The 224,805-nt window shown below is 34.3% G+C and overlaps 1 protein-coding gene across 1 annotated transcript; it reads left to right on the top strand.

Annotated features, from left to right (window-relative positions):
* The first annotated feature begins 54,389 nt into the window (after nucleotides 1-54,389).
* Nucleotides 54,390-155,335, top strand: LOC108777602 (uncharacterized). The gene is made up of 6 exons (XM_018544532.1): nucleotides 54,390-54,483; nucleotides 119,627-119,838; nucleotides 127,027-127,162; nucleotides 129,070-129,203; nucleotides 136,474-136,717; nucleotides 154,434-155,335. The coding sequence occupies exons 1-6, from the start codon at nucleotides 54,411-54,413 to the stop codon at nucleotides 154,601-154,603; spliced, it is 969 nt and encodes a 322-aa protein (XP_018400034.1). The 5' UTR covers nucleotides 54,390-54,410; the 3' UTR covers nucleotides 154,604-155,335.
* Nucleotides 155,336-224,805: the final 69,470 nt, after the last annotated feature.

Below are 224,805 nucleotides of genomic sequence, written 5' to 3'. Positions count from 1 at the left end.
AGAGAGAGAGAGAGAGAGAGAGAGAGAGAGAGAGAGAGAGAGAGAGAGAATGTGTTGTATACGTATTGCAATTTCGGAGAGCGAGGGTGCGGTGGTGATTCGTCCGATTTTTCTTGCCTCCTTTTTCCCTGCGTTGCTTGTTTTTGTTTTTAATCTCGCTGTACAACAGGCATGCCCGGCTGGTTAACAACGACCAATGAAAACCGTTTCATTATGCTCGTATTTCGGTTGGCCGTGTTGCCCGACTAACCAGCCAATTTATCGCGTTTGTTTACGCTCGCGTCCAGCCCGGTGATTTTGCCGGACGCGGGAAATCCGCGGGAAATCATCGGTAAATATACGCCGACACATAACCGGGGCAACACACTTGATGTTTCTACAATATTGTTTAAGGGATTTGTGGAACTGTCGGTGAAACGCGGCTGTAACTAAACGAATTGGCCGCCACGCCGTCGCGTTGATCATTTCATGATCGCGTAAGACGGATTTCCGGTAAAACGACTTTAACAGTTTGACAAGAGCAGATCAAGCAGATTATGATGGCGAAAATTGAAGAAATTACTTCGAAACAATTTTATCAAACTGTTACAGTCACAAGAATGCTTCTGTTTTTCTTTTTCAAATCTTTTACTAAAAGAGAAATTAAAAATGTCGGTTCAATTCTAATGATATATGCATTAATAACAGATCAAAAACTAACTGTTAATAATCCTTTTGATATCATCGTGACATTTTGTTCCGCTTGTGTATGTGTGTGTGAATGAATCTTTCATTATTTCTAAATTTTTATACGAAAAGAAATCGAAAGTGTTTGTCTAATTCTACGTATTTTCACTTGAAGAGAACAATTGTAACACATTATGTTCCAATCACACTGTGAACACCGATCAAACAAACGGGAGCTTTTATTATGAGAAATATATCGTCTTCACTTTGACAATAGTCTCAAGAACGTCGGTCGCAAGAAAATACATTAAACATGTTTGCTTCTAACGTAACATCCTTTTTACAGCTTTTACGGATACCGCCGTTCACGGGCATTGTCGCGATCGATCACCATTTCAGGATCAGGACAATGCCGCTTCCTGGTTGTATCGGTTTAACGAAGAAACTTCCTCCAAAAACATCGGTTCCCAGAACCTCTATTGTTACAGGAACGCAATCGTACTTTCAGACCTGTGATTACTTCCCGTCACGAACAGAGAGAGAGAGAGAGCGAGCGGCTATTCTCGCCACTTCTGATCAAATATTATATCTCTCGTTCTTGGTGGCCTGTAATTGCAATGTCGCGACGCCTGTTACATTTTGGCCGCACGTGTAAGCACAAGGGTTCGCCCTCGCGTACATATAGGATAGGAAGATAATTTATGATTACTCACACCCGATCTCGCGCTTTGCCTCTCTATCCTCCTCGAGTTTCTTATCCGAATGTCGAATAAAGATGCGAGAGCGACCGCGTGCTTTTTACGATCCAGTGTCACCCGCATTTTATTCACCCCCACTCTATTAGGTCGCAATATTGCATGAGATGTGCGTAAATTCACCGTTTCTCAGGAAAGTGCGCGCTCGTGAATTTTTTGGCAAGTAAAACGAATATATTCGTGAAAAATAAAATTACATGTAAAATTACAAAAATGAAAGTAATAAATAAATGTAATATAATGATGTAAAAATATATATACGCGTTATATCATATTATTAAAACTTATATTAATTTATCTGCCAAGAATATGAGGCATTTCGATTTGTCACTCAGTTTGTTGATGGATCTAATTTAATATTCTGCATAGTATATATACACCATAAATATTCATGTCGTAAATGTTGCTTTTATTCTAAATTATTATCATAGATTAGTATTCATTCTCTACACCGAGCTTTCGAGTTTATTCTTTGCAATAAAATATTTTCGCGCATGCTAGAAATATAAAAATTGTTACAAAAAAGCGTCGTCCTTTCATTGTATATCGAAATCCAGCTTTACCATTCCAAACGGAAAGTGTTTGAACGTGACTATAATTTTCAGAGTCTCTCTAGCATGCGACGAGATCTCAAACAGTTTCTGTATCTTCTTGAGAAAATACCAGCATTTCCATTTCAACATACCATAGTAGTGCACTATTGATTCTTATTTATAACTAGCACAGTTATATATTTGGCGCGTACGAAGCATTCATTGTTCTAGGTATATAAGATATTTGTCGACATTTATGTGAAATCGTTTCTCCCAGTATTTAAGTTTAATTATAAAGTTAAAATATATATATAAAAGAATGGTGTGTGTAAATAACATTGTAATTATAGAATGTAGAATATAATTTAGTAGTTTGTTCATCTATAATAATTGTATATTACATTTTAATCACTTTAAGTCGTCATGAATAATGTGAACGTAAAATATATATTTGATATAATTTATTGTAAGAACATTACTTTTTTAATAATACTTGTCTCTTTCCAGTCTTCTTGATTGTAATTATTGTAATAAGGTCGATAAAGAAAAAATTTTAATTAAAATATTGTTATTAGATTTGAAATAAAATTAACTAATGTTATGCATTCTATTCTGTTAGTCGCCGTTTAACACGTAGATCCGATAGCTAACCCGAATCGATCGGTGTTGGCTCAATTTAAGCGAACCGTTTGTTCTCTTTGTTTGTTTGAGTTGCTGACTGCGTTGGTCGTTGCGTTTGCAATATCTTGTACACACACTATCGTCAATACCCCGAGGAAATCTCCATTGGTTTGTTTAAGGTTTAGCCTGACTCACAACAGGATTTCACACTTTGCTTTATTCGACTACATCTGCGATACTCGAGTGGACAAAAACGCCTTTTTTCTCGATTATATTGTCGCCCAACGTCGCTTCCTCTCGATATATTATTTGACAGCACATACACACATACACATATAGACACGTTTTTGTTTGTTATAATAAAATAAACCGGTAGAATATTTATTGTATTTTTACTGTTATTCATGTCACGCTCGATTTATGTATATGTTTCTTGCAGACTATAGAACTGCAAAATAAATTTAACAAAAGCGAAATTAAATAATGTGTACGTGTTGGAAATTGTTACAATATTATGACAAAAATTTAACTCGTAAAAATTGTGTGTATGTTAAAAGAAAATACATCTAGAAAATAAATTGATTACATATCGCACTTCTCCGTAAGAAAAATAAGTCGAAATTTTTCTCGAATTTTTTGTACTATATATCCCAATTGAGTTCTTAATACGTCAGACTTCAATTAAAAAAAGTAATACAAGAACAAAATAACACAAATTGAAATAGGAGCTTTAAGTGGTAAAATAACATCATACACACATAATATATCTACATTATATACTTCTAGAGAATTTACAAGTCTTGTATTAAATTTTCGTTTCCTTCAACATTGTGAAAACAAAAAAAATTGACTGAAATAAAACAAAATACATTTTAAAGTTAAAAATTAATACTTTCTCGTGGCAATAACAAAAAATTTACTGTCGGTGCCATAACGTCATGGAAACCTTCGTAGCTTTTTTTGCCCTTTGACGCTATTTATTTCAAAATTGTAACGTGACAGCGAAATTTAGAAAACAGATTCGTGTTCAGTAAGCGAAAATACATTAAAAATTATTAAAATGGTTAAAACAAATTTGTATTACACAAACTAGTATAATTAACTTTAAATCCTGAATACACAAAATTTTCCTTCTCTTCTCTTTAAACAATTTCTTTTTACTTAAATCACTTTTCTTAAGGAGTGTGAACAATACAACTAATGACTATACATAGCCTAATAGTTTGCGAATATTTATAATCGTACGTACAACGAAACTTGATATTCTCAATTACGCAATCCTTATCCTTTGTCGTGAGTATCAGTGGAAATACCGTTTCCCAGTCTGATCGTTTGTATTAGCGGTTCTCGGAGAATGTATCTCTCTACGCGGGCGCGCCTAGGATGCTCACATAAGCAATGAGCACTCAGTCTGCGTTGAAATTTGTTGCGGCCTTAATACGATCGTGCTCGTCGGCGTTCTCACGTTTCTGTATAATACGGGGGCGAATTCGATGAAGCGCCCGCGCCTCGTTCGTCACACGATGAGACGGGCGGCGTGCGTGGAGTTGCTACTCACAAGGAAGGAGCTCCGACGTGGCATTATCTTCGCACGGACGGGAACGTTGAAATTCGGTAGTTAAATACCCGAGTCTTTCCAACCACTCGCCTTCCATCTTCGCAGTTTCTCTCTGTTTCGTTAGGCGGCGCAAGACGTGTTTGGTCGCGGAACAGTGCGCTAATGTAAACGGTTTAATTCGCGTAACGAATATTATTCGTCTTAATTACGGAGACGTTTGCCGCGTTACTCTCTATCTTCCATTCCCTTTCTCTATCTTTCTCCTCCCTTCCTCTTTGTTCTGTTTCCCACTTCTATCTTTGTATAGTTGTATGCAAGTTATCCTTTTGTCGAAAATAACGTCACTCTTCTAACAAAGACGTAATGAACCGGGAACTTTATATGAAGTTTCATTTTAGAGTCTCAAGCTTTTTTGCCAATTGTGAGATCGTTGCTCAAAATTATATATTTACGTTTAATCATTTCACTTTCTCCTCTCTAAGTGCGTGATTTAAAAATTTACGAAAATTTCTTATTCTCTGCACTGTGTGCTTCAGGATTTTGAATTCCGAAACAACCGAGGGATTACGTTACACAGCATACGCGGCGTTCCGAACTAGGTATCCTCGTACAACCCTCGACGTACACGCGTATGTGTTAATCGCTCCCTATTCTTCCAGTCTCCACTCCATGTCGATTAATTCCATCCAATGATGAGATCGAGCTTGAAACAGAACGAATAGGGAAATAATTTTCCGGCTCTTTTCAGCAGAAAATGCTTATATAGCGATGCACAAAGAGTAAAAAACATGAAAAACGGAGGATGTATAACAATATTAATACAGAGATTCATTAAGCCCTTGTGTATAGTAATGACAATAATAGCAACGTTTTTTAACGAATGAAGCAATTTACTCTTTGTCAAATTAGTTGTACGATGTAGCATAAAAAAATGGCATCAGAGGAAAAATAAAAACAACTTCTATATTTGTAATAATAACGATTATGTGCAATTGGTAGAAATTTCTCTTATTCTTCTATATATATATATATATACAATTATACAATAATAACAATGATAATGATAAATACAAAGACTTTCAATTACAAAACGACAAAGTTCTGCAATTGAGAATCTGCATAAAGCACACACACATACATGCACACACATTTGTGGTTCTATGCGAATCAGAAATAAAATCGCAAAGTTAAAATCGCTGAAAATATAACATAAAAATTCGCAGTTTTAAGAATGTGTCACGTATATATTTTAACAAAATAAAAAAAATTATGAAAAAGTTACACATTTTATAATATTATATCTGTATGAAAGAAATACAAAAAGTTTTACGGCAATTCAAAACTTGTACAAAAAATTATTTTAATAAGAAATAAGCATTTAAAAAATAATGAAAATAAAATGAAAAAATTTTTATTTAAACTATAAAATTGTATTGATAAATATTAATCTTATTAAATCATTTCATATGTATATAATATTTATTTTTATACAGAAAACATAAATTTGCAATTCCAGTTACTTTTTACAGAGATTATGCACGTGATAATACATTTGATACATCCTTATCTATTAGATCCCTTTATGCCTCACAGCTGCGAGGGATTAAGACATTAAGTCCTTGCATTCAACATGCTCGCATGCACACGTCAATGATCCTGACCCGTCGATAGAGATGAGCATTTTCATTTTGTTTGCACAATATACGTATACACCAGCACGGCGAGATCTATCGTTTCCTCCGGAGTATTACGAGTATGAGGATCGTATGGTTGCATTTCACGGCCCATGCTGCGCAATCCCGTATAAGCGTATCAACGGCGCGACTCGTCGACATCCCCTTTCAGTAGAGAATCGCGAAACGCGTACGGCGATACGCGTAAAAAGCAACAGCACTTCCCATTTCTCCAGTTGAGGGGAACATACCTGCGGCGCGCTCGTGAAAGATAAGGGCGAAGGTTATGATACTGCTGGTGATATTTCAACACACATATCGGGTTGTATCGCGCTTTTACTGATTACAAAAATGTTTTAGATATGTGATATGGAACTGTCTACGTGCGCGCTACAATAAATTTCTAAGTTGTATGTTGTATTTTTTTAAATATTGTAATTGATATTTTTGTCGTGTAATTATAGATTTTTTTCTTTAACAAATAATTTTCATACATTTATTATATTAATAGAATTTATTATAATTTTATGTTATATACATATTAACATTATAAATATATAAAAACATATTGAATACATTAAAATATTACATGTTAATTGTATTAATATATTAATATAAGCTATACATGCTTTTAATATAAACGTAATATCATTCCACATTAAAGCGTTTTAAAATTAATGTACGTAATTATATAATTAGCAATAAATAATAATCCTGTAAAAAATAATTAATTGTTAATAATTGGATGAAGAAATAATGCTAATACTCAAATAAATCTCGCAACGAAACTATCAATTATCTAAATCACATCGACATCATTAAGCATTAGTAATCGCTTCATCTCCTTCAGCGTTTTGTATTAAGTATATCTGATCTTTATTTAAATCCTAATCGCGTGCTTTTAAGCGGTATTTGCTTGTCGCGTAGTAATTCAGTTTGCTTCAGCATGACTTGGGCTTCATTGTTCGCTCGCTTGGTTGCCGGGTATGAGGCTCCAATGCGCTGATGGTAAAGTTTCGAATGGTATCACCCTCGGCGGTTGCCATTGGTTGTCCGCATCCACCGAGGAACTTCGATTATTCCCAACTTCGTCCTAGCGGTGCCGACCGATCCATCTCGACGTGCCATCGACATAAATTAGCAGATAGAGGAAATTTTAAGATATCACATTCAGCGATGTCTGCCCTTCCACCCTTTACAGTCCCGTCGGCGTTCTTTTTCTGTCTCTATCTGTTTTATCTCGGGTGTCAGGGTGTAAATCGTGGTGGAATGTTTACGTCCGCATGAATCGAGGGAAAGAGCTCTCGATAAGAGGAGATCCAGCACGCTATTCATCAAATTACGTCGATTCGCAATTCAATTTATTACGATAAATATTATTTAAGCTTTTCAAATACAATTCTGTTCTTTTTGCCATGAGCGGCAAGAGGAAAGAAATATCAATTATTTTGCATTATACATACATATCTAATTACACACTGGTTATTTGATTTAATTCCTTACTGAGAAAAGTTAATTACATATATCATATAAAATGCAGAGATACGATTGATATAATAACATTGAGAAGTCAATCAGTCATCAATGATTTCAAAATACAGTATGTAATTACACTTTTGCAATAAAGTATCGCAATAAAGTACATATCATATTACAATAATAAATAAAAGGGCAAGTAAGAGTTTTACAGCTTTCTCAATAAATTATACGAGTACTTCGTGAAAGTTATATGAATGGGTGATATTTACAGCATTTCGTAAAGCGAAGGATCGGGAGATAGCTGTAAACACATAGATACGTCAAAATTGATTGTGGATTCGATCTCATTGCATCGCAATAAAACTTCAGATAGAATGGTGTTATACTAGTATTTTCCGAAAAAGGAAAGTTATTAAAACGCATCGGAGTAATTGAATAAATTGAGAGAAATATATTTAATTTAACGCTGCACAAAAATGATGGAATTTCGAAATTGCGAAATTTTTCACAGTAAAGCCTTATACCGTAAAAATTAAATTACACAGCGACTAATTCATTTTATCCTTTTTCAACATCTGAATAACGAATTTTTGCTATTTAGCGGCATTTAATAATAGAAATGAAATAAAATAAAAAATCCTTGTTCATAATATATCCAAATAAAATACTTCTTAATTCGCAACTTCTAAATATCTCGTTTTACGTTTTATATTAAATCTAAAAATTTTATCTTTATATTAAATACTAAAATTTTAGCTTTTATTGATGTTTTATTGATCTTGTTTAATTTCTAACGAAAGTATAGGGTGGATTCAGACCTTGACAGACAAGCAAAAAACGGAAAAGCAGCTAATCAAAAATCGGATTGGTAGTAAGCAAAATAAGCAACACAGAAAGTCAAAACCAACGCGAGTTCTAATTGGCTGCTGCATTTTGTTTTCTGTTTTTCTGTCTAAATCTGAACCCACCTTTAGTTTTATCTATTAGAAAGCAAAAGTAATATAAATTGCATTATAAATAAATTAATAAAGATAAGATTAATTATATGTATGTGATATAATATAATTGCAGAAAAAGAAGGAAGGAGAAAGAGAGAGGAGAAAAAGGAGAAAGAAAAGAACGAGAGAGAGAGAGAGAGAGAGAGAGAGAGAGAGAAAAGTAGCGATTCTGTTCATAGGCGTGGCTCCCCATTTTAAAAAAAGAACAAAAATAATTACAAAAAATTACATATTTACGGACTATGCTTAATGAATATTACCAAGAAATTAATTTTAGGATAAAAGTAAAAATTGAAAGTGAAAATTATATAAAATTAAGATGATTTTTTTAGTGTTATAAGTTTATCCAATTCGAAGAATCAATTTATAATTTCAAGAGAAAAATAAAGTAAACTAAATACCTATATATGTAAAGTGAACTAAATGTATGTAGTCAATTAAATGTAGTATGTTTAATTTACCTGCCAGTAATTAATTAAACATAACAATATTAAACAAAATAAATTCATATCATTCGACTACTCTTCCTCCGAGTTCAAAAGTCTCAACTCTCTAATTTGGCTTTCCTCCTCCCCTCTCCTCCGCCCTCTAAATAAAATCCTGGCTACGCTCACGTGTCCCTATTTACCATCTTCATATAATTATCAGATGCCATATTCCGTTCGATGATCACTTTAGCGTCAAGCGATAGCAGTAGGTGTTATAGATTTAATGCCACATAAGATCGCCTCTTGCTGCTTAAAGCCCACGTATCACCAGTACGTGCATGTGTACCGAACGTGACGCAAACAAGATCAACGTGTAATCGGTTGTCAGACATTTGTATGCGTGAAGCGGCCGAAATCGTGCATGAAGTCCAGATTATATTCCATGCTTGAGATAATTCTCAAGTTGGATATCAACTCTGATTAGCGAATACGAGGGCGCTTGGCACGGTATTGTTGTTAACTTACTTAATGCATTTTGTATTGCGCGTATAGATATCTGTAATTAATTGATGTATGCGAATTATTAGCTATTCGTATACGTCATATATACTTCACGATATGCGATTATATTTACATTTTTTCATATTAATTCAATTATAACGTGATTTACGATGATAAATGCGACGACAAATAAATGCGAATATAAACAGCGCTTTGCATTTGTACCAAGTAAGTTAATCGCGATACCGTAATGGCGTATCACGTAGTAAATAAAAGATGATTTTAACAACCGACAATCCGGCCATTCCACAATATTTGCATATTTGGATAAAACAGATTGATCGTGGCTTATCGATGGTAATAACGACATTTATAATGGCTGTAATCAACCGTAGCTTATTTGAGCGGGTGATTCTGCTAAAATTTAAATATAAATATATTATATTTCTCAGCCGATTTACAATTTTCGTTCTGCAAAACAACTAATTTCAAAATAAAGCGTACGTGTATTGTGCATAAATACAACAGACAATTGATAACAATATTTATCGTCTCTCGCAATAACCTGCGATAAATAATTAAATTGTTTTAGCAAACTTGGTATATTTTTCACGCAATAATCTGCGACAATAAATAGTCAAATTATTTTAGCAAACTCAGTATATATTTTTTTTACTTCTCGCACAACTCAAAATGATCGAACCATTGATTTTATCAGGCTACAACTCCCAATTTTAATGGTCGTGAAAAAGAAAGCCACAAAATGATATTTTTTTTCTGCATTAAACAAACCGGCGGGCCATGATGGAGCTCTAAAGTGGCCTTTACTGCATCAAGATTAACCCGGAAACCAAAATAGGCGCCGAGGCGCGGAAAACGCTTGTTTCCTCGTTGATAGACGCTGCGAGGATGGCTGCACGCGAATACGTGGTCCGCGTGAATTGCTAGGGTGCAGACGTTACGTGATACCTCACCAACTGCGATCCCTTCGCATGGTGCTAACTGGAACTCACTGCATTAAAGTTTATCCCGGTTCTTTCTTATCATAATCGCATTTGTGGATAATGGGGTAGGGATAATTTGTTATCGCGGAATGTCATGGAGCAGAAACTTTCTAAATTACTTCGTTCTTCGAAAACTTTTCTTCTCCAGCCGCTTGTCTTTCTCGCTCTTTCATCCTGCCCTCCCGATGTCTGTCGTCTTCCCTCGCTTGCCTTCCCTTTTTGCCTCCTCTCTCTTTCTTGCACGCTCGCTCTATCGTTTCATCTCGCCGCTTTCATCCTCTCCTCGTTTCGCTATCCGACTACAAGAGCGTGGGAAAAATACGGGCATAGTTGAGTACTCACGTATGGAACGCGCATGGATATTTTTCTGACCATTACTTTCGCCCGTTTCTACCGCGCGCTACTGCTGTTGCAGACTGTATCCTCTTCGACCCCTCGCCAAGTGCCTTCTTACATCTTTAAGAAGGATGGATCCAGTTCGAATGCGCTACATTCTTAATGTTTCGCGATATGTCGTAAGATACCTACTTGTTTACGTCGGCTACGTTTCACTCGGTTACACATTCCGCTCGTAAATAGGGGATAATTCACTGAATACGATTCCACAGGAAATATTTTGCCGTCCTAGAAATAAAATGCCACGAAAGTTCGCCAGAACTATGCTTTCCAATCATTTTACTACCAATCGTACACAAATACACAACACCTTTCATACTATGGCATATAAAAATCTTACACTGCATTTGATTAATGCAATACTAAGTTCTCAATTTATTAATTATAAAATCGCTCTCTTTCTCTCTCTCTCAGATTAACATCCAACTTTGATTCACAAACTTAAGATATCGAAACATTTGATATACACAAGAGATATTAAAAAAATTAAATTTATGTCAATAATTGAAACTGTATATTAATTGCCGATAGTGTCATCGTTCTTTAAATTATCTTCGGATCCCCCGGAGGATCTTTGATAGCCTCTTTGATAGCGAAAATTTATCCGACCGTCTTTAATAGTATTTCGTTGGTGACAATAGAAAAAATGAACATATCACGTATACATATTATAACAGATGGGAATAGCTCAAGATGAATATAAGACAAAACTACTTTGTGGGATGTCAACTAAACAACATCATACATTTTTATCAAGTATTCCTTTCAACAACTTTACTTTCAGAGCTACAGAATCTTTCAAAGCTACAGAAATCTGCAGCACACACATAAGAGTAGCAGATGGTCTTCTCCCGCTACTTCTTGCAAAGCTGAACTTTCGAAGCGCTCCTTCAAATCTAATGCATTTAAGCTGTGAAATGACTTATCACTTGACATTCACAAAATATAATCTATTGATGGATTTAAAAGCAAGTTTCACAAATATCTATTATAAATTTTTTTGCAATGAACACTTGATTTCTGAGGTTGCTACGATGTCAGATGAACTCGCGCGATTACAAACTCAGATTTTATGCTTGATTGACCGTATTCTAAGTCTAATGTAAAAGTACAAAAGGTAAAAGTCTAGTATAAAAAGTAACATAACACTTATAAAAAAATATTTGACAATTTATCGCAATTCTATGTAAAATCCTGTTTGAATAATACCTGTATACGAACTACTCTGACATATCTTGCAGTTGTATAAGCAGGGTCGCAGGTTTTGTCTGTAAAATTTTCTGTTCTTTGTTATATATATGTGTCTGTATAAAAAAAAGAGAGATAGAGGGACAGGAAAAGGAAGAGACATGCGGGGCCGTTGTGGAAAGGGTCACCGAAAACTATAAAATATAATTCTGGTTTGCGCGTCACGTACTTCGCCATGCCCGACGATGCATTCCGACAGGTACGTGCTGCGGACTCCGAACGCAACATTGTTTCCAGGATTATCGGCGGGTGAGGGAAGAAAAAAAGCGACAACTATTCAACCCGCGATCAGTCATACGTGCACGTCTCGATTTCGCGGCAGCATGACAGTAAGCAGAATAGCGAAATCAACAGGAATAATGCATTAGGATATTCAGATTTTATGTCACTATATCCTTCGAAGTGTATTACAAGTCTGGTGCGCCTTATAATCAAAATCGTCATTTGCGGCAATCTGAATTTCTCGAGTACGTCACGTTAATGCCCGACAGAAAATTTCTATTTTTTGTTCAATTATTTGCGAATGCAATGCTGATATTTTACATGAAGATCGCCAGTTATGCGCACAATAAACGTAATGAAAAGTGCACATCTAATTAATCTCATATAATAATTTTCTTCATTTTCTCGTATTTAATTAAGTGTTAAGCAAGGGAGAAAACGTTGTTTTAACACGTCGTTGAATCGGCGTAATTTGATTTAAAGCTTACGATACGTATCAATATCAATTTAAAAATTATTTTAAATTATATTCATATGAAAAAACAATTACGGATTCCCAAGTAGTGTGACGGAACGCAAATGTTAGGTAAAACTAGGGGGGGAGGGGGTGGGGTACACATTTAGAATACTACAAATATAAATATAATATATGCGCCATTAGGATCATTTATCCTAAAAAATTATGATTTATCCAAAATTTTATACAACGAACAGCATGAAAAAATGCGATACATAAACACCTGTGTGAAGCTGGCCCCTCCAATATTAAAAAATCGATTTTTTTCTTTATGCATTCATTTGCTCACGAATGCTCAGTTGGAATTTTCGTTTGCTCACCCTTAGTTCAAAAGATATAAGAAAATTATGTTTTGGGGAGCCAACTTTACACTAGCCCCCCAATATTAAAAAATCGATTTTTTTTTCATGCATTCGTTTGCTCATCGTTTGCTCATGAATGCTCAGTTGGAATTTTCGTTTGCTCACCCTTAGTTCAAAAGATACAAGAAAATTAATACATAAACGGATTGAATTGTCGAAATTTTGTAGATATTTTCTTTTGTGTACAACATAATCAGAAGAAGATAACATTAAATACTTTTCGAAATACTTTTCGAAACTTTACTTATTACAACCCAACAAAATCCATATTGTATGTAACTTACGTATCTAAAGGCATTTTTTTAAAACAACTTTTGGATATCTTTTAAATCTTTGCAATATTTTCATTTTTATAACAAAATTTTATGTTTATTTCAATTATACTTTTAAATATATTTTTCATCACTTCAAATTCTTAAATTTTATTATTAAAAAATAAAATATATAGTTAATATTGTATATTTTAGAATCAATTACAATCTAAACATGTATATTTTTATTTATACGACATATCATATTTTATAGAAAGTTTCGTAAATTTATATTAATCACTGCGCCTTTTCTCTATAGTATGAGGCTATGCGATCCAAAAAATGGCAGGAAAACAATTATATATTATATTGTTTATCAGTATATTTTGGAAATAAACAATAATCCCTCTTTTGAATGATTTAATGGTAGAGCATCGTTATGGTATAATTGGAATAAACTTTGTAGGAAAGAATGAACCAACAATTGCAATATTGTTAGTTGATTCCCTCCCGCGAAATGTGATCCAATTAAGCTATGTATTTTGCAAAATAAAAGGGTGATTTACGTGGCAATGAATGAAAAAATGGCTTCTCGAGCTTTTGCAAAGGTTTGCTTGCTTTGTTTTGCTTCGAATATTTTACTGGCTTCGATGATTTATTTTTACCAAGGAAAACCGAGGTCTTTATCCCTCTCTTGGTCTTACGTTTTTTTTTCTCTTTCCATCGCCGATAGAAAGAAAAGTTATGTGTGCCTCGCAGTAAATTTTCCTACTTGGTAATCCGTTTATGCTGGCCACGACTGATTTACGAGATTGCTCGCGCGTTCGCTATCGTATTTTTTTTCTCTCTACTTTCTCTTATTAGTTTATTCTGTACCGTTTTGTGGTTTGGTAGCTCATCATGACAACACCTTGGTGTAATGAATTTTGTTGATTAATTATGAAATCCGATATCAGGTTTACGATTATATGTAACGTTTACATAACAATTAGCAAAATTACATGTAATATAGAAGACATTAATATATTGTGTTGCGCATTTATAAATTAAACATCTTGCATTATTGTACATAAATTTATTATTAATTTAAATAATTTAAATTATTAATATTATTATAATTGTTCAATTATAATAATTATAATAATTATGATTATTATAATTGTTCAATCATAATAATTATGATTATTACAATTGTTGAGTTTTTTAGTATATTATTATGTAGATTTTTTTATTAAGAAAATTAATTACTATATTTTATCGTCTTAAATTAAAAATACTTAATAAAAATATAAATCTATTTTTATAAGAAGCTTCAATAAGCTAGATTAAAAAGTAAATTTTGATGAAAATTGATTTTTCTGTTATTACACAGAAATATTTAGTTATTTTAAGTTATCTTGCATTAGTCACACATTCATTACTGTACCAAATAAATCACGTACTAATTTCCATCGCAATCCATCTCATATTACATGTTAAACATAGCGTTCTCTTGAACTATTTATCTTTGTTCTCTGCAGACTAATAGACAGTACGCGCACGTGGCACGACTTTGCATATCTCCTATGATCCACGAAATCGATCGCAGTCAAGCTTTGTAGCCACCGAACAAACGAGTAAATGAGATTCGCGATGTATATCGGGTGCGACCTAGTTCGGTGCCACTATCCGAGGAGAACAATGCCGCCGTGCCCGACACACCGTATATCATATACGCGCCCTCGTGTTATGTATGTACAGAGTGTCCCAGAAGTCGACTACTTCCTTTCAACCACCCACGGATTGTTCGACAAATTCCATATTAATCTTACCTTAAAGTTCAATAAAAAGCGTCGGTCGATTACAACTTTTACAATTTTCTGCAGCTAATAATATTTTTACCAATATTAAATATATTTAAAATTAATTCAAATAATTTTTAGTTTGATTTAAAGCTCATACATTTTTTAAAGTTTATACTTTTTAAATATAAATCTGTGATTATTAATTTGCCGATATTTTTATTTTTTAATTTTTAATCTCTTCACGTTTTCTCTAATATATTTAATTAAAGTATACATATAATCCGTTTAAATTCTTAATTTGTAATTAAAAATCATTAATTATACAAATCATACAAAGCAAAAAAAATCATTTAATTATACAAATTAAATTTTACAATTATATTTCCTAAATTTAAAAAACAAAATGTAGCATTATTTATGTTTTTGTCAAACTAACATTTTAATTGCTAATGTCATTGCCAAACGTTGGTACTAAATTTTTAAGCAGAACCGTTATCTCGAGATTTCTATTAAATAATACGTTTCTCTCTCTAACATCGATCTGTTTTGAGTCATCCTGTATGCGTTTCTCGTGTGTAGAAACGTGACTCTGCCAAGAGAGGATGGAAAAAAGGAGATACATGATGTACGGCTTGATTTCTTAGCGACGGCGGAAAAAGGCGCGACGCCCGTTCCAAGAAACAAATCGACCCGCGTCCGTGCCGCTTGTACATTTTCCGCTGCTCCTCTAAACCTCCTTTCGACAAGTCCCGCCTCTCACCCCGCCACGGCAGTCACCCCTTTAGCAACATTATTCTTCTGCAGATATCCAGAGATGCAGGCACTTCAAAGAAGGTGCAGCGCCCGCGCGGATGCGGGAGGAATGGTGTACCCGCGCGGACAGACAATGAAAGCGGACGATGCGATCTTGAGGGAATTGCGAACGCGCGCGAAATGCATCCCTGTGAATTATAAAACGAGTGCGCCACACAAGATCGGAGACAAGTTTGCGTTTGTCATGAGACACACAGGATGCAATGTTACTATGCTGTTTCAAGTCATCAATACGTAATGTCGCATTCACTCCATATATAGTAAGCGAGAATATGTTGCATGAATATTTAATGAGTAATTTTAGAAGAAGAAAAAAACAGAGGGGACTTGGTTGTTTTTTTTTTTTTAGTTATTAATATAGTAATAAAATGTATACATGTTTGCAGAGACTAAAAAGATCATAAATGATAGTTTACATAAATTTTGATTACCTTCGCTCTCCGATTTTATCATCCGCGCTGTTTACCTAACAACCGACGTTTCAGTCCGTTAAACGATATTGTTTTGTGTCAACGTACTTACTTTATTTTGGCAGTTCATTTCGAGTTTAGAAGACAAGAATGTAAAGCAACGAGGGAGTATGAATTTTCATGACTGTCCAGTTTGTTAAATTATTCATGAAACAGCAGAGAACCCGACTATTGTTAATTATTAATCTACATATTTGGAAGTTAACTGTAATCGGACTTATCTACGCATGGATTTTCAGGTTCTCTTGTAATTACAGAGATACACATTTTAAAAATTGATTTTTATTCAATCATCGGCGAATTTAATTATTTTAGAGATATATATTGCAATATTTGTCACTACATATTACGACATATACCAAGCATAACACAATGTGAAGATTATAAAAAGAACTATTCTCATTGTGTTTTAAAATTTTCACGGTGAGAATCTATTTGTCGCTTCTCAAGAAATCCGAACAACAAATTTCAATCTAACAGCGACGCGCGTAACTGCAGTCTGCAGAATTCTTGCAGCCTGAAAAGTTTGTCGCAGCTATAGAAATTCACCGAGATATAAAGGCGCTCAGTCGCTAAAAAAAAAAAAAAGGCGAAGAAACGAAAGAAGATGCTGTTTGCGGTATCTCATTCGCGGGGTGGTTACCTTTTGGCTCGATTATTACACCGCACGATGAGGATTTTATTGGTTAACGAATTTATGCGGTGTCCGGAGTGTACAGTAAAATCTAACGTAACGAGACACAGTTGGCACACGACTTCGCCACCTCGTAAAACATCGCAGCGTTACACCAGGCTCGGGATACGACACCCCGAGGACGTATGCCGGAATATTTCCATCTCCGGAAAAGAGAGAGAGGGAGAGATGCGTTCTGTTCGATACAATACTCCTCTCGTCTATCACTTTTATGCAAACAATCCTCTTGGTGTCTTTTTACGCATGTGCATTGATAGATACGCCGTCGAGACTTGTACATGCTGTATACCTACCTCACCTATCAATTTTACGCAATCAATTTTTTGACTGTCTCTTCACCCCGCTTTTTGACAGGGTATGCGTTGTGATAGACATGATGGACTTTAACGGATGAGATTATTCAGTTAATAATAAATTCGTAAATAAAACAATAAAATATAATCGAAAACAAATATTACATCATTTATCAAAACGATAATTTGTATAATTTTTTGTATAAATTAATTACATATACATGCGATAATAATTTCGATATTATATTTAATAAAAAGGAATGTAATCATTATTTTGCGATGAGTTTGATATCTAAATTTTATTTATTATATTTTTTTCATTTATATAACGTTACAAATTTTTTCTTTTAATAATTAACTGTGTATTTACTAAAAAGATAAATATATTTGTAAATAAACTATGAAAATCCAATTTAATAGGATATAAATACATTGTGAGCGTCTCTGTTGAATTCATATCGATCGCGGAGAACCACAAAGATTTAATCACGGCAAGCAGAAATACTCGGGAGATTCCGCAACCGAATGAACACAGAAACCTAAGGTATAACGAACGTCGTGCGTCATCTCTGAATCACGTGTGAGGATGATCAAGCATATCTGCAACAGCTCGATTCTATGGAATACGCTTGTCGAAGCGTTATTCACGAAAGTGAATCAACTCTGAGTCATGGTATCCTTGTCATGGCGCAATACCGCGATGTTAGCGTTTCCTTAACGTAATTTCTGCAAATATACGCGATCGAATAGGCGATGCGTCGTACTATAATTAAACGTCAAGTTGTTACGCTCGAGTTAGAAAAAGTTATCATAAGTTGCCATTTTAATACACTAAAATATGTAACTTCAAAAATATAATCTCTAAATTAGATCTAAATAAAGATATAATCTATCTTCACTTTGAAATTATACCAATTTCCTAGAATCTATTTAGGTACCTACATACCTCAATAGAAGGAGATATTACATCTACGTGCATGTTGTAATGTCGATATAATGAAGCGACAAGATGCGAATAGAATTCCTACGTTGTTTATATTGTGTTGTATAATTTATCCGCCCCCGTTGCGTTAATTTTGCTCTTAATTGCATAGCGCACAATACGCTCTATTTCGCGTTCGACATTGTTGCTATTCTATCCGTTTGATAAGAGAATCGATATGGCGTTTAAGGCAACTGGTAAACTGTGCGCGTTTCCCCGAGACCGTATTATTACTGTCGGCTTACGTATGGTTGATTCATTCTAGGGTTTCAAAGCCCTCCACGTAATTGGCTACCGCCGCATTCGGCACCTCCGAAAATGTAGGCGGATAACGTCGCGACCGACTGATCAATGAATTTTCGTCTGACTAATGCCGTACAAGCCAGCCGCGTGTCAGCCGCAAGCAAACTGTAATTTGATTCCGTATCGTGGATCCCGGAATCCCGTGGGATATACAGCCAGGCCGTTAACAACGTGACGCCGACGCGACCGGCGAAAAGGCAAAGTTTTGAATACGGAATTTCGGCTATTGACACAAATGGATGGACGTTATAGATTGTTGTGTATCAATTTAATTTGCATCTACACATTTTGCGGACGCATGCGTAAAACGTTGCTGTTGTATTTGAATCAATTATAATATTGAAAAAAATATATATTTATAGAAAAAAAAAGATTTTACTGTGAAATCTAAAAATTTAGCTAGATATACAAATTTGAAAGTTATTTTTCTGTATTACCAAAATTATTACGCAGAACGCGCAAGAATGAGGAGCAATGCTAAAAAAGTTTTGACAGTCCAATAATTAAGTTGAGTATTCTACATAATTATTTTGATGGTCTTTTTGATGGCTACAATATTATTTTTAAATCTAGTTAAGTTTAGATCTGGCTAGTTTTTAAATACCTTAGCAAAATTGTTTAGGAAATAATTTTTTTAAAATAATTTTTCTTAATTAGTATTGATGAAGAGATACATAGAAGTAATTTTATTGTAAAACTTTTGTACTAAACATTTTTTGATATCTTAAATTCTATATTGTAAGATAAAAAAGGAGAGCTAACAACGGTTTTACTTTATACAAAGAGTGATTTCATTCCCTAAAACCGTTTGTCTACACCAATTTATATTTTATAAATATATCTATTTATGTAACCTATACGTATAAAAAGTTTCATTAAAATCAGAATTGTACAATTTGAGAGATTTCTCTTGTTGGACTTTGTGTATAACTTTGTAATCATGTCGTGAGACTAAAATAATTCTTTTGCCGAATCTTTCTTGTCTTTTACATTAAAAGACGTTATTTTGTCTTTATACATTGGCAAAAATAGAGAGTCAAGTACGCAGGACAATGTAGGAACTTCCGATTTCTTGGAAATATTGTTGTCATATGAAAGAGCGTCGAATTATTTTATTTTATCGGATAGCGTGGGAATATCACGCCAGTTTTGTGTAACAAACAAACTGAGCTTTGTGTAACGAACAAACTGAAACTGGACAATTCCACGAGTTTCGCTTTTTGACATTTTCTTTTCTCTTCGTAGTTTTCCACATTTTGACATTTTCTTTTCTCTTCGGAGTTTCCCTGTCCTCGCCCCAATGGTCTACCTCATCATCTCGTTTGACGAGAAAAAGATTTTTCTTTTATTTCCCTCAAGAATCAAAATTTTATTACAAACAAAATATGAATTATTTAACAAATAAAATTTGTCTGTATTTCTTTTAATGTGTTACTTATGTATTTTCTAAATTGTATATAACAATTATGTATTATATTATATGTATAAAAGATAAAGCCATTAATAAAGTTATAGAGAATTTTCGCAATGCAATAGGTACGGTCTGGCCAAAAGAGAAAAGAGAATATTAGGTAACATTAATCATTTATTAATATTTACCGCTCAAAAATTGATTTATGGCATTTACTGTAAATTATACTTTGTTTCAAAAACCATTTAAACTTACGTGTAATATCAGTAAAACGATAAGAAAACAGTAAAAGAGAGAATTCCAGGTAAATAAAAAAATAAGTGCCTAATACATTTTTTGAAGCTGTATTTATAATATTTGATAACATAAAATAGATATCCGATAAAACCTAATTATCATCGCTTTCTTAAGCATAGTCAACTGCAATCATGCAAATTCTCAAATTAATCTTGAATTGGAAAGCTAAAGAAATTACAGGTCTTGGCTCATAATTTTCTCTGCTTCTCTTACGTTCGACAAAATTTGATATTAAATTAAGTGTCTTAAATAACATAGCAAAATTGGATGAAGATCTAGAACAACCAATAGTTCTCTAAGTCATGCGAGAGTTAAGCGCGGATTAAGCTGGGCTGCCGTCATTTTGGTTTGTTAAAGTCCTCACTGTTAAGTGTATCTATTTAGTAAAGAGAATACGGAGATTGCCCAACACTATCGCAAAAGATGCAAAAGTTTTTTCCTCTTCTTGAGACTCTACAAGACGAATCGCTCGCATGAGATTTAAGCGCTTGCTCAAGAACAGAAAAGATTCACCTTTTATAATTCACATATTTCTTGAAATTAAAATTGTATCACACACATCGAACTGTTTTTAAAAATAATAACTCAAATATATGTAGTGCATAAAAGCAAAGAAGAGCCATATTTGATTAAAGCGAAACTTGCTTAATAATATTTTTGCACAAATTTTTATAATTTTTAGTTTATATAATTCAGTTTATACTGCGTATCAATTATTTAGTTTAAAACGTAATTCTAAATCTAAAGCTGGAACATGTATTATAATATTATTGAATAGTTATTTAACACTTATTGGTTATTAGTGTTATTACAATATCATTGCAAGCCTCAGTGGTTAAATTAATAAAGACGCTCGTCACGAAAGAAATTCAAGTTCTAACTGATTGATATTTTTCATAACGGATTCTTTAAGCTACTCTTTTTAGTATCAGTATTATTAAATTGCTTAACGATTTAATTTGTATTACGTAGCTTCAATTCTCTCTTCTTCGGATATTTATTGCTTTTTTCAAATTACTTGAAATTCCTAAAAATGTTTATAGCTTAAAAGAGACAAATATATATTTGATCATTGGGGATAGACGAAACAAAATTCTAGGTACAAAAGTGCAATTAACATGAACAGATTTTATATTATTTACTGCATATGGTTTGATTTCCTTATTATTGTTAAAAATAATAGAAAAATAATAAAAATCATTGAATATAATTTTTACGACGTATGATATATCGTAGACTACTTGGTTTCCCAAGTATTATTCTATTGAAGGCGCGCATTCAATTTGATACTTGATACTTGAGAGTGTCGGAATGTCAGAATAACTTGTATAGCGCAAAGAGAGCGGAACGAATTTATCCTTTGACAAACCTTCGTTAGCTTTTCATCGTCACTGCGCTGGGATTCGTTTAAAGGATCTCATCTCCGATTTTCCGCCCTGTACAGACGGCGCGCTGAAAGAGAAGATCTGCTCATTAAGATCTTAGTTAAGCAATTTTGCTCGTTCGTATGCGAATATTTATGCTTTGTACTTTTTATTTACTTTGTATTTCTTTTGTAACCATAATTTATGTTATATTTTTATACAAGCGGACATGTAAATAATATTCATCTTTTACATTCTGTTTTATACATTCATGCGCCGTACTGTAGAAATTTACAGCAATATTGTTGCTAACTAACAAAAACATCATAATAGTGCTGAAATTATCTGTGCATTGTATGGTATTATATATAAGTATTATATCTATATATTTTGTTATATATATTGAATTATTTTCTTCTTCTCTCTTGAGAGTACATAAATTGCAATTTATTTATTTATTTAATTGCACATATATAATTTTGTGTGATATTTGTAATAATTAGGAAAGAATCATTGCTGATAAATAAATTATATATTGCATAATAAAAATGTGTATTGATTAGTTTTTAAATTTATATATTTGGAAAGTTAACTAATGAATACGATTTATATAAAATTAATGAGATTGTTATATGAGATTATGTTCAAGTTAGACAAATAATTTAATTCATTATTAAATTATTCACTCCTGCCTGCGGCTTCTGATGATAATTAATTTAATTAAAGTAATGAGAACATTTCTGAATAAGATGTTCTACAGAAAATCGTGCATACAATAGAAGATAATACCGTCTAGAAATATCGTAGGAGATTTATAATGGCTAGAACAGGAATAACTTTGAAAATTAAAGTAATATGGACTTATTGACAAAGTTATTTTCATATCTTCGTGAAACTTTAGTAGTTATGCAAAAATTATATAAGAAAAAGAGATAAAGTCCATGTACATAAAAGCTTCTCTTAAAAATCTATAATCTTTTAGGTAATTCTTTTTAAATAGTTACTAAAATTTTTCGCTGGTAAGAGAATAATTTTTAATAATAATAGGTATAGTGTCTTAAAAATGCAGATTCTATAAATAACGCACATTGAAAATATTATTTTTTGTATGTCCTCCTAGAAAAAGATTTTACTAAAATATTTACAAATTTAAATAAATACGGAGATCTGAAAATAATTTTGTTGAAACATCAAAATATTTAAATTAATAGTAAGGCTCAAATAAATTAAATCAAGTATATAATGATAATATACTAATAACAAGCCAAGTATACGTATGTATAGTATATGAATTTATTAAATTTTGAATGTAATCTGTATGATGATAACTAATATGTAATACAATAATCGTAAATTTTATCTCTCTTTTTTACTCAAGTATATCCTGAGTCGGGATTGAGGAGCGTTATTGGTGTATACCACCAAAATAATTATATAAGAAACTCAAGCGTAATAAGTAAAATTGCAAAAAGTTTTGACATACTAACTTGAACGTCCTACATGATTATTTTGATAATTCAATAGAACTATTTTTAAATTTGTGTTTAGCTAAATTTCTAAATAAATCATTTATTTTCAGCAAAAAAACTGTTCTTTTTGTGCAAATAATCAAAATACACTAGTAAGAATTCTTCGAGATGCAATTAAATTGGATATTAAATTACCATTGTCGAGACTAGTTCTCAATTCTTTGATCGAATACGCTTGAGGAAACTGTAGATAATGTAATATAAACGTTATTAGCACATTTTAAACTTAACAAGTCAGAAAATAACGTTCTTTGTATCGATCTCGTAGACAAAAAAAAGAAAATAACTATTAGCGATAACTAACAACTTTGTTATTACTCTTTCTTAATAGATTTAGGTTTACATTATATCAAGATATAATAATTTATAGTTTTGTTCACATTATTGTTTGAAATCCCTAAAAATTTTTGCACTTGAAATAAATTAAATACAATATACATTTAGCAGTTGAAAAAAAAGAAAGTGAAAATAATGAATACAAAAATTGTACGCAATGTGAATAGACCTTGTAAAAATATAATGGTACATTTCTATCAATTATCATTTCGTCAATACTCTGCGATTATAGCGTGAAATCAAAGGCGAAACACAATCAAAACCACAATAAGATTATAAAATGTAATCGAATATGAAATGGTCATACTAATGAACCTACTATCGTACATTAAAATAATTGCTCGTACAGATTAAATGGGTTTCATTACCTCAGCCATTATTAGCAGCCATAATTAGCATCATTATCGCTTTACGGATCATAATCTCATCAGAGATTCAAAATCAAAATTTCTAACGTATCATTGGCGAATCGCTTTGCTTCGTTATCAATGAATCAAAAAGAAATGGTCTGTTTAAAGATAAAAGTAATGCCGCACAAAATGCCTGTAAAATAAATTACAAAGAAAATTTCGTTATTCGAAAGGTAAGTTAGGCGGAAAAGTAGTTTTATACATATATATAGATAAATAACAATAGAAAATGTGTTCGCAACGAAGTGATGTAACAGAGTAATAAGAGATTTACTCACAAAATTGCTGCGAGATAATATGCAATTTTGTTAAGTAAAATTCTGGGAAATGGAGATAACTTGTGAAACGTATCTAAATGTCCGTGCAGTCAAACTGCGAGGAAACAAGAGGGGGAGCAAGAAGGATGTCATAGAGAGAATATAGACATAGAGGCCACTCATATAAAAGCTGACAGAGATGGCTATTAGAGAATGCTGCTACAGACAGATATGAGTTTTATTAGCTGAAAGCGTTCCTAGTCAGGAAATAATAAATACAGAAAGTTGATACGTAATAAATGCATTTTCTAATGATTAAAAAATTGAAATTGGAAAACAATTACGGGGGGGGGGGAGGGGGAATATGTTTGTTATTATAAGAATGAGAATTGCTTAAGATATAATCTCAAAATTTAAAAGATTGTTGTGTAAATCAAGGTCAATGTCAACGATTCTGATTCACAGTTAATCGACAAGTTTTATAAGAGTCGTTTTAATTTAATAAGGATGAGCTTTCTATTGGATTTAGTATAAGCGGATTAAAAACAGCGTCGTGCGGTAATGAAGACAAATTATCAAGCAAGTTTTCCTTCTATAACTCCTATATTCTTCGTGGATCATTAAGCTATCTTAGGAAGTTACGCATTGTCAAGTTTTCCAGATGCTCGGATGCTTAAAGCTTGGGTTTATATTAATATGCGATTAAACTCTTATCGCATGGCAGATGGTAAATGAGACCGCGACTCTATTGTACCGGAAACTTTTCCTTGTAAGTTGAACGTTCTAAACGGTTCACTCTTTATTTCGTACGTTATAGACTTAAAGAAAATAACATTGCTCTTAAAGCAACGCTTTATCAAAATAGCACAAATTGTACTCTCAAGATACTGATAAAAGCCAGCTTTTAAATTTTACAAAAAAGGATAAGCAATCAATAACTCTGCTGGTCTGTTCAAATTTATTACGATCATACAAGGTGAAGTAAATTCTAAAAATTTAGCTAGATATACTCAAAATAATTTTGTTGGATTATAAAAATAATCACGTAAGACGTTCGAACTGATTGCTAAAATATCAGTACTTTTTGTAGCGTTACTCATCATGTCTGACATTCCTAATATGTATTGTTTTAATAGTCCGACAAAATTATTTTCAGATCTGTATAAATTTTTAAATATTTTAATAAAAATATTTTTTCATTGTTTCAGTCAATATTATTAAAAGGCTTTAAAAAATAAATAATAAAAATTTTTATAGAAAAGATCATTCGTAACAATTTCAACTTGCATCAATTACCAAGATCTTATCTTACATTGACTGATAAAATCATCAAATATTAGATAAAAATATTAGTAAGAAAATGAATTACGTTATGAGATAAACGGACCCGAAGAGATCAGAGCTAATCACATATTGTAAAGTTTGCAAACAAGTCCTAACTTTTTACATTTTTTACGTTTGTACTATTATTACTATTTTAGCCATCTATTTTCTCGACGATACAAAATCGACAAGTTTTATTAAAGAATTTGTTATTAAAATTAAAGTCACGAGTTTTATAATATTTCTTACAGATATATACAAATCGCCTTATCGTTTGCTATTCGGAACCAACGATTTTCCAATGACGATAAATGAAAAAAGAAAAACATTCGAAATAAGTTGCTGGAGTTGTCTCCACCGCTACTGTAGATGCCTCACGAATTTACAGAGTGCTCGATAACACGTTCTCCAGATCCTCGATAGCTGCAACTTCGGCTTATGTTAATACGCGATTAAATTCTTATCACTCGGTGGACCGTAAATGAATCTACTCGGCAAATTCCAGGCACGTCCTAGTTTGGTGCTCTCGATTCGCCAATGGCGTAGGTTCTACGTTGAGTATCACCGGGAAATGCAGGAAAAGGTGGACTCGTGGGGTAGCACTGAAGCAGGGCCGGTTTTAGGCGTTAAAAATAACTCTAAAACTTTCAGAAAAACATTTTTAATAATTCACAATATTTGTAATAACGTTTTTAAAATTTTTCTTATTTATAACGACATTATTTTCAAGAATTGGAAGACTATGTTTTATACTCTAAATACAAATATTACCAAGTATTAGAATAAGTGATTTGATGTTTAATCATCTGTAAATAATATGTACTAATAAATGGAAATAATAAGAAGTATACTATCTAGATATACGTATTTAAGTAAAACGTTTACTTTTTTCAATAAAAACTAAAATATATTAAAAATAAAAATTGTATATGTATCTTATAACTGAACAATGATGGAGCGATTTTTTTAGTTTCATCTCCCGAGATACACAAACGACTGATCCCGGTCCTGCACTTGGGGATTGAGTGGCGCGGGTCATCGCGAATGGCATAAAAAGGGATAAAAGGAAGGAAGAAAAGAGTCGTGCGACACTCTAAGCGTGGATTCACCACGCTCGCTAAATTCACAGTGCCGAAGCGACCGGGCGTTCGTTACAATTTCAACTTGCATCAATTACCAAGATCTCATCCCTGCCTCTCCTCGCCCGCTCGTCACCGTGCCCCGTGTAATTTCCCCCGCCTGGAATAACCAGGCGCACGATTAAAAGCCTTCTCGGTCTCTCTAGTTTATACTGAGAATTATTCGCAGTGTTCGGACAGATAACACGCCAGCCCGGCTGTACATTTAAGTGCATACGATCCGTGGCACGATGGGTGAGTATTTCTCTGCAAAAAGTGCATCTAAAAGTTAGACGCAAATGTTCGTAATCGCTGATTAACCTTCTGCATGGCTATTAGCAAAAATGATACACACTGAGAACAAATGTATTAAATTTTAATAAATATTATTTCAGTAGTATTAACCAAACATTTACTTTCGCTAAATAAATATTTACTCAATAAAGAAATGATAATTAGGCCAAATTATAATAGATCTTGTATCAAATAAATATATCTATAAGTTTAGTAAATATTTAATTGGTACACAATTCAAATAAATGGTTCATTAAAGTTTAGTATACGGTTTTCTGTGCTAATCAAGGAATAAACCAAATGCATCATTTGATCTTGCTTTGTATACGCTGAAACATTAGGGACTATTAAAAATACTACAATAATAAACCAACTTCGTATTAATACAATAATAAGCAAACAAAACATTGTAATAATAGAAATAAAATAATAATTGTAACACATGAAATTAAAGTAACTGCACGTTAGCTAAATTGTTAAAAGTGTTTCAGTTAGCAGCAAATACGTGGCAAAATTTTGTGCGTGAGTTGAAATAAAAGTTCGACAGAGTAGAACAGAGCGACTATTACAGTTTTCGTATACGTTACTTGTTATCCAGTCACTCTATATGGCACTACTGTTCCGGCAGTCACAAGGCGACTATTTTACTATTTGCGACGGTGTAATGGCGGAAACTTTCGAAAACCGTCTACAGAATATATGCCGTTTTAGAAATTATTAAAACCACGACGTCCGGCTGAAACTTCGCATTACCGTAAAATAAAGCAAGGACCACGTTCAAAATTATTAAAGCGCAGCATGTACTACTCATGGCACTGGAAACGCAAGTAATGGAAATGTGCTGTTAATAGCGCTGCAGAGATGAAAAGGGAAATAACAGACATTTTCCTACTTTGTAAGAGACACGAAATATAATTTAGCATGTTATACATATATGTCCCTATCTAGAGATTACATTTACGTATAATATTTTCATACATCGACCACACACATAAATGCATCTATTATCTCTTACATCATAATAGAAGAACAATCATTTTTAATCACATGTACGCATTCTCTCTCTCTCTCTCTCTCTTTCTCTCTCTCTCTCTCTCTCTCTCTCTCTCTCTCTCTCTCTCTCCCTCTCTCTTTCTCTTTGTCTTTCTGGTTAAAACTTAACTCTTTGAATATAATTTTTGAAATATGTACAATATATATTATACTAAGATACATAATACTTAAACGAGAGAGAATGATTTTCTTAAATTAAATTTTGAAAGTAATACAAAGATTCGATATAAAATTTTTTCAATCGTACTCTTGATTTTAGTACAATTATGATCTTGATTTTAATACAAATTTCAATGCTAATTTGCTTGCCAAGGTAAATAAGACTTATAAAACTTTCATTCTCTCTCAGAAGAACTTACATAAGATCAGTCATTAAAATTTGATATCGTGAAGGTGGCGCAGATCTGCTGCACAAGATTTTAACCATCGAGTTCTCACGTAGTGAATAATTCCATAGAATTATAAGAGTTCGAATAAGTTGTAATTTCATGGAAATATAAGATTCTATAAGCAATTTTAAAACATCTTTATAGAATGTCTACATTGAAATTCGAACAAAATCAAAATATAAAAGATTTTATTATTTTACAATCGCATATACATATACCTAAAATTTAAAAATAATTAAAATATCAAGACAAAAAGCGTTGATACATAATCAATAACAGAACATTAAAATTAAGCAACGATTACTATTACATGAAAAAAATATTTTTACTGTTTGAAATATTTAATAATTTAAGTAAATGTAAATTTGAAAATAATTTTGTTAGATTATAAAAACAATTATGTGGAACATTTGAGGCTGCTATTATAGAAGAATTGTCAAAATTTTTTAATTGACTAATGTACAGAACGTTTTTGTAAATACAGTAGTATTTTAAAAAGTTACTATTTAATTTAAATCTATTTCATCATTGATAGAGAGAGAGAGAGAGAGAGAGAGTTTTTTGTCAAAAATTTTGTTCAAGATAAATACAGCTCTCTACCATGCTTTTAAATATTTATCCATAAAATACATATTATCAAAGCTTTAATATAATAGTAATAAAATATTAGATCAATCGGAAAGTTTCGTCCGTATTTTTGCAAAAAATATGATTTTAAGAAACAAAATGAAAAAATACATTAATTAAAATATTATCCATCGTTAGCAATGACTTTTTCCCATCTTTCGAGCAGCAAGCTAATTCCGCGGCGAAAGAATAACTCATTCTTGGAAGCTATCCAGTCAAAGACTCATTTTTCGATGTCTTCATAAGAATTAAAGCGTTTCTCAACAAGTGCGTGTGTCGACTGAAGCAAGTGGTAGTCGGAAGGAGCACAATCTGGTGAATAAGCCGCATGGGATAGCACTTTCCGCAGCTTCCAATGTTTCGTTAACAGCCTTAGTGAGATCGAGTGTTGTTATGAAGCAAAATCACTTTATGTTGTCTTATCTCATATTCTGGTCGTTTTTCACGCAATGCTCGACTCAAACGGATTATTTGTTCTCGGTAGAAATTCTCTGTGACTGTTTGACCAGATTTCAACAGCTCATGGTACACTACACCCTTTTGGTCCCACCAAATACAGAGCATGGCCTTCTTCCCATGAATATTGCGTTTTGGCGTCGATGTCGATGGTTGGCCTGGATCGCAAATGGTTTTTCGGCGTTTGGGGTTATCGAAATAGATCCACTTTTCATCGCCAGTCACAATTCGATGCAAAAATCCCTTTCTTTGTTGCCTAGCAAACAGAATTTCATAGGTTTTTCGCCTTTTAATGTCACTTGGCTTCAGTTCATATAGGACCCATTTTCCTTCCTTGTAGACCTTTTCTAAGGCTTTCAAACGATCGGAAATAACAGATTGAGCATAATTTAATGCTTCTGTAAATTATTTTTGAGTTTGACATGGGTCTTCATCCACCAATGTCTGCAATTCTTTATCTTCAAATGCTCTTGGTCGTCCAGAACGCTCTTCGTCAGTTCCAGTTATAGATACTAGTCGCTAAACGGACGGAATTTTCCGAATGACCTAGTACATATTAATAAAGCTTCACACTGTTTCTATTGTTTGAATTTAATTCTGCTAATATGTAACGACGTTACCAATACATCGAACTAATCTTTACCTCTCTTTTTGATACAATTTAATTAATTAAATTGATAATTTCAAAGCACTCCATGTTACATTGTAAAAATAACACTTTCTCGTTTCCGAGATAGATTATCGATGTTTAAACAATCTACCTTTTTGAATTTGGCCTCCCATGTCGACTGTTGACACGATATGTGTGCTTTTGCGAAAGTCCGTGTATTTAATGTTAAAATAACGGAGGGGAAAAAGAGCCGGATGTCCATGCAGTATAATCAATAGTATCGATACATACGATCAGTATGAATCGATGCATTCAAAACGATGCACTTTTCGAACCGTAACGGGTTTCGATACTATCAATTATACACAGAGAGAATGATTTGCTCTATATTCTATTTCCGTACATGCTAATGCAAGTCGCCTATCAGATTTTCTGTTAATTTACGCGAAAACGTTCGGGAGCTATATAATCTCGAGAGAACGTACCGGGCCAACAGTAAAATATTTAAATACACCTTAAATATTTAAGTTTTTTTAAATTAACTTTAACGACCTCAAAAAAGAAATTAACAAATGATATGTATTCAAGGGAAATTTTTATTATAAAAAGTAATCAGAAATATATTACACAGAGAGATTCCACATAAATTAATCAATATTACAATTATTTCTTTTTTTTATTTATTTGCATTCTTGTGTTACTTAAAAAGTCTTTTTTTATAAAAAGATTGACTTACATTTTACTTCATGCTAAGAAAAATTAAAATAACATCAATTAAAAAAAAATCTTTTTAAAAAGAGAAAAAATATACATTAAGTGTATTAAAAAGGTATTGAATTCTTCTTAATCAAGAACAAACACAAAATAAATGTAATTATTCAAGTATTTCATTACACAAGACGCATAAGATGGAGCAAAAGTAGCTAAAATTGTCAAACGGATTATAGTGAAAAAAAACTTGGCGTGCCCGAGTCGCATTAATTGTACTTCAGTGAAAACATTATTCCAACATATTGGCGTTATAATAAAATTAAAATATAAAACAATAGATATAAAAATGATAGACATATGTATATAAATATAATATACATGTACGTGTGTATAAAATAATATAGCTTGTGGGATATAAAAAATACTCAAAAATAATTGATTTGTTGTAAATTATGGAGAAATAAAATATTTAGGTATATTGGTTGATTATAAATAACAAATTTACAAGTTTTGTTAGCGACTATTAACATCTTTTCTTTGTTGAATTATTGTTTTCATATATTATGTATTATCTGCAGAATGTTGCGATAGAACCATACTGGTTCTAGAATATTGCATTCTCTAACTCACTAATTAAGGGTGCGAATTTAAATAGGTGTCTTCGCCGAGTTATTTTCCGTGGTATGCCACAGCTTCAGCATAAATTTTTTACTGATACACAAAGTCGCTTATTTTGATATTCGTTTTTCACGACTTTTGTTCTTTCTATCATCTAACTCCTCACACAATTTGCAAAGCTTTGGTACACGAGTTCAACTCTGTATTGGTAACTGGGGATATGTATAGAATAGACATAACATGCCGGCAGCCGTACAAGGCGTACTTTTTATCCATTAAGTGGCGTACATGCCGAAATTAGCTTGCGGCGATACACATTGAAACAAGCGCGATTGTCATTCGAGTGGAAAAAGGCGAAAAGAATCAAAAACCTTTTCCAATTGTCGTTATATCGCCAGCTCCATTCGATGGCGTAGAGGTCCCTCGATATTTTCGATTCTGTCCCACACCACGAATTGTCTCTATATACACTTTTTTTTATTTCTCCTCCGAGAGCTCACCGCCTGTCTGAATAAACATTGCACGATCGATATTATCGTTATTATCGTCGCCGAAGGCACAGCAAACGCCCTTTGCGTTTTCTCTCCTTCATTCGACATCGTGTGTATGTGCACGAATATCCATGTCTATTATCGGTAGAATTCTTTAAATATTTCTTATTCAAATTTTTTATACAGAGTTTGTTATATATATATATGTTTTAACTTTAACCGTCGACAATGTAAAATTTTTAATCTTCATTTACAACTTGAGTCTTCATGACTTCAGCACAAATTTTTATATGTTCTGAACTGTACGAAAATCTGAAAAAATGTTCACATACTTGTGAATGCTTTAATAACGAGTTTTAATTATTATAGAAATTAAATTGTATCAGAATAAAAATTCGTAGCGCGACAAGCTTCAAAATTCACGTAGCTGTAACTTCATTAAAAATAAACAAAATTAAATTTAAAAAAAAGTTGTAAAACTTTTGGAAAGATCTCTGTTGAGTTTCTATAAGTTTTTATATGTAGAAAATTACAAGTTTAAAAATGAAAAATTTTCTTCTCACTGTGTAGATCCAAACGAAACTTATGAAAATTTTTGACTTTTCAACATGAAAGCTTAAAGTTTTACCCCTACAAAATCGTTTTTTAAATTATTCTCGTTTGTCCAAACTATTTTTATTATATTTTTCATAATAATGAAAAATAATCACTTGGAAGGGACTACAATTTTTTTTATGTATAACTTTTTTTTGGAGAGTGGACAAACGAATGCAATAACGATTTTACCAAAATTCACATTTAGGGGTGCCGACTTCTCAGAACAGCTCTGTGAAGTTGGCATCCTAAATGCGAATTTTGATAAAATCATTATTGCATTAGTTTGTCCACTGTTTGTCCACGTTTGTCCACCCATTATTTTCGTTTGTCCACCCTATCATTATTATATTTTTCATAATAATGAAAAATAATCACTTGGGGGTACTACAACTTTTTTTGTGTATAACTTTTTTTTGGAGGGTGGACAAATGAAAATAACGGGTGGACAAACGTGGACAAACAGTGGACAAACGAATGCAATAATGATTTTACCAAAATTCGCATTTAAGGGTGCTAACTTCACAGAGCTGCTCTGAGAAGAAAAAAAATTACAGAAAATCTTAAAAAATACATCGTTATAAATTTAAAAGGTTTCCATAAAATCAAATAAATAAAAAAAAATTTTTAATAGATTTTCGAAATATTAAAACAAAAATCTAAAAACTTTGTTCTTACATTTATTATATGTATACTTAAAAAAAATTATATTTATACAATCAACATTTTTACAATTTTTTATTTCTTAAAATTTAATTCTTTAAACTCGTTTGTAATTTTTATGAAATATCCTTTTTTTCAGTTATCCTTTTTATAACAAAAAATTACAAATCAATTATAATATTTTAACTAATAGTTCTAGTGTTAAATGAAATTAGCTAAATTATCCTATTATTGTACATAGTAATACATTAAATAAATTTTTTGCGTTACAAAATAGTAAATAATTCTGTTATAACTGTATCTACAAATTAGGTATAATTTTTTTGCAATGCCGAATAAAGATTTCGAGTTCGTGATTTGGAAAAGGTCGAAGCTGTTTTTCACGTACAAAACTGTGCAATCAACGTGTATTTACTACGTTTAAAAACTGTATAGAGATATGTTATTTCTACTTGAATGCTGCGGAATCATCAGTTCCAATTTGCGCGTACAAAATTGTGTAATTAGCCCTTGCCTATCTTGCAATTTTAGATGAAAAAAATAGATTTATAACGTACAGAGACTAGCATATAACGTATTTCAAGTTATAGTAAATTGTTAGTTAGTATACGGATAATAAGATTTATGAACAGTAGTAGTAATTTTATTTGTTAAAATAATTTTGCTAAATCTGCAAATTTTATTTGGTTATAATAACAAATGTTTCATTCAAGCACAGTAGAATATGTCTATTAAGAATATTTCCTCGATTTTGCTTTAATAGCAAACTTACTTTAACAAGTTCGTGTTTCTGCGAACAAATTTACTTAGCAAGATTTTTCAACAAATTCAGTCCTGTTGTACTATCAAATAATTGATTATAGCAGCCAAGTTTGATCGCTTTTACGAGTACATTAAATATGCAACAGTGGTTACAATTTCACTTCGGTAGTAAAATTTCTCTTATGTAAGTTATATTTAAAACGTGACTTTTCACAGAACGATGTGAACAAGTGTATTATTACATCATATTTTATTTTCTGAAAGATAAATTACATAGCCATAAATTGCTAAATTTAATCCATTCTTGTTGAATTATCAAATTATGTCGAATTATATTTACACAGCGATAGCTATTATTATCTAAATCAGGTTAAATTTTATGTCAATTAAGATATTAGATTATTGTAATTTAACGGACAGCGCACGATCATGGTGTAATCAGTTCACAGTTTCTGATGTTAAAGCGGTGACGGCACAGCGCGGGTCCGTATGTGAAAAGCCAGCCCATAACGAGACGCGACCGCCCGCGGCGATTGCGAAATGCCTCGTTGTCTTCCGCGTAATGAATGCGGAATTGAATAACATGCGGTGTCGGCATGCGACATCCACCGCGGACATGCCTCCGGATGGTTTCAGCATCCGGCGGTCGCTCGTTCATCGAACCGTTCGAGCGAGACCGTCGTGCGCCCCGCATTTACCCCAACGTTTTATCGTTCTCGATCGAGTCCCGCGAGTTTTTCCGTGTAGTACGCGCAAAACGCATTCACGTTCCTTTCCGTTTCGAAGAGGCGGCGGCAAAATCGTGCGCGTTTCACTTGGACGCGCTCTCCACGCGTTACAAATCCCAACTAATACTCGTCATGCTGCTAAGTCATACCATCAAAAAAAATTCATTTTTCGTTTCCTTTTCCTTTTCGGTGATACTCGTGCTCTTGCAACAATTTTCATCTACTGTTTTTGTGAAGAACATCACGTAAAACGAGAATAGCTGGAGTGGAAAATAAATGCGGGGTTATCGCTTCAGTTTGCTTAAACACAATTGCACATGAATGAAGCAACAGGAATTAAATTACGGATTTACATTATTTCTTCAACGTTAAAACAGGCAGGTTATTTTCTAGCATTTCGCGTGCATCACAGATTAATGCGCCCTTCCGTTAGAGAAGGAGCCGCAATGCTGACACTCCGCAGAGGTGTGAAATGTAGAAACCGCTGTTACACATCCTGTCACGTCAAGTTACATTGCGGGATTTTGACATGATGGCACGTTATTAGAATCCCACGATATTGTTGTCATTTAGTTAAGCATATAGTTCCCTTCACAGTCATTATTATGGCTTAATGTAATTATAATATGAACACATATGTTACCTTAAATTGCTATTTTAAATGAAGAAAACTTGCATATGCGTTAAATTATAATAATTAAATATTTTTATAAATGCATTATTGTTAACTTTACATATTTGCAAATTTACTTGTAAAATATATCCCGCGCGACATTTTAAGTTTTTTAAATTGTCTTGATGTTTGTTTAAGTAAACATTAAGTAAACACAGGATCTGCGCTTTAACGTGTTGGAATAAATTTTTAATGCGTTTTATAAAATATTACGAACGACATCTTCAACGTGCGGTGCATTTATTCAGTGTAGCGAATTTATATCACGCTACCTCGAGCTCCACCTCTCGTGTAAAGAAATACGCTTGAAAAATATCTCGAGTGCGGGAACTTCAATTTTACGTTTATCCCCACCAAATATTTATCATGTTATTATTTGTAGTATTTAGCGCAGTATAGAAAGTATTTTTCACTTTCCATAAAACAACATCCACTCCGAAGGACACAATTACACTGAGATTTCATCTTTTCCTCGACGCATATTGTATACATGAAAAGAAAGATTCTTGCGCGCATTGTGGCTGCAGGCCTCGTTGCAAAAATTGTCACCGGTGATATAGCAAAAGGGGACAGGCAGCTGCTGAGAATTGTTGCTTCATCATTGTCCCGAGAAGGGAAACCAACACTCATCTTGCATCGTCGCGCCTCTTCAACGTCACTTCTGGACCACCGATCATCCCTGTGGGAGAAAAAGATATGTTGCAAAAAGTGATTAATGAAAAACGATAGCATGTGCATGAGCAGATTGTTGCACGAAAAGAACGATTTTGCTGAAGTATCTAAAAATTTATCTAGATACAGGTTTAAAAATAATTTTGTTAAACCAGTAAAATAATTACACGAAAAATTTAAATATAACGTATTTAAAGTAAAAACGATTGACAGTTAATTCTCAACTTCAAATTTAATAAAATTGATGTAAATTGATTATATTAATTTTTCGAACTATATTTGAAATTAATTTAGATTCAACACTTAATCTGATTTCATTAATAGATCTTTTAAAATTGGACACATTTGACCAAATTCAACTCATTAAATGAGTACCAAAATGTACCATATAATTGACGGCAATAATAACAAATTTGTTCGTAGCTTTCATAACGATTGGATAATATTTTACAGTTCGCCAACAATTTCATGAAAATTTTGCACTGAAGAGGATTCAAATTGTAAATCGAAACGTTTATGTTATAATTGTACAATATTATGCGTTCTAGTATTTAAGGAGAAATGCCCTTGTCATTCAATTAAATAAAATTATTAATACACAAAAAACCTTGTGCCGACTCTTATTGGCATATTCTTCTTTAATATTCATTATTTAATTTAATTCAAAAATCGTGAGCAATACTGCAAAAAATTTTGACATCTTAGCAATCAATTTAAGCGTCCTGCATAACTGTTTTAATAATTCAACAAAATTATTTTCAGATTTGTTAAAAAATCTAGTTAAAAGTATCAGCAAAAAACCGTTCTTTCCGTATATTAGAAACATTTCACACGTCACGAATATTCACATATAATTTTCAGATCGAAAGAACTTTTGAACAAAATTAATGTTTCATTTTTCGTCAGCCATGTGGGATTTTGCAGCACCTTCTGTCAACAACCTAAAATCTTTAAGTTTCAGTACAGATTATTGTATTGTTTCAAACTTTATAAAAATCTATTTAAAAAAAATTCTTGTAAAATATTTGTGAAAGTTTTAACAACGAATTTTTACTACCATGTGGAAATTAAATTATATTTTATTAATCTTTTTTTTTTTACAAATTTAATTTTATCTATTCATAATGAAAATATCGATTTTGAAGTCTCATTTAACCGGCAGAAGATTAATAATATTCGACCATGTTTTCTCGCAGAGAAAAAAATACTGATCAGTGATTAATAGAACATCACAAAGGTACGGTTATTATCAGCTTCAATTGTAAAAGTTCTTCGCTCCAATGAACTTTAATATTAACATTGTTTGTTGAAAAAAAAAAAGAAATTTTTTTTTTATTTTAACAAATTAACGCGGAAAATGTATTGTAAAAAGTATTGTCGATTTTGGTGCCTCAGAGTTAGGGTATCTGCCTTAAATGATATGCGCACAAATGAGACACAACAAAGAGATAATATCGCACACGAGCAAGCGACGTCGCGTCGCGCACGTTTGTGTAACATGATATGTCGCATGTATTAATGGTACTAGACGCGGCTTGAGGATGACATTAAGCGGCAAGTGCAGCGAACTGTGCATTGTCATTCCCGTTGAATACTGTCGGTGGCGATTGTATCGTATATACGTACATACGCGCGCAGTCATTCTCCATCCATCTAGTCGTACCTACTCTCTCTCTAATTCTATCGATTATTTCCTTCACTTTTTCGTCGTCCCCGCCCCCCGCTTCCACTCTTGAATGCCCGATGAAGCACGCACGGTCATTTTCGTCCTCGCTTTGTTTTCGTCCTCGATGCAGCCGTGACTCTGACGACCGCCCGTCCATTAAGTCTAATAACATTTCGATGAATGCGCGCGCTGCGGTTGTTATTAGGTATGCATTTGCATAAACGCTAGAGCAATTATTTTGCGAGGCGCGATTATGATGTGCCGTCCTGTTCCCCCTTCGGCGCACGCCATCCCCCGCATTATAGCTATTCGATTTTATAACACGCGCGACCTGTTATTATAATCACCACCTATAGCGGAAACTCGTGCTTGCGGAACAATTAAAGCGCGTATTAATTGGATTCGCGATTTTGCACAAATATCGGTCGCTGACATACCTTGCGACCGAAATTGATATTTTTCTGTTTGATGGTGAAGAGAGATAGTCGAATTATCGTCAACCGCCGCGAAATTATCGCAGTAAACGGTGCACAGAAATGGCATTGTACAAAATTTTTGTTAGAAAAGGATCGAGTTCCCCGATCACAAGATAAATCCCTGCGTGAAACTTGAGACATTTTCCAGATACCTTCCGACTCTTTTGACAGGCACGGTTTAGGATATGCTGTAGTATGTCGCTCGGAGCGGTCTTATAGTTAAACCTTGTTGTTAAATTCTGTTGTGACGAGCGACGCGCGAGCACTTCATCGTGACGAAACTCGTGATAAAATCGATCAGAAAATTTAATTGGTCTCGCCACTGCATTTTACTTCCATTACAATTGTTACGAAAAATAGGCACTTCTCCCTGAATGTCAATTTTTCGTTCAAATGCTCTCCCGAGAGAAATTAATTGGTAATTATCACGCGGCATGTCGACATGATCGAGAGTTGCGTGTATTTATCGCACAAATTAATCACGTTGCGGTATTCATGCATGTTTATGTCGTCACGTCTATCAACCGTTAAAATCCAAGGAATAACCTGACTGCATCGTGTACATTGAGAGAGATGTTTGATACGTATAACCATTTATTTTGTTGATACGAGACTAATAAAGCTTATGCTTACTTTTTCATTAAAAAATTGTTATTCTAGCCAAATTTTGATTAAAATAACACAGCTTTTAAATGAAAAAAAGTAAGAAAAAAATTTTTAGTTACACACGTATTAACAAAGTAAATGGTTATCAAAACATTTTTCTCAGTGTATAAACAACAAACACCTTGTTTTTTTAATATTAAAAATGTATAATTTTCTACACAACATATATTATCTTGATCACATGATGTTTCAACGTGTTAAAATGATAATTGAAACTCGAGAAAATATTTTATCTGCAGCGTTTCTTTTCACTTTGCTATATTTCTTATATATTTTTTTATATTAGCGCGAGAAGCGCTCTTGATAGCTGAGACCTTGCAATCGTTTAACTCCAATGTATGTCTCTCTCTCTCTCTTTCCCCTCATATATTTAAATAAAATATACAATAACACAAAATTGCTTAAAAAGTGAAATCACTTATCACGCTCCCTATAGTTCAGACCAACAGAAGATTTAAACAAATATAGAAAACAAACAGAATTTTTAAAAGCTTGTCTTTGCATATCTAGATTTTGACAAATTAAACTCTCTAATAACCATTGAAGACTTAATGATCTCTCTAATTCGTAAAATTTTTGTATTGATAATATTCTAGAATTAATAATGCAATGAGGTTGCAATGAGATTAATTACTTTTTTATTACCCAATGTTTCGACAAAATAATAATCTCTTTGTAATCACTATAGTTACATATTATTACTTAATCCATGATTCTTTGTATATCTTTATATTTATACATATTACATAATCATCTATTGTACTATTTATGCAAAGTATATCTGTACTTATCATTATCATCATATTTTAATTTATTTTAATTACAGCAAAGGTGAAAACTAATGAGCAGCATCATTACTGGTACCTTATCTCTTCAGATACTGGTCTCTATTCACCTTTATGTATAACATCTCATATCTCCTGCAGATCAATAAAGTTGTTATTGTTATATTCTGCGATACAAAAGACAAATATATGTAACATATTTTGCAACGCTAGCAACACAATGCAAATTTGCATATGTTTATTTTGTTAGAAAGCAACTCAGAAAATATAACAAAAAGAGTTTCAATAAAATTGATAACGCTTTTGAGGCTTTCACGGGTATTTTCTTCAATTATACCAGAAGGTTTGCGGGTTGCCACCATGTCTTTCTAATGGCATTAACAATGAAGAAAGACACGGTGATAACCCGCAAACCTTCTGGTATAATAAAATTGATAACTTTAGCAGTTTGATACCTAAAATTATTTGTTTCTTTGATAAATAATATAATTTTATATAGTATTATAAGAAACACATTCTTATGTATGTGAACTATAAATACATGAATAATTTATACCTACACGATACTTATCTAGTTATAAAACGGTTTTTGGGAAATTAGATCAGTTTTATTGTCAAAACGTACGTTTATGACGGTAAAAACGATTTTAACTCAACAAAATTGCCTGCAGCGATTTTTCCGATTCAATACGTAAAAGAAAACTCCACCAGTCCCTTCGATCGTAACATAACCTCGTATGATATTACTGTCTATTTCTGTCTACATCTGATAATAATCAATAATAGTACGCATATATTCGTCATAAAGAGATCTCTCTTCGTTTAGTTTCGCTCTATCCATTGCATGACTATTTTATCCTCCTCACTGTCGGCAGTTCGTCCTCTCGTCGTCCCCGGTATCGATTTCAATCCGCGTTGCATCCGTCCTGTATCCCCTCCCCCTTCTCGTCATCCACCATTTCCGTCCGTCTGTTTCGCGGAAGCGACTCTTTTACATTTCCCGTGACTCGATGAGGAAACCCCCGGCGAACTTGTACGAATTGTTTGGCGCGGGGCCATCTTGGATCGCACTTACTCAGAATTCTTTGCACTCTCCCTTCACGGGGAAACTATCGTGCCCTGGGAGCGTTTTCCGCGCCCGTTGTATACGATTATCGGCCGTGGAAAACAATGCACGCGGCCTGGCAAACGTATGCGAACCTTGGCGATTCGCCTCCCGAATTATGTTAAGCACCATGTACGCGCTACGCTCGGCTACCTCGGCGAAATCGCGTCGCGGGTTTTATTGCGGCCCGTCCCGTTATACGAGATAAATCGGGCAGTTCGTAAAAGAGGTTCACCCTATGCATCGCGAAATCGGAAGTTTCGCTATCGCTTCCTGCTTTATGCCATTGTTTCTTGGACGCGAGGGAAGGAAATCGCGAAAAGGGGATTATCCGTCTCAAAGCTCGCTTAACTGTAGCAATACCACGGCTCCAAGGTCTCGAAAGGCCAAATTGTACGTTATTACATTTTTCCATGGTGGAGTAGTTATTACAAACGTAGTAGAGTAGTATAAATGTCGGGGACCAGTATTCATCGGGGTGTATTTCGAAGGATGAAGTAGAATTATACTACAAAAATATAAAATCATAAAGTCGGTAGAAAAAAGACTTGTTTAATTTTTAATTTAACGTAAATGTGACGTTACACTGGTAAGTCTCAAAGGATCGCGATTCAGTAATGCACGGATAAAAATACCTTGATATTGTTACGGTAAGAGAATGTCCGCTGTGCATAAAAAGATATCAAGTGTCAGAAATATTTCATGCTTTATTTCGTTTTCTTTCTGCCCATTTTATTTACTTTGTACTTTACGTAGCTGTATTTCAAAACAAGATTGCCACGCATTCTCGTTTATTACTCGAAGTAGGCCACGGCTGTTCTTGTCGCGCTCGTCTAATTTCTTATCACTGCTACGCGCACGCAATATCAGCATCGTGGGAATAAGAAGAGTGTAACAGTGCAGGTAGACTATTTGCACAACTTTTGTTTCGCGGAAAAATCGTAATGCCCATGTAACATCAGCGAGCAAGAGACGTCGCGAATTTATTCTCTTGAAACTATTATTATTTCATCATAATTATAATATCTTGGTATGTAGTAATCTTATTTTGCAAAAAAACATCAATTGTTTAACAGCATTTATGTGTGTTATAAAATTTGTTATATAAAATAGAAATAAAATTTAAAATAAAACTTTATTATGTTATTATGTTATTAAAATGTTTTGTAAAATATTAGTAAATCGAATATGTGCAATTTCGTAGATTGTCGTTGCAATTTGTTGTGCGAGTATATTGCTCGTGAAACTAATTGAAGATAATAAATAGAAAAACTCCATAGCAGAGATCTCGAGAATTAACATTTTTCTTCAATAGTAATTGCCATTATCCTTTCTCTTACTTTTTCCCTTGCTTTTAAATAAACGAAGAAATTTTTTCTCCTCTCGTTTTATAGTATCAATTGATAATTCAAAGCATTAATATGCAGCGTTCACAATTCTATCCAATTAAAGATTGAATTAGCCGAAACAAAGCGTCAAAACTTTTCTTCATATTTATGAAGCTCGCTCGTTATTATCCGGCGAATAATTTCCAGAACACTTTTCCACGTTACATCGCACCGTAATTGCAAATTTCGCTCTGGTATTGCTACTTTTTTTTTTCTCTTTTTTCTTTAATAACTTCATTCAGAAACAAGCGCTTGCATTCGCCGCGCGACGAGTAATAACAGATACCGATATCGCTGTCGGATCGATAAATTACGCGGCTATATAAAATCGAATGTTACACAGTTCAATAATCCGCGCGCGTAGAATATAGATTCGTCGATTGGTGACGCAAGTGCACGCCGCTTATTCGAAAATCAGAGTTCGTACCAAACAAACGATTAAAAAGGTGAAAAAAACATTTCAATGGAGAAAAGGGTATTCACAAGAGCACCGAGATCGGCACCGTCGACCTTGTTCCGCCCTAAAAAGATCGATTGATTGGAATTTCAAAGTCTACATCTTTAACGCTTGGAAAAACAAGATCCGACCGATGTCATCCATTGATTCGGTAAATGGTTCAATTATTGAAATGTAAAAAAAAAGGGGGGACAAAAAGGGCGTGGTCTGACAGAGAAGAAAATCAAAAGGGAGAGCAATTGCGCGAGCCGCAAGCTGCTTCCGGAATTTTCATTGAATTTCGCGCAACGCCTCATAACGAATATTGAAACGGCGAATCGCTTATCGATCGACAGCAAAAAAAAAAAGCTTTCATATTAGGCGATCATCTGGAAATCCGGGCAGATAAGGGCGCCTTTGAAAATTCATTCAGTTGTAACATGACGATCACGACCACGGCGGCTAAAAGGCTGATTCAAGGATTCCGTGAGCCGAAAAAAAAGGTGCATTAAAAAATTACGAAATGCAAAGTCATAAAATATGTAAGGAAAAGGAAAGACTTCCCTGGCTCGTTAGCGTCAGAAAACATAAGAATCAATCAAACTGATCGAGTCTCGAACCACTTTATCCCCGCAACTTTCAAGAGGTTTACAAGAACTTAATTAAAGCAAATGGTCTCGTGAGTAATAAAAGTTTTTGCGTATAATGAACTCGCTTAATTCCAGGCTTAAAACTGAATTATCCAAAATTTACATTCCAGAAAATTTACGTCACATGGAAGGAACGAAATGGTAAAGGACGTGCAAGACAAAAACTCTTTTAACGAGCGGCGTCTCCCACGAGATCGCTACCTTAAGCTTAGATATTGAAGTTTGTAAATGTTGATGAACGATAAAAAAATCTTTTAATCTATTAACGGTACGGTATAGATAATTGTTGAATTTTTGGTATGTCAATAATTCTTGAAAATTTTTCATCTTGAAGTCATTGTGCCTCTACGTTTTTGAAGATTGAATAAAACTGTTGCGATCATAAAGAACGTCTCTGCGAGTAATTACAAGAGTTCCGCCTTTAACGAACTCACTTAATGCTGTGCTTAAAATTGAATTATCTGAAATTTGCATTTGGGTGAGATATCGCGACGGCCGGGAGATGGGGGTTATAGGCGAAAATTCTTTCGGTGAGTAACATCTCCCGTGGGATCAATGCTCCAAGCTTCCACCCGTTAACCGTCTTGCTAACGAATAACGGCGTCGTTTCAATTTGCTTGCAAGCAGCGTCGCGGAACCTTCAGAATAACGGTGTATAAAGCCGGCTCGTGGTTTCCAAGTAGATCACCGTCTAAAGGCAAAGGACTTGCATATACACTGACTAATTGAAGCGTACCTTGCCTTCAAGAAGGCTATTTCGTCGCCTATTTTCCATCCCTCGAACTTTCGTCGTTAAAAGATAGGATGATTCTCCACTTTGTAATTAACCACGTCCTGGAATCGATTATATTTCCTCTGTACGGCGCTACACTATTCATATCGCTTCTTTGTAAACAACGTAGAAACGCAGCGAATTTTTCATTGATGTTTCTATCGTCGGGTTTTGACATCTTCTGTTCGTAAAGATATTTTAACAATGGCTGTGTTCTAATATTTGCTGTCAGTACTGAATGTCTGCAGTTTATGGTACGTGCATTATAATTTGACAGAAATATTAGCTAAAATCTAAAAGCATCAATTAAAAAAGTTAATATCAGCCATTATTCGAAAAATTTTGAAAATATTAGTAAATACATCTTGAAACCAACAGCGGAAAAATGGAACAAAAAATTTAATTTATAATCACCGCATAAACTCGAACTGTTTAAACTGTCCGAGCTATTCGAATTAGATGCTCATTTTTTCAAACATCAAACTATTCGAATAGATTAAATATTCAATGTTCGAATCTTTTGTCTGAGTCTGAGCCCTAATTTTATGCAACAAATGACCATATTTTGTTGAAAAAAAATATAACTTTCAAACAAGTAAGTGAATCCAAATAAATTTTTGCACACATATTTATTGTAATATCAGTATATGTATAAAATTTTATTTAATTCTTAATGTTACTTCCTCATCAAATGCACAAGTATAGAATTACAGAACGTGATTTTACTTAAAAATCAAGTCAAACGGAAAAAAAATTGTGCTTAAATTTTACACAGATATTCAGATATAATAATCTATGAAATTTTCATAACTTTGATACTGTTTTAAAATATATGACTCATATGTTATATCATTTAAACGTGTTTTACATCGTTTGACTAATTGCGTGTGGATCGTATTTAACTTAGCAGTTGCCATATGCGGGATATCTCGTTTTCGCGTAAAATCGCGCATATCGTCCGTCTGGTTTCGCTTACAAACCGATTCCCCGCGATTTATGTACCCCGACGACGATGCGTCAGGAATTATGCGGCACGTAGCTTTCCCGCATGCGCTTCCTCGTTACAACGGCAAACCAAACAGCGTCAAAATACGATAGGCCACCACGCTCACAGGTTAATTTTACATTATCTTGTACTGTACTGCCATAGCTTCGAATTAGCAGTAACAGAGTAGAATACACGTTATGTGTACCATGCATAAGTGCCCTCGCTGCGTTTACATCATCACTGCCCATTCGTGTGCATATGCATTTTACAAGCACGAACAGAGAATGCGCCACTCAACCGGTCGCTGCTAACAACTTTAAAAGTCCCGGTTAAACGAGAAATTCGATTAAATTCTGTTCCAACCGGTGAGCTTTTCGGTCGAGCGAAGACTCGTCATGTTTATATCACACAATCAGAGCATAAATACATACGTATATGCTTTATTGAAGTCATCGCGGCGTGTCCATCCAATAACTGAATTAGCACGTACTATTTGCGGGTTCGTTCGACTATAACAATAAGATATTACATGCCATAATGGATATACCATTTGTGGTAAGAAATAACACGTAATACATAACATAGCAGGGTGTGGAAATAACTGCGAGCCATCAGCGAGGTAGATGCATCATTTTCTTGGGTCGCGCAAGGTATAATCCAGAGTGCTTTTTTTTCTGTTTTCGGTAGGTAATACAGTTATGAACAAAAGCGATCTCGCCACGTCAAACAAAACTCTCTCATCTCTAGGATATGTGTACGTGTAGATAAGCTCACCTCTCACACACTCGCGCTACACGTGAACACACATACGCACGCATAGTAATATCAGTTAATAGACGAAGATAATATCGACCGCCGATTCATCTTATCGTTGCAATAATGCTCTAATGGACGTCAAACTTCGTCGAACTGGCATGCTCGGGCAACTTTACTTAATCTTGCATAAGTTACAGCCCCCGAACTAATAGTAATAGAGTAGAATACGTTTGGCGTGCTGTGCCATAAGTGCTCCAGCTGCATGTACGCTCGGTACCAGCACGCTTTCGAGGCTGCGTACGTGCGCGCGCGCGCGCACACACATGGAACGCAGAGAACATGAAGAGGATGAGCGTAAGAGGGTGCGGGCTGAGGGGTGGAAGAGGACGAGCGGACGGGACATGCGGCCAGTCCTCGTTAACAGCTTTGAAAGTTCGGATTAAACGCAGAATTGCGTTAAATTCCGCCCGGGCAGCCCTGACCGTCCGGCGTGCTTGCTCTCAACGAAGTACGATAAAAATTAGATCAAAATGCGATAAAGACGGGAAAACATATTTCTTAATAATAACCAGTGCGCAGTCACCCATCGGAAATGAGATAAGTATAAAGAGATCCGATATTCGCCGAATTTGTTACGTTAAATTACGTTGACGGCGAACAACGGAAATACGTTATACGGAATACGCGATTTTTACATTTTTAATAGCTTCTGACTACTTAATCTTGCATAAATTACAGATACCAAATTATAATAGCGAAAATCAGATAATTTTACGAAAAAGAGATAATATTTGAAAATACATATAATAATGCAAACGCGCCCGCAAGTATACCGATACAACAGAATATTGAATATTTGCTGAATTTATGAGGAAATGTAAACCACGAGTGAGTTACATTTTAAATTGTTTTGTATTTAAAACGGTTTTTGTATATTCCCTTTTGTGTTCCGCGTTCATGCAGAATTACGCGTCTGTGTCTATATTATAAATTTCTCAGTGTTAACAAATCTGATTTTTTTTTCATTATACGTACTTTCTTCTTTGTTAAAATAATACATTGAAAAACACATCAAAGGGAACATGGATTAACGATACATAGCTTTAAAATACTGCCGCGTATAAAGTTCAGCATGTCGCGCAGGTGAAAATACCGCTTAATACCTAATCCGATTACCGGTTTAAAGTATATAGTGTGACTCGCCATCAGTACATTAATCTTTACCAGGATATTTTTCGGCTGATTGAGAATTAATAGGACCACCAAAAATGTTGTAGAACAATCCGTATTCGCCACATGAAGTTTTCATTTTACAGGATTAAAAATATCTTTGTAACTAATCCTCTCTAAATCTGCGTTAAAAGAAAATGCAATACATTAGAAATTAAATAAACAATAACATTCTATCATTATTGATAGCTCCAATATTCAATTTATTAAGAGTTATTCGGTTTACGATAAGCGCTTTTTGGTATTTTCACACTGTGTTCAATGAAAGAGAATATCATTAAAGGTTAATGAGGATCTCTTGCGGACATTCTGTATAACACGTGCATAGCTTCACATACACGTTTTTAATCCGCGCTCGTGTCCGAACCACCGTGGATCGCGCGATTCACGCTGACGGGAGCGAATAATCCTCCCGACGTATTGCATTATCCGCAATCGCTCTGCTTCTCGCGCGGAGAATGAATTTTGATCTACAGTAGTGGTGAAAAAGTGGGATTTACCGCCGCGCCACGGCGGTGGTGCGCGAATTGCCCCGATGTTAACCGCCAAGCAGGTATTTTCACTCGACTGCGCAGCGATGGTGCGGAGAGCAACGGAAAAGGGGCCTGGAGAAGAAGTTAAAAAGAGAGACTGAGCGAAAACACCGTCGGAGACCCGGGTCGTTAAAAGTTGAGGGTATTGCCCCACTGAAACCATGGGGCGGCGGCGTAAAGCTGGCGGAGTTAATGTTTAAGGGTCAATTTGAGCACCACACCCGGATGTAAAGGTGACGTGACCTACTCTCGCGTATCAGCCCGTATATCCCGCACCGCGCTTTTCCACGCCAGGTATATCTCTCCGGTGATTCCGCACCCGTCCGTGCTTTTCCCACCCCTGCAGAAGCATGTCGCGTATGTTACGTACAGAACCTAACATCTTTGCGCGGGGAGCGATATAACTTTGTAGCATGTACTCGCGTGACTCTTGTGAATGCCGCCGTGACGACGGCGAAAATTTCATTTGTTATTATTATTCGTGACTTTTTTTACCTCTCTTTCCCCCGTGTGTATCTGCGATGCAACATTTCGGCGTTAACGCGCTTCGATACCGGCGTATCAAAGGCGCAATCTGTTCCGTTCCGGCTGCATATCCCCCCGACACTTCGGTGATTATCATGCATAATCTATTGACGCCGTGTGCCGACTATTTATTTCAACGACTTATACTGTATAATTTACACACAATATCATAATTATAATTCAAGCGCATATCGAAGCAACAATTCGATTATTATCCGTAAATCTGTAATACAAACTTAGTCCATCGATCTATCCGCGATATCGCGTATCTCTTGAAGCTGCGACAAATATATATCCGATAAAACAATTCTTTACGTCCCTCTCTGAGGCCGAATAACTTCTTGATTTACGTCCAGTCCTATTTTACGCGTCACCGAGTATCTTCTGGCCGCTACAACGTGCGGTAATAATGGAACGCTTTAGGTAAATCGCACAATTTGGGATGCAGAAACGACGCAGTCTCGCTCCCGTGTCGCGCAGCTCGCATACGAGAATAACATTTGCCGTAGTAGTAATTTAACTTTCTAATTATATGTGGGCGTATGCCTCTTGATTCTGCTCGTGACGCGTTTCGGAGGATTGAAATTGTTATAAAACAACGCAAACTTCCTGGGGAGACCTCGCTCGCTTAGAACCGCCATCGTGACATCTCAGGAATGTTAAATCGGTAAAAAAAAATTCTACATTAATCCCACTACTTCTAAAATTATGCACGTTCACGTGTTATCATCCTAATCGTCGAATTTGCATTGCGTTTGATATCCGTAATAATCTTCTTAACCCTCCTAGACTACATGGGAATTTGAAGACCCAGACAATTTTTCGATTCAAAATTTTTTTCTTCCTTTTTCACCGATTCTACTTGAAAGAAAAAAGAAATTTTTCACGATCTGTCGGAGGTTTTATTTCTACGTTTTTTTTTACGCATTTTTCTTCACGAAAAATGAAAATTACTGTAATAATGATGCACGAAAAAGTAAAAGTTATACTCTTTTTAAATACGTACAAAAAAGTAAAAAAATATTTCAAGTTATATAATTATACAATCGTCTTCCTAAATGTTGGAAAAGTATACCAATTTTTTCTTCAAATCTTTTATAGCTTGAAACTTTGAAAAACGCAACCGTTTCTCAGCGTCTCATGTAATCTGACTAATGTTCGTTTCTTAATGTAGATTACTTTCAAAATTTCTCTAGAAAGTTTGACATGCACCTAGAATTACTAAGTATTCTAACTGGCACGTAACGAACCGGGAATATAATAATCTTAAGAATTATATTCTTAGAACTAGAAAAAGGTAAAAAAGAGTAGGTTGAACTGAGATTAAAATTAATTCACACATTGGTAGAAACGGTCATAAGTGATGGAATTCAGGATAAATTCGAAGGATTAATTTTTCTCAACTATTTTATGCAAATTGTGGCTATACATATGTTATTGTACTGTTAACTCTTCCTTTTTATATTTCTATTTCAGCTTACCGCTTTGACTTTATTTTAATTCTTTTATAGCTTGGTTATCGTGCTGTTTGCTGCACAACTTTATTTCGGTAATATTAAAGTTGCGCAGTTAAGTTGGAAAGTTAAGACCAAAGCGAAACTTGTCCACGAGGGCCGCAGCCCTACGTTATTCTAGAATTTCGCGCTGATTTGTTAGCAACTTTGTTGCTGGAAACATATTATATGCGAACGAACGCGAGTGTAACTTCTCACGTGGAAGTAATTTAACTTCGCAATTACACGTGCCCTTGAGTCTGTTCGGCTAATCGAACTTTATTTCATTCAATTTAAATTACGCAAGCGGGTATAGATTTACGCGATCGCAACTATTTCCCCTCTCTCCTCCGGTTCGTTAAGTGACAGTTAGATTACTTAAAGGAAAGTTTTCGACAACTTGAATAAAAACCGATTTTATTCAAGAGAGTATTACCTCTCTAAAACTAATTGTGAATTGTAGCAGTTAAAAAATTTTTTTTCGTGATTAGGTCCATCTACTCTATGCCAAATATCAAATTTTTAAAAAAAATTTTATAGTACTTGCCGAACTTTCTTGTTAGTAATTCTATGCGTGTGTCAAACAAACTTTCAGGAGAATTTTCTTCAATTTCATCGATGGCTTACAAAATTTCGAGCGCATTCTACGATGACGCCAAGAAAGCTCATGGCGCTTCAATCCGAGTAACTCATTGAATAAATCGTGATTTTCCACGGTGCTAGTTTCCCTCTAGATTTCATACGGTTGATCGATCCGTGCTTTGAGAACGCACCGTGTACGTTACCGTAGTAACTTCTCACGTGGGAGTAATTAAACTTTCTCGCTCTTTGTACATATAATCCTCCTGGTACACGGAGTTCACCTCCCTGATGTGACACTGCATACTGTCGAGAATTTAGCAATACTACCTATAACTTTCTGAAATACGAAGCTACAATTTTTAAGTTAAATGTGAAGTTAATTATTCCAAATAGCTTGATATTTAGAAGAAAGGTGACGGTTATGGAATATTCAAAAGTTGTGGAATACCACAATACCTTATAGTTAGCGTTACAAATAGCAAACAGTTTCACAGGTATGTTATATTCTTTACATAATTTAAAAAAATATGTTGATAATTAATTTTGCAACTTCAATTTAGCTTGGAGGCCTTTAATGTACCTTCCAAATAATATATTTGATGAACTAAATGTGGTAACGAAATGTTTGTATTGTACATACATCCGATATGTAAAGTTATTCTATGTTATACTAATTAGTAATGTTCTATATATCTCTCCTTTTATTCTATAATTGTAATCTTCTTCCCTTTTTTGTAAATTATGTTTGTATTGTATATTCAAAAAACTTCTATCCATAATATAATTCATATTACTCTACGGCTAATAAATTGTACTTTAGAGCGCAAAAATTTATAGCAACATTGCTGCAATATTTATAATATTATTGTAATATTACTATAACGTTGCAATGTTGCCGTAATACTGCTGGAATAATTTGTATGGCTTATACCTATAGAATTACAAGTCGTACTCTTTTAAGAATACAGGTACTCTTTTTCGAGATCGTAAAAACGTCTTGCCATTAATTAAAATTTATATTTACAAAATTATATTAATGAGAAATATCAATAAAAATTACGTTTAAAAATTTTTATTTTATTAAATATCTACATTTATTGCATAAAAAATTACACCTCCTTTTTCCACCCTCGGATTATCATTTTCTTTTAAGTATATACATATAGATACTGTTTTCTGTTCTGATTCTGATTTGATAACTCTAGTTGTACCGAATATACCGAATTACGTTACATGAATATTTCAATAAGACGAAATAGTATTCCATAACTCCCTTCCTTCCTCTATTTACACGAAAATACTTGTAAGATCTAGGAAGCATCATCAGATAGTATCTGTTCCTTTTATAACGAAGTAAATGCAACAAGTAAAAGCGTAAGCAATCCGCTAAGTCACTCTTTCCTGTTTATAACTACTTGCGTAAAAAGAGACCGTAACGCTCTAGTAATGCTCTCGATATTGATTCCACTCCGTCATCTTCATCGAGATTCGCCACGAGTAATTTCGCACAAATAGAATTATTCATGAGTTAATTTCGCATGCCTCGCTAATCAAATGCGTCAATGCTTTCGCAGCGAAACCACAAGTTTGCTGCGTTCGGTTGCTCCTGTCGAGCGTCGCGGTACGGGACGCGCGCTGGAGAATTCGCGTATCACGCTGCCGTCTAATGAGTCAACGAATTGATAGAACTCACCCTCCGCAGCCATATTTTCCCGACGGCTTGTTTGCCAAAGTTACACGCGTAACCCCCAATCCCCGATCCTCCCGTCCGTCCATCGTCACGAAAAGCATTCGATTGGAACGCGACGAGTGTTCGATCCTTCGTTACGTATGATGTATTGATGAAATTTGCGGATCCGCGCGTTACGGTGTCGCGGAGTTACCTTGATGAACGACACAGCTCGTCATGGCGACAAATTATGGAGTAGCTGCAGCACTGTCGTTTGGACTGTTGTGCGAGGTAACGAGCTGACTTTCGCGAGGGTACCATATTAATTATCGCGCTGCCAGCAACGAAAATAACGAGGCAACGCGCACCGATTAATAAGCAAAGAACTGATCGAATAACTTAATTGAGAACTCCTCTGTAAATTCCTTATGTTTCGCGTCAAGTTTGAAGATCTTATGGCTCTTTAAAGATCTCGTTGTTGCGAAGAATTCACTTTGCATCGGTTTGCTGCTTGTATTTTTATGGGCTTAAACGTGCATTAACGAAAAAAGATATAATTTGCATACTACTACATAAGTTGGATAATTTCCGATTGTTATTTTATGTGACGTTTCTTCATTAAGAATTTTTTATCCTTCGAACGTGCATCCGTGCGTTGCTGTTTTATATATAAGAACATAAATTTGTATTTACAATCCCATTTTATTCCTATTTTCTTTCTTCATGAAAAAATTTTAATATTTATTTTTTCTTGCTTTGTTAATTCAAGACAACTTTGTTCTTTGAATACGTTACCTATTATACTTATGCCACGTTATTATATAATAGCTCTGTAAGTACAAAGTTATGAAAATTCATACGACTATACGAGTGTTAAACGAATGCCAAGCGATGTGATCAAAGTTTACTTTAACACGATGATGACGCAGGATATTAAACTGAACTGTTGTCATACTGCAACACAGTTCTCTACACTAACTTTATACACAAATTCAGCCGCTTCATGTTTGTTCCTAGAGAAACTAATTGCTTTGCGTAGAGCAAGCTCTTTTGTAGCTCTGTTGAAAACAAAGCTTGTACATATGCAATAACTGGATCTGAAGAATAAAAGTATTCGCGCATAGTTTGTTAGCAGATTATAATGAAGTCTCTCATATACAAAGAGTCCATTCTCCTTTCAAAATTACATTCGCTTTTTTGTATGCATACTTCCAGCATAGATATAATATTAGTAAATAAATTAATAATTTAATATAAATTATTTTTATATGTTGAGATTTATATATTTTCCATCCTACAACAGCACAAAAATGATATGAGAATCACAAATATTGTAACGAAAGCTTATAAGTAAAACAACAGACATTCCTAAAGAATTCATTTTTGGATAGTGCCGTCATCTTCATTGTTATCCAAACTTCTCTCTTACGAAATCCCATTCCTTAAACGTATGCATGACTCTCGACCGATTCGAGCCTGTTAACATATAAATTGCCGCTTAACGACGAGACAATCAGTTTCGCGGAAACTCTTGGGAAGGGAGTGACGATGGAGACGAAGACGGACGACACCAAAGTGCGAAGGTAAACGAGATAGTACGGAGAAAAGACAAAGAGGGAAACAGATAGAATGAGAGGAATGAAAAGGGACGATAGGAGACGAGGTCACCCCCGAAAGTAATGGGGGAGAGCGCGGGAACGGTGGAAAAGACAGCGCACTGGAGAACGAGGCGAAGGGGGCCGCCGCGCCGTCGAAGAGACAGAAACGAGAGGAAGGGTGGCATTCAATTCAATTTCCTAAGAAACTCTTTAGTGTTTGAGATACAGCCGCCGAAAGGATGCGCGCGAGGTTAGATATGTGGTGGAGATGGTGAGTGCGATCGCGGTGGGGGATGGAAGACAGATAAACGGGGGGCGACTGAGGGGGTGGCGGAGTTGGATAGAAGGTGGGATAGAGAGAAATCCGGGGAATAGATGAGCGCGCGATCGTTTGCCGCGTGCGAAAGAGAGAAAGCAAAAGGGGTGACGGCGACACGCCGCGTAAAGGACAAAGGGAGCGACGGAAAAACTATAATAGTGAGTGAGTCAGAAGACAACTACAGCGATAGAGGGCTGCATAAAAGAGAAAGAAGTTCTCGTGCGAGTGCGGGAGCGGGAATAGAAGAGGGTGAGAGAAAAATGGAAGGGGGAAAGGGGACGGATTGATATCGCCGAAAGAGAAGGTAGAGCGCAGAGCACGAGTGAGAACATGGATGGAAGAACGCGGGATAAACGGAGATGCGGGACGGGAGAGAGAGACTGACTAACTGACTGTGGCCGGTTAGGGGGTGAAGGGGAATAAGGATTCTGTGCGCGGGCGCGAGGCTGGCGCAAACTCTTCGTGCAGCATCCCTCGTCAGTTGCAAGTCAGGAACTATCGTGGCCGCGTGGCGCCCGCGCTGTGTCGCCGCCAATCTTACCGATTTCAAACGCTTACGCGGTTCCGGCTGATCGACGCGCGAACGGTACCAGAAAAAATCGCCAAGTTGTCAACCTACCCTCGAACTATCTCCGATTTTACGTTTGGCCCGATGTTGTCGCGCGTTCGCGCGTTTCCGCGTTTCTGTTCGCGCGAGTAGATTCTCGTATCTTTTTTTTTTATGGGAAACCGCGAAAACAAAAACGCCGTGATACCAATCGGCGAACGAGGATATATGTAGACAAGAAGCGCGACGTGCGCGCGTTACAGTGACACAGAAGATTCTTCACGGCAGAATGGATAAAGACTTTCGCCGGAAGTATAAAAAAATGCGATGTGGTCTGCTTCACCTGCTGCTGATAGTGGGGGGTAAGTTTCATTATACAGTGTTAAGTTCGAAGACAGAAAGGGGGAGGAGGAGTTTCTCGAGTGATTTGGATGCGTCGCTGATTACCGCGCCGGTGAGGCGTTCTCCATCGACTTTTAATCTTCGAACGGAGAAACTCATCGAAGTAAATCTTCCACTACTCTTTCGCCCGTTGATGCGAAAGTAGTGGAAAACAGGAGAGGAAACGTATCTCTTCGGCTGGTAATTTCGAACTGAGGGAGAGAGTTCTCTTTAGTTTAAACAACACTCTACACAGAGAAGATGGTCTTTGATGAAAGTCCTGAAGCGCTATGCGGTTCTATCGGCTTCAGTTTATACTGCTGAAGGATGCCGAATATACATAGCGATGAGGAAAGAGGGATAATGTTCGCTCTTCCGTATCGCGCCAAGAAGGAGAGACGTAAAACGGTTAAGTTCCTACTAAGTTGGGCCTGCGAAGAGTCGTTAAAGGAGTCGTTGAAGCCTTCGACCCTCTACACGTCTTAGCTCGTTGCCTCACCAAAGTTCCGAGATTCGCTGATCTGGGAAAGGAACGCGGGATACCTGCGTTCTTAGAGAATAGGCGGTCGTTCGCAGCCACTCTATGATCGGCAAGAACGACATCATTACAGCCAAGTTCGCCTCAGTTAGATCGTCGAGATTGTAAATGATGCGTTCATTCGCCGGCGCAGTCCTCGATATTACTACTGCGATTCGCTGTACTCCATCCGTGTTAAGTACTAAAAGTGCTTTAAAGATTTCGCTAATATTACTCGCGCTAAACTTTATTATTGGATAAAAAGCGGTTTAAATCTTTCCTTTATACAAGCCATAAATAACATTTAATTGATCATATCTGTTTGCGCTCCTCTTAAACGGGTCGAAGTACATTATACGTACTGCAAACTAGAGAAGATTGCAGTGCGAACGTTTTGCTCTGATTCACAGTATCCTGGACATGTGCCAGGGGGTGGCTCTTATGGAATAACAGTTTTGATATCGGCCTTGTTATAGATGAGCTCACGAAAGTTTAGTTTTACTTTGTCAAAGTAGGTCGAGCGCAATGCTTATAGCTAGGAAATACACTGACCGGTGATAGGGACTTCTCGCAGTTCTTGGACATGGATTATTTTAAACAAATGTCTTTCCTCAATTAAAAGCTAGTATTTTTTTTTTTTTGTAATATTTCGCTACAAACATCGGCAATCGTAATCTTACATAAAGTAACAAGTGAACAGAATTGAAAACTCAGTCGGATTAAAGTTAAAATTTTACGCTCCAGAGAAAGTATAACTCTGTACATAAGAGCAACTGCTACGTGACAATCAGAGAAGTTGATAAAGTAAGTTAAAGTGAGTATAAGTGAGTCAGTGAGCGAGTTTTTAGACACGTCCGAGCGGAGTGACGTATGTATTCAATGACGTAAAAAAACGTAACGGGCGAAAACTTCGAAAACTATTCGAGATATTGAAAAACCATTTCCGAGTTTCGCGTTCGTAAAAATTTTAAAAGTTGTGTACGCGTATATGTATCTATGTTGACCGAAAACAAAACGATTTTTATACACGTGTACAGAAAATCAAGTAACACGTTTGTTATGTTGCAAAAATAATTTGGAATAAATAACATTTTAGAAATAAAAAACATTTAAATTAAATCCTACGAAAATTAATGCTATAATATATTAAATTGATTATTTTTTCATTGCTTTCATCGATATTTTTATAAAATGGTAGTTATTTGAATTTTTCAAAATATTCAACAAGCATTAATATTTTTATAAATAAATTTCAAAAATTTGTGTACGCATTTAAAAAGTTCTAGGAATTTTTGACCAAAAGAATAATTAATGGAAAGTGTGAAAATACTTTTAAAATTGCCGCATAATAAATCATTCTATGTTATATTTCATCCTTTTGAAACTCCAAAGGGCGGAGCCCATCAGATAACTTGCGATGTGCTGAAGGTGGCGGCGAGTGAATTGCTTAATTTATAATATAATTGAGTCTCTATAAATCTCGTTCATTTCCATCGCCATTACATTTTATTAAAGATTCTCGCATACTAAAAACAGGGCTTCCTTTGAGACATTTGCTTAATCTTATTTTTTTCAAGCTCTTAATAACACATTCATCTTTGTACGTTACAAATTGAGGAAATTTTGTAATATCGAATCGTTTTTAGCTCCTCGAGCAAAATCCATCCTACACTCTGAGAGTTTTCGCGAAACAACATGCTCCTTTCGTGTTGTAGAACTGGGTTGTTTCCGATGAGACAAATTCTCTCGACTGAATATTTGCTCTCCGCTGGACCGCTGCTTTTCCACACGATTGCGTCGTGCCGCGAGAAGGCGAACAGATACGTGGGAATTCTTCGGAGAGAAAGGAGAAGAAAATCGAAATAGAACAAATCGTGGTGAACGTGCACCGGAATGCAGACATATCCGAGATATACTTGCCTGCTTCGCCATCTTCTCGCAGATACTTTACTTCCGTGACGCAACTTCCGCGAGCGGGTTCTAAACTCGCGTTCTCTCTTATTGGAAAAATACAGTGCTCAGTACGTCGATGACGCGATTTATCTATCCCCTTTTGGAGATGTCGCTTTTAAGGTCGCAGAGATTTCTAAACAATTTAGCATTGCAATTTTGTCCTTTTGTATTTATCTTATTTTCATAAAACCCTTGTGTTTCAAAACGACATATCGTAAATTCTCTCTTATAATTGTATTTCAGTTCCGAAAGAGAAGTATTATAAAATCGCCGCATAAGAACAGTATTCTGAGAATTTTCCTTTATTTCTATCTGGTACTACGATATTTTCGAAATGAGCGTGTTTGCTTCCGAGAGTGCACCATATTTTCAAATGCTTCTATAAACTCTGCTCACTCCGAGAGCAGTTTCAGCATAAAACGTTTGTTATCTTTCACAACTTTATCTACCACTGTGCTGCTTAGTTCTTCTCGGGCTTTATTGCTATTGTTAAACATTTTTAAACGAAACGTACGAAGAAATTTCGCACTCGTGCGTATATAACATATATACATGTTCGTTTAAATTAAAATGCGTGCATATACATAGATATAATTATTATTATTATTAATTGTCAAAATATACCATATATTATAAATTGCACCGAGATGACGCGAGAGAATCTAGAAACTTTCTCTAACTTCTGCAAATGTAATTATATATTTTGATACTCAATTAAACATTTTTTAAAGCATTTTCTATACGCTATTATGACAATGCATTTTAATAAAATCAATGTTCACTATATTCAATCAATTGCAACATATTCATTCATTCTTCAATGTAAATTTTGAAAGTTATTCGATGACAAGTACGAATTAATCTTCATCGGTCATCAGCGGCCAGGTTATTGTTTGTTCAAATTTTTAAAACCATTTTTCCCCGCTGTCAGTTTATCATGTTACGCGTTTGTAGAACGCGTCATTGTATTTTTCTACGTTTAAGCTCACAGAGTAAACATACACAAACGTCTGTAATTGGAGTGTCCTTTGACGAATTTTTTAAATAATTTTTTAACTTGATTTCTAATGAATTTTTGTCATTTGTGAGAATGTAATCTCGTATATAATAATAAAAATTACTCTAAAATTCATTTTATCACTTACTTACAAAAACGTCGCTTATATTATGATTTATATAAAACGTCAAATAATGCAAAATCTTAGACGTTTCATAATATCATCCGTTGATATTTCAACAGGGGAAGAACATAATAAAGAATAATAATAATAATACCCGTTCTTTTCTACGGATTCTTTCTGCAGTGATATTACATTCCAAAACGTAACGGATTTAATTCGTTTGATATAAAAACAGCGCTTTGTTCTCGATATCTTATCCAATAAAGTGAATCTCAATCTGCTAATTGCGCTTCTTTCTTAATTGATTGCTTGTCTCTCAATGTCTTTATTAAAAATTTATTAAGAAGAAAATAAAGAAGAATACGAAGATGTATTATTAATCTTGTCTTCATATGTTGAAAAATTTGCATCTAAAAACACTGTAACGTGAATAGAAGGGACTGTGTGAAGTCGGTTACTTTTATTGATTGCAATCAACTAGCATCCCGCATTCGTAATTATTACATCTGTTGCAATTTAAGCACCGATGTCTTAACAAACTTGGATGCGCAATTCTGTCAGACATTACTTCTAATTACCTTATCAAATTACCCACCTTTCCTTTATTCCGCCTCGCAGCAACAGCTGCAGTTCGAGCGGCAGAAACATGGCGTGATGGCACGGATCAAATTTTGACCAATTACTTCCGCCAGCGTCGCTTTTATCGTTTACGACCGAGACTAATGAACAGAAACTTGGAGGTGCGCGCTTGTTATTCGGCACAAACTTTAGTCTTCGTTAACCAAATTCAGTTCACATTCGAACAATGAACGCGAGATATGTACATTAATCGGCTTTTGTCGTGTCGCGCAGTTTCACGCTCGTAAAATTAACTTTTTTTTTCTGTCGTTCGAATTAAATTTTGTCAATATTGATTAGGATGCTGAAAGCGAAATCGGATGCAGTCTTAAAGAATCTCATTAAGTGAACACCTAATCTGCATGCTACGTATTTATACAAATCCAATAATGATCTTGCAAGTCAAACATCTTATTCACTCGTCGTACTTCGATTCATTCGGTAGACGTCTCCATTCTGATCTCCTCGACCGTTTCGAGCGGGTTACAATTCGCAACAGACAAGCCGAAAGATTTTCTCGAGACACGGTATTGGAGATGTACCTTCCTTCCACTCCGCCTTCTTTTTCTCTTTCCATCTTTTTTTTTTGCTCCGGGAATCGGAATGCAAAGGATGCAGAAATGAAGAGGGTACTTCCGTCCACAATTTGAAGACCTCATCGCCTTCCGCCTCAACCCGATTGTTCTGTCTTCGTCTCGTCACGGTCGTCGTTCTCCTTTGTTCCTCGAGTTTCTCGTTGCTCTCGTCACAGCCGGAACGAGGAGAAAAGGAATTCTCAGAGCAAGTTCTCGGCAGGCGCTCGCTCTTGTCGGATATTACTTTTATTCTGTTTCAAGCCTCGTCGTTGCCTGGACGGTGTCCCTGTTCGAGCATCCTTTCATCTACGAGTCGTTTTGTATCATCGCGATTGTATCGTCCGCGTGTACGTGATCAGAATTGGTCCGAATCTCCACGGAACCTTCGTCCAACTGTATCCTTCCGTGGAGTACAATTTCACCGACAAGAACGAGTTGTGTACATCTCCTTGTACCATCAGCACAAAGTTAGTCACTACTATGAATTGAAAGACAAACAAAAACGTGTAGAATTGTGTGCTTCAGGCGTTGATTTTCAATTTGAGGACTCAAAATATAAACTTGTCACTATCTCTGTTTGTTGTAATACAGTAAGTAAAACTTACACACAACTTGTAAATACGTATATACAAAATTGTGCAGAATATCTTTACATTAAAATTTGAAATTATATGTAACTGTAAAATATTGTCAATGTTTCAAATATTTAAATAGAAGAAAGTTTCGATGTTTTTAAAATTATGAATAAATAGCAGTGAATGCAATAGAAGATTAAATAAGAGAAGGAATCTCTTATTTTCGTTCAAAGCGGCTTAATAATATCCACATATATGTAGATTCATAAATACATTTTTTTGTTTTATAAACTGTGCATCGATTCGATTTATCGGACTTCAAACGCAGTCATAAGAATAGGAATGAGCAAAAAATGACTCGTACGCGCATCAGATATTCAGATCTTCTCCATCCTTTTTCTTTCTCTCTCTCCCTTTCTCTTGAAAAATAAGTGTAATGAGTTAAAATAAATAAAAAAAAATTTTTATTTGTCTTTTTTTGTTTTTCCTAAAATAGGGGAACTTATTTTTAAACTAACTTCTCTTTTTTTCTTTTATATGCATACATTGTAACCCTTTTTTATCACTGTAAGCTACCAATTATTATTAATCTTTGACTCTTACATATTATGTTCGGTCTTCTCTCTGTATAAATTTTTACCTTTGAGAGGACTTTGTTCCGTGTAACAAATAGCAATTTCGCTCTGTCTCTCTCTTTCTCTTTCTTTCGCCCCAATATCTTCAATTTCTTTTCCTCCAAAAATATTATTGTTAGTTTATGCAAAAGTGTATCCACATTATTTGACATTAACCCAAGTCACGCAATGTTCTCAATCGCTTTGAGATTATATCGACACGAAGATCCGCAGGCTGAAATTTATTCTACCCAACTCCGCGATCGGCCAGGAATTCGGGGAAGGCATCTCGCCGCAGGGCAAGTGAGGAACAAAGATCGAAAGTTGATCGAAAAGGGCTAGCGCTTCCGGATGTAATTCCGCAAATACGTTCCGGTTTCCGCTCGAGTAAGCACGACCGTCGAATCATCCGTGTGAAATTCGTCCAGCACCATACCGGACTGGGCCGACCACGCGCCATGTGTGGTCAACGATGCGGTTCTTTTTTGCGGTTCGCGGAACCAGAAAATGACGAGAAGTTTCTTTTTAAAGGCGGAGAAAGGCCTGGCACTGAAGACAATTTTATGAGTACAGCGACGAAGGGCGCTCGATTAAAGATTGCTGGCTCTCTACGTGGCTTTCGCAACAAAACCAAATTATCGTCGGCTCTTACGAGCCGTTAATTGCCGTCATTCTCATCGCGAACATCGCGTTTCGTGGAACGGAAGCGCGTCGGGTTGATTTAATTGTTTTCGCGATCGCAAACGGCCGCGGCAACGACTACGCAAATTCGGTCGAATTAATCGAATTGAGTCACGCGGGATTTATAGCTAATTGGAGCGTGCCGCGTTGTTTCAATAGGCAACTGTAAAATTCTGATAGCGTAATTACGGGCGCGCTAACCCAATTCGCATTTTCGAATTCAAATTGCGATGAGGCGCGTTGGTAAGGCAAAGAGAGCAATTTTGAGATTGGCAAAATTCGCCGAAGCATTATGCACATCTGTTCATTTATTGCATTGTGTATAACGATAAATCATTACATTTGAAATCATCAAATACGATCAACTGAGATAATTAAATTCATTAATTAAATAAAATAATGATTAATAAATTTTCGATATTAAATGTAACAATTTTATCATTTTTTAGTAATTCTGAAATAATTATTAATTTAATCATTAATTATGTCATATTATTGATCTGAACGTCACGGGATTAGCTGTGATTCTCCCAAGTATTTAAATATTACGATTGAGTTAGATATTCTTTGATATAATCGAACAACGCTAACAATGAGTAAAAATTGAAAAATTATCCTTATAATTAGTATAAAGAATTCATTTAACTGTAATCAAGGCACAGAAGGTGCTCGCTCGCAAATGCGGGAATAGAAATAATCCGTGACAATACAATTCTTCGTAACAGGGGCTGCGGATCGTTAACTTGGATCCTCGTTGTCCTGGGTGAAAAAGGTCGAGCGCAGCCGTACCTTATATCGCATTTAACGCACCTTTATAACGACTGCACTTCGCAGTGGCGACAAAAGATTGGCCCGACGATAAAAGAGCCGTTAGGGCTTCGATACGGAGAGAAGCAGGAAGGTGAGCAAGTAGATCAAGACGGAACCGGGTAGCGAGAGGTCTCAGTAGCAGAGAGGCCAGAAGCGAACGAGAAAGTATCAGATAAAATAGACGAAGAGGATCGTGACGAAGCATACGAAGAAAGAAATCAAATGGAAGAAGAAGAAGAAGAAAAAGAAGAAGAGAAGCGGGGGGGGGGGGAAAGAGAGGACAACTCACCTTCGACTCCAAAGTTTTTCAAAGAAGCGCGAGGCGTCGGCCATTACCGTGGATCACATACCTCTTTCACTTCGCTTCCACTACTTGGTCGAGCTCACGTAAACCACAACGCTCTTGGATGCTCTCCGGGCAAAACTTTCAGGCTACGTACGTCGAGAGTTAAAAATTTATCCGCTTTGAAACTGATTAGGCGGCGTGCTCGCTTTCAAGTCCGGTTCAAATGTCTTTAATTGAAAAGAAGATCTGAAATTGCGATGCGGCACCGCGCTGGTACCGCCTGCGGTTATTCTATTTTCCCTGTGGAAGACGCGCTCTCCGTCCGAGAAACCTCTCGCGAAGAAAATTCGACGAGAATACGAGACCTCTTGGGTACACCTAGGTGAGGGAGGGGCGGGTGTTGTCCTTATGCATTTAATGGATTCCATGGGACCGGTTTAATCGCCCTTGCAAGCACGAGAGCGGCTGCGGGCCGGGGGGAATGCACGGAGATGAGGATTGGGATTACTCCGAGCGGTTGCACCATTTTTGCTTAGTCGTCCTTTTGAATGCGTCGACTCGGAGAGAGATGCCTAATCGAATATTTCATCGTTGCGCTTTTACAGTTACCATAACTTTAACGCGAGATATATCTAAAAATTATTTACAGCATGTCGCTGTAATTTTTAGTAATTCTATAATTTCTTCCAAATGACATTGAGGACACACAAAGTGCTCGACGGATTATTCAATAGTCGTATAAAATTATTTTAACCTTTTGTAAGTAATATATATATATTATAAAATGAAATTTCGACGGTAGACTGAGTACGCTTTTAATGCCATCGTATTACTGCAGACTTTACTAGTACGAACAATTAATAATTCTCTCTATTTAATTATTTCCTTTGCTAAAATATAAATATTTTACATTAAATGCACAAAGTACACTGATTCTAAAAGTGAGACGCTTGTGATCATTAATGTGAATTAATAAGGGTAGCCGTACTTAATTTCAACCTAAAGCAAACTTTGCTTTTGAGCGGATATCATTTAGATTCTATACGAAAGAGGAAGGGTGTATATCTGCGCGCACGCGCGCATGAGATTCCCTGTGCGAGGAAATTCGGAGAGGGCGAACGCCTTGGATGCCTTCACGTTGTCTTAATATATTTCGTACTCGTAGGCAGGGGTTGGGTGGTCTTTGTTGGAAAGCCACTTACGCTCTGCCGAGATACGTAATCTTGCCCGGTGGCCCCGGGGCTTACATCGATCTAGGATTTTAGCTAACGCGGCGCGGAGAACCAAAGTTTATTAAGAAGCCTTCGAGAGTACGCCGAAGAGAATGACGGCGCGTCGGTTATATTATGGGGACGGGATTGCCCTCGGGCGCTCGGACCAGCTGCAAATAATTAATCTGTCTAGCTTAAGTATTTGCTCCGCGTTAGGGGAATCATCGTTACATTGGGTCAACTGAGGCAACATTATAACTATTGAACGCAAGATTTTTGTACATTTTGTAAATGTATGAGTATACAAGTCATTTTGGTTGAAACAAATCATTTTAAACACGTAATAAATTACAATAATTTTATATCCATAATTCAACGGTAGTTCTAATTTTTATTTTGCAGAGATTTATGAAAAAAAGACGTTTTAATTTTATAATATATGCCAAAATTATTATATTTTATTTTAATAATTAGTGATAATTGTGTTTTAAAATAATAAGTGTTTTAGTAATTAGAATTAACGGGGCAATATCTCACCTGTGTTTGTAAAATGTTAGCAAATCTCAATATTTAACTAATTGATTAAATGATTAAAAAGAGAAATTCTTTGATAATTAAAAAGAATCTGCAGATCTCTCTCTCTCTCTCTCTCTCTCTCATATTCCATTGCATATTCAAAAAACTTAATGATATAATATATTCTGTACAGATAATAACAGAACAGTTACGTATGTATCAAGAAATCATTGCAGTTATATCTCGGCAGCTCGTTAATTGTCATAAAATAGGACACCCTCCGCAGTGTGTTCTTCGGCCACGATAAACGTGACAAACGGTTTAAAAATAGTTTTAACTTAACGCTGCGCGGGCAATGAACGGGCAAAAAAAGAAGGATATTAACCGAGTCGGGAGGAGGACTCCATCCGAGGATACTTGGGGGCTAACGTCGTCCTAGGTATCTCAAGCTAGCGTCTCACCGGCTGTTACTTGGCGGGCTACTGGCTTTCGTTGCGATAACAAACGTTATTTCCGTGCGCCACGGAAGAAACTAACTGCTTTGGTGGCCAGGGCGATATACATCGCGGATTTTTGTCGCACGATTTATTCAGAGTCCAGTAAGCACTGTCGTTCTTTGTAACAATAAGTTTCAAAAGAATACACATTGCTTCTAAAAGAACAATAATTAAAAAATTGTTTTTTATCTGAAAAAAATGAAATAAAATAATTCAAATAATTTTTAAAAATATTGACTGTAGTTATAGAAAGATATTTATATAGTATTATAAACATTTTTATAGTACCTAAAGATAATTTAAGAAAAACAAAATAAGGAGGAAGGAAGAAAAAGAAGAAAAAAGAGAAAGAGAGAGAGAGACATTAGAAAAAATAGATTAAATAGATCTTAATATTATAATTTAATAATGTCTTTTTTAAACGATTTTTTTGAAGAAAATTATTTTTAAAATTAATTGCTATCTGTTGTGATAAAATAAACAAAACAAATTGAATGTTTTTTCTCGACGACTAACATCAAAGACTTTTACGACAATAACATCTTAATTAAATTTGTTCGGCATGGTAATGGAAGGAAAAAGAATTCTTTCTGAACAAAAAAAGTAACGTTCTTAAACGAAGAACAAATTCTCGACAAAACAATTCCCAAGTGAAGATAATACGTATGAGCCGCCGTAAAGGATGGAATGAGGGATGAACCAAGAAGGGTGTCCCGGTCACCGCGCCCTACGGGAGTTACATTTAAAAGTATAATTTAAAAATGGCGGCGCAGAACACACGAAATGGCTCATAAGCATAATTTATGCGGCCGTTTCGCCAACCCCTCATCTCGTAGCAAGTCTCTGTCTCTCCGGCACTTTCTCTCTCTCCTGCGTTTAATAAAGGAGCCTTGCCGCGTGGCTAGGAGGAATACCGGTCTTTTTGTTTTCGGAAACTGTCGCCCTTCCTTTTCCTTTTCTTACCTTTCATTTGAATTCGTTAACTCGACGATCGTCAAATCCGCCCCCGCTATCCGACGACCGCGATTCGGGTGGAAGCTGCGGGTGGAATCGATCTTCTTACGAATCGAGGCAGAATAATTCGCAAGAACCACCACGACGGCCTGCATCTCATCTGCGTCGAAATAAATTTCAGAGAAGAAACTCGGAAACACCAGAAGAAGAAGGTGTTATTTGTTACCGTCGGAAGCGCTTGGGAAGAAGACCGCAGAAAAAGAGGGACGAAGGGCGAGCGAGATATAATTTACCAAGCCCAAACTCTACGAGTGCAGGCTGTTATAATTTATTCAACGCGGTTGTCCGGATTGAATTTGTCAATTAATCGAATTTCTGTGTGCGTAATAATTTCTCCTGCAATTATTAAAATTTAGACATGCTCGCAGCAGAGTTTCTGGCATACGGATTCATCGTGAATGCACCAATTAACCCTTTACAACGTAATGATCGTGCTGCACGACAGATTTTCAGATATACTTTTATATTCGCAGCTCGAAATTGTTTCAAACAGCTTCGTTGATTAGAATCTCACTTTGCGAATTTTTTAACATTTTATTTATAATATAATCATGCATTTCACATGTAATAATATAATCATGTATTACGTTATTTTTTTTTTTTACAAAAATCGTAGTAATGCGACTGGTTTAAATTTTACTCTCCCGTAGAGTAATAAATCTGAAGTTATTTGTAGCACACCAATATCAAACCGAGAGAAACATTTTCGTTTGAAAGCACTCTCGAGATATTTACCGCCCTATGCGACGTTTTCAGTTAGAACTCAACAATTTACTAATTCCAGAAACAAATTGCTTCTCTTCTGATTTGTTAATAAAATAGGCGTTAGTAAACTTCTTCACATTCATCAAAAAAGACTTACAAAATACGTCAACTAGATAGTCGTTCAAACAAATTAATTATTGCCATTTACTATTGGCTTACTTTAACAGGATGTCTTACATTGACGTAGAATTATCTTTCCATTCCTCTCTTTTTCTCCTTAACAAGTACAAAATTTTCGAACTTATTGCTCTTCTGACATAAACTTACAGATGGCGAATATCGTTATCATGTTTGAAGATAAAGTATGAATTTTCATTTCCTCGACTTACTTCCGCACTTGATTCTCGCACTTTTTTTTCGTAAAAGCTTTGCTTAACGAGCTCCTGACGTATTTTATATTGAATATATTTCCGTGCACAAGAGAGCATTTTTATAAACCAAAACATAGAAACAATCATGAGCTATCGGATAAATCTACACTTGCAAAAAATGTGCAAGCGAAAGCGGAAGTTATACCTTGCACACACACACGCACACACACACACACACACGTATTTTGAATTTCTACACAGAACGATCAGTCGATCACGATCGTTTAGTCTTTGATAACGGAGAGAAAATCCGCACAATTTGTCTGCAAGCGAACGGCAGCTTCGACTGATGTTTCCGCGATTGGCTAGTCCTTTGAACATCAAGTATCTCGGCTTTATCGTACGCTATATTTTTCTTTGAATCAATCGTTTGTAGAGTAAGCTTCAAACATCAAGAGACGCATCCCTTTAAATCATCCTTCATGAGCGTGATATATTACAGGAAACTATCAATAAGTATATAAGCACATATCTCCATTCGATTTCAAAAATAACGCTCAAGTATAATAAAAGAAACTCTTGAGATATACAATAATTTTTCATCATTATTTAATCATATAAAAAAGAACTTTTGCAAATTTTTTTACTCTAATTAGTATAACGTAAATATAATACTTAATTATAGAGGAGACTAATGCGAGTTTAATTCGATGCAATTATACTATATCGTGCAAATTGGCTGCAGTCCAAGAGATACACACACGGCTATGTCGTATACGATTTCTCGTCTGCAAAGGAGAGCAGTGCTAAAATTCTTAACAGGCTATATATAAATCTGTCGCAACAATAAAATGTGCAAGTGAACCATGTACTAATTCTGCATTAATCAAATATTTTCCACCAGTACGAATCATTAATCTATAAGTTTAATTCGTGTGTAAAATTATTAACAGCTGAGATTTTTATTTCAAAATGTCATGAATAATATTAAATTACTTATTCACAGGAAAAAAATATTATTAAACACGAAGAATCACTTAGATTGAAGATGGCATTTTTCACTCATGTGTTAATTCATGTCATTTACAAAAAATTATCATAAATATATATATACGAAAACAGTAAATTATTTTTAAATTTCTTCTTAAATGAGATTTTTCTTATCATTTTTGATAAATTTGGAATTTTTGGAATTTCGAATCAAATATAAAATTTTCTAACCGGACTAGTTTGATACTTTATAACCGTGAACTACGAATCCCTTTGCGGAAAATTTCGAGCGTGGAACAGATTGCTCCGTCTTTCGAGCTTCTATTCGGATTTAATGATGTATAACCATGGTTCGCAATTTCGTCGGCCGGAGGGAGCTTTTATTTAATGACTTGACCTATTTAAATAGCTTTCTCGCGAAAACTTTTGATCTTAAGGCCTTAGAATCTACATAGTATATCATGTCGTTAAAGTGCATAATTCTCCAAGATCTTTCTCGCGTAATTTCCTAAAGTATATATATATATATACATCTTGATATATAAAATATTAGTAATTATACTACCGATTATGTCCAGGATGTTGTTATTAATCGTGCGACAATAATTATTCTTCATGCGATATCGATTTTCCCTCAAAAGGATATTGTATTGCACGTAATGCTTCGAGCGTTAGACACAGGAAGCTCTTTTCTCTTATCAACAAGACAAGTAAATGTAAATTGCAAAGAGCTCGGGACGTCCCGTCGAGAATTGCGCTGTTTGCGCCAATCGCATTAAGCAACTTTGTAATCGGAGTCGATGAAACGAGTTACTCTCTCGCAGGGAACTTCGAAGACAAGTCGCACTCCCCCGCAAACTTCCCAATAAAGATCGTCGACTTCCACTTTGAATTTCATGAAGGGCGCACAAAAATTTAATTGAGTAAATTTACACGTCTGTCGATTTTCTTACGAATAATCACGGCGCAACTGAGTTATGATATCTCGTGGATCATTAAACAGGATTTTTCACGACGGGGGTTTGTGCTGGACGCAGGTAGTATATCCTATTCTCCTATATCCCACTTTACGTAGCTACTTAAAAAAATTTCAACGAATGATCTTCTCCCAATTGAAACGAAGTTCTTTGTACCCACGGCTCATTAGATGGAGCCCTTTATGGGAAAGGTCGAGAGTAGTATCCCCTTTCTCCATTTTACGAGTTATTCAGCGTGCTCACGACTTTCGTAAAAAAATTGTATAAGTGGCTTTCGTCTTCAATTACACTAGCAGTGGGGCTACTCCACAACGGGGATTATTCTCAGTACCTTCGTTACCCCGTTTGCTTCATCGACCGCATACCTTCGACCGACAAGTCAAAGTCTCCGAATACCCATTCCAAAGCTTGAAATGTTTTACGTATTTGCGTTTAGTGCACTATGTGCGAAATGTAAATGAGATATATCAAATTTTCATTTCAACTATATATATTTTATGTTCGATTCAATGGTCTCGTTCATATAAAATAGAATTCTATATTTGTTTGGACAATGATGTATTCAAGAGTAATATTTTTTTCATCACGCGTGCACGTAATGTGCCCTATACCGTTAACGCTTTTGCGTGCGGTAAATAGCCAATACCTCAAACCGTTGAGTTATTTCTCTAATCCCACTCTTCTGCGTAAAAACGTTGCTGTATAGGGCACATTACGACGAGCACTTGTAATGAAAAATTCTATAGCGAGTGGGGGCATATTTGTTTATAGGTCGGCACGGGCGCTCGTGCCCGGCCGCGCTATAAACAAATATCCTCCACTGTTACACAATGTACTATTAAATAAAATAAAAGGGAATGTGTAAAAATATATATTATAACGTATATGATGTGTTTTAAAATCTTATATCTTTTTTCTAAAAATCATTATTTAAGAACATCCGGTCTTAATCTACTCTAACTGTAATTAAAATTTCTTAATGTTATTCAAGAGTATAAAACTAGTGTGAGTGGAGCTATTATATTTTATATTATGGAGAAAAGTTGCAATGACGAAAACATCAGGTAAATAATTGATTGATATTTATTTTGTATCGCGTTTAAATACAATAGAAACGCTGTATTTATAAAACTATTAAAGTTCAATATTGCTGTTTACACAGAAAACAAACAACGAAACGTGGGAATCAACGCAATGTATTACGTGGTAGAATCGTTTAATGTGATAATCAGCGAGATCGTTGCTATCGGAACGGAAGCGACGTAATTTCTCGTCACTTTTTGCTACGTTAAATTGATCCATGTTTAGACAATGGCGGCGAACGTAGTGCAAAAACGCCTCAGCGCCCGTCGTATCAGATTAAACGTTTAGACAATGGCGCGAACTTTGGAAGTCTTCCTCCCCGTCAGTATCGGCAAAAAGCGCGGAAAGCAAGGCGAGACGTTTTATCTTCTATGGGGAAGTTTCCTCCGATGCCGCAGCGGTGGATTTTATTCCTTCGCGCTTCGTACTTCCGCAGTTGCTACAATAAAGTCTCGCTGTTCGATAAAACGTCAAGCCATGAATTTCCGGCAACTTGCGAGGACGTCAACATCGAGGGGTGGCGAGCGGCGCGCTTGGAAAAAAGCGCCCTTTACAGAATCGGCGAAAAGGGGATATTTGGTCCCGGCGCGGAAAACGTTCAAAAATTTTCCCTTATACGAGAAACTTCGCACTGCAGGGCGCGTCGGATTATCGCCCTCTCCACGCGATGACTGGAATATTTGACGGCTGGATTTCTTCACGAAAGAGGTATTTGTCTTGCATTTGACGTTCCTGTTAGGGCCAATGGAAATGCAAAACTGGAGCGAGGTATTATTAATAGTGAAGCACGAATGACAGCTATAACGGTATGAAAAGTTCAGAGCGAAATTTGCATAAATCGTATACATACATGATAATCAAACTTAGAATGTTTAAGTATTTAAAATTCAATTTAAGTATTTAAACTAAAAAGATTTGAGCATATTGATTGAATTACGTCTTGAAAGACGTGAAATTATTTTAATGAGTTACAGTGATTTATACTATTATACATGCATAAGTACAAACAATAAAATAAATTAAATTAACGATTAAATATTACATATTTATTATATTTTCATAATATTAAAAAATGTGTGTGTTTTTAAAAGATAATTTCAAAAACAATATAATATTCTGTGTTCTTAAGAATAACTTTTCTTTAAATTTCTTGCACTCTCGTAACGTTGCGTCTCTATATCTATTTTGAGATATGTGCTCTTAAGCAATCAGTATAAAATAAACGATTGAAAATTTAACAGTAAGATGTAGTATTTTAGAAAAATGCCGCTATTTCGTAATTCGTTATTTTATTTGTCACTGAGAGGTACTGGCCCGGATCTTTCCGCGGCTTTTCGGCTTCCCGAGGGGACGACGATTCTCAACGATTCAATCAGCGCGGCCAATCGAATTCGACAATTGAGTAATCCGCTACTCCGTTCAGCGTTTCTTCTTTTCCTTTACTGCTTTCTCCACTATTCCCCCTCTCACACTCTGAAGACCCAAGGCGCCGACGATTACAGAGGGAGAGATCTCCGCGTACTACCGAACGCGCAGATAGACGAAGGGATGTGAGAAATAACGAGAGCCCATTAAAGTGAAAAAAACTCACGCCTCCAATTTGCGTGAAATTTTAAATGGAAACTTATCTCGATAATTTATGCAACTTTAAAGGAGTTGTGCGACTTAAAGGAATTTTTAATTAGAAGGGATAAAAGATGCGAAAACATAAGTAAGATACAAAATGCAAAGAAGATACAAGGCAAGTCATACAAAATAATTTAATAATTTATTTAATATTAAAATAATTTGTTATTTGCGAATAAAAATATTAATTATATATTAAAAATTACTAAGTGATTTAAATTTTGTGTTCTTTTAATATAATAATAAATTAGAATGTAAATAAAAATTGCTGTTATATATACATAAAAAACTGTCACTATAACTTTTATGTAATTAACGATAATACATTAATAAATAATTCAAATAATATTATAATAGATTGCATTTAATAATAAGATTGGAAACAAAACTGTTTATGTGAGTACATCAACTAAATTCAAGAAGCGCTAATACGGTCAAAGTTATATAGATGTTGAACTAATATATGTATATATTCTTTTATTTCAAAATTATAATTGTGTGTCGTTACTATCGGACTTTCAACACAATCCATCTGAATGCATTTAATAAATTTTGTCGGCAAACAATTATAAGATAAACAAACTTTGTATAATAATATAGACATTAAACTTAAACACAGTAATATATCATATATTTTGTTATCATGAAACTATTAAATAATGTATGCTAAAATTAATTAAGCAACAGAGAATAATTAGAAATTGTGTACTTATGGAGAATTACGTAAATTTTGCAGTGAAAAGTTTATATTTGCGCATTTAGATCCCATTAAAATTCGTTCTCGAAGCGCACACTACAAAGGCGAATATTACAATGCTATAATACGCCCAAGATTTCTCTTACAAGCAAAACGTATATTTCGCGTGTAGCTAAACGAAATCTCTTGCTTGCATCCTATTTTAATAAGAGCAAGGAAGGAGGACCGAAATTTTCAACAAATAGCGACTGCCTGCTTTCTACGAAATTGCATACCTACTCACGGGAAAGCCCGTTACACGTGAAAACTGCAGCTAAGAAAATTACTAATCGCAACGGGTATGAGAATTTACACATATACGTACGCGTTACATTTACATATATATTCTCGGAATTAAACCTTGTCTGCGGCTAATAAATTCGTTCGCTCAGAATAATTTTATCAGCGCTTCGTAGTTTAATAATTAACGAAGCAAGATTAACACAATCAGAGGGAGAAATTCATACAATATTTTGTACACATGTTGCTTACATGTACATTTTAATAAATCTGTGACAATACAAAAAGCTTATTGGATACTTTCCTAGTGGATGCTTTCCATCGACAAATTTTTATATAACATTTTTATAAGCATTAGTAATTTTATGCTCCAAATGTTTGAAATCGAACGTACTCAATTTATGAACGAAAAAAACTGAAAGAGAGGTTTTACAACTATATATAACTCAGGACGTACGGTTATGCGTTCCATATTTACGGTCTGATGGACTATAAACTTGATTTATAGCTCTAAAAGAAGTCTAAACGAAATTTAATGCGCTAGAAAAAAAAGTAAAAGTAAAAAAGATCTTCAAGAAACACAGAAAAATTTTCAAACTGTTTCTATCATCGGCAAAATCGCTAAAAATACGGAAAGATGCGTACATTTCTAGCGTTTCTCGTCCTCCTTTTATCGCGGGATTTGTCGATAAACGTCGACGAAAAGTTGCGGGCAACCCGTTTCAAGAGATAAACGGCTTTCCACAAATCGACGTTGCAGTTGAATCGCAAAGGTAGGAAAATCGTAGGTACGTCATCACGTTTCTACCTACATCAATCTTGACTTCGACTTGTCAATGTCAACGACAATCGCGGGTTCATCACTCGCGCGTGGAAAATATTTTCTCCGAGACTGAGAAGCTCATCTTTTAAAACGACGGTCGGGTAGGCAAAGTATGCTCTTCGCTCTTCAGAAAATAATAGTAAGCGATACTTTCATCATAAGTTTTTACTTAATTTACGAGAAACAAATTTCATTCATTGGACATTGTATAATTAAGCTTCTCACCGATATAAAAAGATAAACTTCAGCCATTATAATTTCTTGAAATATTATAATTAACGAGAATCATTATTTAATAAAATAAAATAATAAAATTCCTAAATATATTATATCATATTGTATCTTATTATAAACCATATTTTATTACAAAAAGAAAGTATGTTAATTTCATTGCTATATATATATTAATGCAACCAAAATATTGTTTAAAATAATATATTATTTATTTTAATCAGCACTTTTTTCTAATAAAGTTTATTAGTTATAATTCACGATTATTATTATTAATATTCTATCTCCTATTATTAATATTAATGAAGCAATTTTCCTTATTGTAATCTTTAACAGTTATTATGTTTTGTACACGTATAACTGGTTTTAAGATACCATACGTACGATGCTTTACTGATTGTGAGTGACGTTTACAAAGAAATAGCAAGGAAAAATCTTAGATTAGAGATGAGCTTTCTTTTCTTTAAATCACTGCAGAATTCTACATTCAGAAGCTGCGCGAGATTGCTTTACCTTCGTCGACGATTATCTGGCGTCGAGCGTTTATATTTTCTCGCGGCGAATTTCGCTTATTTCAAATAAAAACAAAAGATATGTCTCATTGTAGCTTACATATTTGGTACATATTGTTAATAATTTAGCAATTTATTTCTCTTCAAAACTTTTTTGAAAGATTTTTTCTATAATTTAAAATATATATATATTGACTTCGAATATAAATATGAGTGACCCGAATTAAATATAGATATATTGTAAATTACGAAAATATACCTAATATATATATAATATAATATGAAAAGAATGATCTTGCTGTAGTATTTAAAAATTAACTAGATACAGATCTGAAAATAATTTCGCTGGACCATCAAAATAATTACGTAGGATTTTCAAACATAATAAGCAAACGCTGCAAAAAATTTTAACATTCTAGTAAGTTGAGTGTGTCCTACATAATTATTTTTATATCCAATAAAATTATTTTCTGAATTGTATCTAACTAAACTTTCAGACACTTCAAGAAAACAGTTCTTTCTATGTATATACACTAAATTGAAAAATTCACCCAAAAATATAATGAGATACTAACAATGAGACTTGCTTCGATCGAATGTGTCGAACATTTATCGGTCAATTTTCACTTAATAATGATAACTTTTATCTTAGACTTCCTGCGCTCTACAGGCAATAAATTAAGAAAAGTCATCTTACTTCGTATAATAAATACCTCAAAAGAACTTTTTATGTTCTACGGGAAATGTATAAGAATATCTGAAATATGTCATCTCTCGCGTCTGCCGGATTCTTTGTACATACATCCTAGTAAAGGGCAACGAAGCATGCGCATCCCATGTAACTTTATTTAATAAACCGCATATACACGTGCACAGAGGGCAAACAGACGCCAGCGTACATGTGCGAATGCAATAGAGGAGGCGCGTCGTACTTTGATGCCTCAGGCGGCGGTGGTTTTCTCAATTTCTGACAATTTCTGTTTGGTTCTCCATTGAAGCAGTCTTCACTTCGTCCGTCCGTGCTCCTCCCCCACCCCATTCCGCCTTCCCTTTTTACTCGAGGTTTTGCCGGCAAGTCCTTTTTGTTTCTCGCCCTGGCCTCGCGTCGATTCTCCGCCGGTTGTCGCGGCACTGTCCGCGGTTTTTCGCCCGCCGCGCGTCGTTCCAGTGGAAACAATGCGCGAGCGGTTTCACAATATCGAGCAATCATTTATTTCCGGACTCGAAGGGCGGGATGCGTGCGGAGCGGGAAAGCAAAACGTGAGACAATTACTCAATGTTGCCGGAGCTGCTGCACCATGCTGGGTGGATTTTGCCGGTGTGGTTATTGAAGATAATTGGGAGCAGTCACCGAGAGGAACCACTCGCACTAGGCTCTTTCTGCGCGTGCATGCGACGATGTATGCACGTGCGCGCGTGTGCGAGAGGGGAGACACGGCCATATGACAGTCGCACACCTATACGTTGATTCATGTACGTGACGTTTATGGATCAGCGTGGGGAGAAAATACAGAGGGAATTCTTGGACTCCACGAATACCGGAGGTTGTTTGCTCTACTTATTTACATAAACATTCACCCCAAAGCAAGTGAACAACGCGGATTAGACATGGATGTATACACAATGACAGATTCTAATAAATGAAGACGCAAAGCGTGAAGAAACAAGCGTATTGAAATTTTACATAACTGTCATGGAGAAATTACCTAATTTTTGTTGGTTTCAAAGAAAATTTAGACGAAGTATGTGATTATCAAAATGTTATTTTGATTTTTACATTATATAAAACAATATTATATAATAATATATATTGTATTATTATTTTATTAAATCGCATAAAAAATTTCTATTTTGCATGGCTAATAACTATAGTCAGGATGCATATATATGTTTGGTATAATTATGTTAAATCAAAAGAGAGACTCCAAAGCGGCAAACTTTGTGTGACGTAAAGAAAGGAAGAAAAATAATACCTTTTCATTTATGAAATTAAGCAAGCCGTGGAATTAGTCAAACTTTAGACGAGGAGAGAACTCAACGATTTCCGCTCCTTTTAGCGTTTGCAGAGAAAAATTCTTATCAAGTTTCATAAGCAAGCACTTAGACCTGCTCGAGAAAATACTCATCAGACTTACCTTGTTATGGGTAAGTAATTTTATGAAAACGGAAACCCTTATTAAAGCTCTATGAGTTTCGTAAAACATTTTTGTTTTTTAATTAAGGGACGCGTATTTCTCCAACCGATGATAAATTTAATTTGATAATGGATCGCGTGAATCGATTATCTCAGCAAGGTTTGTCAATAGATCTCAATGTTACCCAAGTCTAAGTAGTCATACATATGCTGCTGCACGTCGCTGCATCCAGTTTCTCGAGAAAGCCGCCTCGTATCCCCCTAACAGTGTATATGTCCACAGCTGTTACCTAAATCTGCATTATGCTAGAGGCAAATGGTCTTCAGCGAGCGCAAACGAGCTGTTAAAAACGTTACGATCGAAAAAAGAAAAACCGTTACCCGCAATAACGTGATTGTAACTTTACGATTATTACCACCGTTTGCGGAATATCTACAAAAGTATACAATATACTGCAAAGTAATGCGGTGGAAAAGAGGCATTTGTAGTTTTCATTGATGCCTGTATGATGTATCTTTTGATTCATCTTATCATATTTTTTTATATCGATCTTTCAAGATTATGGAAAAGTTATAATAGCTTTTCAATCACGATATTTATATGTGTAACACACAGAAAGAATGGTAGAACTTATATACAATATATTCCGTTTTATTTTCTGACTATCTTTTTTAAACAAAAACTCTGGAAAATAAATTTGAATTAGAAAGTGTTTTTTATTAGACAATACAGCAATTTTTATAATACTTTTAACAATTTTGCAATGATTATCTTTTTCGTAAGCTAAACAAAAATATATGTTACTTATTCGTTACTTAAAAAAAGATAATTGTAATACTAACAATGTTGCAAGTAAGATGTTACTTCTCAACTGTATAATATTCGATTGTATCATTTTTTTTTATTCATTTTATCGAAATTTTATACTCTAGAAATAACTTATATTTTTATAAAAGTCATATTCGCTTAAAACAACTCAGCGAAGACGTTATATAAGCAAGGATATTTTCTCAATATAGACACGTTAAACAATGTATCGCGAGTGATAACTTTTTTTTTTAAATTATAAAGTTACACTGACACACAAGTGCATACCAACTTTGACAGCACCTCGTGATCCACTACGCATCTCGAACATGCAACATGTTCCTTGGTACCCTTGTTATAAATTTACGATGGCAGGCGTGCACAGGCAAGTTCGACTCGCGGGCCGAACTTCGGAAAGGCGGATTTGGAAAATTATTCCGTGACCCGAGAAAGATTACTTTGCCACGACGAGCGATTCTTATGGGTGGGACGATGCGTTCCGCCGGGAAAACAGGTCGGACGACGAGCGTTTTCTGTTTGAGACCAGGCACGGGGATGTAAGTGTATTTGTGCGATTGCACCGTAGCAGCATCGATACGGGGATGGTAAACTGGTTGAAAACTTTCCCAGCTTTGGCACCACCTACTCCGACATTTCAATCGAATCGCTTTCTCGCGCAACACCCCGTACATCGAGTTTTCCGCAACTAAAATTCTCTATCTTCGCCTCCGTATATGGTACCCTCCTCCAAAGACCCACCTCTCTCGTCTTTCCTCTCAACCCCATTCACGACACCCTCTCGTCTTTTCCGTCCCACCACATACACCTACGTTTCCTCGTTCGTCGTTCCACGCTTGAGAACTCTCTCGTTGAAAGCTCGGAATTTTCTGCACCGCGAAACTTCATCTGATACGTTACACGTAACGTTGCCTGTAGAAGTTGTTTGATTAATAATCGGATTTCGATAGGTGAGAAACTCAACCCGCGAGAAACATTTTTAAATTATAAAATTGCTTAAATATTAAAGTTTATATTTAAAAACATGCAAATATTTAGAAAATGACCTTATTATCTCAGTTTATAATTTAAAAATATATAAATTATTAAAATTACTCTGTTATATGTATGTACTGTATATTATTTCTGTTAGATTTAGTTTAGAATACTTACATATATATACATAGTTTGTTTCTGTTATATTTATATACGTATAAATATTCACAAGTATAGTTTAAAAACTGTCAATCTGTAACTACATCAAATTTAGAATTTTTTTACCTTGGGGATATTCATATCTTTTTAGTATGTCCTTGTTTTATAAATTATCTGATGCAAGTAAATTTCAGTACATATCTCTCGATGCTTGTTGCAAATTCACAATATTCGGCGAATTATCTTCCAACGATCAACCAATTTCACCGGGCTTTTATCGGACTTTTAACTCCGATAAATTTGACGGAACTGCGTAGGGCGTTGTAGATACATATTATCACGCTGTTTCACTGTCGGTGAATACATTTCTGCAGACACGTCAACCTGGCCGCAGCGAAATATCCTGATCTATTATTGGTTTATCAGTTGAATCCCGTTACGTGCCTAGCCGTTACAGTCGATTATCGTAAATCGTTACCATGCGTCAGTCATGTTAGGACAGGCCGAGGGACAATAATTCTCAGCTGACAATCTAATCCAGGATAGCACAAGCCCGATGCGGATGTAATTTAATGGCGAAACAAGTCGGGTACACGTCAAGTTCTGATTGAGAGAACGAACTAGAAGATAACAGTCATATATGGTTAAATGATAAAACGAAAATGTAAATCAGAAGCGTGTTCCTGTAACTCCAATCTCTGTGCTGATGCGAGATACGATTTTTATCTCGACGATATACGTTCTTAAGCACTGCAGCATTTATTGGAAATTTGGAACGATTGATGTGATTTCTTGTATATACATATATATATGTGTGTGTCATTCAATAGATAAGTGATATAACGAGTATACACAAGAAATTCTTAAAATATATGTAAAATTTTTCTCTTATGTAATTTCTTATTGCATAAAAAATGCTAAATTATATGGAGATCTAATGTAGTTATGATTTCAAAACAGTGATTTTTGAGACACTAATCATTTTATCTCTTTTAAAACACGTAAAGTAATAAATTATATTAAATAAGTTCTTCTAAAGACAATTTAGAGAATTAATTTACATTTTATAATGCTTGTATTTCCATTTACTCAATTATTTATAGGTGTTCTAAAGTGGTGAACGAGAAAGTCATTTCGAATTATCCTACATTATCATCTCTATATAATCGATGATTATCATTAATGTCATTATTTCTACAGGGTTACACACTCGTTGCTTTGGAAATTAGATTTACTATACCATAAGCCATGATTCACGGTTTGGCCAGACGTTAGGTAGATACGACCGTGTAACCTATAGTAATCTATCGCGAAAGGGGCTTTCGGCCTGCACAATCGCTCCGATAACGCGCTATGGCACGGTGATAACAGGGTTTACCAGGTGGGGGATGAAGCTGCTGGGAATAGGATGAGAGTAACGGCAAAGAGAAAGCGAAAGAGAGAGAGAGAGAGAGAGAGAGAGAAAGGGAGAACAGACCGAAGAGTAACTTACCGAAAGATCGTATCGATCGAACGTGCAATCGAATGTGCACGTTTCGAAATTTCTAGCCGCTTTCCGCTATACGTACTTTTAACAATGGTAATTTGAATTTAAAGAATTCCAGAGCGCAACAGAACAAAATTATGTAGTAACAAAGATGGGAAGTAACACGTATCGCATGAAATGGCAACAAGATCCCTTTTTTTTTTTTCACGTCAATCCTCTTAGTTAGAATATTCTAATAGACCCTCGCATTGTACCGATCGGTAATATTTCATGTAAAAGCATAGCACAGTCGACTAAAGCGAAAATGTGAGCGCTGTGGGACAGTATGCGAATATAAATCAACTCTCAGTGCGTTACAAATCGCGGTGAATAGGTAATTACTTTTTTATTCCTTCATAATTTTTATGCGCATATTTATGCACAAGCTCTACGATAATCAGAATTGACTAAAGATTAAAATTTTTTTGAATGTTTTTTTATGAAAATTTTGGTGACATGCGCGCGCACAAACAATTTGCACAGCAGCGTATAAAACAGCGTACTGCACTTCAACGTTATATTCTATTGTATTTAGTAAAAAAATATTATTTGTATTGACTAAATATAGCTTTAATGTTTAAAATATTAGATATATGTTTTTTTGTTATGTTTTTGTTTAGAAAAAATCAATATATTATAGTATAAAAAACAATAACAGTGTAAGGATTCTCGATAAAAAAAATGACAAAGAGGTATTAAAAATCAGCACGGCAATGTGCACTTCTGATAATAAAAACTCTTTAATAATTGAGAATAATAAGTTTAATTACATATATTTTCTAATTATTAAAAACTTTTTATTATGAAAACTGTTGTTTACTGCGTTTACTCTCAACGCCTCTTTAATATTGTTATTGCTTTAGAAAATATCAAATAAATACATAACATATTTACAACACATAATATATTTTATTATTTCATTATATGTACTGCATGTCACTCACAATTTCTTGTAAAAACAATAAAAACATAAGAATTATATATATCTTCTAATGCATATACGATAAATAAGAATGCATGCAAAAATCATTCCAAGTATATTCAAAATGATAAATCAATTAGGCAAATTAAAGCCTGCTATCAATATTAATAGAGCGCGACATAACAACATAAATCCGACTGGATAATGCATTAATATTATTACTTATTAACAGCCAATAAATATTGCTTTGCACAAAGTCCAATTGTTATTCCCATAATCGTTCATTATAATCGAATGTATCATCGCGTTACACATGTACATTATGTACGTATTGTATCATTATTGTTATTAAAATATTCATTAATGCTTTGGCAATATAACTATTTTTGTACAGAATTGAGAATAAGATACGAACGCGAAACATTAAGTATCTTATTTATTCCTTGTTTGAAAAAAAAAAAAAGAAAACAAATAAAGAAATATATCGCAGTTTATTTGCACCGTAAAAAAATATTGGAATTGTATCGAAATTGTTTACTCGTCCCTCAACTCGCGATAACACTTTTATATCTCTGAACTACGGCATTGCGAACATAACTGAATGCATATCTGTGTTCGGCTGCCAACGCCGATTTAATATTCACGTGCTTTAGTGTGCACCCTTATCTCCGCGATGTTATACCTCCTATTTCCATATAAACGTGATACACGATAAAATAACTCGAAAGGTTAGTTTTACTTTCGTGAAAGTCGACGAGCTCACCACCCATATGTTAACGTCGAATATTTATGCGAGATATTTGGCCGACCGTCGAACGTTGTGTTATCTTAATGTCTGCCTTACAATTGATCGACTCTACTTAACTTTTTTATTAAGCAGAGAAAAATGTCGGTCTCTAAATATATATATTATATATTACTGACGTGTGTGTGTGTGTGTGTATATATTAACTCAAATATTTCCATATTTACGAAATACATTTGACTCAGAAGGCCTCAGGCGAATACCATGTACTAGTAATGTACCTCATCTCACTATATGCACTGTGCGCTGTTACGTTTTACTAAACACCACTTCGATGTTAATCACCCTGGGAAGCTCATTTACATAACATCGGTCCGAAATACACAGAGCTGTTTATCAAACCGTAATTAGACCATTATGCCACGGCGAAAATACGACCGATACACGCGCCGATACACGCGCGATCGTCCACGGTCCCCTCTTCGCAAGAGTTTCGGCAACTTTGCAAAACTGCCAATTTTAATTACTTACATGATTCCACGTCACTGCTTTACATTCATCAAGTCGATCATGTAATCGATATCGCACCGACGTGCACCGAGTATAAATGGTCGAGAGAAGGTGGTGGCGGTGAAGTCAAACTTTGCTGACACGACCTCATCCCTATCCCCCAGAACGTCCGAAAGTATTTCTCGAGCTATGCCAGAACGGAGTTGCACACCGCGCTTTTCTCCGCGAACATACCGGGGCGAGAGAGTTCCTTACTTTTCCGATAATTTTCGCGAATTATTCAAGCACCATCGCGCATTTGCTAACCATGAACAACGCTCAATTTAATGCGCAGCGAAGAATTTTTTTTTTCTTACTAATTACTCTTAGCGAGCATAAGTCTTCAACTAATTGGATTTAATGTAACAGTCTATTTTTTTTATCCCAGATTAGCATGGTCATATATTGAGGATAAATGAGTTACAACGTTTGGTCGTTATGCTAATTTTGTAAAAGTATAAATTGTATTTTGAATATATATAATATAATACACATATAGTCTCATCAACCATTTCAATATTCTTTGGTATTATTACAGTAAAAAGTTTCGATTTATCAAATGTTTTATGGATGTCTTATAAATTATATATATGTATGTATAAAGAAGAATATGTAGTTTTTAATACATCGTTATTTTATTAATATTATTTTAGATCTCATGATATCTAATAATATTTATACGTAAATTTAAATATATTTTCTAGTTATTTAAATTGCACGTCTATTACTGTCAGTCACTAAATGCAATCATATATATAGATTGAAATAATGATTCATTCATCAAGTCAATTTAATAATGATATTAATAAACATCTTAAAATATAAGTATTCATGGCGAAAAGTATGAATTCGTGTCTAAAGAATATGTAATTTGTGTCATTTTCCTATAATGCCATCCGTGATTATATTTCTTTCAATAATAATATTACGTACTTAAATTTTGGTTTAGAATTATTTCAAGACCGACAAATATAATCAACGCACAATTTGTTTAAAATGGAAATTTGTAAAAATAATTCATAAAAACGTTATTAGATACTAAGTCCCTCTTTAACCAAAAATAGTATAATTTTCTTCACTTATTTTTTTTCAAAAAGAACGCGGTTTTGCTAAAGTATTTAAAATTTTAATTAGATACAAACCTGAAAATAATTACCTTAAACCATCAAAATAATTATACAGGACGCTGAAATTAATTACTAAAATGTCAAAACTTTTTGCAGTATATCACTCGTCATACGTGAATTTCCTACAAAATTATTTTGATGGTTTAACCAAATTATTTTTAGATTTGTATCTACAGCAATATTTTTAGATATTTTTAAAAATTGATGTTTTCATGCCCCATTAATTTTGTATAAAAGAGTATCTCGTTCTATTTATTACGATAAAACGCGTGGAAACCGCAGTGCTAGTATCATTTTCTAGCAATATATTATAATTGCTACAACATTTATCCATTAACAGTAAAGAGAGTTGACACGCGGTATAAAAATGTATGAGCACTCGGCGCCCGCATTCTTGATTTTTCTTAAATGCAGCGAGAGCGCGAATGAAAACACGTCGTACATGTTGACCGTCGTTTATATCCCGTCGCTGTTTTACGTCATCTAATTTTCACCGGACGGCTTAGGTAAATTTATACGTCCATTTATTACGACCATGAAAGCTTTCGTAAACAGCCGCGTTATCAGCGAGCCGACGCGTTCGACGAGACTTATTTTTCCAGTTTACACCAAAGAACCGGGAACATGCGCACGCCATGTGTTTCAGCAATAAAAAGAAACGTATCTGTATTATTCCGCGTAACTCGTTTTTTTTTTTTTTTCCACGGAGGGAGGTTCGTTAAGTGGTGCACGTATGCACGCGAGAACGCGGCGACACGTTTCCTCCGCTATCCTGTTTCCGCTTTCATTTATCGTAGCACTTCCGCCGCTGTTCGCCGAACACCAACATCATTTGCTATTTGCTCGCTCTATTTATTCTGTTAATTATATTTGCTTATGCTCTCGGTACACCGCCGTCGTGCTGTCGAGCGTCAATTGCGCTTTTACATTTTTTTCCTCTTTACTTTTATTTTATTTTATTTTTTTTCACATTTACTTCTTTTTTGTTTGTTCGCTCTTTCCGTTCTTGCATATCGCTCGCAATTTGGTATTCCACACGGTTTGCGATTTCGCTTGATATTGCGTCTCGTGCTGCACGCGCGGGGAGCCCACCGGCCGATTGGCTCTGTCAAACTTTCGCCAGTCCACGAACAGTAAATTTTCGATTCACACGACTTTCTTTCACGTTTTCGCTGATTGCCAGAGTGCGCGTGCAGGCGAGAAATAACGCGCTTCTCATACCGGCGCGGGCGCGTCGTTTTTCATTTCAGTTTTATTTCGCCGCGCTATTTCGCACGCGCGAGAACTTTACATTACATCGCTTATTTAACCAGCTTGCCGAACTTTTGCAATCCCGTAGTGGTGCAGTCAACTCGCTGTTATTCGCGGTAACTCTTCTCTATTTTCTCATTGTTTTGTTAAAATAAAACAAGCGTATGCACGTGCAGAAATTGCGCACCTTTCCAGTATATTTAATACTTCCTGACTAATGTGGACTCAATCAATTATAAGTTTCTTTGTCGAAAGGATCAAATAATTCAATTTTCTTTTACGTTATGTCTGTAAAGAATTTTGAAATTGTATATCATTTTGTAAATAATGGTAGTAATATTAAAAATCAAATAATTTTTTTAGAGATCTTCAAACTTCTGCAAGAAGCAGTTTCAGTTTTTTAAAGATGTCGTCTTACTTCGTTCAATAGTTTATCATCAGAGCTATCGAAGCTGACAAATATGTCACTAACTTCAATCCGTAGAAAGTATCCATGCACTATATGTTTTCAACAAAATATTTATATATTTGACATATTCTAGGTATCAAATAAGTGACATGATGTGGGCATAGCATCTTATAATGCAAACACCACTCTTACTGCGCCGTCACTGCAAGGAGATGTCCTGGACACAGAAATCAATTTTGTGATGCGGGAGGTACATATATATACATATAAAAAAGATTTTTAAAATATTTTTTAAGTTTTAACTATGTAACAAAAAACAGGCTGGCAAAATTTTGTCCAACCCAGTTAAAACCATTGGTTAAAACCGATTTTAACTAAAGTAAAAAAGTCTATTTTTAAATCCACAAATGGATTTTAGTGCTTTTAGTCCACTATTCACTTTATTGAAGTCTAAGAAAACGTAAATAAAAGTAATATGATTGTAAATCACGAAAAACAATAAATTGTTTATATTATTTATATTTAATATTTTTTAGTATAAAGATGTGACAATTTTTTATGTTAAATATTAATATCTAAAATAAAAATATTTTTCAAAATATTTTCTTTTACGTATCTATTGCATAAATCTTAACGAGCTTGTCAACTTTTTCTGGAGCCAGTGAATTTCTTAACTTACTTTAAACATAGTGAGGAGTGTCTTCTGGAAAATCATATAACCAGGACAAAACTGGGTAAAACCGATTATAACCAGTGGATTGGAGTTTAATACGAAAAACCCGAGTTTTTGTACATATAAAATATATAGTATATAAAATAAACACATTTTTTTTATTATTTGTATTAAAATATATTTATTAATTTTTTACGTCATTTCGATTCCTTGAAATTAATTAATATCTTTAATTAATGTAGATACATTAAATGAGTCTGACAGCATCAGTAAATATATTACATATTTAGACGTCAATTACGGAGCGTTTATTATTAGCGTTTAATTGCACTCTCTCTTATTCATTGCCTTAATAGTGTTCGCTTACAATGAAGTATTATCGAAAATAATTATGAAGAATACTTTCTTGTCTGTTGATAATCTATTAAATTATTTTGAGTGGAGATTTAAGCTTCTTAATCTCAAAGTTTTACGTTTAAAACATTCTCCCGATAGTTCCAACAACTAGTTAAATATTTGCGAAGATAATATCTTCTAAACATACTGAATAAAATATAAATCTAATTTTAATAAACTAAACTTTCCGTTGCATGAATGATTGTATCTGCAATTTAACGAATTAAATGCAACATCGCAGTAGGGATCTCGAGAATAGCCAGACAGAGATGCGCAATCGATACGCGTTATGTGCACTGACCGACACGGCATTTTCAATTATCTGCGAATTCAGAGCAAATTTCGAGCTCCACAACTCGCTCTGTTCTCGACTGCTCTTTCTCCCCTTTTCATCGATATTTTTTTTTTCTCTTCCTTTTTTCCTTGGTGCTTCTCACCTTCAGTACTTTGCGTACCTCTCAAGAAGCGTCACTATCGGCTTTCGACACATTCGGTGTTATAAAAGCGCACACAACATTTCGCATGTCGCCGTACAGCTCGTACCCTTTGTCCGTTGTCGCTCATATCGACGTGATTGCACCAGTTGCACAACTGCAACGATATCGTGCACACCTCCGATGATGTGTACCGATCGGCGCCTGACAAAAAGCGACTAACGGGCGCGGTCCTTCCCTCTGTCCGCCAGTCGACGTCGGAATTTTTTGGCTCTTTCATTGTAGTTGTATTGCTGTGCTTTCTGTTTGCTGACGGCACAAAGATAGACGTTCAAAAGGCACCTGATTTGATTTTCGAAAGTCACGCTAGAAAACATATTCGCGCAATTTGACGTTTAACGTCCATACTTCTTTTCCTTTCAAATTTAAAATTGCTTATATCATTTCTTACTATTCTTTTCAATATTTCTTGATAAAATTTTAATACAACTGTAATATTAACTCTCCATCTGGCATCTGCAATCTAAGTTTCTTTTATTCAATTCAAGCTTCTTCATTGTTGTAGGCTTTTACAAAAAATGTAAATAATAAAATTAAAAATTACATTTCATCTTTATCATATACATTATCAGTTTTTAACTCAAATGTTAAAACCTTTACTTATATAAAAATTAAAATTTGAGCAAAAATGAAGAAAAAATGGAAAGTTAAAAAAGTATATAACTTAGCAACAAGAGAACCGAACTCTGCCCTTCTCTACATCAGAAAAATATGAGTGAAATTTTGCTAGTGCCAAAAGGAATTCAGATTGCAGACGAAGGGTTGAAAGAATATATAATAATAATTAGAATGTGTAATAATTATTTCAAAATTTACCGTTTAAGACGTAGTGATCGTTAATGTTGTGTAAACGAGAATCTCAAATCTTCATCCGTGCTGTAAGCTTCATGAACCGTTTATCCGCGCTGCACCTGCTTCAAGGAAGCACTGTTTTTCCAGTCAGTTTATAAACTTGTCGCTTGATAAATCTAAGGTTACGACGGCGTAATTCTGTTGCGAGGCAGCACTAAAAGTTTCACAGCGCTCGAATGGCCACTTTATTTGTTTCCTGTGCCTTATCTTCGTTACAGCCAGTAGATATTCTTCGCTAAACTTTGGACCAGATCTTCAAATAAAAACATAAAATAAAATCTACAGAATAATGCCACGGGATCAGGCGGGGGCACGATAAAAATATTTCCATCGAAGGGATGAAAGTCTCGCAAGAATGGCCTTTTCAGTCGGCTTGGTAGAAAGAAAAAATAAAGAGCTATGCAACTACGGACTGGCCTTACGTGGTTACGACTAACTGTGACTTTATCCCTTCACTTATCCCCGTTCAACTTCGTAGCCTTCAGCCATCTTTCAATCCTCGGCCCTCGCCAATCCATAGTTACCAAGGCTTTCGACGGCGGGCGATTTTTCTCTCCCGATTTCGAGAAAATTTACGAGCCACCGCGCACGGATGGTCTCGCCGATAGTCTCGGAGGTCGAGCTCCACGGACCGTAAGAAAAATCGCCCCGTATGTTTATCTTAAGCTGTACACCCGCCGTGCGTTATTAGTTACATCCTTAATATCCATAATCCCGATATATCGCGATGCCACGTCGCGACTCAGATTGTTTCGTACGTGTCGCTCGAGAGTTTATGACGAGACCCGGGAAATGCGGTCATAAACACAGTTTGTAAGAGACGTTCCATATTCTCAGATATTCAAGTCTTACCGCGCCGTTTGCACGACGAACGAATAGTTGCAACGAGTGCCGAGCTTACGAGTGGAGATATAGCTTTTCGCATATATATAGATACAAGACCTTCTTTTCCGCTCACATTGAATAATTCTCCCGTTACAAATATACGAAACATAAATTAAATCAATATATGTGCATAATAAATACTAATTACAATTAATATTAATTAATGCACGATATTCGGAAATAGCCGCATGAGGTAAACGGAATATTAATAATTTCATATTCTTTATAATCTAACCGATCGTCATTGATTTTCATTTAAGTTTTGGAGAATAAATGTTACTTTATATATGATAATATGCATTTATTAATAAAAGGTCTGTATGACATGATTAGTTGTGCGGATTATTCTTAAGCTCATCCCGTCTAATTAAATAATTTATTAGCAAAATAAATCGATGATAATAAAGTAAAAAAAAAAAATATCTGCGACGTGTATCACGATTGAATAAATTTGTATGACTGGTTTCATCAGAAGAAGACTTATCAGAAAATTGGATCGTTAGTTTTATTGAAAATCCAGTTATTTGATGAAATTGCCTTCAAATGTATTTAATACGTATACTGACAGATAAAGATACGATCGACGATACAATCGTAAAGCGCTGGTATGAGATTACAGAACGTTCTATTCTCGATCATACATTCTCATTGTAAATCGTTGAACATATTCTATCAAACTTTGTACTTTGTGAAATACGTAACTGTGTATATGTATATAGTTGGAATAATCAATCGAAATCATATTACTGTTCTAATATATTCAGAATGATAAAAAAAATTCATTCAACATTTATATGGTTTAGATAATATATACCATATTGAATTATAGTACCATAATGAGTAATAGTACCATATTAAGTAATAGTATCATAGCAAATATAGGTCGAAAACTCAATCTTTCTAAGATATAAACAATTTTAAGGCTTTTCTATTCATAATAATAAATATATAAAAATATGTACTATCTACCATGTAAATATGCTGAATGATTTATTATATACACCCTGTATAATAAATGTATATTGATATTTTATGAAATTATTTTTCTGTCTTCAATTTTTACCATCAATTTAAATAAATCTTTTTTTATAATTTTTATCACATAAAAAAACGGACAATTCATTAAACTTGAAGATCCTGAAATATTTTAATCAAAGCATAAATAAAGCGCGTAGAATTTTTAAATAAAGCCGAAAGAAAAGCGAGTAGAAAAAAAACTGTCTACTCGAAGACGGAAAGAAGGATCCGATAAAATTAACCTAAAATATAAAAGAGAAAAAAGAAGAAATTGGATCCGTAACAATCTGGTTCCACAGTAACGATACGTAGATACGTGCTCGTAAAAAAAAGCCAGTAAAATGCGAACTGTGTAATTATACCGAAACTCGGTAGTAGTCACAGTCGACGTGCAAGCCGACGCGTGCTCACGAGAGACGATCGATCTAAATCTAAACGACCCAACTCGAGATATTTCCTTCTTTCCTTCGTTTTTCCACGTATCTTATAAATGTTAACGGATAAAATGTTGAATAGGATACTTCTTGTAATCTATAATAATGCATTTTATGAACGCACTTTACGAACCAATAGCAAAATTCTCTGACGTCTTAATTATCGACATTGTATTGGTATCATTAATTAACGATAATCAATAACAAGAACGATCTTAAAAAAGCGAGGCTCTCATACTGAATGTCATTAGTTAACAACAGCAACAATCATAAGACATTAGAAAATCCCGCTATGGAATTTAATTATACAGCCTTGACTAAAAGTAAATATAAAACACAAATTGACGTACCTAAAAAAAACACTTCATATTTAACAAAAAAAAAATAAGTAAATTTATTTATAGTTTTTCAATACATTATAAGATCTTAAAATTATATTATTTGAGTATCAAACTATCAGATTATTAAATTGTTATATATATTTCTTTCCGCAATTTTTATAATGAAATAAAATTCTATATTATGTTACCGTATATAGGATTATACTTCTTCAAATGTATAGAATAATATTGTTCGATTTCGCTTGGTTTCTGACTCCAGCATTTATATTTCGTCTTGCTCTGCTCAATTTCTCGCGCAATTTCCCGAGGGAGGACGAGAGCGCCGAAAAAGGAAGCCGATGGGCAACATAAAGTCCTGTTGGGCAAGCAAAATGGAAATTTGCTTCTGCAGAAAGTGGCCGATCGCGTAAAACTCAATCTGACCACCGCGCCTTCTTTACCGACTTTACCCCCTAAAGTTTTCGCCGAGCTAACAATAGCATAGAGAGGTAGGAGTGGGGTCAGTCGAAGTGTCGGGTTATTTGTGGATACCGGGAAATTTTTCTAAGAAACACGCGGCGGCTTACCTAGGGGGTAGAACAGTTTATCTTGGAGGGAAATTTGTCCGACGAACATCCCCGGAGACCCGACACCGCGCTCTATCGGCTGTATTCCCATGAAACCGGAAGCCACTCTGGGTAAAAGCGCAATCGTGTGTGTTGCGAAATTGGTGGGTGTACGTGGGGCACACGAGATTGTATGCGCGTGTCGTGGCTAAGTTTTCCGCGATAGTGTGTGTACCACCCTCGACTGCGTGTACACGTTGGCTCATACATACACTGAGTAGGAGGATAAAACAGATATGTATGAGTGTGATGTATATACATACATGTGTGCGTGGGTACTTTAGTGTTTGTGTGATAACATTGGCCAAGTTGTTAGGAAGCCCTACCAGCACTTCGTACGATATAGCGTCTTTCACTTATCCTCGCGAAAAATCTCTCGTCACGGCGAAAAACTTTAGAGGCAACTGTCGTTTCCGTGGCAACGTACGTGTACCGCCTCGCCGATAGAAAACACAACGCTAGGACGACTGGCGTCGGCGTCGCGTCGCGTCGCGTCTCTGAGAGCTGGAAACTCGTTGCCGATAAGAAGCAAGAGGACATTCGAACCAAGATCTAACCAATGTGATTACTGTAATCGTTTTACTGCTCTGATTGGCTCTTCCATATAGAAATTATCTAGATAATATATATTACAATTCTTTCGCGTTTAAGTATGTAATTACACTTTTACTTCCTCTACAATTTGGGTCTCTTCTATTCAGCCCAAATTGTTTGTTCTAGATTTTCAAAATATCAAGAAAAAATTCAAAGTTACTTTCAAAAATTTCTATTATATTATCAAATAGATATTACTAATTAGATATTACAAGTTAATTAAACATTAGAGAGTAATTCGATATTACAACATATTTTAGAAGTGGAATCGAATACAGCCTTCTTTTATATCGGGAAAATTTCAGAGTGAAATTTTGCTTTTGATAAAATAGATTGTAGACAAAAAATAAGTTATCCACATAGTTTTACAATGGTTCCGTACGCAATTGTTTTTTAATGAATTATTTCAAAGTATACAATTTATTGTACAGTTGCAGAAAGCAAGCCGTTACATTAACTTTGCTTCCGATCGATGGCGTCATATTGTCTGGAGAATTGGTTAGGCGCTTGACTCTGTCGAGATTTCCTAATAAGGAAACAATACCCATGAAAAGTGATCGGCACTTGGGAGTAATGTTCGACGTTTGATATTTAGCACGTACCTAGAAAAGGTCTGGTGTCAGACTCGGTGAAGATTCTATTTCTTCTTACCGGCAAGAAGGAATTACAAGGAAAAGTCTTTCACGGCTGTCACATCTTTTTCCAACTACGAGTGTTCCAACATATTTGACGATTTTTCCCCGACGAAAATTTCATAAGAAGCTACCATTTATCACACGGCTCAAAATTTTTTACATCAAGCGCATTTGAGAAATATTCAAGTATAGGGAAATAATATTAAATGATATTACAATTGTATATATCTCGTTTCCTTTAAAAGTGTGACACAATTTAGAAAATGTGATTTAATTTTGAGTGATTACCACAAATGAGTTAAATAAATAATATTCTGTCAATTATCAAAAGTAGTTTAACTTTATTAAAAAAATCTTTAAAATTATTATTTCAAAAGAGTAGTTTAAAAAAGTATGGTAGAATTTTAAAAAGTGGATTTTCAAGAATTATGAAACGAAAATGGCAAAAATAACTTTTGGTTATATGAAGAATATTCTTTTTTGCCGATATTATTTGACTAATTAATAATCTGTGTCAAGTTAGAAAAGTCTTCCTCTTCTTCTAAGAAACTTAATCTTTTTAATTGCATCACTTTTAAAATAAGAAGCGATGTATAATATTTTTTCATTTTTAATTAAATAAGACCATACAAATTTGTTAAAAAAAATTGTTGTCAAAATATGAGATATATAGTCATACATTCATATCGTAAACAATAACGGAGGATCGATACGTATTGTACTGGGAGAGACTGTGATGTAATCGTCGATGTCAATCAATATGTTGCGTTGGGAAAATTCTGACCGAAGCGCAAACATGAGTTGTGTAAATATTTCACGGGCGATTTTATTGCGAGAGAAATTCGGTTGCTGCATCGGTAATACTGCGTCGAATTCGTGACTGTCGATTCGTGTGGATGTACCCAGCGGGAAACGCATTAAAGTCCAAATCCTATTTCGCCATCCAGACGAAGCAAACTCCGGGACGATAAGACGTGGTAACGACGAGGCGACGATAGTTCCCGCGAAAATACATGAAAATCAATATGAACCGACGCTCCGCGAAATGGAACCCGTATAATGGATCATCGTATCTTATCGGAATAGTGCTTTCAAACGATTTCTAAAATGGTTTTCCGATTTTATGAGCTATGACGTTTTAATCCGCGCACGATTTACATGTTAAGCTTATTGGATATTAACAAATATTTAAACATCCATTCATTATTTTCGTGTACTCAATATTAATGTGTACAAATTTTTTAAATATTTACACATACATTATACATACACATATATATATATTCGTTTAAAGTCTTTTAAAATATTAATAAATAATACATTAATCAATATCAGATTATTCAATATTAATTAGATTTTAAGGTTTAGTTTGAATTAATCTTCACGTCAAAATAATCTAACATTTATTAGTGCGGACATCCGGTTGTAATCACCAATATATTAAGAAACATTGCCCGGCACTTAAAAGCTTCGAGAGACGTACAAACTTTGTTATTAGCGACACCAGCTGTAGAGAGATTATCGCAAACTTAATCGCTACTTCGAGGTAAAGTTATCGCATCGTTTATCTTCCGATTCCATTTTTCTCAAAGCTCGTTAAAGCAGATTTGGAAGATGTCTTATTTTCCAGTAACAAAAGCTACGCGGGAGGGGGGCACCAGCGAAAAAAGATTAAAAATTAAAAGTTTCGATTTGTTCGTCTAACTTGACGATAATCCTACCTCAGTGATTCTAGAATCCAATGGTAAAGAGAAGGGGGATGAGAGATAAGAGCGAAATAAATCAAGCTCCTCGTCTTGAAGATGTCCGCGAGACCCGAAGGAAGGATAACGAGGTGGAAGGATCGTCCTTCGAACAAGAACTCCGTCCCGTTCCCAACTCGTTATCCATCTCCACGCCGCACCATTTTAATTCTCACTTTTTCTCCCGACTTCGATTCCGCTTTTCTTTCCCTCTCGTTACTTCAACCCCGTGCCCATAGATAGGCCAAGCCGGTCGATCCAGAGAATGAGGATTAGTCGTTACGATGGCGGATCGCGAGGTGGACTAATTAATGAATGATAGGATCCGATCGACAGCTAATGCTATATCACGCCGCTCCTACTGCACGAAACTCAATTTTCCCGGAAAAAGAGATTTCCGTGCTTCAACCTTTGCGAAAACCGGATCTCGAAGTAACGTCGTGGATTAGATTAATCGTTGCTGAATCTCGCGTCTCTCTTACGATCTGATTTAGTCGCAAAAATCGGAGAATGCTAAACAGCAGCTGAATTGAAAGCGGAATGCACGATACTGTTTAATTGTGAACGGTTTTCTTACCGGAACATTTTTGTACAAATACGCTACCTTTGCTTTTGTTTACCGGTAAATACATAATAAAAATATCGATAGCCCATGAATGCATATTCAATGTCTGTCATTGAAACAAGAGTTAATTTCATACACTTCGAAATTAATTAAAATTGTATACCTGAATTTTGCTTCGAAATCAATTAAAATGGTGTATATATAATTTGTACCTGAAAACTAATCTATCAATTATACACGTGTATTAAAATATTAGTAGTTCAATATTCCAAAATAAATTTATAAATATACCGTATATTTCTGTGACGGCGAATAAATTTGTTTTACGTACAAAATATTTATTATTATTTTGAATCACCCTACTGAATAATTTAGCTTAAAGTTCTATAAATTTTTGCGTCTTATCACAATTGATAATGATAGAGTCCTACATGCGGTAACATCATCAAATTAAACAAGGAAATTATTTCTTATTACATTAATATCAAAATAATTATCATTCTCTTTCATTATAAATATAATTTGCACAATATTTATTTTATTCAACGAACTTTACGTAACATATCACTGCATTTGTGTGACTGATGATGAGTCTAATTAAATATATGCGCAAGATGCATCGGATTTTGTAGGGGGGGGGGGGTGTCCAATTATCCAGTCATCTCTCGTTTCAAGCGATACAGCGAACCATAATTAAGTCTGCGGATGCAAAATGAGCTGTCTTCCTCCATTTTTTTTTCTTATTTTGTGGCTAGCAAAAAACTGAATCAAGAAGATTTGTCTTAATCTGATTTCTACCATATTAAAAAAAGTCTGGTACGAGCTATCAGATATCAAGTGAAATAGTTTTAATCAAATGTTAATTCAATAATTATAATTAAAAATAACTTTATTCTTTTTTTATAAATTTATTAATATTTAATTAGTATCTCCATACATAATAGTGCAATCAACTATTTGATAATAATTATTAAATATTTAGAAAAATAAAATTATTTTTGTTTATATTAACCGAATATTTTATTAAAATTATTTTATATTCAACATTTGATAATTTTATCACAGATTCTTTTTTCAGAACAGTAAATAATCGTAGATAATTTTTTTAATAAGAAACAATTTAAAATAATTACTCATAATAAAAATATATATAGATTATTGTTTATAGATAGAGTCAAAAATTAATGAATTTATAATTTTTTCCATTCGAGAAAAAGCTTAAAAATTTGTTTATGTTATGAATATTATGAAGAATATATATAAATGCTATTTACTTATTATTAAAGAATTATATTTAATAATAATTATTATAATTATAAATGCGTAATCGACAATTGTATCATTTTTGCATTTAGTATTAATATAATCATAGGAAACTTTCACAAAACTAGATTGATAATTGTACAAAAACGCAAACTGCAACGCAACTACTGTTCTTGCTTGGTACGTCGAGGCTTTATTACTCCTCTACATAGAAACCACTATTCTGTGTTATAAGTGAATTAATTATCATAATCAAGAACTACACAAGTTCATAATCAACTTAGTTGTGAGCAGGAAATGAGCACCGTGGTTAAACTGTTAAAGCGTCGCGCGTTGTATTACACCTCTCGCCACCTCAGATAAAAATAATAATTGCAGTCAATAGTTAGTTAATATCAAATGATTGAGTCTAAAAACTATGAATTTAATTTTCTCATATAAGCATAAAAGTGACAAATTTCAAAGAATGGAATGAAGATTTTACAAATTTAACGCATTTTCTTTCTATATAACACGTCGGTTATATAGACGAAAAATAATATTTCTGAATGAACAATCTATGCAAACAACGCAAATATAACGAGAGTTATACTATTAATTCATACTTTTTAACATTACAGACTGATGCTTACAGGAACTTCTATCAAGTATACCGTTAAACACCCGGGTGAAATTCAAAATCAAAACGAACGCTGATTGCTAATTATGTTAGTTCTTGAGAGATATCATAATTTTAAACGAGGCGAAGGCTAGACTAGCAAAAGGAAAGTACTTGTAATTAGACTCATGAACATGGAAGAAGCTTCATTTACCCTTCGTTTTGCAACGCAAACGGAAGTGTGGGAAAACCTGTATCGAATGAGCGGATTTAAGACAGAAATTAAGAGGGACCTGCTATGCCTGTTTGAAGTGCGCTATCTTCCAAAGTGACAACATATAGTTTGTGTCTGCTCATTACCGCAACGATATTACGCGCGTTCGTGAATGCGCTTAACGTCATGCAAACATTGCGCAATCAGTACGTGCATCTACTCATCACAAATAGCGTCTAATCAGGTCTAGCATGCTAACGGCGTAATACGTGAAGTCAACAAGTGCATACCCCGAGTTCTCTCCACCCCTAATAAAGTCAGAGCGAAAGTCGTGAGAAATAGCGGAGCTATATCTCTCTTTCGCGCGAAATATTTCACTCCGCGCGGTTGTCGGCGATAAAATCAATCCCAATGAGCCCAATTTCCGACGATATCGCGGGTATCGAGTACTTTTCAGCTCCTTTCCAAGAGCTCGCTAGCGTGGCGCGACGCCGCAAGGAGCTTTTCTGTTAACTTCGTCGGGTGCGAGCCGTTGGAGCGCGCCCAGAGAAAACGCTGTACATTCCGGGGCGTTAGCTTTTACCTCTGACGGATGGAACGTGGCTGGTTCAGCTTCCATGACTCTATTTTTCGCGATAAAGCCATCGTCGTTAGCGGCCACTTCGGCCATGTCGGGACGCCGCCGCGCCGCCGTCGGATCGGCGATAGAAGGAAAGGAGAAAAAGAAATGGAACGAGATGTGAAAGGAGAACGGAAGAAGGAGAGCGGGCGTGCGCCTTATAAAAATGCAATATCTGCAGGCGGTACCCGCGCGAATTACTCGCCCTCTCTTACGCCCCATCCTCCTTTTCCCTTTCCGCCCTTATCCCCCCCCCCCTCTCTCTTGAACGGCGCGTTCGATCTTCACCGTCGCGCCAACAGCTAATGGCGAAATTATGATCAAGCCAACTTCTTTTCAATGGAACGACGGTAATTACCGCGTCGCGTCGGTTGTTCCCGGTTACCGGTGTTCGTGCATTATTCAGAAGCGGTGTATAAGTATCTCGCGCGGAAAGTGGAAGGTGAGAAGCCAACGACCTAATCGTGCACATTCTCGACCCATCCCCCCGTCCAACTATACACAATTGTCTCTACTACCAATTTTCTCCAGGAAGAGGCGATAACATTAATATCGCGTACAAATGATCGGTTATTTCCGAGTGTTTCGTTTAATGCAACGGAATGGCGATCGCAGTATGACATAATAATACAAAACAAAATTTAATGCGCCAGGAGAGTGATAATTGCGTATTCGAACGTTTCGATTAATTTTGCGCGTTCCAGACCATAGATTTTACAATATCATACATTACCGATATATTGACGGTAGAGACACGTAATGCAAATTAAACGCGGTAGAGGATAAATAACATATCGGTTATTACGCTAACTTTAAAACATAACATATGAATCTGTTTTAAAATATATGCACACAGGAGATGTAGTATTAAAAACACGAATATACTTTTTACGAATATACTTTTTGCAAAATATTTTCATAATTCACGATTATGCGGATGACATATCGGGCAAAAATTTTATTATGATTTACCGGTTGATGTTACCTTTATTGAAGGAATTTTTCGAGTATTGCCTTGATGTGTCCGTTTTGTTCGCGTCCCATTGATCTTTATCTACGCGCGCAAAAAGTAACCCACGATCAAAATACGCACGTTTTTCACGCCTCGTTCAATCAGAGACCCCGCTGACCGCACAGAAATTCGAGTTTTTCCTTTCTTTTTATGACATCCATAAACTTTATGTTGACCGGGAGACCGGATGACTTCATGAAGCAGCCAGATAGGGCGATGCCCTATCGTGGTGTACAGTCGTGCTGGACTTATATTTCAAAATTAACTCGCAATATTTTTAGGAGCTCGTACAAAGTTTGTTCCCGTAGAGAATATAATCATAGCAACGGATATAACAAAACATGATTGTGCTCTATTACTTTGAAATATTTGCAATAAATAGAGTTATATATATCGGAACAGAGTTATATATTTATAGATACCTTACTTCTCAAAAGTGACGCAACACGAAAACATAATTTTTGAATTATTATCAAATGAATTAAGTAAATATTATGAAAACATCAAAATAAATTAATTTAACCCTATAAAAAGTTATTAAAATTGTCACAAAAAATGACCTTTTGAGGGTTGTGAAGTAAAAATAATATTTGTGTTTGATCATTAAAATACATTTTTTTATCGATATTATAAAATTATTGACTAATCAAATATATTTAATTATATATATAGTCACACATAACAGTTTTCTGTCAAGTTAAAATTGCAAAAAGTGCTTTATTATATTTAACAAAAGATAAAACAATGTTAGGTTGCCATCACACTTGCAATTATTCGAAAATATAACATTTTCCTCGAGCTTAAGAATGTTATTATGCATACTTGTTCAAAGAGCCGCAGAATGTAACCTAATATTCTAAATTGTTTGCATCTTTATATAGATCATAAGCATTCTTTGTTAAGACGCTTACTCTGGTTAACGTCATGTAATTTTAGACACACAAATACATTTTATATTTTATGTAGAAGTATACAGGAGTCATTAATATGTCGTTTACCATTGGCTATTAAACATCATGCGAATGCTTGAGAACCTACATTAATGATATCTGTTACATAACGTGAACATAAAGTGCATAGTATTATATACGCATTCAGTAACTATTTGTGATAATGAGAAAGTTTACATTGCTGGTATGTTGCCGATTAGCGTGTAAGTCCTTTGAACCGTAAGTTCATTAACCTCCCGTATCCAAAGATCATCGATCTTCGTAACTAAAGGACAAAAATTCTCTTCATTTATTCATAAATCTCTATATTTATTGTGTATACATATACATATATATTTTATATATATAATTTATATATATTTAATATATAATATAATACAATATAATTATATGTTATATATACATTACTGTTTAATGTTATTGTACTGTATATAATAAAGCATTGATTATAATTTTATGGATAAAAAACAAAAATTATAAATTATTATTTTATTATTTTTATACGCGACTAATATTTTATCGGATAAATGTAACAATGATAAAACAACAAGGATAGATGTAAAAATAGTCTGGAAAAAGGAATCTTGGGATTTTTATTATTGCTTTCATTTATGACTATATTTTCACACATATAGATTCACTTTAATCTCGATACAACTTATACTCTTCACCTTTTTTAGTTCCAAAATTTAGAGCTAAATAAAAAATAAGAGTATATTCGAGATTAAAATTAATCTACATTGCAACATTGGTGGACACAGACATTAGTAAATTACTTTTCTATAAGTATACAAATTGGAGGATTTAATAGTACGCGCGCGCGCGTAATATTGTAATAAATTATATAATATATGTGGTTTTAAAGAAATTAAAGGGAATTATATTAAATTAAAGTTTAGAACCGTGTTTTAAGCAAATTTCTCATAACATTATTAAATTGTTAAATATTTTAGACTTCGTAATAAATCTTAGGCATTATTATATCACATGCTGTCATTATTACTCTGTCATTCAAATATCAATGCAGGTCATAATTCTTTGCACAATATGCGGAAATGCTTGTGGTATTACAGGTGTACTACGATGTCTAATTAGGCGATCAAGAGAATCGACAGGGGCACGATCGAAATACAAAACCCAGCCGTGGCAATCTCTATCCCATACTCAATTTCCACAGAACGACATAGGACAATCTTGAAACGAGAGCGCTTCCTAACCTCCGGCAATTTATATCGTCCAAGCTTGTTATACACTTATTGTGGAAGTGATTGGATGGCCAAGCTGACGCCGTATCATAGATGCTATCGCGTACCATAACAGCATACATTCACATAACAAAATCTGCATTAAATGTCGCTGTTTAGCACAGAAATTCGGACCTACCAATCTGAATTTAAAAGCCAAAGTTAGATCTCTTATCTAATCTAAAAATATCATTCCACGAATTAAAACGGATTTTCTTTAATAAAAAAAACATATCCTCAAAAGATATCAAAGTATATTTTTAGTTTCGACTTTATTATAAGAAATTGTTTTAAATAATAAAATATCTGCTTCTAATTTCTATTAATTCCTTTTAGTTTATTTAATTCTTAACGTTTTTATTTATATTTATTTTTTCAAATAATGCAAATATTCGAATCAATTTATTTCACAACATCGTTTCGAAATTAAAATCTATTGCTTATAACACTTTTACTAAAAGCTTCTTATTCTTTTCACTTTTAAATTACAATGAAACAAAATGGAGATATTGGAAAAGGAGCACACTCGAATCAAGCGTTTGAATACGCATTGAGAAAATTCAAGAAAAAATATTCTTCACCTTGGACCCGTGGGATAATGAAAATGTGATTTTCAAGAGATTTCTCTTAGTGTGCCAAATATCGGAGATCACTTAAACCAAAAGTAATTTGATTTCTACGTCTCTCGATTTCGATAAAGCGGTAGCGCCGCGCCGCGCCGGTCCTTACTGGTATTGACAATCATTGCGTCTGATAATAAAATAGCGCTCTCTTTACCTTTCCTTTGACCTGTCTGTGCCGTCTGGCTTCACAAGCGACCTCGGTACCTGCGCTATCTCGATTCTGTCTGGCCGTCGCGTTGAAAACGTGGCTCTTCCCCTTTACGGTAATTATAACGTTCAACTGGCGTAACCGTGGAGTACGTCACTGACAGGCCAGACGACGCGGTGATTACCCCGCCGTTTATTCGGCCGGAAGCGCTCCCACGGCTTAATTCGAGCTGCTTTGTCGCTGACGTTGCTATTATCCGCTTATTCAGTGACTGCTCAAACTTACGTGTGCAGTATATCAAGATACATCGGCGGTTAAACTTTTGGACCATCGAGTGCGTTTACAATTGAAATAAATATCTATTAATAAATTCATATTTTTTGCGCAAGTATATCGGAAAAACCGACGTTAAAATTACAAATTACGAATTTATTATGTAAATATATTATATACCAATATTTTTAAATCAGTACTAAATATTCACTTTTATCATAAATAAAAAATTCTTTATAAACAGTTATTTGTCTAGCATCAAAATGAGATATTGTATAAAGTGCAGTGTACGTGAAACAGACATGCTATGTTTTAAGCAATCATCGGATATGTCACAAACAGAAGAGGTGACGCAATCATTACCTCATCAGAAACGAAAATGATATTCGGATTAAATCGGCAATTCTAATTGTCGATATCATTATACTTATCATTTGCATAGTATATGCGTAATATAGAAACAAGTAGAAAGTTAACCAATACATGTATAGAGGAGACCGGAGCTGATTGTCATAGTTTTGAATAATAATTTTTAGAAAAAAGTAAATGTAAGGTTTTAAAACATTGTATACGTTATATGATATACCTACATCTTTTAATATAATTCATCCAATAATAATTAATTACAGTAAATATATTATCTAATGCATGCCATTTTCTATATGATTACAGAGAAATCGCGATTGGTAATACCAAAAACGAACAAAAAAAAAAAACAAAAAAAGGAAATAAGACAATTTTTCTCACCAATTATATTTTTGTATAGCGAAAAAAGAAGGGAACGACTCGTCATATACTGATTAAATTATAAGGCTTTTTGACAATTAACTCTATATGACAATTTCAGTCTTCTCTAATATTTTAAGATTAAAGAGGTAACATTAATTTTTGCCGACGGGGTTATTCTCTCTCAAAATTCTTATTTTACTTCCGTAGATTACTTTTCTATACGCACACCATGCACAATATTTCTCTAGAATAAATAACATTTTGTTGACGTGCCCGAAAAATTTAAAGCTCTCACGGTATATCCGTGCATGCCGAAAAAACTCTGTGGGAGATTCGAAGAAACCCGGGAATAAACGCGGAACTACGCAACGTCGGGCGGAATATAACAATCCGCGGCGATACGTGTCGTATTTAAAATCAATATTTCATCGAGGACGGAAGCAATTCTGCGACGCAAGGATATACGAGAGCGTACAAATAAAGTATTATAGCGAGCTCCGTCACCCTCGAGTCAATCGATCGACCATTTCCGCAAGGTAAATTTCTATCGCGAACGAAACGGCGGCGCAATGTTTAAATCCTCTTGCGCTAACGTAAACGACGAAACTGCTGCCGCAAGGAAGAAAGGGGGGGAGAAATAAAAAAAGGTAAATGGGGAGAAATATTCTTGCAAGGTAAGAGATTTCAAGGGATAAAGGCGGGCTAACACGCGGATAGAGACGTTCGTTCATATAGCGAGCGATACGGAAAGCGCTTTGGTGCGCTCTCATAAGGAAACGATTTTCTTCCTTTCACCGAGGAAAATCAGTTAGGCACTCTGGCACGTTCATGGGATAATATGATTTCCAGTAATATATTATGTTAGCTCGATATAAATATATTGCTATTTTTTTGATAGCCAACCAAAGGAAATGGCATATCGCTTATACAGTATTTTAATTCCGGAAAGCTTCCATTCACAGTGAATCTCACAGAGAATGGAAGAGAAGTCTCCTTTTTCTTTCGGTCGTTAAATTCTATATATATCTTTGATAGTTTTAAATTATCTACGAATCCACAAAATGCCGTCTTTCATATTAAGGTATTATTGAAACATAAGCGAAAATCTAGGCAAAACTTTAAATTAGAAAATATGTTGTAAGCTGAATTTTAAAATTTTGTGGCTTTCGAGGTATTAATATGCCCAGTATTTACATTTTTAAAAATATATAACGAATGAATATCTTCGCAGTTGCTGCGGATATTAAAAAGCACTTCGAATCTTCATGTTTCATGCAAGAATAAAAAAGATTGTGAATGGTAGCACATGTGTGCGTTTTCGATAACAACCAATCGGCTAAGCCGATTAAAGCGATCTATACGTCAAAAAATCGATCTAGCCGCGCTGCAAACGATTGGAGAATATTATTGTTTCCCATTCCGAACGGCGATGCTTTAAGCCTTTCAAAGATTCTCGAATGACATATGTATCTTATAACAGTTGCCATTTCAATTTGAATTTTTTCTTTCGTTCAGAACTGATACGTATTTCCTATAATTTCAAAGGTTAATATCAAAGCGAGGTACTTTGCCTATAGGTACTTTTTAAAGCCGCCCCTTGTCGAATCCCATTTCCTTTACTTTTGCATTCACTCTTCAAGCTTCATTCTCGCTTACCGAGTGGCGGCTTTAATGAACAATTTATAGTTCAACTTGCACTGCGCTTCTCCACTTTTTCCACGACTTCCCTCAATTTTCCTCCATATTTCTTACGAGTATTCTATTCTCGGATACCGCAGACTGTTATCTATATCTTTCAGCCATCCAAGATGACATATAATACAATATCAAGCATAACTCTTTTTCTTTCTTTTCTTTTAAATAGATTACGATATAATGTAAACTTTTACGATCATCGTGGAAGAGTCAAATGTTTTTATTCAAGATTGGAAAGTACACGTTACTATAATTGCTTTGTTATTAAGTATTATATAATCAATGGTTTTACAGGTATTCTTTATTAATATAGATAAAAATAAATGGCACTGTATTATACGAATATTTACACATTGCTGTCTATTTATTACATTTTAATATAACTTTTAACATTTTAAACGTGTTGTTATACAATAAAATTTTTATAACATTCGTTAACCCGATTTTGAAATTATTGTCTAAAAAATTAACGTGGGAGTCAGAAAATTAATAACAATGCAATTTTAATATGTAACTATTACTCTTGTTTTAATAACAGTAATATAATCGTTACTTTTATTGTGACTATAAACAATACACATGGAACGGGTATAAGCATAAGTTTTTTTTACCATGTCACAATTATTAATCATAACCACTATAGAACTCGTGTGTTGGATTGACCAATTAGCGACGCGACATAGACAATTGAATACCACTCTAAAAAAAGGTCATCAAAATTCGGTGAAAAAATAACGGAAATTGTAATAACTCGTTAGCTTTTGAGTAACAGTAACGGTAACAAGTTATTTTTATAAAATAATTTCTCCAACTGTACTTTTAGTATATATAAAATTTAGATAGCAATTAGTTTAATAAAATGAAACTGCAAGTGCTCTCTCCTATATTTGGTTCATATTGTTTCTATCGAAACTACGCATATAAGAACTAATTTCTCTAATATGATAATTTTGTGAGTATTTTTATTTATTAACGCATTGCTTTTTGTTTAAAAATTTAAATATAGTAATTAAAAATATAATAATTGAAGTATGTTTTATTTTAATAATAATTTTATTAGCATTTGGTAATAATATTCAATAACTATGTTCGGCTGAATGATTTTCTGTCACACCGACAAAACAAACAAGTTTGTTTAGTCAATGTATATACATCTGTATTGAGATAGATGAGTCGAGTACAGCTATATTTACTTAGGCTTGTGGGTGCTCCACTTTGAGGATTAAGATCTGGACTATTTCTAACACGAATGCTAATTTAATCATATCCAGGCGTCGCAGAGATCCAGAATGTTGCAACTAGATTGTGTTAGAAACGAGTACCAATGTCGATAAAAAAGTTCAATTCAACATTTGTCGACGTTGCAGAAAATCGACATGACCTCACCTGTCCATCCTCTTCGCTACGTGATCCCGTCATGGAACAATCTCGTTCGGAAAAATTTCTCTAGGGTACTACCTCCGAAAATTTTTCACAAAGATTGTTCGCGAGTTTGATTGGCTTTATATTTTTTCATGACTATGTGTGTCATATCAAGAATAGACTTTTTAATATATTAAAATAAAATTTAGCGTGCATATTTAATTATTAAGTTAAATATCATTATATAGATATCTTGAAAATAAATATGCTATTCACAATCCCCGAAAATTTGTTAAATTATTATATTTAAATAATATAGTAAACATTTTACGAATGTGTCGATGTATCTCTTTATATTATAATAACTAATATGTAGGTAATTGATAAAGCAAATGTGCTTTCAAAAATAACAAATTATACTATTGTTTAATTTAATTGTACATATATGTACTATACTATTAGCATCTAAAAGCAAAGCAATAACGTACTAAATCAATCGACGTTTGGTAGCTGTTGAAATTTCCTTTAATACAACGAGCATCCAATCTGAAGGTGCAAACGCCGATCCTGCACGAGTGATTGCCAATGCATTTGCAGAGAGCGTGCTATACATATAGTGTAGTCTGATGTCGAGAACGAACTGCCAATACCAAATACTCCGAGCGTTACATCTTTGCCGCTCGATTGCAGACGCGTGTGGATTGCGAAGAACGATAGGCTGAATAGCATAAACTGCAGTATCTACGAACACTTCATGTTCTTTCGTGCATCTTTCTTAAACCGAACCAGCACTAACTTTTACAACGGAATAAACAATATTTTTATATTGCTAGAATTATTTCCAGAATTGCATACATATACGAAAAATTTATTCTATGTTTTCGACTTAATTTTTCATGTAAATAGAATCATTTCCTTTCAGGTGAGCCAGTATATATTATCAAATTTATATAATACCTGATAATAAGGTTTTGTTATGTTCCTACGTCATTTAATTTATCGAGACGTTTTAAACGAATGAGCTTATGTCTACTAACATCTCGGTATTGAACAATTCTTCTTACTTTACTAGGACGTTCAATGTACATTCCTTTTAAAACCTCCCCGATTTTTCCACGATGGATGTATTGCTGGCAAGACTCCAACGTTTCCTCTTAACCTGATTAAACGACGTTTATTGCCACTAAGAATAGTAGGAACGTGATAGTACCGAAGGAAGAATACAAAAAGGGGATGTGCGATGGACACGGCCGTCTGCTTTCTAAGCAAGATCAACCAAACGAGCGAAACGGAGTTGCTGACATTAGACGAGCGGATAGAAAATAGAGAATGCTCGATAACCACGATGAAATTTCAGCGGAGATGCCTTGAGACACTCAGACGGTACTTGGCACGGACGGGCAAGTTTTCCTAAAGGTCCCCGAGATTCTCTCGACGAAGACTGTCAGCGGAATGGTTCTGTTGACTTTGCGGGATGGCATTACCGCGTGCCGCCGAAAATGTCGTTAATCTTATTTCGTTAGAGACCGCTCGATGAAATTGTCGGCCCACTTTGATTTATTGAATGAACGCCCGCGGTATTGGGATCGGGGATGGTGTTGGGATCGGTGATGGAGGTGAATTTATCGGATACACACCGACGCACGGTGTGGTGCAGCAATCTTTCTCTAGGTTGTTCCTATACGGCGGCTCGAGAAAATCGGATATTTATGCTAACGCGAACACGTCCATGGGATTCGCCTAAGTTAGTACGCGTGGCAGTCGGATATCTATGGACTGCTGTTAATAAAGCCCTGTAGCCTGGGCCGGGCTACGGTGCACGCGCGAAACTTCGGGGAGATAAATAAATGTATAGCTTTAGTGTGTGCTAAGCTAAAGCCAGCCCGTACCGTGCCGCTTTTGCCCCGGCATTAAATTCTGAAGCGCTTTTAAATTCAATGCCGGTTGTTGGAAGTCACGCAATGATCGGCTGTATTTTTAAATTCCGCAGAGTAAGTCGCTTTCGCGACTCTAGCGACACGTTCGAAAGTGCTCTTTTGTGAAACGGAAGCATTTTGTTTCTTCGATAATGACCGCAATAAAGATAAGAACTTCTGCTATAAAATGTAAAATTGGCTCGCAAATCGAATTGTAGGATTTTCGATATATTAATCCGATATATTAGTTTGAGCAAAATGTATATCCCCTTTTAATATCGAATCAACGTATATAAATCAAATTTTGTACTTTCACGAAGTATACCGTATAAATTGAAAAGATGGTACCTCCGAGAAAAATACCGTGTTGTCAATCTATTTTATCGATTGGAAGTACACCGCCAGATATAAGGTTCAAGATAGATACATTGCGCTGCGTTGACTTCGTTTCACTTCCATTCTTACTTTGTAAAATGGCTTCTGCATTACAATAGAGCAAGCCACATGAAATCCTTCAGCGAGACTGATTTTGAAAAATGTACGTCACTAGAGTAAGAAAGAAGTAGAGAGAGAGATTGTACTTCCGTGTTATCATATAAGAAAGGATGGACAATTGAATTTTTCATTTGTCCACGCGGAGCGATGAGAGAATGAGCCCTTCCTTTTCTGGAAAGAATTCCGCTGCTCTCCAAGCATTCCATTTATTGTCTGTTAATATTTTATTTTTCTCTGTGCAGAGCACTTCTTTTATGAATCCACTTTGTTAAATACTTGTTACTGAGATTGAAAGCCTTGAGGAAATAAAGCAAGCTTTGGAGTTTTGCTCGAAATATTTATGCGCAAGGAATAAATCACATATTTATTAATGATTACAAAGATATCTTCCATCTTTTATTAAATAATTGTTAAATAGTTTACTATAAATAATGTAAATGTACGCAATTTAAATGAGCGCAATCTTTCCTTGCCGTTTATTTCATATAAGGAAGTTAAAGCTACAAATCATTGAAAAGAGGATGGAGTAACAATTCTGAATTAGTTTTAAAATGATTGAAGAAGAACTGATAGCAATTTTGTAATAATGTAGAAAAGGATTTCATTCTTTATTTCAATGTATCCCATTTTCCTCGAGTATAGCGCTATTATTATGATAATTTTCGGTTTCTATAAAAAAAAATTCATAAGAAAATATAGAAATAAAACGATTCTCAAACAGTCGTGAAACAGTGATGAAAGTTGTACCCTCCTTTGGTTTTGCTACAAAAAATTATAAATAGTCAATAACATTCATAAAAATTAAAATAGTTTTGTATATTTCGCTATAAGAAACTATTAGGAAAATGCTTGCTATTCAGCAATTTCACAGGTCGTGGCTGAGAAACTTTTGCTCGAGGATTATGTCTAAAATAGTCTACGAAGGAAGGAAAAAGCAAGGCGGGAGAGAAGAGACCGGTAGGTGATCGCTCTTGCCAGCGGTATATTTAATGCCGCAGCCGGTGTAAATGCACATTTGCCTTGAACAGAAATCTTTCTGAACACAACCGCCCGAGGACATAGCTGCACTTGCTACACCAGCGGAGTGGTATTTTAAGCTACGTCGCGAAGAATAATGGCATCGTTAGAAGCTTACGAAAGGAAGAGAAAAAAGAGATACATTTTTTGTATAAAAAAGTGAAGGGGATAATTTTAAGAAACATGATCGTGCCTCGCACTAAATGCACGCACGAGCAAAGCACGAACAACGAGATCGATCAAATTGAACGGAAACACGATTATCGTATCGCCGTAACGATTGGACCGACTAAATCCTTAATGTGATAAATTTGAAATAAATATGTTCCGTAACTCTCGATACATCATCAAAGTTACAAGAATATATCACGTTGATGGAACGCGTTTATTAAATCTTTTAATAAGAGAGGACGAGAGAGATTTAAAAAAAGTCATCGTGTTCAAGTATATAAAATTAAAATTAAATATTGTTTAGAATATCATCCCCTCCACAGATTTCTTTGCATTTTTTAATTGGATAGAATTACGGTTTTGATAATCTAGCGATGCATGATTAACATGATGATTCAATTCTTTATGCTGACAATAATCGCTGGAAAAATATGTGACTTTACATTTTCATATAAGCTGCACGCACAAGGCAGAAAATAAAACTAACTCAAAGTTTTGCCCAGAATACTTATGCGTAAGAAATAAATCAAGTATTTATAAATGATTGAAAAAATATATCTTCTTCAATCTTTTGTATTATAGTAAATAATTGTTAAATATTTATGCAAAAAATGCTGATTTTTATAGAATACTACTACGATTAAATGCATTTTATTTTGAATATAATTTTTCAAGATAAAAACTGAATTACATTTTATATTTTATTTAAAATTCTATACAACAAAAATGCATTAACCTACAGAAAGCCTCTATTATTTTTGTTGATTTTAATCGCCGATGTTTTTTCGTTTGATACATTTTTTGTTTTAATTATCTATTACTTTTTACAACAGTTTACTTTAAATTGAAACAATGGTTACAATATATAACGAAAAAGAAAGACACAATATAATATACAGTATAAAATCACGAAATATGTATGTATATTATAATGCAGTACGTGTATATACATTTAAGATATTTCATTATTTCTAAGTTATAAATATTGAAATACTTATTAATGACAATTAAGTATGTGACAATTAATTATCAAATATTTATCATCAAATTGCAATTACAAATCTTTGTGTATTAAATATTATATAAAATGCGAGGAAACTAAATAAAAATGGTTTTAATTTAATTATACATCAACGATTTAATCAGATCAAGGCGCCTGCGTCGAGCACCATATCACTCGATTATATCTGAGGATACAGAAAGGAACGATTTTCAGAGTGGAGAACGTGTTCACAATATGCTCCGCTTCTCTCAAATCCCACGAGACCAATCCGCCAAGGAAAGTTAAGCGTCGAACGCCAAGGGCTCCTTTACAGGAAGGAACGAATCCCCGATCTTTCGAACTACTTCTGATAGCGACCATTTCGATAACGAGTCAATGTGATAGTTGCAATTTCCCTAAATTTTCCATAAAGCACAAATATTTTATTATTCAAAAGAATAGTGTTTCTGTTATAATTTAATTGACATTTGTCATTATTCTAATTTCCCTATTATTGGGATATTAAAAAAATATGAAAGGAATGATTTTTATAAAGATAATGATTATAAACAAGTATTTATATTTTAAATAATACAATAATAAAATACATGTGTCTTTATTGTAGTTTCTTGCATGTAGCTTATTATACTTTATAAATTTCATAATTACTTATATTAAAAAATATATACGAAGAGAAAGAGATTCACATTAAAATATAAAATGCACATTACTTTAGTTTTTATTAAATATTAAATTTTAAAATAGCGTAATGTAGAAAATGCAAAGAGAACAATTTTTTATAGTTACAGATATTAAGTTTTACATTTGCACAATTTGTTACAGATAGCACAATCTATTTAATTATTTCTTTTATAGAAAAAAATGTATTTGAATAATATAAAATGGTATGTGAAACTTTTATTACACAACTGGTCACAGAGATTGTAGAGATTGTAGAAAGTTATGAATATAATTCAAAGCGAATAAGCGTGGAAAATTCATACGCTTATATACATTATTGTATTATTATAATTCATTTGTGCATTAATTACAATTGAATAGTGATTACAGAAATTAACTGAGAAAAATTAATGTACACAAGTACACAAAATGGTGAGGCACCAACAAATCTGCTGCTATAATGCGCGCACCTATTAGAAAATGAGTAACGAGAGTTACTGTATAGAAGCGCTAAAAACGGAACATTATTATATATCGATTAAGTACCGCTAGTATTTTATATACGTATATGAGATATATATATATATATATATATATATATAATTAAATATTATTTATCCAATGAATTTATTAAAATAAAAATACCTAACTTTATATTATTTTAATCACAAATTTCTGTCAATTAATTTTTTTAACATATCCATGTAATTACGGAATTGTAATTATTGAACAGTTGCAATATTTTAAATTGCAACCAATACAAAATTATCATAAAATAAATATTAAAAACGATAATATTGTTAATAATGATATCGATAATATATCTGACTATAAAACAAAATTATTGGAAAAATTTGTGTAATTTGGGAAATTACAACATATTTTCACATAAAGATATATATATATTTCTTTTTTATAATATGGAGAAGCATGACAAGTTTATCGACATTTATAATGCAATGAGAGCAGCCTGCCCCGGAAATAGTCTGAGACGACGCGAACTTTATTGGAAGAATGTTATTTTCATGAGCCCGAAAACTTTCCCGCATTCGGCTCGGTGGGGAAGTAGAATTTTAAATCATACTATTCTGGTGATAATTTGCGGGAGCTTCTTATTAAAGTATGCATCAAGAATTTAAGAAATTCGATCAATATAAGAATCGGATGAATTTTACATGAGACTCTCGGTAGGGATAAGTTATATGAAAGACAGTTTGTATGGAGGTGTGTGCTGCCTTACATAACAGAGCTATCGTGATGTGGTTCCAACAGAAGCACTCAATGAATTTTCTAGCACTACGGAGTCGAGCATAGAAGCAGACGAAGAAACTTTTTCGTAATAAAGATAAGGCATACTTTCGAGTACTTTTTCTGCTTCATAAAAAAGATTAGTTTTGCGTTGTTCGCGGATCGCAGTTCATCGCGTGGTAAACGCAACGACGAAAATACTAAACGAGAAGAATAAACGAGCGATTTCACATTCAAATATTTCGAATGTGAGCACTCATGATAGGAACGTCTCACGAAAATATAACTCGAGACAACATCTCTGGGGGCCATCACGGTAATCAAATGGTACTTTATAGTGCGTAAAAAATTGCATCGCTCTGGGAGTAATATTTCTTTATATTAGAAACACACGTGCGAGAAGCAACGAAGATAAAACTTGCCTCGCTATGTCGCAGAGACAAATACTCAACTTTAAAGTAACATTCCTTTTCTACCGTTCGGATTTTTCTTAATTTTTACTTACCAATCCTAATAAATTGTTTTCTATTTAAATTAATGTATACTTTAAATGCATTCTATGTAGCATACTAACATTTATTGAAACTACGGTGAACGGAATTTGCTTGAGATCAACATAATGGCGACCACGTGTCGTAGTGCAAAACGTTAAAACGGAACGTGTATGGTTTCCGCGCAGTAATCCCGCGCATCTGCGATAGTCCGGGCTAAATTCCATCCTCTAAGTTTAAGGCTTACCTGGAGCCACAAATTTCTACACGAGCGCCGATTGGAAGACCCTTAAGGCGCGTTAGAAGCGATACTACTGACTTCACGATCCGTTTCGATCTTAACCCGCGATTATGCTGTGCTACTTTATAGCTTGCATCTTCGGTCGAAATACCAGTTGACCGAAATTGTACCGACATTTGTGACCAATATAGTTCGTACAAAATCATTCACATATAACTAATACAGTTCAATTACAGTGACTCCTTGATATATCGTTAAGGAAATACCGTTTTATTTTAATAAAATGAAGAACGATTATCCAATTATATCAGAATACGTTTAACTTCAGCTCAGGAATAAATAAACGTTTGATTGTACGAAATATACTCGCCAATTTAAATTTAGATATTTGAGAAATAATCTATGAGATGCTAAAATTGTCACATAAAACTTGCCATCTATTATTGTTAAATTCGTAATATCGAATTATACCTAAATCGATCAAATTATTTTTAAACATTTAATTGCCATTGCTTTTACTCAATATAACGTTAATTTATAGCTAAAACAATGTAAAATTAAATAGAAGTTAAAAATAATAAAATCTTATTTAACACACAGAAGATTGGTTTAAACCTTATTGTTTAATATTTAACAGCATATAATTAAAATTAGCACTTATCTTAATATAAAAAAAAAATATATATATATGATTATTTAAAAATAATAAATAATAAAATTTCTTTAATAAATATTTATTAATGTAACTTTCAGAAATTTTCATTAGCGTTGCGAGAATTTGATATTGACAGTCAACAAAGGCTGACATTTATAATTAAATGAATAATAAAATTTGTGAGAGTTAAAATAATCGTTTTTAAAATTTTTCATTAAAATAAAACTTTCAATATTTATTAAATTAAAATTGATTATAATATGCGAATTTACAAAGGTCCTTCCTTATTAATAAATAATTCGTGAAATCTAGTGTTCATTACCGAAAAGAGTAGTTTATGATATTAACAGTTATGCGGTATATCAACGTAAAATATGCGCTTCCCAAATTTCCCATGCGACACACGAGTTTCTCATTACCAATAACGAAATTCGCGTGCCCGGTGCCGCTGGTAATCTGATGTCGGTGCTTACATATTAATGACATTTTCCTGAATTGAAACGAGAGAGAGAGAGAGAGAGAGAGAGAGAGAGAGAGAGAGAGAGAGAGAGAGAGAAAGAGTAAAAGAGAGATAGATACAGAGCGCTGGCATAGAATACCTATGCTCATTCTCGCGTCTCTAAATTCCGTATAACGCGTTTCCGCTACGCGAATTTGTTTGGTGAAAATGATAATGGAAGCCGCACAAACGTAGCTCCGTACGCGAAGTTTCCACAGGCACCAATAGTGGTTCCAAAAATATCTGTTTTACGATAACGTTGTTAACAATTAAACGAAAATTCGATGCATGTTACCAAAATCTCACATAAGTAGTTAACAAATAACGTGAGAACAAAGGAAGAAAAATTCTTTCGATGCATATTTAACTAATATTGCTTAGTACGTATTGTACATACTGTATATAATACATATCATACAATATACTATATTTATGTAATTATATTTACAATAATTTTTTGTAATTAGGATTCTTCAAGAGAAATAATCGCTATAAAGATATTTCCACAGAATCAATCAATTTACACAATAATATTACATTCAAAATTGTTGTATAATAATCCATGCGTATTTTTATCTCATTAATTGACTGATAAAAATGTCGTGCTGCGACATTGCGAAAATAACTTCAATCGTGGCGAAATCAATAACGAGCCGCTTATCATTTATCCATATTCATTATTAGCTAATACCGTCACCATCTACCAATCAACCTCGATAATTATCCGTCTAATTAGTGCGCACCCACACTTAAATGTCGCCACAAATTGCGCGATACATTTCCAATACATTAATAAGCAGATTTTGTTTATTACGTAGACTGGAAATTTTTATGAAACTTCAAATTATCCTCTATAAAAGCCCATAAATTCTGCATAATCTTTGATATTTGTGGCATACCTAATGACGAATGAAATAACATTCCTTCAGTTGCAAGATACAGCTGCATTATTATTACGATTGATAATACGAGGATGCGTTTTTATTAGCATCATAAATGAGACACGCAGAAAATATCGACATACAAATATTCTCTCTTATACATTCCTTTTCCTCTATTTCCGCAGTCGTCATTATATTCCCCAAAGATCCATCTTCGAACGGAAGCTTGAAATAAAAGCGGCAAATAAAACAGCAACGCACTTGACGGCCGAGTCATCCCCTTTATATTGACCCCCGTATATCATGGCCGGTCGTGGAAAAATGATGAATGCTCTCGGGTAACATGATCACGCTCGTACGCACACGTACCCAACATTCAATTGCTTTTTTCATAAACCCGCGCGGAAAGTATTCGCCCTCCTCCTCCTCCTCTCTCTCTCACCATTTACATTTATCGAACCACGTCGATCTGAATTCACCCGCCGGTATTTGTTCCGTATCTATTTACCTAGCCCCCGGAATTTTCCAGTGGTACATACCTACGCAACGTCCGCCATTACAACGGACATTGAGATTAAATGAATGGAGTCTGTCACTAAACAAGATATCTCTTGCAGTAAAACGGAAAAAAAAAATAGACCGAAGCGTTAATTTATTACTCGCGAAATATCTAGCGTTATATTTGACGCGTTAATTGCAATTGTCTCCGTGGCGCGATACACATATTGAATAATTTTCACCTTAACTCGGTACGCAACTTTCCAATTGATAATATTAACCGCACAGCTGGACGTACTCCGTAACGCACAAGTAACAAGAATTAAATTGCTCGCCGAAGTTGTCTAACGATCTCAACCATCGCTCAGCAAGACCGATGGCACTAACAACGCATTATTGAACGTCATGAATATATTTCGAATAAAATCGCACGCAGAGAGTCTCGATGTTTACGGGGACAAGCTGTAAACGCGTGCGCGTTCGATAAAAATGGCAAAATCCCGGTCTCCGCGTTCGGCCGATCCGCTCCGGGATTATCATCGATTCCCTGGCGTCCCCGGCAAACGTTGGCCGTACCTTGTTTATGTGTAACGTTATATCGGCTGTTCGCGCGCGAGTTTCATTTGTATTTTATGTCCGGATCGCGACCCATCGCTGCAGCGCGGAGGCGCGAAGCTCTTGCCCGCGATCGGAGTAATAGCCAATAAAGCCCGTTATTTTGCAATCAACACGCGAGAGAAACGCTTGTTTTCTTTTATGCTGAGTTCGTTAGGCGAAGCGAGCACAGGTTTTTGCAAACGCTTATCGGGAATATAGTAATTAAACTGCGACAATCGCGTTTCGATACGACGTCGTAGGTTATCGTAAGCAGTGCAATCAAAATTGGCAGAAGATAATGTGTTTTCTTCTTTTAAAAACAAACATTGGTTTTTTAAGTATGTTTTTAATATTTTATACATGATATTTAAGTAGCATTACAAAAAACATGTTTAAGACATGTTGAAGACATCGATTAAGCATGTTTAAATTATTTAAAACGTTTTTTTACCAATTAAATTTTGAATGCAGCATACATCGCGTAATATGCTAATAATAAAAAAAATGTAAAAATTTTGGCCTGCAAATTTGATTAATAGCTTCTTTATATGTAATAGTTATTATAAAATTTTATATTCTTATTAAGTTAGTGTGTTAATAATATATAAGTGTTACTTTGTTATATTTTTCATAGTGTTAAATTTACAACATTGGGTACTATTTCAAAATGTCTCTTAAAAAAATGTTTTATATTATATTTTTTTATTAATGTATAATACAAATTAAATATAATTATTTTATTACATAACATTAAATAGATTATTTCTTATTATTTATCTTTTGTTTGTCTCTTATCTTGAAATAAAAATATAATTTAATAATTACAATAATTCGTATAATACGAATAAATAGTTAAATTTTATCGAATTTTACATAATTAATGAATAAATTTCAAATTAATACGTTTTAAATTGCGTGTATCATTATGTTAATTGTTTATCAGCAAAATAAAATTTGCGAATTTTGATAATTGATTTTATGGAAGTGAAGCAACTGCGTGTGACATTTCATATTTTGATATCTCTTGCAGTTGTCATTTAGCCAAATTAATTTGTGGTCAAAACAAAAATTTATAAAAAGAGCTTATAACAATCATATTTTACACAAATTTACATAATAAATAAAAAAAAACAATATATAAAAATTGAGTAAAAAATATTTTTTTAAATACATTAGCTTTGTTATTAGTATTTAATGTTATAAAATTAACAGTTAAATTATCAAAGAGTAATTAATATAATATTTATTGTTGATGCAATATAATACATATTTAAACGACCAAATACAATGTTGAATATAAAATTATTAAATTCTGTTAAATAAAATAAATATTTGAAAAAAATATAAAGAATAATATCGCTTCTTTACTTCAAAAATGACACAATTGAAAAAACGTGATTTTTTTTTAGTTATCAAATGAGTTAATCCTTCGATGCCATTCTATATCGTTTTGTCACGTATCTACTACCCTAGATATTGTAAAATATTACATAAAAATGATCATTTATAACAAATTGTTTTCAATCAAACTACCAGACATCAAGGAATATAATATACAAATACATATGTATACGTATAGTTTCAGATTAATAAAAAAAATTATAACATAGCAAAGTAAAAGAAACGTCATTATCTTTATGACAGGATAACTTCGCCGGTATATTAATCAATCGAGTTATTTGCTCGCACTTAGACGCCATATCTTTTTTACGTATATTTATATGTAAAAAAGCTTGCGCCCCTTTTTACGGGCGATAAATTGTTACAGTATCGAGAGCATTCTACGAAACGAGATGTAGCAGCATTTGCATGTTATCTCCTGCTCTTTCGCAAAATTACGCTCCCGTTACGCTCTCAAAAAGCACAGGATCGAGCGCGCACAATGGCGTTATCTGGTACGCAGCTTAGAGCGGCACTCCGTGCCTCGGAATTATTTATTGCACTTAATCACCGATCTGCGGCACTTGGTAGCAGTTAACCCATATTTCCCCCGGCTTAATGGCGAAAATAAACAGTATTCGCGGCCCGCCGAACACCTCCTCGAGCAAATGTCTCGCGGGCATCGTGTGCCATATGCGAAACGTCTAATCGTGACGTTCCGCCGTTTGCACGTTACGCCCAGCTATTTCGTGAAGATGCATTTCCATTTGCTCGCTCATGCAATTCCACGTCAGAAGTGCCTTGCTTGAGCGATGATTCGGCATTATGCTAAGCGATGTAAACGTCGTAAACCTAAGATATATGTATATAGCGATGAAACTCCGAAGGACTTAAAAATTAGAAGCTTTTATTCCCTTGCCTCTAACTAGTAACAGATTGTTCAGTAAGTTACTCCAGATTCATATCGCGCGACGCTGCATTTAATATCCGCGTAAATCTCCATCTGATTAGCGGAGTGCGAGATAAAGCGTCGCTAACTTAATCGCCGCGCAGTAACGCCGACGATCGTCCACTGGCAACATTATGAATCCATTTAAGGTTCGTGCGGGAAAGCATTATGTTTCCGCGTTTCGCGAAAGCGCATCCTATGCGGCGCACGTTTCATGCATTTTTATCCCATTTCAAGAAGTGCTACGTTACATGCGGTATGCACCTACGTTATGTAAACGTTCCTACGTCTCTCTCTCCTGGTCTCTAGATTATTTATTATACTAATTACGGAATTGCGGCCGCGCCAGAGTTCTACTTCCGAGCTAGCTTGACGGCGTGAATAAAGTTTACGGTGGGAATAAGTTGCACCGCAAACGCGCGGCCCTTTACGGGGGCGCTCGGTAAAGTTTATCGAAAGCATTTAGCCCAATACTAACACGTACATTGAATTAATTTAACTCGCGCGCGATACCGCGCTTCCTTCTTTGTAATTGGTTTCTCGAGGGGTGGACAAAGGGGATCGTATACGAGGATCTCCTTCCTTTGGGCGGTAATAGAGGCGCCGCCGACTGCCTTTCGCTTTGATCGCTCCACTGGAATAGGATTCGCAGCAGCTCAGAATCGACGGAAAGACCGGCAACGGGAGTACCCGATGACCGCAAGAGCTTCGAGTGGAAATTACCAAAAGACAACCGTATTTCAACGCCGCGCCGTCGGGATCTCGAAACACTTTGCGACTACAGAATTCTGAACGCGAATAAAGTGTTTTCCGATCGCGACAATCATTTGCGAGCTCGTCTTTCTCTCTCTCTCTCTCTCTCTCTCTCTCTCTTCCTCTCCTCTATCATTCGTCTCATTATTTCGTATAGAAAAACGAACCAGCAAGATTCGAGAAAAATGGATTGTTAAAATCAACTTACACCGCAATCGAATGTGACTTGTACTATGATCGTCTTCTTTCGCCACTTTTTAAGTTTTTACTGTCTGTAAGCATATATACATGTAACTTTTATCAGCATTTGTTACCGCAGGGTGCGTAATCCTCGCGAAATGCAATAAATGCAGAAATACAATACTGTCTCACCTAAATTTCATCGCATCTATTACTAATGAAACAATCACTTTAATAGAGTTTATATCAAAAATTACTTTATTATACTACGTATTGTTGATTGAACACTTTAGCGAACGTTGACGAGATGCAATCAATTATGTTAATTGAGTTAATTATGCATGATGATAGATTTGGCATACTGCATAAGTAGATCATAGTGTTCATATTAATATTTTCAGTCAATTTCTACATAATGTAATAATGTATTACAATGTCATTGTATTAAACAGATAAATAGTCATTTTCGTTTCCCTCTTAAAATTAAAAATAAAATCGTTTATTAAAAATAAATTTCTCTATTATTCTATTATAATTCCATTATCCTATTATTATAAATAAACGCATTTAAAATTGTCGATGTTAATTAAATGTGTCAATTTATTTCTTGCATGAATCGATGACACTGCAGTTTGAAAACTGTTCTCTCTGTGAGAACGGAAATGCTTAGAAAGCAAAATATCTTTCTTCGTGAAATGGAAGAAGGAATGGAAATAGAATTGAGATAGGCTTAATCGTAGGAGAAATGTCTCCCCAAGAATAAATCCTTCATTCTTTCAGTATCTTTTATCGAATAATAAAACACAACTGAATGAAAATATCATGTTTTTATGCTTCCGTCTCTATGCATTTAAATAGATATAATTCTAAGAGAGTACGTTGTCTCACAAAAATTATATTACTAATTTATTAATAACTTTGATATCATAATCTTTTATAGTAGATAATTTTCACAATTCAAAATATGCAAATTATACAAATAATATGCGCCTCAATCGATCGTATAAAACAAAATGTATAAAAATAACATAATATTTTCATTTAAAAAAAATCTTGCATTAACAGACGGAGTCATCAAATACTAGAGAGAAAAGTTTTTGGATAAAATATTAGTAAAAGATCAATTACGTGTCAAATTATACATCAAAGAAACCTGAATAGACCAATAGATTTTAAAGTTGTAATTTAGTATTATCCACAAAGCATAGTTTTTCTAGCTAGATATTTCCCATCACTTATATAAAGTCGACTAGTACATAATAGATTTGCAATCGCAAATCGATAGAACATTAAATCACGTCGCGAAGTTTTGATTCGCGACGTGAAAAATTTACCTGGATTATTTATGGCTGACCCACTTTCTGACCAGCGTTTAATCCTAAAATCACATTCGGAGATAGCGTGCATCAATCAAACGCGTCGCGACGATTGGCCATGTGTAAATGCATTGCTGGAATAATGCATGAAATATACTGTGTACACTTTGCGAATTCTAATCGCGATTGTATATTATGGTTCAGTGTCAATAAATATTCTTCACACACACATGTGAACAAGACGTACTGTTATATGCGCATCGATTGAACGTCTTTTACAGCGAGATGTTTTTTTTATTGTTTGCAGGTGCAACAGGTTTGAAAGATCTGACGATAAACGTCCCGAAAATGGTGAGATCAGGTGAATCCGTAACATTGTCATGCCATTACGACCTGGAGGGCTTACCTTTGTACACTATACAATGGTTTTTCAATGATCGAGAGTTTTATCGCTTCATACCTGACCGCAATCCATCGCCACCCTATAGCATTTTCGACGTGGATGGTATACAAGTTAACGTAAGTAATTTAGCCATAAATGAGTACAAATACGTGAAAATTCCTATCACTTATGAAAAGTCGTTAGCCAAAATATAAATTTGCAGTCGTTGATTGATAGAACATTAAATCACGTTACAAATAAAACATGTTAACGTAAAAAGTTTATCTATATTAAATTATCTATATTTATTTAAAGATATATGTTTATAAATTTATGAATAAATTATGTTTTAGAAATGTGTTTTACCTTTTTTTTTTTTTAAAAAAATTCTTAATTCTTACATTTTTTCTTAATTAATTCAATTATGCATAAAAAAATTGGAGAATTAGTATTATAACATATAAATAGCTTGTATATTTGTCACGTTTTCGTGATGTAAGGAATTCATTTTTTATTCTTCTTTCTTTATATTTCTCGCTTTATGTATCTTTAAACGTTCTTGCTAGATATTTTTATCATTTCTCTTTAACCAATTTTTAATTATAATTGAAATTTAACAAAATCTTAAATTTTTTATCATAAAAGTGTCTAATGCATCAAAAATTAAAATGTGAAGAAAGATATAATCACATATAATTATGAAAAAATCAAATATAAATTGTTCGGATAATCAGTAAATAAGAAAATTCTCTGAAATATTTTCCTATATGTGTATATTTTACATTGAGTATAACCACACACACAGTGTGTCTTTTAAAGTAATAACTGAGTCACCCCGACTAGGTTTAGCTTTATTACATTCAACTTCTCAATTAACTTGCAATAAAAATCTTATCTCTTTAATAACACTTTCGTGAAAGTTTATTATACTAATCTCGGTAATACCATGGTGCTCATTATACGGATGGAGTTTCCTCGATAAATCAGCCCTTAATCCATGAAAAAGATTCTACGCGGTACTAGAATAAATAAGCTTAAAGTTTCAAGTTTCGCAGTTAACAATTTTATATTGTGTCATGGAATTTAATCATAGACATTCAAGTTTCAGCAAAACAATATGCGCGCAACTTAGATAATATGAAAGAAACTTGAAATTCAATTGGTTAATGTCTTAAATCACTTTAAATTAATACTTTAAATCGCAATGTGCTGCATTGTTGTACGATGTGTATCATAAATTTCTCAAGAGATGCGCATATCGATGGACCGTTAGATCCATTTATCAAACGCGCTCTCTCTTTCGAAGAGTCGTTGAGATAAGAACTAAAGCCGGCCCGATTTTTGCGCTCGCGAGTAAACGACGAGCTATCTTTTTGCGACTCGCGTCCGATCCGATCGTAATCTATTTTTCTACGGAAAACACAGCCAGCAAGTAGATTCGATAAGAGAGATCTAGTCGCATTCTCTCGCCGAGGGCGAAACTTCTTGTCGCTCTCTGGACAACCGATCTTCCTTTTCTCTCCCAACCGCCCTTTCTAATCTCTCATGCATCGGGGTGCCTCCATTTTTCCGCCGATATGGCCACGACGAAGGCAAAAGTTTCTGTTGCGGGTGGTGTAGAGTGAGGAAAAGAATCGATAGACTGATTTATGGCATGTACTACGACCGCGACACGGCTTGAACCTGGGTCAAGCGAGTTCCGTGTTTTACGGACGTCGATTCAACGTCGCCGCAATCGCGTCGCGAATCTGCCCCTTCACGTCCCTTTTTCTCACGTTCTCTTAAGGTGTGGCTCTCCTTAAATTTTCCGACGCTCGAGAAAATGGAATCCCCCTTTCCGCAAGAGAGAGCACTCGGCGCGAAAGCAATATCCTGTAGGTTTGTATAACGACCTCTCAAACGCGCTCACACGTCGGAGAAAAATGTTAGAGATTAATCCTAGGTACATGGTTGCACTTATTGAGTATGTTTGAGAAACGCAAATAATTTCTGCTATTTTCATACATTTACATTTCACATTAATTTAATAAATACGAGATGGTTTAAATCTAGCGAACAAGAATTCTAATATTATAGTTTGGCAAAACCATCTAGATTTACTGCATGGAAAGAACTAATCTACTGAAGTGTAGATAAATACGATTCTGAAAATAATTTTGTTGGGCCATAAAAATAATTATGCAAAAACGCTCAACTTGATTACTAAAATATCAAAATTTTTTGCAATATTCATCATACTTGAGATTTCTACGTAATTATTTTGATAAATAATTCCAGCAAAACTATTTTCAGATCTGTATCTAACTAATTTTTTAATACTTCAGCAAAATTGTTCTTCTGTGTGGAATATTGATTATTAATTTTTTAATTTCGATATTATCAATATTTAGCTTCTTTTACTAATTTTGAATTTTAGTGTGCTTTTCACAATATTAACAATGTAAAAAAAATTAGACGTTAATCAATACTCGAAAGATAAATACATGATAGAAAATCAATTTTTTTATTTAAGAAAAAATAGTCTGATATCTTCAATCTTTGATGATATCTACTTTCTTCTTATAAATTTTGTAGATTTATCTTGACGATTTAGCTAACAAACATTTTGGATGAAACACCACACGCACAAGGAAGACGTATATTTTGTAGCATGTACATTTAATAGCGTCCTAAACTGGTTTCCTTTTTACTTCCTATTCTGTTATACCTTTTGTCCGACGACTCAAAGGAAGCATACCGAAGTCCTGCAGAAAAATACTCTCATGGGATCGACGTGCTTTACTGATAATTACCGCAAAAGGGCAGTCGTACAGACCGCGAAAGTGGAAAAGAACTTTAGAAAGAAGAAAAACGTAACTCAAAGAAAAAATATGGGTAAAAAAAATAATATAGCAAATGATATTGGCTTTAAAAAAAGTAATAAAGAAGAGAAAAATTGGAACAATCGGTAAAACATTACAGAGAACATGGAACATAATGCACAAGAGACTAAATGAATTATTGAGAGTGAGCAAGGAAAGACAAGGTGAAGAGAGAAGCAATCGAAAAGAGAAGAAGTAATGGAAAAGCGAGATGGAATTCGCTTGAAAAGTGTCAGATGACTTCTGCAGTTGTGAATATTTCTGAGACAAGCAAGGATGATGAGAGCAGAAAAATGATATGGAAAGAGAAACTTATCGAGAAAAGCTGTGATAAAGTGACACTGACGTTATAGATACAGGGGACTTTCATCTGACGCAAGACTAGTCTTTCCGATTTCTTCCTTCAAATGTGACAGTAAAGATTCAATTTTTCCAATTGGAATTCTGCATGAATTCGGAATTATTTTACAAGATTTTCACTTTATGTGCCTCGCGATACACTCATAAAAGCGATATAGTAAAATATAACTTTTGTGTACTAATCCCTATCATATTTCAAAAAGATCCAAATACGGGATGATTGGAAGCATAAATTCTTGTACAAGAATATTTTTTTTTACTGGGCAGATTTTTATTAATATTTTACTAACATTGGAAATGACCGGATTGTTTGATCGAAATGTATGTTATATGTTATCACAAAGATTATTAAACATTAAGCAACATCAATCTAGCTTTTGCTCTTAGCTCTTCTATATTTATTAATTAATATTTGTGTTTATATGTTCTTTTTCACTGGTAAATTTAAAATTAATTCAATATGCCGAACAAATTTTTTGTTCAGTAATTGTTTCCACCAAACGTTTTTTTTTTTTTAATATATGTACAACTAAAAGAATTTTTTTGCTTAATTGATAAAAATATTACTAGAAAATGACATTGAGTTTTCAAAAATGTAAATTATATTAATTAATATATGCATATTAATAGTTAAATATTAAAGAACCATTAAAAAAGTTAAGGAGAAAAATTTATTCATGTAAGGGTCAAACTCGGTATGACAAATTCTCAGTATGACAAATAACTTCTAGAACAATTTAACGAATGAACATTAATTCAGAAAATAACTGCATGGTAAATTATGACAGGACACGGGAGTAAGAGTAAAGCAAGTCGTGCAAGCTTTAAACTTGGCTCGAGCTGAGACAGATAGGAAGCCAGGCTGGGAATTTTCATGAGCATATAAAGCATCCTAAGTCGGTAGATAGAACGAGCAGGTATTGCCAGCATAATCTTTATACGGAGAATTTCCAACGTTCGCGCCGGTAAATAGTCGGATGGTGGACTGGAAAGGCGTCTTCGCGATCATTCGCTTCCGATGTCGCGGCAGTTACAATGAGTTCACTGTCGTTTTATCGCGAAATCATGTGGCAGCCACCGATAATCTCGTCTTTTTACAACACCACTTAACAATACCCCACTTGCCGATTATCACCGCGTTATCGTCGAGCTAAACTCGAAGGAGAAATGGCTTTGCACGAACGTTCGTAGTACGTGAGATGCGATCGCTGCTCTCTCGTGTGCGCCCGGAGAAGATTTAGGATAATAATTTTTCACTATTCGATTAAGTTTCTATCGTCTATCCCGATTGGCTCGTATATCTCCAACCGAGTATTTTCAGCCGATATAAGAATAGGCGATATTTGTTCCACGTGAGTCATGGTCCGTAATACCATGTAACGGTATTGAGCTATTGTTACTGCGATGTAATCGATGAATCGAAAGAGAATAGCGCGCTTGTAACGTTTTAACAAATACAAAGAATAAAATCTCGAATATTGCTCTGCTGCGGGCTTTTAAAGAAAAAAATCATTTCGAATATACTATCAAATATAACTATTTGAGTTAAGTATATAACATTTGCAAAAATGGATGTTCGTGGAAAACATTTTCTATCGTATAGATGAAATAAGTATGGACTATGCATTCTCTGATCTTAGCATTTATGTTATGATAGAAAGAATTGAATCTTGTCAGCATCTCTCCCAATTTTATCAACAACTCCCTTTAATATGATCCTTAAGAGAGAGAGAGAAAGAGGGTGATATAATTCAAACTTCACTCTTTATAAACGCAGACGTCATAGAAGTGCAAAATTTATTACGCAGGGAAAGAACGATTTTATTGAAGAATTAAAAAATTTAGCTATAGATATGCAAATCTGAAAATAACTTCATCATACTATTAAAATAATTGTATAGAATACTCAAGCATAATGAACAATGCTGCAAAAAGTTTTGACATTCTAGCAACCTGCTTGAGCGTCCTTAATAATTATTTATGGTCTAACAAAATCATTTTCAGTTCTGTATCTAAATTTTTAGATACTTCAGCAAAACCATTCTCTCCGTGGGTCTATGTTATGGAATTAACAATAGTTTATGCTGTCTGATCAACAAATGATACGAACTGATGATGTGGAAAATTAATTTGTCGTTGATTACTTAAAAGAAATAGTAACAAGTACACATTAAAACGTCTTCATTTCTTTCAAATTCGTATGTGATATTTGAAAGTAAAATCAATGCAATGTGAACAAGTCGAAATCTTTAGGTTGCCATTCATATTTAAATAGGTACAGATTTTACCATGTGTTACCGCGCATACACGTATTCGCTCGTGTGACTTCATTTAATCAAGAATGTAGGACGCAGACTGAAAAATGGGATGCATGTTCACACCTTTCATAAAGGAGGTAACGCGTGGCTCCCGCAGTTTCCGCCCTGGTAGATCCGAATACTCGCGGCGCGCAACCCCTTTCATTGATATTTTTCATCGAGCATCTCGTCCACGCCAATGCCAGAAGCGGAAGAAACGATGAAAAAGACCTGTCCCCTCATCCGATATAGTTTGTAAAGGAGGCGGAGACGCTCGCCGCGATGAATATAAATGCCTGCGAAGAGGAAGACAGCGATGTCGCAAAAAAGAAACGTGCGCGGGCAAATCGGAGGATCCAGATTTAAACGTGGAAAGGTTTGGATGTAAAATCGATCAGCGGTACAAAATGCAGAGCAGAGCAATATCAGCGATGCTTAATACCAGAAGGATTTGACGCGAATATCGAATGAAAAAGATGGGCGCTAAATTAATCCTCGTGAATTTGAAATTCTTTAGAGGACAAAATGTCTCTTTAACAAGACCTAAATCTGTTTATCGCTTATAATATTATGAGAAAAAAAGATCTTACAAAATTCAATTACGTACGAACACTCGAAATATTACAGTGTATTGCATATCATAATATATGTTTCTATTGTATCCTTCAGATCTTTTCTACGTTATCACAAAGTTATGCTTTACTTCAATTTTACTTTTGTTCAAAAACTTATCTTCATTTCTATGCTAACTTTTTAATACGAAATTTCAACGCTTTCAGACAAAATTTCACGTTGCCCTTTGCTAACTTCGAAGTTCTCGTGATAGATATGCGCGTTTCTCGGGCACATCCCAAAGTAGCATATGAAGTCGGAGCACGCTGCTGACTTATTTTTGACGTAGACGCCACACACGTGTTGCGAATCAATGATATGTCATCGTGATCGATATTGCAAGACAAGAAACTTTTGTTCCTCGATAAGAGATAGCTAAGACGTGATACTTTCTACAAAGATATTCCAATAAAAAATTCTTTTCCACGCAGTAATTTATATGTATAATAATACTGTCAGGTCTTTCTTTCGTTCTTCAAACACCTTTAAAAGCATTCCGAAGAATGTCATTTTGAAAAGAATTTTTGCGAATAGCGTTATACTCTTCAGTGACAGTTTCACTGAAATCCGCGCTTTTAGCGAAGTTACCCGAATGTACGATCGATACTTATTATCGTCTTCCTTCTCCAGACCAGCGAACGCGGGATAACTAAGTGCAAGCACGACTGATAATCAATTCTATGAAAATTTACTTTTCCGTCGTCTCGCTATTTTGTAATCGCGACATCCTTATCGTAATGCAAACTAAAAGAACGTCACCTAACTGGAGGCGGTGAACCATTCGTAATGAATATTCCTTGCGTCTTATTCACTGCTTTCGACAAACTTTCTCCCAACTCGTGATCACCGAGCATAAAGTTTAATTGGAGCAACATTGGAAAATGTTAAAATATAGACATTCGTTAAAGTTCCGTATGAATTATGAAGATCACGCGAAAATCATTTCTTGCCGGCAAATTATCTACATGAGAACACTGCCGAGTTTGAGGGTTTGGAACACCGTGCTTGTGCAGAGAGCGACTCTATAACTATTGACGAACCTCTTTTCATAAAAAATGAAACTTTTCGTTTCGGCTTACGGTCGTAAAAACTTGGCTATGGGAAAAAGGAATGAATTGCAAAGTAGATAATCAAAATGGATAGGGCGGAACGGAGCATAGGTGGAGCACGGTATATCAAGCTTCGCGTTTTACAGGTCTCCAAATCGAACACGAACGATGTAACATTGGTGAACGTGTCCAGAGAGCTTACTGGAACTTACAAGTGCGAGGTGTCCGCGGGCAGCCCTTCCTATCACACTGGGATCCAAAGGGCCAAGATGGAAGTAGTTGGTAAGTACGTGCGCACGTGTCGAAAATTTCTTTTTTGCTTCGCTCAAAGCTAAATCGTTCGTTTCGGAATTGTCCGAAATATATCCACACGCCGTTCTTTGTCCATCTCTGTATACTTGATTCCAAAGCGGTGATACATTTTGCAAATATAATATGGGGATCAACAATCGGCTGTAATACCGGATTTAAAGAAAATCGATGTGCTCTATAACGCTACAATAAGATATATCGTCCATTTCCAATAGACAAACTGAATCTATGCTTATTTCTCGATATTCTTGTAATCCCTTTTGATACACAACTGCATTTTTATTTTACTTGAAATATAATACGGTTTGCTATACTTTTTGGAACTTTATGCTACATGATCGAATAAGTATATAGATTAAATATGAAATAGATTCTGAATCTATGCTTATTTCTCGATATTCTTGTAATCCCTTTTGATACACAACTGCATTTTTATTTTACTTGAAATATAATACGGTTTGCTATACTTTTTGGAACTTTATGCTACATGATCGAATAAGTATATAAATTAAATATGAAATAGATAAAATATAAGAAATAAAATAAATATAAATAAGTATAAATATAAATTAAAAAATAAAATTCTCGACAATTTCATATCTTTGAAGTGATAATATTTATGCTAATAAGAAAATTACAGAAAGGTGCAGAATAATTTTGATCTCCAAATTGTGCTACGGAAAGTTCATCGTAATACGCAATCAAATTATAATAATGTAATTTTATTTTATCGTGTTTTATGATTGTCACAACTTGTCATGATTTTCTTGACCCTCTAATAGCAAGCTGACGATTTACTCGATAACTTTGTCTATTTTATAGCGCGCATACGGTGATAAAGAAAGAAGTTTCATGATATATATTATTTAATAATTAGATTTCATTAGTTTTTTGCAATGCAAAATATAAAGAAAAAACGATCTAAACGAGCGGTAATAAGATTTTTTAATTAATAAATTTTTAGTTTACACAATATTACTAAAAAACAACATAAAATAAGTTCTTTTACACATTTTATACATTGATTCGATGAGAAATGGAGAAAATGCTACATTGGGTCAAATTAACCTGTACATCCAAAGATCCAAAGATTATTATACCTTGAAAAAAATTTCCAGATGCCATTACTCTTTGATTTATTATAAAACATTATCGATAAAAAGACAATCATATTTGTTGTTAATAACAGAGTATTTTACTCTTAAATCCTTAAATCTAGAAAAAGATATGATCTTTTGAATATCAACTTTGTGTCAGATATTGTAATACTAGTGGAAAAGATTTATTCTAACCATAGACATATATTAATATTATAAATTATATGTGTTGCTTAAATAAGCTTGATTTTATCTCAAAATTTGTTTATTTAATTCAAAGGAGGAGAACAGAAATTTTATTAATCTAATTAACCTTGTTTTATTTTTATATCGCAATAAAATTAAGTATGTCAACAATATTTTTGTCTCGTTATCAAAAATCCTTTCTGAGAAAGTATCCTCTTGAATGTCAAAAAATTTACCCTGCCAATTAAGAATTATAACTTTTAAAGGAAAATATATAATTATTCGTTGACTGTTATACCCAGCTGTCTCTATACGAGGGAAAACCTCGTACATCAGATAAGCATACATAACTTCTGCACAATATCACGATGTAATGTAGATTACAAATTATTAAACAAAATGCGCGGCAGCGGTGCCGAGGGACACGTTGGAAACACTAGCCCTAGTCGTCAGTACCAAACATGACAGGGTCGTTGTTCAAGTGTTTCCGGTATGCTCTGTGACGCCCCCGGCGCCGTTGGCGTGTCGCCAGGTGTCGAGTTAGTGCCGTGGCAGCAGTCGCATGTGCTAAACGACATAATTATTATGCCTTAGACGCCCCAAAAACGGGTCCTGCGATTCGTACCGAGAAGGAGCGCATAGCAGTGGGCGAGACGCTACGAGCGAACTGCACCTCAGGCAAATCCCGCCCCGCCCCTGACGTTACGTGGAAGCTCAACGGTGACGCCGTAAGTACATATCGCCTCTCGCCATCCTCGCATCTCTCTTATCCTATATACGTCTCGACGTAGTCGTAGCTACGTGACCTTACTGGATGATTAGAGTTGCAACGACGGAAGACCTGAGACTTGCGCCTATTGCATTCTGTTTCATCCCGTTCCATTACGTCAATCCCGCCGTTCCTCTATCGTTCACTCGGGGCTTCTCTCCCCAAAACCACACCGATATCGGAATACGCGTTGCGAGATTTACACAAAAGAATCGACGTGTTCGACACGGCATACTGTAGCGCTTCCAACGAATTTAGTAGCACGTAACGTGATTTTGTATGCAAATTGATCAATTATCTGTAAAGGGAAACAATTGAGTGAAATAAGGAAAGGAAACTGTTACATAGAAATTCTTAATAAAAAATGCAGCCAAAAAATTGCAAAACCCATTAAAGGTAGCTCTAAAAAGTGTCTTATTGTTACGGATGACAAACGGCTAAATTTAGCCAAAAAATACATATAGAAATCGAATTTCATGGCTTCAGCATGTTTTTCATCTATTAAAAGTCATCGCAAAATACATTATTTGTATTTCATATAAACTTTCATATCCCCAGTTTACCGTCATAATTTAATATCGAAGTTTAATAAAGGATGAACTACAGTTGCTGTCACTTTGAAACATTCTGTGCACGTTCACATGGCCGACAGGATTGTCAATAAACTAAATCCGTGGATAGAATTTTGTTTTTGAATTATTAATCTACGATGTTAATTAAGATGATGTGAAACACGACCAATTATTTTGTCAATGTATGTATTATTTTTTTTATAAGTACAAAAACGTAATGAATACAATATTTTTATTAATAAATATATACATAATACATATATAAGCTATATTTTCTAAAAATGATCTAAAATTTTGAAAACAATTAGTAAAGCTCGTTTCTTCTACAGTTTTTTATCTACTTATTTTTGTTTATGAATTTAATACAAAATGATGGATTTATATATATATGCTATTTTTAAAAATGGTTTATGTATAGAAAGAGATTTTGTATTAATTTTTCATATATGATAAGATATAATTAATTTGTAGTAAAACAAGAAACAAAACTAAATATACATATATTTTACGATATAACTATGTACTGAAATTACGTTCTCAATATGTTCTTAATAAACATTTTTCTTTTGTGCAACAATAAAAAGAGAACAAACTGTAAAGCATATAAAATTAATTCGCAAAAATTAGAATTTCGCGTTATAATACATCTGATTTTCGACATCGCTTTATGACAACCGCGAACGAATTATCATCTGAATATTCTGATATTTCTGAACATATTTTGCATACATATGTAAATACCCTTTGTACACATACAATGGTGTTTAACTTGTCATACATTTTTTCAATCACTGCGACGTTTCCAATATATTTTTCATAATGTCCGTATGAAGAGTTCCACGCATAATTTCTCGCGCAAAATACGTTCAACGAATCACCCTGATAACAAAACATGTATACATTCGTCATTGGTTAAATTATCACCATGGACGCGAGATCGGGCTCACTTTATTGCTATTCATTATTCATAGATTTTCACGTAAAAACATCCATTTACGAGAATTCCTTTGATACGGAATTCTCGCTGGATATCCAAGAATCTGTATATGAACTATTTATTGTAGCACAAAACTCAGCATATATAGTGAAAATATTAATTAAAATCAAATCCATGATACGCAGCTGTGCATATAGGTGTGTTTATGTAATATTTTGTACTATTATGACAGTTTATTGATGCTACTGCATGACTAGCTTAAATAACGCAAACAAGATACGCTCGTGTTATACGATCACTTGATTAACTATAAAGACGTACCGGACCTTTCGTTCCATAAAGTAGATAAATCTCGAGGAACCTTCAAGTGGAAAAGCTTCGTACGCTAGTAATCTGTAGAGCTCTCCTGTTGAGTGCAACGTCAGACGAACTGCAATCGCATACCAAGGGAAACAAAAAAAAAAGGAAGAGAGAAAAGTGAAAGACAGGCGGTGAGAGGATTAAGTATATAGTTGCTCATCCGTATTTTTGCAATCCTCGAGTGCCCTATCGATTGATAAAGTTTCATCCTCAACGCTCCAATTAAATGTTTTAAGTGTACCCCCCTCTCTCTCTCTTTCTCTTGTCCTTTCTTGCTTTTTCTCTTTAAATTGCATTCTGTTTAATTTTCCCTGAGACCACCATTAATTTCGTTAACTGCTTATGCCATTACGTACTTTCATTCGCAGTATTTTATAGATCTCTGATGCTTTATGACTTAATCGCATTGGCATAATGGACGAAAAAGCATTTAAGAAAACAGGTTTAACATCTACGTTCCATATGTACATACGTACATATGTATACATGTGTGTGTGTGTGTGTGTGTGTGTGTGTGTGTGTGTGTGTGTGTGTGTGTGTGTGTGTGTGTGTGTGTGTGTATACATATAAAAACTGCATCACAGGTGAAATGTTGAAAAAAGAAAAACCCGATATCGCAGCCTTTATCTTGACGAGCGGATCCATTGCTTTCGCAGAAAATACCATTGGTTTAAATAACCAGGGCACGAGAGGCGCGATATTTTCCACTGAATATTCGTTTTCAGAGGCCGGGCGCTTTGTTTTTGAACGAGCAGATTTATGCCGTCCTTTGACACTTTTCATTCTGACGATTGAAACGGCGTAACTCACTTTCGGCCGGTAAAACTGGGAAAACGTCAGCGCGGCGAAACGGCGGTGCAGCGATTTAACGGAATAATTTAGTTGATTTAACGAAAGCCGCGAAATAACAATTTATTTGCATACCAGGCATACCCTTCAACCATGTGCGAATGTATCCGAACGAATCTTGCTGAATTTGATTTCTACCACCTCGGATTTCAATAGCTTCGCTAGAAAGATAACGCTTTATATTCTCGTCAAAGGTAAAAATATTGCGAGTGTACTTACTGTAAGGAATTAATATGATTCGTCAATAATTGAATGATTCAGCCCCGCCGTATTTATATAAATAATAAAATTCCTCTTTAAACATTTAATTGAAAATTCTCCATTTTTCATAGTATGAGTATGCATATTTCGTGGAATATCTATACCTACACGCTTTTATACATACATGCATGTAATAATTTATTCTAATTTGTATATGAATAAAATTTTAATTTTATAATAAATTATACTTAATTAATAATTTTGTTCTTTATATAACGTAATATTTTATGTTGAAACTCTCTAATGCACAAAATGATTATATCATTAAATCACATCATAAAAATTAAAAGTGTATTATATACTGTTACATAAATAATATTATTTTAAAAAAGCATTATTATTTTTTATTTCACATGAATTTTCATTTGGTTTACTCATTAGATTGCGCTTTTACTATGATAAATCACAATAAAAAATATACGAAGAAATGTTTTATGTGATTTTTTAACCTAAAAATAAATAAAGCAAAGATTATGCTAATCTGTATTATAAATTGAATTTAATTTACAACAAAAGTTATAATAAAACATACATTGTGACATAAGGAAAGAAATATTATCGGAACTAGTTGAACTGGATGTTAAAGAAATTCTCACTTTAGCCAATAATAACGAACGAGTAATTTTAAATAGACGTTTGAAAGAGCGCGTCAAATTGAATCACTTGGCTTTTAGAATAAAACGACTCGGAGTAAGCAACGACTACGTTTGGACGAGCGTAAGTGAAAATTCGCATTTCCGGCGACGAGAGGAACAATGGTCCTACCCTGGTGAAAGCATCCCCTGTCGAAATTGCACAAGAGTCGTCGTTTCGCCCCTCTCTATTTTCGGTTTTCGCCCTCTTGTCACCCATGACGTGTGTCACCCCGCTTACTATTCTTGATTCTAAGCACCGCTATTGTTGACAACTTCCTCTATAGTACTCCTAACGGGGCACTTTTCCTTTATTGCAGTGACACTTTTCGTTGATTTACCCACGATTCAATTATCCTTATTATTCGGCAATATTTAAACGTCTCCCCATTTTGTCCGCGAGTAACATACATTAATGTAATCAATAAATACATTAATAATATACATTAATGTTACATATTATTGATATATATTAATGAGATAATTTCCAAACCATAATTTTCATTTGATTATATTATCAAATCTGATTTGTCATACTTCAATTATCTCAATCTAACTTTTCCCTGTTAAATAACCACACAAATTTATATTAATATTAACGAATATAATAAAATCAATATTGTGTAATTTTTTACAAAAATTCTATTGAAGTATAATTTATTCTGTGGACGCAAAATTGCATTTATCTAATTTAGTTTTTATAATCTGATTTGTTTACTGATAATAATATTCCGACAATTTTACTAAAATAAAATGTTCCTTTACAAACTACGTTTATGAACTTGAGCGAACGCGATAACTTTAAAACACAATTAGAAATTAATGCTGAAAATTCCGTGAAGCACAGTGCTAATTCAAAAACGATCATGTGAGACGTCAGGCCGTGTCAGATGGAGATAATTAAACAACGTTATACGTCCGATAAGAGAAGAGAAATTAGAGAACTAAGATAAGAGGCGGAGATCTTCCTTTTCCTGGCAATTTCGTTCGAGACTTGTCCATTTAGGAAACGTAAAAAACTCTTATCAAGCAACAATTTCATGTAACACAGAGACTGGTCAGTGAGTTAGAAAATCGTTTTCATCGATTGGCCACCTGCTTATCCTCCTCTCTTATCCTCTTTTACTACCTTTCTCTCTCTCTCTCTCTCTCTCTCTCTCTCTCTCTCTCTTTCTCACTTACTCATTCTCTCACTCACTCACTCATTCACTCACTCACTTTTTATCCCTCTCTTTTTCTCTTGCGTGAACACGTATATAACTAACACATATACATTTGTCTGCCTAGGTAGGTATATAAGTATGCGCTTGATCCGCTGCCAAGAAAACTCTACCTCGGTTCCACCAATCTCAAATCAAGTTTTCGCTCATATTTTCTCGCCGCCAATATTTCCGCTTTGCTTCCCGCGTTCTACCGGAAAGCTTTGCCCTGGCATATGAAACATCCACCAATATTTCGGGCAAATAATCCCTAGTCACACAGCACGTGCATTCTCGTAAATTCGAGACCCGAATGCAATTTTCGGACTTTTACTGCGTTTTCTATGCACCTGATTTCCATTTCGAAAGTTCTACTGCCTGACCAGTCGGGAATATTCGTAAAACTGTTGCGTAATAAATTATGCAATGAATACACACACAAAACGAGAGCGAAAAATGAAGATAGATAATTTATATTAGTTGTGCAATATTTTTCGTAATTAAATAAATTTCTAATTTTGCAAATTTCTAAATTGCGTACATTTAGTTATACTACACGCAATATTAGATTCTATCCGCATACGCTTCTAGACATAGAGACAAATACAAGAGCTTTATTGTGGAATACAAGATCCACAATGTATCATAGGAATGTATATACTGTACAGAAAATGTATGCACGGCAAGCACAGAATATTACATTCACAAGGACAATGAGGGAGGCGAAAGCAAGCCCCGCAACCGAAATTCTATAACGCTAACAATGTGTCAATCAATCCTTCACTTGGAGGACATCTCTATGCGAGTAACGTCATGAAAACCCGCTTTCGGAGATATGAAGATTACACGTAATGCACTTTAGATTCGGAGCTGTACACGTACGCAAGAATTTCACCGACACTCTCGTGACATATAAGAAAAAGAAAAAAGAAGGTGCGAGAGAAGATGGCATCTGTGATGGCATCAGCTTTATGCTTTATGCTTTATGGATGTAGCCTGTATCCGCACGTGACACTGTACGCCCGCAGACATGATGTATGTTCTTGTTTGTTCTACAAATGATAACGTCGCCTTCGGAGAGTTCTCAGGATGTTCTTGTTCTCCCGTAACGTAGCGAACGATCGAAGACAAATTCGTTTCTTCTCGGCCATATATTCTTCTTGAAAGTAGTCCCTCGGTTCTACATAAAATAAGGTCCCTTCATGTGTATTTATTACAGATCACACAACACATTTATATTTTTCTTATAGAGTGAATGACATTGATGTTTACTAGTTCGAAAATAGCGAAAATTATTTCAGCCATCTCTCTCTACGAAAACTAATACTAGTTTACTTGGCTGAGTTTTTAAAAAATTATCTTAAAAAGTCTTCATACTCTCTCAGAAATCTCAACTAATGTAATCATTCATTAATTATCTATCGTAGGTACACGTTTCTACTTTGTATAATATTCTACTGTTTTAAATATTAAATGTAATATTGTAATTCTAAATTGCGAATTTTTTAATTGTGTCTCTAAATTCGTGTCTCTAAACCTTACAAATGTATTATCTTTATTTCCGATAAAAACATTTATGCATAATGAAAACAAACGTATGTTTTTAATATAAATTGATGTACCATAAAAATATTTTGAAATACTACTGGATTGGCACTCTTTGCCGTATGTCTGAAAAAATGTATATAAAAAGTAAAAGCATAACTCTCGAGAAGAGTCGTATATTGATGCTAAGTTTGTATAATCCATGAAATTTTATAGTATATGTATCACATAGAATCACGTTACTGTAGCTAAACTCGATACGCATCCACGTTTGTTTCTCGGAGTAATAACACAGAGTGACTCCTGACTTCCATTGCGCATTCTTTTTTCGATCTTATTCTCGTTTACGAAGACAAAAGACGCAGCTACATTAAATGAGTAAGACAAAAGCAAAGCTCCATTAAAGGTAACATAACCGCGTGATATCTTTAGCAGGCAACAATAATAATTCTCTTTGTAAAACGCGACGTAAATGTGGAAGGTATTTCAATACCCGCGCAGTTACGTAGAATAAACGATGAAAGGAGTTTAATGCTTTCCTTAAACGCTAAACACTCTATTAATTATTTGAGATGTGCACGATTATAGTTCAGTTAAATAATATATCATATAGGAACGAAGTACTTATCTCTCAAATCATATATTTATTTGAAGAAGATTTATGCTATACATTTGAAGATAAATTTTATTTTAAAATTATTGTATTAAGAACATCACAAGTTTTTTTTTGTAATTGATAATAAGAGAAAAGCTCCAATTACGAACTGAAAAGAATAAATAAAAAAAAATTTAGAAATTTTGATATTATAGTTATTATATGTGCCATTAAAAATATTTCGATTGATGTATTAATTCATGTCGCTTTTTATTTCAGATCACCAAGGACAGTGGGCTATACAAAATACGGCATTATCAAACTTCTCACGACAACGTGACACAATCTGTAACGTCGTTCATCGAATTTAGAGTGACAAACAGTATGTTTCGTAAACTACACTTACATCTGCGATGCACGGTCTTCATTTCAGACGTTTATCGAAAATCAGTAGATATTGAAATCCCTGAAGACACACCTCGTATTGCATCGATCACCGGCGACTCACCACCGTATGGTCACCGTAAGTACTCATTGACTTCCACTGTATTGTTCTCTATTTCCAAGCAGAACAGGCCACAATAAAGTCAAAATGACATTAAAATAAACGGTGACTGCGTTTAAAAAAATGATTTTTAATATTCACTTTGAAGCTCAGCATTTGTAAGCGAATAAATAGTTATCATCAAGCTTGTAACGAACACGTAAGTTTGACTGGCGAAGTTTTTCAAGATAGAAATGAGGAGCAACGATAAACAGAAAGTCTATCACGTAGCGAGAATATTTTCTGAGTCGTATATTGATGCTTTGTCATGACATCGAATCAATGCAGCATCGAGATAGTAATACAATCAACCATCTCTGACGGTAGGAAACCATGGAACTAGAGCGAACATTAGTTCGATATACGTACTGCGATTGGTGGTTGTCAAGCGCGCTTATACGAGTCGCGCGATATTATTGAACTGAACAAAGTTCATTGATCAAGCTAAATGGGACGAATGCGAACAGGCGTAAATACTCTTTCTGTGTGCAAATAACGCAACGGCAAATCGAACGAGTCGCGCAGTTCGCTCTCAAAGTTAACGAGGCACGAAGTCATGCTTTTTATCCTTTGTCTAGAATACAAAGGTTTCTATCAAATACAGAATTACTGATTCACAAGACGAGAAATGCATTCGAGAGACAAAACGAAAAGCGTATACAATAGTAACTTACGATAGTGGAGTAATATTGATATTACAAGTTCGATTCTATATCGTTTTCATTTACAAGAATTTTATAAAACATATTGTACATTTTTTATCCACGTAGTTTTTATGACGAATATTTAATCTCCGATAGTCGCATGCAGTTTCGCGAAATACGATTGTACGGGCAACAAAACGTGACGACTCTTGGAAGAAACGTTTTCTGAGACAAGTGCAATAAAGCTACACAGCAACAAAAACATTTATGATTCCACGACTCCATGAATGTATCGAGTCGTATGCAATCTTTCACGTGAATCACGCCGCCCAACGACAGTTATGTCCTCTTTCTAGCCGTATCAAGCCGGTCACCGAGAAGCCGTAGGGGCTATGATTGTTCCAGCTGAAAAAGCATAGCCGTTATCCAGTTACAGAAAATGGTCTCGCATCCGTCTTCCCGATCGCATCACTCCACGCGACGCTCCTGTCACTCCGATTTAATGCGTGTCTTATTTCCAACCCCCGTCTCACATGCAGTCGCACGTAAACGCTATACCACTAAAGCAAATTCGTTCCCCTTCGAATAGCGATAGGATGACTCATGATGATATCTCTCGTTGCGAACGTATGGATAACCAATCTCTATTTATATATTTTATGTAATAAAGCAATTGATAACGTGAAAGTGTCATTAGGGTTCTAGTAAAAGTTTCTACTAAGAATTCTATTTTTGCCTAACAAGATTATATTGAGTCGTTACCGTTGTTAATTAAAGTTAATTATTATACAAAGCACGTTGCACTTTGTAATTGCACTAATCTGCGAATAGATATCATTGTCTGGACAAAACAAAATGCGTTTTCAATCTGAATATTGATACTTTTGTATAGCAAAAAAGTTCAAATTTAGAATAAAAATTTACTGCCGATGTTTTAACGTCATGAAAATTCTCAAAATCATTGTTTTTTTGATACCATTTTTTTTTTAACTGTGACATGATAACTAAATTGGACAATAAATTCGTGATCAAAATCTGACAATATATTAAAAACAGTTGAAATAATAAAAATGTTTTTTATTGTAGACTAGTAGAGGACACCATGCAACAGCCCAACAACTAGCACTCTTTAAACAAAAAAAATCTAAATAATCCATAAAAGTAGAGACAAAATCTATCATCGGTGTTTGTTGTGCAATGTCAAGTTATTTATATTTTTATACACATTTTGGAGTTTAGAAAAGATTATTTCGGTCGTATAATGAAACTTCACGATTATTAAAAAATCACGAATATTGTGTATTTTCATGTAATTAGTCACTGTATCAGAAAATGATAAAACTAAAGCGACTAAAACAGAGCAAAATAAAAATATTCTTAATCGGAAATAGCTTATAGGACTTCGCACTAATTATATAGAAAATTGAGTTCCGAAAGAAATAAATTTATTTTCACATGTTATATGCTTAGTGCTTACAATGTGGTGAACAAAAGATAATACAAACACAAGTCTTAATAATAGATAGTAAGCTGTAATAATACTCTGTGAACACAAGTTACATATTTTACATATCATAGTTTAAAAACTACCTATTAATTAAATCACATGTAAATAGCATTTTTGTTCACCACATTATAAACTACGTAAACACTAACTCATTTTACCGGGATGCAATTTCCATGTAATCAGTGCGAGGTTCATTCCTTCTTTCTTTTTTCAACTATTTTCTATAATTTTATTTATAAATATTAATGAAAAAAATGTAATAATTTTTTAAGAAAAAAAATTGAAAATGTTTAGTGACTTTTGACAAAAATATAATTTTTCATTATTTTTCGTCTATTCTAATTTTTATTTTATTATTTTCTTATTTAGCGACCAATTTTACATAGAAATACATAATTTTCAGATTGCAAAAGTTCATTTTGCATCACAGCTAAAATGACCCATTCTAAACTTCAAATATCCATTTAAAAACACAAACAACTATATCGCTAAATAGAACATTTTATTTTCTTATAGATATTTCGATTTTTTCGTATATTAAAAAATTATTTTGCACGGCGTTATCAATCATACCTAAGACTTATCCCTATTGAAATCGATCCGGTTCCTGTAAGGGAACGAGCCTTAAAAGAAGTATCGTGACAATGTTAAGAAAGTTTATAGAGACTTCTGCGCGCCTTTCTGCCGGAAGAGATTTACTTAAGACTGATAAAAGACTGTACTATTTTTCTAAAGATTTTTAAATTACCAAGCGGTTTATAAATAGGGGATTATAGCAAGACGGCAACGCTATGTTATACACACCATATTTCCTTTACGCACACAAAGCAGGAAAACTTTCTGAAGATCCTTCGCCGCAAACCATTAATCAATGACGAGGAGGGTAAGGCCGAGTTACCAAGTTATTTGATTGACACCATAAAGATCGTTAATAGCAAGAGTGCCATCGTATCAACGCGAGTGGCGTATACATTTATCACAATGTCGGTAACAGCAATTTACACAAACACAGGTATATGGAATATCCCACAGTTTGCGTAATTCAACGATGATTAAACTGCGCCTCATTACAAGAGGTAACAAAATGTAATTGAAATCGCTTGTTGGCCGATATCGATCTTGCCTGTCAACGCCTATTTATCCGCATAACAGACGAGAGCTATTCTTCTCAGAGCCATTTTTATGTAAAATATATCCAAGAGTGTGTTTGAGTATTAATTAAAACTCTGACGCGAATGAAATATCTCGGTGGCGGCGCATCGTTTTATCGCATGATAATATCATGCGCGGGGAATATTAAATAATAAAATAAGAACAACGCGACCGATTATGACTCAGGATTATTTCCGCGGTGTAAAGACCAGACGGCGCAGGAACCAGCTATTTCTCTCGCCTCTGAAATTGTCGGCTCACTTATTAGGTTCTTCCCTTCTCGGCCGAAGTCTCTGGCGCTATTAATCAATGAGGAATTCAGCAATTAACGCTCCGGTTTTATTAACGTGTCACTGGAGCTCCATTGCACGTGGCGTGTTTGCATGTGCGTACAAATAATATTTATGGAAGCATTTTAAAATATCAGTTTATATTTGTTTCTTCCACATACATGATTTTGTGATGTAGTATCACGAAATGTGTTTAAAAAATATTCAGAATCAGCGAGGTCAACGAAAAATAACTACCGTACAATGTAGTAAATTTAACCCAAAATCGGGATAACTTTGAACTAAATTTCAACAATACATATCTCCGTAAATTCTAATCCATCTGATCCAGGATTAAGTCCATCTGGATTTATGTAAGATCTTTTAAAAACGTTTTAAAGACGTTTGAAATACATCTTATAGCGATTGAACGCACTCAGTGCGCATTGCTATTAATTAAATATTAAAGCCGTCGTCAGATTAATGTGTTATTTAATATAAATTTTATTTTTTTTATATTTAGAGTTAAATCAGAATACGACTTTTAATATACATCAATGCACACTAGTGCGTCTAACCGAATTCGCTATTATGTTCTGATTTTTGACATGCCTGTCTAGTTATTTTGTTTAATTTGGGCCAAAGTTATTTCGACTGGGCCAAATTTATCGCAATTATGACACGTAATGTAAAAGAACAATGTCCAGAACAGTACGATCGTAAAGTTACGAAGACCAAATACACACCTTAAACTTTCTTACTACTAGAGTAAGAAGAGTTATCTCCCCCTTACCCTCCCCCTCCTCTCCCAAAGGAGCTATTAAATAAATTTATGTCGATATCCTAGAAAAATTGGTCGTTGCTGGTAAATTCAATCCGTACCGGAGCACACTCTCGTCGCCGTTAATCGTAGATCAACTCGACAAAATCGGATCGAAAACCTTCGTCCTGAATACACGCCGAGGGAGGAAAAATCTATCTCGGGAGCCTGGTGTAGATCGCAACGAGGGCGAATCGTTTACGAGCGACCGGATGGTTCCTTCGGGAAGAGCAGCGGTTCCCAGTAATGCGCTTTTGCGGAGGAACGAATGAGGAACTCGCGTTTACGATTTACGTCGTTACGATTACAGCGAGATTTCACGAGGCCGAAGCCGCCCGACAATATCCGTACGTGGAGGCGCGATAAAACTGCAACCGGGTTATATCGCTCTCGGAATCGGGGATTTCATCTACGCCGACGGCGCGGCGTCGGTGCCTATACTCCTCGTCGATACCATTACTCCGCACTAAAAGAAGCGTAAACGTGGCATTAGGACTAGCGCAAGTACACTCGCACCATTTACCATCCCGCGCGCGCTATATACGCGTCGCGCATTTTGTTCCTCTTTTACACCATCACTGAGACGCTGACGTCACCTTCTCTTGGCAGAACGAGCAAAAATTTACTAAAACCCCGCGCCCTCGAGTCTTAACGATCCTCTCTAAAAAAGACTACTACCAAAAAATAAAAGTCAGGTTGTACCCCATAACAAATTTATTTGAGCTTGTTTACTGAATTACGATTATAAATGTAACGTGATGAATATTGAATTAACCATTAAAATCTATCAGTAATTAAATACTTTTTAATTACTAGTAATGTATATATATATAAATTTAAAAAATTTATTGTATTTTTTAAGAGAGAAAGAGAGAGAGAGAAAGAAATACCGCTATTTATTAGACATTCCAAAATAGTAACCTCTAAAGTATTGAGAAGAAACAGAAATATGCAATAAATAAATATTTATTAATTTGGCTTATCACAATTTTTAACCATAATCTTTACTTTTAGCCAAAATAGATATATCACAAATCAGAGATTTATTGGCATCTCTGTGTATTTGTTCAATTGTAGTACGTATGGATGGACTCGTATCCTCGAGTTCGAAATAGTTGCTGTGTTGACACTATTCGACCGTGAAGATACAAGCAAATACAACAGAAATTGTACGCGACGGTATGTACTTGAATTATTTATTAAACAATACACAGTTGTGAAGTATCAAAGAAACTAAAGAAAATGTCAACTATTACAGATAAATGTGTGGATTGAAAGAATGAATCTAAATATTAAATACTTAGCAGCGAAGTATGGTACATCTTGAATATTTAAATTTGTATTATTTTAAATAGAAAGAGAAAAATTATTATATAATTTTAAATTTAAAAAGTAAAATATTAAATTTTTAAATAGGATTGAATCCTTTTTAAGTCCTTTTTTTTATAAAACTTTAATTATCGCAAATCATTTTTTCTTAAATCGAACATTTAAATGAAATATCTTATTACTGAATTAAAAAATTATAAGGCTATTAAAAATACACCTAAATGTCAAAATGCGAATGAACTTTTTACAAATATGTATAAATTGATTAGTAAATTACAGTGAATCGATATGATTGAATAATTTTGAAATAGAGAAACGGGAAGAGAGTGATTTGTATGCGAATAAAAGAGAAGAATATATCCGGAGCGATTATAATTCATAAATCGTAGTGAATTTCGAATCGAGTTGAGCAATCGCACATATCCGTAGTTCCTTTTTTCCAATGAATTTGCATATCCGGTTGCGCTGCCGGCTCACGAAAATTTGCATGGCCGGCTGCGCAGCCAGGTAATGGAATTGGTATGGCAGTCTATAATCCGCATTGAGATCGACCGTCTGTTCAACCCGAAAATCAAGCGGTCTACCCTCTACGATCGATACCGATAATAACGTGCACGCGGTATGACAATACGGTGAGGTCAGAAGATTAGAAATTCCATTGCATCCATATTCACTCAAGCAGAATCCATTCGACATGGTGCATACAAATGAAGAAAAAGCTTTTATAAACAAAATCAACGGAGAGTTCAGTAAATAAATCAAACAAATAAAAGACTGCACAGTAAAGCAAGGAGATCTGCATCTCTTGCAAACGTTAACCAGATCTTTGTCGTTATACAAATAACTCATTCTCGTTCGATATTTTGTTTAATATTCCAGAAATCTTTTCACTCTGCGATAGAGATTGAGAGAAAAAGACTTGATTGCCTTAATCAGAAAGGGTTGCACCCTCAAGAACTCAATATCTCACGGAAATTCCAAGCGATATAAACAACGAGCAGATTAGAAATTCCGCTGTATCCATGTCCAATCATTTCCACGAAAGCGAAATGCTGGTAGATAGTCGTTAATATTCATCTCCGTCTACCGGCGCTCTTTAGATTCGTCCTATCCTCAGAATTGGAAAGGAATCGCAGCTCGATACGTCTCCAGTAAGAAGACAGCCCTCCCCTTTTTTTTTTTTTTCGTCCTCGTGCTCCAAGAGCTCGCCCTCGTCCTTTTCCTGCAAGAAATCGGCTCGCCTCCACCCCATTGGCAGGATATACGTTTCGCATTATCGATGCGAAGCGAGTTCGCAGCCGCGCTCTCGAAGGTATCTCAGAATAGTAAGAAGTAAGCACCCCCGGGCGTGCGCGCGAATGTTGAAGTCTGCAAAGTGAGGAAAGGGCCGCGAAGAAGTGGCGGAAGAGTGTGAAGCGAAAGTTGGACGCCGGAGGAAAGGCATTACAGAAGACGCACGGGATGAGTCTCTCTCTCTCTCCCTCCCCCTCTCTCTTTCTTTCTACCCATGAAGAGACTCGCTTCGATTAATAAGTTGGCGACATAAGTTCTATTTCACCGAGCTTGAATTTTCACTTCTTGGACATTTCCAAGAAGCTTCTTATTTCAATATCGTGCACATTACAAATCACGAAATACTGCATTAGAGAAGTTCATGAGAAGAAGTTCCGCGAGATGAAGGAGTAAGAGTTGCGTCCTTTCCTTTCGTGAGATATTAGAGCAATACTAATACTGCGCGCTGCAGAATGTAATAATAATAACGAAGATAAGGAAGAGAGGCAAACGTCCTGATATCTATTAATGATACACTCTACGGAAATTATTTGAAATTTCAAATTACCGTCACGAGAATATAAGAGTATCGCACAGAAGCATGAAAATGTAGCCTTGTCATTATATCTCGATGAAATGTGCATTAATACGAAACGCTTCGATGAGCACCATAGTTGCTCAATTTGCTAACTCGCACGGAAGCGAAGGAAAACAGACAAGGCGAAACCCTCTTGCTCATTATTTCGAGTTTCTATGTACGCAGATTCTCTTAGACTTCTTGTTTATTTATATATGAACGATAACTTTAAACAAATGCACATTACATCGGCATAATGAATTATTTCAAAATATTAAAATTACTATGTATGTAAATATCTATGTCACACTTGTACAATAAAGGATTTTTAATTTTATATGAAGAGTGGGCCTTCAAATATTCTATCATTTCTCTAATATTAGAGAATACGAAGAACAGAGTTTAGAAATGTTCTTTAATTTAAAGTAATGTTATATATTAATATCTATACCGATTGAACTAGTTGGATTAATGAGATAAATTTGAAACAAATTCTCGAAAGATTCAACTTATCAAGAAAGATTATTTCGACATCACGTTATATACATATAAACAAAAATTGAAATACACACTTTAAAACTATTGAAACGTAATTGTGTTTAAACGTATAAAATTCAAATTAAATTACATCAAAAATTTTTAATGGAACCGAATATATCTATAATTTTATATTTTTAATTTTATTCAACAAAATACAAACAATTTATAAATCTATAAATGAAACAACTTTGAGAATTTTTACCGATTTTTTCTTTTTATTTCATTTATATTTTATACTTTTTACTTATTAATTGTTTATTACTTTTCATAATAATTTACTTTACGAAACACAATAAAAAAATTACAAACCAATACTTATGCGCGTGAATATATCCTCGATCATTATACAACATTTTCTTATATTAATGAATACATTTTATGATATTTATAGAAATAATAATCATAAATATTGACATGAAACTCTAAAAAAAACGTGATGCGATGAACAATCCGCAGATTGCTTATACACTCGGCGGTAATTTGTCAGTGAAAACCAATGCATTATCTATTGGTCAATGTCAAGCGCATGAAATGCGCAAGCCACATTGAACAACTTGCAACAATACAACGTTTCGGGTCAGTTTTAGACACGCTTGCTTCCCCGTCGTCAGGCTTTCAGACCTTTGCGGTATTGAGTTCTTCCGTTACATGTACTCGCGGAAAGTACGTACATAGATAGGTACAATGTATATAAATATACAGATGTTGCTACAAAAACAATTATCACAAAATAATAAATTACAATTTTCACTTTTTTCTCTTCTCTCTCTCTTTCTCCTAAAATAAAAATATAAATCGCGCGAAGTACTTCGATAAATAACAATCATCTCCATAGGCTTACGAGTTGTTATTCACACGCTCTAGTAACTGCTTATTGTGATAAAAAAATCATTACATACAATATGATTTGACATCTTCTAGTACCTATCGTTCTCACGCTTCGAAAGATAACATAACAATACATGACACGGAGAAACTCCCGTCACTTGCTTGCTCAAATATTGATGTGCAAATGATAACAGAACAACCTTGCGTATATGTAACAACCTAGTACGTTACAATAACAAGTTGTCAAAACCAAGTCTACGCTTCTGATGCCATGTAAATAGATAATAAGGCCGATTGTTGTTTTGAAACATCATATACCTTATGATTATGAAATAAATTTACCTACAATATATATTTTTCTTAGATTCTACATTAATTTTGACAAAAGATTTATCACTGTTAAATGGAACAACTAAAAAAAACACCTATTTTATTTGTGTTACAGAAAAAATATAAATTAATTTATTATTTATATTACTTTACGCAAACAAGCTTCATATTCCAAGAAAAATTTTAAAAATGGTATGATTTTAATAAGTCAAAGGAGGTCTCATATGATTTTAATCGTGCAAAGAATACCGTTCAATTGTAAATTAAATACGCGCGTACTAATTAACAATACAATTCGTATTAACTTTTTTTCATATAAATGCATGACTTCATGTTTTCATGAAAAATTCTTTGTCTGAAAATATATTTATATGATTTTAGAATTAGATTAAAGTGCAAATATATATAATACGCAGTGAAGTATGAAATATATGTGTGTGTGTGTGTGTGTGTGTGATGCTTACTGTAATGTAATGTTCATTTTTACTGGCTATTTAAACATAATGAAAAGAATTAAATTTTATATTGTACGCACTTCTGTATGCACATTACGTAATAGCCATATATTACATTGATTTGTAAATACTGCATACTAAATTAATGACGGAAATCATATTAACAATGAATTCATTAACGCTTATCAATTATGTATCGCGTGTTAATATGCACCTCGATTCATGATTATTTATATGAGTATAAATAACATCGCGCTTACCAGAAAATGTAAAAATTATCATATTAATGGCATATATTTCGCAGTAACCCTTTGTAATACAAATTAATCCTTTTACAGTCTTTTTTTTACGTTAGAGCGCAATTAGTTTTTCGATTTCGATCCAGAAACGTATTTCGAATTTACTTTCTTCGATACAGAATTAGTCATTATATCGATTCGCCGTTTCAATCAGCAAGATTTTTTTCTTCTCGCATAAACGTTTCATTTGCATGCAAATAATGGCGTCTGTGGCGTAGTTCCGGTCCTTTGTCTTGCTTTACCATCGGTTCAGGTGCAAATTCGCGACAGTCTAATTCCATCGACTACAAATTGCGTTGAGCAGTCGAGTTCGAAAGCGTATGATATACAGATTATCTCAATCTTCCTATACTTTCTTTTCCACGAATTCTTTGATCAATTTCAAATCGATTTGTCTCCAATAAGAACCTAATTGTACTCTTCTTCAAAACTCTTTGTAATATTTAAATGTTATGTCTTATATACCTAATGAAAAGAGAGATATATAATGTGCAAAAGTTTAATACAAATCATTGTAATAGATCACTGTCAAAACAGGAAAGAGGAAAACATATATATAGAAGATTTGATATAAACCGCGTGGGGGATGCATGATGAAATCTGCATGTTTTGACAATCAGAACGAAACGGTTTCAAGTACCTCGCGGATTGGCAATTTGATTGAACGTGGAAATGAGTTATCAGAAATGGAAATCAAATTTCGAAGCAGGAAACGGTAGATACGATCCAAAATCGACTGGTAAGTTCGTTGCAAGCGTGATGCAATATATCCTGCTTTATCTGATGATTGCGATCATCCTTCGCGACAATCATACGTTGTAAGCACTAACTAGATCATACATATTCATGACGAAGTACTTCATTTATTTGCTTTCATTATCCTCTTCATTCCATAAAAATCTTTTATCATTCTCCCTTTTGTGAAGGTACCCGTTACGCTATAGATATATATACATATATCTTTATAACATATACGGTATACTGTATTAAGGTACTAAAAGATAAATATTAAATTTTGAAGCATAGATTTTAACAGAGTGAAAATATATATATGAGAAGCTAAAACATTAATAGATAATATTTTACATGCCGATAAAATGTTAACAGACTACGCGAAATGCAATATCTGCAAAACTGCAAGCAGAATATTATAATGTCGAGTGTATTTTACCGCGGAAAAACTTGTTCGATCTGACGGTAATTAATATACATACATGTACAGTCGCATAATTACTGGTTATTAACTAGTCAAGTTAATAACGAAAAAGTATCCAGTGCAGCTGTATGTCGTATTAATCTAATAAGAGTAATACTCTCATATCGAAGAAAATAACTTGTTTTGCGTAAAAAAGCAATTACGCTTAGCCGTCGAAACTGTTATAAAGAGAACTATCGACGAGTGACGTTGATGGAGAATGGTGCCATCCCCGTTTGTTTCACCCGTGTCACGTCCTGGCTACAGCCCCTTTTCCTTACCCCTTTCATTCAACGTGTTTACCTAGGCGATTCAGCGACGTATAACATTGTAATCTGTTATACGTGGCGTCGAATGCGTTATGACAGAGAGACGGCGGCGCATCCCCGACCTCCCCTTTGGCTACATTCGAGGTGGACGGTGCTAACGGCGTTGCGGCAACGGAGAAATTTCAGGCTTCGAGTCGACGCTTGTGACTCGATGCGATCCGACAAATAATTGGCTATCCGCCAAATACCGGCTACACGTGCTAAATGTCACCGATAGGCCAGAGACGCTAGGCCGCGACGACGAATTTCGCTTGTGATTTTCGCCGCATCGCGATGTGACAACAGACATGTGGCGATGGACATGTAATTCATGCGATGGTGTGCTGAAAGCAATAGTCAGTAATATTTCACGCACAACTACTATTTTCGGCTCATGTCACGTGGAAGTGATGACTGCAGGTCATCAACCGTGCCCGATGTCGTCCTCGTTGTTGGCGATAATTTTAGAGCGGACGATATTTCTTGAACTTGTTTTAATTGTATCGATTACGATAATTTATAACGATTAATCTGTAAACAATTACGTTAGTTTACTATTTTTGAATAATTTGTACTACAAGAAAAGAAAACAACTCTTTTTAATGTATATCAAGGCGCTGAGTTCGAATCTGCCACCAGAAAAGTTCCATGAGTTTGAATTTTTAAGATACCTATAGAGAAAAAGAAGAAGAGAGAGGGAGAGAGAGAATCATTTTTAAGATGTTGCATTTCTTTTCAAATAATTTAGGTGCAACAAGTAATGAGTAAAGAGAATATTTTTATTAAGAATTGAAGAAACATTATCAAGGATATTGGAAAGAAAACATGCTATTGTTGACTTTAATACATGAAATCGATCTAAAATTGTAAAAAAAAATAAACATTCAACACTTCTAATCTGTTTTCTAATTTTAATAAAACTAGTTATATATTAGAAAAAGTGTCTTTTATTATCTCAAAAATTGAACCTGATAGAAATATTTCAATGGCAGATGTCCTCAGCGTTAAAAATTATTTTGAAAACCATCTTCACATACTCTTACATATCTTGCAAAGCCTTGTAAACTAGTGTATTGACAACCGCAACAAATATCTTTTCCAGTACATGTGTTTCAAAGATTTCTATCATATGTTTGTAAATTCTCAAATCAACTAAATTTATCGATTTGCAGTTTATCAAATTGTATAAGTATTGCAATTTTGCATCTAATTCGCTATTATAACGCAATAATGATTAAATGGGGCAATGGTTTGCGGTTTAATTGGGTGACGGGTTAAGCACACACAGGTGCAATTTACCACGAGCTAAGTGAACCGTAACGAAGGTAGCCTATCGAATGAAGTGCTTCGGAGGTCGATTGACGAGAAGAGAGCGAACGTGTCGTTAACAAAGTAATTTTTCAAACGAGCAAGCATTATTCCTAAGTTAAGCCGATGAGGGGGTTTATCGGACGTGCACGTCGGCAAAACAAATGGCTATTCGGCGTATATATATAATTCTCCTATATTATATTTGCGAAATACATGTGTGTAGATGCACATACATACATAACGTCAGATGGAGAGGCAGAAATTATATCCCATATTCGGCACTGCAAATGAGATAATTTCCCGAGTGTGATGTGAGACGTCGTTATTCTCATAATTAAAAGTTTAGTTCCTAACTTGCGACTGTGTTTAACTGTGCTCTATAATTTTCCTAATTATTTTAGGAGGCAAGTTCCCCGTTTTGTGGTCACGCATACCCGATCGTTGACTTCCTTCATCTATATATTTGATAACATTCAATATTTCACATACTTCGCGAATAATCCTCATGTTCCTTCTACCCATAAAAACTTTATTCGCAGACGTGGACGTTGCAATGACATCGTCCTGTATCTGAGAAAGTAGAAAGATAATATCCGTTCACTCCGCAGCGGTAATGCGAAGAAAACTTAAGCTTCTACTGAGTATATACTTTCTTAAAAATTGATGCTTTTACCATGGACACGGTGGAATCGATGGAGCTAGTGGAAACTTCTCTGTTTCGTACTGAAATAACGTTAACCTGCTTTAATATCAACAAAGTTGTGGCACATCTTAGAGATTATCCTCGTGAGGAGGAAGGAAAGTTAAATAAGAAAAATCAAGTGTGTTTCATATAGGAACAGCTAAATCTTTATATTCTCTCTCTCTCTCTCTTTCTCTCTTTTTAAAAAGCGTAGATCTATTTCTTTCTTTTGTCTAAATTGTGTAATAATATTATTTTATTTTATAAATTATAAATGCTTAATTTATACATCATAAAGATTACTTAAAAATTTGGAAACCTTGCTGTCAAAGAAATATCCGAATTATTTCCAATTTTCTATTCGATATTTTCTGATTTATTAATAACGATCGCCGCTCGAAGCAAAAGATCTGGCGTGTAGCGAAAGCATGAGGAATACGAGTCGCGATGCACGTACGACAAAGAGTCGTAAACTACCAGCCGTAAAGCCCAAGCATTTACGAACGTACACTGGAATCAGATTCTTTTCACGAGAAAGTTTTTCACACTGTACTCACAACTACAACATTTCATTCAGAAAAATCGTAGTTGTAGTGATGAATTAACACTGAATTTATTACAACTCGTACAATATATGCGAGAATATTTACATATATAAGTAAAAATTACATGTAAATAAAAATTACATGTAAATAAAAATTACATATGCATGAAAATTTTAGAATAGGTCCATAAAAGTTATTTTATCATCTACTTTCTCTTACAACTATGTAATAATATATTCTACAATTCGTTAAAATGGCTTAAAAGTTCTTATTTAATTTAGTCTTGAGATTATATTAATAAAATGTTATAAATCCGTCGTCGTTAAATTTAGGACGGAAAAATATAACGTTCAAAATTTTTTAGAGCATCAATGTGTATTTCATTTTAAAAGGGATAATAGCAAAACAAAATGATGTCTAATTAGATCAAGAACCTATAGTGCAGATTGTGATGTCGCTTGCAGTAGTACGAAAAAGGTTGAGATCAAGTGGGATCTTATAAGTCGTTCTTTTGTCCAACGTAATAACGAAATATAATAAATAGCATGTTGTTACACCAGCTCTCTGGCAAACCTCCAGGTTGTTGCCGACATGATTCGTCGTCGAAGGTTGTAAAAGGGATATAAGCTCGGGAAACAATAATACATTTGATCTAATCAAACATATTATTCACGAAAGAAAATAATACACGAAAACAATAATACCAGAGTTTTATATTAAAACAATTGGAATTTAAATAAAATACAATAGTTTTTTTTACAAAAAAAAAAATATTGAACCAGCTAATGATGCAATAGAAATATTGGTGTAGAACTATATATATCAATTTATCTTTCTACAGTTTTATGTGCTTTTATGAAAGCTCAAATCCATCTTATTGTTACAAGTATTTTCTCACTTCTAAATACATATAATGATGTATACAGCTAAATCGACTTTCCGTTGTTCAAGTATGATAGATATATGTATTAATCTCACAAATACCATTTTTTTCGTTTTTATAAATAAAAGCTATACTGTCCCCCCCAACGGGTTTATTAATCCAACGAGCCATGAGTGTAAAAATACGCAGCTAAGTGTCGGTAGATTTATCATGTCTGCGGAAAGATGAAGACGAATGTCTCGTAACAATTAATGACTGTTACTTTCCTACGATGACGAGAGCATTTCAGAAAAGTAATCACAATATATCTTCATACGATCATTAATAAAAAACAAATTTAATTTAATATCAGGTATTAAAATAAATACAATTAGAGGATTCAGACAAAAATATATATCGCAGAAAATTATAAGGTATATTATATTCAATAACTGTAAAAAAAAAAAAGTAAATCAGAAAGTAAAGTATATAATAAATTTTGTAGTTTCAATTAAAAAAAAAAAATTTATATTTGTTTATTTTGTACATATTCTGGTATATATATTGTAGTAAATCCGTTCTTTAGGATATACAGTAAAAAATATCAAGCATTATATACATTGTTTATATCATATGTATATCTATTTCAATTTAATTGAATTCGCAACAAGTCAAGCGTGAAAACTTTAAATTGTGAGATTATTCTTGAAATTCAATCGCTGACTTAAATCCTGTAAAAAACCCTTCTCATTTCCATTATAATTCAAGTAATTCTTTCACCGCTTCGGTTATCTGTAAATTGATTAGCAAAGTCGACTTTAACTGATGCGTAAAGCCGATTAAAACGCAACATCAGAAACTTGTTAATCTCGTTAGAAATGTGCATAATAGTAGCAGTATAGCTGAATTATGATTCGTGAAAAGAAGGGCAAAATTAGAACGACTATAGAGTTCGCGCTCATTTCAGGCTTCACAGGCGCAACCGTTCAAATTATTTCCTCGTTCCAGAGAAATTACTATCGTGTACTTTTTGCTAAGGTTCTTTGCATCTTCCTGCCAACGTTATCCGATGGCGACCGGTACGGCCCTTCCGGTAATTTGCTTTTTCCCCTCCTGGTTTGCTTGGCTCCTTTCTACAGTGGTGCCTACCACTCTTCTTCTTCCTTGAAAATTTAATCGCGGAGCCGCGACGTCGCCTTTAATGCGATTCTTCGCCGCGTTCCTCCTTTTACCTTGCCTCGTTTTACCGAAGTTTTATTTCATGCCGTCGACATCCGCCAACGCGAGACTTTCTAAAAGAGCCATCCGCGTCCGTTGCGGTTAATAACGGCAACCTTTTCCCCGAGGATACTCACTAAATCTTAAAGAAGAAAAAACACTTGTGTTTCGGTATTGCAGCATTGGTTAAATATCCAGCCAACACCACTGGAAAAGTCAGAAGAATAAATCGATTTTCGATATTAACGAATGCTATTCCAAGGACTGGTTAGCGAAATTAAATACGTCCTTCGGTTTGGAGCGGAATCACGGTCTAAATTTTGCAATCGTAAGCTAGGATCCAGGAACCAATTTCGACTCCTACATTCAATTTCGTCTTACTTCAACTCTTCGTTCAAATACGTTAACATTTTAAGAACGCTTACAACGACGAACGAAGCGTATAATATGATATCCAGCCAGTCGTGAAATTACGAGATACTACAAGAGATTCTGAATCGTAATTTTTATGAAAAATCTCATCTTGGATAATAGCGAACGTAACATGACGAAAATGTACTTGTCCTACATGAGATCTTGCTTGACTTTATGAAGCGCGAAATAAGTATTTATTATTAATCTCGTACAATTTATTAATGATAGTACAATTAGTAATTATAGCACGGAATTAATATTTTACAATATATATTTTATTTCAATTATAAATAATATTAAAAAATATCTATAATAATTAATCACTTCTATTTACAATCGTAATTAATGTTTATGTTAAAATAACTTGTAGTATTACGCATGTCATTTGCTACAATCAAAAATCAAAATTTTCCATAAAAAAAATGAATTTTAATGCTTTAAATTATTAAAATTTTGTGATATATTAATTAAAAAATCCAATTTTGTAATAACTTTTTGTTTTAATTATAAAAGAATAAAAGTATATATTTTTTTTCCTTAAGATAAGTCCCATTCTTTTTCTGCATGTAACCACAAAAAATAGCAACTTTTTAGTTACGTTATCGTGGCAAATGAGTGATATGTGAAAATATATTTAAAAAAGGGGAATAGAATTGGATTAATCGTCATTGACTTGAGTAATTTAAAAAATGGCTGTTGAGTCTTCAGTCTAACTCACATTTAGTCGTATTTCTAATGCTCACAGACGAAATCAACAACTCAAATTACTGTCTGCCCGTTTCACTTCGAATCAAATTACTTAGCCGTCGGCGGTACATCGGGTCGTAATTGCGAAGGAAACTTCTCAAAAGATGCTTAAGTTCAGGAAAACTTTCTTAGGCTCGTTCTCAAATTTACATTTTCCGCGTTCTAGCGAAGACTTTATCAGTCTACGACGACTTTTACCGATGCAGTGCCATCACCCTGGTATAATTAAACTTGTCGCATATCCTTTCGGAACGTCGTATCTATTACTCGAGAATGTAGCGGTCTCGAGTACTTCGCCGCAATCTATGTCGACACATTTCATAAAATTTCATTACCTTTTCACGATAGTTATCGCGGTTCGTTAACATTGAGACTACTTTCTGTTGAGCAGGAGCGAACGGATGCGCTGGACAGAATTGGCCCTGGAATGGTAATCGCGGCGCGGCGATAATAATGGCTATCATGGCGGCCATCCTGTTCCTGATGATGACATCACTGACGATGACGGTACCCCCAATCATGAATGTACTACCGAGGTGCGAGCCGACAATTAGCAGGTAGCTCGCGGGTATCCTCAATGAAGATATCGCTGCCACTGTCTGATCCGATTACGTCGTCCATGTAAAACCTAGTAGTCTAGGGCTTCCAGTTATATATGTTACTATGTATAGAATAGATAGTCGAATAACGATGATTTTTATTCTCGAGGAGCCTATGAAACAGAGAGGAATTGGTGAATCGCTGGCGGATCGATGCGGGGCTACGCGTAATTCATATATACAGTTACTTTTAAACATGTTGTCTTTTGATGTAAATTGTTGATCACTAATAAAAAAAAAAATGAAGAAAACAGGATAGAACAGTGTCCGAGACATAGGCAGGAACAATGTTACTTAACGCAACGAGATGAACGAAGAAATTGTTACAAATCAAAGAAGATCAGCTTCGTAGCGATGATGATTAGACTCGAATATTCCATTAACGAAGAAATGGAGAAGAGAACGAGGGGGGGGAGAGGGATTTAACTTTTTTTACGTTTTGATTTAAATTGTCCGACGGAACACACATCGAGTGCTGTAAACGCGATATTTATTAGTGATCGGAGTGTTCACCAAGTGTCAAATATAGATTATACAGGGGTAATTACATGATAACTGATATAATAACGTTAGCGCAGTAACGAGTGGCGTTCTGCTCAATATTCGCTCCTTTTATGATGTCTAACAGGAAAAAAAAAAACGCATCATAGGTACCGATTTGTAATCTGTACAAATTGTAATAAATTATAATACGAACCGTAAACAAGGCATATCACATTATTAGTACGCACCACTGACGGTATATTTTACACCATTATTTAATTTCGTTTCTTTATATTATGCGCAGAGCTTCTCTCATCAAGGAATGAGATCAATTCAAATGCTAGGTAAGTATATTTTACTCTTTACGCTCTCTTTCTGTGTTTTATTATTCTTCAGCATAATTATCGTATTTATCTGTATATATTTTACTACCACTTTCATATTTTATTTCATACAGCACTCATATTTCACGGCACGGCAAACACTCGCAATCGGAGAACAACCGGTATAATTTCAGGCTTATGTGCTCTTAAAACTGTAAGCCTTAATCCAGAAAATGCTTTCAAACTTTTATACCTTCAAAGCGAGTTAATATTGATCCATCCATTTCACGCGAGTACGCACGCGTTTGCACAAAGTACTCTTAGTCTTCGGCCCGGCTTAGCATGAAAATAATTATTATTCGGCTGCGCCAGTACTCTCTCTTTCTCTCCCCCTTCTCGCTTTCTTTCTTTCTTTGAAAACATTTCTGTATTCTTGCTTTCGCGTTCGTAGAAACGTTTTAACCTTTACGACTACCCATGTCAATTCTACAGGAGGATTCTAATTGGACCAATCTCAGTTAGGATCGAAGTGTCTGACATTTAAAAGCACTTCTCCCTCGTCAAACGAGAGTGCGCGAAGTCTTGTTCATTATGCAATATGTTAATGCCTGGACTATCAGTTTTAGGACTTTCCAAACTGTGTATATACGAATGTTCTTAATGCTCACAATTAAAATCCAAAAACAAGAGGCGAAATGAAAAAATAATAAGCTTATATTTTTTTTAAACAAGGTATTAATATAATTCTAATACTTTTGTGAATTTCTGTTTCCTAAGAATTTTACTATATACTCTTCTAAAGAGACTACTACCAAGGCGAAGTGAGTAGTTTGAGAAGTCTTGTTAAATACCGAATAGAATCTCACAGATGAGGAGAAAAAGGTAAAGAAAGACGAGCAGGGGAAAGTAGCAAGAGTCATGAAAATAGTTGGATTAGCTACTCCGAAGGGATTGGCAAATTGCAGGAATTGCAGGAAACGTCTTATAAGCGTTTCCACCGGTAAATTAGATCGCTCGTAATTCTGCCTCACCGCGGAACGAGATATATTGTCCGTGTATGACGATGTACAGGTACGCGTGGTGCTGTAGTGGCAGGTAGTGGGGAAGACGAAAACGTAATTGCGATCGCCGTGAAATTGACATTAATTAAACGCGCAAGAGGGACGTAACGAGGCCAGGTAGCCATTCGGACCGTTTGGTTTGCAGCAGAAATTAAAACTCGGCTACATGCAGTATGTGCCGCACGTGTCTGACTTGCCGCACGTGCAGTTCTACTTCTTAACGTCACATGACACATGGCTCTCGCAAAGGTCTTGATTCAAACCACTTACTCTAACGCTCGACATCTTATCGCTCCGCTTATTCGAATTACGTTTCCTACGTGTTACATGTGTGATATATTGCAATAATGTAAGAAAAAGATAAAAAAATTTCATATAACGTATTCGAAATTGATTTAAATATATTATAGATTTATAAAATTATTGCAATTAATATGTAGCGATAAGATGGTACTTGAACAAAGCTTATAGAATGAATAAAAAGTCCCATCCATTCGTTTCTGCTAAAAAATGAGAAAAAAAAGACCTGCTTTTTAAATATATTGTTACAAAGAGAAAACAAAATAATTATTGATTATTTGTGAGGTTTGAATTACAATAATACGATTAATCAATTTGATACTCTCTCCCATTGTTACAATAATAGAATATCTCGAAACTTGTGCAAGGATTGTGTTCTCGTAGCTTAATATATAATCTACATTGATAAACTGAATAGAGAGTTTATTACACCTTGGGCATTCTATCCCGATAATTGAAGAATTAATACCTCTCCAAGGATATTAAGGACAACCGCGAATACCTCGAAGCAGGTCTTATCGTAAAGCCTTGGACATCTTATCCGGTGAAAGTTTATACCGAACTAAAACTATCTATTACTCTTAAAGTTCCCTGAATCGTGTTCCACAGAGGAAAAGAAAAAGACGAAGACGATGAGAAAAAGACAAAGAGGAGCAGAGGAAAACTGCAGATCGCCATTCCGATACTTAATCCATTCTACTACGATGCATCAAATTACTCTTAAGCGAATCTAAAAGCTTTATTTCCCAAGAATATTCGTCGTTTCGCGACATATCATTATACTTGCAGTTGATAGATATTGTGCAACATGTACATCATTCCGCTGTAGATAGATTATACATTTTGTCGTAAAATTATTATTACGTTAAGATAATCAATAAAATTTTAATACAGCAGATTATAATGGCTCTCAATCTAAAAATTCATTTCCGTGATGCCGCGATCAAATTTTTCTTGATAAATATACCATAAATTATTTTAACCGTGGTAGAAATTTTAAATCTTTTCCTGGACAATTATTACGTCTGTTTATAATAACTACAAAAGTATATAAACTAAAAAATTAAGATTGAATTTTTTTAACATTTTATTTGCAGTTACTGCATATAAAAAACGCAAAATCTGGACTTTTTATTTTCTGAAAACACTTGCAAACAAATAAATAAACTACACAGTAATTTAATTAATAATAAATCCCTACTCTGTAAAGCTAGACAATAATTGGGCAGATATCTACACAATTTGTACTCATTTTTACCAGGAAAATTGTTTCAGCTACTAAATAAAACTTGTCATTGTACTTCTCCATTTTCAATGCAATATTGTTACAATTAATGAAAATACAGTAACACTGGACAGTAATTGGATAAATGTCCAATAAAACTTTATACATTTTTACCAGGAAAACATATTGTGATTAATCCTCTATACATATAAATCTATTATATTTGTCAATAAATGTAATCTCAGATAAATAGACACATGAAAATATCGGTTTTGCCGGAGTATCTAAAAATTTACATAGTTAGATACAGATTTTAAAATAATTTTAAACCATCAAAATCATGTAGAATGCTCAAGCTGGTTACTAAAATATTGAATTTTTTTAACAGTATATTGCCTATTTATATTTAAGTTTTCTACATAAATATTTTGATGATTTAACAAATTTATTTTCAGCTCTACCTAACTAAATTTTTAGATATTTTAGCAAAATCGTTCTTTTCGTGACGACATCTACTTGCAAATCATTGTGGCCTACATGTACCATATACTGAAACAAAAGCTGATGTCAATTTATTTCGTAATATTTCAAATACACAGAGGAAATGTCGAAAGACATCGTGCCATCTCGTTAACGATTTCTGCAATTCAAGCACGCCCGGTAACCGGATGCATCAAAATCCATAACCAGCGACGATAGCTGCCGTTCGTTACATTCGCGTTAGTTATCTCCTAGCGACTGGTTTCGTCCAATTAAAGTGTCGTAACAAGAGCAACTAAAGAATATAAATCGCAGCGTTTATAGCGAAAAAATTCCGCGATGTTGAAGTATTCTAAAAAGGGATTGTCAATGTTTTAATTGATATACAATTGGAGTATTGGCGCTACTCGGCTTCAATACATCTATATATATTACAACAAATATATAATTTATTGTATTGGAGATGGCTTTCTTTTAGTCTCTTATCAATTGTTTTACAAGAGGCTCCCGCAGCATAATACCATACTTTGTACCGAACTTCTAAGTCCCGTCAACAACACAACTTGTACTGCTAGTTTAAATCCCGATCTAGCACGAGTCTTAGGTCAGACTTGGCTAACGTGAGTTTCTATTGGCGAAGTTTAGTCGAGTTAAAGAGATCCAGTCTGCACTGGAACAAGGCATTACGCACTCGAACCGCGATAAAGTAACAAGTAACAACGAGAGAAGTGAGAGGAGATGAATTAGCATATCATTCTCACATTTTAGTGATAGAAATGGTACATAACTCGATAAGTAAATAACTCGATTTGCCTCTGTATAGCGACTTCATTTCAATTTAGTGCCAAAGTCGATGCACAAAATAATGAGTTACATTAATTAATGCATTAAAGAAACCCTACAATAACATAAATAACCTCGAAATTGCATACATTGAACTTGTATTGTTTAATTAAATAAGATGTGAATGTAGTTTTTCATTTATCAGGAGGATTAATAAATATTATCGACTTATCAGAATAAAAAAAATTGATTAATATAAAACAAAATTGTCCGAAAGGCTGCAACGTATAGGAAAAAAATATTGCGGAAGAAATGAAAAAGTAGAAAAAGAAGTGCGAGGAAAGGACGATAAGAGAGGCATGAACACGCGAGAGACTGTCGACTTGGCACGCTAGAAGTGAGAGGATATGGACCGTTTCCGTAAACTATCAAGAAATTGCATTAACATGGTTATCGCCGGCGGCAAAAGCAGAGAATTCCCTTAGGATTCGTACGGTTCTTTGCTGCGGGAAAACTTTGGTGAGGAAAAAAGAAAAGTTACGAGGGAAGTTGCGGAGTTAACCACTAATAAGTCGTCTCCACCGAGAAAATTTACAACAAATATTTATTTTCTTGCTACTGGCATTTTTCACCGCTTTCCGGAAAGTCAAATGACATAAAACGTAGGTATCCTTTATAAGATTTGCAAGATTTAATAGCACCATTTGTATATAGGATTTTACAAAAAATTTTGTTCTGTTTCGGTAAAATTATCACACATTTCATCCAGAGATAGGTAAAAGAATACCCGTTAAAAACCAGCAGAAATTTAAATATAAAAAGAACGTCCACTTTCAAAGAAGTATTAATACAATTGTCCGAGTTTTTCCTCATCGAAGACAAAATTTATTCGAGAGTATTAACAGCTGTGGAACAGTTAAAATGCAATCGTTCGCGATTTGTAACCGGTGACAAGTCGGACGAAAAAGATAACGCATAGAAAGGGATTGTATGCGACTTTTCCTTTTTCGGCTGCAATTTCATCTACATTTTCCTTTTGTGGTTCTCTTTTTTTCCAAGTCAGACACAAATTAATTGTCCTTTCGGTAATTTCTGCTTTGCGTATTCCGATTTTAGCAAAGTAGAGCGTGGACAGCAAACGCGCAACTGACTGCGCGAACAAAAAAAAGTTACGGATCGAATTAAAGCCAATTACGCAAAAGTTTTTGTTCTCTGTCTGATTCATGCGCGTCAGCATTCGAAATTCATTAATTAATTACGTGAAAGAGAGTGACCATGAGACGATTGTACGCGGACAAAAAAGTTGCCGAGGAAAAACGGATTCCGGCATACAAAAGTGCGACGAACTAGACGACCTGATGAGCCTTGATGATACCAACCATTTGCACTTTTAATTAAACGCCGTGACAAAGCAATAAATTGGCGTAATAAATTGGTGCCGCCAAGTTTGGTGGCATAGACGATATGAATTGCTTCAGCTATGCGGCATAAAAAGTAAGAGTAAAATATGATTATGCGATAATTAAATTTAATGACAGCCCGAGAGTTTGTTCCCTTTTCGATATTTTGGCATAATCGTTATTATTGTCGTAATATTCGTATATCGACAAGAAAAGAAGGAAAAAATAAAAGTCGGATTATTGAAATAGACGAGTAATACGATAAATTAAAAATATGCAGTTTTTTTACAGATTGCAACATATCGATGAGAATATCAGACACATGTTATTTGCCATAAATAAATAGCATGTATAAATAAAAAAAAGTATAATTTTTCATAATTTTTATAATATTTATCGATACGCATTTATCGGTACACGTCTGGTCTCAGCTGCGCAAAAAGTTAATCTCTCTGAACTTAATTCCTTATTCAAGCGGACATTAAAGAAGAAATAAACTTAAGAAAATAATGCCACGCTCGTTAAGACCACATGCATGCATAATACTTGTATAATATAATGTTTGCACACTAACACAACAATGAATGAAATAAAATGTAGAAGTACAAAGTAAGAACGGAAATATAAAACACAACTTTAAAATAAAAAAATACTTTGTTGAAATAATAATACAATCTTCCCTCCGCGACTCTACTAAATCTTAACAAAATGTAAATTTTTTCTTGCTTTTCAATTTTGATTCCATTAAGGCGACAGGACGATACGTCGCGTCGCAGCAAGTCGGCGATGCTATTAGCATAATAATTTAACGTGCCGTCGGTTCGAGAAATAACTACTTAACAAGTTAGACAAGCTTAACCTGCACAAGATAAGGCAGGGTCGGACATTCCTGGCACAATAAATTGAATAATCGGAATTATCAATAACTTTATATGGCATCCTTCCTTTATTTTATGCTCGCGAAACTTTAGAAACCCGATCGATCGAACACGAGTGGAAGGCACATTCGGCTTAGCCGCAACCGAGAGATCACGTAAGCTCGTGTCGTAATGACTTATACGCGAGCACGTTTCCTCGCGCAATAAGATACACATTACTAACATCCTCAAGATAGATCGGGAGGTCGTTGGCCGCGCGAGCTAAACGATTTCGATCGTTTCGCATCGCCATCTCGAAATACGATCGTTCCAGAATGTGCGCGCGGCCGACAGTCATAATTACTTAACAAATTATTCGAGCGACAGACGCTTAATTAAATCGCGAGAAGGCGGAACAGGACGTTACTCGCACTAGAAGCTAATCCATCACGATTAGCAGTCGCTGTTTCTAATTTGACGCTCTCGACGTTCTCCATATACATATGTCCGATAATGCCGGCGTGCATTTATCATCGGATTAATAGCGAAGTGCCTCCGCTATTGCGACTCCACGACTAGCTCCGCTAACGTTTATCATTGACCTATCAATTCGTATCCTACACGAACCCGACGGTGCACCGACCCGTTGGATACGTGTCATCCCGAGAGAGAGATCTCCAAAATTATACAACTTCCTACTGAATCTTCCTCGCGTAATGTAAAAACTTGGTGATCGACGAGACGTCATCGCAGAAAGTATTTATGAATCAGCGACTTTCACGTAGAATGATTTTAAACAATAGATCGATAAAAACGATCGATAAAATTTCAATGAAACTTTAAAGTTTTTACATTGTAGTTAGGTAAACAACGTGGAATTCTGCGTTTTATGCCTCTGCATGCTATTGCACTCGGATTAATCTCATTCATTCGTATCCTATATCTGACGGAAGTTCAACGGTACGTCATCGTGCTATTGTATATGCATTTCAAGTAGCCGCCCAAAATATATTACTGCAATGTTGAAATTCATTATAGCGAATATTACACAAATTCCTCTCAAGTTGAGGGTATAGATATGTCATTACGGTGTATCGTGATTATAATACATGTGCTGAAAATGCCTTTAACATGCTATATATTGATTTAATAAGTACGCATTAATTTCTGCATTGTCGGTAAACCGATTCCTGAATTTGCGTTCTCGTTTAACAACAGTATCATTTATGCTGTAAAATAGGTCCCATTTGCGTTATGTTAATTTGCGAATATTCATCAGAATGTAGAGAATAATGAATTTAAACGATGGGAGTACAATGAATCTGCGTATAACGTTTAATATCACCGAATATTGATACATATCGGGAGACCGACATTTTCTAACGATATTTTGATAGGTATTAATCATATTATAACAATGACGTACAAATTAATAATTATCTATAATTATGTATAATGTTTTGCGGAATGTACATTTGTATATGCACAATTCATTTAAAAAATAAAGCCTCCACTATCTTGCAATATTTAGTAAGAAGATATTTCTTGCTTAAACTAGAAATTGCAAAATTCACTACAAAAAATTATTGGCACTTAGACTCGTTTCGATCGAAAAGGGCTTTTATTTGTGTTGAACACTTCTCGAGGAGATTGATTGGGAAGAAGACGAATACGAAGGATAATAGTTAAAGCCTTACTTTCTATTTTAGTCGGTACGTCAACATTTATTATACATACTTTTAGTTTTACCTTCCTTTTTCTCCTAATAATAATGGAAGAAAAGAGTGTTGACGAAAGGTTCAATTTATCATTTAAGAGTAAATAAAATCGATTTTCATATAATTTTATTTATTTACATCGTTTGATATTCTTCCACTACACTGAAAGAAACTATTAATTGAAAATAAATCAGAAAATTTTGACTATTTCAATTATGATTCTGGTTATCTCAATTATATAATTATAATAGATTTAATCGAGAAAATTCTGATTTGTTCATTTTCAATTAGAATCAGCACGCAGTTTGCTTAAAATGGAAAACTCATACGAGAAATACTAATATACATAAGCACCAAGGCTTGTTTGATCGAGTAAAATGTTTATTTACGGTGAAAAAGATATACCGTCGTTATTATTCATGTGGAAGCTTTCGAAAATACGGTATTGTTAGATGTTAGTCTGTATCGGGTGTTATCGTGCGGAATTTTAGATGAACGAGAGAGAATGCAGTGATTGCTCATGTTTGCTCTCTTTAGTCAGATTTAATTGGCGAACACACTGCGATCTCGTTCACCTAGAGTTCCGCACGATAGCGTGTAGCGTATGATGTGTTGATGGCTCTATCGCGAATGCGAACACGACCACCAGATACAGACAGCTAATGGATACAAAACGCGGATGAATCTAATAACACGAGGAAGAAGAACGTTATATTGTTATTCGTTTTAAGAACATCGCATTCTACTCTTCATAATGTTTCTACACTAAGCGTTTCTATACACTAATTGTAAGTTTGAGAATGTTTAATGAATATAATTCTTATCCTCGAAAAAACTAAAATATTTAAAAATTACAATATTAACAAGAAAATATAACTTTATAATATGCTTTTAGCGCCGTCATTGTGACGAGGATTAATTATAAATGAGATTCTCGAGGAGGAAGGACAGACGGAAGAGGATCATGCGCTATAATCAGCTATCGGAGACACTTAATAGTGTGCGTCGGACAAGACGGCGACCTTAGTTAACTAAACGACCGTCGCTATAACCGTTATCATTATCATTCCGTACGCCATGCAGTGGCAGACTATCTTGTCCTGTGTATAGGCAAGCGACGGCACCAGTAGTTATACGGCAGCCACACGAGAGGAGTAGTTGACTGCAACGTCGCGTCGACGATGGGTATCGGCAATTAAAATTCATGTCGGCGTCGTTAACCTTCGCGCGCGCGCGCGCGCGTATACACAGGAATGGTTTAATACGCATCCAACGTACCGACGGGTCACGTATCAGCAAACGTACTTTGTATCATGTGATGAAGCAGTGATGAAATGGAGTGCGAGTCAGACGCGGATGGTATACAATAAAGAGAGGCTCTATCTTGATCCGTGAATGCAGCACGCTCATCACAGGAAATATATCAAACCATTTCTTTCCAACACGCGATCTCGCTACCCGAAATCATAATAGTTCTGTTAAATAACTTTTCTGCATCTTCTAGTTAGGATGAGCTTAGAATTTTAAATGTTCCATCGAAAGTCACGAGAGAAACTCGTCGGTTATCGCTGAAAGTGTTAAATATAAGCGAAGATTGTATTAGATAAAAATTTTAGTTGAAATTTAGTTAAATTTTCAGACGACTGAAGATCTTCTATTTGTGTGCTCACCAGAGAAGTTCCCTAAGCAGCCGAGTTTACCGCAAGTGATTGCGGGATTGCGATAGTCTTAAGCCAATCCTGTTAGTTCTCGTCTTATCCCGTCTTATCTTATCTGTTTTATCCGACAAGACAGGATACTTCTCAGTGAATACTTCCAGAAATCCGAGAATAATACGCATAATAGTGACTCACGAAAAGTAAGAGCTCTAATTTACTAATTTATCGTTTCAATCTTATAAAACGTGATATAAAATGTCAATAAAATATTTGATATTCTTTGTTTTAAATATTTTTATATAATTATAAATATATATATGGGCAATAAACAAAATAATATGAATATAAGTAATAAAATAAATTGACTTATTATTTGATTTTTTAGTATATATGTATGTACATTCTATTGACATAATAACTCAATGTTTGAATAATTACCAATAAAATGTATTATTCCTCTGTGTATGATAGAACATCTTCCAATTGCTTAAATGATATTGTGCTTAGTTTCTAATTGGTACAATATATAACAATCGTAATACAGATTTAGTTATGGCCTTGACATAATTTACGACATGGTTTAGTTCCTATTTAAGTAGTTAGTATGTTTATATTATACATATTTACAATGTATAGACCAATTATGTTAGACTTTTTCATCATTTTTATTGACAAGTCCATAGAGAAAAAACTTTTCCGATTACAATATTTTCCAAAATTCCCTTCTATTCTTTGAAAACTTCAATATCTTTTCTGACTAACCGTCTGATTTAAATATCATTGTAGTTTTGAAGACAGAATAAAATTCCCTCCTCCAACAAAACTATTAAACAATTAAAAGATGTTCTGCCAAATAGTATAATATTGTAATGTAGCAATTACTACACTATTCAAGTTCTCATGACTCTATTCCAACAAAAATAGAATCTGTATTAGACACATATGATACACTAATTTCTTTAATAAAGCAAACGGATAGATTTCTCAGGTGTCCATATTACATGTCTATTCCCTGTATACTATAAATATAAAAAAGTTACTTGTAGATGTAAAAAAAAAATACTGTTTCCTTAAAAAATGATACCTCAAAAAATGTGATTTTTTAAATTATTATCATGAATGTGTGATAAGTAAACATTACCGTATCATCAAAAGTAAACTTAAATTGACAGTCACAAGAAATCGTCATAATTCAAAAAAAGTTTAAACAATCGTTAAAATCATTAAAACTCAAAAGGATGGTATATTTAAAAGATTGTCAAATAAAAATAGCAAAACACCTGATTATGTCAAGAATATATATTTTGCCGAATATTCGAATAGTCAATAATCTTTTGTCAAATGGAAAACAGTTTTTCTCTTTTTCTGGGAAACTTGACTTTTTTAATAGTGTCACTTTTGAAGTGAGGGAATGATATTCTACACGCGTGAGAATTTCACACCAATCTCACAGTATCTCACTACGTTTGTATTTAACGAGTGACGAACAAATACAAACAATCGCTCACGTGCGATCAGGACAATAACTCTTTGAGCCGCGATCGATCGCGTAAATACTAAGAATCGCAAACAGATATCATACTCATAGACTAACGCGAATCACGCTAATATCACGCTGCAGTTCATGCGCGCTCCACTAGATGCACATATTCCATTTCGAAGCGCGTATACGAGTGAGTCCATACGTTAATTGGCAATTGCGCAATAGTAACGCGTCGATTGATACGTAAATGGAGTGGGCAATTATGCGACAATGTAAACAATAATCCCTGCGCTACGATACTGCAAACGAAGCAACTGCTGCACCATGCAAATCCGCTTCTCCTATCTTCTCTATCGTGTCCCTATCGCTACAGCTCTATGGACTCCAACGTAACGGAAACAGCGATAAGCGAACGTTTTACACGGAATCTCCCGAGAACTGTATCCATCTCATTCACGGATTTTCTAAGTAATTTCAAATTGCAACAAACTAATATGTGTATTACTTGTATTAAATCATAATATCAAAAATAAAAGAAATTAAAATATTGTGATTACACTAATTGCCTACATAAAATGTAATAAAAATCGAAAAATATAAAAAAAAAAGGGAAAAACGTTTCAGACAGTGAAATGGTTTTGAAGAGAACGTATTTTGTTCAAATTGTTATTTTCTAAGTGGAGACAGCAAAAATATCAGATGATCACTTCTATTTTTTAGTGAAGTTATACGATTTTTTTTACATAATACGATTCCTCTAATTATTCTGTATATACAAGTATTAAAGTACAAACATAAAAATCAATAGTTTACGAAATATTTAATATTTCATGTCAATATGTGTTAGAATAAAGTGTAAAGTATGTCGTAAACTATTAGCTTTTTTGATATCTCTATCTTAATACTTTTATATGTAGAATAAATTAAAGAAAAGTCGTATGTAAAAAAATCATATAACTTTATTTAAAAAAGTGGAGCTGACCTTTTATGGCAGTTCCATCTAGAAAAAAAAACGACGTGACCAAAATACGTCCCTCTAAAACTATTTCACTTTTATCTAAAACGTTTTTTCATATTTTCTATATTTTTCGAGTTATTGTCACACTTTATGTAGGCCACCCTGTATATACGTATATTTTTTTATTTTGCGTCTGGTAAAATATATATTCTCACAAAATAAAAAATCAATATTAATGTTAATTTAGTAAACTTTGTTCTGTTATAGCATTGTAAAAAATTTATAAATGGCTTATTCAAAATACCATATCTAACAAATAATTTGGGGACACGTAATAGTTTTATATATTTTCAGACTATTATATTTCAATGGACGAGAGAGAGTCCTTTTGATCAATCGATCTCACTGAGAAACAGTATCGTCGCGACTTTCGATAATCACAGCTGTGCTGGTTCCTGAAAATGATGCCCAAAAATGAAACATCACGATGGAAAAAAAATACCGGCAGCTGCGGCGCAAAATGTGCAGTAAATTGAACGGCGCCATTAAATTATCAGGATGTGAGGCGTTTTATCGTTTCAACGTTGCTTCTTTTTTTTTTTTAATTCTCTAGCCCCTTTAACGTGAAATTATATTTCCATTACGCACGACCGTATTTAAGCCATTATGCGTGATCGTTGCCGCACTTTTCACTGAAACGCGATTAACCCAGATTCGCCAGATGTTCCGCGCAGGGCACGATTCATATCTCAGTTTCCTCTGACATTCCTGAAAATACGGATAATTATGAAAATGCATAAATCATTTGAGATGCATGGATAAAGATAGTCTCGCGACTACAGACGGAAATGAAAGCTGATGTTCAATAATTGCTGTAATCTTTAATTATTTCAAGGCAATTCGTATTATTCGCTTTGTCCCCTTTTTCTGGATGACGTTATTAAACGCGATGAAATTACGTCTCCTAGTATTGTAACTGCAATTTATAGAAAGGTGCCTTACGTGCACTGGTATCCTCGTGTAGATTTTCACGATGCCGCACACGGAGAAATAGCATCGTTACAAAAATAATCGCTGCTATGTATCACAAGGTAGTGAGAGAGGTAATGAGGCAGGAGAGAAAAGATGGAGAGAGAGAGAGAGAGAGGGGGGGGGAGGGGGGACAAAACGCTACAAAGAAAAAAAGCTGCGAAGATATAGATCAAGCCGAAGATAATTAACTGTACTCTTAATTAATGTTACCGGCATAATTACGCTTTCCGTACAATTTGCAAGTACGTGGACGGGAGGAAGAAGAGACAATGGTCGCCAATATCGAACCGCTTGGTACCACACATTCCGACAAACGGAAGTGAGAAGCGCGTTCGCACTACATTAATTTCTGCTTGAAATTAAACCCCCGAGGGAAACGCAATTCTCTTACGCCAAATTAAATCTTTTCCATATCCGATCTGACGTATACATTACTTTCTTCGAGGATCATTTATCTTATTTAACACTTTTGCTTTCGCTATCATTCGTTCTAAAACAGGAATTAATCAATTAAAGCGCTTGAGAGTAATATAGACTTAATTTTTCGACTTCTGATAGCAATTTAGATGAATGTAAAATTATCTTATGCCACTTCTTCTCGTTAACAGATTAACGTAAAAGGACGTTTTCGCGCTTCTTCAATGCTTTCTATTGTGTATTCTTATAATAATAGTTTTATTGAACTATATAATAGTTCGTTAAAAGTAAAATTCCTACTACCCTCCCTCCCTCTCTCTCTCTCTCTCTCTCTCTCTCTTTCACTTTCTCTTTTTTTTCTTATTCATATTCGAGCAAACATCTCGAATCAGCATTCGTCTTTTCGCGATCGCTGTGAATCGAAGCGTAAAGACTGCGTTACACAGGAAGTCGTCAAACAGCAGGAGATATTCTTGGCATACGTTAATCGCGCGTGCGAGCGCAGCCAAAATGCGGAAGAGATCGTTTCGCGAGTCGAAACAAAAGAAAGGGAAATAAATATACAATTGGGCGACACTCGTATCTCCAAGAGAGCGAATATTCTTAGAAAACCGTAGACATCAATGGCTGCTATCCAAAAATATTCCTGGACAAACTCTCCGCTGGTTGCATCGGGAATCCAGGGCGGGATGAAAAGACAAACAAGCAAGAAGGACGATTTTTCCGTTCATCCTTATGTACACACATAAGTATGCAGTTTTCGTCGAGGAAGAACGGGGACTTGAGAAAGATTTATTCTCGTGTCCATCTCTTCGATTTTCGTACGCCGTGACTCGATTTTCGTAAACGTCGCGCGAGTCTATTCCTTGCCGCAAGTGTGTACGTTTGTATAAGTCCCGAGAGCTTGTTAGCAACGTAGACTCTACGGTAAAGAAAGTAAATCGAATAGTACAGGGAAAGTTGCGTGTAGTATAAGTCACTATTTATCTTGTTACACAGAGAAGAAGGTATAACTGAGAATCTCGTGTTAAAATAAAGATGTAATTAAAATAATATGCAAATATAGTATAACAAAGATATAATACTAAACAATTTCTATCAAACTTTTTTATAAATCATTTATCATAAGTTATTATTTATTACATAAATTTTTCCCGGAACTGCACAATTAACAAATTTAGAATAATTTAGGAAACATTTTTGGTGTTCTTTTTTGACGATGTATTATATATCGCGAAATAAATTATTGGAATCGTTGTATAAGAGACGTGCAGTACACGCGAATTTTCAGAAAATATTCCGCACAGTTCATATATATTTTTTTCGTCGGAAAAGAGTGAAATAATTATTTTTTCAAAATGCTTTTAAAGCACGGTGGATTTCATATAGCGATAATATCCTTGCGTTAGTACATTGTGCAGAGAATGACGAGATAATTAAACTTAATAATAATTAAAGAACGTAATTTTAAATGCACGTTCTCGTTTGACAGCGAGCGTTAGTGCGAAAGTGTTAAATAATTTGCCTGTAATTGGTACGCCGACTAATGATCTGGTTTCCCTTTGTACATCCATATTCGAGGTCCGCTTCGGGTGGCAAATTATCAATTATCCGCGAAAGTAGTTTAATTTTTCGCGACCATGCAAAAATGCAGAAGCCTGCGACTATTCCCCCGTCGAAATCGCGCACGTTAATCGACATGGTAGTGGCGGCAAACTCGTTTTGCATCTCAAAGTGCGAAACGACAGGTAAATGCACGACACGCCGAGGCAGCCGAGAGAGCGATATTGCTCGCATTAAGCGACGATTCCCGCGGCGCCCGCGCCCCGCGATCGATAACAAAATCTCCAACAGTAAGAGTGCGCGCGCGCTGCTAAATTAGTCGCGAAAATATTCACGCCTTTCATTTCGAAGTTAGGGCAACGTTGTCGCGACGACGACGCCGGGCGCAACGCTGGGCGCCGGTCCTCCCCAAAGCGAATGGAAGTTTGATGCGCGCAGATTAAATTCGCATTCCGGGTCGATGTACCGGGTGTGTACGGCATGCCGGATTCCTCCTGTGTTCCCGGTGGGCGCACACAAGTGCGCATCGACGGGTTCGTAGATACGCACTTATGCAGACACCTGCGCGCTACTGTGCGGATGCCGCTTTAAGAGTAAGCTAACACCGAGCTACCCGCCACGCCGCGAGGTCCTTCAAACTCCGAAACTCTACTTCTTCCACCCGCGCTCTCTCCCTTCTCGACCCTTGGCGTGGCAAACTCTCGTTACTCTCTGTCTCTTCCTCTTTCTCTCCCTTGTCATATCCTTTCTGTTTCACCTTCACCTATAATACCATCTCTTCACCTCTTGTTCGGTAACGCTTCCTATTTCTTCCTGCTCACATATTGCATTCTGATCTCGTTTTTTTTCCCTTTCGCCCTCGGGTTCGCTGCTTATTTCAGCCCTCCCAAATGGCTACGCTCAACAAGACTATTTCCCAGCTATACCGCTATTCTCTCGTTTACTCTCCTCCATCAGTCGTGTTTTGTTCCATGAGCCATCGAAGCCCCTCATCCTCACAGATGTCTTTTGGCCACGTCGAAGCATCAACCGCGCGTAAATTTCAACGTTACTGTGCGTGTCGCCAACGCGGACTGACTTGCAATTACCGCGTTTGGCGACAACCCCGTTCCTTCATTAAAATTACATCAACGTCGGTACACAGAAGCGCGTTCTCTATCTACCACGGTCGCTGTAATGCGCTTAGGGATTTTCGACAAGCATTTCGGGAGCCGTGTCTAACCTGAGGATAGTCTCGCCTGGTGAACGCAGTAGGATCGCCGATAAGTAGCATATAGGAAAATGCACAGGCAGCACTTTCCGCGTCAATTCGCTAAATGATCATTTAACTTTCGGCGATCCTTCAATTCTGCATCTCTATTTAATATCGGAAGAGGAATCACAACGCGACGACAACACGACTTACTCAAGTATGTATAATGTACTTCAAAACATAAAATGACTTTATTCGAGAAGAGATTTTTTTTATTTCTATAGTGTTTTATTATACAATATTATAAATTTTGCTCATCAAATTTTTATTTAATTAAAAAGAGAAATTACCATTCGCGCAATTTATAAATATTTCAATATATCGAGATTAATTTAGCACTTTGCACAATGGACAATGGTTTTAAAATATAAGCAAAGAGAATTTAAAATAAAACTAAATTCGTTTTACTATCTATTTTGTGACATAATTAACATTTAATTTTTTACATAAATAATTTTTGAGAGATATTGAGAAATTCAAAATAAAATTCATAAAAATAACGATTAATAACAGATAATATTTTCTTATTATAAATAATAAATATGATACTCAAATATATTCATAACTGATTTATTATAAAATGATTTTAATAATTTATTATTATTGCATACATAAATATTGCATATACACATTTTTTTATTTATTACGCGTGTGTGTATAATATATATGTATTAATTTAAAGTAGAATATATTAATTTTAATATTAATCTTCTAAAGGATTGGTATTCTCTACATAAAGCTGTTTTTGACGAACTTAAAATATCAACGTTTATTGCATCGAAACTATAGTTAAATTATTCGCCATTTCAAGAAGAGAATCTACAACTCTCCGACTTCTACTTGCAAAACAAGATTAACCAGACAGGTAATGATCTTAACTTCTGCTGCCTATTTTCTGAAGTGCAACGCGCGGAGTGCGAATTAGAAACATCAAATTCAATGGAACTGCACGCCAATACGATACGAACACGAGTTCTATTGAAAGGGAACATCAGATTCAATAGCACTGCTCGCGCCTATCCGATATGAAACCGACATAGCGTGAACGCATATACATATATTCTACGCTATTCTAAGAAAATTTTATATGCTCGACTTCTTTATACATACATATATAGATAACAGTTATATTATTAATATATGTGCTTCGTCATTATAATACTGCCTAAAACATATTGACAAATTTATCGTATTAAAGGACAAATCGCTTAAACAAAATTATACACTTTTCCTAAATCAAATTTTATGCACAAATCTAAGTTTCAAATTAATAAAAATTGTTTATAATTAATATAACCCAATAAAGAACCTCAGTGAAAATCTTTTTTCACTGAGATCTCCTTAATTTTATATAATTATTTCCATTATCCATAATAGTTATATTATATATGTATATAAAATCTTCAATATTTCACATTCATTTTGATTTGTACTAGATTGTCAAAGAATTTTAAATCATCTGATATTTTTACATATAAATTTATTCAGAAATAACGCCGCGATAATTATTTCTCAAAATATAGATGATCAATTCAATAACTATATGTATTTGCTTCCAATTTGCCAGATTTAGTCTTGGACTCCTTAGACGCGAAGAACTCAGTAGCTACCTCGACTTGCTCCACAGTTTCAAACCGTCGTCCTCGCAAAAAATGTTTTATTGAGCGAAACAGACCGTAGTGAAACAATATAAAATCAGGACTGTGTATCGAGAGCAGTAAGATCTTGACGTCGAATGGCACTGAAGACCAAATTTGGCAGTTTGATGGAGAATAGTTATTGAACATGATTCACTTTTTTAGAAATAATTGTCGTTGTTTCTGAATAAATTTGTATGTAAAAATCGTTTTTGCATGTAAAAACCGATGGGTGATTCAGAACTTTCTTTGACAATTTAGTACTACTCGCATATGTAGAATATGCAGATAATTAATTCAGTATTAAAGAAATTTCGTCAAAGGAAATTTTTTACTGCATACAGAGCATGCATATTAAACGTTCATCGTGTAGAAAGTAAAGAATTAACACGGCGACAACAGTAATTGTGAAATGCAAAGTTTAGCGAATGAAAATGCATAATAAGTTCGGTTGGTATCGTTATATCGCATGTTATTTCACGGACGAAAAATCAGAAGCGAATTAATTATTATTTTAATATCACATTTCGTTATGTCATATTAATATGCCGCAACATGAACGGGAATCAAATTATCTTAAACGATCCCTGAAGCGTTATATCGAGCATTCCGAATCGGAAAAAGCATCGTTGCGAGGAATCATTGCGCTTGCATCGGTGACTAGTGAAATAACTAAACGCTATTACGTCCGACGGTACGTAATTGCAACATCGGTGGAATCGCTGGAATACCCTGCTTCCTTGTTAAATCCCCGGAACTCTCGATCGAGGAAAAAGAGTTATCTCGCCTTGATATTGGATCAAGGAGAAAACGATAATTTTCGGGAGACTTTCTCGCCGACTGGAAGTATCCGTCGGAAATGCGTGGTCACGGTCGATATGCTCTGAACTCTCGACTCAGCACCAACGAAATAATTTCATCCCGGTGCTGCACGTCGGCCAATCCGAAGAGAAATGCCAAAGTAAGAACGCTCTATCGATTCTTTCTCTACAGCCTTCCACCGAATCTCCCACGAACCTTAAAGCGTCTTCGAACGCACAATTCCGTTCTTCGTTGTATTACCGTCGCTCCGCTTGATAAACGTCTTTGTAAGGGAAAAAAAACACAAACTATTTCCGGAGTAATGCTACATTCGGGACAAAGGACAGATATCTGCTTTGATGCGCAATTTTACCACATTGCAATGCCCTTTTTTCGTGGATTTGCCTAATAACATTGTGAGCTCAGCGAGATGAACTTCATTTTTCTATTCAAAGTCCACTCACGTAATAAAAATTTTAATCACGGAGATCGCGGAAACTGAGTTTCACTTTACTCACGCGAAATCTAATTACTCAAAATATTAAAAAGAGATACACTGAATACAATTGCAAAATATCGAATTGGGTTGTTAGAATCACGTAAGAATATAAAATAGAAACAAAGTTTTGTGATTTAAACAAAATTAGGAATATTTTTTTCAAAAACAATAATAAATGAAGCAAAACCGCCATATGAGAATATGTTGAACAGATATACACAACAGATATAAAAACGCTAAATATACATTGTTGAAGCTATATCTTGATACTCAATCAAATTTCTATATAAATACATCTTTGAGTTATACAAACTGCACGCAAATTACAATTTGACTTTTGCAACGCAATTACAAACTAAAATAATAATTTTACAAATTTTAAATTTGTAAAATCATCGACTTCATAACACACTACTTAGTATTTAAAACAGTGTAATATATTCATTGCTAAATAATAAATATTATCTCAAAGTTCAAACATGGAACTATTTAAAAATTAATTAAATGAAAAGTAATTTAAAATAGTTTGTTAAGTAGTAAACATTAAAAAAATTTGTTATTATTGAATATTTGATGTCGATACATGAAATTTGCATTTGGATTAAATCACAGAATATGTCTATGCAATCGATCGTAATAAAAAATCGCTACTTTTAAAAGTGCAACAAATAGTACAACAAAAAAATGTGGTAAACAATATGACAATGAATGATAGCTTTTATTCAACGATAGAACTACTATGGTACATGATACACCTTTATCTTGAGAGTTCACTGTTCCTCACGGATTTCCTATCGAATGGGCAATAATCGAGGAACAATTACTGCAGCCTTACTCCCGGAAATTATGTTACGATCTCTTCTAACAGAGAGAGAGAGAGAGAGAGAGAGAGATCAGGTCGGTCGGCGTTGCATTAGCTGACCTCCGCTTCGCCGCCGTGTAAATCCGATTCGACCTCGCGCGCGCGCGCACGCGCATACAATTCACGAGGGGAAGACAGTTAACATCCTCCAGAGAATTGGGTTAAGTCAACGTCATTGATAACGGGTTTCCGATATTTCGCGTCAGGGTCTATCTTTCCGCTCATAATCGGAAGTCCTTTTGTCGCATACGTTGGTATCAGCGCCATGAAAAGGTGGAATTTTACGGCGTTCGCGCAGCTGACAAGAATTGCAATCGAAGTTCACTTTCGGCGGCAATCAACCGTAAAAATCCAGCGAAGAAAGTACACATCAATACTCGTTCACAGTGAAAACCCATCATCGACAGTGACCTACATTACTATCGATGTGCAAACCGTAGATTGTTCCAGGGAGACTGGTATCAAGGAATTTCGGAAAATCACTTTTTGGAATACTTTTACTCATTTTTCGGATGTAACAGGTACACTACCTATGAGTCGCATATAATTTTTATCCAGCTCTACCTCGCACATTTTTGCTATTTTATCACAATAAAGAATAATATTATTAATTACTGATTTAATTCACGTAAAACTCTACATTTTCCCATTCAACTTATATGCAATAGGTATATATTAATTCCCGATGACCTGTCTAGTGAGGCAATAACTCGACAAGAAAAAATGGAGACACACACATACACACAAAGAGGTTTAATCCTTACTAACTCTACATGCCCGTTATGACATTTTGCGTGAGCGATACTGTATCCCAGGCACTGTCAAATTTCATTAGCGTGGCATAGGTACGTCGAACTCGTTTCGCGGCGTTCCTGTGTAAAACGTGAGAGGAACTGTGTAGTTTTGTTGGCTTCCCCCAAGATCCTATATGACATTAAAGCTCCATCACGCCGTCTGGGTTAAAAATCACATCCACCACATTCGCGCGTGCGAAATAAACGCATCATCTTTCGTACCTTTCGATTGAACTTGAAGGTTCTCAAGACGGATTATCTAGTCTTCTCCGTCACTGTGAAGTCGTACCACAGCGGCTACGGAATTTAACCTCTCGCATGCCTTCCTACGAAGACACCGATATCGAGCAGTGTCACATCTTCAGTCGTGGCGTTTGCGGGTTGATGCTATTCGGAAATTCGAACTAGCTGGAGAATTCTAACCAATAATGGAGATGCAATCAGATTGTATTAGAACATGCATATATTAATTCTCTCTGCAGCAAATGGTATATGCTGATTAAAATTGAAGAACCTGATAATAAAAAAGCATCTACCCTACACATTAAATTTGACGAATATTTCATATAACCTTGGATGTAAATATTAAGTTACATTTACTGTCTCGATTTTTATTGCATTTTCTTAGAAAAATCTGTCAAAAAATGACTAACAAAATATCTAACGATAAAACAGCTAACAAAATATTAAAATTATAAAAAAAGATTTTATTATATTTTTTAATAAAAAATTGATTTTTAATTAAATTTTTATTAGATATTTTATACTTATGGTTGAATAAACAATAAATAAATCTGCTTACAAAAAGATGTAACCTTTGCATTACACACAGCAATAGTATGCAGTAAAAATTCAAATTTTATAATGGATGGTCAACTAATACAATATCTGCGTTACTTAATTTTTACTAATTGTTTTTTCGTTTAAAATTCTTTTCTCTCCCTTTGTACCAAATTTGAATAAAACGTTAAAATATTCAGTTTTCTAAATAAAAGCAAGAAAAAAATTTTAGAAGATAATAAAAAGTTTGAAAACTCAAAGAAAGAAAATTTTAGTTGATACATTTTTCTATCTTATTCCTATATAAAATTCTTTCTTATTCCTATATAAAATTTGTTCTCATAAAATGCTTTATTATTCATAAAAAGTAAACTATATTTCAGATTAAAATGATGACAATACATATATGCTTCAATTTCATTAAATCAACTTTCTAAAGTTAAATATAGAAGCTAAGCTGAAAAGAAAGGGTGAGGAGAGGTGAAGGGAAACATCTTGTACGTCTGGAAGCACAACAACAAAAGTGCACTACCATGAATCTCGGTTATGCGAAATCTCGGAAAGTATGTCGCTTAACTTTGTCTACTGTCAAGCTCGTCGGTTGCTGGAAGGAATTTTGCGCGACCACCGTAGAAAGGAGTACGAAAATGACGACGGCAAAAAAGAAAAAAAAAGCGATGGCACGACCGTAAAAGCGCGACGTGCGGTGTAAAGAGATCTTGGCGTTGATGGAAATCGCAAATATCGCCGGGTGCAGTGAACCGTGGCCGGGACTGTCCGCCGATTATTCGCCGATAATAATACATCAGTCGGAATAACTGAATGTCCCGGGTTATTGGTTTTTTGTCGATGCAATAGATTCCGCCGAAATATAAATCGCCCGATGGCGCGGTAAATTAGTCGTGACTGGAAAACCGATATATCCGCCCTTTAATGTGTACACGCATGCCTGTGTGCTTGTACAACGATTCATACTCATGTACAGAGACGCGCGTATCCGCGGTAGCAGGTATATACATATATACGTACGTGTGCTGTACGTCCGCACGAGTACGGTGTGCGCTCTTGTACGGCTTGTACGGGACGACTAAATCGGGATTGACGTAACGCTTCGAGGAACAAGCGTGAATAATAATGCCTCCGTCGTTTTCCGCTTCGTACATCACGGTCTGCTGTCGCGAATCAGCTCGTCGATTTGACGATTTCACGATCGCTCTCGCATTGCGAGATGCCCACGTGCCCGTCCGATACTTGAGACTGCCCGCATATCGGTCTCGATCACGGAGCAACATACGTGCACTCCCGATTTATCGCTCGATTAAATACGGGCGAGTAAATGCGGCAAAGGGGATGCAAGTATAGGATTTTCTCACCGCGACTATACTGACATGTGGAATTTTACGACGTTGAATCTGTCGAATTTACGACTATAACTCATATAACGTATGCGCCGTAAACCGCGAATAAAAACCCTGCGTGACATAAAATTATAGAGATCTGTTTTTTGTTCCTGCATTCTCTTTGAACTGGTGCACACAGTGCAGTAAGTTAAAGTAAAATAAATATAAATTTGTTTTATTTCTCACACAAAAATTAAGATTTTATATTAATGTGTGCGGCACTTTCACCGAAATCTTTGCCTAACAAATTGTTTAATCTTTATTCATTTGTTGATTATCACGTAAGTAATGCAATTGAGGATCTGGACGAATGAAGACTACAAAAGAAGATTTAAGTTATTTTAAGAAATTAAAAGATAAGTTTTAACAATAATAATTTAACAATAATAAGTAAAGTAAATTTAAATAATTAATATTATTTATTCTCAATAAATACAGATAAAGTACTTCAAAAAATTGTGCTTAAATGTCTTGTACGATTAAAAATATATAATTATGTGTATTTGATTCACACTGTAATCGAAAAACCTAACTCGCAACACTTCGATCACACTCGCAACATGGCCGCGCATCTTGTATTGATTGATTTCATTGATTATTACAATTGCAGACTTCTTCTTTATAATAAGAATACACGATATACCAGATAGAACGTGGAGTACAATATTTCTATCCCTTTGTATATTCCTGCAGAAGTACACAGAAATGTTAGGTAAGCTCCGTTAACATATAATAAATTAAATTTTTACTGAAATATTTAAGCACTAAGATTAGCTTTGACCGAAAAGAGGATTTCTCTTAATTAAATTTATTCTCATCGGTCCAATTTCGTACTATAAATTAAATTTTCTTAATATATACACTATTATTGCATAAATGCAGAAGCACTATATAAATAAAAAATTTTAACTAACGTATCTGCTAAATATGAATGCATTGTGATATAGAAAACAAGTTAGAATGAATCTCTGAATTAATTAACATTATATTACATGATTAAGTTTTAATACTTTGTATCTCTCATTCACTGTTATAATCGGATTTATTATCAAAACTTCTGTGGATTCACTGTACAAAGATAAAATTCTTTTATACTACTCACAATTTCAAATACTTTGTTAAGGACAATACATCAGATTTTTTGTGCTTCTACACCTAGTTTTATTACATCATTTAATTTGAAATCATAGTAAAAAAGAAAGAAAAGTGTTAAAAAATCATTGTTTAGATCCACATATGATAGGAAATAATGATTTGCTCGAAAAGTAATAGAAACATTGCTAGAATGATTTAAATGGAGTTACAATTCAGTTAATTGATAGTTAATAATTGAAAAATTTTACTTTCACAACAAATATAAATGTATCATTTATCTCATTAAACTTTTTTTTTGATTATTATTTGCGTATAATACCGTTTATTATACTTTGAAAATGAAAATTTAAATAAGAGATACTTTATGGTACTTGGATATCCGTCATAAGTAAAATTTAAAAGAGAAAGTGATAAATATAAAAAAAATTGCATATACTATATGGGCTTTTCATCGATTTATCTTTATCAATTTTTGTAAACATTTCAAAATCTACGTAATAAAATATACCTACATTACAATTTATACGGAATTCAACATAAATGAAGTTGAACTGCATGCCATATGTCAAATTCATGAAAAGGCATCTTTTTCGTTGTAGCAGACTTTCATAATATTCAACTGGATAAGCGCGTCAAAACTGCAATCGCGGAAATCTATCGGCTTTCCGTTTTTTGTACACGTTTGCGGCGCTTGCTTTGACTTTTCGATTTCATCCCATCGCTGCCCGTTAAAAAATGTCGATGACTCGGCAAACCATAGATGACGAATGTACTCTTTTTTTCAGTCGTTTTACAAGTCGTTGCACAGCCCCCCATTGTTGCGTTGGTTATCTGCTGCAATGCAAAACGATAACACATCTCCACCATGAGTTTCAAAACTCTGCGATAAGAAAATGATCCTTAATAGGAAAATTGATTTCGTATATATATCTTACTGATATGAAACACAAATACGATCGCGATTTAGACACTGAATAGAATGACAAACAGACCAAAGAAATTATAATACCAAAATAAAATATCACCAAACCAATGGAACTATTATTAAAAAATTCTCTATTTTTCGATGATGAGATAAAGCTACAAGGCATTAGAATTTGTCGCGAAATTGTTTAAATAATACAAGTCTACTTTCCTTCAAGCGTTTATTGTCCGTTTCTTAAAATCGCCGTAACCTATTTACATTAATACAGAAGGTGTTATCATAATTTTCTCCATATCGATTTTCGCTCTAAAATGGGTAGCATAAGAGAGGGACAACTCCATTTTCTCGATGATCATGTTTGTTGGTAGACTGATCCAAACAGGATGGAATATGCGGTCGGCAAAAGGAAGAAATTTATTCTATGTGCTTCACCCGACATGGATTTTGCAGGATAAAGGTATCAAGACGAATTCAATGAAGAGAGCCTACCGCCTGTTATTAAGGAACCCACGGCACCCTTCGGATCGTTCGGCATAACAAATACCTGCCAAGGGGATCTGAATGGCGACATACGAAATCGATTATTGGGTGGGAGACTGGACTTTACTTTTTACATTCCCTTCAAAATGTCAAAAGATTCAACCTTATTCATCTTGCTAAATTGGAATACATTAGCAAATAAATCGTTGATTCTACACAACGAGAAATTATAGACATAAGTATTTCCTAAGTATTGCGCTGATAATGAGTACGAAAAATCGACGTCATAAAATAAATAGATTATTTTTATTCTTTGTAAAATAAAACACAAAAACCCAGTTTTTCATTTTTCGGTTAACTTGTGAGTCGGTTAGATATAACCTGATGAAAAAAATTATATTTTTTTAACAACAGTTAATCACTAAACCAATGATAATGATTTGTAATTTAAAAACTTAAATTTATACAACTACGAAACCATCAGTTTAGTCATTAATCTTAGCTAGAAAAACATAATGTTTACATTACCCAAGTAATTTATTATATTTAATTGAACGTTTAATCGAAACGCGCGTTTTTTGTGATATATAAAAAAGTTAAATAGTTGTTATTAACGTTAAATTTATTAAATCGCGTTGAAATGTTTCTTGTATAAGAATGGTAACTCAAACTAGTAAAAAAAAATGTTTAATAGACGTTACAAACATTTTTATAAAAAACAATTATTAAATACTTTTAAAACACATCAAATTTAAAACGTTTATTATTCAATTTATTATACGATTTTTAACGTTTATTAACATATTTTGAACGTAACTATATTGTTTGGATATTATCAAGTTAAATGAGATTAAGTCTAAAAAAACCACAAATTAACCAAAAAATGGAAAACCAGACTGTGTCTAATATTAAGTCACATTACAGTACTGACATAATGTAAAATAAATGTATTAGTTAGTTTAATAATATATGTACAACTCTAAATAAATTTGTCTTATTACACTTTTACAAGCAACAAATTTACTCAGGGTTGTACGTATCATGAAACGCAAACATTTAAATTTTTTGTCATTTCGTTCAATAAGTGGATCATGTCCACTAACTATCCTCTAGCTGGTACATTTACCTTAATGTAAAGTGTATGTGTGTTTTAGTTACTTAAATTGTGTAAATCCGAGTTTTTTAACATCATGAATTTTCATCAGATGCGAGAGATACAGGTTCGCTTACGAATTAAACTACTTTAACGCCTTAATGCATTGTGTTATATTTAAATCTAATTCAAACTCTCTTTTAAATTCAGCGTACGACAATCTTCACAGAGTAGAATCAACATAACTATCGTGGACGGTGCCATTTGCGTATACCGGGGTCACGTTCTCGCCGTTCTTTCATACTCGCTCTAAGAAAATAAAGAACGCGAACGTAACGAGCAAACACCGAAAAAGATATTATTACGAGTACGGCAAGTCGGACGGCGGAAGAAGAAGAAAAAGGTGACGTGACAAAGAGCGAGATAGCAAAGTAGCTACTAGAAAACGGAATGGCATGGACAGACAATGCAAGGGTTAGTTAGAAGTTAGAGGGATGGGACTGTCGAGAGTTAAAATGGGTCGCGCCGCTTATAATTAACGTTAGTTTCTTCGAAAACTACGGTGACGCGCGCGGGGTCAGGCTCCAGAAACTTGATAAATCCAAACGCGGTTGTTTAAGAGACAAATTAGACGAAATGACGATGCGACTTGAACGTCTCAAAGACGTCGCCGCCGTCGGTCTCAACATCTTCTTTGTCAATTCGCGATTGCGAATCGCAAGGAAACTCCCAAGGAACGTAATTGTCGTTGGAGGAGGCGAAAGGATTCCTAGAACGAGTGCAAGCGGGAGAGGTGATAAGGGAAAGTAGAAAAGAGGAGAATGAGGTAGATAAAGGGTATAGTAGTTAGGTGAGATCGTTAAGAGGGTTGTCGAGCATCCTGGATATTGGCCCTGATAATGGACCATCCTCCTAAACGCTCGTTCGCGCTCGTCCCGAAAACTCTCAAGAGCGCGTCCTTCTCTTCTTCTTTCCCGTGCACGTCTATCCTTCAGGTAATTCGTTCATACCTTCGATTTCATCTATCAGACTCTTTCGTTAAGATGTTACATTGGTCAAATGTAAAATAAATCAATTATGACGACTAATATTGATAAAAAGACATTACAAGATGATTGTTAAATCTGTGTATAAGCCATCGATTTCAAATGTTGAAGTTATTTTTTACATCAAATGATTCATTTTTGGAAAATATCTTGAAACCATATTGCAAAAATTAGATGGTATCAATAAATTTAAGTCGTATATATACGTTTCATTTACCACGAGAGATTCACTTTATATGACAGACACGTATCTAAGCGCGTCACTTTGGCGTGCAAGCTTGAAATTAATTCAAGATTAAAACTAACATCCAAGTGAACCTGCAGGCGCGTCCCCTCTTAGTCGCGATCTCCCAGAATTAAATCTCGAATCACAAATTAATTTGACACGCGCCGGTTTAATGTCAACCAAAGCGACAAGAATGGCAAGAATCTGAAATTCCATTGGTTCAAATATATTCAGCCGGCTTCGAGATTATGGCCCGTACATACATATAGAGCCCACACATATACGTGTGCAGCTGACACTGCATTCGATTTTTAGCTTAATTATTTTCACAAAAAATTGTCATGAAAAGCTGAAGGTATTTTATTCAATTGACAAAAATGAGACCTGATCTTAAGTTCATTGGCAATTGTATCAGGTAAGACTGGTAAAAAAGATTTTTGTACTTAAACACTGACAAAATCTTACAGCAAGCTATCACTTTCGTGAAATCTATCATAATTATTTCTATCAATTATCATTAATTATTTAATACTTGAAGATAACTGTTTAAGATATTTATTAAATAAAAAAGATTAAGGTATTTAAAATGTTAGTATAATTATACTTCATAATAAAATACAGTTTTATTTTAAGAGAAAAAAAATTTGTTTTTTTTCACCAGCTATGCGACAGTTGAAATACAGGCAGTAACGGACGTCATTAAGTGTTTTATAAACACTATATTCCAAGTGGGACATTTCTTTAGAAAGAGCGAAGAAAGCGAAAATTCGTTTAACTCAATTCCGGAGTTACGATAAATTTGACTGGTTTTTCGTATCGCAATTTGCGATGTTAATCAAAATTACGAAAGAGCCACGGTGATGGAAAGTAAGGCTATCATGAAAAGCCGCTTATGCAAATCTTCGGACAGCTGTCTCCCGTAAGAAAAAGACTTTCTATGTGACGGTGAACGCATATATTCACCTATATAAATTATATGTATATAACGTTTCGACATTGAGATGGATCTAGCGCAAAGTTCCCCCTTCGCTTTCTTTTTTTCTGTCGCCGGCGCGTCTTCTTTGTCCGCGCTCTCCAGCCTGTCAGCCTTTTCTACCGATAATTAACGACACGAGTTATTCTCTGTTAGATTCTAGATGGGTCGCTTTACGATGGCACCGTAACGTTTCGAGAGCTTGCGAGTAAAATATATATACGGTTTAACGAGCGGTTAACGTACTACGACCATTTCAAATCTTCAACATCTTTTGAAGAAACAAAGTCATTCTCACGAATAGAAATATAATTTAATATGAAAATGCAGAAAAAGCATATATGTAAACATTAAATTTCCTGTTCACTCCCTACTATTATTTCAAATTGTGAAATCAGAAGCGAGAAAATACAATAAATTCTTGCAAAATATAAATTAATAAAAAACATGTTTAAATAAAACAACACTTATAATCAATAGAACAAACTTGTAAAATATATTGAAAACATTCCATTTGTTTTATTAATTAATAAAATAATAAATAACCGTATATTTAAAAATGAATTATGCATAACCAAAAACAAAGTAATAATTTATGTTCTATAAAACAAACTATAAAATTAATAATATATAAAAATGAATATTTAATTTCTCTCCGCGAAAGGATAGTTTTTGATATATTTAATAAGGTCATATTTTATCGATGCAAAATTAAAATATTTCTATTCGAATACAATTGACAAGAATTTTGTATTTTTCACTTCTAATGTCACAATCTTCGGTATTAATAGTGAATGAGCATAGGAGCCTTAAAATATATAAACACTAATAAAGAATTAAATTTAGAAATATCGATCGAATTAATTTTAGTATTTTAATGAATATTAGGATTTAGGATACAAGAGAGAATAAGAAATTCATTTGAAAAGACTCATATTTATAGTCCTATTAATGAGAAAATCTTATTCTCGTTTTATATTATTAAATTAGACTTTGAATAATAACGTAGTTTTCAAAAGAGCAAAATTATTCATTATCTCATTGATGGGTAATATCAACAAGTTCACAAAAAGAGGCGCAAAACGAAGAGCAATAATATTTATCGAATGAATCTGAGATTCAAGAAATCGAATATTTAGCGTCGGTACATTTATTCTGTATTATACCTTAACTTTTCAAAGTTGATGGTGAATCCCTATTGAATCCAAAACCCGATTACAAATATCTTTGTTAAAAATGTCAAACAATTCAATTTTTTTATGTTACATACCAGTTTTTTTATCTCATACCAGTAAAATGAGAGTTATATTACTTCTCGAAAGGCAATCGTAATAGTCATAATAAGATTCTAAATACACGTGTTATATAGTTGATAATTGTCAACCTATATACTTAATTAATTTTCGTAACTCGTAATAAATGTATTGATGCGACAAATAATCATCAAAACTGTATTTCTCGATTTAAACGTTTTAAACAAGAACCGAAATAATTTTAAAAAAATGATAATTTTAAATATATTGTATATATATGTGTATGTATTGGTATATAAATATAAAATATCTTTGTGTTGGATTTTAAATTCTTCATCAATTCAAATGTAATACGCCAATCATTCTGGGATTGAAAGCACAAGATCAAATTGTAGAATTGAGTGATTTAAATAATGGAAAGCAGTGATAAATCATTTATTAATACATTTTGCAGAATTTATTCAGAACATATTGTGCACTCAATACTATATATCGATGGTACATTTTCGAAATTCCATTATGTTCTTAATTAGTGAGTAATTCGACTTTATTAATTGGATCACGCTATGCGGTTACACGTCAGATTGAAATTTCATGATGCTTACAGGCGATAATTATTCTTTAATGACTTTAACAATGCTTTAACTATGCTTAATCTAATTAATCTGTTTGTTGTTAAACTATGATATATGCCTAAATTCACAAAATCGGCTCGTAATATATTCTCATAAGATTTATAAAAACTTTTAAGTGCTTATACCTTTATACAATATCTTGGTAAACAGCTTTTTACTAGTCATAAGGTTTATAAGAAATCGTAGATATTTACTATTATAACAATCATACGTCTTATAATTGTTATAATAGTAAATACATATATACCATACATAAAATTAGAATACTAGTCATATGTTTTTACAAGTTTTACGAGAACAAGCTATGAGCCTTACGATTCTGCTTAAAATTGATCCAGAAATGTATATGTAGTTTCTACTTTTAGCTTTCTACTTTTTAGTTGAAAACGCGAAATAATAAGTAAGTCTCCGGATTCATTTAAATAACAGGAAACAGAAAAATCATGATTATTTGTCAATAATGAATGAAATACAAGGAGTACGATATTTGGATTACAATTAATTTCATAGTACGTTAAATGTTGTATTTCGAAACAGTAAACCGACACGCTGCGCGACCTTGGTATTTGTTATTGTGCCGCGTGGAGCGTTGTGTTTACGCAAACTCACCGCGCTATCATTCGCGCAGGGAAACCTGGGAAACCCAAGCGGACAAGTAATGGCATGATCGCGTGATATATTGTCGCTTTACTTCTATCTAGAAATGCAATTACGAGCAGTTATCGATTATTGATCCATGAAATTGGTTAATTCTTACAAGTAATGATTCATAAATGCATCGAACTGCTTACCGAAGCAAATAATTCGCGCGCTTTATCCTCTCCAAAAGAAAAATCAAAGCAAATAGAAAAATCTTATTGTCGTAATAGATTTCAGAGATTTAGCGAGCAATAATTTGACGTTCAGCAGCAAAAGCAGCTTTTCAATTATGGTAAGATTCTTTAATACGATTGATTTATACATTTAGATCCAGTAAGAGAGTAAGGAACTAAAGGTAAGACCAATCGTATTAAAGAATTTTATAGCAGTTGGCAAAGCTGCTTTTTCTACTAAACGCAATCATTTTATTTCTTTACTAAGTTTGTTCACCCTGTTTGTACTTTTTACATTCAGTATCTTCGCTTTCTTTTTCTTCAACGTCCGAATAAATATTGATCTCATTTTAAGTACAAATATTTTGAGGGATATCAAACAATGTAAATAGACTTAATATTATTTCTCACGGATTTGGATATCGTGTCATTTGAATTTTTTGCCGAGCAAGTATTAATCTCGATCGTATTTTTTAAACAATTTATTGCATTTAAATTAGTCATTAATTCAATTTTATTAACTGTGACAACAAAATGAGGAACTAACGGTTTATATTCCATTTTTTAGATTCCATTATTAATATTGCGAAACGCTGTGAATAAAGGAATACAATAAAGTGCGTGACACGTGCGATTAACATCCATGCTAGGTGCCGCGTGATCATTGTATTCTGACATAATTAGCGCGTGCACGATCTCAATGAATCCTATTTCCACGAGAGAATATTGTGTGAGTACCACGAAGAAGATACTACACAAAGGAATAAGAGAGGAGGTGGTGGCCCGAGGAGGCATCGGACGACCGCGGAGCAACAGCAGAGTGAACTCAATTTACCATTCGTTACTTTTAGTCATTATAAAATTTTATGAAAGCTCATACACTTAAGAAAAAGATTTTTTTTCAGAAATATGTATAATTATATTTGGTGTTTGCGATAATTATCTTTTAAGGAATCTTTTAAGATATATTTTAATTATTTCAAGCGCTGTTCTAATTTAAATATATTTGTGTTTTATAGTTCGACGTAATTTGCACTACACTTGGCTGTTGCGCACCGTATCGGTGAGTGATAAATTATCTTCTATTTTAAACTAAAGTAATAGATCTGTGAAGATAAATTGTATCAGGTTTATATATAAAATGTATGTATATAAATACATACACTAAATAAATATCTATGTTTATATATAAAATATATGCACCAAATAAAGAATATATAACAAATATTGCATATAAATATAACACTTCAAAAATCCATTGCTTTAGAATAAATCGGCTATCTATTCCTAACATTAGATTCAATATATAATACTGGAAATATGAAATATATTTAAGTATTGGTCGATTTATTGTAAGATTGCACGAACATGGAGTAACTTATTGTATCGAACATATTTTGATGTTCTATTAGAAAGTACTAATTGTGAGATACCTCATTCAGACGTCTAAAATTCAAATTAGATAATCTCATAAATATACAATAAAAAAAAAGTAATACAGAATATTTCATTGATAAATTAAAAAGTGACAAAGTAAAAATTGATAATGGATATTAAAGATTTTCGTAAATAATAAATAGTTTATAAATCTGGTAGAAAAAATGTACCGCTTTTTATCAAGCATTCTCCATAGATAAGATTTTCAGGAAACACAAATGAAAATACATCAGGATATATTATATCAATAATGGAGAATATTTACTGATAGATTAAAAGTAATAAAATAAAGTGATAATGGATGGTATTGGATTTTCGTAAAAATAATAAATTATTTAAAAATATGGTAGAAATATTATTTTGTGTTTCACTAAATATTTTCCACAAATAAAATTTTGTCAGAAAGCAATTGCAAACGTCATGAAGCTGTGTTATAATACCTAATTATCAATTAAGCAGTTTTATCAAAAATATATCATAATTTTTCTTTTTGATTTCATTTCTTCTATGGCACTCATATCTTATGAACTAAAAAAATCTGAACAAGATATTTGTGTATTATATACATTTATTAAAATAAAGAGATAAATGTTTATAAAGAATAGGAAAAATTATTAATATTTAGGTGTACTTTTTTCTTCTTTCCTAAATATTTTAATAATATTTTAAGCTTGCATTTTTAGCTTTTCGATACATGCTTTTAAAATTATATATTATGCATAAACTTGTGCAAAAAAATAATAGTTAAAGTGATTATTTTTCAGATGCATATACCATAAGCATAAATTTAAAATACAATGAATAATTATTATTAATTATATTTATTGTATACATTAAATTTTACTTTAAAACTATACACAGCCTATTCATTCATATTTATTAATAATTTTATTTTATATTATATATTTCAAACAGTCTAAAATGATATATGAAATCAAATATTATATCATAAAACAGAAAATATTCACATATATAAATTATCTCAGATTTAATTAATTGTTATTGAATTGTCCAACAGCGTATTTCAACATTCGAAGTGTTTCGATTATCTCACTACTCTTGAAATGAAATTAAATGTGCAAAATTGATTTGTATGAATTCTATTGTTTTTACTCTTCTATATAAATCATCTCAGATTTAATTAATTATTATACTATTGAACTGTCCAGTAATCTATTTTAACATTCAAAATGTTCTAATTATCTTATTACTCTTAAGACAAAATTTGTACGTGCAACATTGATTTCTATCAATTTTTTATTTTTTTACGATTCTTTTATTTTCACACGTATATAAATGATTTATTTACAATAAAATTAATCCACCTTACGTTAATTTATAATTATGAATTTATTGATGCTCTACTTTCGTGCTGTGACGAATCGAGCGGTGGCGTGCGATTAGGTTGCACAATAACGCGATATATTCGAGATTAATAAGGGATTAATTTAAATGCATAACGCGCTATTGGCGCGGACGTTATAAATTCTATCTTCTCGATTAATATTCGGTGCCATCAGTGACTTGTTGATCCGTTCGTCGGATGTACATCATATTCAATCATAACCACACCCACGTAATGTAAATCCCATTATAACGAGTGTGCCGCAATCCAATATTGCCAGTACATCTGCCATCGATATTAGCAAGTTACATCTGTGTCGATTTAGTATAATGGATTTTCTATGTACCAACATTGATATCAACGACACAGGATGAATGTCACCTCGCTGTCGTATTCACAAAAGCGAGAGGTTACACACGTGTATCTTTGGATATCGTTGGTATTTGACAGATATTCAAAATTAACTTGATTTTATCTTAATCGCCGAAGAACATTTCCGACTAATTAAATTACCGTTGATGAGATCCGTCGAATAAAAGCAAAATTACAATACACGGCGTTTGAAAAAGCGATAAACGAACGATATCGACAACTCACGTCCATTTCAATCCTGCCTATTTATAATGCCCGTATTTATCTACGAGAGAATAAAATTCTATTCGCAATCACCTTTTGAAATTTTTTTATATTTGAACGTATAATTCTGTCTGTATTGACCTTTTTTTTTAATTCTCTTACAAAGTTACACATATATATCTTATAATTTTTCTATATTAAATATATATTCCTGTAAAATCCGCTATAAAATAAATAAAACATAGCCAACACTTTTTAATAAAACTTTTATCGGTGATATTTCACAGCGGTGAAAAGAAACTGAATACAGACACATATTGTATAGGAAGTAGCACGATCACATAAACGTATTGATATTTTTCAAAAAGCATGGTAATCATTGGGCTATTTTGTATGTGTAAATCCCGCTTATCGATTTCTTCATTTCACATTGATAGAAATCGAGATTGAAAATTATGTTTTGCGTAATCACAAGAAGAAATATATATATACGAAACAGCATATGTAAAAAAAACAAAAAAGAAAAAAATTCCCGAATATGACTGTTTTTTAAAGTATCTCAGTGAGTAAGAAAGAGAGAGAGAGAGAGAGAGAGAGAAATTTTTATCTGTTCGGAAATTTCCATTTTTATAAATTTTTTCATAAAACGGGAAGATCTAACAATAAGTTATAATTTTATTTTAGTATCTAACGATTTCCGAGACACTCATCTCTCACAATGTTGAACACATAAGCCATTTTCTTATCGATTGTGTCTAAATGTGACTTCTGTCAGGAATTGCGAATCAAAGATCGCTTTATAAGACGGAAACGTGCACGAGTCGAAACGTAAAACTGAATGATAGGAGTCGCGGCCACACTATAAATGGCACGTATAAGTATTGGTGTATCGATCATGGTGAAAAAAGTAGTCTCAAAAGTGCGAAATGCCGGCATTTCTCCCCTTCATACACCGAGACGCCTCTTTATCGCCAATTCGAATATCTTACTGAAGCAAGGTGCGCCGGTGAATGATGAACCAGGTACCGTTGCCATTGGGGCGTTTGGAAGCAAAGCCCGAATAAAATTCGGCGTTCCGTGGGTGATGAACCGTGATGACGAGAAACGATAAAGAGGCGAAACGGTACTACACAGATATACGAATTTGGAATACAGGAGTCATTGAAGGAATCACTCTACTAGGTATATCTCATATAAAAATAAGAATGAGACGTATATATGAATCAATTTTCTTTTTCAGTGAAGATATTTAAAGTTATATTATTTTAATAAACGAGAAAAGATATTACTCCTATATCATCTTTGCTGGCTTTACTGCAGAGAGAGGCTCTATTGTGAATCCACTCAAATAAGTCTCTTTGCCAAAAATGTCAAACAATTCAATGTTCTTTACGTTGCACGTGCAAATTTGAATTATTCATAAAATATACTTGGTATACATAAAATATTCTATTTAGTATTCACTCTTTCTTATACGAATTATGTCACATTTTAGTTCTTTGAAATTAATTAATGCTTTTTAATAAGAAATTAAATGAATCTTTTACGGATCCAGCATCAATAACTATGTTATAGATTTTAGCATTAGCTTCGAAGGATTAATGTCCTCAGAAAACGCTCATCTCGCGATCGACAATGTTCTTGAAAAAATGTCTGAACGATGAAATATCGGATTATATGCAAAATCGATTACGATCGCATTTGTAATTTTATTTTTTTTTCAAGGCCCCTCTGCTTTTGATTAATTCTGATCCAACACAATTGGAGTTCGATTCGTAAAATCCGATATCGTAGATATATTTTTGAACATTATTCACATATTAAACCCGATTCTAGAACTGATGACCTAGTTTTCTGAAGTCAGTAAGTTAACCCCCGTGCGCTCCCGCGTATGCGGGAATGAAAAACGTCACGCTTCGATCGTCGCATTTTCTGCAGACATTCGGGCGAGATTTAAAATTATTGAAGCAGTACATTTCCTCATTTAACGATCACTCTTGATTTTGTACTTTTAAAGTTTTCTCCAACACGAAACTTCTTTCTAGTGCGCCAAGTGCTCGTCCTTTCTTGCATCGGTAAATTCACGGTGCGATAGAAAAACGAAGATAAAAACTTTCCTGACGAATCATATATACGATACGTATATATGCGAAAATTCAATCGACGTAATGATAAAAATTACGTTATGCCATTATGTACCTTTCATTGATTCAATCGCTGCGTTTTTATACAAAGATTCTTATATTATACATAAAAGATGTTTATTTAGATCAACGTTTAATATTTTTCTATTCACGACATATTAAATAACGAATTTGTCAAAATTATATTGTATATCATTAGATATACATTTTAGTGCGCAGCATAAAGTTTCTTATCAGATCGTTAACACGATATTCAGAAATAAACAATAAAATTCTAAAATCTTAATTCTAGTTAATATTTTATCATTTAAAAGCAATTACAATATAACTACATTGCTTTGGTTAAAATTAGAGTAAGCACAATATATATATAATCTAAATAATTTTCACAATTTTTGAATATTTTTTAACTTGCGTGCCTTACTCGCTTTACTATTTACTTTTAATTTTTTGTTTCCTTTATCTTCTCTGTTTCGTGGTACACTTGGAGACCATTTGCGATATACCTTTGTATTATTAATTATCTATTAAATAATAATAATAATTATTATTATTATTATATCTATTAAATAATTCTGATTTAGACTGAGTTTAGTTAAAAAATAAATTTTCATTTAGTTATCCTTGCATATTTTTTACTTAATTATTTCGTTTTTATTTATATTATTCTGTTTTATATATATTATATATTTTAAATTACTTATCTAAAGCATATGCTGTGATATAACTTTCTATTTGTGTATTACAATACGTGATATAAACAAAAGCAACAATTTGAAACCATATCGCAACGATATACAGAAAATATATGATATAAATAGATAAATTACCTTTGATGCATTGACGAGTGATTTAATTTATTCGCAAATACTACAATATCTCATTAAACGTGCAAAATGGAAACGAGATATGAAATTCACCTTATATGATATAATTTAAAAATCGTGCGGGCGCAGAATAAATAAATTTGAACACAAATAAAGCAGCCGTATTCATATGACGGATATGTTATTGTCCTATCGTGTATTGTCCATGCTCGGCAGGTGAATCTGTTTTACATATTTTACCGCAGTACGAACGCAGTACATTTCATGGTTGATGCTATATTCGCGAATACGTTTACAAGTCTGAGGAAGCTTCGGTATATAAACCGGACGTACCGGAAGATGCCTTCCTGGAAAAGAGGCTGAGACCCGTAAAAGGAGCAGAAAGAGTTTGGGATCACAGAAGTGTGACAACCCAATTCCGGTTGTGCAAAAGGATAGGAAATTTTTTAAATTATTTGCATCCGTCGGTGATCTTCGCGAGCCATAAAGGCCAAAGACATGCATGAACGATAGTTCTGCGTTTTGTTCGCCCAAATTAAATATCGACATGGTAGAATATTTACCGTGACAAATTACCGTTGCTTTTCACAACATAATATTACTTGTAACATAAAAAATGTATATGAAAGAAAAATTTCTATGATTCTCTTCATAATAAACCCGTGATTTGCGTTTGAATAAATTTTATATGCAGCTGTGAATATATGCGATTATTGAAATAATTATCATAATGTTTAGTCGCCGTATCAATAATAATTATATAAAATTTGATGAAATTATTATCCTGATGGATGCTACGAGTTATAAATGTATGGTGTGTTCTAAAACAATTAATATGTAATTTAACGAGAAAAGTTGAAAATTAATTAAATGATATTAATTAATTAATTTAATAATATTCATTTGTAATGATATCAATACGTAATTTTTTGCTTAAAAGATATAGAATTTTAAAACATGTAGTCACTCATAAATCATAATTAGCATCCATAAACAATAATAAGTATGAAAGTAATTTATGACACCATAGACACAGTTATTCGTATTTCTACAATATCAAGTGTTAATACGTGTAATATTTATGTTAATCAACTGATTTATATTCATAGCCAGATGAACAGAATCATTTCGTTAAACCGTATAAAATTTAGATACTTACAAATCTGAAAATAATTTTACTAAACTGCCAAAATAACAGAATTATTCAAATTTAACAAAATTATTTTCAGATCTGTACCTAAATTTTTACATACGTCACTAAAATCATTTTTTTCGTGCGACTCTTTAGTTTTTTCATAACGTCAAAGTTTAATAAAGTGAGACTAGACACCTAGTATATTACAACAAATTATTGTATTGACTTGGCAGTAACATCTATATTTTATATGCTTTCATCGATGATTCTATATATATAAATTTGATTGTGTCCAATTAATTTATTTACGCACGACTGATATTGTTACCATTCTATCATTAATTGTCGAAAAGCTTTAATAAATTAAATCTAAAAATTGTAAGTAAATAATAATATTATATTTGTAATCATTTAGAAAAAGATATATATGAATAAATTAACTATGTAAGAAAGAAAAACTCAAAGTAGTCAAAGTTAGATGTTGAATAATATTTCTATATATGTTTTAAATACATATATTTTGGATACATATAATAATTACGCATTAATTATTTTCAAAGCTTTTTTTTTAAAATTGTTAGCATATGAAGTAAATTTATACAAATTTGCAATCAAACGAATTGAAAATCTCTCGAGTATAAGCGATGTCCACGTCCCTTTGTAACTCTAGGGATTTTTCTTAATGCGTGTAGCAATAGATAAAAAAGGGAGCAGTCGCATTTTGCAGGCAAATTGTCCTTCTTATTAATGAGCCATAACCAACTATAGTAAGTAGAAAACGAGTGCAGAGCACGGGCGACAATGAAAGCTGTCGAAAACAGGTCAGACTATTTATGGGTTTTTTCTTCACGTAACCACATTTCAGGCTTTGCCACTATTCCATGCTGCTTTTAGATCGCGGGAGAATCGCGGTATTCGACCAACGGACGTAAAAAGAAACTCTCGCTTGCGCTTTTCTTCTAAGTTTCTTGCGTATTTGATGGCATCCGTCTCCTTAGATTAAACGTATATTTTTGGTCAACGAAGAAAAGGTAAAGTTATCTTCATGTCGAAGTTATCGGACACTCCGTCGAGCAGTAAAAATTGCAACAATCATTAGGATAGCAATTGTCGTCGATTTTACTCCAATAATATATAATCGACAGAAATCATTGTCTTTTTATCCCTATAGAATAGTAAAGTACTCACTCAAAATCGTACGTTCTGATATCCATCTCGTATGTTATTGATGTTACATATAACGATGCATGCGTGAATATGTATTTGCGAATATTTTACATACCGACAGTCAACAATAATAGAATGTGTCCCCACATAATATGGAGCCGCAAACATATTCTCTACATGTACCACTGGTTTGGTACCTTTCGAGAGATTTTTTTCATCAAATATCCATAAAAATTCCTGTCAAAATATCAACATGAGATGAATTTTGGTGTGATAAAACATTTGTCGAAACAAAACTGGCGCAGAATTATCGAAATACAAACTACAATGAATAACGAACGACAGTCGAAATTCTGCTTTCGGTACTTGTGACTATAATTACATGTTACTATAATTCTGTTATGATTACTACTTCTATGTCAGTAATAATAATTATATGTAATAGTTATTAACAAAAAAATGACTATAATTATAATTATTATTACCATAAAAATGGTTGCAATTACTAATTATAGTTAAATACTTCTTAGACAATCATATAATGTTTTAGTTGCCCTCAAAAGGGCAACTAAAAAGACTATAAATCATTGTAGTTTCAATCATTTTTATAAAAATAATAACTATAATTATTGATTGCCAACTGTACATTTAATTTACTATTAATTTATAGCAATAATAATCATAATTATAGTAATGTGTAATTATGGTTACAAATATTAAGTATCTCTTAATTAAGAAAATAGAAAAGAATTTTTTAATTAAAGATTATTTATAAGTTTGTGCGCAAAAATATTCTGTTCAATGTGAAGAGAATATATGCGCTTTCTTGTTTCAATCTTCTCAATCATTTTTATGCAATTTGCATAACGAGTATAACAACAGATTAAAATCATTAATCCGCAATCGCGTAAAATAATTCAGCGTTTTCTTGCTATGCTGTACAATAATTTCAGCTCTTTGTAATGTTTCACCTGTGCATTACGGTTAAATTAGTCGCGTCATTTCCTCGTGAAATCAACTATTAAAGTTACAAGCGAATAATTTATTGATGGCTGTACAACAGCCATCGATATTGATCAATAATCGCGACGAATGAACGGATAAATGTAGTAATCGCATCAATGTTAATTGAGCGCTTAATTATTTCTCATTATGATACTAACCGCTCGTATATCGATCACATGCATAGCTTCATAGATGTCTCATAGTTTTCACGCGGAAAAGCTTCTGCGTCGTTGCTATATACGTGTGAAACACTCGCAGTTAAACGGTACTTTGACATAATTGCTTATTGCGAAAGTGTCGTAAGCAGGTGGGTTAACCCGATCGTTACTGTATCAAGTAAGCCAGCTATGTCGATGAGGCTTACTGCGTTCAAAGACGTAAAGATAGAAGCTGATTACATCGATTAATTGATTTAACTTGGTAAATTCATGATGTGAATTCGAGATATCAAGCCTCTCTTTTAAATTTAGGTTTTTTCGTATAAAATAACAAAAATTACATAATCATGTATTATATTTTATATGTAAAATGCAAAAGTTTCGATAACTGAAATATATTCTAACTTTTTTTTACTGTAACTGTGTAAACTTTTTATCAAAAATTTTATACTAATTTTTTAAAATTCTTATAATAATAATTTATTACATCACGTATCTGAAAAGCGTGTGTGTAATTGAAATTTAAACATAAAGTCGTCATGAACCTGCCGCTCAACTTTATTAAAAATAAAAATGTATATCATAATAATTTCGGCTTTATCTTATATATCAATAAAAATTATATGGTTATGTGTAATACGAGTATTTCTCATGCGCGCAAAATTCAGAATAAAGTTTTGATGTAGTTAAAATATATAGTAACTTTTTATTACTCGCGTAAATTGTTCGAAAGAAATTTATTCAATTTGTAGTATAACTTCGAAATGCTTATGATACAATTTAATACGTACCTAAAATGTGTGTGTAATTGAAATATAAACATAAATTTAGCACGGCATTACACTCATCTCAGCCAACCTCGTTACTTAAGTATCCGCGTTTCATGTTTCGTGCTAATTGCTTAAATGTGAGTTTTATTTGCCTAATACACATACGAAGTTGACGAAAATCATTCACGCTCGTCGTTAAATGTTGAATGCGAATAAGCCTCTGAACTTGCGCAAATCGTACAAGAGGCACTGAGAGTTGCCACACAGGCACGATCCTAGAGTGTTAAGCCCAGGTACGTGGAAGTATATAACGCACGCTACGTGAAGAAAATTCCCATTGGTCCCGGCAAATCGATTCGGAGTACAATTTGGCAAGGAAATCGGATTTCCAATAACGACGCGACGCTGATTATCATGCGATTGCCACCTTGCCGATCGACGCCGAAACGGAACGAAGGAGGCGGATACCGATGAGAGAACGCACGAGAGTATTCCTAGTCAATCGGAATTGGTGCCGTTGCGATTCTTCACTCATAAAATATTTTCAGGACTTTCTCTTCATCGCCATTATTGGTCCATATGCTTATTACGAATGAATTGTTGTTTCATAGTATCAAATATGTGGCAAGTTTCGCGCCATCAATAAAATTATTTTAATATCTACTCATATTTCTTGCCTTCCATGTTGATCATATAACATGTTGATCGTATAACTGTACCAACCGTAGTGTAGAAAATATCGGGACTATCATATTCGCTATATTGCAAATCGTAAATTCACCATCGATTTAACGACCAGTTTGGTACACTCGTACTTATTATATCGAGCATCTTAAGTATCCTTACTTACGACGTTCGAAGCCTTCAGTATTATTTGCTTCCTCACCGGGTCACTTACTTTCAACGAACCATGGCCGTCAACCGAATTAAGAACATACCGTCTATCCCAACTGATAGAGTGATCGTTCAAGATGTTCAAAGCTGGGAACTCGATTCGATCGATGTGCTCGGATAGGTAAAAATACACGTCAAAGTCTACACGCGGAAGCGACTGATCGGGAGCGAGGGATCGATTTTTAAGAACGGCATACGGAAATATTGGTTCGGGTAACGACTTCCGTTCCCCGTGTTTACGCCCCGATAGTCAAGGGTTAAGGCGTCTCGAGAGACGGGTTTCTTCCATAGATACGCATGAGAAGGGATATAAGACGGAGAAAGCGACAGGGAGGAGAAAGAAAGCAAGAGGGATGTTGGTACTGAACAAATGGTATAAGACGTACGCGAATACGAAAAAATATCTTCCCTGTTCTCTTGGTTTTTCTAGCCCCATGGCTAAGTAATATTTCATCCACAACGTATGTACAGGATGTTAGAAAAACCACTTGGTTTTATTGTTTCTTCCGCTAGCATCTTATACCCATCGAATATTAAAAGAGGCAAAGGGAAAACTGAAGTTCTATAATTTTATCTATAATCTTCATTTAGAACTTTGCTATTGAAAATCCATGTATAATGCAGCGAATTAGAAGAGTTGTAAAGAGTTGTGGTCGAGCAAATTCTTGTATATCAGGTTGAAATTTTTAACGAGAGAACTGCGGTCGAGATTTAACGCGCAAATTAGTATGTCCTGAATGCAAATGTAGTCTGAAAACCACGAAGTATTTCCTAATTGAGTCGACACAGTGCAATAATGATCCCGGCCCATGACTGTTCCAATGACATTCCTCTGTGGAAATCTCGTTCGAGAGGCACCGCGTGATAATAGCGACGAAACTTTGTTTCCTGTATTGCTCATTAACGTCGAGCGTTGAAGCCGTTAAATCGAAAAGTTATCTCATTTTTCGTGAATCTAACGTCTCTCTCTCTCTCTCTTCCTTTATTCAGAATCGGGTTAATATGCAATATATTCTCTTGCGTTAATATATTATTGTCATAATTTTCATCGAGATCCCTCGGGGTTTAACTTGTAAATGGATAATCACGAAGCATAATCATTAACTCCGAGAGTACAATAATTAACTGTAGTAGGTCAACGCGTTTATTAGCTATTTGCAAATTGTAAATTGTAAATATAATCAGATGGGAACTAGGATGACATTGATTCGGCTAACTCAAAGTAATCTACCCCGAGTGGAGCAGGAACCAATTAATTTTATTGGATATGATTTGAACTCATATCGACATATCGGATATGAGAAAATATCTCTCTATTAATATGATTAATCGACCAGTAAGAGTCGTTCCATTACCGTGATATATTTAGACGTGACTAGTTTCCGGGTCAGCAAACTATCTATTTAAACCGATATAAGGTTCTTCTAATCGACATCCGTTAAATCGACGTCAACTAGAAGTATATACTCGTGAGGGAAAGTACAGACTTCAGCGGAAATAATCGTCGTGTACAATCATGATACGTTGAGGATAATAACAGTGCGGCTTTACGGATTGCTTACGACACGGGAGATCACATGCGCCACCGCAATAAATAGATTTTACACGCCGGGTGGCAACAAAACTGGCTTCGACGGGATAAGCCGTTACACTCTTTTCGATACTTCCTATACATGCGCCGCTGCATTCTGCAACTTTACTGCGCCGCGCAGCACCGTGACGTAGCCATAAATAACGCCGAAATAGCGTGTCCAACGTCCGACCAATAAATCTACATATAACCCCGGGAGGGTAAAATAAAGTTATGGGCCCGCTTCATGCACTGATACAGACCCGATAGTTTATCCTGCTTTGACTGCTGCAAGTAGTCACTTCGTCCCTCCGGCACCCTCTTTAGTTCTGCCTTTCGGCATACCGGAAACTCGGCGTCCCCCCTTTCATGCTCTTTTCATTCGCCGCGCTTCTCCCTCTGTTCCTCTCTATCACACGGATTCACGCATGCATCCCCCGGTTTGTTACTATCCCGCCCTTCTCGTGGCGCGTCATGCATCCGCTATACGAAAATGCATTATTACGTTGACACGTACACAAACTCGATTCCGCGAAAGCCCAGACACGTAACTTCGTGATACATGATCCGCGAAGCCCGAGATAGGTGTGCACGTGTAACGCGTATACAGGCTGCACCAAGAAACGTATATAACAGGAGTTCATTCTCAAGAGAGAGAGAGAGAGAGAGAGAGAGAGAGAGAATTTCAGAATCTATTTAGGAAACACTTAACCCAAGAATTCTCTCTTTGAGAGAATTTCTAGCTTTCGATATTAAATGTATATTCACATAATTCTAAATATTATAAATTCTCAACTGTAAAATAATCTTTTCAACACACACGTATTTTACTTAATTATATATTTAATATTTTTATAGTTTGATCGATAACGTCTTAGCAGCAATAAATGAATAGGAAAAGTGCAGAGAATAACAGAAAGGATAAAATATATATAAACAAAGGATTACAGAATGTAGCTCTGAATTTTATTAAAAAAATTGAAAAATATTATTTTTCAAATTTACCATATTTTAAATTGATCCAAATTGATCAATCTATACGTTCGCAAGAAATACGTAAAAAAATACACGCTTTTCCATATAATTAGTAAGAATTCTTTTCAACCTTCTTTAAAGAGTCAAAATTACCATACTTAACAGTTAACGTTTCATTTTTCACTTTGGACCACAAAAATAAATTTACTTTTCCAAGAAAAATGTATACTGTTGGAAAGGGTAAGAACGACACCAACAGCGACAACGCGTTTCAGTTTTCTACCCGATGCTCAAGCTTCCCGGCGTTCTGCCGACGCGCGACGGTCGCTAGCACTAAACAAGGTCGCCGTAATTAAATTTTTGTCCGACTCGTTTTTTTCCTCCCTTTATTTGTACTGGCTAACGCTAGGCGGTGCAATTAGTGTCATTATAAAGCTACGGGGCGTCTCCTATTCTGGAGAGCTGGTGCCGCTTCTTACGCAGACCGTTGAAATAAACGTGTTCCTTGCAAATTTAACGTTGATTTCCGTAGTGCATTCCAAAAATCTCCCAACCCCGAGATCGTGTTCCTGAGAAACATGTTTTGGGCGGGAAATGAAGATAGCAGAAATGCGCAAGAAGCGAATAAATAATATACGCGAAGGATGCATCTAGTAAAGAACTGAATAAATTGCTGAATAAAGTGCGAAACGCGTCTAGCTCTTACTTTTTAATGATTCAAATATGACCGAAACATCTAAGCAGTAAGAATTACAGAAAAGCAATTTCTAATCTAGATAGTAAAATCCCCTATAAAAAATTCTAATGCATTTTTTGAAATATTGATGGTATATTACTTCCTCTATTGATAAATTTTAATATAAAAACATAATATTTCTCTTCCTATATTTATACATTTCTACATGTGATGCAAAAAGTATCGTGTGTTGAGCACATCTCTGAGCACGGAATAAAATTGAAATAATAAAATAAAATAAAAATGCATGTAAATAAAAAAAAGCAAATAAAATGATGTATATAAATAACGAGTAAAAGACTCTAACATTATAAAAAGGACAGCTTTTCACTTTTTATTCTTGTTTTTCGGTAGCGTTATAATAATATTTATCGAGACATCTGAGAGAGAAATCTAAATTGTATATTACCTATTAGTTACTTCTAAAAAGCGAAACTTTTAGTGTGAAAGAGCTAAAGAACATCTTTTATCTCGTGAAGCCGATGTTACTATAGAATAACATACATATATATTCTATTGAAATAAACATGCTCCTCTTTTTGAATTTTAAATTGATTTTTTCCTCTTCACGGAAAAATCTTTTATTCTCGCGAGTTGTCTCTGAGCATAAACGCTCAAAGAAAAAATGAATGATAATCAGGTGCATCGAGAAAACTAAATTGCAGTTATTATACAATGAACTACACCTTTTTATTAGTATAATAAAATATATTCTAATTATTTTCTTTCTTTATAATGAAATGATTATAATTATTACGAGTAAGACATCGTTTTTTAAGACAGCATTTATATTACAGAATACTATTATTCATATTCACACGTGCCTTGTATATTTATGTGTTTTAAAATCCTTGGTTTAAATTTTCATGATAAATACCTTTAATATTAAGCTATATAAACTCAAATACACAATTTATAAAAGAAATTAAAAACTTCTTTTAAAAATGTTCAAAAAGATACAGTTACATTGTTTTACGTAAGACGTTAAAAATTTTATTCGTTGGTTCCATTTACGACTAATTGTCGACGACTGAAGAGCACATCTCACATCTTCATTGTAATACCGATCCAAATATATATAAAGTTGATCCAAGAAAAACGCCATCACTTACGTACATCGTCTGAATAAGCGTGTTCCTTATAAATTTACCGCTGACTTCTCCCTCTTCGTAACACAGTCCAAAAACCTCTCAGCTTCGGGCTTTGCTCCTGAGAGTCGCCTCCGGGTATGCGATAAAAGAGGTAAAGTTGCGCAGGAAACGAATAAATAATAAACGTGAATAACTACCAGAATAAATTGCGCCAATGTAAAACGCGGTCGACGAACCCACTTCTTTGCCTCTTGATAAGAGGCAACGCGTTTCGTTTACCGAAACATCTGCATGTTATCGATTACGGGGTGCATTGGTATAAGCAAGGCGTGAACGTCGTTTCAATAGCAGCACGTTATACTTTCGCGTTTACCTCGAAGACAAAAGGGTGTCGGGAGCTTCCATCGCCGAGAAAACAGAATTTCTCCTTAGATTCTCGCGGGTGCTACGACGTTATTGTTCGACGAACGGCTTCGCCGAGCGAATGCGCGTGTTACGTTACCGGTTATTGATGAAAGTTTTCGCGACTGTGACGCGTAACGTTATTAGCGCGATTGTGTATACGATGCGCCGTGCATAAGTTCGCTCTCTGCGACGACACCGTGTGAGCGCACATCGATTGCCAAGGATGGAAAATAACACGTTATTCGTAACGCGTTATTGTTACTATTACTTTTTTATAATAACGATTTGGTACTAATGTTACAATTTTTCATGACGGTAATGCCAGGAATAAAAGTCACTTTTAAAAGTGATATTACCATTTCAATGAAAAAAAATTTATTTGACTAACTTAATTTGTTAGTCAATTAAATGAAATTAATTAATCTCTCAAAAAAAGAATTTTTTTCTCAATGTATACGTTACTCAATAAAAAAAAATAACTCACTATTTTATTGTGTATCGAATAAAAGAAGAAAATATTTTAACGCGAATAAAATAACGTGTTAAAAGTAAAATACATTGTTATAGTAACGCATTACTTTTACGTAATGACGAGTAAAGTAACAAGTAATTTTTTTCAATTACATGTAATGATACTTTCAGAAACGACCAACTCTGATCTGAAATTATCATCGTTATGGAAAATTATAACATTAGCGAAACGTTATTATAAACAAATAACGGCGTTGCAAGTAACGTTACTTTTCATTCTGTCGATCGGTGTCTAGAATTAGAGCATCGCGCAACCTCCTATAGAATAGAGCATACAGATTTGGTCGCACGACAATCGCCAAAGTCAACAACGAACGATAAAGCGCCGGGTCCAGTCACAGACAATCTGCGAATAATTATGCCTGCCCGCCGGCAGAACCGAGATATTCCATTACCGTCGTAATTAGCCCAATAATCCTCGTGTCCCAATTCACATTTCACACTAAATGAATGCATTATTAGACATTATCGAGGAAAACTCGAATCTTTATGACGACTAAATCAGATGTGCGTTGAAAAATTAAAAATATATGATGAACAATATTAAAATTAGAAACAGGACTGTGAACAAGCTAAATACGAGAAGCGCCAATTACGGTCAAAGTTAGATGTTACACAAATATATCTATATGTATTTTCTTAATTTTATCTTAGAAATATGATACGCATGTAATTTAATTTATCTTTATTTAAATAATTTTTAGTCATCTAAGCACAAAACTATACCTCGATCAGGATTTGAATCCAGATCTCATATTCCGTGTAGACGTCCTCATCGTCCCAAACGGCGAAGCCTTGACAATATATGTATATACTTCGCGCACAATAAATTCCTTGCAGATTCTGACAAAAATATACTATAATCTCTCTCAAATCAACAATCTAATTAAATTTAGGGAATTATTTCAGATTGATTGTATTGAAAGTCTAAAAGTTATTGGCGCGCAGTCATATTTCTGAGATAAATTTATTTAAAATATGTATATATGTATAAATGTAGTATCTCTTAGTTTTTGAACACTACCGCGTCTCCTGATATATCAGTCTAACCTTTAATTCTGATCGTACTTAGCGCTTCTCGTAAAGTAATAAAATTGCATACTTTAGAATGCACCGTTGCATCCGCGAAAAAACAGTAAAACTTTTCAAAATAAATCGCATTAAAACATTCAATTTCATCCCAAGCTACTTTTTCCTATCTCCACCCCAAAAAATACTCACTCCACTTCCGTGATCCACCCAGCACACGAATAATGTAATACGCATTTTTCTCTCAGCTTATTATTGCTGCATAATCTCGGAATAAAGTAAATAAATGAATGCTGAAATAATAAATAATACAGAAAGCCTGAATGGCCTATTTCAGGAACTTCTTCCGCGTTGAAGAGAATAAAATTATCATTACGGAATCTGTCAAACGTACATTTATAATGAGATTTTAGATTCTCTTAACGAGCTGCAAAACTGTGCAAAAAAGAAATAACTTTCTTTTACAAAGGGATAAAAGCAGATTATTTATTTATAACTGTCTGCGTTCCTTGAAAACCAACTCTCGCTTATTATAATACAATTATGTTATCAAACGCGAACAATCAAAGGCTAATGCTACGATCTCTCGCATCGTTACGTTTCAATATGCCACTTCAATATGATTTTAGTAATCACCTTTTAGAGAGAAATTGAATCATTTTGTTCCTTTTTAGCATATACATATTCGAAACCCGCATAAAAATATACGCATACGATACATTATTATCTATCATTTCTGTATTGTCAAATGCTGTTTAAGAGATTCATAATTGTGATCAGCATTACATTTATTCGTATTGATAATGAAATTTGTTTAAAGAACTGTCTCATTAATCATTTAAACGGAAACATATCAGTGGCATAACAATGTAAAAACGGCAGTTAATCGATGCCGCTATGCCTTCCTCTGCTAGTCTGTGTAAATCCAACGTTACGGTTAATAATAAAGTCCCTGGCCAAACGCCAAATCAGATATTCCATGCACTGTCGACATAATTATCGTGAATCCAGCAAATGGATTATTAAATCCAACTGCACAATTTATATTACGTAAAATTCATATTACGTGACGTGACATTTCCAATATCTGCGGATAATATCGACAATCGTGAAGAAGAGAATGAATAAAAACATTAATTTTCTGAAAATTGGAAATACTTATTCATGAGATAAAAATATTAATTTACAACAAAGAATACAATTATATTTTAGAAAAGTTTGTTTGCATTTTCTATATAGATTCGCGTAAAAAGAAAGATGCCTGATGAAATAAAAATGATTGTGTCATAAATTTTAATAAAACAAATTCCATAAGAGATTATAAACATTTATTAACATTTCCTCAATTGTTAAAATTTACTAATCAACGATAAATGTCATCAGACCGCATGTGAATACTAAGTATGTACACAACTATAACAAGTAATGAGAAAGCCTTATCGGTCTGATCCATAAATATAATATAAACAGAGACTGAGCGTATGCCGATAAAGGATTTTGCAAAGCTGATTTTTCGTTTGCATATATTCAATTAAAAAATTATTAACAAATAAATATTGTGAAGCTAACTTCACGCTATAAAACGTTCGCTATCGTCTCAAATTTAAAAGAAACAAGTTTGAAATAACACTAATCAATATATTTTTGTTTGTGTGTACATACATTTAGAAACAAGTTGATTTCTCGTTTGCACACATTTGGTTAGAAAGTAATTAACAATTAAAGTTTCAAAAGTAGATACGTTCAAATCACAATTACTATACTCAAAATGGTATGAATCAATAGATTTTTGTTTGCACATTACGAAACTACCGTTACTGTATTTCAAAATTCCTATCTGGTTTAACCTTAGTGCTTAAATAATATTTTGGTGTAAATTTACATAATATATTCAGTTCTGTAAAGTGTACGCCGAAATAATTTTCGGTGTTGGAATGCAAACCTAAACTGAAACTGCGATAGTAACGTCACAAATTAAATTGAAAAGCAATTTAATAACATTAATGCTAATAAATATTTTAAAAAATCGTTAACAATTTATCATGAAAAATTTCCTCCGCCAAAATTCAATCTTCCTACACTTTGTTAAATGTATTATTTTCCAATTAAATAAAAGTTATAGAGAAACAAAATGTATAACGCAATTACTATTTAATTTTGTACAAACGATGGAGCAGATATCACGATTACAAATAAGTCATCCTTAAATTGTTTCTTATCAACATTTAAGATCTTGCCAGTAATGCGAGAATTATGAAATTAATTTAAAAATTAATTTAAATTCCAAATGAGGATCCTGCTCGTTATTCTCGATATTGCTGGTTATAATAACGGCGATTCGCAAAATTTCGTACAATATTCGAAAAGCGTGCAAGCGTCGACAAATTTGTTCGCCACTCGGCGCCAGCCACGTTTCTCGTGCGATTTTCACGGCTGTTTTCCGCTCGCGCAGGGGTAATTAACACCGTCTTCGTTGCAGCAAGCTGCTGAAACGCTTGAATGGTCGTGATGCGCCTTTGAAATTGAAGCAGCTGCGCGTTGGCAAGCGTTCTCGTTTACCGCTTAAGATGTGTGTTAGAGCAACGTGTGTGCTATCCTCTAGCTCTTTTCTCGCTCATTCGCTATCCTTATATATTCATTTCTTTTCCTTTAACATTTGAATGCGGATGCACCAGCGTGCAAATAATATAACGTGCTATGGCAAGCAGCAATGTTGTAAGAATTACTTTGTGGAATTTTTAAATTAAAAAAAATGTAAAAAGACGGCAAATGGTTAAGTATTTCTCTGCGTATTACTATAATCGCTTTTTTTTTTATAATCTGCCTTTTGTGTTGCATCCTCTTCATAATTATCGGACGAGGCGTCTATCGGGTAAGAGATTTTGTGAATATCTTACTGGACGAGGATATTTTTAGATAGAACAGATTTTAATAAGCACGATACGTATAACGGAAGCATTCATCCGATAAGCATTGTTTGAATAATAAAGCGCTACGTGTTGAACTACGCCAAATATTTACCGTAAAATTCATGCATTTTTAACAAGTTGTTTTATTAATCGTGACTTCGCTTTAAATATCCATCTCGAATTAATCATTAAAGAAAATCGCGTGCCATAAATTCGCCAAAATCACAGTTAATGCTTGATAAAATTCATTAGATAAATGTTTTACAGAATTATAGACGAGGAATGCGCATAACGCTTTAAAATATGTAAAACACTTTACGCAACCAATATAATAAAATGCGATTTATAATGTATCCGAAATATTTTTGCACTTTCTCTCAACGAATATGTGTTGACAAATTTGAAATTAATTTTCAGCAAAATTTTTCATACATCATAGTCAGCCTAAGGGACGTCCAAAGTTATCCACAAGACGTTTCTAACTATGTCCCCGAGACATCTCTCGAATAAAGTATGTTGTATAAGTTGGGATGATGACTATCGATTTTCTAGCTTGCTTATATCGTAATTTTTCTTGTCTATTTGACGTCCAATAGAGAGACTGTCAAAAGTAACACGGGTACGTTGTAACACTTACATAAAAAAATGTTGTAAACAAAACATATACAAACATAAAGAAGAGATAGAAGTTTGTAATTATTTATATTACAAACTTCTATTTCTTTCTTACACTTTTGTGTTTTGTTTATAGCTTTTTACAAAAATTTTGAAGAAACTTTAGACTTTTACCAAACATGTGCAGTCTAGAAGAAATATCGAATTCTACTGCTCCCCTTGCGTTATATTGCGAGTGGTGCTAAATCGCACGCTTCAAAGGTCCCCCAGTTCGATAAGCGACTGTTTCGGATGTAACAGCAACCGAATGCGTACAACAAAGCATATACGTGTACGTTAAACTGCGTAGTATGATGCGCGTACAATCTGTTCAGGTTTCAGTCAGCAACGATATATGAAGGAGAGATTGTCCTGCAATTCACATAGCAACAGCAAAGAGAAAGAAGGAGGGTGAGGAAGAGAGAGAGAGAGAGAGAGAGAGAGAGAGAGAGAGAGAGAGAAAGAGAAGGAAGAAGAGGGTGAGAGACGAGGGTTAAACCTTTATACATGTAGGAATAGAAAACAGAACGGTAGCTCATTAGTGGTAACTAGCAACCGAGCAAGAGAGGAAGCTCGTTATCCATAGGTACACACAGCCTAGTTACATATACATCTATTTTATAATCCGTACTTGTATGGCTCGAACTTGCTGGGCCGCCGTTGCTCTGCCAACGTCTGTCTCGTCATCTCTTTCCTGTCAGTATACGCCAGCCAACCATCTCTTTTGCATTGTGAAACATATTATTCCTTCTGTAGAGACCCAAAATATATACGACATCACAAATCACACACAAGCGCGCGCGCAGGTGCGAATACATATATATGTATGAAATATGTAGAGAAAGAGAGAGAGAGAGAGAGAGAGGGCTAAAATTTTCTATATATTAAACATTGTTGACTGAAACTACTCGCGATTACATTGTCGTGACTTAGTGTGTCGACCCAAATGGAATTACGCGTGTACGAAGAATAAACGATAATAGTAGGGGTGATGTCTACTCACGACAGCCTCGTGCTTTTCCCGGTGTATGCCTGTCCGCGTATATGTGCAGTTCGCAATCCTATTATATCGCGTGGTTGCAGAGGTGCAAACGCAATCGCGGTATAATTTAAGCGGATCAAGAAGTTGGATTAGCATGGACATAATGGACGATTCAATGACCAGGAAGCTATTAAGTCTGCTACCTCCTACAGCGTATGATCAAAGCTTAAGTATTCTCGAGTCGAGAACGAACTTGTTAACATTTGTTATAATGACAATTTTGACTTATTCTATTGTAGACCCCCCCCCCTCCCCGTATTAAATCTAAAATTTAAATTTAACACAAGACCGATGCAGAAAAAATACGTGTTTTAGATTTTTGTATTTAATAACATATATTCCAAGACAAATAGCAATGTTACCATATAATTAACTCTCTACAGATGTTAAAATTTAATATTGATTCAAGATTGATACAACATTGATTCGCATATGCTATGTAGATTTTATTGATTCAATATTTATTCAATGTCCATTCAACGTTTATTCAATGTAACAAGTTGAATTGCAACATTGCGAAATATAGATTCAATATTGAACATTGCAGAACGTCTAATGTTTTTGAATCTGTATCTTACAGATGTTACAATTGATTCAAGATTGATACAACATTGATTCAACGTGTATGCAATGTAGATTTTATTTATTCAATATTTATTCAATGACCATTCAACGTCAATTCAATGTAGCAAATTGAATTGCAACATTGCAAACATTGCAGCAACATCGCGAAATATAGATTCAATATTGAACAGACATTGCAGAAACGTCTAATGTTTTTTGAATCTGTGTCTTACAGATATTACAATTTAACATTTTTTGTTTACGTCAATTCTAGTTCAATTTCCTGATCTTTTTTGACAGTATAAAAATTAGAATAAGACGTAAACCCGTTTTCAATGTTTTCATATACGTACCATTAATCATATAAATGTAAGATTAACTTTAATATCGGATTAACTTACTATATATTTAGCTTTTTCTAATTCTTATATAATTAGAGTTTCCAGAATTAGAAAATTGCAGATTTAATTAATTCTTAGAATGCACGGTGCATGCCAACGTTAATTAGTATTCAAGTACGAATTTATAACGAAATTATACCGTTAATAATTTTGTCCAAAGCGGCATTTGGACTGTGCGCGGGTGGTGAAGTAAGGGGGACAGCGAAAGGCGGAAGCGATTCGAAAATGGGCCGAAAGTTGCATACACTTTGTTCTGAGACGTCCAGATGGTTTATCTACCCTGATTACTTCTTCGACGATGACTGGCTCGTCGTCTGAGATGTTGTCTTGGATGTACCCTGTGAGGTTTTGTGTGGCCTTGTCTTGAATTTCATTTGTCGACGTCTCTGTTGTTGACCCACCTGCCGGTATCCCGCAGGTGGGTATTTCAAGTTTCCCTGTTCTCGAAATTTTGAAATATATTTTTGCGGTGTCTTATCCTTGATGCTTGCACAGGCCTTTTCGATTTCTTTTACATCCTTAACCTTGTCCTTCAGATTATCACCATAAAGCCATTCATTTGAAAACATTGTTTCCACTACTGGTTTTACACTTTTATTTAATTGTGGTGTAATGAACGACTTTCTTGCTATTGACTGTTGATGGAATACATCCGTCAAAATTTGTCCAGCATGGCTTATATAATCTGTAAATATTTCTTCGTCTAATCCTTCCTCTGGGGGATCTAACATCATAGAGACTGCCGCACCTAAAGCTGCTATAGCTGTCCCAACACAGTTTTGTGTATCCATAAAATACTGATCTCTCTTTTTTGCAATATCTGAGAGTAATGGGACTATTTCTAAGTTTAACTTAGGAGCTTCGGTAAACAAATCACCTTTTCTATTTAACCTCCTTAAATTTACAATCACTGGGATCCATTCCCAATACTTTAAGGGCGCAATCCTTTGTTGTTTCGTGTTCAGAAATATTTATTAATTCTTCTTCCTCAAATCTGTGATTTCTCTCAGACTTGGATTATTCTCTATATTCTCATTGTCATCTAATAAGAATAAGGAATTAAGAATTAATAAAGGGGTAGCACTTGTTGTGCAATCTGTGAATCTAACGTTCTTGTTGAACTTGATCACAATAATACCCCAAATAAGTCGTGTGGACTATGGTAAAACCGTATGGGTAATACCTCTCAACTTTCGTGTGGAAAGATGAGATTCTGAACAAGATTGCTATGTTTACCTACCTGTTATTATGGAAAACAAGGATTTTTCCTTGTCCTGTGTTGTTAATTTTGGTGAAATTTGTTCTTTTTGAACATTCACCAAAATACCTATAACCTTTGTTAGGTTATCCATCTGTTTCTGCAGTCGGCTGAAATTCTCATTATTTCTCCGTCTAGAATGAGAATACTCTCGTGATCGTGATCTCGATCGCTTTCTCTTTTTGTGTTCAGGCATCTTGATATGTATAATAGAATCACTAATTCTTGAGAATTATGCGTACAAACGTCTCGATGCATCGGCACAACGAAACAATATGAAGAGGGAGCGCCGACAGATGGGAGCAGGATGGCTGGAAAGCGCCATCTTTTCAAAGGTTTTTATGCGCTAAACGTTGTGATGTTAGGCGTGACAAGCACTACTACAATTTTATCATCGAGAACGAGACACGTAATATAATATATTATTACATAAAAAGGTTTAAATTTTTGAAGATCTTTTTTTGAACATTGACCTTTTCATTTTTTATCATATTCTCAAATATTATATATACGTACATGAATATTATGCTTGATAATTGTTTATATGATCATTGTTAGCATTGAATTTTGACATGCAAATTGACAGAACGTATTTTCTAAACGTTGCTTGTTGAGGTGCGATAACGAGATAGATTGCTTACACCTCATTTACTGCAGTTAATACCAACGCGCGAAATGAAGTTGCCGATGGGAAAGAGACGTTTCCGCAAACTATGTATTAACAAGGGAAATTATTGGGTTTCGGAGGTAAGGAGGGAGTGAGAGAGGAGCGGACGGACTACCGCTACCATGACGCGGTGCGAGGCAACCGTATCCGGCGGAATGCTCGTTCCCAGTAATGCAATAACTGTGGCATCATAAGGGCAGGATACCACGAACGGCTAGCATTCAGATTGGTTGGACCAGCAAAATCGGCAGTACACGCGCGAGAGTACGTAAAATCGCTACAGCGCGTGGAGAAAAAAAACGTGTATAAAATTCTTCAATTAATATGCAATAACATGCACAGAGACTTTCCCACAGTACAATATGGTTAAAAAAGAAAAATCCATATAGCAGAAAGCAATGTTACAATTTTTCCAGCGTAATAGAACGATTTCCTCTCTCTCTTTTTTTTTTTCAAATATAAGTCCATTTAATTTTTTTTAGAATTGTTCAATTTTTCCGTAACAACAACGTGCTTCCGTAATGCGTAAATCACTTAGAGATTCCTATTTACCGAATATTGCCCCATTACACTACAAATTCGCGCGTTTTTGATATTTTTGTTTAGATATAACATGTTATTTATTTATGAACAATTTATTCCAAATACCTAATATCTAGAAACATGTAGAGAAATTTATTTCTCTATTGAATTCGTGAGAGGGTATCATTTAGTTTTTTTAAATAGAAATAAATGGTTATTGTTCGTTTGTAGATAGAGCTTATTTGTTATAATATTATAATGTTCTACGTAGTTAGAATAGATTGGCATTGGTATCAACTTGGTATTTGTAGGGACGCCCATCTCTTATGAAACACTACACTGAAACAACGAAGAGATACATCCACATAATCAAGAAATTTCTCGGCAATACTCTGTGCTTTCTTATTCTCGACAATACTGTGCTTTCTTATTTTAAAAAGTTTCGCCAAATGTTATCTCTGCTAAAAAATCTGTCGAATGAAACGAACCTGAAGTAATTTCGCCAGACTCTCGCAGATTTTATTGCGATGCTCTTGTTTACGGGGAATCCTGCCGACATACGTTGCCTTAGATACTATTGGCGGTGAAATATGCGCTTGGTTGCGTTTTAAGAAACGTCAGACGAAAGACGACATAAACCGTTCATCTAGCTTTTATCGCGTCATTCTTATCCGATAAACTCGGATAGCACACTTAGTAAAAACTCGAACTCGCTGAACTCTTTCCGCATAATTATTGTCCATAAAAATAAGTATGTCGATCGCTTTGGCCAATCGATATCAAATAGTGTAAGAGATATAAATTTCTCTCGTATCTTTCGGTGGTTCGTTTTTCTCACGAAAAAGCTTTTACAAAAATTATGTTTATTTATCATTTGTGAATCATAAAAATAAAATATATGTATTGTATATATTGAAAAATAATCCATTTTCTCGTATATCGGTTTCACGTTAAAATATCGTCAATACACATTTATAAAGTATATTGTTCTCAATAAATTTTATATATTGACTATAAAGTTGTAATTCCAAAAATGAATGAAATAGAGCGACTAGTAGCAGCGAGCGAGTATCTTAAGTTTATGTACCTTCTTATGTATTGCCTGCACGCGGAATTTAACTCGTCCGAAATACAATGCGAAGGGCGTCAGCTCGAGCGTGCAATGATCGCTGATGCAAAGTCTCTCTAGCTTACAGGATATTTTATTTCAATGTCCAAATGGAAAAAGGGGATAAGAATACAAAGTATATATTCACTGGAGAAGTAGCCGGTGAATGTATACATATATATTGAGCTAAATTGAATCAAGTTCAAAAGAATTTCGACCAATCAAAATAACGCGAGCAGCTTATTTTAATACTATTTTTAGTAAATATAAAATAATTCATTATACTTCGTCTAATAACATAACATAATACAAAACATAGAATCTCATTTTCTGAAATTTCTGTACGGTTAAACAATTATTAATTTAAAGAAAAACATTTATTCTTGCTGTAATTCTTAAAATATTAATAAAATATTAATAAAATTATTAATAAGATAATAGATATATTTTACTGAAAGAAAAATAGATTTTTTCTAGTGTATTAAGAATAGAATTGCAATACATTTTTCGATAAAAGTAGAGTTTAATCGCTAATTAATAGGCAATTTGACCATTGTGTGATTGTTAAAATACGATTATTATCTGACATAATCGTATTGTCGAATAGCACAATGGTACTAGACCACTTTGATTAACCGCATGTCAATACGTGCACGAAGATGGAAGGATAGCAGGCGACGTTAAGTGGTATTCTCATGTACAGCAAGTGTGCCCAATTGAATCTGTCGAGTAAGCTCGATCTAATACCTTGAGACGTGTTACTGTCCCAAGTTCTCTACAAGACCGGTTTGATGAGAACTTAACATTTGCATATTGTTGACAATGCATATAGTTAATATTATTTAGAATCAGTATTATGACATTTGGAAATTATATCAATTATTTCAGAGATTGTGCACGAGTTACGTTTAGATCTGTTCCTTTAAAATACAAAGCAATTGAACTGGAAATTATAACCGGAAATTAAAAATCGCGCTTTTTTAAATCTTCAGTGACATACATAATTATTTTAATAGTCCAACCAAATTATTTTTAGATTTGTATCTCTAGCTAAATTTTTAGATACTTCAGCAAAACCTTTCTTTCCGTGTATACGTTCGTACGTGTGAAAATATTATATGAACGCGAGTGTCTTTTACGTGTTTGCGGTGATATACTGCCGTGTATGTGTTTCTCTGTAACTTCCAGAAAGAATTTCCAGCGTATTCGTATTTTTACATGAAGTTATTGAAGCACGGATGTATACGTATCGTGCGTGGTTTTCGGCCGAAGGCAGAGATGTTATGCGTTTGACCTGTAAAGATTAACGTGCCGGCGCATTGTGGACTTTCATACGCTCCATCGGATACAGTTGGATGAATGCACACTGATGTTTTCTACCAGAAAGAGCATTTCGGCCACCATTCCGAAGTTCCATTCTTTTTTTATGCGAACATGATTAAATCGATTTTATAATTACACTTTCAAACGGTTTGCTAATATTAGAACATCAATACTCATACAATCTCTAAGAAGGATGAAAAGTGAAAACAGCATAAAGAAATCTGTCTTATAATAATAAGTCAATCGATAATTGTCCACAATTATTTTCCACAATTTTTTTTATATTATCTAAAATATTTAAAAATCGAATTGAATGCTTAATTTCAATTTATCACGCGTCGCCAGACGTTTTTATCGATGTCACATTGTTAATTAACTGTAAGAACAATTCAACTCGCTGACATACATCAAACTGTGGACTATTCTGAAACATTTTCCGCCGATATTCTCAAGACTTCGGGTAACCACGACACGGTGTATGTGATACGACGCGTATGCGTACTCTCGCGAATGGCCGAGCACGAGCAAGCGAAGTGGAACAACGTCAGTTACAGTTTCTCGAAACTGGTTTGTTCAACATCACTCTAGGAAACAGTCTCTGTGCAAATGCAGGATATCAAACGCGTATGCAAAATTTTTCAAACCACGGTACTCCAACGTCAAATTAAAAAACAAAGCATCTAACTTTTCGTTTTACACAGCAGAATGTATTAATGTTTGTTAAAGCAAGATCAACCGTTTCTTTTCAAAATATTTTTTTTATTAAAACTAAAATGATGCAGAGTCGCGTACAAATTGCAGAAAAAATATTATAAGAAAAATAGAAAAAGCAATGCGTTTACACAAATATGCAAATAAATAAAGCTATCATTTTTAAAATAAAACTTTAACGGCTGTTTGTTGTGTTACTGCAAATATATCTACGGATTTTCCATTAATTATATTTATATGTTAAATTAACGAAATAATGGTTAACGTAATCAATGTAATTTCATTCCGACAAACAAAACAGAACAATTATATGATTTAGAAATAAGATTGATTAAAAATTTTCAGCATAAAAACGTTTCTATATGATCTATTTTATTTTATATGAAATCTTGATTAATTATTTTCTAAATTTATAATTTTTTTTGAAATTTGTAATCTTTTGTCACTTTACAATTTTAACGAAAAGAAATTTAATCGACGATAGGGGTGGAGGGTACAGAAGGAACTGTACCATATATATACATTCTATCTAGATACACGTCTGTGGGAAACGTGCTTGTGCATTCATGGGATTTATCGTAAAATGTAGGATTCAGTAGGAAGGTTTTATACTTTGACGAGTTTTGAGTTGATTTTTTCCATAGTAAAAATGTGTGATTGATCATTACTCACCATTCTTGAAAATTTAACATTAAATATCTTTGAAATCGAACTTAAGATTAAATTATTTTTCAACAAAAATATATATTAAAAATTTCAATTGAAAACTATAATTGTGTTTTACATTTAAATTAGATTTATCGAAGTTACTTAATATATTTCCCTAAATATGCTTCTTAGATATCTTATAAATAATTTTGTTAGAAAATTCCAACTTTCACATTTGATAATGCATGCTATATGTCATGGACAGAAACTGAAAAATCGCAGAACTTGATATCAGTAATCTCAAAACTGCGACAAGAGATCCATAAAATACGGAGCAGAACTTACAGGCGAGAAGTATCTCGATGATTTTGCAGATAGCATTGGACATTTTTCGCGTGATCTATAGATCTCGCGATGGTTTAGAGTACGAGAGATTCAGAAATTACACTTTCTTGTGACAAGGCGATCGAGAACAGCGAGAACTTGCGAGTACCGTTCTGCATTTGTTTATCCGAAGGGTGTCACAAGACTTGTTGGTCGGTTGGGTCACTGCCAAGCTTAGTATTGCTTCATAAATTCTTACCAAGAAACCGCTGCATCATTTCGTACTGCGTCGCAAATAGCAGTGGCCGCGCGCACACCAATAATCGGATGTGTCTAAACTAGATTTATAACCGACGTTGTCCCTTTCAAAACCAGCGCGCGAATTAAAATTCGACGGAGCGACCTGTAAGGTTCGGCGTAGTGAAAATTGTCTGCGGTTTAACTGAGGGGAGATGGAATAAATCTGCGAAATTTGCGCCATCGACTGCCGTGGTTGCGACGACCTCGCGGTATTATCATCAAAGCATTCCATTACGTTCGATTTAATGCAAATATGATTGCTCTATCTCAAAGCTGATATTTTTGTGTACGATATGTAGTTATCGATTTTATGATATATAGTATATAAAACCGGTAGCACATGGAACAAACGAGATGGAAATATAGAATTGCCCGCACGTTTGTTAGAAACTTCCATGTTATATAACGGATTCTGTAAAGCTAATCTGGTTTGTTAGATAGGAACTTTTTTAGATTTTCAATACCAGTTGTAATCTCGAACAAAGAGACTGATGTCACGCACCTTTCGTTGCTAGATATGGACAGTGTTTGATCTTGAACGTGGGATTTTTCAATCTTTATATGTATTTTTGCTTCTCAAATTAAATTATACAGGTCACGTTACAATATGTGTGTGACCCCATTTCAAAGGAATTTCTAATATTTGAAATATTCTATATAGTTTCAGCTTTACAATTTCGAAATTCATTCGTCATAGTATGTATGGAGAATATTTAGAAAAATAATAACAAAATATATCCTGTATTAGAGATATGAATTCAACTGAAAAAGAAAGCCGCACGTTTGTTTTTATTTATATTTCTAAATTTTACTCTAATTAATACATAATTATATAAAGAAAAATGCGTGAAAATCGAAATAAAGCGGCCAAGATTTATCTCGTAATCTCAAATAATGGAATAACGTCCAGCTGCGTACGATTATAGCATATATGAGAGACATGAAGAAGATCGCGTGCGATTTTCGAGAATCACCTAGGAAGATGAGTATGGAAATGAGATTCGCGGACGTGGAAGGACGGGCCAAACAGACGATTCAACCCAAAACGCGGGCTCAGATTAGCCAGCGGGTTGGAGTGGCGGCTGCAGATAAAGTGATTACTTTCAGCACCCGTGGTCTCATTCAGATCCTTTCTTTTAATTCAGTCCGGTCCTTTTAGAGACCGTGGTCCTTCTCTTGAGCCGAGAACCTCCGTGACGGCGATAAAATTAAACTTCCACTGCCCTAAAGATTTATTTTCTAAAAGGAACTTCCTCGCCCGGCTGCATCACACGCACCGCCCCAAATTCAATGCAAAACCATCCCTCCCTTCCCCCTATCCCTCCTATGTAAAGACTTTAACGGGGAAATAGTGCGCCGCTTCCGACGATACTGCAGGGAGCACACAAAATACGGACGTGCGAACTAGATTAAAAGTTTTATTATCTAATCATCTATTATATAATACAAGCAAAGATTTTGTAGATGCAGTACGTTCTAAAATTATAGCATAATATATGTTTACTAAGTGTTATTAAGCTTTAATTTTGTTATTCTCTGTTAAAACGGCTGCATGAGCAATTACGAATATGGAATTAGTATTGATCACAAATTTGTATCTCGCGGCTGCATTATTTGTAAAATGTATTAGTAATAAGGGAGCGATATATTATTTCTTTGTAGCCGATCGTAAATGAGAAATAATGTATATAACATCGAATTGCTGGGAAATCATGATTATATCATAATGCGTAACATATATTCTATAAAGGGATTGTTTTACATATCCATAGTCAAACGATAATTGCTTCCAGCGAACTAATAATGTCCATAATGTTGAATTTGTATCAAGCAATCCTAGAACATAGATCTACATGTAAGCTCTCTTAAAACTGTATGTTATATAGGTTATGCTATGTAAAATGTAAAAATTATAAAAAACTCGGGTCACGATACTTAAGGTTTCCTCGTAAAAATACATTACATATAGAGATAGTAAATTTCATTGTTCGAGCGATCGTTAAGACAAGTAGGAACGTTACCGCAATACTCGAGAAGGTGAATGAAAATTCTGCCAAGGTACACGACGTTATATCATCGCGTGGTTTTTCTTTCCCGCTGTTTACCTATTTTATGTACCATAAAATGTTTCTCGGACAACGTAATTTCTCTTGGCTTGACATGTAGGCAATCTAAATGAAAGAAATAAAGATTTTGTCTCTTCAGGACAATATAGAAATGTGAATAATTTTGCAAGTTAAACCTTAAATATTTAAGATCATGAGACATCGTATCTTAGATTCTACAAACTTTAAGAAAAATTTAGTTATTGAATCACTTAAAGTTTAAATTCAAAGATCGTGGCAAATGATTGCGCTCCTATTTGCACTAACAAAAATTGATTTCATATTCGCGAAACAACTTATAGACGGAAGCAAGTCACGTATCTTACCTGGAATGCAATGTGTACGATTGTAATTTAAGTCAACATTGAGAATATACGGAAGAAAAACGTGCACTAAAAATTTGCCAACAAGTGCAGTTTGCAGAAGATCTTTCTTATTCTACTTCGAGAAGTCCATATAGCTAAATAAGGCTACATAGTAAGAAACTTGCCGCTATATTATTTCACTTAATAATTAACTGCTAACCAAGATTATCATTCGTATTTTTATTAGAAAATAAGTTAAATACTTTTAACATTAATTATTTCTGTTCTTTAGACATACAATTAAGACAATTAACAATCAAAGATTTTTTTGTCAAAGAATGCGTTATAGCTGTAACATGTTTTCCGTTATTTAATCATGATACAACAAGAAAATATTTCAGTACTTGTTTTAACGTTCCATAAACATCCATAATACGTTTCCCCATTCATGTCTTATTTATGGGTATATAAGAAGGAAAAAGAGATTAAACAGAAGAAGAATATAAAATCTCTCAAGTATATGTTATTAGATTTACACGAAAAGAACAGTTTTGTTAAAGTATTAAAAAATTATTTAAAAATTTAGCTAGATACACATCTGAAAATTATTTGTTAGACTATTAAATTAATTATGCAGAATGCTCAAGTATGATGAATAGTGTTGTAAAAACGTTTGATAATCTAGTAATTGCTTTAAGCGTCCTTCTTCCTTAAACTATAATTATTTTAAAAGAGATCCAATAAAATTATTTTTAGATTTATATATCTAACTAAATTTTTAAATATTTTAACAAAATCACATTCTTTCTACATACACTTTACTCTTGAGCGCGGTTCTTCGCCCAAGGCTTTTTTGTTCAAAATTCGGGTTTGTAGTGCTTCCATGTGATCTATACCGTATATCTGAGTTGTGCTAGCGTAGCACAAATCGGGCACAACTCAGCACAATGTTTATTTTACCGATTAAACAAAATGGCAGTGCTGTCGAAAAAAACGTTTTTTTCAATTTAACGCTTTGTTTTTTTATATATGTGATTAATTCTTGTCGCACAATGTGGCACAAAGCGAGCACAACTCAGCACAATGTTTATTTTTCCGATTAAACAAAATGGCGGTGCTAATTTCACGCACATTTTTTTCGAAAATCGGGTTTATAATGCTTCCATGTGATCTATATTGTATATCTGAGTCCCTTAGTTGACAAGTGACACAAGTCTGCCTTATAAGCATAAGCCTTATGCCACTTGGCAACTAAAGGGCTCATATGTATAAACTATTTTTTAGAAATATATAAATATAAATTTTATACATTATAAATATATTATAAATAACAGTTTTTCAGAAATTTATGAAGTTATTACAAATTACATATAAATTTATAATAAATAAAATATTTAATCAAGTATCAGATTACATAATTGTATATCATTAGGACATTGTATATTCTAATTTTTTATAATATATTCTAAAAAATACTCTATTATAAAGTAGACTTTCCTTGTCACATTTTCATGCATTAATGACGAATAAATGTCCCAATAGAATACTAGTCGTCGTGCTGAGAGAGTATATCGGTCATCAATTATATTCGTAAAATAATCCACCATGTATACGTAATGGTTCAAGTGTGTTTGGTCGTGCGTTTGACAACATGACGGACAACGTTGCCGGATACGAATTAATAACCCGTAACCCAGCAATTTTCTTTTCTGCGGTTTGTAGTTTATGACCGAAAATTAAAATATCGGTACTACACGATGTGTGTAGATATATAGAATACGAGTCTCGTGAATATTCAAACTCATATGGAATATTTTTGCAAATTATTTACCCAACACAACGTTAAAGAATTCTATCGCACGATTAAGCATCAACATTCTTTACAATAAAACGTGTTGACTTTTAAATTACCGAGAATATATGCAAAAAGGTTTACATGCTTTCAAATTTTCATGAATTAAAACATAATTTTTGTTAAAAGCAAATTTTTGTTAAAAACAGATTTATCGAGTATTATTTTTCTTATAACTCTCATACTTTTCAATCATTAGAGCTATCATGCGTTATCAATTATTATTGAAACGATCTTGAGAAATTATTGTTAATTATTTTGCTCCGTTTTTCTTTGTTTGTCACAAACATTTATCACATCACGAAGTGCAACGTTATTAATCGATATTTAATTAAAATTGAATGTTATTTGCCGAGACATATCACTATCTAAATATTCACGATAACGCGATACTTTAAGCCGACGCGTGACATTACATAAATCTTCTGGCATTAAAGGGGAGAGACGTGCAGACGCTGAAATAAAATCCATAAATCTATAGATCTATTTCAATATCTACGACGCGTGTCTGCAGTAGTACGCACGCGCGATATTAATCAATTAACTGCGCGTCAAGTGCCGGTATTGCGTATTGAACGAAACGTGGCGCCTGTTTAAGGATCACTTAGCCGTTCGCCTAACGGGGAGCGGGGAAGCAGGTGCCTGAAATACGTCAGCCAAGAAACAATAATTACTATAATCGAGCAAACGGTCGCGTCATCGCTAAATCGACATCCGGGTAATTATAACGTCGTTTATCAGTTATGACGGCCGTGAATGTGCGAAAATTGACATCTGCCCGCGGCAGGGATGTTTTTCTAACTAAAAAAGGAGGGAAGAAACAAAAAAACCCCTTTGAATAATAACGTCACGGAAACTGAACAAAGAGGCAGAGAAAGAGGAAAGAATTAATCTCACCACAATTTTCGAAAGGGGCGAGATGAACGTCGCGGGAGAGGGCAATGAGAAGTCGAATAAAGAGGGTTGAGGAGGATAGCTCGACGTCGTTTATGAAGGTCGATGTCAGAAGCGAGCCGCATTGTAGAACCAAGCGTTTCCATAGAACAGCCCGACGAGTGAGCGAGTGAGCGAGCGAGCTGTTGACATGTCGGCGTATTATGGGCAGGCAGCTTTTATCCGACAAAAGAGGACATTTAAAGGAGGGGGCGAAATTGTAAATTCAATTTCCTGGAAGGAGCTACAGCTTCACCGTCCCTTCAACATTTTCCAACATTTTTTCACCGGCAACTACGAGGGTTTCGCAAGCCGACATTGTATTTTCACATGAGAGTCGCTACCCTAGTTGTCATGCACCTGCCGCCTATGTAACGATAAACCTGCGTAGAAAGCCACGTAAATATGTATTGTCCTTGTTGACAAAGCGGATTTTTCAATATGAGCAATGTAATTGTCATTACGAGAGTATAGATCGCAAAAATGATGAGATAGAAATGACAGATTAATTTAACTTATGTTTTATATTGTTACAATAATTCATAAGTTCCATATTCGGAAAGGAGTAAAAATTAAAAGTATTATTTGACTGTTAAATATCTTGAATAATTAAACCACAAAGATACTTCGATAAATAGCGACACCGGATTTGCAACATTAACTGGTTAATTAAAAAATGGTAAAGTAAACAAAGAATGTCGACTTAAATGTTAACTATTGAGATAATGTTTAGATTTTAAGAATCATGAAAAGAAAAGACGAAATACAATACAAAAAAGTTTTCATTTAAGAAAAGTTACTTCTAAAGTTTGTCAAAAAAGGTATAAACAGCAAATGTTTCCTTTAAAGCTCTGAGGTTTCTATAATTTTCTCTCCTTCTTTCTCTAAAACTTCTATAATTTTATTTATGTTGTATAAGTGTTGAAGTTTTGTTAGTGAGAGATTAAAACATTAATTTAGCGCATAAATATAAATAGAAATAAGGAAAATATATTTAAAATTATAACATACATGAATGATTTCATCTTGCAAGAAGATGAACATTATAAGATTACGGCCATACGTAATGGCCAATGTAAATTATTTGCTATATGGAGAAAATCAAATCCTTCTAAGAAGTTAGACCCTCCGTGTTCGGCCCCGATCGACTCTCACCCTCAACAATCATGGCGGCAAACGACCCTCTAGAAATTTCGTGCTTCTTGAATATTTCATGATTTTCCACGGGAATCATACTAGTCTATCGCTATATCGCACAACCTGGCGCAGACTGGCGAACTGACAGTAGCGCTTTAAAATCTCGTTGTGGCGACGAAGTGACGAGGCGGAGAAACGCGCCTGCAGAAATGGCTGCCTTCGAATTTATATAGTCGACTGGCTCTGTCGTTGATGGTAAACTGCAATGACTTTCACAGAGGTTCGTTCCTTCGCCACCCGTAAGTTCATTCACACGTAGATTTTTTTTTCGATGCAAAATCAACGAAAAATCATCGTTTCCCGCAACTCTTTCAGCTTTAACATTAAATATGTCTGTCTCTACGAATTAAATTTAAACACAATTTTTTGATTGAAATAAGATTTTATGTTGACGTACTAAGGAAAAGATTTTTTACTTGTTATGTAAACATAGTGTAATTAAATAATATAAATTATTAAATTGATTCTTGATATAAGTCTGACAGCACGCAAACTTTTCTACTGAAATGTTGGAAAAATTTTTTAGCGTTTATATACTTTTTCACTAATCTACATGTGTAACATAATGCAATTTATAAATGTGCAATATAAAATTGGAATGAAACATTAGAAATGCAACGAGATTGTTTTCACAATTTTTTCTATTTTATTTCAAGGTGTCAAATATAGTTGAGTGCGCGCGAGAAAATTGACTCGCAATGCGTATCTCAAGAAAATTGTAATTCTTTTCCTCTCCTATCTCTTCTATTTTGCAAGAACATAAGGTCAGATTTTAACAAGTTTATATGGCAGCAGCGAGACCTGGTAACTTTATATCAATGTACTGTAAAGTTGTTGCTGCCACTTATATAACTAATATAGGAACAGGGCGGAGTATGCTGGGGCTCGCTTCCTGGCCTATTTCGATAGTAAGCAATGTTACTCCACTGCCGATTCTCCGCAACCGATAACTGAGTCTGTAACCCATAACCGTGCAAGAATATAAATTAAGCAGTCAGACTAACTTGGAACATCGCCCGATGTTGCGATGTGACTACATTGAGTTTGTTGTTCAAATTGAACCTTGCAAAAAATGAATGTGTCACTGACGACGAGTACAAACATAAATGCGGGTATAATAAACTTTAAGTATGTGGACCAGTTATAAAATTATATCGATCTAAAATGTTATCTATAGGTATTTGATGGAATTCAAAGATTTACTGTTTCGATTCACACATATGTATATATTTTATATATATA

This window comes from Cyphomyrmex costatus, unplaced genomic scaffold, assembly GCF_001594065.2.
Source record: "Cyphomyrmex costatus isolate MS0001 unplaced genomic scaffold, Ccosl1.0 scaffold449, whole genome shotgun sequence".
NCBI classification, from domain to species: Eukaryota; Metazoa; Arthropoda; class Insecta; order Hymenoptera; family Formicidae; genus Cyphomyrmex; species Cyphomyrmex costatus.
Note: the sequence above shows the minus strand (reverse complement) of the source record. Positions and strands in the feature narration are given on the sequence as shown.

What these genes read in the sequence shown, in the direction of transcription:
- LOC108777602 (XM_018544532.1), top strand. Translation starts at nt 54,411, where the DNA reads ATGGATAAAGACTTTCGCCGGAAGTATAAAAAAATGCGATGTGGTCTG. An exon ending in TGGATGGTATACAAGTTAAC is followed by an intron (nt 119,839 to 127,026) that starts GTAAGTAATTTA and finishes CGCGTTTTACAG; the next exon opens with GTCTCCAAATCGAACACGAA. An exon ending in GGCCAAGATGGAAGTAGTTG is followed by an intron (nt 127,163 to 129,069) that starts GTAAGTACGTGC and finishes ATTATGCCTTAG; the next exon opens with ACGCCCCAAAAACGGGTCCT.